This window comes from Natrix helvetica, assembly GCF_964273705.1.
Source record: "Natrix helvetica genome assembly, chromosome: 5".
NCBI lineage: Eukaryota > Metazoa > Chordata > Lepidosauria > Squamata > Natricidae > Natrix > Natrix helvetica.
This window is the reverse complement of record NC_138551.1, coordinates 146,591,799-146,875,487: the sequence shown is the minus strand read 5'-3', so window position 1 is coordinate 146,875,487 and position 283,689 is coordinate 146,591,799. Positions and strand designations below refer to the sequence as shown.

Here is a 283,689-nt window from a genome sequence, read left to right as displayed (position 1 = left end):
TTGCTTCTGAAGATAGACCATCCTTGACTTACGACCACAATTGAGCCACACATTTCTGTTGCTGAGTGAGACATTGGTTAAGTGAATTTTGCATCATTTCCTGCCCTTTCTTGCCACAACGAATCACTGCAGTTGTTTAGCTTAGTCAGGGACGCAGTTGTTAAGCAAATCTGGTTTTCCCATTGACTTTGCTTGCCAAAGGTGCTCCCGTGTCACACCCCTTTTAGGCGGCCTGCACTGGTTGCCGGTTGCTTTCCGGGTGCGATTCAGGGTACTAATTATGACCTTTAAAGCGCTCCATGGCTTAGGCCCAGAGTACCTGCGAGACCACCTACTGCCACCAGTAGCCTCCCACCGTCCAGTGCGATCCCACAGAGTTGGCCTCCGCAGGGTGCCGTCGGCCAAGCAGTGTCGGCTGGTGACCCCCAGCGGGAGAGCCTTCTCTGTCGGAGCGCCTTCCCTCTGGAATGAGCTGCCCCCGGAGCTTCGCATAATCCCTGACCTCTGGTCCTTCCGACGCGCCCTAAAAAGTTGGCTTTTCCAGCAAGCCGGCCTGGCCTGTTAATGTTAATGTTAATTTTAATTTCTTTTAAATGTATTGTTTCTTTTTTTAAAAAAATCGGTTTGGTCTTTTTGGAAATGGGTTTAATCTTTTTTTTAACTTTTGTGATGTGTGTTTTTAATGTTGTACGCTGCCCTGAGTCCTTTTGGAGAAGGGCGGCATATAAATCCAAATAAACCTAAACCTAAACCTAAACCAAAGATACTATAACTCTGATAAATATGAGTTGCCAAGTGTCCGATGCAGTGGCTAAGATGCTGAGCTTGTCGATCAGAAAGGTCGGCAGTTGGGCGGTTCGAATCCCTAGCGCCATGTAACGGAGGGAGCTCCTGTGACTTGTCCCAGCTTCTGCCAACCTAGCAGTTCGAAAGCACATTCAAAAATGCAAGTAGAAAAATAGGAACCACCTTTGGTGGGAAGGGAACAGCGTTCCGTGCACCTTCGGCGTTTAATCATGCCGGCCACATGACCACGGAGACGTCTTCGGACAGCGCTGGCTCTCTGGCTTTGAAACGGAGATGAGCACTGCCCCCTAGAGTCGGGAATGGCTAGCAGGGGAACTTTTACCTTTAGCTAAGTGTCTGAATTTTGACCATGCGTTTGTGAGGAGGCTGCAATGGCTGGGTGAAAAACGGTCATAAGTCACTTTCTTTCAGCGCCGTTGCAACTTGGAACGGTCATTAAACAAACTGCTATACATCAAGGTCTGCCTATACGGAAACTCTATTTTGAGCCATGGTGGCTTGGGTTCTTACTACCCTGTTTCCCCCCAAAATAAGACCTCCCCATATAATAAGCCCGATCGGGCTTTTGAGCGCCTGTGCTAAAATAAACCCTCCCCCGAAAATAAGCCCTCCCTAAAATATTGCAACACAGCAGCAGCCAATGAGGTGACCACGCTCGCCTCCTCCTGCACCTCAAAAATAAGACCTCCCCGAAAATAAGGCCAAGCGCTTATTTCGGGGGGGGGGTCAAAAGAAAATAAGACCCTGCCTTATTTTGGGGGAAATAAGGTAGTCTCCTCCTTCGACCCATTCAGCCTCCTTCAATCTGCCGTCCGTCCGTCCGTCCCCAAATTGTGTTGGGATGACATCTCCCAGAATTCCCACTCAGCACTCAACTTAGGAATTCTGGGACTTCATCCCTCCCCAGATGCTCCTGAACACGTGAAGAGTGCATTGGAGTCTTCCCAACTTATGAGAAGAACTGGGACAAAGGAAGGATCAGACGTCTGCATCTTTTTCTTCCTTTGTCTGCCCCCCCCTCCCCTCCCCAATCTTACCTGGATTGCTGATCTTTGCTCTCTCTTTGGAAGGAATTGGATCATCCCCTTCCAGCCCCTCCATGGGCGGATCATCCCTCTTCCACCTTTAGATGCATCCCCCTCCCCACCTGCAATCTACACGTAGCCACAGAGGTGACTGGCCAAGGCAGGTATTTTTATACCTGTGACAGGCGGGGATCCTTTTACCTGTATTCATTATTCAAACGTTGGCTTCTTGCTTTGGCGAAGGCACAAGGCTGGAATTCAACCCAGGTCTCTTGGCTTTGATTGCTTTCGTTGTTGTTTTTTTGCTTCTGTCTTGGTCGGCCTAACGAAGAGGTGAAATTAAAAGCCACGCAGCTCTAAAAATACGGCCTTTGGGAAAGCTTTATTCAGCAGGGGGGTGGGTGGGAATGAAGAGTGAAATATTATTTCTTCTTGTTAGTTGCGAAGTCGTGTCCGACCCATCGAGACCCCATGGACCACGTTTCTGCAGGCCTTCCTGCCCTCTACCATCCCCCAGTCCATTGAAGCTCACGCCAGCTGCTCTGGTGACTCCATCCAGCCACCTCCTCCTCTGTCGTCCCTTTCTTCTTTTCCCCTCCATCTTTCCCAGCATGAGGCTCTTCTCCAGGGAGGCCTTCTTCCTTCTCATCAGGTGGACAAAGCATTTGAGTTTCCTCTTCAGGATCTGGCCTTCTAAAGAGCAGCCAGGGTTGATCTCTAGGACTGACCGGTTGGATGGCCTTGCAGTCCAAGGGACTCAATGCAGGAGTCTTCTTCTCCAGCACCAGAGTTCAAAGGCCTCCATTCTTTGGTGCTCAGCCTTCCTTATAGTCCAACCTTCACAGCCATCCATTGCAACTGGCAAACTCATAGCCTTGACTAGATGCCCTTGTGTTGGCAGGGTGATGTCTCTGCTTTTGAGTATGCTGTCTAGTTTTGCCATAGCTTTCCTCCCCAGGAGCAAGCCTCTTTTAATTTCTTGGCTGCAGTCCCCATCTGCGGTGAGCGTGGAGCCCAGGAAAGTAAAATCGGTCACTGCCTCCCATTTCTTCCCCATCTATTTGCCAGGAATGGAGAGGGCCAGATGCCATGATCTTAATTTTTCTAATGTTGAGTTTCTAGCCAACTTTTTGCATTATAAAAACTTTGACAATATTAAAAAAAATATGATTAATCCCTGCAAAAGCGATCAAATTATGACGGTACTGTACTGATGTTCATAAACTATCTGGAGAACAGACATTCCCTGTGTTTAACTCCTGTTGTCCTGTAGTGACTTGTATTTGCAAAGAAAAAGGTAGCAGCTAAAACCACATTAAAATTGGCCTTTCCAAAATATTGGCAAAACCTGAACATACAGTCGCTTAGCTTCGTATTCATGAGGACCAGAAACTTGGTTTTCGTTCAGAGAGGAAGCTGGCAACTGCAGCACACTTCTCTCTTTCTACAAAATTTGCCGTCGCCTTATTGCTGGAGCTGGTGTGATATCCGAAGATTGCAAAATCCCAGGGTTTCCTTTCATTTACTTCCATTGCATGGAACCGATTGGCTTTCTATGATAGTATGAATGAAACAACTTCTCTTACTGCTTTCTTTCTTTCTTTTTTTCTTTCTTTCTTTCCTTCCTTCCTTCCTTCCTTTCTTTCTTTCCAGTGGAAAATGAAAATATTGGATTTTTCGGAGTAGAAGACGCTCCGAAGTTTAAGACGCACCTAGCTTTTGGGGAGGAAAACAAGAAAAACAAAATCTGCCTCTGCCTCCCAGCAATTTGCCTCCTTGCAGTAAACAACAAACAGTCCGTTTCAGTTTCAGCACAGCCTGATTAGCACAAGTAGCCATACGATCAGCTGTTTCAGAGTGCAGGGATTGCCATAGCCTATTGGCGCCTCTACGCGTCCCATTGTTGGCCTCTGCATCTCGTTTTCAGCATTCACACGCCCCGTTTTCCGCCCGTTCAAGGCAGCAGGGATCGGAATGGGTGCAAAATGGGGTGTGCTCGGAGGCCGAAAGCGGACGCGCAGAGGCCAAAAATTGGATGCGGAGGCCGAAAATGGGGTGTGCGGCGGCTATAACCCATGGCAATCCCCTGCAGCCTGAAACAGCTGATCATGGGGAGGCAGATCCAACCGACAATCAGCTGCTTCTGCTAATCAGGCTGTGCTGAAGCTCAAACAGGCTGTTTGCTGTTTGCTGCAAGGAGGCAGATTGCTGGGAGGCAGAGGACAAAGGGTGGGGGCTGGTGGGTGTGCGGGGCTACATTTGCCCTCTTTTTTTGGAGGGAGGGGGAAGTGCGTCTTACACACTGAAAAATATGGTCGTTTTTCTTCTTTTTTTAAAGAAACCTTTCCTTTTTTCCTTCTCTCTTGAAGCAGGTGCTTGTCGTGACTCGCGTCTCCCCCGGCAAAAGTGGCTCCAGCCGAGGCCGATGGAGGATTCCAACAACCGGACGGAAGTGATCCTGCTGGCGTGCGGCTCCTTCAACCCTATCACCAACATGCACCTTCGGCTGTTCGAACTGGCCAGAGATCACCTGCAGGAAACAGGTAAAATTGGGGGGGGGGTGTTTGTCTTCGTGGAGATCCCCAGTAGAGGATGGGGTTTTGTCAGCCAGCGGGCAAATTTCCCAGCTCAGGTGCTTTGGACCACAATTCCCATGATCCCTAAACCTGTCGGGGCGGGATGACGGAAACCTGTCGTAGGATATATCTGGAGGGGGGGAAGAGATGCTGTGGGTGTTAGTCAAGGGGAACCTGCCTCCCCCGCCCCTCCAAGTCTCATTTTCGGCATCCTCTCTCATTCAGGGCAGTTTGAGTTTGATTATAACAGGGCCTGTTGGGTTTGCAAGTCTTTCGGCCCCGTTTTCCTTCCTAATTTCTAAAGTTACTGTTTTTCCGTGCTTTATGTGCCAGAAATGCATGACTAATTAGGAACCACAGGCAGTTGCAGTGCATTGCTATATTTTTTAGCCTCAGTAGCTTTCCCTCCCTCCCTTCTATCTATCCCCCCTCCCTCCCTCCCTCATTCACTCTTAAACTCCAGACTTCCTTCCTTCTTTCCTTCCTTCCTTTCCTCCCTCCCTCCCTCCCTCCCTCCCTTCTATCCCCCTCACTCCCTCATTCACTCTTAAACTCCAGACTTTCTTCCTTCTTTCCTTCCTTCCCTCCCTCCCTCCCTCCCTCCCTCCCTCCCTAATTCACTCTTAAACTCCAGACTTCCTTCCTTTTTCCTACCTCCCTCATTCATTCTTAAACTCCTTCCTTCCTTCCTTCCTTCCTTTCTTCCATTCTCCCTCCCTCCCTCATTCACTCTTAAACTCCAGACTCCCTCCCTCCCTCCCTTCCTCCTCTTATGCCACTTACAACCCTTGCTTGTTAGAATGCTGGTAATTTAAAGCAAGAAAGGAGAGAAGCAATTGGTCCAAGATTACCTGGGGAGCTTTATTGCTAACTGGCGATTTAAACCTGGCTTCTCTGACCCTGATTGGTCCTCCCAACAACTGCAAACACCCAGGTTTTCTCTTGATCGGCTCCCGCAGGGAAATACAAAGTAGTGAAAGGGATTATTTCGCCTGTGGGGGACGCCTACCTGAAGAAGGGCCTGATCAGCGCCAGTCACCGGGTGACCATGGCAAGGCTCGCCACAGAAAACTCGGACTGGCTGGAAGTCGACGACTGGGAAAGCAGCCAAAAAGAGTGGCAAGAAACCATCAAAGTCCTCAGGTATTGGCTGGGGACTGGGCATCCTCCCTCATCTTGCAGGAATGCCACGTTGTGGCTGCTTGTTCAGGGTTTCTCAGCCCATCGTACCAGTGAAGTCTGAAGCCCAGCGTGTCTCCCTTAAGCCTATTTAGACACCTGTGGGACTGGATTGCCAGCAGAATTACAGAATAACAGAGTTGGAAGGGACTTCGGAGGTCTTCTAGTCCAACCCCCTGTTCAAGCAGGAGAACTTATACCGGAGGTGGTATTCAGCCGGTTTGGACCAGTTCTGGCGAACCAGCAGTGGAAATTTTGATTAGTTCAGAGAACCGGCAAATACCACCTCTGACTGGCCCCGCCCCCATCTGTTTGCTGCCTCCCGAACTGATTGGCTGGGTCTTTTGTTGCCCTGCACAGGAGAACGGAGCTGGAAAGCAGGTTAGTGGGGGTGGAGAGAGAATGGAGATTTTGCACTATCCTTCCTTCCCCCGAAGTGGAGAGGTAATGGGGATTTTGCAGTATCCTTCCCCTAGAGTGGGGAGGGAATGGGGATTTTGCAGTATCTTTCCTTCCCCTGAAGTGGAGAGGGAATGGGGATTTTGCAGTATCCTTCCCCCGAAGTGGAGAGGGAATGGGGATTTTGCAGTATCCTTCCCCCGAAGTGGAGAGGGAATGGGGATTTTGCAGTATCCTTCCCCCGAAGTGGAGAGGGAATGGGGATTTTGCAGTATTCTTCCCCCTGGAGTGGGGAGGGAATGGGGATTTTGCAGTATCCTTCCCCCAAAGTGGAGAGGGAATGGGGATTTTGCAGTATTCTTCCCCCTGGAGTGGGGAGGGAATGGGGATTTTGCAGTATCCTTCCTTCCCCCGAAGTGGAGAGGGAATGGGGATTTTGCAGTATTCTTCCCCCTGGAGTGGGGAGGGAATGGAGATTTTGCAGTATCCTTCCGTCCCTGGAGTGGGGAGGGAATGGGGATTTTGCAGTATCCTTCCCCCAAGAGTGGAGAGGGAGTGGGGATTTTGCAGTATCCTTCCCCCAAGAGTGGGGAGGGAATGGGGATTTTGCAGTATCCTTCCCCCAAAGTGGAGAGGGAATGGGGATTTTGCAGTATCCTTCCCCCGAAGTGGAGAAGGAATGGGGATTTTGCAGTATCCTTCCCCCTGGAGTGGAGAGGGAATGGAGATTTTGCAGTATCCTTCCTTCCCCTGGAGTGGGGAGGGAATGGGGATTTTGCAGTATCCTTCCCCTGGAGTGGGGAGGGAATGGGGATTTTGCAGTATTCTTCCCCCTGGAGTGGGGAGGGAATGGAGATTTTGCAGTATCCTTCCTTCCCCTGGAGTGGGGAGGGAATGGGTATTTTGCAGTATCCTTCCCCTGCCACGCCCACCAAGCCACGACATGCCCACAGAACCGGTAGTAAAAAAACGTTTGAATCCCACCACTGGTTCAACTGTCCTAAACATCAGGAAATCTCTCTTTAGTTCTAGATTGTATCTCTTCTTGATTAGTTTCCACCCATTGCTTCTTGTCTTGCCGTCTGGTGCTTCGGATAATTGATTGACACCCCCCCGCCCCCCCTCTCCTCTGTGACAGCCTCTCAAATATCGGAAGACCTCTATCATGTCACCTTCTCTTCCTTAGACACTAGACACACCTATCAGCTTATATTATAGCTTATCAGCTTATATGTGTTCCGATACAGGATGCAATTTTGGGAGCAGAGATCTCTCCTCCCATGCTTCTCTCCAGTGCTGTGCCCCCTACTCTGTTTTCCCAAAAAGAAGACCTCCCCGGATAATAAGCCAGATCGAGCTGTTGAGCGCATGTGCTAAAAATCAGCCCTCCCCCGAAAATCTCGCTGAAAATATTTAAATGCAAGCGCAGCCAGTCCCCACCATTTCCTGGGGCTGGGGGGTGGAACATGCCCCCTATGCATCTGCTATCCAAATGAAAAGGCCTGGCAGAGGCTGCTCCCACAAACGCTAGCCCGTTTTCTTAGTGGCGGCCGCAAAAAGAGCAGTAGATCTCAGCGATGCTCGGACTGGCAAGAATGTGCCAGAAACAGACAGAATGTCTGGTCCTCTCTGCATCAGCCGATCCGCGGGCCGAGGTTGAGGGGCCTCCTGCACCTCAAAAATAATAAGGCCTCCCCGAAAATACAGCCGAGCGCTTATTTCAGGAGTCAAAAGAGAATAAGACCATGTCTTATTTTCGGGGAAACACGGTAGATAAAACATGGGTTTGAATGATCCAAAGAACTTCAGTTTTGCCGCGTGTATTCAGGAGCGCATCTTTTCTTCATTGCTGTTCCCCAGACATCACCACCAGAAGCTGAAGCATTCCTGTTCTGCCAACAGCGTGGAAGATGCTCGCCTTCCAAACAGAAAAAGCCGGAAGAGGAAGCACGTGGCGGGCAGCCAGCTCCCCGTTAGAATGAATCAAGCCAAACGGAAATGTGAGTCGTGTTTCTAAACCACAGAAAGGAAGAGCGTCCAGCCTTGTCCACTTTAAGGCCGGTGGACTTCAACTCCCAGAATTCCCATGGCTGACTGGGGAATTCTGGGAGTTTGAAGTCCGTAGGTCTTAAAAGTCAACAAGTTTGGACACCCCTGGTTTAGAGTTAGGGGGCAACTTAGTTCAACCGTTTCCCTCTATTCGGGCACTTCAAGGAGCAGCCGACGGTCTCCGTGTAGAGACGGTTGGTTAACTTCTGCTTGTTACTCCCAAGCAGTTACTGTACCCTACAATCAGGAGTGGGATTCAGCCGGTTTGCATCGGTTCAGGCAAACCGGATGTTAATTTTGCATACGGGTTTGCCAAACCGGTTGTTGCAAGGACCGGCTGGCCCCGCCCTCCCTCCCAGGAATCTGCGCTCAGCCCATCCTTCATGCCAGGTAAATATAGGGCCCCGTGCAGAGGCTCTGGGAGGACGAAAAACGGGCCTCCTGGAAATCCGGAAATGGGTCCATTTCCGGCCCCCGAGCCCAGCGGAGGCCGTTTTCGCCCTCCCGGAGGCTCGCATAAAACCTCCGGAGTCTGGGGTGGGCAAAGATGGGCCTCCCAGAAGTCTGTAAATGAGTCCATTTCCGTCCTCCGTTTTTGCCCTCTCAGAGGCTCGGGGAAAGCTTCCGGCGCTGGGGAGGGCAAAAATACCCACCACCCCTTGGTACAGGAGGCCGTTTTCCACCCATTTTTCACAAAAACGGGGGCGTTTTTGCTTTCCCCCAGCCCTGTTGAAGCCTGCAGAGTGCTCCTGGGGGCCAAGGAGGAGAAAAACACTCTTTTCTTACTTACCTCTTTGAAATCGTATACACCAGTGCGTCTTGTAGTCCAAAAAATATGGTGTCCCATTAATTAAAATGCATTTCCCTGACCTCCATACCATGGTTCTGATGGAAACATGAATGTTGATATTTCAAAATTTGGATTTTTGGACCAGCTTTAATTGATTTAATGCCAAAGGATATAACAAAGTGTTTAAAAATATACATAGACTAGCTGGGACATTTATTATTGCAAAAGCTGTCCCTGAATTTGGAAAAACCACCTGTTTAAAGGCACAAAACTCTTGCATAGCAATGCTTCTGCCAGTGTTCCAAATAGCATCCAAAATTAAATCCGAGTCCGAGGCAAAGGATTCCTCAAAGTTCCAATTTATTAAGAGAGCCACGTTGGCCCATCTGGGAAAACCTGAATCTGAAAGCTTCCCAGTTTTCCCCACCGAGTTGAAAGTTCAAGATCCTGCCCCCACACCCACAAATCCATCACGTGGTCCAGTCTTTCACTGCCATGCTGGCAGTTCCACCCATCCAGATCCGGTCAGGTGCAGAGGTGCAAAGACAAAGGATGACCTTGGCTTTCTAGAAAGAATGTTGTTATGGCTACATAATCATCTAACTCTGTACAATCCCCCCTCCCGTTTTCCCACCATAGGAAATGCAAAATAGAATAATAGAAAGCGTGGCAGGCCAAAGATCCAAAAGAAAAGATGGCTGCAGGCCTGACAGCTTCAGATTTAGGTTAAAACATAGGGGCGATGAGGTCGAGAATAAACATGAGCAAACCTAAACTACCCTTGCTTCCATTATGGTGGGATGCCCAATCTGAGCATTGTTTTTAAGATGTTAGTTCAAATGTCTTCATATTTTCTACAACGCATTACGATGTGTAGAATAACAGAGTTGAAAAGGACCTTGGAGGTCTTGTTTGGTGGGGATAGCGCTCGGCTATCCCACTTCCTTCCCTACCTGTCCTGTCTCCTCCAGGCCTCCCCCAGCTGAAGATTCTGTGTGGAACCGATGTTCTGGAGTCCTTTGCAGTGCCCAGCCTCTGGAAGCCGGAGGATATCCAGGAAATCGTCTCGAAGCACGGCATGGTTTGCGTCACCAGGCTGGGGAACCACGCCCAAAAGTTCATCTACGAATCGGACACCCTGTGGAAGCACAAGGAGAACATCGACCTGGTGGAGGAATGGATCACCAATGACATCTCGGCTACTAAGATACGTAGAGCCCTCAGGAGGGGCCAGAGCATACGCTACCTAGTTCCCGACGTGGTCCAGTCTTACATCCAAAAGCACAATCTGTACACAGCGGAGACCGAAGACCAGAACGCAGGAGTGATCCTCGCCCCTTTGCAGAGATACGAATGAGAGTATCAATTTTTGATGGGCACCAGGATGGAATGGGGGGAAAGAGAGAGAGAGCAGGAATCGGGGCAGACTGGCTGCAGGTTTAGCTGCTGTCTCCTCCCCGGTGGAATCCCCTTGTTGAATCCCCTTAGCTGCTGTCTCCTCCCTGGTGGAATCCCCGGTTTGAATTTTGGAAAGCGACCGGCTTAGCGGCCCAAGTCACCACAAACTGGCTGTTTGCGTGTGACTTGCAGGAAACTGGCGAATTCAACCCTGAGCTTCTGCAGGGGGAAACAAAGAGGTGACGGAATGTTTCGCAGCTCCGCCCTCCCGTCTGCTGCTAAGCTCCTGTTCTCCCATGGTGGAGATATAAGAGCTGGCTGAAAACAGCGTTTGGCTGCTAGCTTTGGTGTCCAGCTCTGGTTTCAAACAGAACGGGTGCAGAATACGGCTGGGCTTTGAATCGATGGCTGACACCTCTGCATGGCGGTTTGTATGTGACTCTGAGGACTGCTTCTCATTTCTCAGCCCTGATGAGGTCCTGTTTTTAGCCCCTTGCTCCTTACACACACACACACACATGCCCAAACTGAAACCCGTGAACTGCGTTCATGCTTCATTCATGCTTGCGGACATGCGCAGCAGAGTCCCGAAGACCAACTGGCCGGCGGGAGGTAGGGCATCCCAACACCAGCTGCGCAGCAAGCGCTGAGATCTTTTTTTTTCGTGAGCTTCTGTCTGCCTCGTGGTTTGCAGGGAGAGAGAAGCTCACGGAATAAAAAGCTCCACGGAGATCTGACTTGAGAGCGGGGTCTGTGTGCCACCTCTGGCCCGCGTGCTACCGGTTCGCCATCCCGGGCCTACATCTTTGGAAAGTTTAATATCTACCTCGCCCGGCTTTCTTAGTACTGCAGCCTGGCTCACTTGAAACACACCGTTTAGGGTCTGGGGGCGATGCCACCCTATGTGCCTCGTCAATTGACACACTAAAGTACTTTCTTAGTTGTAAATATGAGCCATAAACCGTGCGGGCATTTCAAACCATCTGCTAAAGGTGACCTCAGAATGTAACTTTTTAAAATGCTGGGTCTATCATTGAAGAGTTTACTTTAGCCCTGTTGGATGGTTAATAAGCCTACATTTAAAAAAACAACAACCCAACACCCACGCAGATAACAAATACTAGGCAAACCTTTATTATAACGTAGTAGTTTTCTACAAGCATGGATTATTATTTTTTAAATTATGGTTAGGGCATCCAATCATGTAAGCCACGCAGGCTGATCATGTGGGGGGTTATTTTGGCCATCAAGAAGATAAAACAGTGTAAAGCTGGTCTATCCTGCGTGGCCACAGTTGTTTGATATCTCCGTAAAGTACCAAACCTAGTTTAATTTCCGTGGTTTCCACTCAGCAGCTCATTGTATATATCCTAGGATTTTTTTTTCATCCCCTAAATCAGTGGGTTTCCCCCCCCCCAAACTTGGCATCTTTCAGATGGGTGAACTACTCCCAGAACTCCCCCAGACAACATGAATTCTGGGAGTCGAAGTCCACTCATCTTAAAGTTGTCAAGTTTGGGAAAAAACTGCCCTATTTCGATCGAATCGGAACTGTTGATTCAGGAGTAAGAAACAAGCAATACATTTTGCTGTTCAAATTTCTGCCCCAGCAGGAACGAGCTAATTTAAAACCTTTTTAAAAAAAAATCAGCCGTGTAATGTGAATTAAAAAAAACAAAAAACTGGAAATAGGGGAGAGGGGAAAAAGAGAAATAACAGGAAATAAAGAAAACACAAATTTGGCTATGCTGATGGGAGATTGGCTCCAGACAGTGACAGATTCTGTTTAGGGTGGGAGAAAATATACACGCTGGAATAAGAAATACCCTTATAAGTCGTCTCTCATCAATGTTGTTATTTCTGATTATTTTCTCTTTATTTACAAATGACAAACAATACAACGTTTGTGCGTGCCTCTATGATGTTTTCCTTGGAAATGTTTGGTATTTTTTTTCATGTTTTAGCTATTAATAAAAAAAAAAAGAGTCCTTTTACGCACATGGGTTTTAACGCAGAACTGCACTTTGCTTCCCCCTACACAACCTACCCTTAAAAAAATCATAATGCTGCTGTAAAAATGTGTCTGTGCGTGTATACTTTAAACCCTGGACTCGATAACAAAATCACAAGGCGAATGTACCACAAAATCAACACTTACCCTTCTCCGTCATGTGGATGGGCAAAATAATAATAAACGTGGTGAAATGTAAATCAGAAATCAAATCAGTGTTGGTCTTTTTCGCAGGGATTGCAAAGCGGCCCTTAGCTTAGGGCTGGCCCTGAATATTTCACTTGGGTCAAAATAACGTTGAAGACCGACTGTGCTGGCGGTTGGGTCTCATTTCAGTTTTAACTCCGCGAAAAGTTACGTCGGCCTGAAGACGGCCTGAAAAATGGCCTGAAATCATGGTCATATTTCGCCCTCTCAGAGCCTCCACTCAGGCCCTGCGCTTAAGGTATTTTTGAGAGTATAAGACACACCTTTCCCCCCACCCCACCTCCAAAAACCGTGAAAATCTGGGTGCGTCTTATACACTGAACACAGCATTTTTGGTCGTCTGAAACCCCTTCACAAAAATGGACGTGCAGAGGGTTTGGGAGGCCTGCAAAGTGCTCCTGGGGACTGGGGAGGGCAAACTTGAGCGAACTAAAGGGCCGTTTTTTGCTCATTTTTAGCCCCCCCTCAAGTCCCCAGGAACACTCTATAAGCCTCCTAAAGGCTATGTATGTCTTTTTTTTGGGGGGGGGGCAAAAAAATAAGGCGTTTTTTGCTCATTTTTGCCCTCCCCCAGCCCCTAGGAGCAGTCTACAAGCCTCCTAAAGGCTATGCATGCCCTTGTTTTTTGCAAAAAATGAGCCCGTTTTCGCACAAAAATGGACCGTTCTTTGCTTGTTTTTGCTCCCCCACTCCCAGCCCCCAGGAGCACTTTGCAGGCCTCTCAAACTCTCTGCACACCCCGTTTTTCACAAAAAAAATGTGGCATGCAGAGGGTTTGCGAGGTCTGCAGAGTGCAAAATCGTTTTTTTAAAAAATTTACCTCTTCCAAATTTTGGTGCGTCTTATAGTCTGAAAAATACGGTGCCTGGCATCCAAAACGGGCCGCGTGGACACTCTTGGGAAGGGAGGGGAGGTGTGGGCAGGCCCGCCAGTCCTTGCAACTACCGGTTCGACGAACCAATACAATACAATACAATACAATACAATAGTAGAGTTGGAAGGGACCTTGGAGGTCTTCTAGTCCAACCCCCTGCCTAGGCAGGAAACCCTATACCGTTCCAGACAAATGTACCAGATGTAGAACTAGCTGAATCCACCCCTGGACTATGTAGGTTCTCCTGCTTGACTGGGGGATTGGATTAGATGACCTATAAGGTCCCTTCCAACTCTGTTAATCTCGTTCAGGTTGGGTCCAATAAAAAGAAAACTATTCTAGCACCCTGGAAGAACTGCTTCTCATACTTTTTTGGGGGTGCCGGTAGCTCTCGGCTTACAACCGTTAACTTGACTGTTACAACAGCACTGAGAAAAGGGACTTGTGACCACTGTTCACACTTAGCGACCATTGCAACATCGCCATGATCCCGTGATCAAAATTCAGACGCTGGGCAACCGACTCCTATTTATGACAGTCGCAATGTCCCGGGGTCACTCGATCACATTTTGCGACTTTCTGACCAGCAGAGTCCTTGGGGAAACGAGATTCGCTTATCCACTACGTTACTAATTTGATTGCAGCGGTTCACTTAATTACTCTGGCAAGAAAGGTCGTAAAACAGGGGCAAAACTCCCTTAACAGCTGTCTCACTTTGCAACAGGAACTTTGGGCTCCGTTGTGATCGTCGGTCGAGGACTACTCTGTTTCCCTGAAAATAAGACCCTCCCCGGATAATAAGCCCAATTGGGCTTTTGAGCGCATGCGCTAAAATAAGCCCGCCCCTGAAAATAAGCCCTCCCCGAAAATATTGCAACATAGCAGCAGCCATGTGGTGACCACGCTCACCGCCTCCTATGTCACAAAAATAAGATCCCACCCCAAAATAAAGCCAAGCGCTTATTGGGGGGGGGGAACAAAATTGTCAACTCATAAGGTTGCCATGGTGAGGAAGGGGGGAGCGCATTCCATGCATACTTTTGGCTAGAGTCGGATCTCACTACAGCAGGCTTGGGAGGGGTGCACCTCATTGGGGAATGTGATTTATGACACAGACTGAGGGGAGGGAGGGAACGGGTAAAGTTCAACTATAATTCAAATGAGGCTCAGATCTGACTGCAATAAGGTCTTGCCAAAATGGTGCTCCTAATAAATGATTGGTTTTCTTTTGAAACTTGGCTCGAGGCTCATGAATTAATTGGAGCATCTTTCAGAAACCTGACAAAAATAAGATCCTGTCTTATTTTCAAGGAAACACGGTACCTGTTTACCTAAAGCTGAGACCAAGATCACTGAATCCCAATGTCTCTTGGCTCAAATCAAATGAAGGAAGCCAGCTGTGATAGATAAAACAAGATTTGTAGCAGCGCGTGTGAGGCAGCCACAAAATTACGATTTATGTGGTAAGTTGTGGCTTTGTCCGAGCCCGGTTTCTGTTCCTCTCTCGATCAGGGTTGTGTTTGGACTCATGGCGGTTAGAAAGAGCTGGGAAGGCAGTTAAAATGTGATTAATTGCCCAGCATGAGCTCCTGAAACGAGAGCGGACGGTGCCACCCCATTGTTCACGTTGGGTTAACACCGCGAGGGGAGAGAACAGCGAAACACAAAAGACAAGGAAGCAATTTGGGTTGGCAGCCCCAAGGATGGTTTGCAGAAATGTGGTTAAGAGTTCACTGACCACAAAGTAGTATTGCAGATGTTTCCAGATCCTCTAGAACAATATAAAGAGAGGAGGAACGTGCTTAAGTGAGAGGAAATCTCTTTTACGCCCACAGATTTAAAAAATCTCTGGGGGGAGAGAGAGAGAGTGGGAGAGAGACTGATAGCAAAGTTTGGCAGCCGTGCATTCCCGAGCAGAGGTTAGCGGTTGCATGTGGCTTCATCCCCCTTTAGGCAACAAAATTGACTTACGATGCACAGTGTGTAGAAGGTCACACTGACCTCTGTCCTTGATCATTGCTTTACGAAGTCCAACAACCTCTTTCTCATTGTATCTTTGGGAAGCATCTAACCCGGGGGTGTCAAACTCAAGGCCCGGGGGCTGCATCCGGACTGCCGTCCTGGAAACAGCGAAGGACTGGCCACATGTGGCCCTCCTGAGCTGTTTTCGCTGGCAGAGGGTTGCAGGAGGCTGTCGCAGCTGTAAACGGAGCTCATAGAGGCGACATGCGGCCCTTCCAATCTCTCTTTTCCCTGGCAGAGGATTGCAGGAGGTTGCTGCAGCCCAAAACAGAGCTCGGGATCCTGTTTTAGCTGGCAGAGCACTTGTGCCGCCACGGATGCCCCCGACACGAGTGATGTTGAGCTGGCCATGCTGCCCCAGCCCTCCGAGTTCAAATACAGCCCTGATGTGGCCCTCAATGAAATCGAGTTTGACACCCCTGCATTAGAGGAAAATATATTCCTCTAATGACACCCCAGAGAGAGAGAATTTATAACCTTCAGTACAGACAACCGTTCATTTAGTGATTGTTTAAAGTTACAACGGCACGGAAAAAAATAATTGATGACCATTTCCCACTCTTACGACCATTGTAAGGTAAAGGTTCCCCTCGCACCTATGTGCTAGTCATTCCCGACTCTAGGGGGCGGTGCTCATCTCCGTTTCAAAGCCAAAGAGCCAGCGCTGTCCAAAGACGTCTCCGTGGTCAGGTGGCCGGCATGACTCAACTCCCGAAGGTGCACAGAACGCTGTTCCTTTCCCACCAAAGATGGTTCCTATTTTTCTACTTGCATTTTTTACATGCTTTCGAACGGCTAGGTTGGCAGAAGCTGGGAGAAGTCATGGGAGCTCGCTCCATTATGTGGCGCTAGGGATTCGAACCTCCGAACTGCTGACCTTTCTGATCGACAAGCTCACCGTCTTAGCCACTGAGCCACCGCATCCCAAGACGGCCATTGTTGTATTTCCCATTATCACATCCTCAGAATTTGGACTCTTGACTTGTATTTATGACGGTCGCAGTGTCCCGGGCTCACGTGATCTCCTTTTGCAACCTTGACTTAACAACCGTGTTACTAACTTACTAGCTGCAGTTAACTTCACTTAACAAGGGAGGCAAGGAAGGTCTTAAAACGGGGCAAAACTTTCTTATCAACTATCTCGCTTACCGACATCAGTTTTGCTCCTTATCTATATGGAGCTTTATGGAGCTTTAAATAAACTCCAACGAGACTTAATGTTCGTCTGTCTGTGACTCATGAAACAGTTACTTTGGCTCTGCACCCTGGATTACAGCTGTTCTGAACTTTATCCTCTGGAGGCCCAGCTGCTAGAGATCCCACCTCCTATTGTAAGTCCTTCCTGCTTCCCCTTATTTAAAGAAGGCATGGGGGAAATTAGAAGTCCTCATTTGAATCCTTAGACCTTCTAAAGTTTGTGTTTATCTCAGGTGCTCCCTCTCTTCAAGCCATGCCTGTGGACTTTAACGGTACCTGGAATCTTGTCCGGTCTGAGAATTTCGAAGGCTATATGTTAGCTTTAGGCAAGTACAGAATTTTACCATTCCTTGGTTGAACTCTTCTCTCCTTTTTCTTCTTCCCCCGAGATGCTTATTTGGTGACTGCACCCCTTCCTTTTATACCAGAGACAAAGCTATGCCTGTGAATCTTTGTTTTTGTTTTCCTGCTAGGTGGTTAATTTGTATTTGTATTTATTAGTTTGTCAGACACGTACAAGATAGGTATAAATATAAACCTGAGATATAAAGGAAAGAAATGAATACAAATGGATGGGGACAGTAGGACAGGTGGTTAATTTGTATTTTTTATTTATTTGTCAAATACGTACAAGATAGGTATAAATATAAACCTGGGATATAAAGGAAAGAAATGAATACAGATAGATGGGGACAGTAGGACAGGTGGTTAATTTGTATTTTTATTTATTAGTTTGTCAAACACATACAAGCTAGCAGGTATAAATATAAACATGGATAAATATGAAAGAAATGAATACAAATAGGACAGGCACATAGGCACACTGGTAAGTTTATGCATGCCCCCTTTTAAATTACAGGGTTAAATTTAAATTACAAGATTTAACCCAGAATTTGCACTGTTTTTTTTCTTTTATTTGGTTGGCACAGATGTAGGCAAGGAGCAAAATATTTGTTCTTTATGTTTTGAGCATTGCCTCCGATTCATTTTCAAATGCTTAAATAGTTTAGCCTTAGACACGATTTCTTGTGGTTGCCCATGGCTAAATTCCCCATATTACCCCATATTTAAACTGGCTTGTTGAATAAACCGTACTGGTCTTTTTGCATTCTTGTGTCGAGCCATGAATAAGGGTTAATCATGTTACATTCAGTAGAACTGTAGAAACCTGGGTAAAATATGCAAATTGATTGAAAATAGGTTTTTTTTTTTTTTAGTAATGACATAAACTCTACAAATAAGAACAGGGATATTTAAATAAAGATAGTTTTGGTAATAAAGGAAAAAGCTTGAGAAGCACTGGTCTTAACCCATAGGCAAACTGTACTAGAACATTTAACAAAGGTTAACTTGATTTATCTTGGTTTATTCAATGTACTGTAAGGTTCCAGCAGTTTCCCCGAGCCACTGAAATGGCAAAGAGAGTCAAGACGAGGCTTGCAAAAAGTATCAGCTTTTATTTATGGCCATAGCAAAAGCTGGGTGACAAAACTATACCCCCCCCCCCAAATACATACAAATGCATGTAAGGAATAGCCACACCCTGCAAGAGAGGCTCAGAAAATATACATTTTAGGCAGATAGAAAGAGAAAGAAAATATACATTTTAAGAGAAAGAAAATATACATTTTAGGCAAAATATACATTTTAAGAGAAAATATACATTTTAAGAGAAAGAAAGTATACATTTTAGGCAGATAGAAAGAAAGTTTATCCAATCGGTGACAAAGATTTGTTACCATCTTTAAAGCGTCCTTTTGTTCACGCTCCTGTCTCTGTCTACCTTATCTGGGGAGGATTCCTATAACCTTGTGTAGGGGCTGGCAGCCCCCCCTTTGCCAAGTTGTTTTTCGACAGAATGCTTTAAGGATTTATGAGCCAGGAAAACTCCCTAGTTTGGTTCCTTTACCTAGGGGGCCTCATATTCCCTTGTAACAATCTCTTCTATGTTTTCAAGAACGTGCCTAGCTTTGAAGGCAAGAATAGAAGCAAGACGCAGCAGTGAGATAACATTTGCAGTAATGCCATCCAGTATTAAGGTTACAATTTGCTAGGCTAGAAAACAACTAATTTCTGACAGAATACAACACAACACAACAACACAACACCACAACACAACACCACAACACCACAACACAACACAACACAACACAAGAGTTGGAAGGGACCTTGGAGGTCTTCTAGTCCAACCCCCTGCCTAGGCAGGAAACCCTATACCGTTTCAGACAAATAGCTATCCAACATCTTCCTAAAGACTTCCAGTGTTGGGGCATTCACTTCTGGAGGCAACTTCTGTTCCACTGATTAATTGTTCTAACTGTCAGGAAGTTTCTCCTCAGTTCTAAGTTGCTTCTCTCCTTGATTAGTTTCCATCCATTGCTTCTTGTTCTACCCTCAGGTGCAATAGTATAAGCAGAATTATACAATAATATAATTGTATAATGCAATTATACAATAATATAAGCAGAAGCCAATAACAAAGCTTAATTCTTAATGATTTCTAGCAGTATATCGCATCAGAAGCAAACAGCAAATATTGGTTTAATTTGTAACTATTATATAGTAACATAAAACAATTCATAATAAAAGCAAATAGCCAATATTGATTCATATTGATTCATATACTCCTTCAGTACATATATATCCTTATAGACCTAAATTTAGTCCATGTACTTTGCTCTCTGCAAAATTATGCAATAACTTTCCTAGTCTTCCCACTTTTTTCTTTTGTGTGTACAAACTCATTTTCTGGAGTAAGCTCTAATAGGTGCCTTATTTCTGAATTAAACTTTAAATCTGAGGTTTGCAGCAGCCAAAAAGGCCAATGAAATCCTAGGCTGCATTAGAAAGGATCAAGATCACATTAAGTTCTAGTATCACTTTACAAAGCCTTAGTAAGACCACACTTGGAATTCGGAATTCAGTTTTGGCCACCCCAATATAAAAAAGGATGTTAAGACTCTGGAAAGAGCACAGAGAAAGAGCAATAGGAAGGATTAAGGGCGCCTGAGGCTAAAACATATGAAGAATGGTTGCAGGAATTGGGTATGTCTATATTATATTTGAAATGTTATAGGGTCTACTACTTTGGGTTGGACTAGAAGACCTCCAAGGTCCTTTCCAACTCATTCTGCCTGATTTGTATTGAGGCACTGGAATGAAACAAATGCCTAATGTTAACCTGGCTACAATCAAGGAAATTAGCATTCATTTAGCCGGGAAAGCCACTCAATATGTAATGGCTGATGGTTTAACCTCCCACGTGTAACTTTTGTGTCTGGCAAAGGTATAGATTTTGCAACCCGCAAGGTAGCAAACATGTTGAAGCCCCAAAAGGTCATCAAACAGGAAGGGGATTCGTTTACTATCAGGACGACCAGCACTTTTCGAAACTATTTTGTCGAGTTCAAAATTGGAGAGGAGTTTGATGAAGATAACAAAGGACTGGACAACCGAAAATGCAGAGTAAGTAACCCATCCAGAACTTTGGTGCGAAACTTTAAATGAACAGCTTTGGCCGTAAGCGTTGACTGGACATATTTTTAAATGTTTCCATGTGCATTTCGAAAGCTCTTTTTTTTCCTTGGGGCTTTTGAAAGTAGATATTAACAATGTTTGGTCTGAGTTGTATATGCTGAGACTTGTCAAAATCATAGTAAACATCTATATCAGGTGTGGATTGCTGCCGGCATTATTGCTGGTTCGGTGCACGTGCAATTTTGCCTATAAACGTGGAAATTTGGCACGTATGTTCCTCTTGGCTTCTGGGTGCTCACTAAGAAAGGATTTTTCGAAATGACCACCAGATCATCGATATTCCTTATACAGTATTATACTAACACGTGCCAATGCTAAGGAGTTAGACGTTCTACTCCCCCTCCCCACCTGAAAGGAACTGTTCCAACTGCCAAGTTGCCTCATATGGGTGTGTCCAGTGCATGACTCATCCGGCCTGTGGGCTGGCCTGATCACATGGTTTCGTAGCGAAGCACGGGTATCCAGCCAGTTTTTCATATACTAAACCAAATTATTTTTTTTTTACTTCCTTTAATATATTGATGAGCACATTAATTTGCGTTGCAAAAAGGCTGCAGTTTATTTAAGATTAATAACTGCTTTAATAGGATCAGTTGGTCTTCCCCATGAAGAAGTATGAAATATAAATAAAACTGAAGCCCCTTTTTTCCCTGGATTTTATTTTTAGGGGAAGGAATTGGCTTTGTCCATCTTAGCTTTGACCCAGAGTTCTTAAAGAGTCATTAGCCCAGTAATTGAAAATATGCTGGCAGCTTAAAGTTTTTAAAAGCTTTCATTGGTAGAAAATGTGGACTAAAATGTTATTTTTAGAAATCTGTTTATAATGCCTCTATCCGTGCCATTTAAAATAAACTTAATTTGTTGCACTTTAAAACGAAGCATTAATTTTTCTTTTCTTTTCTTTACAATGCAGAGTGTGGTGTCTTGGGACAATGATAAACTTGTCTGCACCCAGAATGGAGAAAAGAACAACAGAGGGTGGTCGCATTGGATCGAAGGGGACGAACTGTATTTGGTAAGAAATGTTTGGGGTGGATTAACTTGAATTGATCTAGATCATGATAGCCAGCTCTCAGGGACCCCGGGGTTGGGAAAAGATCCAGCCCTCTTAAATATTCCACGCGTGAACCTCATTGAGCTAAAAGCATCTCCATGAAGAAACTACAAGTATTTTTTTTCCCACAAGCTCAGGACACAAAACGTGCATTAATCTAATTTTTTCGCCCAGTTTAACTGTGGCTCCGTTGTCTTAAACCCAAGCAATGGTAACTTGTCCTGTCAATAATGCTTAAACCTAAGGCAAAGGTTCCCCTCGGCCATATGTGCTAGCCATTCCCGACTCTAGGGGGCGGTGCTCATCTCCGTTTCAAAGCCGAAGAGCCAGCACTGTCCGAAGACGTCTCCGTGGTCATGTGGCCGGCATGACTCAATGCCAAAGGCCCACGGAACGCTGTTACCTTCCCACCAAAGATGGTTCCTATTTTCCTACTTGCATTTTTACGTGCTTTCGAACTGGGACAAGTCACGGGAGCTCACTCAGTTATGTGGTGCTAGGGATTTGAACTGCCAAACTGCCAACCTTTCTGATCGACAAGCTCAGTGTCCCATGTGGTCTGAAACCCAAGCAATTGTGGCTTGTTCTGTCAATAATGCTTAAACATAAATTAGCGTAATGAAGCATCTTGCAGACAAATTGTGAACCTATCCCAAGTCATGTAAAATGGAAGCCAGAGGAATGTAAATCAAATGATGTTTCGATGCTAATGTAAGGCTGGGAAATGAGCCTGGGTTTTTGATCCTACTTGGACTTTAGTTAAGCGGGGAGGTGAGCTGGATTGTGGGTTGGACCTGAGATGCCACAACCCATCCTGGCTAAAACTAGCTTGAGGTTGGGTCCCCAGCACTGAGGCCTCAATACTCTCTGGCTGTCTTTCTGCGTAGGAGCTCCGTTGCGAAGGCCAGACAAGCACGCAGGTTTTCAAGCGAGGGTGACACTCAAAACAGGACTCTTCAAAAGATGAGCCGCGCACGGCACCTTCAAGGCAGCATGACGTCTTTTCACTGCAAGTCAACAACGTGGAAACTTCAGTGTTTTCTCCATTTTCTCCTTCTCGGAAATGCTCTTGAGGATTCCTAGAGCAAATAAAGGTGGCGGTTACGAAGTCACTTCATTAAACATATTGGCAATGCAGCTCAGAGTTTTTAGTCTTTATGATGCCACTCGCTTGTCCGAAAATGTCTTTTTTTGGGGGGGAGTGGGGGTGTTTTTACGACTGTCCAGCTGGATCGGATGGGAGAGCCCTGAAGCTGATCCCTTTGTGAGATAAAAACCCAATTATTAAATCCTCACAACACAGAGACAAGTCTGGTTCAGAATTCAAGAAGGTTTATTTACAGAAAAGTAAAAAAGCGTTTGCAAAGACTGCCTCCAAGTCGCTTCCCAAGTGGAACGAGTACTAGGAGATAGCAAAGAGTAGCATTCAAACAATACATTTTATAGACGCTACTCCTAAAAAACTCCTCCCCCCTTCCTGCTCATTCATTTACATCGTTTCTTTCGTCATCCCATATTCTAAACGGTCAACTTGACAATTTCTTGAGAGGCCCCATATCTCTTATTTGACTTTTTTTCTGGTGCTTTTCGTCTGAGCAGATGGCTTCCTATCTAACTTGCTCCTGTACACCGCTTGGAATAACAAAGGTTATTTTGTCCTGTTCACTGAACACATTTGGTGTTTTTAAGAAATGCCCAGTACTTATTACACATTTTAGGCAAGAATATAATAGCTTATACCGTTAACATAGTAAAGGAATACAAAAACAACCTTTTAACATTTTATAAGAGAGTAACTTAATATATTTTCCTTCACCTTCACACCATACATTCAATAAAATACAGTACAATACAATAGCAGAGTTGGAAGGGACCTTGGAGGTCTTCTAGTCCAACCCCCTGCCTAGGCAGGAAACCCTATACCATTTCAGACAAATGGCTATCCAACATCTTCTTAAAGACTTCCAGTGTTGGGGCATTCACAACTTCTGGAGGCAACTTCTGTTCCACTGATTAATTGTTCTAACTGTCAGAAAGTTTCTCCTCAGTTCTAAGTTGCTTCTCTCCTTGATTAATTTCCACCCATTGCTTCTTGTTCTACCCTCAGGTGCCTTGGAAAATAGCTTGACTCCCTCTTCTTTGTGGCAACCCCTGAGATATTGGAACACTGCTATCATGTCTCCCCTAGTCCTTCTTTCTCTTAAGCTAAACATACCCCATTCAGATGGGGGACTGGAGGCTGGATAGGGGACTGGAGACTAAAACATGTGAAGAACGGTTGCAGGAATTGGGTAGGTCTAGCTTGATGCAAAGAAGGACCAGGGGAGACATGATAGCAGTCTTCCAATATCTCAGGGGTTGACCCAAATAACTGGGAGTCAAGCTATTCTTGAAATGTGCCCTTCACCCTGATGGCAAATGAATGATTACATGACACAAGAAGAAATTGGCTGTTTTTTTTAATGCTTTTATTGCTACTTTATATTGGTTTCATTTAACTCTGCCTCGCAAGCTCCATTTAAATTGAACAGGTTTTGATTTTGGCGCCATTTTGGCTCCACTACCCACCCACCCCGCTCCTGGTCCTCCACCTGTTGCCATGGCGCAGGCCCCAACAAGCCCCGCCTACTGCCTCGCGTTACAGTAGGATTCAGCTTGGTTTGAGATTACGGAGAGGAGCGGCCTCTTTGTTTTTCCCTGCCTCCCTCCCTTTCGTTCGCTCTCTCTCTCTCTGTCTTCCCATTGGCTAACCCCCGAACTGATGATAGCTTATTAGTCGACATGGAAGGCCTCTTCCTTACTGCTATTGGTGAAAGCAACCCATCATTCACCAGTGAAAGATGTTCGGGGGAGGGAGTTTCTTTTCCCACCTCATCGCGGACTTTGGACGGCCGCGCACGCGTCCTGGATACTCTCTCTCTCACTCTCTCTCTCGCGCGCGCTCCAACGCAACCGCACGCACGGCGCGAGGGGAGCGCGGGTCACGTGATCCGACGCCAAGATGGCCGCCGCCGCCGCCTTCTTGTTTTGATGAATAATCTCCGTGAGGGGAGGCGGCAGCAGCAGCGGCTGAGGGGAAAGTGGGGCTCCGGCGGTCACGCGTGGGCGGGAGTTGGGAGGCGCGGGGGCTTCAGCCGCTGAGCGTTGCCTCCCCGACCGCCTCATTCGGGCCAGGGGAGTTTGGGGGGGGGTCGTCAGGGCCAAAGGGGGAGAGATCGAGAGAGACGAGTGAGGGGGGGAGTCCGCCCAGCCTGCCCTTCGCAGCGGGGCCTAGTGGTTGAGGGGAAAAAGCGAGGGGGAAGGGGCTCCCTATGGGACCCCCGGGGCCGCTGGCGCATCCACAAGGCTCGGGGGAGAAGCAGCAGCAGCGGAGGGGAGGCCCGAAGCCCAGCGGCTCCCTTGGGACCCCCGACGAGGAGTGAGGTAGCCGGGTGCGCGTGTGGTGTTTCTACAGGTGGGGTCCCTCAGGACAGGTAAGGGCATCAGATGCAGCTAGGGAGGAAGGAGCGCTGGGTGCAAAAGCGAAGGAGGGGAGCCTTCTGAGGGTGGCGGTACCCATAGGACGCTCCCAACCCCTGGATTAGAGTGGGGGAGCAGTTGAGATACCCCAGCTGGGTCTGGAGGAAGAAGAGGTGAAGGGGAGGAGCAACCCGGCTCGGAGGGAGGGCGGTGGATGCAGTTGAGGCGATACGAAGCTGGGAGAGGAAGGACCTAAAGGCAGATCTATCAATTCGGAGTTGGGTAGTAGGTGGGGGGGACGGGACGTGGACGGACGGGGTTGTTTCTTAAACCTCTGACTATGCACTTCTGAGAGCTCCTTAGGGAAAGAGGCAGCCACCAGGACAGGGGTTAACCACCGAAAGCCATTTCTGCTTCTTCCTCCTCCTCCTCCTCCTCCTCCTCCTCCTCCATCCAAGCACCACCCTCAAGGGAAGCAGCGGAGCCCTCCTCCTTCCCCCAAACGCCTTCCACCATTAAGAGGAAAACTATGGAGGAGTTGAGTGCCGATGAGGTAAGTTTTGTATATGTGTGTGTGTGTGTGTTTGTGGGCAGATGATAACTAGGAACGTGTGTTTGTGGGTCTGGTAGAATATAATAGAATTCTTTATTGGCCAAGTGTGATTGGAGACACGAGTTTGTCTTTGGTGCAGATGCTCTCAGTGTACATAAAAAGACAAGATACGTTGGTCAAGAATAATAAGGCACAACGCTTAATAATAGTCATTAGGGTACAAATAAACAATCAGGAAACAACATCAGTAGTAAGGATACAAGTAACAAAGTCACAGGCCAGCTGTTATAAGTGGGAGGGGATGGGGGATAGGAACGATGAGAAGACTAATTGTAACCTTAATGCAGCCTTACTGAATAGTTTGACAGTGGTGAGGGAATTATTGTACTGGTGGTTTGCATACAGACCTTTTAGGCACAAGAGTTGGGTAGCAGAAATGAAGATTGGGTACACTGGGATGAAGTTGGTGGGGTTGTTTGTTTCATTTTTTTGTTTTATTTATTTAGTTTGTCAAACATGTATGAGGAAACAAGTATAAGTATGAACATAACATAGGGACATATAAAGTATAAATAGGTATAAGTATATACATAATAAATGAGTACAAATAAATGGGGGCAGTAGGACAGGGACGGTAGGCATGCTGGTGTGCTTATACACGCCACCCTTACAGACCTCTTAGGAATGGAGTGATGTCCACAGTAGACAGTTTAAGGTGAAAGTTTGGGGTGGTGGTGTAAAATTTGGGTCCTAATTCCTTCTTTTTTTGTATCTGCTCACTCATAATTGAGAGTTTACAATTTATTTCTGTTCAAAAACCAGGTTTGACAGTAACCAGGATTTTTTTTTAAAGGCAGGTATTTTCAGGGTTTTCCATTGCTATTTTAAAGGTGGATTTTTTGGGATAGGACAAAAATTTCAGGGAGCTTAGAAGGCTCTGGAATCCCCCCCCCCCCCCCCATTTATGGCCTGTTGTAAATCTTTGTAACTTTTGAGAGTCCCAGTCTGAGCTGACAGCCAGGAAGGTAGCAGGGTGTGTAGTTCCATTAACAGGTCTGCATATGTGAAGATATTACATTAACTTTTTTTTCAGATGAAGAACTTAAATACTTCCATGTGACATGTTATTTATTATATGACTAGGAGGTTGTTGGTAATTAAGATGGTGAGGTGTTCTTGAGAGTATTTCCTGTCTTAAAGGATGTCCTATATTTTACTCAGGCTTAGTATGTTGTGTTCAGCAGAAAAAAATATTTTAAAATGATTGCACCTATGCAGGGAAGGCAGTATGTTGTAGCACATCATGTTTTCTTCATTTCTCTTCATTCTAGTCCTAATCTTTTCTTCCCCTATTCTATAGTGGAAATGTGTATGTTGCCAATTAGAACAGATGTTGAAAATCTTATCTATAAAATATTTAGGTCTAATTGATCATCTGTGGCACATTTTTAATACATGTGTATTTCTGGTTGATGTAGCAGCCTAACATAAGACAAGGTGAAGAGCATACCAAAATTCTACTTTACCTGTTCTAAGTAGGGAGACTTTCCTCATATGAATAAACTATCATATGTAGCTTTCATCTTAATAAGTCTGATAACAGTGCCGGGTAAATACCTAAAACAATTTAAAACTAGAATTCATCCTTTCAGAAAGAAAAAGCACAGTACTGAAATATTTGATAAAATCAGAATCAAACAGAGGTATAACAAGTGTAAAGACGTGTGAGTAAATTCTGTGGCTTAGGAAAGCCTTCTTTAACTTGATTCCTATAAGATAAACTGGAATTAAGCTTCCATAATTCCCAGCCAAAAGGCATTTGGATGAAGAAAGGTGACTTAGGAATTGTGATCAAAGATGTATTTTTTTTTCAAAGGGTGAAAAATCTTGGATGCATAGAAAACATGCTTCACTAGACCAGATCACAGGCAGCAACCTTTACCTTTGATGGCAGGATTGGCCTATAACCATGAACTATAATGGCTTCCAAGCTCTATGGTGTCTAAGTCCAGTTCAAACTATGATTTGAAGGCAATCCAGTTTAAATACAGGTAGTCGTCCACTTACAGCAGTTTGTTTAGTGACTGAAGTTACATCACCACTAAAAAAGTGACTTATGACCATTTTTCACACTTATAGCCATTACAGCATCCCCATGGTCATGTGATCAAAATTGGAAATTGACTCATATTTATGACGGTTGCAGTGTCCCAGCTGGTCACCTTTTGCAACCTTCTGAGCAAAGTCAATGGGGAAGCCAAATTCACTTAACAACCATGTTACTATTTCAAAAAGTGCAAAGAGAGGCCTTAGCAAATGTCTCACATAGTCATAGGAGTTTTGGGCTCGATTGTGTTCATACGTCAAGGACCAACTACTAATCCTGGTATACCCAACCTTTTGGGGGAAACTCTGGACAGGGAAATTATGAAAAGGTACGGGACTGGATAGCTGGAAAAAAAATAGTGTTAGTTTGTGGCATATTCCTATAAACCCTGGTATCCAAATTTCTAATCAAGCTGTATTTCGTGAGCACTTAACTCTGTGTGTGTGGTTAAATGGAACAGTTTACAGCAAGTTTACCTACATATTGTGTATTTGCTGATGGTTTAACCTAATTAGCAAGGAAAAGATCTATGCTCAGCTACAGAAGCAAAAATCCAGGAGCAATTTCGGAATATTGAGTGTCCTGTTTTGAAAATAGTATCACACTTAGGCTGGGAATGCAGTGATTAATGGGAAGCAAGTGTGTTATGGCTAAGTGATTCCCACCCAACTACTCTGTAAACTAAGCAGTGTGAAGTCTATGGGTGTACCTACTCATGCAGGACAGGAGCCAATCAATCAGAAAGCAATCAGAATAGAGCTGGAAGGGACCTTGGAGGCCTTCTAGTCCAACCGCCTGCTCGGGCAGGAGACCCTGTACCATTTCAGACAGGTGGCTGTCCAGTCTTCTTAAAAGCCTCCAGTGATGAAGCACCCACAACTTCTGAAGGCAAAATCTTCCACTGGCTAATTGTCCTCTCTGTTAAGAAGTGTCTCCTTAATTCCAGGTTGCTTCTCTTCTTGATTAGTTTCCATGTCAAACCTTCTTGACCACCAGTTTAAAAAAGGCTACTGAAACCAGCTAAAACCCATCCGCAATTGTTTAGACACAATTACCAACACCTCATTTACTGGAGGTCAATTTGCCATAAACAGAGATCTGAATTTGTCTTTACATTTTATCAGCACTCTAGTTGGCCTTCTGGCTGGAGAGATGCAGTGGGGATCTATTCCAAGCGCTCTCAAGGTTGTTCGTTACGCGTCTTGGTTTTGCAGGAGGGAATTTTTTTTTTCCAGCTACCTAACAGAGATTCCTTGGGAAGATCCTCCAAAAAGTAGATTAGGTACCCTGAAGCAAGGATTATTTCTATTTGGGACACTGTGCCCTGATGTAGAAGGTGCTTAAGAATGCTTTGTTTCCAAATACAAGATTGGCCATGGAATTACAGATGCCGCACAGGGGCATATTTACAATATCTGAGTGATGGAATTCCTGACCAACGAGCAGGAACTACCACACGATTACATCGTGGTGACTTTAGGGAACCTCCCTCAGGTGAAAGAGACAGGAATATCATAGGGGGAGAGGAAGTAAGTAAACAGGAAGGGATCTGTGCTGTGTGTTCAATCTGGAAATGATTGGTGCTCCTGGCCATTGTGGTCAGTTTCAAAAGATCACTTTTAGTTTTCTTTCTGCCCCCCTCTTCTCTCCAATATGCTGGGTTGTATCATCTTTCTATTGGGGGAGATCAGGTTGCAACAACAGGCATCTTTATGCAAAGTCATTTCCACAGCTTCCAAAACCATCAAGATGACGTGGTGGCTGCTGGATGAAGGTAATAATTTACCAAGCATTTGCTGTTGCAATAAGAACCTATCAGCTGCACACGAGGCCCATTGCCAAATTCTTGCTCTCTGCTGTAGGCAGGCAAGGCAAGTCTTCCCCCGGAGACATGGAAGAGGAAAAAGATGGGATCGCTGGTACATCCTGATTGGAATTAGAATAGCAGGTTGGTTGGGGTGGTGGTGGTTTCTAACTCAGGCGAAAGACCTATAACCGAATCTCAGGTTGGCCTATTTAAATAAGGTGGCTTGTATTATTTTTTCCTCTGTGGCATGCTTTGTGAGGAGACACAGTGGGCTCAGTGGCTAAGACACTAAGCTTGTCGATCAGAAACGTCTGCAGTTCGAATCCCCAGCGCTGCGTAACGGAGTGAGCTCCCGTTATTTGTCCCAGCTTCTGCCAACCTAGCAGTTTGAAAGCACGTAAAAAATGCAAGTAGAAAAAATCGGGGCCACCTTTGGTGGGAAGGTAACAGCATTTCGTGCACCTTCAGCATTTAGTCATGTCAGCCACATGACCACGGAGACGTCTTCGGACAGCGCTGGCTCTTCGGCTTTGAAACGGAGATGAGCACCGCCCCCTAGAAACGGGAACGACTAGAATGTATGTACGAGGGGAACCTTTACCTTATGCTTTGTGCTAAACCATAATGCATTTTATGGGCAGCCTATTTATGTTTGAATAGGGCCTGCAAGCAAACCACAGTTTGCCTTTTTGATTTCTATCGCTGTCCATCTCACTTTTATGACACTCTAGATAGCCACCGGAGAGAAAGCTAGTTTATTGCTGGCTAATTGACTGCAGCCTCAAAATCTCAACAGTGGGAGAAAGCATCCTGGGGGCGAACAGGAAGCCAAGGGAACAAAGAGGCTGGGGAGGAATGGAATGAGAAGGGCGCATTGTTATGCCAGGCCCTTGAGAAGGGGAGGGAAACACTTTCTCTTGCAGTCCCTCTTTTAGCGTGGCACATTTGTTCGGAGTATATTGGGAAGCTTGGATAGAAAGCCTAGTTTAATTACACTGTTTGATTTACAATTCTTTCCTGGGTGTAGAGAACTCGAATCTTGAGGGGTCCTTGGTGCTCTCTGAGCTGGCTTGTTTTCTTGGAGATGTTTCATTACCCCAACTAGAGTGCAAACGTTACATAGTTAGGATCATGAAACATCTGCAAGAAAACAAGTTCAGAGAGCACCAAGGACCCCTCATGTCAACCCTGAGTTATATCTTCCTTCCTTCCTTCCTTCCTTCCTTCCTTCCTTCCTTCCTTCCTTCCTTCCTTCCTTCCTTCCTCCCTCCCTCCCTCCCTCCCTCCCTCCCTCCCTCCCTCCCTCCTTTCTTTCTTTCTTTCTTTCTTTCTTTCTTTCTTTCTTTCTTTCTTGGGCTGATGATGTTACCTAGTTAGGGTCATGAAACATCTGCAAGAAACCAACCAAGCTCAGAGCACCAAGGACCCTTCATATCAACCCTTCTTCCCTCTCTCCCTCCCTCCCTCCCTCCCTTCCTTCTTGCCCTGATGACGTTACCTAGTTAGGGTCATGAAACATCTGCAAGAAACCAACCAAGCTCAGAGCACCAAGGACCCTTCATATCAACCCTTCTTCCCTCTCTCCCTCCCTCCCTCCCTGCCCTGATGATGTTACCTAGTTAGGGTCATGAAACATCTGCAAGAAACCAACCAAGCTCAGAGCACCAAGGACCCTTCATATCAACCCTTCTTCCCTCTCTCCCTCCCTCCCTCCCTCCCTCCCTCCCTCCCTCCCTCCCTTCCTTCTTGCCCTGATGACGTTACCTAGTTAGGGTCATGAAACATCTGCAAGAAACCAAGCCAGCTCAGAGAGCACCAAAGACCCCCTCGTGTCAACCCTGAGCTACAAATATCCTCCTTAATCGGAACTTGCATTTTTTGATATGACCTGGAGGTTTGGAGATTCAGTATTTTCTTTTCTAGTGGGAAAACTGGATCAAACCAGTCCGGCTTTCACAATCCTTCAGGATACCTGAAACTTCACGGGGGAGAGCCTTGTTGCTCTGTGCAAATCAGCCACATGTTGGCAAATGTGCACAACGCCTGTTGTTAAATACAACAACATCTGTCATATCTCCCCCCCTTCCCCCCCCCATCCATCTGTGCTGTCTGTGTAATGGCTTTTTGAGTGACCAGTCTAGTTTTTATGATAAGGTCAATCACCCTGGGAGCCTTTCAGGTGAGAAAGAGAAGGCATGTTTTAAATAATAAATAAGAGCAGCTAATTAAGATGACTGGGTAAAAGAATAAGCTGAGGCTTAGTCATTTCAGTCATGATGCCTCTGCTTGTAGGTGGAACAATAAGCACCTTTCCCCGCCATGATTGGACAGGTCTCACCTCATTACTTCCTGTGGGTGAGCCCTGAGCGCTTCCCGCCCATCTTTATATTGTGTCACCAATTGTTTCTAAATCGTCCAATGATCCCAGAAGAGGGGTTTGTGGCATGGAAAAACGGAAGTCATTGTTGTGGCCTGCCAGCGGCCAGAGGAACTGGTAGCAGAGTCGGACAGTGAGGAGGTTGGGGAGAAACATAGGCCAGTCCTGAGGGCTGAGGAAAGGTCAGACAAGGGCTCTGGTCAGAGGCAGAGAGGGAGATAGGCAGCAGTGAGGCAGAGGAACAGCTGGAGCCTCTTCCCAGTGTGCGCATTCGCAGAGCTGCCAGAAGACAAGAACAACTAAGAAAGCAGGGTTGATTTAGGAATAAAGCCACACCTTGGAGGTGATTGGCCCCTCCCATAGGAAACAAAAGAGGAGCGAAGGGGGAGGGGGCTTTTACAGGAAACAATTCGTTACTTCGGTCATTTCGAGAGTGGAAAGTTCTGTTTGTGACTATAAGAGACTCTGTGCCAAATTTTGCCATGCCTTGCGTTTGGAAACTAGTTATTTGGCAGCCTGCCAAGCGAGATAAGGTTCGTGTGGATGAACATCCCTCTGAAAGACTGTTTGCTAAGCCTTGCTGACTGTGAATGAAAGGAATTCACAGTCGTGTAAATAAAAGGAGTTTTGCTGGGACCAAGACTCCGCTTCTGGCTTTTTAAGGAAGCCTGGGTCAGAAGATCATTGAACAAAGATCAAAGAAACCGTTTAAATTTGGATGCTACTTGGAACCCTGACACCTTTTACGTGGAAGTGCTTCAGAATTAGGGTAGATGGCGTTTTGGGGTAGTAGCATATAGTTTCTGATTGGCGGGTTCCCTAACAGTGCCCAGCTTTAAAAATTTAAATTTCAACTTTTACTTCAAGCCAGTGGGGAGGTCTCAGATTTAATCCTTGGCAATCTCTTGAAAGGAGCCCTGATCTGAATTTTAATCCTTGAGGGCTCTTCCTTGAGTTAGATGAATGATGGTCTTACTCCTATAGAAGCAATACCCCTCGTTGCTATTTCTTTTTGGTTGACTCTTACTTTGTATGTAAACGCCTGAGGCTTCCAAGTTGAGCTGAAGAAACACCGACCCAAATTCTGAAGAAAGTTTGAGTTCTGGGCAACTTCCAGATGTTGTTGTTGTTAGTTGCCAAGTCGTGTCCAACCCATCACGACCCCATGGACAACGTTCCTCCAGGCCTTCCTGTCCTCTACCATCCTCTGGAGTCCATTCAAGCTCACGCCGACTGCTTCCGTGACTCCATCCAGCCACCTCCTTCTCTGTTGTCCCCTTCTTCTTTTGCCCTCCATCGTTCCCAGCATGAGGCTCTTCTCCAGGGAGTCCTTCTTCCTTCTCATTAGGTGGCCAACGTATTTGAGTTTCCTCTTTAGGATCTGGCCTTCTAAAGAGCAGTCAGTGTTGATCTCCTCTAGGACTGACCGGTTGAATGGCCTTGCAGTCCAAGGAACTCAATGCAGGAGTCTTCTCAAAGGCCTCCGTTCTTTGGCGCTCAGCCTTCCTTATGGCCCACCTTTCACAGCCATCCATTGCAACTGGGAAAGCCATCGCCTTGACTATGTTCACTTGTGTTGGCAGGGCGATGTCTCTGCTTTTTAGGATGCTGTCTAGATTTGCCATCGCTTTCCTCCCCAGGAGCAAGCGTCTTTGAATTTCTTGACTGCAGTCCCCATCTGGAGTGGTCTTGGAGCCCAGGAAAATACTGTCACTACCTCCATTTCTTTCTGATGTATAGACTCCCAAACTCCCCAGCATGGCCAGTATTGAGCCTACTCAATGGGAGTGAGCAGTTTGAAGGCCATACATCCAGACCTTACAAAGATTAGGAATCATTGGATTAGCCAGGCCCGTGATTTGGCCTAGTATAAGAATGTTTCTTTTTAACGTTTTTCTGGCCAAGAAATACTCAGCCTGAAGTGCAGCTTAAGTCAAGACAGACAATTCTTTGCAGGAAAATAATAATTTCAGCCTAATTTCTGTGAGCCAAGTCAGCTGTCAGTGACTCTCTGATGAAAACAAACTACCTTGACCTAAATTTTGGTCAGTGGCCGAATCTTTTTATCGTGTGCTACTTTTCTGTGCTTCCTACAATGGGCTTATAGCCTCTTTCTCTCTGAGTCATTCAAAGTTGTGTCGTCATCTTCCTGTAGACAAAACATACAAGTCCATAACTTCGTGTTAAATGTTGCCACCATGCACAGAGGGTCCTATCATTATTCCAGAAATAATGAAATTTTTATTAAACATTTTTACCTTTAGAAACAGACAAATAAAAATACAAAAAGAAAAAAACAAGACAAACATAACAGTATAAAATAGTTACACGGCCTTCTGTATTGGCATTTATGTTTAGCCTTTGTGGTTCTCCATTCTCCATTGCCTACCTATCGATTTTAACTTCGGTAATAGTGCAATAACAGTTGTACTAACACTTGTCTTAACATTACTAGTTCATATCACCATTATATTTACATTGTGGTCAATATTTTAAGTTTGATAGTAATCAGTAACTGCGGTTAATTTTTATTCAATACTAATTCAGGAAAAAAAAACACAAAGACTTCTATTTCCTGTTTTGGCTTCTGTTTTCTAGCCACTTACAAATTCCATTCCATATTTTATAGAAATCCGATTCTTCCCTTTCTTTTAATTCTATGGTCATTTTGTCCATCTCTGCACATTCGAGTAACTTTCTAATGATTGTTTCGTCTGCGGGTCTATTGATTTGTTTCCAGTTTTGTGCGAAAGCTATCCTAGCTGCAGTGAGTATTGTGTAGTATTACGGATTGAATTTTTTTGTCCGTTTTCATACCGGTGGTCCTTGATTTGAGCCAAAAAATTTATGTCGCCAAGCGAGACAGCGGCCAAGTGAATCTTGCCCCATTTTACGAGCTTTCTAGACTTAGTTGTCAAGGGAAATCACTACAGTTGTTAAATTAGTAACACAGCTGTTAAGGGGAGCTGGCTCCCTCGCTGACTCTGCTTGTCAGAAGGTTGTCAAAGAGGAATCAAGTGACCCCGGGACACTGTGACCGTCATAAATATCTTGTCAGTTGCCAAGCGTCTGAATTTTGATCACCTGACCTTGGGGATGCTGCAATAGTTGTGAGAGTGAAAAACGATCCCAAGTCACTTTTTTCAATGCCGTGGTTAACTTGAGCAGTCACTAAATGAAGGGTTGTAAGTGAAGGACTAGCTGTAATGAGTGAGCTCTTGAGTTCAGCTTCTTTCCACCTGGATAGTATAGTATAGCCTTTGTTTTTTCTTTTTTTATAAAAGGTTTTTTTTATTTTTTATTTTCAAAACAAACACATCCTTCTTTACATACTGTAGAAAGTGCATCAGTTGGTTACAAAAAGGCTTTCGTGCATCTCTTCCACAATCAACAAACATAATTCATATTAACTCAAGTATTTAACTCAGATATTTATACATGTTACCGTCATCAAACCTCCATTTTCATTTGACTATAATTGTTTAAACGTCCTTCATCATAAAATATACCAAGATTTAATACATAACCACATACTGGCATTTCATTTACTATTTTTAAAATCCTCCAATAACACTAAATCCTTATGTCCTATTCTAGCTAAACATCCATAATATTTAATAAAGTTTTCTAATCCTTCTTTCCAAATCACTGTTTACAATTTACATCCCATTTCCTTATGTTGTACCCATACATATATATACATTGTTATTATCCCTCCTTTATTTGACTATATCCTGTATCATATCATTTCCCCCCCTAATAATCAAGATATAACTGAATCTAACTTAATTCTTTTTTATTAACCTTTATATGTAATCCAAAAGGATTTCTAATCTTCCTTTCATGGGTACCATTCAATATTCATATCCAATTATTACTTATCATAACACTACACATTGTAGACATTATTATCATTATCAATTATTTAACTATATCTAGTATAGCCTTTGTTGTCATTGTATATCATGTATACAACAAAAACAAAAATGGCATAAAGGCTGCGTCAACAGAGGGATAGAATCAAGATCCCGTGAAGGGTTAATGCCACTTTATCATGCCTTGGTAAGGCCACACTTGGAATACGGCATCCAGTTCTGGTCGCCACGATGTAAAAAAGATGTGGAGACGCTAGAAAGAGTGCAGAGAAGAGCAACAAAGATGATTAGGGGACTGGAGACTAAAACATATGAAGAACGGTTGCAGGAACTGGGTATGTCTAGCTTAAGAGAAAGAAGGACTAGGGGAGACATGATAGCAGTCTTCCAATATCTCAGGGGTTGCCACAAAGAAGAGGGAGTCAAGCTATTCTCCAAAGCACCTGAGGGCAGAACAAGAAGCAATGGGTGGAAACTAATCAAGGAGAGAAGCAACTTAGAACTAAGGAGAAATTTCCTGACAGTTAGAACAATTAATCAATGGAACAGATTGCCTCCAGAAGTTGTGAATGCCCCAACATTGGAAGTCTTTAAGAAGATGTTGGATAGCTATTTGTCTGAAACGGTATAGGGTTTCCTGCCTAGGCAGGGGGTTGGACTAGAAGACCTCCAAGGTCCCTTCCAACTCCAATTCTATCCTATCCTATTCTAAATAGTATAATCCCTATGCAAGTAATTAGGGGGAAAAAAAGAAAAAGAGAAAGTATTAGGTGGACTTTAACTTGTTAAGTGTGTGCATTACAGGATGGAAACAACAACTGGCATTATGAAAGATTTGAAAACCTTTCACCCACTTTAGGGTATAAGGTAACATGGGCAAAGAGGAATGTTAAGACGGAGCTTGTGAAAAGCTATTTTCCTTTTGCCCCCCCCCCCCCACTTACAAGGATGGGAGGGGGCCTTTCTCGGGGAACGTTCTTCCAGGTTCAAAAGACGAGAGGAGGATGTCTTGGACTTGTTGCGTAAGGCTTGAAGGGGAGACCTTGCTTGGTTTCTAATAATAGCGCTTCCTCTCATGTTTTCCTCGTGTGCTGTATCCATTTCCGGGAAAAGGTTGTTTGTGATTCTCTCGGGGAAGGGAGAACGGGGTATATGGTGAAGAATTTTTTGGAAATGAACGTGGCTCTTGGCCAGGGACAAAGCCCGTCACTGGTGCCGATGAATGTATGGTTTGATGTGGGTCGAAGCTGTTTGGGAGGGTGTTGATTGGCTTCCTGAAATTTGGAATTCTTATTCAACGTTCTGTCTTTGACCTTCTAACCTAGTCTTCAGGTCTGTTTTTGAAAGCCGAGGCAGACATTGTCCAAGACCTTCTGGAACGCTGAAGGGCTGAAATCCAGTAGCAATAGCAATAAGACTTGTATACCACTTCACAGTGCTTCGTAGCCCTCTCTAAACAGCTTATTAGAGTCAGCCTATTGCCTCCAACAATCTGGGCCCTCGTTTCACTGACCTTGGAAGGGTGGAAGGCTGTGTCAACCTTGAGATGGTCAGGATCGAACTCCTGGCGGTGGGCAGAGTTAGCCTGCAATACTGCATTCTAACCACTGGGAGGGAAGGAAGGAAGATAGCAATAGCAGACTTATATACTGCTTCACAGTGCTTTTACAGCCCTCTCTAAGCAGGTTTAGAGACTCAGCCTCTTGCCCCCAATAATCTGGGTCCTCATTTGACCCACCTCGGAAGGAAGGAAAGCTGAGTCAGGCAGCCGGCAGTCAGTAGAAGTAGCCTGCAATACTGCACTCTAACCACTGCGCTACCGCGGCTCTTCGTAACTCATGGTGTCCTGGTTTTTATGCAGATCCGTCGGAGGCGCCTTGCCCGGCTCGCTGGCGGACCCTCTTCCCAGCCCACCACCCCGCTTACGTCTCCGCAGAGGGAGAACCCCCCAGGGCAGCCGGTCCCAGCGCCGTCTTTAGGGGCACCCCAAAACCTTGGGCTCAATGTTCACAGTATGACCCCCGCTACCTCTCCAATCGGTGCGTCAGGTAAGCTTAATGCCAATTCTTCAGGGTGATTTGGGGTGAGAAAAAAAACCATGCCGGCTTTCCTTTTTTTCGTGGGCTCAGCTCCGGTTCTCGAGAAATGGTGGCTTTTCCTGCAGGGCCAACATGGGACGTGTGAATTAGGGCTTGACAGAGCTGTAAGGAAGCGGTGGCTCAGTGGCTTAGACACTGAGCTTTTCAATCAGAAAGGTGGGAAGTTCGAATCCCCAGCGCCGTGTAACGGAGTGAGCTCCCATTACTTGTCCCAGCTTCTGCTAACCTAGCAATTCAAAAGCACGTAAAAATGCAAGTAGAAAAATAGGAACCACCTTTGATGGGAAGATAACAATGTTCCATGTGCCTTTGGTGTTGAGTCATGCCGGCCACATGACCACGGAGACATCTCCGGACAGCGCTGGCTCTTCGGCTTTGAAACGGAGATGAGCACCGCCCCCTAGAATCAGGAACGGCTAGCACAGTGGTCGGCAAGCCGCGGCTCGCAAGCCACACGCGGCTCTTTGCACACTTTAATGTGGCTCTTCTGTGTGCCGGGCGCCCGCTCCCCTCCCTCCTCTCGGGAACTTCAAAACAAGCGCCCCTTTCCCTTTTTTCTTTTCGACCCACAATGATTAGGGAGGATCCTGAAGTCGGGCGGGGACGAGAAGCGAGGAGGCAGAAAAAGAAACAGAGGCTAAGGAGCTTCCCCCCCGCCTCCTCCCAGCAAAAATCTAACCGGGGAGCCGGGCGGGCAGTAGCAAATTAGCCGATCACGCCGCGTGATCAGCTAATTTGCTACTGCCCGCCGGCTCCCTGATAAGTTTTTTGCGGGGGGGGGGGGAGAAGCTCCTTGGCCTCCGTCTCTTTTTCTCCTTCCTCGCTTCCTGGGGCTCCACCAATGGGGGAGCAAGGCCCGCCCAGCGCCAGGCTTTGGGCTAACACAGAGGTCTGCAAAGTTGGCTGTTTTAAGACTGGTGGACTTCAATTCTCAGAATTCTGGGAGTTGAAGTCCACCAGTCTTAAGAGCCAATTTTGCAGATCCCTGCCTGGGCTAATATGATTGATGCCCTTGGTGGACTTCAACTCTCAGAATTCTGGGAGTTGAAGTCCACAAGTCTTCAAGCTGTCAGGTTTGAAGACCCTGGGGTTTTTTTTCTAAAGGGTTAGGGGTGCAAGGGTCTTGCAACTTGACAGCTTTAAGACCTGCGTGCTTCAATGCCAGAGTTCCTGAGCCAACATGACTGGAGGAGGAATTCTGGGAGTTGAAGTCCACAAGTCTTAAAGCTGTCAGGTTTGAAGACCCCTTGGGGTTTTTTTCCTAAAGGGTTAGGGATGCAAGGATCTTGTAACTTGACAGCTTTAAGACTTGCGTGCTTCAAATGCCAGAGTTTATTGAAACTAAAAACAGTGTACCATCCTATGTATTTTCGGTTTTAAAAATGTGGCTCTCAAAATAAATTTCAATCGTGGTTTTGGCGAGATTTGGCTCAGTTGAAAAAAAAGGTTGCCCACCACTGGGCTAGCACATACGTTCGAGGGGAAACCTTTACCTTTAGGGAAGCTGCCGTGCTTTCTTGTCATTTCGTGGAAGTGAGCAAGGAAGTTTAAAGAAATGAAATCCAGCCCTTGCTGTGTTTGAGCCTTGCGCTCCGCTGTCGCTCAGATTTTGCAGCCTGTCAAATGGCTTGTTTCAAAGCTAACCTGAAACGGTACAAGCCATCTTCGAAGCAATGCAGGAAGCCAGGCAAGCACCTGTCTGAATAGGAGAGTGGAGTAAGCTGGCTGGTTTGGATAACTGCAATCTCTCCCGTAGAGATTGCTGCAGCCTGCAGAACAGCTGGGCTTGAAGTTGAAGAACCGGGCTGCTTAGCCAAGCAAACCAGACCGTCATGCAGCTGCCTTCTCATTCCCTCCCTCTTGCTGTCTGCTTAAGCAGCCATTCAGCAGATTGACCTTGTCATGGAGAGGTGACATAACAATCGAGATTTCTCCATGCCGCAGAGCTTCCCCCTTGGTTTGGCCTCTCAAATGGGTTTGACCCAGCTTGGAATGTCAGGTTCATGTTTACCGAGAGGAGAGGAGCATGTTTAGAAAGCGTTGTGGGAAAGAATTGCTCTTGGGACAAATGACTGGGGTGTGTGTGAATGTCACACACATACATAACACACATGCTGTTCATTCCAGAGCTAAAACATTTTAAGTGCTTGATTAATTGGGATGTGACACTGAATCCGAAAGAAGGTTCGTTTCTTTCCTTTTTATCTTATTAACACTCTTAAATGTGCTGCGTGGCCTGTTAGAGCCAAGTTGTTCCCACCGGGTTTAAAAATAGTTTTGATGGCACACTAAACCATTATCATTATTTTTATTTATTTACAAAGGCTTTGATGCCTCTTCAGTCACTGGGATTCTAAGAAGCTCAGAGGCAAGAGAAGACAATTTACACAGTGTTTTAAGTTTCGTTTTACACCTTGGCCTCCGCCCTACAATTCCCAACGTTTGGCAAAATTGCCAAACCGACTGGGGAAGATGGATAGTAGAGTTGATACAATTGAGGGATGCTGTATTGGGATAGTTGGTTGACCCAGAAAATCCTTATGTGAGATGAACAGATAGGATTTTTTTTTAAAAAAATGCTGGCATTCCATTTGAACTTGGATTTCTGGTTCCTTTGCACTTTGAACTTATAACATTTGCATCAGGATCAAGTTAATTCACGGGAATTGGCTGGAAGGGTAAAAACTGGAAAATGGGAGAAGTATACTGGAGAACATAAATCCTTTTCCTTGAAGTTTCAGAAGAACGGACTCTCAGAATTCTGGGTAGTAAAGGCCACACAACTTGGAGAAGTTTCTTAGGGAATAGGTTGTCCCAAAGGTGCTTTTTTTTTTCCCAAGAGGCAACTGGACTTTCTTGTTTCTTTTGAAGACGTTTCGCTTCTCATCCAAGAAGCTTCTTCAGCTCTGACTGGATGGTGGGGAAGGGAAGGATTGATACTCCTTGCAGACAGCTGGTCATTTGCATCCTTTTTAGAGGGTTGTTGAAGCGCGTGGGAGGTTTACCTGTGTCTTCAGGGTCACCTGAATTGCGCTTTGAAGCACAGGTTTATCTGAAGCACCACAAGGAGACAGATAAACCTCCAGGTGGCCTCAACGACCCTCTAAAAAGGATGCAAATGACCAGCTGTCTGCAAGGAGTATAAATCCTTCCGTTCCCCCACCATCAAGACAGAGCCGAAGAAGCTTCTGGGATGAGAAGCGAAATGTCTTCAAAAGAAAAAAACCAAGGAAGTCCAGTTGCCCCTTGAAAAAAAAAGCACCTTTGGGACAACCACGAACTGGATGACTTGAGAATCTCTGCAGACTTTTAGGGAATGGATTACCGTGTAAACGTCCTTTACCCCAGCTTCCAGCTGTGGGCGTGGGCACTCTGAGAGGGGAATCAACTAAATTTCTTCCTGTCCTTTTTCCTGAAGGTGTTGCCCATCGCAGTCAGAGCAGCGAAGGTGTGAGTTCACTCAGCAGCTCGCCCTCCAACAGCCTCGAAACGCAGTCCCAGTCCCTTTCCCGGTCCCAGAGCATGGATATCGATAGCGTCTCCTGTGAGAAAAGGTATGGGGGTGGGGCACACATCTGGTCCCTGGCTCAGGGCAGCCTTGGCTGGACGTTCTCCCAAGATGCTTAGCGTCTTGGGTTTTTCCAGCATTTCTGTTGTGACCGGTCAGCGGCCGGTGGAGCTGGCAGCAGATTCGGACAGTGAGGAGGTTGGGGAGGAATTTGGGCCAGTCCTGGAGTCGGGGGAGGGCTCTGTGTCAGAGGCAGAGAGGGGCGAGGCCGTCTGACAGTTATCAGCTGCCTTCGGAGTCAGACATCAGTGAGGCAGAAGAACAGCTGGAGCCTGTTCCCAGTTTCCGCATGCGCAGAGTTTCCAGACGAAGGGAGCAGCTAAAGAACAGGGGTCAACTTGGGAGTAAGGACACAGGTCGACGATGAATGGCCCTCCCAGAGGAAATAAGAGAGGAGCGAAAGGGGAGTGGAGTTTGCAGGAGAAAATTAGTTCACTTAATTGGTTCCTGACTCTCTGAGACTCCTGGCCAAGTTTTGCAGACATCGGCCTGGCAGCTCTCCAAGCCAGATAAGGTCTGTGACCGTAAATCCTCCCTGGAAAGACTTTGCTGGATGTGAAGGAGCAGAATTCACAGCCAAGTAATAAAAGGGGTTTTTGTCAGGACCAGGAGTTTGCTTCAGGCTCTTGGGAAGCCTCGCTCAGAACATTAGGGGGGAAGGCAGAATCAAAATGTTGTTCTCCCCACACGTGGGCCGAATTCTGCTTGGCAGCCCTGCATAGACACCCCTACAAAATGCAAGCTGTGGAAGGGGGCGAGAAACGAAGTGTGCTGGAGAGCTCTCCTCCCTCCATGAGTCATGTTGGTTGGCTTGTTCCGAAGCAAGCGGTGTCCGGGCAGTTGGTTATCCATCAGTTATAGCCAAATGGCACAATTGTGGTGTTTTTGTGCGCATGGGATTGTTTTCCCTTCAAGCCCTCCTTTGGCTGAGGACCTTCTGTTTTGAGCAACTGCTCTTCTGAGCAGGGAATGGTCTGAAGGTTCCAGAAGGTCTGAAGGGGTTCCTCTGCTCCCTTTCCAGCTTATCCCAGGTCGATGTGGATTCGGGGATCGAAAACATGGAAGTGGATGAGAGTGACCGGAGGGAGAAACGGAGCCTCTCGGATAAGGTGAGGGGGTCACACTGAGCTTGCAAGGTGGGTGGGGACGGGGGGGTGGGGACGAAGAGGCCCTGTCTATTCTGGAAGAGCTTCTTCGCATGTTGGGGTAGGCAGAATGGTGAATGCGCTATCAATAAAGGAGAATGTTTGTAGCTCAAGGTTGACATGAGAGGTCCTTGGTGCTCTCTGAGCTGGCTTGTTTTATTGCAGATGTTTCATTACCCAACTAGGTAACATCATGGAAAACTAAGATCATGGCATTTGATCCTCTCAATTCCTGGCAAATAGATGGGGAGGAAATGGAGGTAGTGACAGATTTTATTTTCCTGGGCTCCACAATCACTGCAGATGGGGGGGGGGGGGGGGACTGCAGCCAAGAAATTAACAGAGGCTTGCTCCTGGGGGTGAAATTGATGGCACATCTAGAGAGCATACTAAAAAACAAAGACATCACCCTGCCAAAAAAAGGGCGTCTAGTCAAGGCGATGGTTTTCCCAGCTGCAATGGATGGCTGTGAAGGTTGGACCCTAAGGAAGGCTGAGCGCCAAAGAATGGAGGCCTTTGGACTCTGGTGCTGGAGAAGAAGACTCCTGCATTGAGTCCCTTGGACTGCAAGGCCATCCAACCGGTCAGTCCTAGAGGAGATCCACCCTGGCTGCTCTTTAGAAGGCCAGATCCTGAAGAGGAAACCCAAATCCTTTGGTCACCTAATGAGAAGGAAGAAGGACTCCCTGGAGAAGAGCCTCATGCTGGGAACGATGGAGGGCAAGAGAAGAAAAGGATGACAGAGGAGGAGGTGGCTGGATGGAGTCACGGAAGCAGCCGGCGTGAGCTTGAATGGACTCCAGAGGATGGTAGAGGACAGGAAGGCCTGGAGGAATGTTCTCCATGGAGTCGTGATGGGTTGGACACGACTTTGCAACTAACAACAGCAATGCCAAACTGGCTATCTGTGTGTGTGTACTCACAAACACCACAACACCAGACTTTACAAATAGCCATGTCACATCACAACACACCTCCATGCTGGACAGTGTAAATATAATTTTAATTCTGAGTTTGCAATTTACCGGTGCAAGTTAAGAGGAAACCCCTCCCCCCCCACTTTCCTGTGCTCAGACACGGGTTGTAAAAGGGATTAAAAAGGCATTTATCCTTCGTTATTCATGTTAGCTTTTCATGGCTTTGCTAAATGTCCCCTAAATGTTCTTGAAACTTAAAACTACAAAATTAACCCTGAGTATTTTCTGGTGTCCCCTTGCAGGAGCTTCCCTCCGGATTGGAAATCTCGGAGGAACAAGCCTTACAGCTGGTTTGTAAGATTTTCCGGGTCTCTTGGAAAGACCGGGATAGAGATGTCATCTTCCTGACCTCCCTTTCGGAACAGTTCAAGCAAAACCCTAAAGACGGTAAGGAGCCCTCTGTGTTGCCTCTGGATCACGGGCATGCTGCTGGGGGTTTTCAGGGGTTTGGGAGAACCTCTAGCTAAGATTCTGTGCAGTTCAGAGAACCCCCCAAATCCCACTCGTGGCTGGCCTCGCCCACCCCTCCCCTGCCCTGCCCATCCCACTCGTGGCTGGCCCCACCCACCCCTCCCCTGCTCTCCCAGGAGTCCCCATGCGACCCATTTTGGATGTAAGTAAGTGCACGGAGTCTCAGGGAGGGCACAAAACGGGCCTACCAGAGTTCGGGAAGACTCGAAAAGAGGGCCTCCGGAGCCTAGGGAGGGCAAACACACACACACACAAACAACACACACACACATATCCCACTGTAGTGCAGGAGGCACTTTTTTTAGCCAAAGTGGGGCATGCTCAGCTCATATCCCTCTGGAATGAGCTGCCCCCAGAGCTTCTCATAATCCCTGACCTCCGGTCCTTCCGACGCGCCCTAAAAAGTTGGCTTTTCCAGCAAGCCGGCCTGGCCTGTTAATTTTAACTTATTTTAAATGTATTGTCTTTTAAATTCGGTTTGGTTTTTTGGATATGTATTTAATTTTTTTTTTAACTTTTGGGGTGTGTGTTTTTTTAATGTTGTACACCGCCCTGAGTCCTTTGGGAGAAGGGCGGCATATAAATCCAAATAAACAAACAAACAAACATATTTGCGAACCGATAGGGAAGGTAAGTGAATGCCACAAGTAACCCCCTCCTCTCCCCTCCCCCCAGTGTTCTCGGACTTCAAAGACTTGATTGGGCAAGTGCTGATGGAAGTCCTAATGATGTCCACCCACTCGAGAGAAGAAAACCCCTTTGCCAGCTTGACCGCCACGTCGCAGCCCATTGCGGCGGCTGCCCGCTCGCCAGATAGAAACTTAGTCCTGAATACCGGCTCCAATCCGGGAACCAGCCCTGTGTTTTGCAACGTGGGCTCCTTTGGCTCCAGCTCCTTATCAAGGTAGGTCAGCAACAACCCCCCCCCCCCCCAAATCAGTTTGGAGACACCTGGGAGAAAAAGACCACGAGGTGAAGGATTCTAAGAGCCATGGTGATGCAATACGTTCGATCCTGACCAGTTCATGGTTGACTCAGCCTTACGTCCTTCCGAGGTCGGTAAAACGAGGACCTGGATTGTTGGGGGGGGAAAGGCTGACTCTGTCAACTGCTTAGGGCTGAAAAGCACTGTGACGTGGTATATAAGTCTAAGGGCTATTGCGATATATAGATGGATGGATAGATATGGATAGATGATAGATAGATAGAGGGATAGATAGCTGGATACATAGGGCTAGATGATAGATAGATGGATAGATATGGATAGATACATGGATAGATATGGATAAATACATGGATAGATATGGATAAATACATGGATAGATATGGATATATATGCAGGGGTGGGTTGCTGCTGATTTTACTACCAGTGTGCACGCTGTTCAATGTAAAGTGTTCTTCGCACATGTGCAGAAAAACCAAAATGGCAGCGGCCCAGCGGCAGCGAGGGACCCAATTCGTGGGCGTGGCAGGCCTGAGTCACTGCCGGTTCTGCGACCCCGGCCTGAATTCCACTACCGGTTGAGCTGAACCAGGCCAAACTGGGAGCAACCCACCTCTGGATATATGGATAGATATGGATAGGTGATAGATGGATGGATGGCTATGGATAGATGACAGATAAATAGATGGATGGAGGGATAAATATGGATATGGATAGATGATAGATAGATGGAGAGATATGGATAGATAATGCATGGATAGATGGTAGATGGGGTAGATAGATGATCGATAGACAGACAGACAGACACACAGACAGTGGTGCAGTGGTTAGAATGCAGTATTGCAGGCTAAACCTGCCCACTGCCAGCAGTTTGAATCGCGCAAGTTGACTCAGCCTTCCATCCTTTCGAGGTCAATAAAATGAGGACCCGGATTGTTGGGGGCAAGAGGCTGACTCTGTGAACTGCTTAGAGAGGGCTGTAAAAACACTGCGAAGAGGTATATAAGTCTTAAAGGCTATTTCTAGTCCAATTTGGCCACCTGGCAGAGGATTGGCCTCAGGACAGATAAGCCAGGGGACCGGGGTGGTAAGCCCTTAAAATGGAGCTGGCCCACATTTGGGGCCGTTTGATCCCGTTACGGTTTTTTGAGGCACCTCTCCCTGGTGAAAGAATTTCAACCGAGTAGCTGCTTTCTTTCTCTCTCTTTCTCTCCCGCATCGTCGTCTTCCATTTTTGTGGTCTTCCCCATTGTCAATTCTTGTCTTCCTCTTCTTTTCTCTTCCTCTTCCCCGCTTTCGTTGACCGCAGTCTCTACGGAAGCAGCCCCATTCCCATTTTCAACATCGCAAGCCACCCCCCCCTGTCTGGCTCCTTTCTCCCTTCTTCCCCCAGCCCCGTGGCTCCCCTCCCCGCGTCTTCCCTGTCTGTCAGCCCCCACCTCCTGCCAGCAGGGCCGCTCAGTGTCCAGCCCTCGTCCCCACGGTACCGTCCGTACACAGTGGCACACCCCTGGACTTTGGCAGCTCCTCCTCCCGCACCCTCAGCAGGAACCTCCAGCCTTTCGGCCTCTTCGACTCCTCCGGGCATAAGCCCCAGTCCTCCAGCTGCACGGGTCCCTTCGTCCAGGGGTAGACCCGTAGCAGCTACCACCCTGCCCCTGTTCTCCACGTTGGGCAGCAGCCGTACCTCTTTCCCAGGCAGGATGCCCTCTAGGTATATTTGCTGCTGGGTGAATTTGTGTAAGGTTTTGTGTGTGTGTGTGTGTGTGTGTGCCCTGCTGGGTTGCAGTGATCAGCTAGATTTTGGAAGAGCACCTTTAGACTTCGGCTAATCCGTTTGCTTTTCAAACAAGTTTTATGGTTTTGCTTCCCTAATGGCGTTTTGTTTTGAGCTGCGCTAATCCTGACTTTGAACCCGCGTGGTGGGTTTTTTGGGGGGGGGCAAGATTCAAGGCGTTTTCCAGGGCAATGCAGAAGAAGGGAGGGAATATTTTACCAACTTAGGTAAGGTAAAGATTCCATTGCACAAATGTGCTAGTCGTTCCTGACTCTAGGGGGCGGTGCTCATCCCCGTTTCAAAGCCGAAGAGCCAGCGCTGTCCGAAGACGTCTCCGTGGTCATGTGGCTGGCATGACTCAACTCCCGAAGACGCACGGAACGCTGTTCCCTTCCCACCAAAGGTGGTCCCTATTTTTCCACTTGCATTTTTTTTACGTGCTTTCGAACTGCTAGGTTAGCAGAAGCTGGGACGAGTCACGGGAGCTCACTCCGTTACGCGGTGCTAGGGATTCGAACTGCCGAACTGCCGACCTTTCTGATCGACAAGCTCAGCCCCTTAGCCACTGAGCTGCGGCGTCTCCACTTTACTAAGTTAGAGAAGTTCTATTCTGCTTTTCAGCCCAAGAGATCTCAAGACGCTTCATGCAGTCTATTCATTGCAGACTGGCAAATATGAACCGGAAAGAAGAGATGAAAAATTAATAAAAGTAGAATATGCCGCTTGAGTATCAGTCACGGTCTTCAGGACGGATCGGGGTGGCTCTGCTTTCCCATCTCGTTGAACTAAACTGAAGTCCAAGTGAGGTTCTGGCTTAGACAAACAATGTGCAATATTTGGGACAGAGCAGGAGAAACATATTCGGAGCAGGGGTGTCAGCTTGGCAACTTGAAGACCTGTGGACTGCAACTCCCAGAATTCCTCAGTACTGGAAACTGAAGCCCTCAAGTTTGCCAAGGTTGACCATTCTTTGGCCAAAGGAGAAGTCATTAAGCTGCATTGGGAGAGAGAATTCCTGTAGTTTCCTGGAGATTCTGGAGTGATTCTAAAGCAGGGGTCCCCGAACTTGGCAACTTTGAATACTCGTGGACTTCAACTCCTAGAATTCACCAGCTGGAGTTGCCAAGTTCGAAGAACCTCTGTTGCAAACAGTCCTCCTTGAGTCCCAGAGTCAGGAAACGGTTTGGCCAGCAGATTTTCCCATAGTGGCGAAGAGCAATCGCTGAAAAGTCGGGGGGAAAATAAAATTGGTCCTCAGCCTTGGCAAAACTCTTTTTATCAGCTGGCATCCTCACCCTCCAGCTAGCGACAGGACAACGCAAGTCCCTCAAGACTCCCCCGGCAATCAAGTTTCCTTCCGATGTCAGGCAGTTGGAGGAGACAGACCGGGGTCTTCGCATCTGCCGAAGGCAGCTACCTCTTAACAGCCATTGCTGTTATATGATCAACAGGAATTGGGCCTTCCTTAAAATTCCTTGGGCGCTGCCATCCGTAATCTTCCCCAGAAGGCAGCCTGCTTGGCTTCTTTTGATCGCTTGTGTTTGCTTCCGAGGTTTGCCGGGGCACGCCTTAACTCTGTTGTGGCTCTAACCCAGGGGTGTCAAACCGGATTTATTTCAGGGCCAGATCAACATTGCAGTTCTCCATGCGCCGGCCGGAGGGGGGGTGAAGGGAAGCAGGGGGAGACGGGATGGACACCTCCAGCACCCTGCCAGCCAAAACGGGGTGCGGTGGGGGGGAGGCTGCGAGGTCCACCACGCCCCATTTTCAGCCTGGATGGCCTCCTGCAGCACTTTGCCAGCCAATGCGGGGTGCAGCCCCCCCTCCCTTCCACGTGAGCAACCCCTCTCCCATTTTGACTGCAGGAGGCCATCCAGGCTGAAAGTGGGGCGTGGCAGACCTCACACAGCTCTCCCAAGCCAGTGGTGGGTTCCGGGCGGTACGCCCCTATACGAGCGTACCGGTGCCAGCTGGCAGCAGCGGCGGCCACCGTACCGGTACGGTGCTTTGGAGGGCCCACCCGCCGGGCCTCGTTCTTTACCTCTATTTGAGCTAACCGGGCCATTTGCACATGTGCGTGTAGCGTACGGCGCCTGCGTGACCTCCGCCAAACAGCTGGAGCGTCGCAGGGCAGTGGGTGCCCATGGTGGACGCCCATTGCAGCGTACCAGTTGCGATGGGGTCCGGAACCCACCACTGCCACCACGCCCCCTTTTGGCTGCCAGAGGCATCGCGGGCCACTCCTTTACTATTTCCAGGCCAGATTGAAGCACCCCGTGGGCCTTGAGTTTGACACCCTCTCTTCTAACTCACGTGGCTGGTTTCCCAACTTAACGTGGCGCATGCTTGCAGTGGAAGATGGGTCTTGGTAGAAAACCCAACAGTGTGTGTGTGTGTGTGTGTGTGTCTTCCCTCCCTTCTCTTGTATTCATTGATCCACCTCTGCTTTCGTTATACTAGCATGTACGACAGCCCTTTCTCACTCCTCCTTGCCATTCCCGATGTCTCTGGAGACAGTTCTGAGGAAGAAAATGAGGAAGAGGAGGAGGAGGAGGAGGATTTTTCTTATGTGCCATTTGGGTCCAGGTACTCTAGAAAAAAAAAGAGTGTGACTTGTTTGCGTCTTCTGTCCTCAGGATCCCTCCCTTCCCTCCCTGGTCAGCATTTCATTTCAAATTCCTACCACTTCATAAAAAAAACATTTACCCTTTCGGGAGGATGAAATCTGGTTTTTTTTCCCCTTCTTCTTTTCTCCTCCCTAGGCTCTTCTTTAGTGCCAAATTATCCCAAGGTCGCTTTGTGAGTCAGGACTTTTGAAGCGAGCCTCGCAAAACTGGTTGCTTTGCACAAAATTGGATGCCTTGTGCACAGCCCGATGGTAAATCGTTACCATGATGACTCCCCCCCCCCCCCCAAATTGGCTTTTGTCTCTGCCTTGTTAAAGTAGAAGCCAGCCAAGAATTTTTATTTTTATTTTGGATCTATTAAAATGGGGAAATATCGCAATGAGGATGGCCATTTCCACCCACGAGAGAACTTTTTGCCAGAGTGATTAAGAGGCCACAGTTTCTATAATGGTTGTGGCTTGTTTGCTGCGTGTGAATTGGGCCATGAAGAGGATTGAAATCCTCCCAATGGATATCGCCCACAACTTTCCTGATGCTTTAGGGATGGCCTCAGCTGGCGGCCAATTCAATGAAAACTAGATGTGTTTGTGTAAATTTAATTTATCCCATCTGCTAAGCCCTGATCTCAGCTGTTGGGCTTAGTAAACCATTGTTTTACATAGTGGAGAGGTTAACCCAGACAAACGTACTGGCTGAAAGCATTATATAATTTTGGCCTGCATTGTTAGTTTATGGTTTACTAGCCAATAACCTGCCGTTGGCCGGGTATTTATTTATAGGGGGGGGAAATGTCCAGACCAAACATAATTTCTAATGTTGGATTTCCCGCCTTACCAGAGGGAGCCCCCTTATGGAGTACTGTGAAGCTGTTACCATGTCAACTCCACTGCGCTGTACAGTAGAAGCCATTTTACAGCAGTACTGTAGAAGCCCTTTTAAGGCACAACAGGCTGTATCTTAACAGAACACACACACCCCCGAGGGGCATTAGGGGTGTCTTACCCTCACAGTATCTGTTTCCAGAGAGTAAGTCATCTGTGTACTGAGTTTGGTTGAAATTGCTCGAGGCGTTTCAGAGTTCGCCTGGAACATACACACATACGCATACAGAGCCATTTTTGTATACCCTGTTTCCCCGAAAATAAGACCTCCCAGGATAATAAGCCCAATCGGGCTTTTGAGCTCATGCGCTAAAATAAGCCCCCTCCCCCAAATAAAGCCTTCCCCGAAAATATTGCAACACAGCAGCAGCCGTGAGGTGACCACGCTCGACCCCTCCTGCACCTCAAAAATAAAACCTAGAAAATAAGGGCAAGCGCTTATTTCGGGGTGGAGGCTTCAAAAGAAAATAAGACCCTGTCTTATTTTAGGGAAACACGGTATATAGATTATAATTGAGCAAACTCACTTAAGCAAAGCATGGGCACGGCTAGCGTGGTACGGTAACTTGTGAATGACAAGGACACTCTGCGAAACACTTGTGAGTCACAGCAAACAAATTTGATGGGAATAATAACGGTGCTTGGTTAGGCTTGAAAAAAAAGGCCCATGAGCTCATAATAAGCCAACGTGTCTAATTGGGCTGCATAAAAAAAAAGTGTCCAAAATACATACAAACGCGGTGTCTCTGTGTTGGCTCGTCTTTAAAAAGTCAAAACGACGGCATCTTACACAAAAATAGAGCGGCAACTACTATTTCCGAGAATACTTTGACCACAGGAGCCAGTTGTCAGACACAATCCGTGGGCTTGTTATTTTTGACTTGGGGGCAGCACAAACCCCATCCGTAGAATAGGACATCACGTTCTCAGTTTCCCCCCTCCCCTTCCCCAGGTGTCCAAAATCCTTGCAAGGATGTGCTCAGATTGCAACAAACGCTACGTCAAACCTGGAGTTGGGGTAGATGAAGAGACTGAAACCTTGCATGGGGATGTGAACTTGATAGGGGGTGTGGCCCACCAGCAGAGCTGGCAGCAAATTCAGACAGTGTGGAGGTTGGGGAGGAAGATGGGCCACTCCTGGAGTCTGGGGAAGGCTCTGATGAGGGCTCTGTGTCGGAGGCAGGGGGGGGGCAGAGCCGTATGCCAGCTATCAGCTGCCTTCAGAGTTGGACATCAGTGAGGCAGAAGAACAGCTGGAGCCTGTTCCCAGTGTGCGCATGCGCAGAGTGGCCAGACGAAGGGAACAGCTAAAGAACAGGGGTTGACTTGGGAGGAAGGCCACAGTTGGATGATGAATGGCCCCTCCCAGAGGAAATAAAAGAGGGGCAAAAGGGGAGTGGAGTTTGCAGGAGAGAATTAGTCCGCTTCATTGGTTCGTGACTCTCTGAGACTCCTGGCCAAGTTCTGCAGATACCGGCCTGGCAGCTCTCCAAGCCAGAGAAGGTCCGTGACTGTAAATCCTCCCTCGAAAGACTTTGCTGGATGTGAATGAGCAGAATTTACAGTCAATTAATAAAAGGGGTTTTTGTCAGGACAAGGAGTTTGCTTCCTGCTCTTCGGAAGCCTCGCTCAGAACAATAGGGCCTTCAGCCAAATTCCAGGTCTTCTGGGGTGGTCCCCACGAAACCTCTGCTGATTTGGGGACGGTTCAGCGGAGCCAGAGGATTCTGGGTTGAGGCGATGAGGTTGCTGGGCTTGCATCTCGCTTAACATGATGCTTCGTTATGCCAAGGATTAAGGTCCTCCCTAGGGTCATTCCATATCAAGTGTCCTGGGCCTCGACCATCACGGATTTCGATGAAATGTGGTGTGAACATTCACACACAGTCGGCAATGAACACTGGTAAAGTGTTACATTTGCCGATGCAGTACTTACAATACAACAGCAGAGTTGGAAGGGACCTTGGAGGACTTCTAGTCCAACCCCCTGCCTAGGCAGGAAACCCTATGGGAACCCTATCCAACATCTTCTTAAAGACTTCCAGTGTTGGGGCATTCACAACTTCTGGAGGAAATTTCTGTTCCACTGATTAATTGTTTTCACTGTCAGGAAATTTCTCCTTAGTTCTAGGTTGCTTTGATTAGTTGCTTCTTGTTCTGCTCTCAGGTGCCTTGGAGAATAGTTTGACTCCCTCTTCTTTGTGGCAACCCCTGAGATATTGGAACACTGCTATCATGTCTCCCTTGGTCCTAATCTAGACATACCCGGTTCCTGCAACAGTTCTTCGTATGTTTTAGTCTCCAGTCCCCTAATCCTCTTCGTTGCTCTTCTCTGCACTCTTTCTAGAGTCTCCACATCTTTTTTACATTGTGGTGACCAGAACTGAATGCCGTATTCCAAGTGTGACCTTACCAAGGCATTATAAAGTGGTATTAACACTTCACGGGATCTTGATTCTATCCCTCTGTTGATGCAGCCTAGAACTGGGTTGGCTTTTTTGGCAGCTGCTGCACACGGCTGGCTTGCAGAGGTAGAGTCATTTGACCCCCCATACCGCAGCCTTCGATCGTGCGACTCTTGAGGTTTCAGCAACTTTGGAGACTTAATATCCCCGGCAGTGTTTCGTTAAAAGAAACAAAACCTGGGCATCTCGTACAACGTGTTGCGCTCTTATTAAACAAAAATCATTCCCCTGAGTGATCTCCATCTAGATAAGTTGGAGCAAAATGTCTGGGGCTCGAAAAAGAAAAGTTTGGCTTTGTGAAGGAGGGAGAGTCCCCCCCCCCTTGAATTAATGAGGTGCGAATCGTCGGCTTTCCAAGCAGCATATTTCCAGATAAGCAGAAAATAAAACCCGAGAACATATTCTAATGAACATCTTTAATATAAAATAAAATAATAATACAAATCTTACTATCCAAACCTTACATTTTGGCAAGAGCTATGTTTCCCGCCTCCTTCGGCAGGCGAACGGAAGATCAGAAGGAAAGGAAAGAATGTGTGACGTATTATGACACATGCACATTAATCCTTGTCAGAGAAGAAACAATTCTACTGTATAACTCAGAATATAACCACAAGTTGACAAACCAATTGACGCAGTGACAGGCTTTTTGTACCTCTGGAAGGGACGGTAGGAGAAATGTCACACTTTACCGATGCTGACCGGGGACGTGTGCCCCGTGTTCACACCAAATTTCATCCAACTACATGATGATCGAGCAGGGCCCTTTCCTGAAATCAGGAAATCCACTTGACATGGAATTCCCCCCCTCCCCATAGTCCTTGTCCTCTTGGGGAGAAGAGAGTCCGTTCCGTTGGAGGGGAGAGTTTGCTCAGAACTTGAGGCAGATGTAAGGACTCCTAAGAGCAAGCTGTTTTCTCAGAGCCTCCTCCCAGGTGCCCCCTGCCACTCCCCAGGAACCATAGGGGGCTGGGTGGATGGGCCTACTCAATGTAAGGATGCCTATTGAGTGATAATGGGTTATCATGTAGACCGGTTGGCTAAGGAGAACAGGCTGTAACAGCCAAGGTGGGACTGGCTAGGTTTATTGGAAATTCACAGGTGGGGGGCGCGTGCAATCCAGGGATGACCCTTGCCCTATGCCGTGTTTCCGTCCAGCAGCACTTGCCCCCCAAAATCCATGGCCCTTCCCTTCTTGCTGGCTTCCGGAGGCCGCTCTAGCCTTTTGGATTCACTGGCAACCTCTTGCCCTGTTTTGTTTGCCAGTGGCGGAGGCTCCGGGGGGGCCAGCATTTCCGACTCGTGCAGCGACCATTTCGCCATTGAGACGTGCAAGGAGACGGAGATGCTAAACTACCTCATTGAGTGCTTCGACCGAGTGGGGATTGAGGAAAGGAAAGCGCCAAAGGTACCCTTCTCTTTCCCCCCCGTCCTCCCCCCAATTTTTGTCGTCTTGCTTCCTTGGAGGGCCCCCCCCCCCGCGCCCTCTAATTGATTAACTTTAGGTTCTTTTCCTTTCATTAAAAATGGACTCTGTGTTAAGTTGAAATATGGTCTTTATATGTAACTCAACATTTTTAGTGTCTTGTGTTTTTCAACCTTGGCAACTTTTGAGACGTGCGGACTTCCACCTCCCAGAATTGTGGGAGTTGAAGTCCATACATCTTAAAAGATGCTGAGGTTGAGATACACCCCCTTCTCCCTCTCCATCTCTTCCCCTCTCTCTCCCCGTCTCCCCTTCCCTTTTCCTCCGTCTCTCCCCTCCCTGTTTCCCCCTCTCTCCTCCCTGTCTCCCTGTTCCTTCTCTCCCTCCCCTCTCCCTTTCCCTTCTCCCTGTCTCCCCCCTCTCCCCCTCTCCCTTTCCCTCCCTCTGTCTCTCCCCTCCATGTTTCCCTCTCCCCCTCTCCCCTTCCTGTTTTATCCTCTCCCTTTCTCCTCCCTCCCGCCGTCTCCCCTTCCCTTTTCCTCCGTCTCTCCCCTCCCTGTTTCCCCCTCTCTCCTCCCTGTCTCCCTGTTCCTTCTCTCCCTCCCCTCTCCCTTTCCCTTCTCCTTGTCTCCCCCCTTCTCCCCCTCTCCCTTTCCCTCCCTCTGTCTTTCCCCCTCTCTCCTCCCTGTCTACCTCTTCCCCCTTCCCCCTCTCCTCCTCCTTGTCTCCCCTTTCCCTCCCTCTGTCTCCCCCTGTCTCCCCTTCCCGTCTCCCCCTTCCCTCTGTCTCTACCTCCCCTGTCTCCTTTTCCCTCCCTCCCTCCCTCCCCTCTCCCTCTCTCCCTCCCCTCTCCTGGGAGTTGTAGCCCACCTGTCTGAAAGTTGCCAGGGTGGAGAAACTCTGCTCTAAAGGGTGAAAGATGGGCTGCCTCGCCCTGTTTCTGCCTCTCCTTAGATGTGCAGCCAGCCGGTGGTGAGCCAGCTTCTGAGCAACATCCGGTCCCAGTGCATTTCTCACGCGGCTTTGGTGCTCCAAGGATCCCTAACGCAGCTGAGGTCAGTGGGACAGGAGGCCACTTAGCGATCCTTGCTTGACCTCCCCTTCCAACCTCTCGGGAATCTGAGACAAGCCGATAACAGCTTTCATGGATCTTGGGCTTCAGCGTTCTCTCAGGCACGCGGGGGGACTTTATGAAGCTTTTTGCCTCTCTCTCTCGCCCAGGTCAAACCAACAGCAGTCGTTGTTAGTGCCGTATATGCTGTGTAGGAATCTCCCCTTTGGTTTCATCCAGGAATTGGTGAGGACGACTCACCAAGATGAAGAAGTCTTCAAACAGGTAAGAAAGGAAACAAAAAGAGGCTAGCTTAGTTCTTGAGCTCCATACGTGCCACAGCCAACGTGTTGCTGGAATCTTGATCTATCACTGTGTTGTGACCCGCCAGCGGCCAGCTCTGATTCGGACAGTGAGGAGGGTTGAGGAGGAACATGGGCCAGTCCTGGAGTCTGGGGAAGGCTCTGATGAGGGCTCTGTGTTGGAGGCAGAGAGGGGGTCAGAGCCGTATGCCAGTTATCAACTGCCTTCGGAGTCAGTGAGGCAGATGAACAGCTGGAGGCTGTTCCCAGTGCGCGCATGCACAGAGTTGCCAGACGAAGGAAACAGCTAAGGGTCTACTTGGGAGTACGGCCACAGGTGGATGATGAATGGCCCCTCCCAGAGGACATAAAAGAGGTACGAAAGGGGAGTGGCGTTTGCAGGAGGCCATTAATTTCCTTCATTGGTTCGTGACTCTCCGAGACTCCTGGCCAAGTTCTGCAAATATCAGCCCGGCAGCTCTCCAAGCCAGATAAGGTCTGTGACTGTAAATCCTCCCTTGAAAGACTTTGCTGTATGTGAAGGAGCAGAATTCACAGCCAAGTAATAAAAGAAGTTTTTGTCTGGACAAGGAGTTTGCTTCCTGCCTCTTGGGAAGCCTCGGTTAGAACGCAGTGCACATTTTTAGCCTGTTGAACTAAAAATCATCTAAAAACTAAAAAAGCATCTGAAGGTGTGTTTTTTTTGGGCACCTCAGGCCACCCTTAATTGGTTCACCCTTAGGAGTGGCTCTTTTCTCCAAACAGATGCTAAGAAGCCACCTAATTCTTCTTGTTTTCCTTCTTCCAAACAGATCTTTATACCTATTTTACAAGGGCTGGCTCTTGCTTCGAAAGAATGCTCCTTTGATAGCGACAACTTTAAATACCCCCTCATGGTGAGTATCGGAAGAACCTGCTGATACTGCGTAAGCAGGATGCTTAACATTTGTGGCATCCCCTCTCTCGGTGGGGGTTTAGATGGCCTGGCGTAATGAAATATTTCTCTGCCCCCCCAAAAACACCCAAACCTTATTGGTTCAAACGGGGGCCCAAAAGGAAGGAAGACTTTTAATGGACTGCATTTGCTGGTTTTTTAAAAAAATATTTGGGCTCATCATCTTCATTTAACGATCCCATAATCCCTTGGACTCTGGGCAACTGAGTGGAGCTGAGTGTTACTGGCCGGATGCCCTTCCTCGCGTGCTCTCAGAAATGGCTCCACCAAAAATAACTCTCAGATTGTCCATCCTACCATAATGGAAGCAAAGGTAGTTTCAGTTTGCTCGTGTTTATTCTCAACCTAACCACCCCTATATTTTAACCTAAATCTGAAGCTGTCAGGCCTGCAGCCATCTTTCCTTTTGGATCTTAGGCCTGCCACACTTTCTATTATTCCACTATGTGTTTTCTATGGTGGGAAAACGGGAAGGGGGATTGCACGGAGTGAGACGCTATGTAGCCATAACAACATTCTTTCTAGAAAGCCAAGGTCATCCTTTGTCTCTGCACCTCTGCACCTGACCGGAACTGGATGGATGGAACTGCCAGCATGGCAGTGGGAGATTGGACTGTGTGATGGACTTGTGGGTGTGGGGGGCAAGATTTTGAACTTTCAACTGGGTGGGGAAAACCGGGAAGCTTTCAGATTCGGGATTTCCCAGATGTGCCGACACGACTCTCTTAATAAATAGGAACTTTGAGGAATCCTTTGCCTCAGACTCTGATTTATTTTGGGATGCTATTTGGAACCCTGACATTAACCCCAATCTCCTTTAAAATATTTTGCCAGCTATCCCGAACTTCGGGGTGCTATCCGGAGTCCTGCGCCCCAGCGTGGATGACACCCTGTCTCTTTCTCTCCCAGGCTTTAGGGGAACTGTGCGAGATCAAGTTTGGGAAATCGCATCCTGTCTGCAGCTTGGTAAGTAGGGAAAGCGACAGATCCTTGCGGGATTCTGGCAAAGGACGGGAAAGCCCAAGGTGGAGCAATCTGACCATCCCGCCCTCATCCCGCTCACTTTGGGGGAACCTCTCTCCTCTCTCTCTCTCCAGGTGGTCTCTTTGCCTTTGTGGTTGCCAAAATCTCTAAGCCCCGGGATGGGCCGAGAGCTCCAGAGACTCTCTTACCTTGGGGTATTCTTCGGCCTCTCCGTCTTTGCTGAGGATGATGTAAGTGCAGAGAAGAGCAACCAAGAGGATTAGGGAACTGGAGGCTAAATATATATATAAAAAACAGTTGCAGGGACTGGGTATGTCTAATGAAAAGAAGGACCAGGGGAGACATGATAGCAGCGTTCCGATATCTCAGGGGCTGCCCCAATAAAGAGGGGGTCAAATTATTCTCCAAAGCCCCTGAGGGTAGAGGACAAGAAGCAATGGGTGGAAACTAATCAAGGAGAGAAGCAACCTAGAACTAAGGAGGATTTTCCTGACAGTTAGAATCAGTGGAACAAATTGCCTCCAGAAGGCAGTTGTGAATGCTCCAACACTGGAAGTTTTTAAGAAGATGTTGGATAGCCATTTGTCTGAAGTGGTGTAGGGTTTCTTGCCTACGCAGGGGGTTGGACTAGAAGACCTCCAAGGTCCCTTCCAACTCTGCTATTCTATTCTATTGTAAGATGCGCTAGGGTTTGCCTGCATTTTCCTCTCTGGTTTAGCATGTTACCTGACCCCGATTTTTCACTTTATAAACCATGATTGCTGGCTTAGCATGTTATAGGTGCCCTTTCCAAACTATTGAGGTTAGCTTCTTCCTTTTGTTGGGAGGGGGCATCCCACATGCAATTCCCTACTTGCAGGAGAATTTCCAAATAAGGTAGAAATCTGGACCAAGGTCACAAACCTCCTGGGCGCTTTATATCAGCACCGGGCTCAAGATAGGAAGCAAAGGCCTCTCACGGAGTCAAAGCGCGGCTTATTAAATCCAACTATTGCCCTACATAAAGCTGACTGACCAGTGGAAGGGTCCTTCCTGCCAGCTTCCGAGACGCCTTGTGGCATCTCCTGCTGGGAAAACAGGTATTCTGTGCTGGCACAGGGCTCTCCGAGCTTGGCCCCTTTTAAGACCTGTGGACTTCAACTCCCAGAATTCCCCAGCCAGCATCTATGCACGCTTCCCTCTAGCTCGGGGTGTGTGGTTGGCTGGGATATTCTGGGAGTTGAAGTCCACAGGTCTTAAAAGGGGCCAAGCCCTGAGCTAGTGGGGAGGTGTGCATAGATGGTGTGTCTCCTCGTGACAATGAGTCTGGGAAAGCATCGGAGGACGGGTGGGAAAACATATTCACCCGTTAACTTTTCTTCTGTCTTGAGAAGATTGGGGGTTACCGCTGAGGCCAGAGACACAAGCACAAAAGGGACCCACTTGTGAAGCTCTGTGCAAAGGCAGCGGCGGCGGGATGCATATTTCGTTCCCACCGGTTGGCCGCGTAGGATTGGAAGGCAGCGTAGGATTGCCGCTCGCAATTGGATGTTTGTGTTGTTTTGCCCTTGCAGCCTAGAGTTGTGGAAAAATATTTCTCCGGGCCTGCCATTACTTTGGAAAACACCAGGGTCGTTAGCCAGTCATTGCAACATTACCTGGAGTCTGCCAGGGTAGGTGTGCTGAAGAAGCAACTTGAATTTTCACTTTTTGGAGAGGGTAGGGGAGAGAGGTCAATTGCTCACAGAAATTTATAGCCCTGAATTAAAATAGAAAAAAAATCCTTCCCTCCCTTCCCCTTCCTCTCTGCATTTATCCGTCTTGCGAGAGAGAGAGAGTGCTGCTTTGTTTATGATGTGTACGTTCATACCATATCAGAAGAATCGCTGCCTGTCTACATTAAGGGAATCCTTCAGGCTGTGATTCTTGGGATAGGTCAGGGGTCGGTAACCTTAAACTCTTGAAGAGCCACAAAAGTCCTACTCGGAAGGCCCCCACTCAATTCTGGAGCCTAGCGGAAGTCCCGTTCCCTCACCATAGAGTCTCCTCCTAGCACGGCATCCTTTTCCCTCTACCTGTCCTAACCAAAAGCCCTATCAATTGTGGGGCCGACCAGAAGTCTGGTTCCCTCACCATAGAGGTTAGGTTTAGGTTTAGGTTTATTAAATTTATAGACCGCCCCCTCTCCCCGCAGGGACTCGGGGCGGTGTACAGACCGTTCATATATAAAAACAACAAAACATGACATAAAACACCAGACATAACAACGCAAACATACAGTCTGTAAATATAACCCAAACTAATTAAATAATTAAAACAATTCTAAAACCAATTTAAAACCCCAAAATTTAAAATTTAAAAAGCCATCCAGGAAGGTCAGTAGTGAGTGTTACTTGTAATTACAATTAGGCCAGGCCGGCTAGTCGAAACAGGTGGGTCTTGAGTTTCTTACGGAAGGAGCGGAAGTCCAAGGTAGTTCTAATATCGGGGGGGAGGTCGTTCCAGAAGGTTGGGCCCATCACAGAGAAGGCCCTACTCCTAGGCACCGCCCGCCCGCACTGCTTAGCGGACGGTACCCGGAGGAGTCCCCCTCTGTGAGAGCGGATTGGTCGCAGGGATGTGTGGGGTAGAATGTGATCCCGCAGGTAACTAGGTCCCGAGCCATGGAGCCATAGAGTCTCCTCCTCCTAGCGTGGCCTCCTTTTTCCTCTACCTGTCCTAACCGAAAGCCCTATCAATTGTGGAGCCGACTGGAAGTCCGGTTCCCTCACCATAGAGTCTCCTCCTAGCACAGCATCCTTTTTCCTCTACCTGTCCTAACCGAAATCCCTATCAATTGTGGGGCCGACCAGAAGTCCAGTTCCCCCATCATAGAGTCTCCTCCTAGCACGGCCTCCTTTTTCCACTACCTGTCCTAACCGAAAGCCCTATCAATTGTGGAGCCGACTGGAAGTCCGGTTCCCTCACCATAGAGTCTCCTCCTAGCGTGGCCACCTTTTTCCTCTACCTGTCCTAACCGAAATCCCTTTCAATTGTGGGGCCGACCGGAAGTCCAGTTCCCCCATCATAGAGTCTCCTCCTAGCACGGCCTCCTTTTTCCACTACCTGTCCTAACCGAAAGCCCTATCAATTGTGGGGCCGACCGGAAGTCTGGTTCCCTCACCATAGAGTCTCCTCCTAGCGTGGCCTCCTTTTTCCTCTACCTGTCCTAACCGAAAGCCCTATCAATTGTGGAGCCGACTGGAAGTCTGGTTCCCTCACCATAGAGTCTCCTCCTAGCGTGGCATCCTTTTTCCACTACCTGTCCTAACCGAAAGCCCTATCAATTGTGGAGCCGACCGGCAACAGGGAGCCACAACAGAGCGATGAGCGAGCCACCTGCGGCTCCAGAGCCACACATGTTGCCGACCCCTGGGATAGGTGATGCCTGTGTAAAAGGTAAGCTAAGCTCGCAATCCTCAGTTCCTTTCTGCCTTTTTTCTCCTTTGTCAAACTTTTTAGCAAGAGTTATTTAAGATCCTGCACAGTATTCTGCTCAACGGAGAAACGCGGGAAGCTGCTCTCAGCTATATGGCCGCCGTGGTCAATGCCAACGTTAAAAAGGCACAAATGCAGGTGAGTTCTTTTTGCGGCCGCCACTAAGAGAAGGTGCACGGTAGGCAGGGTTTGCAGGAGCGGCCTCCGCGAGGCTCTTCTGTATGGATGGCAGGTAGACGCGGGGTGCGTGGGGCATGTTTCCCCCCCCCCCCCAGAAATGGTGGAGACCGGCTGCGCGTACAGTTAAATATTTTAGGGGAGGGCTTATTTTCAGGGGGAGGGCTTATTTTAGCACATGCGCTCAAAAGACCAATTGGGCTTATTACCCGGGTTGGTCTTATTTTTGGGGAAACAGGGTAGCATTGATAAAGTTACCTAGTTAGTGTCATTAAACGTCTGCAAGAAAGCAAGCAGACTCAGCACCAAGGACCCTTCATTTCAATCCTGAGCTACAAATATTCTATTTTTCCTTCCTTCCTTCCTTCCTTCCTTCCTTCCTTCCTTCCTTCCTTCCTTCCTTCCTTCCTCTTCCTTCCTTCCTTCTTTTCCTTCCTTCCTTCCTTCCTTTTCCTTCCTTCCTTCCTTCTTTCCTTCCTTTCCTTCCTTCTTTTCCTTCCTTCCTTCCTTCTTTTCCTTCCTTCCTTTCTTTGTTTCTTTCTTTCTTTTCCTTTCTTTCCTTTCTTCCTCTCTCTATCTCCCTTCCCTTTGGTCCTAGCACTGATGATGTTACCTAGTTAGGGTCATGAAACGTCTGCAGGAAACCAAGCAAACTCAGAGAGCACCAAGGACCACCCTGAGCTACAAATATTCTATTCTTTCTTTTCTTTTCTTTTTTTCGTAAAAACGTTTTTTATTTTTTCTTTCAAATTCATTCTTAAATATACATTCTTATAATTGCTATTTAACATTTGTCAACTCATATCATTTTTCCGCCTGCGTATTTACATGTTCATACTTTATTTCCCCTCCCCCTGATTTAATAATATGCCGTCTGAGATTTGTTTTCTGCTTCGTTCCTTTCTCTTTCTCTTTGCATCTTTTTTCAAGCCAATCATAAAATCTCCCCATGCCCTGTAAGTACACTGATTCCTCCTTGTCCTTTATTCTCAATGTCAACCTGTTCATTTCTGCACAATCTAATATCTTCTTTATTACCTCCCTTTCCGATGGGGGTTTTGTCTGCTTTCCAATGTTGTGCAAATACAATTCTAGCTGCTGTTATTATCTGTACAATCAAATATGAATCTTCTTTACTATATTTCTCTGGTAGAATACCCAATAAGAATATCTCTGGCTTAAACTCTACAGACTGATGTATCATTCTCTCTAACCATGTTTGTATTTTAACCCAATAGCTTCTCTTTTCTTTTCTTTCCCTCCCCCCCTCCCTTCTCTTTGGTCCTAGCACTGATGATGTTACCTAGTTAGGGTAAGGAAATGTCTGCAAGAAAACAAACTCAGAGAGCACCAGGGACCCCTCATGTCCACCCTGAGTTATAACTATTCTCCCTTATTGGGGAGTCAACTCAAGTCCTAACCCAGCTCCTTAATTTTGGCTCCTCTTTGTTGGGCCCGCAGGCGGACGATCGGCTGGTGTCTACGGATGGCTTTATGCTGAACTTCCTGTGGGTGCTGCAGCAGCTGAGCACAAAAATCAAACTTGAGACGGTCGATCCGTCCTACATCTTCCACCCTCGGTGTCGAATCGTGGTGCCCGCAGATGAAACGCGCGTCAAAGCTACCTTGGAGGATGTCAGCAGCTGGATGGTTGAGCTGTGTGAGTTGACAACGTCTTTTCCTCGGATACGTGCACCGGTATCAGTCTTTGTGTGTGGATGGAGACCTTTCTTGGAATCTGTACCAAGACTCCTGTGCTAATTTGAAAAGTGTTCCCCCCCCCCTGCTTCGTTGTATTTTAGGTGTTTTTATGGGGTGGCGATCCCCTTTTGCGACTTTCTGACAAAGCCGATGGGGGAACCCAGATTCACTTAACAACTGTGTGGCTCACTTAATGACTGCAGTGACTCACGTAATAGCTGTTATCCAGAAAGGTCGTAGAATGGGGCAGTATTCACTGAATAAATATCTCGCTTAGCAATGTAAATTTGGGGCCTAATGGTGGTCATAAGTCAAGGACCGCCTGCATAGTGCCCATGAGTTCTTTTTGCACCTGTCATTGTTGGCATCTGTTTTTGCATCCTGAAAGAAACTGAAGATGCTCTGCGGGAGATGGGTGGTTAGGAGATGGATGGATGGGGTGGGTGGGTGGATGGATGGGATGGGATGGGATGGGATGGGATAGATGGATGGATGGATGGATGGATGGGATAGATAGATCGATGGATGGGATAGATGATGGATGGATTGGATGGATGGATGGGATAGATGATGGATGGATGGGATGGGTGGGTGGGTGGGTGGGTGGGTGGATGATGGATGGATGGGATAGATAGATATATGGATGGATGGATGGGATAGATGATGGATGGATGGATGGGATAGATAGATGGATGGGTGGGTGGGTGGATGGATGGGATAGATAGATAGATGGATGGGATAGATGGGTGGGTGGGTGGGTGGATGGTATGGGATGGTATGGGATGGGATGGATGGATGATGGATGGATGGGATAGATCGATGGATGGATGGATGGATGGATGGGATAGATCGATGGATGGATGGATTGGATGGATGGATGGATGGGATAGATGATGGATGGATGGATTGAATGGATGGATGGATGGGATAGATAGATGGATGGATGGGATAGTTGGATAGATGGATGGATGGGATAGATAGATGGATGGATTAAATTTGGTTCCTATGACAGATGAGATCCCTGCTTAAATCCTCTGGCACATGTCTTACATTTCATTTGGATTTCCTACTTTATCATTTACATTCTTGTTCTTTCTCTTTCCACAGCCAGGGATCAGTCTCTCTTCTCTGAGCCAAAATTCCCAACGGAATGTTTCTTCCTGACCCTCCACGCCCACCACCTCTCCATCTTACCGAGTTGCCGTCGATACATCCGTCGACTCAGAGCCATCCGGGAGCTGAACAGGTTAGCCAAAAAAAAAAAAAAAAAAAAAAGCATCGTTAGTCATTTTGGGGAGTTTGAGCAAGACTTTGGCAGGAAAATGATAGCAGTATGTTCCCATATCTAAGGGGCTGCCACAAACAAAGGGGGAGGGGAGGGGTTTCCACCTATTCTCCAAAGGACCCGAGGGCAGAACAAGAAGCAATGAGTGGAAACTAATCAAGGAGAGAAGCAACCTAGAACTAAGGAGAAATTTCCTGACAGTTAGAACAAATAATCAGTGGAACAGAAGTTGCCTCCAGAAGTTGTGAATGCTCCAACACTGGAAGTTTTTAAGGAGATGTTGAATGACCATTTGTCTGAAGTGATGTACGATCTCCTGCTTGAGCAGGGGGTTGGACTAGAAGACCTCCAAGGCCCCTTCCAACTCTTGTTATTCTGTAAAAAAATAAATAAAGCTGAGGTGCTGGTAAGATAGTCTAAGCTAGCCTTTCTCGGCCTCAGCCCCTTTAAAATGGGTGGATTCCAACTCCCAGAATTCCCCATGCCAGTCGGGGGAATTCTGGGAGTTGAAGTCCGCTCCTTTTATAAAGCAGCTGAGGTTTGAGGAAGACTCTTCTAGGAAAACCTGGGTTGTTTATGTAGCGAGAAGAGAGGAGGGAGGGAAGAGTTGTCTGCTTTGTATGCACAAGGGAGCTTCGCGCGAGGTGTAACGCCGTGCCAGCCTTTATTATTTTGTTTTTATTTTTTGCCTCTCGAGCCCGGGGAGGTTGGCATTTTCAGAGCTCTGGGCAGCATTGATGTGTGATGAGAACATGGTGTGCCCAGATGAACTTGGCACGCCGTGGCTTGGCGGCTCCGGGTGGCTGTGGGAGGGCGCGAAGGCGGTCTTTTTTCGGTGAGCTCATGCATTGTGGGAATATCCTCTGTGCCGGGAAGCAGCGCTTAAAAAGCCTCCTTAGAGCTTGGAGCCAATGGCTTCATTGTTGGAGCCGGGTAGAGTAATCCGTTGGCAGAACCTGGCCAGAGAACGTCTGCGTGGATGGCATTGTGAGAGCAGAAGCCAGGCTGAGGAACATGGGGGTGGGGGGGGTCGGAGGGGTAGGGATAAGCAGCAGAGAAGGAAGGGGGGGGCGGTCCCCCAGAGACCTGGAGAAGGAGAAAGAAGCAGATGGATTTGTTGATTTCCTGCTTTCTTTATAATGATGCGCCTTTCGAAACCAGCGCTGGAATCTTTCTAAAAAGAGAGAGGCCTTTTTTCTCCTTTGCTTTTCAAGGATTGTAAGCTCAAACATAGCCGTAGCTTTACTGAAAAACAGCCAAGCGGAAGGGCTTGAAATCCCTCCTGAGCATTGGCCAGCCAATCTTTTCAAGGCTTTTCATTTAGAAGTCAACATCTGGAAAGAAAACTCCGTTAGGTCTCCGATTTCTGACCTGGAAGGGTTTTTTTGGAAGCTGTGCAGCAAGGCTGGATTTGATTGAAATCGATTGAAATCAGGATTGAAATCCTGATTTAAATCACTAGTAAAATAAAAGGCTTGATTTAAATCGACTCAATTGACATCGTAATTTTTAAAACAGCATTTGTTGAATTTTCCAACATTTAAAAGACAAGACACAAATGTACACCTTATAACAGCTTTTCCATATTGGTATCAATATCTTTCATAACAATCCCATTTACAGAAATTTTACCTCCATTTCTCTATCCTAAATTATATCCTTATTTGGGTTATAATAGCATCAAGTCAATATCATCTCTTTACTATACCTTTTTCATTCTATATATTATACTTTAACATTTTATGCTACATTTTACGTTTACTCTCAAGTCAGGAATGCCATCTGCCGTATTTTCCGGAGTATAAGACTCACCAAGACTTTGAAGAGGCAAATTAAAAAAAAAAGTTTTTGCACTCTGCAGACCTCCCCAAAATGGCCCATTTTTCGCGACAAACACATGCATAGCCTTAGGAGCTTGTAGAGTGCTTCTGGGGGGTTGGGGGACCCAAAATCGAGCAAAAAATTGTGCGTTTTTCACCAAAACGGGCCCATTTTTTGTCAAAAAAAGGGCATGCATAGCCATTAGGAGGCTTATAGAGTGCTGCTGGGGGTGGCGAAAATGAGCAAAAACCTCATTTTTCCCTTCCCCAGCCCCCAGGAGCACTCTGGAAGCCTCCTAAAGGCTATGCATGGCCCTTTTTGCAAAGGGGGGGGGGGGTTGGGAGGCCAACAATGCTGTATTCAGTGTATAAGATGCACTCAGATTTTCAGCCTCTTTTTTGTGGGGAAAAAGGTGCGTCTTATACTCAAAAAAATACGGTATTCCTGATTTGATAGTACTCGGTTTCTTCCCTCTCCTTCATTTCCATAGACAGTCTATCCATTTCTGCACATTCATAGATTTTCCTTCTTATAATCGGGTCTGGAGGAGTATCTGTTTGTTTCCAATTCTGTGCTAACACGATTCTACTTGCAGTTAGAATATGTAATGTTATATATTGTAGTTTTTTCCCCATTTTCCCATCAGGAATACCCAGGAGAAAGAGTTCCAGCTTCAACTCTATCCTCTGTTCAGTGATCTCTTCCAGCCAGTTTCTTATCTTACGCCAATATCATCTGACCTTACATCGTAATTTTTAAAGAGCAACTGTCATCTCTGTCCCGGCGCCTCCTCTGACCCAGTGACAGTCCCATTCACTTTAATGGGGCAGCTGGTGACGTGGCAGGGATACAACAAGTTGAGGGACGTGGCGGGCAGCAGTAAGTGAGCGCCCGCTAACAGGCGCTGCCATGATGGATTTGAAATGACCGGTGCTCTCTAAATGTAAGGACTCATTCTGGCTGCTAGTTGGAATCTTTAATATGATTATTTGCAAACAAAATGTAGGTTCCCTATTTAGCTTCCAAAAGCATTTTATTAAAAACAAATGTGATAAAAATAAAAACCCGATTTAAATTAAACAAATCCAATTTATTTTTATTTTTTTTAAAAAAACATCAATTTTTATCCACCCTGCTGTGCAGTATTAGCTGAATCTGCAAGGGTGTCTAATCTGCCCGGTATAACTATAGACACCTCCCATCCCTTGTTTTGCAAATAACCAAAGAGGAAAATTTGATGCTTTTTTTTTCTCACTTTATTTTTTTTAATTGTTTTAATTAAACAAAAAACACACACAAAAACATTCTTCATTACATCTTCCAGAAAGCACGTCGATTGGTTACAAATAAATTTCGTGCGTTACTACAATCATTCTTTATACTTCATTCATATTGAATTGTACATTTTAAATCAGAAACATTTATACCCTCAATATACCATCATTCTCATTTAACTATATTTGTTTAAACGTGCTTTTGTCTAGAATCATTTATATTTATATTATAATAAATCTAGACAAAAATTTATTACTAGAATTTATAAGTACCCAGGAGAGATTACATCTTTATAACAAAATCTAAACAAAGAAATATTAATAAAATTAATAAATCTTTTCCCCAGGTCCCATATTTGGGTTTTTTTTAATTGGTGGTGCGTTTGTTTTTTAATGGCTTTATTTTAGGCCAGTTGGTTTGTGAGTTAACCAGCTTGCCCAAAATAAAGCCATTAAAACAATGCACCACCAATAAAAAAAGAGAAGCCCCCAATACCCTCTCCGATCATAAATAAATGCAAATAAATAAATGCTTCGGCCATCCCAAGTTCGCAACAAATGTCTTTAGATTTAAACTGCACGTTGTTGTTTTTTTACTTTAAAAAAAAATCAGGGTTATCTTTTAAAATGCAATCAAAACCAAGGTTTTAAGGAAAGGGAAAAATAGGGAAAGGGGGAAAAAAGCGCGGATTTCCATTTTTTTCGGCACTAAATGAATGGTTGTAAGTTGAGGACTCCCTGTATTTCTTCCTGGCCAGTTGACACAGTTTTCCTCTTGCGATGGTTTGAGCGCTGACGTTTTTCTCCTGATGACTCGAATCTTCCCCCCACTCACACTTTCCCGGGTTTTCCGCAGGACCGTGGAGGATTTGAAGAATAACGAAAGTCAGTGGAAGGATTCTCCCCTAGCTACCAGGCATCGAGAGATGTTGAAGCGATGCAAAACCCAACTCAAGGTTTGTGGCTAACCACTCGCCCGCTTATGGCACCCTCCCGGGGAGGGAGGGAGAGAGAGAGGGGCGGGAAGGCTACTTTTCATGACTTGTTAAGGTTGCGTTGATTCATTTTGGCTCTCGCCGTGCCCTGCCCAGAAATTGGTGCGATGCAAAGCTTGCGCAGATGCCGGTCTGTTAGATGAGAATTTTCTCCGAAGGTGCCTCAACTTTTACAGCGTGGTCATCCAGCTCTTGCTACGGATTCTTGATCCTGCCTACCCTAAGTGAGTTTGCGTGCCGACAGATCAGGGGTGGGCTGCTCCCAGTGGTGGGATTCAAATTGTTTTACTGCCGGTTCTGCGTGCGTGGCTTGGTGTGCAGGGCAGGGCATGACTTGGTGTGCATGGCAGGGGAAGGATGCTGTAAATTCTCCATGCCCTTCTCACTTCAGGGGAAAGTTACTGCAAAATCCCCATTCCCTCCCCACTCCAGGGGAAGGATACTGCAAAATCCTCATTCCCTCCCCACTCCAGGGGAAGGATACTGCAAAATCCCCATTCCCTCCCCACTCCAGGGGAAGGATACTGCAAAATCCCCATTCCCTCCCCACTCCAGGGGAAGGATACTGCAAAATCCCCATTCCCTCCCCACTCCAGGGGAAGGATACTGCAAAATCTCCATTCCCTCCCCACTCCAGGGGAAGGATACTGCAAAATCTCCATTCCCACCCCACTCCAGGGGAAGGATACTGCAAAATCCCCATTCCCTCCCGATCAGCTGGGACTCGGGAGGCAGAGAATAGATGGAGGCAGGGCCAGTCAGAGGTGGTATTTACGGGTTCTCCGAACTACTCAAAATTTCCTCTACTGGTTCTCCAGAACCGGTCAGAACCTGCTGAATACCACCTCTGGCCTCTATGGGTTTGCCCAGCTAACATTATGGCTGGTTCGGAGAAGCTCCAAATCCCACCCCTGGCTGGCCCCACCCACCACACCACTCCCCCTCCCAGGAGTCTCTGCGCGGCCCATTTCGGATGCGAGGTAAGTGCAGGGCCCGCACGGAAGCTCAGGGAGGGGGGAAAAACGGGCCTCCCGGAAGGCCCTTGGAGCACGGGGAGGCAGTTTTCACCCTCCCAGAGGTTCGAGGAAAGCCTCCAGAGCCTGGGGACGGCGAAAACAACCCCCCCCCCCCCCATGGTGCAGGAGCTTGACTAGGCCATGCCCAGTATAGCTACCCCCACCCAGAGCAGAGAACCCCTGGCTGAAATTTTTGAAGCCCACCCCTTCTTACGGTCTTCCCCATCCCTTGCTGGACTGGACTGCTGTGGGATCTAAAAGCCCAATCAGCTAAAACTGCAGCGCCCACCCGCCACTCCCCTTTGGGTTCCTGGGACCAGTTCTGTGGGGAAAGTTTTTTTCTGTGGACCAGAGGGGGGGGGGCGGTATAGTTTCATATGCCGCCTACATCCTGCAGATGGGACTTCACTTGTTTGCCCAGGCCGGTTTCTGCCATGCCGTGGCCCTGGTGCCAGTCCACAAACCGGGAGCTGGGAACCCCTGAGCTGAAGTCTCTGTTGTCAGAGGGATAACGTTTGATGGGGCACCTCTGTGCTCGGCTCTAAATTCTGCCCTGAAATGCGCCTCCAGGGGTAATCCTAACAATTTCAGAGAGCCGTCTCGAAAGCACAGTTAGCCCTCAAACCTAGAAGCCTAATTAAGCCTGGAATGACGCTCGTAGGTCGGGCTGTTTATGAAGCGACTCTTTTTCCTTAAAAGGATTTTTTTTCTGTCCTATCTGCAGCATAAAACTGCCTTTAAACCCAGATGTCCCAAAAGTCTTTGCAGCAATGCCTGAGTTTTACGTGGAAGACATTGCGGAATTTTTGTTTTTTATTGTACAGTAAGTCAAACAAACAAACTTCATTTCTTGTGGATTGAAATGTTCTGGGGTAGCCTCTTGAGGGGAGAAACCACGATGCTTTGGATTGAACAGTCGCTCTGGATAGCGAGACGGGCGGCGTATACATTGACCGTATTTATTCGAGTATAACGCGCACACGTGTATAACGCGCACCCCCTAATTTTCGATTAAAAATCGGTATAAAATTTTGTTTCACACCAAATTTTGTTGCATATGCAAAAAGAAATATTTTTGATTGAATACATGTATAGAATAGAAATTTGGAAAATGTCTAGCTTTTTAAAGCTTAGAAGGAAGATGGGTTATTAAGGAAATAGGTTATTAAGGAAAAAAATCCCACTGACAATGTAGTGAAGCAGAGGCACATGGAGAAGAGAAAATATGACATCAGTATAATGGGGGGAAATTATCTTTTACCATAAGTTTTAAGAATCACTGTACCTGCTACTCCCAGTAAAATATCTGCGTGCATTTATGCTATAAGTAGAAATTCTGTTGCAATTGCCCCAATTGGTTCACATTTAAGGGAAATAGGACCCGTTCACAGGACCTGCCTCTCACCCTCTTCGCGGGTCCTGTGAACGGCGGCAGCAGCGGCGGCAATAGCTGGGAGACAAAGGAGGGGAAAGGCGGCAGGCAGCTGAGTTGCGACTATTGAGCGCGGCGCGGCGCCGCCTGATGCCGGGATCGAGGCTGCAGTCCGGAAATTTACAATTTACCCCAGCCCTCGTTTATAACGCGCACCCACACTTTGATTCCTTTTTTTGGTACAAAATTTTGTGTGTTATACTCGAATAAATACGGTAATTCATAAATAAAAATAAAGAAAAGCAAGGAGTTTACTTTAGTCTCCTTCCTTGATCCCCAGTCCTCCTTTTCAGGGGGATATTGGCGTTTCTCCAGGTTTGCTTCTAACCAGGTGGTTTGGGGGCAAGAGGCTGACTCTGTAAACCACTTAGAGAGGGGTGTAAAAGCACCGTGAAACAGTATATAAGTCTAAGTACTGTTATGGATGGGTGGGTGGGTGGGTGGATGGATGGATGGATGGATGGATGGATGGATGGATGGATAGATAGATGGATAGATGATAGATAGATAGATAGATAGATAGATAGATAGATAGATAGATGGATAGATGGATAGATGGATGGATGGATGGATGGATGGATGGATGGATGGATGGATGGATGGATGGATAGATAGATGATAGATAGATAGATAGATAGATAGATAGATAGATAGATAGATGATGGATAGATGGATAGATGGATAGATGGATAGATGATAGATAGATAGATAGATAGATAGATAGATAGATAGATAGCTGATGGATAGATAGATGATAGGTAGATGATGGATAGATAGATGATAGGTAGATGATGGATAGATAGATGGATAGATGATAGATAGATAGATAGATAGATAGATAGATAGATAGATAGATGATAGATAGATGGATAGATGGATAGATGGATAGATGATAGATAGATAGATAGATAGATAGATAGATAGATAGATAGATAGATAGCTGATGGATAGATAGATGATAGGTAGATGATGGATAGATAGATGATAGGTAGATGATGGATAGATAGATGGATAGATGATAGATAGATAGATAGATAGATAGATAGATAGATGGATAGATGGATAGATGATAGATAGATAGATAGATAGATAGATAGATAGATAGATAGATAGATAGATAGCTGATGGATAGATAGATGATAGGTAGATGATGGATAGATAGATGATAGGTAGATGATGGATAGATAGATGGATAGATGATAGATAGATAGATAGATAGATGGATAGATGGATAGATGGATAGATGGATAGATGATAGATGATAGATAGATAGATAGATAGATAGATAGATAGATAGATGATAGATAGATAGATGATAGATGGATAGATGGATAGATGGATAGATGATAGATAGATAGCTGATAGATAGATAGATAGATAGATAGATAGATAGATAGATAGATAGATAGATAGATAGATAGCTGATGGATAGATAGATGATAGGTAGATGATGGATAGATAGATGATAGGTAGATGATGGATAGATAGATGATAGATAGGTAGATAATGGTTAGATAGATGATGGATGGATGGATAGATAATAGATAGATGATGGGTAGATAAGTACATGATAGATAGATGATGGTTAGATAATAGATGGATGGATGGATGGATGGATAGATAGAAAGATGATGTATGTATGGATAGATAGATAATGGATAATGGATAGATAGATGATGGGTAGATAAGTAATGATAGATGGTTAGATGATGGATGGAGAGAGGGATGGATGGATAGATAGATGATAGGTAGATGGTGGATATATAGATAGAGATGGTTAGATGATGGATAGATAGATGATGGATAGATGATGGATAGATAGATGATGGATAGGTAGATAATGGTTAGATAGATGATGGATGGATGGATAGATAATAGATAGATGATGGGTAGATAAGTACATGATAGATAGATGATGGTTAGATAATAGATAGATGGATGGATGGATGGATAGATAGAAAGATGATGTATGGATGGATAGATAGAAAGATGATGTATGGATGGATGGATAGATATATATATGGATAATGGATAATGGATAGATAGATGATGGTTAGATGATGGATGGATGGAGGGAGAGTGGGATGGATGGATAGATAGATAGATGATAGGTAGATGATGGATGGATAGATGGAGGGATGGGGGGAGAGAGAGATATGCATGCATGTATGCTGTGATAGCGCAGTGGTTAGAATGCAGTACTGCAGGCTAACTGCCCACAGTCAGGCGTTCGATCCTGACCGGCTCAAGATTGACTCGGCCTTCTGTCCTTCTGAGGTCAGTAAAATGAGGACCCAGATTGTCAGGGGCGATAGGCTGACCTTGTAAACCGCTTAGAGAGGGCTGTAAAAGCCTTGCGGAGCGGCATATAAATCTATTAAGTGCCATTGCTATATGATGGGTTGGATGCCATCTCTCTCCACTTTGGCTGTTAATCCTTGTCAAGCCTTCCTCCGTCGTTCCTTTCTCCCCGCTTCCCCCTCTCCCCGTTTTGCAGATACTCGCCTCAGGTACTCTACGAGCCTTGCACTCAGGAGCTGGTCACCTTCTTGGTGATCATGCTCTGCAACCAGGACTACATCCGGAACCCTTACCTGGTGGCCAAGCTGGTGGAGGTGATGTTCATGACCAACCCAGCCGTCCAGCCCCGGACTCAGAAGTTCTTTGAGATGATCGAGAACCATCCGCTCTCCGTCAAGTTGCTGGTTCCTTCCCTGATGAAGTTTTACACAGGTTGGTGAACGCCCTGGGCGGATGCGCAACCAGTTGTGCCGCTCGGGCAAGGCAGCCTTGCACGACAACAGTACAGTCGGTCCTTGACTTACAACCGTTTTAATTTAGTAACCTGTTCTGACCTAGGCTTCCCCATAAAGCACGAGGCAGAGTCCTGGTCGCGACAAAACCCCTTTTATTATTAAACGAAGGTGAATTCCTCTCCTTCAGCAAAGGCCCGGCAAACAGTTTTTCCAAGGAGTATTTATGACCACCGACCTTATCTAGCTTGGCTTTTGGCACTGCTGCATGCACGAAGGACAGCTGATCGTCGTGCGCGCACGCGCGCCAGAAACCTGCAAGACAAAACAGGCGGGGCCGCGTGTTTTGTGTGCCAGGCGACATGGCTTCCCGTGCCACTTGGGGCACGCGTGCCACGGGCTCGCCATCACGGGTTTAGTGACGTTTTGCGAAGATGGCCGCTCTGTGCTTACCCTGGCATGTGGAGACTGAAACTCTTCTATTCCCTGCAGATGTGGAGCACACGGGGGCCACCAGCGAGTTCTACGACAAATTTACAATCCGCTATCACATCAGCACCATCTTCAAAAGCTTGTGGCAGAACATAGGTCACCACGGGACCTTCATGGAAGAGTTCAAGTGAGTGTAATGCCGACATATAAGCTTGTTCTGGATTGGACAGGCCACTCGTCACGGAAAAGAGGCTGGATGGACACCGCACATCTGGGCTGGATGCATCTCTTGAGGAAGGACCAATAATTTTTAAAGTGATGCAGTCGAAAAGTCAGTATAGCGATTGTACCACACAGAGGTGGGGTGTTTGTTTCTTTGTTTGCCATCGTAAGAGACTTGGTGGCGCAGTGGTTAGAGTGCAGTACTGCAGGCCGCTTCTGCTGCCTGCCGTCTGCCTGCAATTTGGCAGTTCGAATCTCGCCAGGCTCCTGAGGCTGACTCAGCCTTCCGCCCTTCCGAGGTGGGTCCAATGAGGACGCAGATTGTTGGGGGCAAGAGAGGCTGACTCTGTAAACCAATGAGAGAAGGCTGTGAAAGCACTGTGAAGCGGTATACACCGTATTTTTTTGGAGTATAAGACTCACCGGAGTATAGGATGCACCAAGGTTTTGAAGAGGCAATTTTTTTAAAAAAAAGGGGGCGGGGTTGCACTCTGCAGACCTCCCCAAAACATCAGTTTTTCGTGACAAACGGGCCCATTTCTCCCCCCCCCAAAAGGCATGAATAGCCTTTAGGGGGCTTGCAGAGTGCTCCTGGGGGGTGGGGGACCCCAAAATGAGCAAAAACCGGCTCGTTTTTCACGAAAACGGGCCCATTTTTTGTCAAAAGAATTGCATGCATAGCCTTTAGGAGGCTTATAGAGTACTTCTGGGGGCTGGGGGGGGGGACGAAATTGAGCAAAAAACGGCCCGTTTTTCACTCATTTCTACCCTCCCCAGCCCCCAGGAGCTCTCTGAAAGCTTTCTACAGGCTCTGCACGGCCATTTTGGTGAAGGGGGTGGGGTTTCAGGAGGCAAAAAATGCTATATTCAGTATATAAGATGCACCACAGATTTTCAGCCTCTTTTTTTGCGGGAAAAGGGTGCGTCTTATACTCTGAAAAATACGGTAGACCTAAGGGCTATTGCTATCTTACCTATCCTCCTCCCTCCCTTCCTCACAGTGGTTAGAATGCAGTATTGCAGGCTAACTGCTCCCTGCCAGGAGTTCGACCCTGACCAATTGGCTCAAGGTTGACTCAGCCTTCCACCCTTCCGAGGTGGGTCAAACGAGGAGCCAGATTGTTGGGGGGTCAAGAGGCTGACTCAGTAAACCTCTTAGAGAGGTGCTGGGAAGCACTTTTCCCAACAGGCTGCGGATCTTACTCCCGTTTTGCGGAAGGCAAAAATGAATGCCAGGGAATTTCAAGCGGCTGAGCTGAGATTGGAAGCCACTTGTCTCAGATTGATCTGCCTGGCCTCCTCCTCCTCCTCTGCCTCATCTATTAGAGATAAGTAACCCATCCAATTGTCTTCCCCCCCTCCCTTCTTTTCCCTTTCCAGCTCCGGCAAGCAGTTTGTTCGCTATATCAATATGCTGATCAACGACACGACGTTCTTGCTGGATGAAAGTTTAGAGTCCCTCAAACGCATCCACGAAGTGCAGGAGGAGATGAAAAACAAGGAGCAGTGGGAGCTTCTCCCCAGGGTGAGCTGGGTCTCGGGTTTTAGCGGTCCCCGGCTGGGGGATTCTGGGAGTGGAAGTCCACGAGGTTTAAGGTTGCTTAGTCTAGCCTAGGCAACTTTGGACCTTTAAAGGTCTAAAGCAGTGTTTCTCAACCATGGCAACTTGAAGATGTCTGGACTTCAACTCCCAGAATTCCCCAGCCAGCTGGCTGGGGAATTCTGGGAGTTGAAGTCCGGACATCTTCAAGTTGCCACGGTTGAGAAACACTGGTCCAAAGTCTAGTGCTCTGTTTCCTAAGGAACTTGCCAGATATCTTATTATATCAATTAGAACTGGGGTGGGGGGAAAGAGGAAATGATTGGTAGTCCTCGACTTACAACGATTCATTTAGTGACCATTGGAATAGCACCGAAAAAGGACATCACCCCTGCTCACGGGATCAAAATTGGCAACAGACCCATATTTATGACGGTTGCAGTGTCCCGGGGTCCCCTTTTGCAACCTTCTGATAAGCAAAGTCGAAGGGGAAGCCAGATTCACTTCCCGACCGCATGACTAACTTAAGACCTGCATTGATTCACCAAGAAAGATCGTAAAATGTGGCAAAAGTCACTTAAGCCCTGTTTTGCTTTGCAGTGGAAATTTGGGCTCAGTTGCCGTAAGTCGAGGACTACCTGTAATGATTCCTCTTCCTTCCTTCCTTCCTTCCTTCATTCATTCATTCATTCATTCATTCTTTTCTTCCTGCCTTTCTCTCTCTCTCTCTCTCTGTCTGTCTGTCTGTCTGTCTGTCTGTCTGTCTGTCTCTTTCTTTCTTTCTTTCTTTCTTTCTTTCTTTCTTTCTTTCTTTCTCTTTTTCCATCCTCCATCCGATCCATGGATCTATCATCCATCTCTCTCCATCCTCCCTCCCTCTATATCTATATGTCTATCCATCCATCCATCCATCCATCCATCCATCCATCCATCCATCCATTAATTAAATTTTATGCCGTCGCAAAGCGGCATCCAACGGTTAGCCACCTCATGGATCATAGCACACCAGCCCACCCCCTTTCTGCAGTTCGCCCAAACTCATGTTCCTTGAGTTAATGACACCATCTAACCATTTCCTCGCCTACCATCCTCTTCTCCTTTTGCCTTCCATCTTTCCCGACCTCAGGGTCCTCTCCGATGAGTCCTCTCTTTTCATTTGGTGGCCAAAGTATTTGAGTTTCCAGCTTCAGGATCTGTCCTTCCAAAGGACCAATCGGAGTTGATTTCCTTTAGGATTGACCGATTAGATCTCCTTGCAATCCAAGGGACTCTTCAAGAGTCTTCCCCAATACCACAATTGGAAAGCGTCAATTCCTCAGTGCGTCCTTATGGTCCAATCGTTACAGCTTATTACCGGATGGCTTAACAGGTTAGAATGATCGCACAGGTTATAAATATTCTTCCTGCGGCTGTTTTCCTTCCTAGGACCAGCAACAGGCTCGGCAGTCTCAGCTGGCCCAGGACGAACGGGTCTCGCGCTCCTATCTGGCTCTGGCCACAGAAACGGTTGACATGTTTCACATCCTCACCAAACAAGTCCAGAAGCCTTTTCTCAGGCCCGTGAGTATCGGGAGCACAGAGCAAGCTCTTCTGACCTAGCCTTTCCAAGATCACGAAGCAGACGCCTCTTCCCGATAAGACCTCTTTTTATTTAGTTTAAAGGGAATTCCTCTCCAGCGAAGTCCCGGCCAACAGTCTATCATGAGATTTCAGAACTACAGATCTTGATCAGGCTTGGAGAGCTGCCAGGCCGATATCTTCCAAACGCCACTCTGTAGCAGAAGATACTTGGCAAGAAGTCAGGGACAGATCTTCAGCCTAATGAATTGAACTAATTGCCTCCTGCAAACTCCCCTCCCCTTTCGCTCCTCTTTTATTTCCTCTGGGAGGGGCCATTCACCCTCCACCTGTGCCTTTATTCTCGAGTTGACCCCTTGTTCCTTAACTGTTCCCTTCCCCTGGCAGCTCTGCGCATGCGCACATCGGGAACAGGCTCCAGCTGTTCTTCTGCCCCACTGATGTCTGAAGGCAGCTGATAACTGGCATACGGCTCTGGCCCCCTCTCTGCCTCCAATACAGAGCCCTCATCAGAGCCTTCCCCAGACTCCAGGACTGGCCCATCTTCCTCCCCAACCTCCTCACTGTCCGAATCTGCCGCCAGCTCCACTAGCTGTGGTGTGAGTCCCAGCTCTTTCTGGATCCAAGGCCAAGCATTTTTGACACCGGGAGATCTCTCCTGGGAGTCGCCTCTGGTTGTGGCCCTCAGATCGAGACCGTGGAGGGATTCAATTCCGTTGTATTTATTTTGTACAATGACAATAAAGACTATACTATACTCGGCGGGCAAAAGACTACAACCAAAGAAGGGGATGGGTTCGTGTTGCTAGTTCCTGGCTTCTTGTGTTGCTCCTTCTCTCCCACATCTCTCCCATGCTGCGATTTCTCTTCCGTTGCAGGAGCTTGGACCACGGCTGGCTGCGATGCTGAACTTCAACCTTCAGCAGCTGTGCGGCCCAAAATGCCGCGATCTGAAAGTCGAAAACCCCGAGAAGTACGGCTTTGAACCAAAGAAGCTTCTGGATCAACTGACGGACATCTACTTGCAGCTGGATTGCGCCCGTTTTGCAAAAGCGATCGCGGACGACCAGGTGAGAACGGGGGGACCCAGGTGTTAGCTGAGAAGGTAAAAAGCGTTAGGGCACTTTTACGATCCAGTCAGTACCTCCTCGTCTCTCGGGTTTTGGAACTTCGAGAGTGAGCAGAATTCACAAAACCCAAAATAACGCAGTAATATGCAGTCCTTTGTTTTGTCACCATTCACAATCATCCTGAAAAAAATTACTTTACGATCAGTCCTCCCATTTATGACCTTCGTAGGTCTGTAAATCACGCGATGGCTCAGGGGCTAAGATGCTGAGCTTGTCAATCAGAAAGGTTGGTGGTTTTGAATCCCTAGTGCCGCGTAACGGAGGGAGCTCCCGTGACTTGTCCCAGCTTCTGTCAACCTAGCAGTTCGAAAGCAGGTAAAAAATGCAAGGAGAAAAATAGGGACCATCTTTGGTGGGAAGGGAACAGCGTTCCATGCAACTTCGGTGTTGAGTCATGGCGGCCACATGACTACGGAGACGTCTTCGGACAGCGCTGGCTCTTCGGCTTTGAAACGGAGATGAGCACCGCCCCCTAGAGTCTGGAACGACTAGCACATACGTCCGAGGGGAACCTTCACCTTACCTTAAATCAAAGGAAAGCTGAAGTTCGATCATAAGTCCAGTTGCGGTTTCCCTTGATTGCTTCACTTAACAGCCAAGTTGCTGGTCGCAATTGTGGTTGCTAAGCAAGGACTACTGGCCCGTGGGGCAAAAGTTGTGTTGAAAACCCACCCAGCCCTTTAAGAGAGCTGAGCAAAATCCTCTGGACGACTAACATTTGAAACGAAATGATCACCTTAGCTGTTTAGGATGTGGCCAAATTACCTGGATCTTGGTTTGTGTTTTAAATATCATTTCCAGCTCTGTGATTTAAAAGCTCAGGGCATTGAGGAAGAATAGTTTGGCATTAGCTGAATCGGACCACGTGGACAAAGGGTGCTTTTTCAAGAGGCCATTGGACTCTTAGATGTTTCAATCCTCATCCACGAAGCTTCTTCAGCTCTGACTGGATGGTGGGGAAGGGAAGGATTTATATTCCTCGCAGACCGCTGGCCATTTTGCTTTTTTTTTTAGAGAGCCATTGAGGCCACTTGGAAAGTTTACCTGTGTTCACCCTGAGGGGAATCCTTCCCTTCCCCACCATCCAGTCAGAGCTGAAGAAGCTTCTTGGATGAGAAGCGAAACATCTTCAAAGAAAAATAAAAGATAGTCCAGTTGCCTCTTGGGGGGGGGGGGGAAGCACCTTTGGGACAACCTTGACCTGGATGACTTGAGAATCTCCCTAGACAGATATAACCGTTCCCATTTTCCAACCTTTTCTGGAAGGTTTTAGGAAAAGCACCCTTTAACTTTTTCTCTAGGTCCCCCCCACCTAATTACTGCCTTTCTAATAATTACAATAGTTTCAGATTGCACATGTTCAGAAATCAGCATTATGTCCTTAACACTTTCTAAACTAAGCCAGCCCTTCCGAGAGAGTGTGATTCCGTTAACAATTCCTCTTAGGTTTTCTAGGCGAGGCAGTTTGGGCGTGGCTGGTACTTTATGAATGGCAAATCTCTGCTTCTTTTCCTTGACTGGGGGGATTTGGATGGCCCTATGCCTGTGATGGCAAACCTATGGCACGCGTGGCGAGCTCTCTCTGTGGGCACTGGCGCCAGCTGCTCTTGTTTCTGGCACGCACTGTCATCGTTCCAAATATCATGCAGAATTAAATCATTGTCCAAGGCAAAGTTATCCTTAAAACTCCAATTTAATAAGACAGACATTTTGGCATTATGCTGTGAAATTTCAACTCTAACGTACATCCTGTGAGTTCACCCAGTTAAAAGTTCATCATCTAACCCCACACCCCATAATTCATCACATGGTCCAATCTTCATCTTCCACGCTGGCATGTACACCCCTCTTCTTCCGGCCAGGTGTCGAGGTGCGGAGACAAAAGACGACCTTGAGCTTCTAAGAAAATCCATAACAATACATTCCACAATCCTACTCTTTTCTATTCCCCCCTCCCAACTACTATACCAATGAAACAGCATAAGAATATATATATATATATATATTAAATATGTGGCAGGCCAAAGATCCTAAAAGAAACAGAATTACAGGCCTGACACGCACATGCACAGCTGGCCTTTGTGGGTGCCGGAGCACCGGAGAAGGTCTGAAAACGACCCCAAAAAACCAGGCCATTTTCTGAGCCGTTTTCAGGCCAAAAACAGTGTTGGAAAATGCCCCCAAAACAGGCATGCACGCATCGGCCAGCTAGTCTTCGGGTTTCTGGTGCTTCAGCACGCATGACGACAGCTGGCTGGCATGAATGCGCGTGCTGAAAACCTGAAGACCAGCTGACTGGCGCGTGCATGCCTGTTCCTCTTTGGCTCATTCGGTGCTGAAAAGGTTCACCATCCCTGCCCTCTGCCCTCCTTCATTTGCTACCATGGATTGTCTTTTGAAGAAGCACAAGAAGGGAAAGCATTCCAATATTTGAAGGGTTGCCCCAAAGAAGAGGGAGTCAAGCTATTCTCCAACGCACCTGAGGGTAGGACAAGAAGCAATGGGTGGAAACTAATCAAGGAGAGAAGCCGCTTGGAATTAAGGAGAAACTTCCTAACAGTGAGGACAGTTAATCAGTGGAACGGCTTTGCCTTCCAGAAGTTTGGGCTGCTCCACCAGTGGAGATTTTTAAGGAGAGAATGAACAGCGACTTGTCTGAAATGGCATAGGGTCTCCTGCTTGAGCAGGGGGTTGGACTAGAAGACCTCGGCGGTCCCTTCCAGCTCTGTTCTGAGTGGATTGGAAGACATCCAATTATTGTGAAGAATCTCAAAAAGAACACACTCTTCTTTTTTTCCCACTTCCTCCTCCTTGCGGTGCTTTGATTCAGGATTCACTGCACTGCAGATAAATCTGGATCACTTTTAGAAGCGGGCAGATGTGCTGGAGCAGAGAGCAGTTGTGAGTGGGCGGGCCCTGCCCGCTTCTATTGATTTCTTCCTTTCGCCACCCGAGACTCAGAAGAGCAAAAATGAACTGAAGGTCGAATCCCTTTGGGGTCCCTAAGCTTGGTTTGCGTGGATGTTTTGGCTGCAGCATCCTCAAAAAGCTGGCCAGGTTTTTCCACTCCTTCCTGGTGGATCTTGCTGGCTGCATTGCAACTTAAGCTTGCCTTTCTGCAGCAATGCTGCATTTAGCTGGCGAGCTCCCAGCAAATTCTGGCTTCCTTCTCCTGCAGGAGCTTTGCAAACCGACCTAAGAAGAGAGCCAAGGATGATTCGGATAGCTTTGTCTACAGAAGAGCCCTCTGAGGAGTTAACTCCTGATAGGAAAGTTAGAATTGCTCAAACCCAGCTGTCTTTTCTTGAGAGGGATGGATTCTTTCTAACTGAATTCCTCCTGGCTGGCAAGAAATATCCTTTAACTGCTGGTGTGTGTTCTGACCGAGGCTTCCCAAGAGCAGGAAGCAAACTCCTCGTCCCGACAAAAACCCCTGTTATTAATCGACTGTGAATTCTGCTCATTCTCATCCAGCAAAGTCTTTCGAGGGAGGATTTACAGTCACAGACCTTATCTGGCTTGGAGAGCTGCCAGGTCGATATCTGCAAAACTTAGCAAGGAGCCTCGGAGAGTTATGAACCAATTAAGCTAATTAATTCTCTCCTGCAAACTCCACTCCCCTTTCGCTCCTCTTTTATTCCCTCTGGGAGGGGCCATTCATTGTCCACCTGTGGCGTTACTTCCAAGTTGACCCCTGTTCTTTAGCTGTTCCCTTTGTCTGGCAACTCTGTGCATGCGCATACTGGGAACAGACTCCAGCTGTTCATCTGCCTCACTGATGTCTGACTCCGAAGGAAGCTGATAACTGGCCCCCTGTCTGCCTCCAACACAGAGTCCTCATCCAAACCTTCCCCAGACTCCACGACTGGCCCATGCTCCTCCCCAACCTCCTCACTGGCTGCTGGCAGGCCACAACTATGTTTTTTTGTGGAATCCTAGAGAGCTCTCTAGCATGTGCTGAAACACTTGCAAACAGCTAAGCCCTTCCTCCTGGGTGTGGAGCGCACAACTCCCATCAAAAGCAACACATTCCTGGCCCTCAGGTCGATGCTAAATTGTCAGAAACTTGAGTTGTTGGGTGATCTTCCCCTTTGCATTCTCTCCGCAAGAGCAAATTAAAACAAGAATGAATAACCGTAAGACATATGAAATGGTTTAACTTCAGCGTGGTAAAATACCCAGGTGGAAGAACAGTGCCCTCAAGGCACCATGCGCCTTTCTGACTGTACGGTACGGGCAAGAGTTTCAGGTTTGTGGTTAGAAAGCCAGACTTTGAGACAGAATCCAAAATGAGCTCTTGCTCTTGAAAAAGCATCTGCTTGCAAAAGAGTAAACAATTGTCAAGATCGATATAGCCAGACAGTTAGGCTTGATTTTAGACACATTTAGTCGGCTTTAAACAGTTAAATTAATCTTAACAAAAAGCATTTTTGGTTTCCCTGGGGCCAGATTTTTTTCTTCTATATTTTACTGTATGTATTTATAAAAGTTGTGCTAATTGTGTACGGTTTTCTCCTCAGTTTTTGCTCCATGAGGGGATTGATTTCTGCTTGGTTGTTTGTCTGATTAATCCCTGTTTATCTCGCTTTTGGAGTCGAGGTGTTCTGATTTTTTGGTTTCCTTCTTAGCTTTTTTTTAACTACTTCTAGTATGTCAATGTGGTTTATCACAACGTGTCCGTTGATGGCTGATTGTCTGAATGCCAGATTTCCAGAAGTTTCTGGATCCTTAGATTAGGATGCTCACCGTTTCCCCGTTGAAACCCTAGTTGAGTCTGTCCAAGCCTTGAGAGATCGTGTGGTCATCCTGTCTTCTGACTACCGAGTTTTGGTGAGCTTTCACGAGCTTTTGGCTTTGCAGAGGTCTTACAGCAAGGAGCTATTTGAGGAGGTGATTTCGAAGATGAGAAAAGCCGGCATCAAGTCGACCATCGCGATAGAAAAATTCAAGCTGCTTGCGGAGAAAGTGGACGAAATTGTTGCCAAGAACGCCCGTGCCGAAATTGACTATAGTGATGCTCCAGACGAGTTCCGAGGTAAGTCGAGTCCTTGTCAGAATGTAGTGAGCTAATTTCCAATGAATAAAAGAAGGTGATGTAATTTTTAAATCAGTTGTTAAAAACCAGTTGTTAAATCAGCGCCCCTCCCCAACCTTTGGGGCACTAGGGACCGATTCCATGGAGAAAGGTTTCCCCACGGACCGGAGTGGGCGTGATTTTGTGTGCTGCCTGCATCCCGCGGATGGGACGTCGCTTGTTTGCGCAGACTGGTTTCTGGCATGCTGCGGCCCGGTGCCGGTCCACGGATCTGGGCTGGGGATCCTTGATTTAAATCCTGTGTGGGTATGGCCCGATTTATTTTTGATCCTTCTACCTTTAAAACTCAGTTGATTATGTTCCTTCAGATCCTCTCATGGATACTTTAATGAGCGACCCGGTCCGGTTGCCGTCGGGAACCATTATGGATCGCTCCGTCATTCTGCGTCACCTTCTCAACTCCTCCACGGATCCCTTCAATCGCCAGACCCTAACGGAAAATATGCTGGAGCCAGGTAGTTGGGGGAGAGTGGGGTTTTCAAACCCATATTTTGAAATCTTTATAATCCTTCACGGTTTGGGGTATTCTCCCAGCTTGTTTTTCTTGTGGAGACATCTCACGAACCAGCTCAATTACAACATTATCACATGGGGAGTGGTGTATGTGAATCATTCCTCTTCCCTGCAGTGTATTTTTTAAAAAAATATATTTCTTGGAGTTTAAGGGTTCTGTGTCAGGGTTCCAAGAAACACACCCATAGCAATCAAAACTCCAAGGCAATTGAATTCCTCAAATAATAGATTTATTGGATATGTCATATTGGCACGAGCTGGTGAAAATTGATCCTAAATGTTCCTGCGGTTTTCATCTAATTAAAAATAAAAGTTCTTCCCCTTTCTCCAAACAATCAATCACACAGTCCAATCAGGATACAGTCTGGTTGCTAAATGACTCCGGTCTCCTCCTCCTGGATACCTGGTGGGAATGTCCTTGGCTCCCAAAAGAAAGTATTTTATTTTAGCTACAACACCCCAGCTATCTCTACTTCTCCCTCCCTTTCCCACAAGTCCAGGTCAGCTTTAGGGTTGACATTCTTCCCCCCTCCATTTTTTTATTTTTAGTGCCTGAACTGAAAGAGCAAATCCAAGCTTGGATGAGGGACAAGCAGCACCCGGATCACTGAGGTTACCCCCGGCAGCGCACGCCGAGGTCAACTGCGGAGAGCAAGGCAGCGGATCGAGGCGAGGGGAATGCCAAAACCGTGGGGAGTTGAAGCCGAGTTGGGGCTCATGCAGTGCCTGCTGCCGTCACCACCACAAAGGACCGTGGAACCTTCTGGGCGAAGCAAAGGGGAAAGAGGCACCACACCGCCAAATGCAGCTTAACTCTCTCTTGTACATAACTTTTAAGCGATACATCGGCAGTCGATAGCATTGTGGGTGGGATTCAGTTAGCAAGTTCCTTTTTTGTTCTGGGGAAAAAAAACAAACCCCAAGACTCCTCCATTTCATTGTTGGGGTTCATAAATGGCCGTATTCGGTTTAGCCAACGACGCGGATCGGTTCGTCGGGTGTGTGTGGGTGTGTGTGTGTCTGTGTGGTTTTTTTTTTTTTTTTAAACCAATATATTGCCAGATCTCCGTTAATTTGATAGTGGTTGAAACTTTGAACATTTTGCTGCTAAAGGTAACACCACCCCCACCACCCACCACCCTAAATCCTAAATCCATTTTTCTCGTCACCTCTGCCTGCACAATCCCGTCACCTGGTTTCTGTTTATTTTATTTCCTCTCTCCTTAATGTGAAGAAAAACCTTCCCTGCATATGGAAAAATATTACTTCTGATGTCCTAAAGGGGACATAATTTTGAGAAAAGCAAATGTGCCTGCGACGAGTATTAAAAGGGGGAGGGATGGGCTGGAAGGGGATCTTATTTTTCTATTAGACAGCTTCTTTTTTTTAAAATCTAATTTGGTAAGCTACCCCCAAGAAAAGAAAACTCACAATTCTGTAGCAACCTTCATTCTCCCGCCTCCCCCTTTGTCGAGACGTTGAAATTTTACGTTGTTTGACGTGTCTCTTTACGTTTCGAGGAGAAACTTCATATCCCCTATGTTGTTGTTGTTGTTGTTATTATTATTTTAATTTTTTAGGTTGGTTTTTCTTCAGAGCCTTGTATTATAGGTCGGAACAGCTGCCGTAAAGGAATTGGAGTGGAATATGGGAGGGAGGGGGAGTTCATTGACTTAAAAGATATATAGAGAGAGCTATATATATATATACATATATATATAAAAAAACTTTTAAAGTCAGAGATCTTATAAGCAGAATGGTAATGATTCTCTGTCTTCTAAAAGTGCGTCTCTTGGGGAAATGAGGGTTGGGTGTGTGTGTGTGTGGAAAAGCAGATTGTTTTATTCTCGGTGCGCCTCCCGAGTCGAAGCCGACGGATTCATTTTTATGTTGCGTACCAGTTTTTATATCCATGGCTTGGCCTTACCAAAGCAAAAAGGGTGCAGAAAAAAAAATGTAGACTTGCTTTTTTTTAAAAAAGAAACTATATAAAAAAGATGAGACATTTTTGTATGACTGCCCTCTGCTTAAAAGATTACTTGAATGTCCTTTTTGAAGAGGATTCGAAACCACAGTGTTTTAAAAAACAAAAAACGAAACAAATTAAGCCTGAAAAGAAAATGTTTTTTTTTTCTTTTCGTTTCTTTTCTTTTCTGCTGACAGTTTCCTCTGTTCAGTTCCTAATTCTTGAAGAACAATAAATGGTGATACACATTCACAAGAACCTTTTCCCCCCCTACCCTGTGGCTCCTTTATGTATTTTGGGCCGTCGTCTTACAGCAAAATTACAAATACCGTATTTTTCAGAGTATAAAACACACCGGAGTATAAGATGCACCAAGATTTTGAAGAGGCAAATAAAAGAAAAAGTTTTTGCACTCTGCAGACCTCCGAAAAACGGCTCATTTTTCACGAAAATGGGCCCATTTTTTTTGTTTTGTTTAAAAAAGGGCATGAATAGCCTTTAGGAGGCTTGTAGAATGGTCCTAGTGGGTGGGGGGCAAAAATGAGCAAAAAATGGCCTGTGTTTTTTTTTTAAAGGGCATGCATAGCCTTTAGGCGGCTTGTAGAGTGCTCCTGGGGGCTTGGGCAAAATTGAGCAAAAACAGTTTGTTTTTCGCTCATTTTTGCCCTCCCCAGCCCCCAGGAGCACTCTATAAGCCTCCTAAAGGCTCTGCATGGCCATTTTGGTGAAGGCGGGGTTTTGGGAGGCAAAAAATGCTGTATTCAGTGTATAAGACACACCCAGATTTTCAGCCTCTTTTTTGAGGGAAAAAGGTTTGTCTTATACTCCGAAAAATATGGTACTTTGTACAGCATACATAGGATGTGATTTTCACCCAAGGATTTGGTTGCTTGCTTGGCAGTGGTGCGGTGTCCTAGTGGTGGAGCTCTCGCCTCACAATCAGGAGGCTGTGATCCTAGATAACGGCAGATATTTCTCTCTCTCTCTCTCTCTGGGCACACTGAGAATGTATCTGTTGAACAAAACTCTGCACTGGCAACAGGAAAGGCATTCGGCCAGTAAATGCTCAGCTCCATTCAGTTGCCGCAACTGCACCCTGCCAGGGATTATGGGGTCATTTAAAAGAAGAAGATGAGTTTGAAATGTTTCTCATTCGTGCAGAGCTGATGTTCTCCGCCCACAGACCCGCTCTTATCACTGGAGAAGTTGGACCTATATAATGTGTAATAAGCCAAAAGTACATCATGAATTGAGCCCCATGGGTTAACAGCCCGCAAATTTTGAAAATTTTCTGCTAGCAACTTAAATTGTAGGCTGCATCACTGACAGGATTAACCCCTAGGGCTCAATTCACGATATAATTTGGGGTTTAGCCTCTACAATCCCCGTCTGTGCTGTTTGGGGAAAAAACACGGGTTGTAGCTTAGCTTGTCTGGATCCTTTGTTTAGCGAATGGCGTATCGTGCATAAACTAGCAATATATAAACATTCCACCCAGATTAGTAAAACACAATGCAATATAAATGTTAAAAAGATCGATGTGCAAATACCAACGTCTAGGTCTTTTAGTCCTTGGAAGCACAGAACTATGTTCTGTTTAACCAACTTTTATTTTACTCAAATGTGTAAGTCAGTTCTGTATGGGGGAAGTTTTTGAAACCCTAAGGAGGTACTTTAAGAATAACAAACAATAACAACAAAAGAACAGGATACAAGAGGCATAGAAATTAAACCATTTTAGGACAAGTGGCTGCCGCAAATCAATAGTGAGAATAAAATAGAAGCACAGATAAAATATTTAAAGATAAGTCAACTCTAGCTTGAGGTTACTCTCCAAAGCAAAATCCCCGAGGCTGTGCCAGCACTCAATAACAACATAGTCCTTGACTTACGACCACAATTGAGCCCCCAGTTCCCACTGGTCAGCAAGGCCATTGAGTTTTGCCCCATTTTACGACCTTTTTTGGCCACCACAGTTAAACAATACACTGCAGTTATTAAGTGAATCATGTGGTCGTTAAATCAATCCAGCTTCTCCCATTGACTTCGCTTGTCTGTGAAGGTTACAAGTAGTGAACCCATGATCCAGTGCAACCGTCCTAAGTCCATGCCAGTTGCCAAGTGTCCGGATTTTGATCACATGACCACCGGAATGCCCCAATGGTTGTAAGTGTGAGAACCAGTCGTAAGTCCTTTTTTCAGTGCCGTTGAAGCTCCAAATATATATATATATATGTATATGTATGTGTATATATTTGTATATATATGTATATACATATATGTATGTATATATATATTTGTATATGTATGTATATATATGTATTTGTGTTACAACCCCTGGTATGCCCAAATACCAAAGCCCAGGTTCAAATCCCAGTAAGGGTATGGCTAGCTGATGAGAGCTAAATAGCTTGAAATAGATCTATACTAGTCTCCCTTTATTTATTTATCAGCAGAAATACAACACACACACACACACACACATAATTGATCAATGATGTATAAAGGCAAGTATCTCCTCAATGGTAGTTTTTACACTGACGATATTAGCAGAGACTTAACGTAAACTGAGTGGATTATATATTTTAAATTCCAGAGATTGTGATGTCTGTCTCTTCACACACACACACACACACACACACACACACACATATATATATATTTATATATCTATATAAAATAAGACCATGCAAACATTCCAAATATTTTTCACAGCAAATTTCAATTTGGATGTGGTACTTAAAAAAAAAAAATTCCTAGAGATTCTCTCAACTGCACATTTGCAATCTTCTCATTTTAATGTACTTTGTGTAATAATAATAATAATAAACCGGGATGAGGGAGAGCGTTGGTGATTGCGTGACAATCCCTTCCAAAGGTACTTTCTGCCTTCAGACGTTCATTGCGCGCTTTAAAAAGCGGCACGGCCATCGTCGAGTTTTAAATTGACGTCGTTATTTTAATTTTAATATGTTTTGTTCTCTCCATCGCTTTCGTCACGGCTGGCCAGAATTGACCTGAATCAATTCCCAAAGCGCTCAATTACTCAGCCTTCTTCCCACAATCCTCAGCGCCTTCGAATTGAAGACGGAATCTGAGGGAAATAAGAGAAAAAGGCCGCCTCGCTCCCATTTTATACCCCGCTGGGTCAACTCGCCCCCCTCGAATTTGTCCTTCCGCGCGAGGGTCCCCCCGCCCCCCAGGCATTCCTACGCCACCGGCTTAAAGAATCCCAAGGAGAATTCCCCGAGACTGTGAAGCGCTGCAGCGCATCTCCCCTTCTTCGAGCGCTCATTGGCTGCCCTCGCGGGCCCACGCCCCGACCTTCATTGGATTGGCCGAGAGGCGCTCCGAGATTGGCAGTGGAGGCGTTGCCCTCCGCCTTTACTGAGCCTTTCCGTCATGGATGGACAAAGACGGCCGCCTATCGGCGAAGAGCCGGTGGCTGCACTCGGGAGGCGGGATTCCTTCTTCCGCCTCTGATTGGGCGGCCGCCGCGAGAAAGGGGCGGGGCCCGGAGCCGGTGGGAGGAGAGGAGGGTGAAAGCGGCTCCACCGCTTTCTCTTGTCAGTAGAGCGGCGGCGGCGGTGGTGCTGTCAAGGCGGCTTCGTCGTCTCCGCGGGGCCTTCGCTCCTTCTCGCCGTCCCGGGAGGGCAGCTCCGGAATGGGGCTCGGCGGCGGCGGCTTCTACCCCGCTAGCTGCCTCGCCGGCCGTGATCGCCCGGGAAGCCGTTAGTTTTGGTTTGGTTTTTTTTTGCTGTGGCGCCGGTGTCGCTCCGCCCTTCACCGCACTGAGGTAAAAAAAAAAAAAACAACCGGTGGGGGCGGGGGGGAGTACGCCCGAGCGTGTCACGTGACCTGAGGAGACGATGACGCCGCTGTTGGGGCGGGGCTCTCTCAGCCACCTGCTCGCCCACCTTCCCCAACCTGGCGCCCTCCGGGGCTGCAACGCCCATCCTCTGGGGATGATGGGCTTGGGAGTCCTAAAGGAACAGATGGACCCTGGCTATCAAGGAGGCAGAACAAACCGATTAGGATACAATTTGGGAAATCTTCGGTGGTGAGAGAATAGACCTAAGGATTAAAAGTTATCTATAGAGTATAGAAAATGTATGAATAGTCATTTATAACTCATAGAGCTAAATGAATTGCCACGGGGTTGTTATAATATCAGATACTTTAAGGTATTGGAAATTAAACTGAGATGGGATTGAATTATGACTATGTTTTAATGTTGACACAAAGTATTTATTACGCACTGGTTAATGGAAAATGGATTGCTTATATAAAAATAAAATTGAAAATTGAAAACAACAACAACAAAGGAACAAGGACCGATGTCTGATCTCTCCGTTCTCAGCCACCGCCTCCATGGACAAATGATGGCCTTGATGGAAAAGAAATTACCCAATGAGGCCATCATGGTTTCTCCTTTATTTATCCCCCCCTTTTCCTCATCATCTCGCCTTTGTTTTTTTCCTTCCGTCTCTCTAACATTCTTCTCCCCCCCCCCCCCCCGTATCAAGATGTCTCTCTCCCAAAGGGAAAGCAGATTATGTTTAATATAGCAATATCCAGTTGGAGGAGGGAATGGAGGAGGAATAGGGTGGATTTTCCTCAGTGGCCTCTCCTGGAGGTGTGGGAGATGCTGCTGCTGTGGGATTGATGGGAGTTGTAGTCCAGGCCTGAGTCTAGGATAATAATGACAGAGTTGAAAGGGACCTTGGAGGTCCTCTAGTTCAACCCTGCTCAAGCAGGAGACCCTACCCCTCCCATATGTCAAGATATCGGACCAAAAAGCCATAATAATAATAATAATAATATAAAATGGGTCCTTTTGCAATGTCTTTCATTTTGGCAGGGGCGCAATTCAATATCAACAGCGGCTTGTTATTTCGGAATTAAATTTGGGGTAGAAGGGATTGACTGTGAAATAAAAGTGATCATAGTGATAATTAATAGTAATTAAGCATTTTGGAAAGCTGCCTTTTATTTTACGAGTTGTACACCTAGGCATGAGAACGGAAAGAAATAGGCGTGTATCTCTATAAAAATAGTCCTAGTCCCTAGTAAGGTTTTACTTAGGAGCTCTCCTTGGTGTGCTTGTTTTGTTTCCCTGGCCTGTTGGCTTTGAAAAACCTTGCAGTTGGCATTTAAGAGGTTGGCGTGCAAAACTCTTAGGGACGTGGCACTGGTAATTTGGGGGTAAATTGGTGGTGTATATGACCCCCAGGAATATAATCCATGTATTGAGCTGTATACAGATTCAACAGCATTGGTGCACCTGCATTTCCTGTGCGCAGGTTTACAAACGTTTACAAATGCATTTGCATCGGAGTCCTTTTACTTTTTTATTAATCCATTTCGAATAAAAGGCTGCCTGTGTTTATGGGTCAGTATTTGTGTGTCTCACACACACACACACACACACACACACTCATGCCCTACCAGCAATTTCCTTGCATAAGCTTTTTCCACTTTGATCGGTGTAGGAGGAAGCCTGTTTTTTGAATAATTTTCTTTTCAAGGAGTCTGGTGTTTTATCCCTCAGCTAGTCCATTCCAGTTGTAGTGTCCTCACAGGGTGTTTTTTTTGGGGGGGGGAGGCCTCCCCTTACCCACATTCCTTCTATCCACTTCATGTTTCCCCTAGAGACTTTTTTCTGCAGCTAAGGCGAGATCCTGTGGCAGCCTGGGTTTTTTTTTAAATTGTTGGCACAGGGAGCTTCCCAAACCAGGGAAATGGGAGCCCTGTCTCTCCCCCCCCCCCCTTCTTCCTCCACCTCTCCTGAGTTCTGGTTAGTGTTCCAAGTTTGGAAGTTTTTTAAATGATACACTCAAAATCAACATCTGTCAGTCAAACGGAGACTTTGGGAATTAACCAGTTCTGAAATGAGTTTTCTCTCCCGGATCTTCTTCTGTTTCCCCGGCTGCTGAAGGCTCTGCTCTGGATTGGGCCCATCCCTCCTAATCAATTATTCCCATCTTGCATCTTTTCTCCTTGAGCCACAATGCTGCGGCCTAGACTCCATCTCATCTCAGAAGCAGGGTGGGGTTTGAGAGTGATTTCCCCCCCCCCCCACCTCCCTCTCCTTCAAGTTGACCAAGTCTGACTTCAACCTGATTTCGTCCAGTGATTTGTGTGGCAGCAAACTCTGTCTCTTTCCTCTCCGCCTCCCCCCCTCCCTCTTGCTTTTCATTTAAAACTATTTAAAAGCCCTAAAGATAGATGCTCTCCTCTTTTTGTTATGTGTCCTCCCTTCCTCTCTAGACAGCATCCAGCACAGCACAATCATAGAGGCAGCCATATTGGGATTATGATCTGACGGTCTTCCAGGAGCTCCGTCAGGGTTAGGATGGCAGGAGGGTAAGAGGAACCAACCGATGAGGAGGAGCTCGGTGAAAATGCTCCCTGGAATTTGTGAGACTTTGATCATCCCTGGCTTGTCTTTTCCACTCCCTGCTGCCCATTTGGTTTGTCGGGAATTGTATAGGGTGGGGTCTCCCTCTCTAAGCTGTATGTTTCTTATAGTCCTGGAATTAAATCTCTCTGTTTGAATGTAAGCTATTTCAGCTTTCTTCGGCTCCCTCTCTTTTTATTATTTTCTCTCTCTTGAGCCTTGCCAGGTTTCCTCCCTCAAGAGCAGAATACTGTGGGTTTTCTCCCTCCCCATTTATTGTGTTTCTTTTGTGACTACAGTTACAGAAAGAGGAACGGAAGGTATTTTAAGCTGTTGTCGGATACCTTTAGGAGCCAATTCCATTAATTTCATTTGGAATACCTTTTGATAGATGCGCACTCGCTGGCCTTGGTAACACTCTTGTTTCCATAGCAGTGTAAGCTTTGCAAAAACACGGATTTGGGTGAGGAATGCCAAACTTGACAGCATTCATATTACTTGCTATTGCTCCTTTCATTTGCACTGAAATATTTAGCAACCTAACCCCCCAAGACAACGGAAGGGCACTTCTGCTGATCAAAGGGCATAAAACTTCTAACAAGCCAACTTCACAAAGAGATCACTGTCTGCTTTTGTTATCGTCATTGCCCTGGTGCTGTGTTGGGACTCTTTCAAAAAAGCAGCCTCCCCCCATCTCCTTTCTGCCTCTTTGTTAGCCCTTTGCGTATTCACTGGTGTGTGTGTGTGTGTGTCTGTCAATTGTAAAAATCAGGCTTTCTGGATAGGCTCTACTTTTATAGACCTTCCTCAGGATTCCTGCCTGTAAGCCTGAAGTCAGCAGGGAGAGTTTACCTTCTCCATTCGTATGACAGCCTGGCTCAGAATAACCCTCGATTCATCCAGGGAATAACAGGTTATTTTGGAGACTGATTCTGATTCGGAAATGCTCGGACATTAGGGTTGCATGATGCTCCGGCTCTTTAAATGTCCCAGTTAAGCAACTTACACAAATCCAGTCATCTGAACTGATTTGACAGGACAGTTGTAATCTGTCACCAGTTAATTCCACCATCATACGTGCCTTTAGACATGTCTCCAAGATGCTGCTTTTTTTTTCCCCTTGAAAAGGCAACTGGACTGTTTTTCTTTCCTTGAGGAGGAAGAAGAAGGAGGAAATGCTTCACTTGTCATCCAAGAAGCTCCATCAGTTCTGATGGCGGAAGGATGGAATAGAAACTGATGAAGTTTCTTGAATGAGAAGCGAAACATCTTCTTTCTCAAGGGAAAAAAATAGTTCAGTTGCCCTTTTGGAGAAAAAAAAAGCACCTTTGAACAATTATGACCTGAATGACTTAGAATCTCCACAGACATGCCTATATTTTGTTATTTTTGCTGTGTAACAGGTGTTCAGAATAGAGTTTTATGAACACTGTAATTATATGACTTCTTTAGAGAAAGCTCGTATTAGCCAATTACCTTGCTGATAGAAATTCTGGAATTGTCATCTGAAATCTCTGGACCTCTATAGTTTGTCAGTCAGCTTTGGTTTAAAAACAGAAAAAACCCACATTTCCTTCAAACTGATTTTGACTCTTTTTGATGGCCCTTGAGCAAGAAGGAACCCAGCACTTAAACTTTAGGTGCAACTAAGCTAAAAAGCATAATAATTTGGGGATATTTCAACTATTTTCTGTTTATTTAAAAATGGGTGTGTGTGAAAAAAAAATTGCTGTTTTTACAGCGTCTGAGAGAAATGTCTTCATCAGACAAAGAGTATTTGGTTAGCTGAGGGGTTAGATTCAAAAACATGTTTTGCCTAATATATGTTTTGGGGTTGTATTTCTGTGATTCATTTTCTGGTTTTAATTCACCGCCTTCCCCAGTTTTTTCCTTGAGAATGACCCTAAACTTGTATATTTTCCAACTTGAAACTTTTCTGGAGACTCCCATTTTTTGAATTCTTTCCAGATACCCTGCTTCCCTGAAAATAAGACCTCCCTGGATAATAAGCCCTCCTCTGAAAATAAGCCCTCCCGGAAAATATTGCAACGCAGCAGCAGCCATGAGGTGACCCCACTCGCCGCCTCCTGCACCTCAAAAATAATAAGACCTCCCCGAAAATAAGGCCAAGCGCTTATTTCAGGGGTCAAAAGAAAATAAGACCCAGTCTTATTTTAGTGGAAACACAGTATGATCTGATGCTGGTGTTATCAAATTTGAAAAAGCTCTCAAGGGCTCCCCTATCCCTAATCCACTTTACTCCCCACCCCCTATCCCAGTGTGCTCTTCTTGCATGCAAAACCCGCAAAGGGTGGCGGCTAGATTTCTTGCAGCTTAATTGACATGAAGCTTATTTACATGAAACTTTTGGCAGGGGAAAGGGGAGAGGCTGTCTTTTCTGCCTGGAGATATTTAGACTCCTCAGTGGAACAGAGTTGAATTCACCCCAACAGCAGGCATGAAACAGTAAATCCCAACTAAATAGAAGAGCCACTTATGTCCTGATTGGTACAAGGACTCCACAAATAAGGGTGTTTTCTTCTCACAAAGGCTGGAGAAGAAACGAATAAAGAAAAATGGGTTTCTCCTTCTCCACCTGCTTTACTAACAGAGTTACTATGCGGAGAGCTGGTTTTGCAGATGTAAAGTAGCCTTATTCTAGCATAGAACCAGGAATGGGACAAGAGGAGAATCTTATTAGTTGATGGCTAAAGCTGGGGCAAAATATATTGACCCCCAATTGCGTTACAGCTGTGAAACGGTCCGATTTTGCCAAAACCGCTTTTCCTAACCTGGTACACTTCCAGAACTAAAGTTCTCAATCTTTCATATTTGAAATCACTTGCTTTGACGAAGAATCTTGGTTCTGCTATTAACGCCCTCCGCATTCTTTTTATAGGCATTTTAGTATTGTAATTATCGTTCCTGCCAAGAATTCCATATTTGATTAAAGCAGGGGTCCTCAAACTATGGCCTGTGGGCCGGATACAGCCCACCAAAGCCATTAATCCGGCCCGCGCAGAACCATGAAGCTGCCCTGCCCACATCGGCCCACCTACCTGCCAGCCCCCACCTGCCTTCTGGAGACCCCGGGAGGCCAAAAATGCACCTTTTGGGGGGCGGCAAAGAGGTACTGCAGGCCTCGGGAGTCCAAAAATGGGCTTCAGAGGACACACACACACACACACACACACACAGACACAGACACACAGAAGTCCCTCATACACACCCCAAAGCAGCCTTAAATGGCTGCAAATCTTAAAGCTCTTTTTTCTGGTCTTACCTTGCTTTTTAAGAGCATCCATAAGCATGGAGTGCTGCCTGCATCAAGAGCATATATATTGAAATGGAGGATGGCAGCAGGTTTCCTGTAAACATTCTGGAATATTTGATATTGTAAGGCTACATGTCCGGCTCTTTTTTCTGGCCTCTCCCCAAAAAATCTACACTATATAAGCACCTCTAAGTCTTCCAGTGTTGTTTTGGGACTATATTGGGATCAGTGGTGGGATATTCAATTTTTTTTGCTACCGGTTCTGTGGGCATGGCTTGGTGGGTGTGGCAGGGGAAGGATACTGTAAAATCTACATTCCCATTCCACTGCAGGGAAAGGTTACTGCAAAATCTCCATTCCCTCCCCACTCCAGAGGAAGGAAGGATACTGTAAAATCTCCATTCCTTCCCCACTCCAGGGGAAAGAAGGATACTGTAAAATCTCCATTCCCTCCCCACTGCAGGGGAAGGAAGGATACTGTAAAATCCCCATTCCCTCCCCACTCCAGGGAAAGGTTACTGCAAAATCCCCATTCCCTCGTGATCAGCTGGGACTCGGGAGGCAGAGAATAGATGGGGGCGGGGCCAGCCAGAGGTGGTATTTACCAGTTCTTCATACTACTCAAAATTTCCACTACCGGTTTTCCAGAACTGGTCAGAACCTGCTGAATCCCACCCCTGATTGGGATATGTACGCTTTGAAAAATAAACAACCCAGTGTTTTATTCTTCATGCAAGGCGTAATGGTCGAACTTAAAAGATATTGATCATGCCTGTTAACTAAAAAGATACAGACCCTATCAGTCAACACAATGAACAAATCAAGTCGGTGCGGGATACTGTATGGCTATTTTAAGCCTCTATTTTGCTTTTTTATCTGATACCACGTCAGCTGTTTTGAAATGCCTTGGGAAGACATTTTCATTTGCCCACATATATTCTGCTTTCTCTGCCAGCTGAAATACCCTTTTATCTTTGTGAAGAGAGAACGGTAATGGTTCAGTTTGATTTTCTGCAGCATTGTTGCCTAGTGCAGGACATAGAAATGTCCCAAGGAGAAAGACTAACATGAAATCCAGAGGTATTGCATAGGCTTTTTGTCTTTTTTTTTTTTTTGAAATCCCTAGAGATGTGTTGCATTCTTTTACACTTGCCACTCGTACCAATTAAATGAACAAGCTGTACAGAAAATGGGTATCTTTTTAAAGCTGACTGAGTCATGAGTGATGTCACTCATCAAAGCTTTTTTCTCTCTGTTTTGTAAAGGAGCAGTGTGAATAATCTCACTGTTTTACATGCTGAGGAAAATGTTATTTGTGTGTGTGTGTGTATCAAACACGCTTGGTTCTAATAAATGGCTGTTTATCTGATATGTATTTGAAAATCACTTTTCTTTTCTTTTAAAAGCTAACACTAGAAGAAACCACGGAAGTTCTTGAAACCTAATTTCTGGAGTGCCCACAAGAGACCATCAAAATGTCAGGAGCTTCTGTAAAAGTTGCTGTTCGGGTTAGACCTTTTAATTCCCGAGAGACCAGCAAAGAGTCCAAATGCATCATCCAAATGCAAGGCAATTCAACCAGTAAGTCAAGCTTAATTTTCTAATAGAGCGGCTTTCCTTTCTGGGACTCAATGAATTGTTGGTATCGCATAGAGATAATGCCATTGACAATTTATTCAAAACAACTGTTTCTTTTTTTTGTAGTAGTCTTGTAATTTTCCTTTTTTTGTTGTTGTTGTTGGATTACATCTTACTTGGTAGCATTATTACTGATGTGTAATCATCTAGAAATGAGTGGCAAACAATCACACATGCTTCAGGGACTTCCTTGTCGTTAGCAAAGCTACTTGGCCACCTTGTGCAAGTTCCTTTTTGGAAGTAGCAGGGATGACGCGTACATGAAGTATTCTGGGGAACAAGATTTGCTGGCCTGGGTATTTTTGATGCTATTTTGTCGCTTGGAAGCCTAGCATTCAGGATGTCTTTCTGTTCTTTCTTGCCATCTGCCAGTTGAAAGCCTAGACTTGATGGGACCCTGCAGGTCAGAAATAGGAAGTCTATGTCACTGTAGCCGTATTTAAAAAAAAAAAAAAACCGTCAGGAAAGCTGGAGGAAGTGTGTTCCCAACCAATAGCTTAGCCTTTGTATTCTTTAAGGAAGAACACTCTTCGGTTCTCCAGATGTTTCAAACTTCATCTTCTAAGATCTTTGGCCATTTACTGACACTGACTGGAACAATGGATGCAGTGGTTCAGTGGCTAAGACACTGAGCTTGTCGATCAGAAAGGTCGGCAGCTCAGCAGTTTGAATCCCTAGCGCTGCGTAACGGAAGGAGCTCCCGTGACTTGTCCCAGCTTCTGCCAACCTAGCCATTTGAAATCATGTAAAAATGCAAGTAGAAAAATAGGAGCCATCTTTGGAGATAAGGGAACAGCATTCCGTGCGCCTTCGGCGTTTAGTCATTCCGGCCACATGACCATGGACATGTCTTCGGACAGCGTTGGCTCTCCGGCTTTGAAACGGAGATGAGCACCGCCCCCTAGAGTAGGAAACGTCTAGCACATATGTGTGAGGGGAACCTTTACCTTTACCTGGAACAATAGAAAATTGTAATTTACCCAGAGGGCTGCAAGTTCCTCTGTTTCATTCATATAAAGACCCCTATACTGAGGGAGAGTCAACTATCCTAATTGGTTTTACAGACAAACTGCTTTTAATATCAAGATGTTTCTCATCATGTTTCTTATCATTTAGTCCTATGTCTGGCAGAGATATTTTTTGACTTCTTCAATCTGATAGAGTGTCCAGTCTGTGTTTTCTCTTCTCTAAGCCTGTAGCTTCCTTCACAGAGTTGTTGTTGTTGTTGTATTATTATTATTACAAGTGGCTCTCCTTGTTTTCTCCTATCCTTAAAACCAACATCTGCTGGTTTTGTATCAGATACTTCCTACTTCGTATAAGATTTTGAAGTTGGGGCTTTTGATGTCAGCATAGTCTCTTGGTAGTGAGAATGCAAGGCACAAAGTTTATAAAGAAAAAGAGCGAAGCCACACTTTTTTGCTGAGAAAAGCTTACTTTGCGTATTTCCCTCGGATCTGTTTTTTCTGTTTTGATCTGTAGCTTTTTTTTTTTTCTGGATGTCTCCACTCAGACAAAAGGGAAACCGAAATGGCAGGTGGTCAGACTTATTTGGATCATTAATAACTGTGGGAAAATAGCCTTAGAGACCTCCTTAAGACGTGGGAATCTCTTGAGTGCGTTGTTAGGTGGGAAATATGCCAGGAATGTACAGAAAGAAGGCGTTATGGAGGGGGGGGGGAAGAGGGTCAGAAATGCAAATGGTGGAAAGGAAAATAGGAGAGTTTGCAGGGATGTTTGAGCAATTTTCAGAGGCACCTTTTATGGCTTTGAAGACTTTCTTAAAAGGAAAAAGGTTTTGTGATGTTCTCCCTGGCTGGAATTGGGTGGGATGACATAGAAATGCATGCTTTAAATAATGTTTGGATAAGACCTTTTAAAAATCATTTGTACGTGAATGCTCTCGGATTCTCGGATTGCCTTATTAGATCCCTAAATAAATCAGGCCAAGAATGCAGGGCAGAAGAGAATTCTAGTGAAAGATTGTTAATAATATCCAGATGTGATGCTTCTCTCCTTGCGCTGGCTCCACATGCAATCTTCAATTTTCGAATACGACATGGAGCCCTGCATTAACAAAAAACACACACCAAAAAACGGTGGGCCCAGTTACAAAGAGTGTCCGGCCTCCGCTGGAGAACAAAGGCTCCAAATGGAATGTAGGCTGTAGCCTCTAGTGGTTACTCAGGTCGAGGCGGAGAGTTGGACACGCGCTTCTCCTGAAACACCAGCTGCAGGGTGGGTATTTATAGCCACTGGATCTGCAAGAGCAGCTGAGGTTGAGAGCTTTTTGGCCCTCTTCGACTTCCGCACGACGCTCCTTTCTCCTCCGGGTAGAAAAAAAACGACAATTCCTAAAGCCAGGAGATAAACCCACAGTATTCCAGGCTAATCCCCTTGTTTTATTTCAAATAACTCAAAAAATGCAGGTTCGACTTGCCGGGAAGCGAGTCTATTTCTCCCCCTTTTGTTCCGAAGTAATATGAACTCTGCTTTCAGATTATTTTAATTAGATTGTTGTAAGCCGTCCAAGGCTTTCTAGTCATTTCCTTAAATGGGGGAGTGGCCGGGGGGGGGGAGGCGAGGGAGAAGCATCCTCCATGTTCCAAATAGAGCATGTGATTTGGCCACTTTGAAGCTTATTTTGTTGCCTTTTTGTCCTTCTTGTCTTTCTTATCCTTTTTCTTTTAATGCTGAATATAACCAATTAGAAGGTGGCTAGGATGCTGAGCTTGTCGATCAGAAAGGTCGGCGGTTCGAATCCCTAGCGTCACGTAGCGGAGTGAGCTCCCGTTACTTGTCCCAGCTTCTGCCAACCTAGCAGTTTGAAAGCATGTAAAAAATGCAAGTAGAAAAATAGGAACCACCTTTGGTGGGAAGGGAACAGCGTTCCATGCACTTTCAGTGTTGAATCACGCCGGCCACATGACCACGGAGATGTCTTCGGACAGCGCCGGCTCTTCGGCTTTGAAACGGAGATGAGCACCGCCCCCTAGAGTCGGGAACGACTAGCACATATGTGCGAGGGGAACTTTTACCTTTACCTATAACCAATTAGATATCTGCCTCCAGCTGTGTGCTGGAAAATATTGGAGCTGGTGTGTTTGGAATACACAGGCGGTCCTCAGCTTACAACCACAATTGAGCCCAAGATTTGTGTTGATAAGTGAGACAGTTGTTAAGGGAGTCTCACCCCGTTTCACAACCCTTTCTTGCCCCAGTTGTTAACTGCATCATGGCAGCCGTTCAGCTAGCAACATGGTTGTTAAACGAATCTGGCTTTCCCGTTGACTTTGTTCGTCAGAGGTTTGCAAAAGGGGAACCCTGCGACCGTCATAAAGGTGAGTCTCTTGCCAACCATCTGAATTTCGAAGCCATGACCCAAGGGGATGCTGCAACGGTCATAAGTGTGAAAAACACAAGTCACTTTTTTTCAGCGCCGTTTTAACTTTGAATGGCCACTAAACCAGTGGTTGTAAGTCGAGAGTTACTTGTGTTTATCAAGCAGAGATTGAGCTGGAAAATTCTTTTGTCACGCTTTTAAAGTGAGGCCAGATCACCTGATCTTTTTGCCCGAGGATGGAGCTAAATGTAAACTCCTCATGGACTCAATTGGAGTAACTCACTTCACCACTTTGGTAGATCTGGATGACTTATGTCTTGTCTCCTTCCTTCCCCTTGACTCTCGGTGTGATGTTGGACACTTTGCTTATTGCTCAACCTCCCTTTCCCACCTGCCAAATCAGAAGACCTTGACTGTCCTCAGTCCATTGAATTAATGGTAGCCAACGGAGTAGCCACTTCATGGAACAGTTGGAAGTAGTGGCAATCACAGGGAGTCCTCGACTTACAACCGATCGCTTGGTGACCGTTCGAAGTTAGAACAGCACTGTAACAAGTGACTTGCAACAGTTTTTCACACTTAACGACCATCGCAGTATCCCCATGGTCACTTGATTTACATTCGGATGCTTGGCAATTAGCTCTCATTTAATAACGGTCACAGAGTCCCGGGGTTCACGCGATTCCCCCTTTGCGACCTTCTGACCAGCAAAGTCAATGGGGAAACCAGATTCACTTAACAACGAGGTTACTAATTCAACAACTGCAACATGTCGGGGTTCCAAATAGCATCCAAAAGTAAATCAGAGTCCGAGGCAAAGGATTGCTCAAAGTTCCAATTGATTAAGAGAGCCATGTTGGCACATCTGGGAAAACCCGAATCTGAAAGCTTCTCAGTTTTCCCCACCCAGTTGAAAGTTCAAGATCTTGCACCCACACCCACAAGCCCATCACGTGGTCCAATCTTCCACTGCCATGCTGGCAGCTTCCGTCCACCCAGTTCCGGTCAGGTGCAGAGGTGCAGAGACAAAAGATGACCTTGGCTTTCTAGAAAGAATTTTGTTATGGCTACATATCATCTAACTCAGTACAATCCCCCCTCCCATTTTCACTCAGTAGAAAAGGCATAGTAGAATAATAGAAAGTGTGGCAGGCCAAAGGGCCAAGAGGAATATGGCTGCAGTCTTGACACAGCAATTCACTTAACAAGCGTGGCAAGGAAAGTCGTAAAATGGGGTGAAACTCACTTAACAAATTTCTTGCTTAGCAACGTGAATTTTGGGCTCAGTTGTGGTCGTACGTTTCTCCTGTATCCCCTTCAGCATAGGTTCAAAACTTTTTCCCAGGCAAAAGTCTGACCGTCTCTTGTTTGTACGACAGGAAAAAAAAAAAAACCAGGATGAGATCCTTAAAAGCTTCATCATCCTTCTTATAATGACTGGTTCCGTAGCAATCAGTCAAGAAGAGGATGAGCCAATGGCAGCTGAGAGTGCATGGAGGAAGTCCCACCCTCTTATTGGCTCCTAAGAACTTCATCTCAGAGCTAATAGCTCTTGTTTTCCCCCTCCAGGAGTAGTGAGAATTAGCTTGGCTGACATCGGGAGGTTGCCATTAGAATATGCTAACATCTTTCCAGGCAACATGATTAATTAAAATGCTGATTTTAGAGAGGACTTGCTCATAATTCCAGTCAAACATAGCCGGACAAGAAGACAAGAAGACAATCAGAGAAGCAGATCTGGGTTCCAATTATTTATTTGCCACCAATGATGGATGTTTGCCTTTTTTTTTTTTTTTGAGCCATGGGTCTAAAAGCACGGGTGTCAAAGTCAATTTTATTGAGGGTTGTGTTTGAGGGAGCCGGGATGGACGTGGCCAGGGTGTGCATGGCCAGCTCGACATCACTCATGTCAGGGGTGCCTGTGGTGGCCCGAGCACTCTGCCTGTGAAAACAGGCTCCCAAGCACCGTTTTCGGCTGCGATGGCCTCCTACAACCCCTTGCCAGCAAAAATGGAGCTCGAGAGGACCACACCCAGCCCTCCTGACCTCCGTTTTTGCTGGCAGAGATAGCGTGGGCCAGTCCTTCACTGTTTCCAGGGCAGCCAAACAGGTCAGATCTAAGCACCTCTTGGGCCGGATCCTGCCCCAGGGCCTTGAGTTTGACACCCCTGCTCTAAAGTCTGCCAGGCAAAAAATGATGCCTATGTGTCAGTGAATAGGGAAATGCCATCCCAATTAGAGGTGGGTTACTACTGGTTCGCATCGGTTAAAGCGAACCATTAGTGGAAATTGGGACTGGGTCTCCAAACTGGTAGGGATGGCAGGCTGGCCACGCCCCCGAACCGTTTCCCCTGTTTCCCATGCCATTGCCGGCATGGTTTTTTTTTTTGTCACTTTATAATGTTCTGCGCATACGTGGAACAATTTACAGCCAACTGCGCATGCGCAAGGAATGTGCAGCGGGCGCGAGTGCGAGCGAAGCGAGCAGTGCATGCGCAAAGCACACACGAAGCAAACCGATAGTAAAGCCGGTCCCAATGATTGGTATGTTGAGAAAATGAAACCCTGTCTTCCATTGTAACAAATGGCCCGCGCAGATTCTCCCGAAGGGCAAATATAGCACAGTGTAAAACAGTCCTATAAAAACCACAGTGCAGCCTCAAACGCTACTAAAGCTGTAGTGTTATCCGAAGCAGGTGGCCAGGGTTAACTGCGATGCTCCAAGTTGCTTTTAGCACCACGATGATGGAAGCTAATTATAGTTGTAACACAAAAGCATTTGAGGGGCGGTTTGCAAACAGAAGACTTAATTGCCAAGTTGGGTTTTTCTTTTTCTTGGGATTCCAGATAAACACATTAATTTTGTTGAGCAACACGCAAGCCGTTAGGGTAGGTCTTCGTTGTGATTCCCTGTCTCCTTTTCTGTGGGCCTGTGTAATTAAACCATTAGCCTGGAATCCTGTGCATCCAGGCGGAAGAAATCAGTCTGGAGTAGGACAGCAGCAACGGGACAACTGCATCGAAATGGGACCATTGCATTGGCAGTGTGGAAACTCCAAAATTGTTCAGAAGAAGAGTGATATTCTGACCGAGGCTTCCCAAGAGCATGAAGCAAACTCCTGGTCCTGACAAAAACCCCTCCCATTAATTGACTGTGAATTCTCCGCATTCATATCCAACAAAGTCTTTCGAGGGAGGATTTACGGTCACAGACCTTATCTGGCTTGGAGAGCTGCCAGGCCGAGATCTGCAAAACTTGGCCAGGAGTCTCGGAGAGTCCCGAACCAATGAAGCGAACTAATGGTCTCCTGCAAACTCCATTCCCCTGTCGCTCCTCTTTTATTTCCTCTGGGAGGGGCCATTCATCGTCCACCTGTGGCCTTACTTCCATGCTGACCCCTGTTCTTTAGTTTTTCCCTTCATCTGGCAACTCTGCGCATGCGCACACTGGGAACAGGCTCCAGCTGTTCTTCTGCCCCACTGATGTCTGACTCCGAAGGCACAGCCCTGGCCCCCTCTCCGCCTCCGACGCAGAGCCCTCATGAGAGCCTTCCCCAGACTCCAGGACTGGCCCATGTTCCTCCCCAACTTTCTCACTGTCCGAATCTGCTGCCAGCTTCGTTGGCTGCTGACGGGCCACGAGAAGTGACATGCCATGAACAATTTGCACCGCTTTACACATCGTCATGTATACGAGCCGTACTTGTTAGTCAACTGTTTGTCAACTGCTACATTTACCTTGAATGTTTTAATGTCATGACTCGCCAGTCCTCCCGCCAATCAAGGTTCTTACAGCACATCATAGAGTTAAATCAAGATCAAATCCTGGCTTTTGATTCTTTTGCTCAGACCTCATGCTGAACATATAGCCCAGCTCATCTGGAATGACCTCCCTCCGGATATTAGGAATACCTCTGACCTCCGCTCCTTCCGTATTAAGCTTAAGACCCACCTATTCCAAGCAGCTGGCCTGGCTCAACTTTGATTTAACCATATCGCTCTTGACGGGTTTTTAACTGGGTATTTTAATTCATTTAATTTCTAGGGGTTTTTAAATACAGTATTTTAATTGTTTTTATCAATCGATCTCCTCCTTTTGTATGTCTGTATGTTTTAGTGTACCTTTGTTATATGTTTGTTTTGTTTACATATTTATTTCGAATGTTTCGTTGTACGCCGCCCCGAGTCCTTCGGGAGAGGGCGCGGCTAAGAAATAAATATATTATTATTATTATTATTATTATTATTATTATCTTCTTCATGCCAACCTTAAATGATTCTAAACTGAATGTTACTATAGCAATAGCACTTTATATACCTCCCCATGGTGCTTTACGTCACTCTTTGTGTGGTTCACAATTATTATTTATTTTATTTATTTTATTGAACTTATTAGTCGCCCCCTCTCCCCACAGGGACTCGGGGCGACGTACAGAGCAATAATCAAGATAGCACCATAAAATCGTGCAGAGGAGGTAAAAATAAGTCCATAAATAAGCATACTTACAAAGTTTAAAACCCCAAAAATATTAAAAACAAAATTTCCCATTGTCAGCCTCTTGCCCCCCAACAGTCTGGATCGTCATGTTATCACGGAAGGATGGAAGGCTGAGTCAATCTTGAGCCGGTCAGAATCAAACTCTTAACAGTGAGCAGAATTAGCCTGTGATACTGCATTCTAATCAATGCACCACCAGAGCTCTTGTAGCAATAGTCCTTAGACGTATATACCGCTTCACAGTGCGTTTACAGCCCTCTCTAAGCGGTTTACAGAATCAGCCTCTTGCCTTCAACAATCTGCGTCCTCATTTGACCCACCTCGGAAGGACGGAAGGCTAAGCAGTTTACAGAGTCAGCCTATTGCCCCCCAAAATCTGGGTCCTTATTCCATCCAAAGGATGTAAGACTGAGTCAACCTTGAGCCAGTCAGCATCAAACTCCTGGCTATGGGCAGAGTTAGCCTGCAATACTGTATTCTAACCACTACGCTACCACGGCTCCTTAATTGACCATTCTTCCCTGAACGGAGTTGTATGTTGGGTTCTTTTGAACGCTGTTGTTGTTAGTTGCGATACCATCGTGCCCCCATGGACCACATTCCTCCAGGCCTTCCTGTCCTCTACCACCCCCCAGAGACCATTTAAGCTCTCACCAACTGTTTCGGTGACTCCATCCAGCCGCCTCCTTCTCTCTTGTCCTTTCTTCTTTTGCCCTCCATCGTTCCCAGCATGAGGCTCTCCTCCAGGGAGGCCTTCTTCCTTCTCATCAGGTGGCCAAAGGATTTGAGTTTCCTCTTCAGGATCTGGCCTTCTAAAGAGCAGTCAGGGTGGATCTCTTCTAGGACTGACCGGTTGGATGGCCTTGCACTCCAAGGGACTCAATGCAGGAGTCTTCTTCTCTAGCACCAGAGTTCAAAGGCCTCCATTCTTTGGCGCTCAGCCTTCCTTATGGTCCAACCTTCACAGCCATACATACATACATACATACACAGTCATACATATATACAGCCATGCATATATACAAATGCTGACAACTAGGCAAAGGCCAAGATTAATGTCACTTATACAAGGGCACCTAAACTACCTTTGTCGTAAAGCTCTTCTTTCTACCCTACAAACCCAAACAAGACAGCTTGGAGCCCCTGAAATATCTCTGTTCCTAACATGCACGCCAGCGAATTCATCCGGATAATATGCTTTGCTCTGAATTTTCCTTTTCTCGTGAAATGAGATGAAGCTGTTGCCATAGAAATGCACGAAGTGAAAATCGCTGACTTCCAAGTTCCACTGTGGGCTCTGAATGGAATCAAGTCACTGCTTTTTTTTTTTAGTTTAGAAAGGATCCCAATTAAAATATCCTTCAACCTCAAGGGATGCCATCACGGCTCCACAGATGAATGTATATGGGTACAATGCTGACATTTGCTTGAAAATGATGCCTTTTTGTTACTTTCCAGCCCAGAGTTGACTTGCGCAAAGCTCTTGTGCTACTCCATTTGTAGCTTTCAAAGGCAGACTGCCCCCTTCCTCACTGTTGTGGCCTGCCAGCGGCCAGCAAAGCTGGCAGCAGATTTAGACAGTGAGGAGGTAGGGGAGGAACATGGGCCAGTCCTGGAGTCTGGGGAAGGCTCTGATGAGGGCTCTGTGTCGGAGGCAGAGAGGGGGCCAGGGCCGTCTGACAGTTATCAGCTGCCTTCAGAGTCAGACATCAGTGAGGCAGACGAACAGCTGGAGCCTGTTCCCAGTGTGCGCCTGCGCAGAGTTGCCAGAAGAAAAGAACAAATCCGAAATCAGGGTCGACTTGGGAGTAAGGCCACAGGTGGACGATGAATGAATTTTATTACCCAGAGGAAATAAAAGAGGAGCGAAAGGGGAGTGGAGTTTGCAGGAGACACTTAGTTCGCTTCATTGGTTCGTGACTCTCCGAGACTCCTGGCCAAGTTCTGCAGAGATCGGCCTGGCAGCTCTCCAAGCCAGAGAAGGTCTGTGACCGTAAATCCTCCCTGGAAAGACTTTGCTGGAGGTGAATGAGCAGAATTCACAGTCAATTAATAAAAGGGTTTTTGTCGGGACAAGGAATTTGCTTCATGCTCTTGGGAAGCCTCGGTCAGAACACTCACTCTTAACTATATCTCCCTTTCTAATTTTTTGGTTGGGATTTTTTGCCGTGTGAGAATCCCCAAATTGTCAGTTTGCTTTGCTTTGCCGTTAATCTCCCTGTTGCTATCAAAAGCAACATATATATCTAGCTCTTCCCCACGTGATGCCCTTGTGTAAGTGATATTAATCTTGGCCTTCGCCTGTTTGTCAGCATTCATAAGTTAAGAACCCAGCATAGCACTCCATTCAAGGCAAAATCGCCAAGTTTAGGAGGCCCGATAGCAACCGTTGCTATTTGTGGGCCGTGAGTGGATCCTGTTCCCATTCCATTGCCTTGGATGGAAGGTCTGTTTTGGAATAGAGCACCAGTAGATAATTTAGAAACTGCAAAGTAGTGACTGGTAGCAATGTATTGGGAGTGCCTGCAAAAACAGCAGATAACGGTCAAAGATTAGGGACCCTTTCTGATTTTGTTGCTGTTGCAAGATACACCTCACATACTAAGTAGTACGCGTTCTGACCTAGGCTTCCCCAAAAAGCATGAGGCAGATTCCTGGTCCTGGCAAAACCTCTTTTATTAAATGAATGTGAATTCCTCTCGTTCGCATTCAGCAAAGGCCTGGTAAACAGTCTTTCAAAAGTGAATTTATGACCACAGACCTTATCTATCTTGGAAAGCTGTCATGTAAATATTTTCCAAACGCAGTGCAGTGCGAGGAAAGACTTGGCACAGAGTTTCTGGGATTCACGGACAGATCTTCACACTCCTGAAACGACTCTAACGAACGCACGCATTGTTTCCTGCAAAAGCCCACTCCCCTTTCACTCCTCTTTTATTTCCTGTGGGAGGGGCCATTCACCATCCACCTGTGGCTTTTCTCCCATGTCGACCCTGATTTCGGATTTGTTCTTTTCTTCTGGCAACTCTGCGCAGGCGCACACTGGGAACAGGCTCCAGCTGTTCTTCTGCCTCACTGATGTCTGACTCTGAAGGCAGCTGAGAACTGCCAGACGGCCTTGGCCCCCTCTCTGCCTCAGACACAGAGCCCTCATCAGAGCCTCCCCCAGACTCCAGGACTGGCTCATGCTCCTCCCCAGCCTCCTCACTGTCCGATTCTGCTGTCTGCTCCGCTGGTGAGCCACAACAGTGAAAAATTCAGTGGGTGTCCCTTTGCTTCACAGTACTGTCTTTATATCATTAAGTGAAACAAGCCAGAAATTGTAAGCTTGTTAAAAAGTGTTTTGTTTCAGAACACAGAGGTGCGTTCGTACATTCTTTTAAGTCAGCAGCCCCCAACCTTTTGAGTACCAGGGACCTGTTCTGTGGGGAGAGGTTTTCCCGCGGACCAGAGGGGGTGCGGTTTCACATGCTGCCTTCATCCTGGGGATGGGGCTTCGCTTGTTTGCGCGGCCCAGTTTCTGGCATGCTGCGGACCGGTGACGGTCCACGGACCGAGAACTGGGAACCCCTGTTTTATGCCATGGTGTGTTTTTACTATGGTTCACTGGATCAGCGGTCGGTTTCATAGATTATTTGAAGATGAATTCAGATTAAATGATAAAAAGGAGTCCGTATTGTCCGAGAAGTACAGGAAGTCACCTGGAAATTTTGGCCAACTTTGCACAGGATATAAATGGAGAGAAATTAGTAATGTGAATTCCATAGACTTTTGCGAAGCCTTTTTCCGCTTCTGTTTCCTCTTTCATAGTTGGGCAGTGAGCTTACATATCAAAGTTGGGGGTGGGGAGGTAGGTTTAGCCACCTCTAAGCTTATTTTTTCCCCACAAACTTGATATGTAATTTTTTCATGACAGAAATCTTTATTTTTCTGTTACGAATCTGCTGCGTTGAGAGTCCGCTCAGTTGGGCAGCTTAGAAACATGACAATAGATTGAAAGGCAAAACAAAGAAATGCATTTTTTGGAGACCTTAGGACCTGGGGGAGAGCATTTGCCGATGGATCTCCCTGTCTTTTTTAAAAAAAGATATCCTTTTAATACGCTACCCTCGTGTCTTTTTACTTTCTTCCTTGGGCCCTTTTTATTGCTGACTCTGGTTCTTCCATAGGATGTTGAGCGTCTGAAAACCAATCCATAATTCAGGAGCCTTTTATCTCCGTATTGGAACACGCATTTCCAAATAGGTTTAAATGCCCTGCTGTGAACTTCCCAGGAGCCCTTGAGCTGTGTGTTACGGATGTGTGCCAGCTTTCGTTGTGGGGCTCCGATGGAGGGGAGGGAATCTGGGTCTTACATTGTAATTCAAAGAAGAATTCCCCAATCCAGAAATTCTCGGTAGGATGGCCTACTTTTTTGACATCTTATCTGTCTCCACGCTTTCTGTGGATTTTTTTTTTTTTTTACAATTCTGACTCCATTTGGCAGACTGTAGAAAGTGCTTATCTGCAGCCTTGCTAATCTGTTGTGTCAAATGTTATCCCCCCCAATATGCCTCTAATTGAATTTGATTCATCGTTGTTCGGCAGTTTCTGAATACCGTATATTTTGGAGTATAAGATGCACCTTTCCCCCCAAAAAAGAGCGTGGAAATATTGGTGCGTCTTATACGCCAAATTTTGGCCTCCCGAAGTCCCGCCCCCGCATCCCATTTTTGTGAAAAATGGGCAAGAAATGGACCGTTTCCCCCCAAAACAGAGGCATTTTTTTTACTTCCCCCAGTCCCCAGAAGCATTCTACAGGCTTCAGCAGGGCTAGGGGAAAGCAAAAATGCCCTCGTATTTGCAAAAAATAGGCCATTTTCCAGCTGTTTTTTGCAAAAAAAATTGAGAAGACAAAACCTTTTTTTCTTACTTACCTCTTAGAAATCTTGGTGCGTCTTATACACCGGTACGTCTTATAGCCCGAAAAATACGGTAACTGATAAAGTATCTTCAACACTGATTGTTGGTAACTGCTTCTTTGGGTTCCTGTAAGTTTATGCTTCTGTCATCGGCAATAGTATCTATTTTGTAGTGAGGTCTCTCTTTTTTAATGCTTTTGATTTTTCCAAACATTTCCCAAGCATTCCAGTGACTCTTGTGCTACATTTGGTTGTATTATTTTACTATTATTTTTGTGGTGGTGGGGGGTTGTATAGAGCAGTTGTGAGCCACCTGGAGTTGTGCTTCTTAATAGGGGTGGGCATGTAAGTCTTATAAATAAATATCCGTGAATTCAGTTCCTGAATAGCTCACTAGCATTTCAAAACTGGAATCTGGTAAGAACTTCGAATGACTTCCCACAAGAACCAATATGAAAAGCAAGCTAATAAAATGGCTGATAAAATGAAACAAAATGAACAAATCCATAGGGTTCAAGCAGGATTATTTAGCAGTTGAGAAGTCTACCAAGCAATACTGGTTCTATTTATTTGAAATATTTATTTATACAGCCCCCCAACTCAAACAAATGTGGCTTTCTTGAGGAAAGTATTACTGTTGTTTATGATAGTTCTCGGCACTCTCTGAACTTGGTTATGTCCTTGCAGACGTTTCACTACCCAGCTAGGTAGCATCTTCAGTGTATGACATTTTTGCACATCACATTTGTAATAGACATATCTTTCATGAGTCATATTTTGGAAGACAAGTATACTTTGCTGAATACTTAGTAAACCATTCAGTAGAAGATAGGAATTGTACATTCCCTGCCCTGATTGTTCCCCAGAGTTCTTGGATGGTAAATGTGTATGTTTGTTTCTTTCAGGTATCCTGAATCCAAAGAATCCTAAAGAAGCGCCAAAATCCTTCAGCTTTGACTACTCGTACTGGTCCCATACCTCGGTAAGAATGCTAGTTGTCTTGAACCCAGATTCCTTTGGAAAGTATGATCTGTAAGCCGATGTAGCTGGATGGGTGGATATTTCTCTCTTTTCAGCCCTCCAGCCCACAGCTGCTTTTCTCCTCTATTGCGATTTTAGCTTTTTTAAGAGCCAAGGTTACTCCTTGATCTAAATGCCTTTTCCAGCCTGGAATCAGAAATATTAAATTTCATAGGAGGTATAAGTGTGTCCAAGGATGGCTTTGCAGAGAGAGAGAGAGGATTAGCCCATGGAGCTCTGAGGAGGAATGTGAACAGCAAACAATTTCCATGTAGGAGTCTATGTTTAAACTTCCTCTTGGAATGTTTATAACTCCGTAAAAGATGAGTTTTCAGTTAGCGTAGCTTATTAAGAGCACTGCTCCCCACCCCCAATTCCACTCCTAGCAGACAAAGTCATGAAAGCAGAGTGGTATCTAGGCCCTGAAGCCCCCATATCCCTTGTGGAAGCTGCAGCTGAGATTTTACTGACTTCCAACAATTGTTGGATTTTGAGGTATCGCCATCAGTTATTCTCCGAAGATCAAAACGATAAAAAATGGATTTTCCTATTCACAGCGCTTTGGGCCCTGTGATTTATCCAGAAAATGAAAATCTTTGCATTGGAAAAAGCAGGCAACTAAATATTTTAAGCTTCCATGTAGATAAAAATGTTAAATCTCCACAAAACCTGTTTTTTAAAAAAATCAAACAAAGTAGGAGTTTCCCATATAGGTTTTCCCAGAAAAGAAACCCGGAAAAGTTTGCAGCGAAACTGTCTCAGAGACACCCATATTTTGCCTTTGAGATAAAGTAAGCTACTGCACAAGAAATATCTTTACTCATGAATGATTCACAAAGGAAATGTGAAATATCTTATTAGGTGAAATATCCTTTTTTTCCCCCAAGTCTTTTGGAAATATTCTTAAAAATAGTACAATGGGAGACAAGAAGCTTAAGCATCTTCCAGTGGTGGGATTCAAAAATTTTTACTACCAGTTCTGTGGGCATGGCTTGGTGGGCGTGGCTGGGAAAGGTTAATGCAAAATCTCCATTCCCTCCCCATTCCAGGAGAAGGATAATGTAAAATCTCCATTCCCTCCCCACTCCAGGGGAAGGATACTGTAAAATCTCCATTCCCTCCCCACTCCAGGGGAAGGATACTGCAAAATCCCCATTCCCTCCCCACTCCAGGGGAAGGATACTGCAAAATCTCCATTCCCTCCCCACTCCAGGGGAAGGATACTGCAAAATCCCCATTCCCTCCCCACTCCAGGGGAAGGATACTGCAAAATCCCCATTCCCTCCCCACTCCAGGGGAAGGATACTGCAAAATCCCCATTCCCTCCCCACTCCAGGGGAAGGATACTGTAAAATCCCCATTCCCTCCCCACTCCAGGGGAAGGATACTGTAAAATCCCCATTCCCTCCCCACTCCAGGGGAAGGATACTGCAAAATCCCCATTCCCTCCCCACTCCAGGAGAAGGATAATGTAAACTCTCCATTCCCTCCCCACTCCAGGGGAAGGATACTGTAAACTCTCCATTCCCTCCCCACTCCAGGGGAAGGATACTGCAAAATCCCCATTCCCTCCCCACTCCAGGGGAAGGATACTGTAAAATCCCCATTCCCTCCCCACTCCAGGGTAAGGATACTGTAAAATCTCCATTTCCTCCCCACTCCAGGGGAAGGATACTGTAAAATCTCCATTCCCTCCCCACTCCAGGGGAAGGATACTGCAAAATCCCCATTCCCTCCCCACTCCAGGGGAAGGATACTGCAAAATCCCCATTCCCTCCCCACTCCAGGGGAAGGATACTGCAAAATCCCCATTCCCTCCCCACTCCAGGGGAAGGATACTGCAAAATCCCCATTCCCTCCCCACTCCAGGGGAAGGATACTGTAAAATCCCCATTCCCTCCCCACTCCAGGGGAAGGATACTGTAAAATCCCCATTCCCTCCCCACTCCAGGGGAAGGATACTGCAAAATCCCCATTCCCTCCCCACTCCAGGAGAAGGATAATGTAAACTCTCCATTCCCTCCCCACTCCAGGGGAAGGATACTGTAAACTCTCCATTCCCTCCCCACTCCAGGGGAAGGATACTGCAAAATCCCCATTCCCTCCCCACTCCAGGGGAAGGATACTGCAAAATCTCCATTCCCACCCCACTCCAGGGGAAGGATACTGCAAAATCCCCATTCCCTCCCCACTCCAGGGGAAGGATACTGTAAAATCCCCATTCCCTCCTCACTCCAGGGTAAGGATACTGTAAAATCTCCATTTCCTCCCCACTCCAGGGGAAGGATACTGCAAAATCCCCATTCCCTCCCCACTCCAGGGGAAGGATACTGTAAAATCTCCATTCCCTCCCCACTCCAGGGGAAGGATACTGTAAAATCCCCATTCCCTCCCCACTCCAGGGGAAGGATACTGTAAAATCCCCATTCCCTCCCCACTCCAGGGTAAGGATACTGCAAAATCCCCATTCCCTCCCCACTCCAGGGGAAGGATACTGTAAAATCCCCATTCCCTCCCCACTCCAGGGGAAGGATACTGTAAAATCCCCATTCCCTCCCCACTCCAGGGTAAGGATACTGTAAAATCTCCATTCTCTCCCCACTCCAAGGGAAGGATATTGCAAAATCCCCATTCCCTCCCCACTCCAGGGGAAGGATACTGCAAAATCCCCGTTTCCTCCAGATCAGCTGGGACTCGGGAGGCAGAGAATAGATGGGGGCAGGGCCAGTCAGAGATGGTATTTACCGGTTCTCCATACTACTCAAAATTTCCGCTACTGGTTCTCCAGAACTGGTCAGAACCTGCTGAATACCACCGCTGGTATCTTCCCTTGGAACTGAGTTTTGAAAACAGCGTTTAGGTGGGTGTTGTTTTGCCTAGACAACTCTCCAATACACAACTCCTAATAACTGGCAATTCCACCCTTTAAACCAGCTTGTCCAACTTCTTTTGTGCTTTGTCTATTTCCAAGATGATACGGTGGCGGTCTGCATCTAATGCCAGATAAGCACTTGGCCTTATTTTTGGTGAGGTTTTATTGTTTTTGAAGTGCAGGAGGCAACGAGCGCGGTCACATCATGGTGGCTGCTGCGTTGCAATATTTTGGGGGAGGGCTTATTTTGGGGGGAGGGATTATTTTAGTGCATGCGCTCAAAAGCCCGATTGGACTTATTATCCGGGGAGGTCTTATTTTGGGGGAAACGGTACTAATTATGACATTCTTTCCTAGGTCTCAATATCATCAGTGCAAGAAGAAAATAGCAATATTAACTGTACCAGGTTGTTGGAAATCCAATGTTTATTAAGGGCATTGCTGGACTTATAGAGAGTCCTTTCCTTCCTCAATCCCCTTGAAATTCTATGTTCAACCCTCTAAACTCTCCTGCTTCTTCTTCCTCATTTCTTTCTCTTGTTAAATAAGTAAAAATGTTGATTTTTCTCCTTGTTTGGAGACATTCTGCTTCATTTATTCCTTCAGTGGGGGGAAAATTTTCTCCTGGTCAGCTGTTGCTCCAAATTATGTCCCTCGTAAAGGCTTTATTTATTTATTTGTTTTTAAAAAGCCATTCCCCCCCCCCCCAATCCATTTGCTTTTTTTGAGCTCGCTTGCCTTCTTAAAGCCTTTTGTCTGCTTTTATTTTTCCTTGGTAAAGCTGGTAAAACACAGCTGCCGTTTGTCCTGGGGTGTCTGGCTCAGGTGCCAGTTTCTGCCCCTTGATATTTTTCAATTAAGACCCGCTTGAAAGGTTGGCAATGAAGGTTGGGGCAGGACTGGCACTTCTTTAAGCTGGCAACCCTCTATAGCTCACAGAATACTCCAGAAATAGTAATGTGGAAAGATTGGAAATTGGAGTAAACTCAGAATCACTTGATTCTCAGCGGAGGCATTTGTAAGGGTTTGATATTAGGAATTTGCGCCCTCTACTACATATAGAAATAGTAAAATGTGGTTATGCCATAGTAATTTCATAGCTTGTCCTATGCCAGGCATGTCCAAAGTGTGGCCCGGGGGCCAAATGTGGCCCTTTTTCAAATTTCAAGCGGCCCGCAGCCTCTTCTCCCCACTGGAGTTATTTGTTTAGTCTTTCATAAAATACCGTATTTTTCGAAGTATAAAGATGCATCTTTTTCCCCTCAAAAAAGAGGCTAAAAATCTGGTGCATCTTATACACTGAATACAGCATTTTTTGCCTCCCAAAACTCTGCCCCCTTCACCAAAATGGCTGCGCATAGCCTTTAGGAGGTTTTCAGAGTGATCCTGGGGGCTGTGGAGGGCATAAATGAGCAAAAAACGGGCCATTTTTTGCTCAACTTTGCCCCCCCTAGCCCTCAGGAGCACTCTAGAAGCCTCTTAAAGGCTATTCATGCTCTTTAAAAAAAAGGCCCATTTTCGTGAAAAATGGGCCATTTTTGGGAGAGTGCAAAAACTTTTTTTTTATTTGCCTCTTCAAAATCTTGGTGCGTCTTATACTCCGAAAAATACGGTAGTTAATTCGCATTTAATGTTAAGGGTTCAAAGAATGCCAGGCTGAATGATCGGCCCCACACATTTTCACCTCACCAAATCTGGCCCTCCTTGCAAAAAGTTTGGACACCCCTGTCCTATGTTATCACCTCTTCCTTCATCAAGTCTTGAGACTTGAGAGTTAACAAGGTTGATACTTTATGATACAAAGCTGTTACAGAATCTAGTTGTCAAAGGACAAGGCATCAGTCCAGATGCTTCCCCTCCCTCCCTCTCCATCCATCCATCCATCCATCCACCTAACTATTCATCCATCCATCCATCCTCTTTTGAGACTGGGAATCAGAATTTCATTTTTTTAATGTGTGTGAATGTGTTCAGAGAAAAAAAAAGTAAACAGTAACGTGACAGTAAAGGTTTATCTTACCTTAAATCCCCGCAGCCTGAGGATCCTTGCTTTGCCTCTCAAAATCGTGTCTACAATGACATCGGGAAAGAAATGCTGCTCCATGCTTTTGAAGGCTACAACGTCTGTATCTTTGCATATGGCCAAACCGGAGCCGGAAAATCTTACACCATGATGGGGAAACAGGAGGAGAACCAGGCAGGGATCATCCCACAGGTAAACTGGATCTTTGCTTAATTTGCAGGTCCCAAATATTCTGGGTTTTTTGCATCAGCCTTTCAAAAGCTTGGATGATATTCCAGCTTTTCCCTTCTGCAAACAAATGTTGCCTCTGCATAATGAGAATACTGTGGGGTAAGACACCCCTAACACTCTTCAGGGTGTGTGTTCTGTTCGGATGCAGCCTGTTGTGCCTTTAAATGGCTTCTACTGTACAGCACAGTGGAGTTGCCATGATAACAGCGTCACGGTACTCCACAAGGGGGCTCTCTGATAAGGGGGAAAATCCAACATTAGAAAACTACGCTTGGTCCGGACATTTCCCCCTATAAATAAATACCCCGGGCAACGCTGGGTATTTATCGACTTGTATTTGATAAATAAATTAAAAATGCCTCTGCTACTTTCCGTCTCCTTCCAGATTGTGCGTTTGTGACACTTTGGTGGTTGGTTGTGATTCTTGAATGCCTTTTCCTGCTTCAAATGTGACCTCTGAACAATGCTTAAGTCAGAAAAGTGGTATCCAAATACTCTGGATTTTGTTTTTGTTGATTTTGCGACTGTTTTTTTCTGCTCTATTTGTTTATTACTTTTGCACTTCTTAGTGAAGTTGGGATACACTCTGCCCATTTTGAACGAAACATTGAAATGAGAGACTCCTTCCGATGCTTTTTTGGTCTTTTGTCCATCTGTCTTCTTAAAATAATTTCAAAAGGCAGGGCCATTTTGGCACGGAGAGACAGTATTTTCCAGTCTGCAATGCTGAGTTAGTTGGAAAAAAAACAACATAAAGGAGATAGGAAGAGCAAAGACTAAGCTCGTATAACTGTTTTTTTGTGAATAGTTGATCCAAATAATCTTTCTCCTCTGGGACTAAGAGCAAAAATTTTGGCCCTGTGTCTGAAAAGCACGTCAGCCATCTGATGAAACCTACGAAGGAGAAATCTGATCAGGGCTTGGTTCAAGCGTATGGATTAGATGAAATGCTAGCCAGGTGTTCAAGCTTGAGGTCCTCGGGGGGGGGGGGGGGGGGGAGGAAGTCAAAGAATCCGAAATAGAATAGGATAGAATAGAACAGAACAGAATATAGAATAGAATATAGAGTAGAACAGAATTCTTTATTGGCCAAGTGTGAATGGGCACACAAGGAATTTGTCTTTGGTGCATATGCTCTCAGTGTCCATAGAAGAAAAAATAAAATATATGCATCAAGAATCATAAGATGCAACACTTAGTGATAGCCATAGGTTACTAATAAGCAATCAAATCATACTAGGAAACAAATAAAACAATCTGAATCGTAAAGATACAAGCAACATGGTTATAGTCATAAGTGGAGAGAGATAGATACTAGGAGGGAAGAGAAGAATATTAGTAATGCAGTCTTTGTAAATTATTTGACAGTGTTGTCAAAATTAGTTGTTAAGCAGAGTGATGGCATTCGGGAAAAAACTGTCCCTGTGTCTAGTTGTTGGTGTGCAGAGCCCTATAGTGTCGTTTTGAGGGTAGGAGTTGAAACAATTTATGTCCATGATGTGAAGGGTCTGTAGATATTTTCACGGCCCTCTTTTTGACGTGATGGAAGGCAGGTTGGTAGCAATTGTTTTTTCTGCAGTTCTAATTATCTAATTAAATAATAATAATAATAATAATAATAATAATAATAATAATAATAATAATAATAATAATAATAATAATAATAATAATAATAATCTTTAATTTATAGACCGCACCCTTTCCTAAACAGGACTCGGGGTGGTGTACAGACATGTTAAAACAATGTAAATACAAAAATATAGGTAGATATACATAAATAGACAGAGGAGGTAGGTTGCATACTGTACAATAGATTAAAATTTGAATATAAATTAAAATTACCCTTAAAAATTACCCCAAAATAAGGTGTTTGCCAGGAGGTTGAAAGTGGGACTATAAATCAGCCAGGCCAGCTAATTGGAACAGGTGGGTCTTAAGTTTCTGTCGGAAGGAGCGGAGGTCCGTAGTAATTCTAATATCGGGGGGGGGGGGGAGGTCATTCCAGAGGGTTGGGCCCATCACAGAGAAGGCTCTACTCCTGGGCGCCGCCCGTTGACACTGCTTAGTGGACGGCACCCGGAGGAGTCCCTCCCTGTGGGAGCGGATTGGTCGCAGGGATGTATGAGGTGAGATGTGATCCCGCAGGTAACTAGGTCCGGTGCCATGAAGCACTTTGAAGATGGTAACCAATACCTTGAAACGCACCCGAAAAACCACAGGCAGCCAGTGCAGCTCGCGCAGGAGTGGTGTTATATGGGAGTACCTGGTCCTCCCCATGATAGCCCGCGCGGCCGCATTCTGAACTAGCTGTAGTCTTCGGGTGCATCTCAAGGGGAGCCCCATGTAGAGAGCGTTGCAGTAGTCCAGGCGAGACGTCACCAGCGCATGAGTGACTGTGCGTAGGGCGTCACGGTCCAATAGGGGGCGCAATTGGCGCACCAGGCGAACCTGGTGGAACGCCCCCCTCACCACGGCTGCCACATGGTCATCCATCGACAGCCGGGCATTGAGGAGGACGCCCAAATTGCGCGCCCGCTCCACGGGGGGCAGTTGTTCGCCCCCTATGGCCAGCGATGGGGTCCACTGGTTGAACCGGGCCGCCGGTAGCCACAGCCACTCCGTCTTGGAGGGGTTGAGTCTGAGTCTGTTGTCCCCCATCCAGACCCGAACGGCTTCCAAGCACCGGGACATCATTTCGACGGCCTTGTTGGGGTGCTTTGGGGTGGAGATGTACAGCTGTGTGTCATCAGCGTACAGGTGGTATCCAACCCCAAAACCACGGATGATCTCACCCAGCGGCTTCATGTATGTGTTGAACAGGAGGGGCAAGAGGACCGATCCCTGCGGCACCCCACAAGTGAGCGGCCTCAGGGTCAACCTCTGCTCCCCTGCCAACACACATTGCGTCCGGTCGGAGAGGTAGGAACAGAACCACCGCAAAATGGTGCCCCCTACTCCCACCCCCTCCAGCCGGCGCAATAGGATACCATGGTCGATGGTATCGAAGGCCGCTGATAGGTCTAATAGGACCAGGATAGAGGAACAGCCCCTATCTCTGGCCCTCCAGAGATCATCCACTAACGCGACCAAGGCTGTCTCCGTGCTGTGACCGGGCCGGAAGCCGGACTGGCGCGGGTCTAGATAGTCGGTTTCCTCCAGGTGACGTGGGAACTGTTGTGCCACCACACTCTCTACAACCTTCGCTAAAAAGGGAAGGTTGGAGACGGGACGATAATTAGCTAGCTCCGCCGTGTCCAGGGAAGGCTTCTTGAGTAGGGGCCTCACCACCGCCTCTTTCAAGGCGGTCGGTAAGGACCCCTCCTCCAATGAAGCGTTCACAAGACCCAGGAGCCAGTCTCGTGTAACTTCCCAGGATGCCAGTACAAGCCAGAAGGGACACGGGTCCAATAAACATTGGTTTAATTATATAGTTAATATTAATGCTCTGTATCTCAATTTGTTTCAACAGCTATTTCGGGAGGTCACAAATTGCAAATCAACTATTGTACCCCAAAACATAGAAAAATCTGATTTTTCTACACTTCTTCACACCATAGTTAGTTAGTGATTGCTTGAAAACAGAACAAGCTTGTGTTTTGTTTTGGGGTGTGTGCTGAACAAGAACTGGTCACAAATTGAAACGATCCGCTCTGTCTACCTAGACACAACTGTCTTACCTTTATTGAAATCTGTAGGTTGTGGTGTTTTGATTGACATGATCTTCTAGGATCTTTTGCTCACACTCAAGTTTCGGCACTGCATTTGTAAGAAAGGAAGCCATGGCAAATATTTTCAAAACCATATCTCTTCTATATTTATTTTGAATATAAAATTACGATTCCTAGTATCCAAACGGATAAAGTACAAAGGACTCTTCTAACAATAAATGTTAACGCTTTATGCCAGAATAGACAAGATTTCGCATAATGCTCCAACACACTGGAAGTTTTAAAGAAGAGAGTGGACAACTGTTTGTCTGAAATGGGATACGGCTTCCTACCTGAGCAGGGGTTGGACTAGAAAACCTCCGAGGTCCCTTCCAACTCTGTTATTCTGTATACTGTAATCATCACCGTTTGGAGTTGCAACCCAAATTTCCTAATTTCAATTATCTTTATTTTTTTACGGGTTGATAACTCGACGTTGCCCAGGTATTTATTTCATAGGGGGAAAATGTCTGGACCAACCATAATTTCTAATGTTGGATTTTCCCCCTTGCCAGAGGGAGACCCCTGGTGGAGTACTGTGAAGCTGTTACCAGGGCAACTCCACTGTACTGTACAGTAGAAGCCATTTTATGGCACAACAGGCTGTATCTTAGCAGAACACACACTCCGAGGGATGTTAGGGGTATCTTACCCCCACAGCATTTTTGTCCAGAGAGTAAGTCATCTGTGTAGCAAGTTTGGTTGAAATTGCTCAAGGCATTCCAGAGTTATGCTGTAATAGACACGCACACGCACACGGATTATTAGACTTGTATGCCACCTATTTCGCTGAGGTGATTCTTGGAGCTTACCCTCCTATGTACAGAGTTTTGAAGGCCGATTTCCTCCTTTTACTCAAGCTGCTTTCCCACTTGGGTGACCATGAGAAACTATACAAAGTGCCAATAGGCTTTACCTTTCATGAATTTTGGCTGGCCGACGCTAAATTAGGAATCTCTCAATGCATTTTGGAGCGGGTGGCCGAACGAGGTGGCATTGTTCTATCTAACCCAATATCCTGGTTCTCCTTTTCGCATAACTTTAGCTTGATGCTTCTCCATTTCTTTCTAGCTTTGCGAAGAGCTTTTTGAGAAGATCAACGACAACAGCAACGAGGATATATCTTACTCCGTGGAGGTAAGCGGGTTGTCTGTATGAACGAAGAGGTTGACTTGGTGGAGATTTAAATTTATGGGGTTTTTTTTCAACGTGGTGAAAAAAATCACAAAGCAGACTCCTTGTTCCAACAAAACCCCTTTTTATTAAGATAATGTGAATTCCTCTCATTCACATCCAGCAAAGTCCCGGCAAACAGTCTTTCAAGGGTGAATTTACAACCACAGACCTTATCAGGCTTGGAGAGCTGCCAGGCCGATACCTTCCAAACCCAAAGCTGTACAAGAAAATACTTGGCACTAATCTTCACACTTATTAAACAAACTAATTGTCTCCTGCAAACTCCCCTCCCCTTTCGCTCCTCTTTATTCTGTATGGGAGGAGCCATTCACTGTCCACCTGTGCCTTTACTCCGAGTCGACCCTTGTTCCTTAACTGTTCCCTTCTCCTGGCAGTTCTGCACATGCGCCCATCGGGAACAGGCTCCAACTGTTCTACCCACTGATCTCTGACTCTGAAGGCAGCTGATAACTGTCAGATGGCCCTGGTCCCCTCTACCACTTTTACCACTTCTCTTGCCCCTTCCCGATCCCCTCTCGTGACACCCAACTTTTTCAAGAAATGAGAAGAGTGGACGATGGCAGCTGTTCTTCAGAGGAAACTATCTTGGGCAGTCTTAAAAGAGTGGCTCGGTTTTATATAAGATGGCTCCTTGACCTCAGAGCTATTTGTGTGGGTCCTTACCTCATCGCTTCTTGCAATTCCTCTCATCTTTCCCTTTACATACCTGAGTGATCTAGAGAAGCTCTCAAAATACTTATTGATGTCTTGGCCCTAAGTGCTCTTGTGATGAATAATGGAGTTTTTCTAAATCAGCACTTATGAATCAACTTTTGGAACTCCCATTTTGCTTTCCATTACCTGCCTCTTCTGTCCAGATAGTCCTCGACTTACAACAGTTCATTTAGTGACCGTTCAAAATTACAACAGCACGGGGGGGGGAGGGAAATGACTCATGACCCTTTTTCACACTTAACGACCGTTGCAGCATCCCCATGGCCATGTGATCAAAATTCAGATGCTTGGTGTCAACTCATAAAATTGCCATGGTGAAGAAAGGGGTGAGGGGAGCGCATTCCATGCATACCTTCGGCTAGAGTCGGATCTCAGATTATTACAGCGGGCTTGTGAGGGGTGCACCTCATTGGAGAATGTGATTTATGACACAGACTGAGGAGAGGGAAGGAACAGGGGTAAAGTTCAGCTATAATTCAAATGAGATCTGACTGCAATAGGGTATTGCCAAAATGGAGCTCCTAAACTCACTTAACGTATGTCTCAGCAGCAGAAATCTTGGGCTCAATTGTGGTCGTAAATTGAGATCTACCTGTACTAGCAATCCTCCCCCCCCCCCCCCCCGTGTCACAATTTTCTATTGTTGTCCCTTTCTTGTAGGTCAGTTACATGGAGATCTACTGCGAGAGAGTTCGAGACTTGCTGAACCCCAAAAACAAAGGGAATTTGCGGGTCCGGGAACACCCACTGCTCGGGCCGTATGTGGAAGATCTGTCCAAGCTTGCTGTCACTTCTTACACCGATATCGCAGACCTCATGGATGCTGGGAATAAAGCGAGGTTAGTGTCTTTGCACTTCAGGGCTCTTGCAGCTTGTACAGGTACTCCTTGACTTACAACGGTTCATTTAGTGACCGTTGAAAGTCATAACGGCACCGAAAAAAAGCGACTTAGGATCGTTTTTCACACTTACGGCCTTTGCAGCATCCCCGCGGTCACATGATCAAAATCCAGGCGCTTGGCAACTGGCTCATACTTATGACCGTCGCAGCGTCCTGGGGTGTGTGTCACGTGATTCACTTAACAACTGTGGCAAGAAAAGTCGTAAAATAGGGGAAACTCACTTAACTAATGTTTGATATAGCAACCTCAATTTTGGGCTCAGTTGCGGTCTTAAGTCCAGGGCTAGTTTCATACCTAATTGTGGGGCCGGACGGGGAGGAAATATTTGAAATCTTGATTTGTGAAATGATCATCTTCTCACTGTTGGTAGTCTAATATATTCACATTGAAATGATGCCTCTTGCAAACAGAATTATAACGATTGCGCCATTTGGGTGAAATATCAAAGTAAACTTACTTACGGGAACATTTTCTGGTTGGCTATTCTAGATCTAAAAGAACTTTTCGACTGAAATATCAGCTTGCTATATCAAAACAGGCTTATTAAGAAAATGATTGCTAAGAGTGCATTATTATGGCTGCAAAAGTTGATGGGAGTTGCCAGAGATGTCCAAATGGACTATGTCAGCATTGATAAAAGAAAAAAAAAACCATAATTACTTTAGTTTCTACCGTACTTGGAAACCACTTCTGGACTTTGCGCTTGAGGTGGGAAAAAAACGAAATGTTGATTTTGAGCTTTACCAATAGATTTGTTGTTATAGAAATGGCTATTTTGTTACTATTATCTAAAAGTAAAAAGTAGAGGTTTGATGTTACTATCTTATTCTACTGCACCAAAGGGAGTTGGGAGTCAATGCCTTTTTTTTTCTTTTCCCCTTTTTCCCCCTACATTTTTTCCTTCCCTTTTCTCTCCCCTATTTTTCCTACTGTTTGTTTTTGCATTTTTGTATTTTACATTATAAACTGATTAAAAAGGACCATTTGGAAAAAAGACTGCATTATTAAATTCCTTCCGGTGATTGTATTAATGTTGGTGGCGATTATAAAATTTAAATTTAGTTGTGCCTAAAGCATTTGAAAAGAAAGGGGAAAAGAAGCTTCATTACAGAAGCAGGCAAAACTTTCTCACCTCTCATGGAAAATGCCCTCTGATTTAAGGCAAAAAAGAATCCTCTACCCCAGTTCCAGTCACTGTTCACCTACTTTGCTCCAGCTCCACTTAGTTGTTCCTCGATTGTCCCAGCTTTGTGGCAGCCATCTTCAGGCTGTCTTTTGTCATCGCCGTTGCTGAGACAGCTGCGATTCTCCGCGACCTCAGAGGGTGCCCCTCTTTGCTTCACCGCCCCTACAAGGCAACTTTGGCTCCTCTCAGAGCCCACAAACAGGGAGAAATCAGCACAGGGAATGTGCATTCCCTGTGTCTGATATCGGCACGACATCAACCGGAAGTGAAAATACCCTCTGGTTTGTGTGGCTCCACCATTTAGCTAAGATCTGTTCCCCTTTACAAGGGAGAATACTTGGGGAAATATTCTCTGTCTGACCCGAAGTGTGTGTGTGTGTGTTCATAACTTTTATTGTATCAATGTATCAAATACAAGGAAAAATAAAAATAGGAAATTAAGATAGGGAAAAAGAGAGGAGAAAAGAAAATAATGAGGTACAAGAGGAAAAAAGAAAGAAGCGCTGACTTCCGACTCTTTTTAACACAGTACAAGATTACAACATTCCAGCCCCAACTTTTTACTTTTACATATTAGTACAGGGGTCGGCAAACTTAAACACTCAAAGAGCCATTTGGACCCGTTTCCTACAGTAAAGAAAATAGCGGGAGCAACAAAGGTCCTAATCAGAAGCCCCCTGTTCAATTCTGGAGCTGACCAGAAGTTCAGTTCCCCCACCATAGAGTCTCCTCCTAGCGCGGCGTACTTTTCCCTCTACCTGTCATAACCGAAAGCCCTATCAATTGTGGAGAGAACTGGAAAACCCTCCCCTTGCCATAGAGTCTTCTTCTGGCACACTGTGCTTCTCTCCCCCTCCGCCCCAGAAGCTCCTCTCAAAATTGTGGCGCCGACCGGTGACGGAGCCGCAGCAGAGGGAGGAAAGAGCCACATGCGGCTCCAGAGCCACAATTTGCTGACCCCTGCATTAGTATATAACGTGCTATTTCTATGAGGACAGATTTATCTAATCAGCAAAACCAAAGTCAATGTTTCGGGGTTGTTGTTTTTTTGCATCATAAGCACAAAATCCATAAATATATTCTCCTCTTTGAGTAAAGCAATTGATGTAAACATTTCTGCTTTAGCTTCTTGCCTTATCTTTTATCTTTTGTATTCTCTTAAGCATAAAAATGCCTTCCCTTTTTCCTTCCCAAGGACGGTAGCGGCCACCAACATGAACGAGACCAGCAGTCGCTCTCATGCTGTCTTCACCATAGTTTTCACTCAGAAGAAGCACGATGGTGAAACCAACCTTTCCACCGAGAAGGTAATCTATTTCGTCTCCCTGGAAAATAGCCGCTGGACTCGATCCTTGCAATGGATCCAGAGCTCCTGGGACACTCTGACAGCTGTTTTTCTAGGAATAGGATAGGAGGGAATACCATAAATCTCTTGGAAAATCTTTGGAAAACTCATTCCCCCACCCCCTTTTTTTTTAAAAAAACCCACCTTTTCTTGAGTTGGCTATACCATATTTTTGGGAGTATAAGACACACCTTTTTCCCAGAAGCACACTGCAGGCCAAATATGGGCCCTTTTTTGGTGAAAACGGAACGTGCGGAGAGTTTGGGAGGGTGAAAACAGGCACGGAGGCCAAAAGCTTTTTTTTTTCTTGTTTTCCTCCTCTAAATCTAGGTGCGTCTTATAATCTGAAAAATACGGTAATTAAAGTTCTAACGGGAATTGCATGTTTAAAAAAACGCACATCCCCAGTGGGAGAGAAGCTTTCCAGCCTGGGATAATACTTTGGAAAACCACAACAAAAAGCAGACCATTTATTGAGCACTGAATATCCATGAAGGCTGTACCGGCCCCATGGAACGTTATCCAATCCCGGTCCTGTTGGATCCTCTCAAATTACAACCATCTGATCAGTTGTTTTTCCTCTGGGTCGTAGTCCTGAACGGTTCCTGCCTCTTCTTTCCAGGTGAGCAAAATCAGTCTGGTGGACCTCGCCGGGAGTGAGAGAGCTGACTCTACCGGTGCCAAAGGGACTCGATTAAAGGTATAATCTCCCACGGATGGGGTCTGGTGGGCAGGTGGCAAATAGGCATCATTCGTCAGTTTACAGGATAGCCCCCACCCCCTCCTCCAGCAGTGCCTGAAGTTGCCCTCTTGATCATGATCTCACCAGTGTGATTCCTTGATGGGCTCTTTTGCCCCTTTTTCTGAGAGACCAACTCCTGCCTCCTCATCTTCAAAGCTCCAGCTCTGACCTAGGTTTCCCCAGCAGCACGAAGCCAAGTCCTTGTCCCGATAAACAGTGGATTCCTCTCCAGCAGAGTCTTTCCTCTCCCACACAGTGTTTCAAGATAGTTCACAATTACCGACCTTTATCAGGCTTGGCATGTGCGAGGCCGATATCTTTCAGACGCCGCAATACTTGACAAGAATGCAGGAATAAACAAATTGCCTCCTGCAAACTCCACTCCCCTTTCACTCCTCTTTTATTCCTTATGGGATGGGCCATTCACCATCCACCTGTGGCCTTCCTCCCAAGTCAACCCCAGTTCTTTAGCTCTTCCCTTCATCTGGCAACACTGCGCACGCGCACACTGGGAACAGGCTCCAGCTGTTCTTCTGCCCCACTGATCTCCGACTCTGAAGGCAGCTGATAGCTGGCATACGGCCCTGGCCCCCTCTCTGTCTCCAACACAGAGCCCTCATCAGAGCCTCCCCCAGACTCCAGGACCGGCCCATCTTCCTCCCCAACCTCCTCACTGTCCGAATCTGCTGCCAGCTCTGCTGGCCTCACGCGGGCCACAACAACTCCCTGCCAGCTTCAGGAATTGTGCTTGAAGAACTGACTGTTGTCCTCTTCAGCCATTGTTTACTGGAGACCCGACCCCTGGGCAGATCCAGGCATTAAAGATCCCTGCTGCAGTTGAAATCAATCAACACCCCAGCCCGCTTAAGGACAGGGAAGCAAGGTTGTGTTTCCCCACTGTCTGGCCTTTGAGCAATGTTTGTTTCCCTCTGATTCCCATTCCAGGAAGGGGCAAATATCAACAAGTCCCTCACCACACTGGGGAAGGTGATTTCGGCCTTGGCGGAAGTGGTAAGTCCAGATTTTTTGGAGCTCCTTAAAAAAGAGGGTTGCTTATTGGGACTTAGTCCCAGGTGAGATGTGAGTCATGTGTGTGTGTGTTTGTGTGTGTGTGCGAGAGAGAGAGAGAATCATATTAACAGATTTAGATTTTATCTCAGTGATGGCTAACCTTTTTGTCGTTGCATGCCATAATAATGCAATGCACTTGCAACACACACATCCCTGTGCGCTCCCCCTCTTGCTCATTCGCATGAGACCCCCTCTGTGCTCCCCCCCTGCGGATACGCACGTGACCCCCACCCCACGCCCCATTTTGGGCCTAGTAGTCTTCCCTGAAGCTTCCTGGGAGCAAAAACGGGCTGCAGGGGAGAAGCACTTCCCCCCACATTCACCCTGCCCTCCGTGCGTGAGCGTGACCCCGCACGCATGTGTGTGTGGCCCCCTGTGCCTGCGCATGCCTCTCCCGCCTGCTTCATTTCCAAACTAAGTCACATCAGCGATCAATGCGTGGATGTTGCAGCCTAGCAGTTCAGCTTAGATCTACTACTCTACTACAGGTAGCCCTCGACTTACGATCAATAGTGCAGGGGTCACCAACCCCCAGGCCACGGCCTATTCGGAACTGGGCCCTATGCGTGGCAGGCCAGTGTGCCCATGTGTGGGTGCAGCTCGATGTGTGCGAGCAGTGGTTTAGAGTTCATACACAGGCGTGCCCAGCTCAACTTGCACATGCCTGTGCGCACAGAAAAAGAGCTGGTAAAATGGGGCACAGCTCGCTTAACAACTGCTTTGCTCAGCAGCGGAAATTCTGGCCTCCATTGTGGTCTCAACTCGAGGACTACCTGTATTGGAACTTGGTATACGTGGTGGGCTAATCTTCACCCCATTTATCTGGCTAATTTTGAGTTGGCTTAAAGCCCTTGCTGTTTGTTTGTTTGTCGTGCACAACTTCTGTCCACCCTGAAGGGCTTTTCGTAGCTACCTGTATCCTAGAATTATGATATGGATGGTTTGCATTTTTGGGGTGATGGGAGGTAAGACTAACAGTTGTGCTTCTTTGAGGGAAATGATAGCGGAGCTTTTTCTGTGACTATTGGTTACTGATGTAAAATTCCCTGTTTGCAGTTCTACCTCACTTTTATCTTCTTTTTTCCATTCTCTGCTTCCAAAACTAGGATAACTGCACCAGCAAGGTAGGATGGGTGAAGAGCGGTCACTGAATGTGGTAGCCTGTAGAACAGTATTTCTCAACTGTGGCAGCTTGAAGATTGTGTGGACTTCAACCCTCAGAATAGCAATAGCACTTAGAGTTATTGTCAGGGTTCAAATAGCATCCGAAAGTAAATCAGAGTCCGAGGCGAAGGATTCCTCAAAGTTCCAATTTATGAAGAGAGCCATGTTGGCACATCTGGGAAAATCCGAATCTGAAAGCTTCCCGGTTTTCCCCCACCCAGTTAAAAGTTCAAGATTTTACCCTCACACCCACAAATCCATCACATGGTCCAATCATCCACTGCCATACTGGCAGCTTCCACCAGTTCCGTCCAGTTCCGGTCAGGTGCAGAAGGGCAAACACAAAGGATGACCTTGGCTTTCTAGAAAGAATGTTGTTATGGCTACATATCATCTAACTCCGTACAATACCCCCCTCCCTTTTTCCCACAATAGAAAATGCATAGTAGAATAATAGAAAGTGTGGCAGGCCAAAGATCCCCCCAAAAAGATGGCTGCAAGCCTGATACTTACACCGCGTTTCCCCGAAAATAAGAGGGTCTTATTTTTTTTTGATCCCCAAAATAAGCACTTGGCCTTGTTTTCGGGGAGGTCTTATTATTTTTGAGGTGCAGGCGAGTGTGGTCACCTCATGGCTGCTGCTGTGTTGCCACTCTTTTTATGGCCATTAGCGTAACAGTGGGGGGCGTGGTGGCTAGGGTTGCGGGAGCGGCTGTTAGATAAGGGCGTATGGGGTGCATGGGGCATGTTCCCCCCTCCCTTTGCCCCCCCCCCACGACTTCGCCTCCTCACCTTGTGTTATTTGTATGGCAAGCAACCAGAGGAAATGGCTGCACCTGTGATTACATATTGGGGTGGGTGGGAGGGCTTATTATAGCACATGCACTCAAAAGCCCAATTGGGCTTATTATCCGGGGAGGTCTTATTTTCGGGGAAACAGGGTAGGGGTGCTTTTACAGCCCTCTCTAAGCGGTTTACAGAGTCAGCCTCTTCCCCCCCCCCCCCAATCAATCTGTGTCCTCGTTTTACCCACCTCGGAAGGATGGAAGGCTGAGTGAACTTTGAGCCAGTCGGTCAGGATGGAACTCCTGGCAGTTGGCAGAATTAGCTTGCAATACTGCATTCTCACCACTGGGAGGGAAGGAAGGAAGGGAAGGGAAGGGAAAAAGGAAGGAAGGAAGGAAGGAAGGAAGGAAGGAAGGAAGGAAGGAAGGAAGATAACAATAGCACTTAGGCTTATATACCGCTTCACAGTGCTTTTACAGCCCCCTCTAAGCAGTTTACAGAGTCAGCCTCTTGCCCCCAACAATCTGGGTCCTCATTTGACCCACCTCGGAAGGACCGAAGGCTGAGTCAACCTTCCCTAGCCAGCATGCAAACTGGAGAATTGTGAGAGTCGAAGTCCACACACCTTCATGTTTCCAGGGTTAGGAAACCCTGCTTTAATCCCTGTTGGTTCCTAGGTAGCCATGAGCTTCTAAAGAAAACGCAGTCCCACCCACCTAACCCTCTCTCGCATTCCAAGCATGCCTGCTTCAAAGATTGGGATGAGCCCGTTGGAAGAAGCCACAGATTTATTTATTTTTTGATCGTGGTTGCTCTCCGACTGTAAATACAGTCAATCCTGATTGATCCGTGACGGCAGTGGCACCCCTTGACTGAGAGTAAGCCTCCCCCATAGGAGTGAAAACTGTTTTGCTAGGGAGCGCAACTCTGGAGTAGCTTTCTCGAAGCAGGCATGTTGGGAGAAGCTGGAGAAATCCTGCCCCTCTTAAAGAAAATGTTCTTTTCTGCGGTATTGTCTTGGCATGACCAATTTTTGCTATATCAAAGACAGTCCTGAAGAGAGCATTCCCTGCTTCAAAAACATGTGCTTGGATCACACGTGGCTCACTTCTGTAACAACAACAACGTGTCTTTTAATATCTGGCCTGTCCTAGTATGTAGCATGTAGCATATAGCATATGCATTGATATTCTATATGATGGGGGATGCGGTGGCTCAGTGGCTAAGATGCTGAGCTTGTCGATCAGAAAGGTTGGCAGTTAGGCAGTTAGGCGGTTCGAATCCCTAGCGCTGCGTCAACGGAGGGAGCTCCCGTGACTTGTCCCAGCTTCTGCCAACCTAGCAGTTCGAAAACATGTAAAAAAATGCAAGGAGAAAAATAGGAACCACCTTTGGTGGGAAGGGAACAGCGTTCCGTGCGCCTTTGGTGTTGGGTCGTACCAGCCACATGACCACGGAGATGTCTTTGGACAGCGCTGGCTCTTCGGCTTTGAAGCGGAGATGAGCAGCGCCCCCTAGAGACGGGAATGGCTAGCACATATGTGCGAGGGGAACCTTTACCTTTATATGCATTCAGGCATACGTAGAATAGCAGTTCTTCCCTCTTTCTCTCTCTCTCTCTCTCTCTCTCTCTCTAAAAAAAAAAGATTTTCCAAAAGGAGTTGGATTTTGTTTCTTTGTTTTGAAGCAAAGCATCTGTTCTCGATCCTGATTAGATTCATCGGCTGCCTTTTGGCTCACCCCCTCACAATCGTGGCCAGGGTCCAAGCCCACATGTACATCCGAGACAGGGCTCCCAGTCATGTATGCCTGGAGGATCAGCCCTTCCGTGCTATAAAATCATATTTTTAAAAACCATGATTTTAAGGCCAGAAGCACTTTCAAAATGTGTTTCCTTCTTGGCAGAGAGAGAAATATAGGAAGAAATATATGGAGCAAAGCTGGCCTGGCTTTGTTTTGTCCCACAGTTCCCCATTTCTGTCTGCTGAGAAATGAAATTTCTATCCAGGAGTGCCATGTAACTTGGATAATAAAATGTCCTTATCCTGACAGATGTGTTGGGAAACACTTTGGTGGATTGCAGCAGATCCTTCCTTCCTTCCTTCCTTCCTTCCTTCCTTCCTTCCTTCCTTCCTTCCTTCCTTCCTTCCTTCTTTCTTTCTTTCTTTCTTTCTTTCTTTCTTTCTTTCTTTCTTCTTCCTTCCATTCTTTTTCCTTCCTTCCTTCCCTTTCTTTTCTCTTCCTTTCCTTCCTTCTTTCTTCCTTCCTTCTTCCTTCCTTTCTTGTTCCTTCCTTCTTTCCTTTATTTTGTTTCCTTCCTTCTTTCTTCCTTTCTTTCCTTCCTTTTGTTTTCTCTTTCTTCCTTTCTTTTTTCTTCTTTCTTTTTTATCTTTCTTCTTCCTTCCTTCCTTTCTTTTTCCTCCCTTCCTTCCCTTTCTTTTCTCTTCCTTTCCTTCCTTTCTTTCTTCCTTCTTCCTTCCTTTCTTGTTCCTTCCTTCCTTCCTTTATTTTGTTTCCTTCTTTCTTCCTTTCTTTCTTTCCTTCCTTTTGTTTTCTCTTTCTTCCTTTCTTTTTTCTTCTTTCTTTTTTATCTTTCTTTCTTCTTCCTTTCTTTTTCCTCCCTCCCTTCCCTTTCTTTTCTCTTCCTTTCCTTCCTTCTTTCTTTCTTCCTTCCTTCCTTCCTTCTTCCTTCCTTCCTTTCTTTTTCCTTCCTTTCTTTTCTCTTCCTTCCTTCCTTTATTTTTTCTTCCTTCTTTCTTTCTTCTTCCTTCTTTCTTTCCTTCCTTCCTTTTGTTTTCTCTTTCTTCCTTTCTTTTTTCTTCTTTCTTTTTTATCTTTCTTTCTTCTTCCTTCCTTCCTTTCTTTTTCCTCCCTTCCTTCCCTTTCTTTTCTTTTCCTTCCTTCCTTTTATTTTTTTCTCCCTTTCTTCCTTCCTTCTTCCTTCCTTTCTTCCTTTTGTTTTCTCTTCCTTCCTTTTATTTTTTCTTTCTTCTTCCTTCCTTCTTCCTTTCTTTTTCCTTCCTTCCTTTCTTTTATTTTTCTTTCTTTCTTCTTCCTTCCTTCCTTTCTTAAGAGCGTCCTTCTTTTTGTCTCTTAATTCCTCTTCTAAGATGGGACTTGCCATTTCCAGTTTTCCCCTCTGTGCCAAAGCCAATGGACAGGTTCAGATCTTCTGCCTCTCTTAAGGATTTAAAAAAAAAAGTTCTTAGAGCAGTGGTGGGATCCTCCCGGTTTAACAACCAGTTCGGTGATTGCACAATTTGTGCGCGCACAATTTGAAGAAATCTTCACATCTTGGTTTCTTTGGAGGAGTAACACAGCTGATTCGCGCAGCAATCTACTCTGCCGCGCAAATTAGCTGAGAAGATAAAGGTAGGAAAATAGCCCAGGCTGGTGGGCCCATCTGATCGTCGGAGCTACTGGTTCACCCTAACCAGTCCAAACCGGTAGAATCCCACTCCTGTCTCAGAGTCTACTAAAGTGTCCCCTTCTCAGGAGAATCGTCGTGGCTTCCCATCCCATTCTGTGGAAGTGGCAGGCCACCAGCTTGGGTACCTCCTCACTGCAAGCGTCTTTTACGATAACCGTCCCTTAAGTGCAAAATGTCCTTTTTGCAGAGTAAGAAGAAAAAGAAAACGGACTTCATTCCCTACAGGGATTCTGTGCTGACGTGGCTACTTCGGGAAAACCTAGGTATGAAGTCGAGATAACCTTTTCCTTTCGTTTTTTAAAGTTTCACTCCCGAATAACTAGCAATTATATTTTATGCACGGTAGACCTCTCTACAAAGAATGGCCCCGTATGGTGAAGCAGCGGGCTTTATAGCCCATGACGTTTAGATCCTCTGGCTTTGAAGCCTGGACTTTGGTCTTTTAAAAATGTCGGTTTAATCAGCTGTGTTTTCCAAGGAAGGATCTAAAGCAGTGATGGTGAACCTATGGCACGCGTACCACAGGTGGCACGCGGAGTCATTTGTCAGGGCATATGAGTTCACCCTTTTTTAAAGCCATTTTTCGCCCTCCCCAGGCTCCAGAGCCTTTATAGGAGCCTGGGGAGGGCGGAAAGACCCTCCCCCGCCGCCCCGGAGGCCCTCCAGAGGCATCATGAGCTTCCATGAAGCCTCCAGAGCGCAAAAAACCAGCCCTATGGGCAAACCGGAAGTTTGGGAACGGACTTCCAGTTTGCTCGGAGGTCGTTTTGACTGCTCTGGAGGCTTCAGTGAGCGTCCTGAAGATCCGTCACGCCTTCGGAGCGCTCAAAACGACCCTCCGAGCAAACCGGAAGTCACTTCCAGTTTGCTCAGAGGTTCGTTTTGACTGCTCTGGAGGCTTCAGGGAGCTTCCTCAAGTCCCTCAAGCCTCCGGAGGGCTTCCGGGGGGGCAGGGGAGGCTGTTTTCACCCTCCCCAGGCTCCTAAAAAGCCTCTGGAGCCTGGGGAAGGCAAAAAAAGCATGCAAAAAATGGGGTGGAGCGCCTGTAGTGCGTGCATGCGCACTGGGGGCTGTTGCGCATTGCATTATGGGTGCGGCACGCCCGCACACTACCCCACCTGCGCTCCCTCCACTTATGGCACGCGAGCCTAAAAAGGTTCGCCATCGCTGATCTAAAGCATTGTGACTCTGGAGTGGAACAAATTTTGATTGTAACTTTGCACTGGTCAGATGACGTTTGATGTCATCTGGGACCAGGAATTTGCAATTTTTGTAAAACTAGATTTCACACAACTCATCAAGCCGTAAGGTGACTTGTCCCTTTTGGCAACTCCGCTAATCTGATTCTCAAACTATCGTATGTTTTAGCGGGATGTGTAAACGCAACCGACTTTCGTTGGTTTAGCTAACCCAGAAATGAAACCCAGCTTATCTGACATGGGTTTCTAATTCCTCTTCTGATATTCAAGGCGACAGATATTAATCTTTTACAATGCTGTTATGATACAGACACGTATTTTTAAAAATCCCTGCTTTTAGTGGCCTTCTCACATCCCGACGATGGGCTAGATCAATAATGGCGAACCTTTTTGGCACTGAGTGCCCAAACTGGAATGCAGGTGCATACAGGTGCGTGCGCTGGAGCACCAAAAACCTGAAGAGTAGCTGACCTGCGCACGCATGCCTTTTTGTTGCCATTTTTCAGACCATTTTTTGAACCATTTTCAGGTGATTTTCATGCCTGAAAACACCTCAAAAGCAACCTAAAATGCCCTCAAAACATCCTGAAAAGCCCCCCAAAGCCCAAAAATTGGCCTGAAAAAAGCCAGGAAAAAGGTCCGAAAACGGTCTAGTTTTGGGGCGTTTTTTAGGCTGTTTTCTGGTGCTCCAGCCCTCGGAGGGGACCAGCTGGCTGGCGCACATGTGCATGCTGGAAACCAGAAGAGCAGCTGGCGATGGTGCGCATGCCCACAGAGAGGGCTCTGCGTGCCACCTCTGGCACACATGCACCTCTGGCACACATGCCATAGGTTCGCCATCACGGGGCTAGCTAATTATGATTAGAATTATGGCGCGTTTGTGCTGAGTCTTGTCACGATTTGGCATTCAGGGTTGATCTTCCTTGATCTGATTGCATTTCTGCTTTCTAGGGGGCAACTCCAGAACAGCTATGGTGGCTGCTTTGAGCCCAGCAGACATCAACTATGATGAAACATTAAGCACATTAAGGTATTTAACGGCATTAGAAAACGCGGGGCTTTCTCTTGCGTATTTTCTCCCTTGTTTTAGGCAAGGCGACTCGAGTTTGTAGAGCAATTGATGCATGGACTCCAGCCACTCCCAGAGATGCTGGCTGGGGAATTCTGGGAGTTGAAGTCCACACATCTTCAGGCTGATCTACATAAAACCCTTTGGGAGCAGTGGTGAAATCTACCATATTTTTCGGAGTATAAGATGCACCTTTTTCCCCTCAAAAAAGAGGCTGAAAATCTGGGTGCGTCTTATACACTGAATACAGCATTTTGTTGCCTCCTGAAACCCTGCCCCCTTCACCAAAATGGCCGTGCATAGCCTTTAGAAGCTTGCAGAGTGCTCCTGGGGGCTGGGGAGGGCAGAAATGAGCAAGAAACGGGCCGATTTTTGCTCAATTTTGCCCCTCAGCCCCCAGGGGTGCACTGCAAGGCTCCTAAAGGCTATGCGTACCCTTTTTTTGAGGAAAAAATGGGCTGTTTTTTGCTCGTTTTTGGGGGGGGACCCACCCCCCAGGAGCACTCTGCAAGCCGCCTAAAGGCTATACATGCTTTTTTCATGAAAAACGGGCCATTTTTGGGAGGTCTGCAGAGTGCAAAAACTTATTTTTTTTAAATTTGCCTCTTCAAAACCTTGGTGCGTCTTATGCTCCGGTGCGTCTTATATTCCGAAAAATATGGTAATTTTTTTCCCCACCGGTTCTGTGGGTGTGGCTTGGTGGTGATGCATGTGACTGGGTGGGCGTGGCCAACTTTTTTTCACTTTTTAAAGCATTTTTTTTCCTGCCGGTTAAGCGGGAGGGGGAAACTTCCGAGGATCGCACAGCTCAACTGTGAGTCGCATGATTGTCGGAAGTTTTCCCTTCCGCTTTTTAAAGCATTTTTTTCCTGCCTATTCACCCGAACTGGCAGGAAAAAAAAATGCTTTAAAAAGCGGGGGTGGGAAAGCTTCCGACGATTGCGCTGCTCACAGATGAGCTGCGGGATCCTCGGAAGGTTTTTTTTTTTACTACTGGTTTGTAGAACCAAGGACAATCGTCCCTACTGATTTGGCCGAACTGGGCCGAACCGGGAGGATTTCACTCCTGTTTGGGAGTCTTATCTTCCGAGATTCTTGACCATTGCCAAGTGATGGATGTTTAAACGTACATTGCCGTTGTTTTATCTCAATAAACCGATCTGTCCAGGTACGCCGATCGGGCCAAGCAGATCAAATGCAACGCAGTGATCAACGAGGATCCCAACGCCAAGCTGGTGCGGGAACTGAAGGAAGAAGTCACGCGGCTGAAAGATCTACTTCGCGCTCAAGGGCTTGGAGACATTATTGACAGTAAGTGGATGGATCTGGCTGATTCCTGGTTTCTCTGAAAGAAGATCCCTTCTTTCCTGTTGCGTTTCTGGAAGAAAAATCTAGCATTTTGGGTCAATGTGAGGGTGTAGCAAAGAGGCAGGGATGGGTTTAACCAAAGTTCATGTGCAGCGGTGGCCAAAATTGTGTAAACCTTTTGGGAAAAGTGTATTTTTTGAGGCTTGATGGCTAATAACACCACTTTTCTTTTGGAGTTTCAAGATCATCATATTCCACTGATGGAATGACCTGGGAATAGCTCAACCCAATTGAAAATCTATGGAGCCGATCAAATAAATTTCTTAGAAGCGACTCAGCTATAAAAGCCAGTTAATAGAAGCAATCATTCAATCTTGGTTTCACATTATAACAGCTGCAGAACTAAGAGACTTGGTTCACTCCATGGGAAGACGTCGTAAAGCCGTAACTCGTGCTAAAGATTACCCAACTAAGTATTAACTGACATGGTGATAATTTTTGTATATATCTCATTTTCTCTATGGTGATAAGTTTTGTATTTTCACTTTTCTTCTTTATACCCGCTATTCTAATAGCAAATCCTTCATAAAAGTTATTGTATTACATTCTTGATTTAAGTTATCTTTCCATTGATATATAATCATATGGTGCTACTCCAAAAAAAGTGGTGTTACTAGCTAGTTTTAGAAAATACACTTTTCCCAAAAGGTTTCCACAATTTTGGCCGTTACCTACTCCACAATCTCGGGTTGGGACATTGTTGATTTATCCACCCAGTTGAGCATTAAGCAGAGAAGAGGTTAAAGAACCATTTGTCTAAAATGGAATAGGGTCTCCTGCTTTAGCAGTGGATAGGACTAGAAGACCTCCAAGGCCCCTTCCAACTCTGCTATTCTGTTATGCGTTTCCTTCCCTGGACAAAATTAGAAAGTCTTCCAGAAAAACAACTCCCAGGATAGCAAGCTTTAGTAATAGCGTGTTCCTGTAACCTTTTGTTTCAAGAGTAGGTTGTAGCTGTCAGTTCCAACAGCCTTAAAATGCCCTCCTAGAACCAAACAACCAACGTTTACATTTTCATCCCTCCCAGAGTCGGTCGGTCGGACAAACTAGATCAGGGCAGTTTCATTTGCCAAACAGAGATTTATTCCAGCAGAACATAAGCTGCCAGGATTACAGCTTTCTATTATCTCTTTCTATTATGATGATGATTATTACTGTTGTGGAAAGAATAAAAGAAAAAGAAGGGCAGGCTAGATGAAAGAGGGGGAAAAAAGCCAAATAGAACGAGTAAAGTATGGGAAGATTGCCAACAAATTTAAAATCATTTGATTAATATGTTCTCCTGTGCGCTGCTTGGGGGATCCAAGCATGAGTTAACTTTGTACATTATCCTAGAGCAGGGGTGTCCAAACTTGGGAACGTTAAGACTTGTGGACTTCAACTCCCAGAATTCCCCAGCCAGCATAGCTATGCTGGCTGGGGAATTCTGGGAGTTGAAGTCCACAAGTCTTAAAGTTCCCAAGTTTGGACACCCCTGTCCTAGAGACTGAGTTATGTAATTGTTGACCATGCCTCCTCTGACTGGGGTAATTCAGTTTTTTAACTCAGTCCAGCCTAAAGAGACAAAAATTTCTCTTCTAGGACATTAGACAAATTACTCCTTTCTTTACTTATTTCCTTATTTATTTTTTGTTTATTCCTTATTATTCCTTATTTAATTAGTTGTTCTTTCTGGATTTATTTCGTCTGGATTTATTTCGTGCATTTGGACTGAATTGTGGTTCAAGCAAGCGTGAGCCACGTTGTCTGCTCGTTTCGACGAGCAGCAATTACGCTGGGCTAGACTTGTTCCCGTTGGTGTTTCGGCGGTTCCCCTTAAGGCTCTCGCAGCTGGGGGGGGGGGACCAGCGCATTGGAAGAATTGCAGCAGCTAGCTGCCGCAGATGTGAGTCGGTTCGCCGTTCTCTGCCCCGCGGGTGCCGCGGTGAGAGTAGGTTTGCCTCTCTCGCGTCGGTTTGAGTCGCCACGATCCGCTTAGAGGGCGCGATCAGCCCAACGTGGCTCGTCGCCTTATGATTGTGGCGCTGCCATTCTCTTCGTATTGATTTCGGTCGTGCCGGCTGCGGTTCGTACAGTGCTTAGTAGCAAGCGGTCGCCATTTTGTCGACATTTGAATTTTGCGCCATTTCTTTCTACCGCGGTGGCCATTTTTGGCGCTGCCTCTCTGGGCACCGAGGGACAGCCGGAAGGGGCGTGCTTAGCATTTTATGCCCAAACAGCGTTACTAACGGCTTGTTCTGGGAGCTGAGGAGGTCGGTTCGCCATCTCGCTGCTCCAGCACACATGGTTACTTTGCAAGTATTCAGAATCATTCCAATTCGGCTATCCGGCAATCACCTCGTAAGCTGAGCCTTTCAAGTCCTTGTTAGTAATTATGGCTGATCGTTCCATCTCCAGAGGCAGCACTGGGGCTTCTACCTCTTCCCCGCTGCACTCCAAGGCCGCTAGAACCAGTACTAGGGTGGGGAGAGCCACCACTAGGGCTGCTAGTCACAGGGCTCACGCTTCATCTGCAGCTCCGATCAGGGCCGCCAAGCGCAAGGACAAGGGTAAATCAAAAGCCCCCGTGGCCACCAACAGGTCACCTCCGGCTTTAGTGGCTGAAGGCCCTTCACCCGGTTCTCCCATTTATTTGACTGGAATACAAGGTTGGTCTCCGGACCTCCCTATCCCACTAGAACTGGCAACTGAGGAAGGGGAATTGGGGCCCCAGTCTCCCCCTGATCCTTCTGAGGCCAGGCCAGCCTCAGCTTCAGTGCCCATGCGTTCGGAGCCTACAGCCACGTTTACCCCCACAGCTGCTGCGCTGAGACTTGAGGAAAGTTCTGAGTTTAACCTTCCCCCTGCATTACAAAACATGATCTCAGCAGCCATCGCACAGGGCGTGGATGCAGAGTTGCATTGCAGGGCCCAGAGGCCTAGGATTGCAACCTCAGCTAGGGACACCCTTAATTCCCAGGCTGACCCCCCATCACTGCTTCCTTCAGTCTACAGTGAAGGATCGGTGTTAGGTGAGGAGGACGGGGTGACAGACCTGGAACTCTTTAATCACGAGGGCCTAGTGCAGGACAAGCAGGTGTTTTCTGGCTTGTTCTGGCCTGCTTTGTTTAAATCTCTTCTATACAAAGCCAAAGCAATGACCAATATGGGCGGCACTTCCACCCAGGCTACTACCGCGGTAGGACTTGATCCCACAGAGCGCTTGTTCATGGAGCAGGTACAGGAACAGGATGCCATTCCCTTTCCAAAACTGTTTTCAGACATTGTTCAATAACAATGGGCCTAACCAACAGTTGTTCCCCCACCTAGCAATGGGGACAGGAAGCTCTACACCTCCACCCCTGAACTGGATGGGATTCTCCAATTCCCTATGGTGGACCCTCCAGTTGCGGCCTTGGCCTCTCCAACCTTGATCCCATCCGAAATTTCGAAGGGCTTCAAGGCTGAGGACCGTAAGGCCAAGCTGGTCATTCGCAAAAACACACCAGGCAGCTGCCTGGGCTTTGCGGGCTGCCACAGCAGTCTCGTTCTTCAACAGGACTTTGCTAGTGTGGCTCAGGCAATTACAGGCCAGGCTTGCTCCTGGTGATATGCGTCTCCATCAAGTCATCAACAAACGTGGCAGCGGTAGAGTTTTCCTCTGATGCTACCCTCAATGCGGCCAAATTCGCGTCTCAAGCGGTAGTGTCCAATGTTGCTTCCCGTCGCCTTCTCTGGCTCTGCCATTGGCAGGCAGACCTACGTTCCAAATGGCGCCTGGCCTACACCCCATTCAAAGGTGGTTCGCTATTTTAATTGAGACGAGGGACAAACGTAAAGTCCTCCCGGCGACCAGTAGACGTACAGACAGGAGAAAACAGCCCTACAATAGAAGGCAGCCATTTTGGGCCGGGGATTTGGGCTACACTACCGCCCCATATAACTCCCAGTACAACAGGTCCGGGATCAGAGATAGGGGCCGGCAGCAGAACCAGCAGCAGCCCCAGGCGCGGCACCCGTTTCATGGCGCCAATAACCGGTCCTTTCATAGATACCGGTGACTCACACGGAGTGGAGCCCATTGGGGAACGCCTAACAGCCTTTGTCCACCAGTGGGCAGAGACCACCTCGGATGCTTGGGCCATCCAGACCGTGAGGCAGGGCCTCACTCTAAAATTTCTCACCATTCCCCCGAGGCATTTCATCAGGTGCCCTGTACCCAGATGTTAAATAAAACGGCATCTAATGTACACCGAGATCCAACATCTGTTGTCAATCAATGCCATAGAAAGTGTACCACAAGGGCAAGAATGACTAGGCTTCTATTCGATACTATTCCTAGTCCCCAAAAGCTCCAGAGGATGGCGGGCCATCCTAGACTTGAAACGGCTCAACTTATACCTCAAAGGTTATCAAAGCTTCAAGATGCAATCTCTAAAAAGCATCCTGACTTGCATTCGCCAAGGCGACCTGGTGACCTCCATCGACATCAAGGAGGCATACCTCCATGTGCCAATACATCTGGCACACCAAAGGTTCTTAAGATTCCAATTTGCTGGGCGCCATTTCCAGTACTGGCCACTGCCATTCGGCCTTTCTTCGGCCCCGCAAACCTTCACAAAGTTGCTGGCGGTAATAGCCGCGTCTCTTCGATTGACGCCCATAAGAGTCAATTGCTATTTAGATGACATCTTGATCCTGTCATCATCCTGGGTCCAGGCAAACCGGGACCTACAAGCTACAATCAACACTCTGCAGTGCCACTGATTCATCCTGAACTTTCCGAAGAGTCATCTGCATCCGACCAGGTCCTTATTGCACCTCTGGACGCTTATCAACTCGGATTTGTGCAAGGTATCATTATCGCAGGAGAGACGTCAGAGCCTGCAGACCCTGGTGAGTCAAGTGCTACGACAGAGGTCGTTACTGCTAGCAGTTCTTTCCGAACCTTTTGGGAAAATGGTGTCATGCATAGACATAGTTCCCTGGGTACGATTCCACGCGCACCCGCTTCAGTGGTTCCTGCTCCCCTTCCAGAGGGCCCACACCAGCCACTTGCAGACCAAGGTTACCTTGCCACCCAAGGTGCTACGATCGCTCCCATGGTGGACATCATCCAAACTACTTAAGGGATGCCCTTTCAAGGAGCCAGACTGCATCGTAGTAACGACGGATGCGAGTCTGTTCAGCTGGGGAGCTCATGTCTTGGACCGGGTGGCACAGGGACGCTGGACTGCCCAAGAACTCCAGAACTGCATCAACTGGGTGGAGCTTCGGGCCATCCAGCTAGCCCTCCATAAATTTTGGGACCTGGTGACAGCTGACCATGTGTTAAGTCCTCACCGACAATGTGGCCTCCAAGGCTCATGTCAACTGCCAAGGAGGCATGTGGTCCAGGTCCTTGATGTTGGAAGCGGAGAGACTCCACCATTGGGCGGAGAGCCGCTTACTATCGATTCGAGTGGAGCACATTTTGGGCACAGCCAACACACAGGCAGATTGGCTGAGCAGGGCCACAGTGGACCAGGAGGAATGGTGTCTCCATCCGGCCCTGTTCCAGGAACTATCTCACAGGTTTGGCCGGCCCAAAGTGGACCTCTTTGTGCAGCCTCACAACTTGCAACTGCCAAGTTTTACACCAGGTACCAAACACCGGGGGTGGAGGGCACCAACGCGCTTTGCAGCCCATGGCCGGAAGGCCTTCTTTACGCATTTCCGCCTCTACCAATCATTTCACTAGTTATTCAGAAAATCCTAGCAGAACAGGCAGACGTCCTCCTGATCGCTCCAATGTGGTCACGCCCCCCCTGGTATGCCAACCTCGTCCATCTGTCTGTCTCACGCCCCTGGAGAATACTGGATGATCGGATACACCTTTCCCAGGGAGCTCTCATTCATCCAAACCCCCAACTGCTACAGTTAGCCGTGTGGCACGTGAGCGGGCTATCTTGACTCGACAACACTTTTCCGACAAAGTCGTCAACACAATCCAGGCAGCCCGATGACTGTCCACAACTTGCATTACAAGGCTACCTGGCAGGCTTTCTGCAGATGGTGTCGGACAGCCGGCATTGACCCAATCAAGACATCCGTACCACAGGTATTGGACCTTGCAAACGGGCATGGACAAGGGACTAACGCCCAACACCCTCCGCCGACAAATTGCAGCTCTATCAACTGTGATTGGCGGCGGGCAGGGCCGTTCCCTGGCATAACACCCCAGGGTCCGATCATTCCTGAAGGGTTCATTGAACCTCAGGCCGCCGGTAGTGCATCGCTACCCTACCTGGGACTTGTCTCTGGTGCTCAGGGCCCTCATGGCTGCACCATTCGAGCCCATCCGCATGATCAGTCTCTGATTGTTGACCCTTAAAACTGTCTTCTTGGTAGCAATTACATCGGCTTTGAGGGTGTCAGAACTGGCGGCATTGTCGGTCCGCGAGGACCTCTGCATCATCCATCCGAACAGAGTCGTTCTGCGGTTAGACCCGGCCTTCCTTCCAAAAATTCACTCTTGGTTCCACAGAGCACAAGATCTCGTTCTCCCAGACTTCTGCCCGCAGCCTTCACATCCACAGGAGCGGCGGTGGCATCACCTTGACGTTCGCAGGGCGCTCCGTCGTTATGTGAAACTCACTGCGTCATTCCGAAGGTCGGAAGCGCTGTTCGTGTCCTTTCAGCCATCATCCATGGGGCAGAAGGTGTCCTCGCATACCGTCGGACGTTGGTTGAAAGCGTGTATCGCCCTTGCTTATGACAGTCAATCCCGACCGGTTCCCAGACGCATCACACCCCATTCCACCAGGAGTGCTGCTACCACGGCGGCCTGGGCCACACAGGCCTCAGTGGAAGACATCTGCAGGGCGGCGACCTGGTCATCACCGTCGCCCTTTATCAGACATTATAAAGTTGACATGTATGCCTCGGCAGAGGCTTCCTTTGGGCAGCAAGTCTTGCAGAGGGTTCTTTCACCACCTAGAGCCCCTGACCAGCCTAGCTCCTGCCCTTGACTTCATTGCTTTGGCATGTCCCACGCTTGGATTCCCCAAGCAGCGAACAGGAGAACGACCGTTGACTTACCTGAACGGTCCTTCTATGTGCGCTGCGAGGGGAATCCAAACCTGCCCTCGGCTTCGGCTGGTCCAGGCATTTGACCTTTCTCTACACTTCCATTCGTTGGTTTACTTATCTCTCCACTATTGCATTCCGTGACTTTTGTTCCATCTGTTGGATTGGCTGAGCTTGTCAGGGTGTAAATTCAGCCCTGTATTTAATGAGGGATGAACCGTGGCCTTTCCTTGAAGTATACTTGGTAATTAAGCAAAATAAACCCGAGATATATTCTAAGAAACACATTTTATTGTAAAGGAAATGGAAACACAAACTTACTAGCTAACGATTACGTTTTGGCAGAGTTCCTGCCTACCACCTTGGCAGGCGAACAAAAGACAAAGAAGAAAAGTGAAATAATAATGATGAAGAAAATGTGGACGAACGTGTGGACGTGCGCAATGGACTTAGAGATAAGAGTCAGATCAGTCTACCGTATGTCTTAGAGTTGAAGCACAGCTGGCAAACAAAAAAACGCAGTGACAGAGCCTTCGTACAAAACTGAATTACCCCAGTCAGAGGAGGCGTGGTCAACAATTACGTAACTCAGTCTCTAGACTAATGGACAAAGTTAACCCATGCTTGGATTCCCCTCGCAGCTCACATAGAAGGACTGTTCAGGTAAGTTAACAGTCGCTCTAGTACATTATTAAAAGGTTAGAATAGTACAAGACGTTTTGCATCTATTTTCTAATCAAAACATGTCTCTATTAAACTTTAAAGTTAATGCAACTGAAAATTTAAAAATATGAGAGAGAGAGACAGAGAGAGAGAGACCCCATAGAATATAAACACTTCATTAAAAAATATTGTAAATTATATGTTGGTTACTCTTTTCTTGAGTCTTCCATAGCCATAGCACTTAGATTTATATATCACTTCACAGTCCTCTCTAAGCAGTTTACAGAGTCAGCCTCTTGCCCACAACCATCTGGGTCCTCATTTTACCCACCTTGGAAGGATGGAAGGCTGAGTCAGCCTTGAGCCAGTCGGTCAGGATTGAACTCCTGGCAGTTGGCAGAATTAGCTTGCAATACTGCATTCTCACCACTGGGAGGGAGGGAGGGAAGGAAGGAAGGAAGGAAGGAAGGAAGGAAGGAAGGAAGGAAGGAAGGAAGGAAGGATAACAATAGCACTTAGGCTTATATACCGCTTCACAGTGCTTTTACAGCCCCCTCTAAGCGGTTTACAGAGTCAGCCTCTTGTCCCCGACAATGTGGGTCCTCATTTTACCCACCTCGGAAGTCAACCTTGAGCCTGGTGAGATTCAAACTGCCAAATTGCAGGCAGTCAGCAGAAGTACCGGACTCTAACCACTGCGCAAGAGAATGTTTCTTAAGCACAAATCAAATAACAATCCCAAATCATAGAGGATCCCCCCCGCCACTTCCTGTTATGGTAACAAATTAGCTGAAATTGTTGAACTTGAGAATCTGACTTCCTTCTTTTTCCATCAAGCTTTTCCTTTTTCTCACGTCATGTCTCCTGTTAACCCCGAGTATTTTTATCCTTCTTGTGTTTGCCTCCTAACCTCGTTTCTTCAGTCGATCCGCTGGACGATTTCTTGGGAAGTGGATGCAAATGTGTGTATTGCAGAATTAATCCAAATCCCCCACCCCCATCTTTGGCTTCTGCTGAGTGGGCTGCATTTGAACTTTACACTCCAATTCCTTACAGGGAAATCCCAGGAGAATGTTAAAAAGAGAGAGAGAGAGAGTATGAAATCATCTGACAGTCCTCTGATAAACATTAATTATCTGCTGAGAAACTGGGTGAAGTCAAGGACCTCTGTTTTAAATCCCTCTTATGCTCGAACTACCGATATTTGGAAACATAATAATATCCAGAGTGGAGTAATTGATACTTACCTGCATTATATGTGTATGTATCAAATATTCCTATTTGTTTCAAATCCTGGCAGTTCAAAGATGGGAAATTTAAAAGTGCAAAGTTTCATTCAGTTTAGCGGTACGTTATCATTCATATATATATATATATACAATATTTGTTCCTGTGTATGTGCAAATAGCAATAGCACTTCTACACAGCTTCACAATGATTTACATCCCTCTCTGAGCGGTTTACAGAGTCAGCCTCTGGCCCCCAACTATCTGGGTCCTCATTTTAACGACTTCGGAAGGATGGAAGGCTGAGTCAACCTGCAGCCTAGTGAGATTCGACCTGCCAAATTCCAGGCAGCCGGCAGTCAGCAGGAGTAGCCTGCAGTACTGCATTCTCACCACGGCGCCACCAGGGCTCATCTGAAGTAGCTGAAAAATACAGTGTATTTTTTGTTATTTATTTGAATATTGATATCGAGACAGCTGTCTACTGGGTAATGCCTTTTTTATTAGATTATCCCCGCCCAGGGCTCAAGTTTAAACCCATCCTTACCCAAGGAGGATGCGGTGGCTCAGTGGCTAAGGTGTGGAGCTTGTCGATCGGAAAGGTCGGCATTTTGGCGGTTCCAATCCCTAGCGCCGCATAACGGAGGGAGCTCCCGTGACTTGTCCCAGCTTCTGCCAACCTAGCAGTTTGAAAGCATGTAAAAAAATGCAAGTAGAAAAATAGGAACCACCTTTGGTGGGAAGGGAACAGCGTTCCGCGTGCCTTTGGCGTTGAGTCATGCCGGTCACATGACCACGGAGACGTCTTTGCACAGCGCTGGCTCTTTGGCTTTGAAACGGAGATGAGCACCGCCCCCTAGAGTCCGGAACGACTAGCACATATGTGCAAGGGGGACCTTTACTTTTATCCTTACCCATGTTGCTAATAGAAAGGTGAGCAGGCTGAAAAACCAGAGGCTTCGCACACAAAGCCTTTATTTAAATTTCCTGCAGACTAGTTCTTTTCCTCTGTAGAGATTTAAAAAAAAAAAGCCAGGGGATTTGCAAAACTGCTGAGTGCTGTTTTCAAGGCCTCCGCCTGCCCTGACTATTTAAAGCGAGAAAGGCAGAAGAGAGCTATTGGCCATCTCCTCGAATGCAGAGAATTGGAAGTGTAATTGATCTAATAGTCTCTTTTCTGGCATTGCCTTTTTTTTTTTAATTTCCAGTATTTCTGCCCCCCTCCCTCTTTTTTTAATGCCGCTTTCAAGCTGGACAGCTTTTTTTAACCCTTGATTTTTAGTACTTGCAGCAGCAGCTTTTGGAGAGGGTGTGGCTATGCATGGGCTAGCTATGTGTGGTGCTCTGTGACAATTGTCTAGCCGCTTTGGCGTTGGTAAGCCTTCCTTGCTCTCCAGTGGATGCATGAGTCGCTCCGGGGGTGTGTGCGATTTTGCCTTCTCCTTGGCTTGCCATCCTGGCGTGTTCGAATGGCGCTCTACTCTCAATCCTGCTCTTTTCCGAATTTGCAGATGGCAGTTTTTGAACCCACTTGGAACATAAGTACTGGGCTCTTGAGGACAGAAGTATGTCTGTGAATGAAATGTGAAAATTTCCGGATGCAGTTTGGGAGGGTTTGGAAGAATTTAGATATGTTGGTTAGAACAGAATCATCATTCCCTACATAACCCCTATTCTGGCAACCATCCAGGATATACCAGAACATTCAGGCAGAGCAGTGAGAATAATTTTTTTTTTCTAGGGCCGGCTAATTCTAAAATTACATTCTTCCCCTTCTTTTAAAAATGGTGTTTTTCAAAAACCTTGTACCATCGCCTATTGCAGCGATGGCGAACCTTTTTTTGGCTCGCGCGCCATAAGGGGGAAAGCGCAGGGGGGTCATGCACGGGCGTGCCACACCCAGAAAGCAACGCGTGACACACACAGCCCAGTGCGAATGCGCGCATGAGAGGCGCTCCCTCCTCCATTTTCTGCATGCTTTTTTCGCCCTCCCCAGGCTCCAGAGGCTTTATAGGAGCCTGGGGAGGGTGAATAAAGCCTCCCCCACCCCCCTGGAGGCCCTCCGGAGGCTTCAGGGACCTTCAGGAGGCTTCCCTGAAGCCTCCAGAGGGCAAAAAAATGACCCTCCAAGCAAACCAGAAGTCATTTCCAGTTTGCTCGTAGGACCGGTTTAAGCCCTCTGGAGGCTTCAGGAAAGCCGCCTTGAAGGTCCCTGAAGCCTCCGGAGGACTTAAACCAACCCTACGAGTAAACCGAAAGTCTGTTCCCGAACTTCCGGTTTGCCAATAGGGTTGGATTTTATGTGTTCCGGAGACTTCAGGGAAGCTCCTGAAGCCCCCGGAGGGTTAGGGGGGCGTGGGGAGGCTCTTTTCACCCTCCCTAGGCTCCTATAAACCCTCTAGGTTCGCCATCCTGGGCCTATTGAAAGGAGACAATGGCTGATCCTGGACGCTTAGCTCTCATCCCATTTTATCCAAGAGAGTGGCAGTTAATCTGATCGTTCAGTTCAAAAATCTCTTTATTTCCCTATTGAAGGTGTCCGTCAGGGGTATCTGCCAGATATTGGAGGGGGGGGGGAGGAATTAAAATAGTGTTTACAATGGTGTGATCAGCCCTATTAAATCATGAGCCTCGAGCCAAGCTTCAAAAGAACCCAAGTTAAGCCAACTCTGACCCCACATAATTTACGGCCCAGTTATGACCCTGTTTCCTCCCTCCGCCCCAGGGTGGGTCATAAATCACATTCTCCAACGGGCCTGTAGAGATCACTCCCCCTCCAGCTGCTGTGGGTACCCTGAGAGACAGCCTTGAGAAAGATATGCCTGGAATGCCGCGCTGTGTCGTCAGTTCCCCATCCCCCATGCCTATGGCAACTTGAGAGCAGGCCAGGGATACTTTGCGAGTTGTCACATGACATGTAAAGAACCAGGCATTGTGGCTGCCATTTTTTTTAAAAAAATTATGCCCAGCAGACTCTCCGCTTCTAATTGATTCCATCCCTGTTATTAACATTTAAAAGCATCTGTCAAACAGATGATAGCAAACTTCTTACTCGACACCTGAACCAGTAATGGTATCCTATTATCTTCACTACCGGTTTCAGTAGCGGGGGCGCGCGGGGAACACAGAAGGTGACGTCGGGGTGGGTGTGCGGAGCCTCGCGCCCCTGGTTTGCTCAAACCAGCAGAATACCACTTCTGACCAGAACCAGATAAAAGAACAGGACACCTAAAAGACTGAACCTTTGAGGAAGCCAGCTGTTGACTCCAGGGAAGGAGCTCTCAGAGACCAGCTGAGCCAGGGGGAAGGAGTCAAGTAGGGAATTAGCCTGGAATCGTTACATAGGCATAAGAGAAGAAGGTCCAACCCTCCTCGAATGCCATTGAACAGTACCTAGCCTTGCTCAGGTGCAAACCACCAGTCTGAGAAGATTCCTGTGAAATAGGCATAAGTAAATAAAGTAACTGATTGAATGCTTCAGGTGTGGATCTGGTTGTTTGCCTCTGACAAAGGTGGATCGAAGGGACCATGTTTCAGAACTTCAAAACTGCCATCCCAGAACGATTATATCTCTGTCCTTTTGGCTTTTTTGTGCGCTTTCCTCTGATACTGGTGTCTCCTCCCTCTCTTCTTTCCCCTTTCTTCTGCTCCTTTTTCCTTTGCCTCGCCTCTCCCTTCTGCTTGTCTGTCTCCCTCTCTCCCTCTCTCTTTCTCTCTCTCTCAGATCTGAAAGATTTTCAGAACAATAAGCACAGATACTTGTTAGCCTCCGAGAATCAACGTCCTGGCCATTTTTCCACAGCATCCATGGGCTCGCTCACCGCATCTCCATCTTCCTGCTCTCTCAGTAGTCAGGTGGGCTTAACGGCCGTCTCCAGTATCCAAGAACGGATCATGTCCACGCCCGGAGGAGAGGAAGCCATTGAACGTCTGAAGGTACGGCAGCTGGAATTGTCAGGTGGCCAGAGAAACCCATCTTGGCTTAGCCCAGAACCTCATCTGGCTAACATCTATTAGAGTGCGGCAATGAATATGTCTCTTTAGAACAGAGTTTCCCAAACTTGGCAATTTTAAGAGGCATGGACTTCAACTCAGCATGCTGGCTGGAGAATTCTGGGAGTTGAAGTCCATGTATATACACACACACACACACACACACACACACACACACACACACACACACTGCCCTGCCCTGCCCTGCCCTCTGCGGACCTTGCTGCACCCAGCTGACCTTCACCATCTTCCTCCTGGTCCCAATGAGTTGTGCCCATCCTAACCTAAGGCAGCTCACGCCATTTTCCAAATAGGATGGGATGGAATAGGAATGAGATACTTTGTTTGGCCTCGTGATTAAACACACAAGGAATTTGTCTTCAGTGCAGAAGCTGTCAATAGAGTTGCCAAGATTGGGAACCCTACTTTAGGACGCAGACCATTTGATCTTTTCAGAAGTTATTGGGGGAAGGGCATTTAATAATAATGATGATGAGAGCTGGTTTGTTGTCATGGTTAAGGCACCAGGCTAGAAACCAGGTGACTGTGGTTTCTAGTTCTCCCTTAAACACGAAGCCAGCTGGATGACTTTGGGCCAGTCCCTTTCTCTCAGCCCTAGGAAGGAAGCAAGGGCCAACCACTTTTCAAAATCATGCCAAGAAATGTTGTCCAGGTAGCTTAATAATAATAACAATAATTCCGACAAACTAGAACAAAAGCCAACATCGGCTGAAGAACTGGCAGCTGTGATTTCACATTGTAATTGATATGTAACAATAGCAATAGCCCTTAGATTTATATACCGCTTCACAGTGCTTCACAGCCCTCTCTTAGCAGTTTACAGAGTCAGCCTCTTGCCCCCCAAAATCTGGGTCCTCATTTGACCCGCCTCGGAAAGATGGAAGGCTGAGTCAACCTCGAGACTGGTTGTCAGGGTTCCAAATAGCATCCAAAATTAAATCAGAGTCCGAGGCAAAGGATTCCTCAAAGTTCCAATTTATTAAAAGAGCCACGTTGGCGCACCTGGGAAAACCCGAATCTGAAAGCTTCCCGGTTTTCCCCGCCTGGTTGAAACTTCAAGATCTTGCCCCCACGCCCACAAGTCCATCCCATGGTCCAATCTTCCACTGCCATGCTGGCAGCTTCCACCCATCCAGATCCGGTCAGGTGCAGAGGTGCAAAGACAAAGGATGACCTTGGCTTTCTAGAAAGAATGTTGTTATGGCTACATAGCATCTAACTCCGTACAATCCCCCCCTCCCGTTTTCCCACCATAGAAAAATGCGTAGCCGAATAATAGAAAGTGTGGCAGGCCAAAGATCCGAAAGGAAAGACGGCTGCAGGCCTGACACTGGTGAGATTCGATCTGCCAAGCTGCTGGCAGCCGGTGATCAACAGACGTAGCCCGCAGGGCTGAACCTCTAACCACTGCGCCACCACAGCTCACCCATAATAATAATAAGAACCATGGCGCCCCATCAGAAAAGAGGAAAAGCGACCACCTTACCAAACCATGATATAAAGTCATTCCGCTCGCATTGTTCTTGAAAATAAATATTTTTTTTTAAAGAAAAAAACCCCAACAAACAACACAACTCGAGCAGGCAGCAAAGTTAAAAACGTCAGCGGGAGTGGGCATTGCGAAGGAGCTTCGGCGGCTTCTGATTTTTTTTAAAAAAAACTTTCTTGGATGGAGAACCCCCCTCCCCTACTTCCTACTTAAGGGAGTCCTCAGCATGGCCAACAGAATTAAAGAGGGAAACCCCCACCCCCACCCCTCAACCCATAGTTAAAAGCGACCCTTAAAATTCCTGTATGGGCCGATCTCTCTAGGAGTCATTGTTAAACCGTCTGTAATGCGGGGGACTGAGAAGCCGCTCATTAAAGCGCAGAAAATGCCCTACTATCTGCAGACAACGGAGCCTTTTGTCCGGCATCTGTGTGTGCTGAGCTGCTTCCAAAAGGCACAACACTGAGAGGACTTTATCTTTGGGACTTGCCAGAGCTTCCCTCCTTCCTCCCCACCGCCCCCTCGGTTCCCCCCGCCATCCCTGTTCGGGCTTGTGAAGCAACAAGTTGGCTGGGTTGCGGATTTCGAATGCTGCCTTTTTTTTGCACTTTCCCTCCCCTCCTCCCCCATGAGAAACTTGGATGGGCTGGATGCCTACCAGATTTAGGCATTTTAAAAAAGGAAGTCAAAGGGATGGAGGGCAAAAAAAAAACTTCTGGTTTTTCTCCACCTTTGGCTCAAGGTGGCAGCTTCGGATCTCTTTACAATTTTACAATAGCAGAGTTGGAAGGGACCTTGGAGGTCTTCTAGTCCAACCCCCTGCCTAGGCAGGAAACCCTATACTGTTTCAGACAAATGGCTATCCAACATCTTCTTAAAGACTTCCAGTGTTGGGGCATTCACAACTTCTGGAGGCAACTTCTGTTCCACTGATTAATTGTTCTCACTCTCAGGAAATTTCTCCTCCGTTCTAAGTTGCTTCTCTCCTTGATTAATTTCCACCCATTGCTTCTTGTTCTACCCTCAGGTGCCCTGGAGAATAGTTTGACTCCCTCTTCTTTGTGGCAACCCCTGAGATATTGGAACACTGCTATCATGTCTCCCCTAGTCCTTCTTTCTCTTAAGCTAAACATACCCAGTTCCTGCAACCGTTCTTCATATGTTTTAGTCTCCAGTCCCCTAATCATCTTTGTTGCTCTTCTCTGCACTCTTTCTAGAGTCTCCACATCTTTTTTACATCGTGGCGACCAGAACTGAATGCAGTATTCCAAGTGTGGCCTTACCAAGGCCTTATAAAGTGGTATCTTGATTTGCAACTGTTTGGGCTAAGCTTGGCGTTTTCATCAGTATTCACAGCGGCACCTCCGCTGCGATGAGCTTCGAAATGCCATTAAACCAAACCAGGCTGTGAATGTGTGCACAGCCCCATATTGTTTCCTGTTCTGCTGGAGTTGTCCACCCTGGGGGGGGGGGGATGGCTTGCGGGCATTTGACTCTTCTTCTGCTGCTTAAGCATTCCCACCCCGTCGTCATGGTTTATCTCCTGCCTAGCCGATCCGTCTGCGAGCGCAGCCCCTTTTTAAAAAACGGCTGTGAGTGGCAGAGAAACAGCTCTGTTGACTATCCTGCTCAAAAGAGAAATGTCCATTCCTGACCAAAGAAGCGAGTCTTTTGTTATATGGCTGGCTGAAGATGCGATCGCGGGGGGGGGGGGGGGGGGGGAGCTTCAGCGCTTGGAAGTATCACAATGCTAATGTGTTTCTAGAAACCTCTTCCCCCCCCCCCTTCCAAAATATGGATTATTGTGGCTCTTGGGGACATTTAACTACCATAGGCAAGGCAGATAATTCACAATTTGGTTAAACCGAGAGGTCAGGGTTCCAAGTGACACCCCCAACGAAGGAAGACTCCGAGGCTTGAGTTTCCTCAAAGTTCCATTTCATTAGAGATGTCCTATTGGCACATCTGGGAAAACCCGAATCTGAAAGCTTCCAGGTTTTCTCCACCCAAGTGAAAGTCCAAGACCCCTGCCCAGCACCCACAAGTCCGTCCCATGGCCCAATCAGGCACCGTCCAAAACTGGAGATGCCTCCCAGTCACCTCATCACAGCTGCAGGGCAAGATGTCCTTGACTCTCTGAGAAAGGAATGTTATTTTGACTATATATCTCCCATACTCCATATAATCCCCCCTCCCATTTCCCCACAGTAGAAAATGTGGCAGGCCTGAAGGCCCAGTATAAAAGATGGCTTCCAAGCCTGACAGGCCACACACACACACACCCCAGCAGAAACGCATGTCCTGACATGAGGAAGAGAAAGCAAAATAGCTGGTTGGACCCAAAGACCGAAAAAAGAAAGACCTCGTACATGGAGGCTAGAGATAGTCAGAACTTCCTTCAGCAGTAAATCTCAAAATCCTGAAGTGGGATTGTTGTCCTACCCAGATCTCTACACCAACCTCCTGCAACTAAAAGATGTTGGCCAACTTTCCCTCCTGACCTTGGATTTTGCGAGAGCATTTGTGATGAATATGTGCAAACTCAAGGAGTAACAACCATCTGCCCCCAGTAGAGTGGGCCAGTGGTAGTATTCAGCCAGTTTGGGCAAACCGGGAGTGGAGACCTGCGGGTCGGCCGCCCGCGCACTATGCCGTCCTATTTAGCCACATTTTCTAAGCCATGTGCAAGCTGCGCAAGCCCCCATTTTGCTTCCCGAATTCATGGGAAGCTAACCCTTACCCTAAGTGGGTTTTTCCCCCCAATGGGATTTTCCCATGTATTTTGCCAGGGAACGTAGATAGGGCGGGCTGGAAAAGTCAGCGCCCTCCTAATCATAACAATGCGCTCCGAATCCGTTGGCGAAGTCCATTTTGCTGCCTGAATTCATGGGGAGCTAACCCTTACCCTGAGTGGGTTCTCCCCCCCCCAATTGGATTTTCCCATGTATTTTCCCAGGGAACGTAGATAGGGTGGTGCATGGAAGGCTGCCTGTGCGCTCACATTTTCAGTGCGCTGCGAACCAGTGGTAAAATTATATGAAACTCACCTCTGGGGTGGACTCTTTGATTAAACCCTATGGCATATTCCATCCTTCTTGACCTGCCCCCTCCGCCCCCTCCAAAAAAAGTGTATCGTTCCAGATTTTAGATGGTAAGATTAATTGGAGAAAGAACAAATTATCAAGACTTTTCAACAAAGATGTCCAAAACGTTAGGCCAAACCTTGCGTAATGTTGGCACCGGGTAGGATTCAGATACAATTCTTTTTAGAGTTGGTAGCCCGGTCAAAAGAACGTTTAAAGATCGTTGGCTTCGTAAATATGCAGCTATTTTATGAGAGCGTGACATGGAATTTTTAGGGCTTTAGATGAAAGAAAATGAAATAAAAATGCGGGTTGAAAGTGGCAGGATCCGTTGCAAAATCAAAAGCTTTACGGGAACACTTAGCATTTCCCAGTTCTAGGGAATCACTCTGTTCTCGGACCATTCTGATTATTTGCTTTAATCTTGACAGTTGGCTAGATTTAAATTTGTTGTGCTGAGAAGCCAAGAATGAAACCGATATTTGGTCTGATGTAACCCCATTCCTCCATTTTCTTCTTTTCCAGGAATCGGAGAAAATCATTGCAGAGCTGAATGAAACCTGGGAGGAGAAATTGAGGAAGACCGAAGCAATCAGGATGGAGAGGTTAGCGCTCCCATATCATCTTTTTTTTCTGCTCCCAAATTTTATTGATTTTTTTTATTAATTACATTTCTTTTAGTGCTTCATAAACATCATCTTGTCTGGGTGTTCAATTAGCTGAACAATTCTGATTATATTCTTAATCTCCACTGCTTTTTTCCAGCCACTGGTAAAACAGATTCCACGTTTGAGAATTCTGTGTCTTCTTTCTGCTTAATTTTCAATGTCAATCTATCCATTTATGTACAGTCTAGTATCTTCTTAATTGTTTCTTCATCTGGCGGAGTTTCTTCATCTTTCCAATATTGTGCGACTATTATCCTCGCTACTGTTACAACATGTAATATTAAATATATGTTTTTCTTATCTAATTTTTAATGCCTAATAAAAACAATGCAGGTTTAAAATCTACATGAGATCATATCATCTTGATCATTACCTTAGAACCGTCTTTTTCAACGTTAGCAGCTTGAATTCTGGGTGTTGAAGTCCACACATCTTCAAGTTGCCACAGTTGAGAAACACTGTCTTAGAGGAGCAAGGTTCTTATAACTTCAAGGTGGAGTAAGAGGTTTTTAACCCTTACTTCCAAAGGCAAAAAAAGGGAGAGGGAATCGTAAGTAGGAAAATGTAGAATAAAAGGGCATGCCATAGGCTCGCCATCCCGGTCCTAGAGGATATCAGAAGAAGATAATTATTCAACCGCAATAGCACTTCAGACTTATATACCACTTCATAGTTCTTTACAGCCTTCTCCGAGCTATTTACAGAGTCAGCATTTTGCCCCCAACAATCTGGCTCCTCATTTTACTGACCTCGGATGGATGGAAGGCTGAATCACCCTTGAGCCAGTCAGGATCAAACTCCTGGCTGTGGGCAGAGTCAGCCTGCAATACCACATTCTAACTACTGCGCCCCCACGGTTCTAATCAAAAACGTATTTTGTAAGAACTGGGAAATTTAAAAAAAACGGAGTTAGTTCTAATTTATATCTTACTGCACCATCGCTTCTTCCTGTTTCTTCTTCCTGTACTGTGCGATTTCCCTCTTTCAAAGAAAACCTAAATTCCTCTCTCCCACTTCTACCGGAATTTAGAAATCGAATTTTAAGTGTGTTTTTTGAGGAATTCTTAACCGCTTCTTGTTGTCCCCTTCTCCACAGAGAAGCTCTCTTAGCTGAGATGGGAGTCGCCATCCGAGAAGACGGAGGCACCCTTGGCGTCTTCTCACCGAAAAAGGTAGATAGTGCTATAAAATGGTTTCAGGTCCTTTCTTTCAGACGATCTGAGATCCTAACCCCTGTTGGGAGGTGTGTGTGTGTGTGTGTGTGCGCGTGTCCCCAACAATCTGCTGGGGCTTTTCGGCAGAAATGGCAGCCCTGTGATAGACCCGCTACTTGTCTGTTTCTCCCTTTTTTTGAAATACGGTTTCGGGATGGTTTCAATTAAAACGACAGTATCGATTTTAGAAGCGTGCATGCTTTTCCGTAGGTTGGATATCAGAAATGTTACTTACCGTATATACTTGAGTATAAGCCGACTCGAGTATAAGCCAAGACCCCTAATTTTACCCCAAAAAACTGGAAAAAGTTATTGACTCGAGTATAAGCCGAGGCTGGGAAATGCAGCAGCTCACGGTAAATTTCAAAAATAAAAATACAGGTAGATAACAATAAAATTGCTAAAAGTGTGTGTGTGTGTGTGTGAGTGAGACAGACAGACAGAGGAACAGAGAGAGGGAGAGAGAGAGGGAATCAGAGAGAGACTGACAGAGACGAATCAGAGACGTACTTTTAACTACCTGGCAGCGGCGTTTTGCCTTGGGGGGCTCCTCAGAACATCCCAAGACTTCGGAGGGAAGTTTACATCCCTCCCTCGGAATGCTTCGGAGGGAAGCTTCTGCAAAGGCGAGTGACAACAAGTCTCCCAGGCTTTAATTTGCCGAGCTGTGCGCACGCACCTGTTTTCCACGGCGTGGAGCAGCAGCGAGATTCTGCGCGGCGAGCGATGATTCCAGGGGCCATCCGGGAAGATGAGGAACGCGAGGGGGGACCCTGCCCCCCCCACTGATAGCCCCCGGAATCATTGCTCGCCGCCCAGAATCTCGCCGCTGCTCCACGCCGTGGAAAACAGGCGCGCGCGTACAGCTCGGCAAATTACAGCCTGGGAGACTTGTCACTCGCCGGGGTTATGCAGAAGCTTCCCTCCGAAGCCCGAGAGGAGGGAGGGAAGCGGGCGCCTGGCACACAGAAGAGCCGCATTAAAATGTTTAAAGAGCCACTTCCCCCCCCCCCCCCCCCACTGGAGTATAAGCCGAAGTGGATTTTTCAGCCCAAAAAGTGGGCTGAAAAATTCGGCTTATACTCAAGTATATACGGTATTTGTTAAATTTATTTGCCGCCTATCTCGTTGTGGGGCTATTCTAGGCGGCTTGCAATAATGAACAGGAAGAAAAATGAAAGGAATGTAAACAGACCAGGTTAAATCATCTATCTATATATAATAATGTGTGTGTGTGTGTGTGTTCGTTCCAGCATAACTCTGGAATGCCTTGAGCAATTGTTACCAAACTTGGTACACAGATGACTTACTCTCTGGAAAAACAAAAATACTGTGGTGGGTAAGACACCCTAACACCTCTCGGTGGGGGGTGTTCTGTTACAATACAGCCTGTTGTGCCTTAAAATGGCTTCTACTGTACTGCCTTAAAATGGCTTCTACTGTACAGACCAGTGGAGCTGCCATGATAACGGCTTCACAGTACTCCACAAGGAGGCTCCCTCTGGTAAGGGGCAAAATCCAACATTAGAAATGACGCTTCTGGGGGCAAAGGGAAACCATTTTTAATTAATTTAATTGTCGCCGAAATCAGGGCTCAGGGAGAAGTTGCTCTTGCCGTCGCCTCTTCAGGAATTGCGGCGACGTTCAAGGAAGGAGGAAGGACGGCCCATTCCGCACTTACGTTGCCGCTTGACCGCCATTCCTGTCTAGTACAGGATTGGGAATAAAAAATACCTGGGCAACGCTGGCTTATCAGCTAGTAGAACAATAAAATAAGCAATGATTAAGGAAATGAATAAAAATAGTATGCTAACCAAAAAATAAATACATAGGTGGAGATCAAAGAGCGTGCGTCGTATTTTTTTGTTTTTGATAGCTTGATGTCAGGCTCTGAATTAAAATGATGCTGAACAGAGGTCTTCAGAAAATGCTCCATGAACCACTTCAAAGTCTGATTTATTTATTTTTTCAACCCCACGGTCATACTTTTTGTAGCTTTGTGCTCCCCATTTGGCCCAGGCTCCAGCAGCTATTGAGGTCTAAGATGAGATTCTGGAACTTTGCCGAAGCTTTCTGGCTGGGGAATTCTGGGAGTTGAAGTCCCCGCAGCTTACAGTTGCCGAGGTTGAGAAAGTTTGCACTGTAGTACGATTGTCTTATCGTCACCCTAAGTAAGCCCTCTCTCCCCTCTTTCTCTCATCGTCTGAATTCCCTTCGTAGATCTTCTCTCAGAGGCCGTCAACCTTGTTTGATGACTCTTTCGAAACCTTTGCGGTTGACCAGGTTTGTCGTTGTGCCGGCATCGAGGCTTAAGCAGAGATTGCGGCTTGTGAAAAATAGAATAGTAGAATTCGTCCTTCTCCTCCTTACCCTTTTCATCCATCCTGATTAGCTGTTACTTCCCTGTCTTGCACGGGTACAACAAGATCCAGAGACACTCTGAACAAATGGGGCTAGCGTCCCTTCCTTTGCGATTGTGGTGACTCCCAGACAAACAACACATATGCATATACCTGCCTGTTGTGTCCCGATCAGTGTACACTTGAGGGGCTCAACAGCAGCGTGAAACAATGCAATTAAAGTTCCTAGTTTCTGGGCAAGATCTGTTTAATCTTGTCTTTTATATTTAAAATGTTACGTCATGTAGTATGCCTTATTTTAATTGTGATGCTTCCGACACGAAGAAACAAACAAACGAACAAACATTGTTAGTCTGTTCCTTTCACTTGTACTTTTGTAGCACTGGTAGCTAAGGAGAAGCTGCTCTTAGTTTGCAAGCTAGAGCTGCCTGATGGGTGTGAAGATCCTATTTCTGCTGCTGTTCTAATATTTTCTTTTTCCTCTGTGTTTACTGGCACTTGTTGGCCAGATATTCACACCAAGGCCTTGTGATTTGTTGGCTGGTTCCAGTGGGGTGTTCTCACCAAAGAAGGTTGGTTGACTGACTGTACGGGTAGTCCTCGACTTACGACCACAATCGAGTCGAAGGTTTCTGTTGTTAAAAATTCATTCAGTGAATTTTTGCCCCAGTTTACGACCTTTCTCGCCTCAGTTGTTAAGCAGAATCACTGCAGTTGATAAGTTAGCAACACCGTTATTAAATGAATCTGGCTTCCCCGTTGACTTTGCTGGTCGGAAGGTCGCAAAAGGGGTTCACGCCACCCCGGGACGCAGCAACGGTCATAAGTATGAACCAATTGCCAAGCATTTGAAGTTTGATCACAGGATCATGGGGACGTTCCAGAGGTTGTAACTGTGAAAAACGGCCCTAAGTCCCTTTTTTTCACTGCCATCGTAACTTTGAACGGTCACCACGCGAAGTGTTGTAAGTTGAGGACTACCTGCAGTAGCTTTAGATCCCATTAGGAATGTTCGTAGCAAATAGATTCTTGAGACTTTCCAGCAAGGGTGATCCCATTAACCTGTGAAAGGCTGTGGAGAAGTTACGAAGTAGAAATTCCACAATACATTTCTCCCAGCAAAATCAGCTGTGAGCATTTTTACTTCAATTTAACTACTTCCATACGAGGATGAACGATGCGCTACTAAACTTTTTAATTCAGTGGTGAAAGTGTCCAGTGATTTATTTATTTTTCATCACTTCATCCTGTCGAGCTCCTGCTGAAGAATTAGGTATTTCTCACAGAAAGAGGAGAGAGAGAGAGAAGGCAAATGAACTGGCTGCTATTGAACCCGGGATAATCTGTTCTCTTCCTGAGAAAGGATAAATTACAATCTTAGTTCCAAAAACCCTCTTTTATAATTATGGGTCATTCATTAATGATTCACAAACAGTCTGTGAAGATTCCGACAGATGTCTGCTCAGGTTGCCACAGCCTTTCAGGGTATTGTTGATAAGCCCCCAACTTTATCTCCTTTGAAACGCTGCCCGAGACCTAATTGGCAATTAGTTTCGCAAGGCCAAACGTAGCACAGAGTCAAACAGGACTTCTGAGAGCTTGAACCGACGAGATGAACGAATTGCTTCCTGCAAAGGCTCACATCCCTTTGCTCCTCTTTTATGTCTTATGGGAGGGGCCAATCATCTCCAAGCCTTACTCCCGAGTCTCCCCTTTTTTTCTTAATTGTTCTTGCCTTCTGGCAGCTCTGCGCATGCGGAAACTGGGAACAGGCTCCAGCTGTTCTTCCACCCCACTGATATCTGACTCCGAAGGCAGCTGATAACTGTCAGACGGCTCTGGCCCCCTCTCTGCCTCTGACACAGAGCCCTCGTCCGAGCCTTCCCCAGACTCCAAGACCGGCCCATGTTCCTCCCCAACCTCCACACTGTCCGAATCTGCTGCCAGCTCCGCAGGCCGCCAGTGGGACCACAACAAATCTGAAGAACCTGTTATCCCTGGCTTTCACCAAACATCTTCCTTTAAAATAAATACACTTTAAAATACCGTTTAGCCTACAGTACCCACAGCGTGAGAAGTTTTTTGACGCTTCTGTTCTTCCTGGGATGCTTTGCTCTTTTCTGAGGGGGTCCTCGGTGCGCTCCGAGCTTGGTTGTTTTCTTGCAGATGTTTCATTAATCAAACTCGATAACATCATCAACGCCTAGCCCTGATGTTATCTAGTTTGGGAAAGAAACATCCGCCAGAAAACAACCAAGCTCGGAGCGCACTGAGGACCCCCTCGTTTCAACCCTGTGCCATGAATATTCTCCTTTGTTGGCGTTCTCTTCCTGCACTGCAATAAAAATTTCCTTCATTCAAGAATCGATTGGTTTTTCTACTGGGAGGGCCAAAGCGGCTTTGGGTTTTGAAACTGCCCAGTTCTTCTGTAAGAAGCCCCTGTGGGGAAGAGGGGCCTGTAATTTAAGGAATGCCATGTTTGTTTCAGACCCCTCATCTGGTCAACCTGAATGAAGACCCCCTGATGTCTGAGTGCCTGCTTTATTACATCAAGGATGGCATAACTCGGTAAGCAGCATGAGCGGAATCGTTTTTGATCCTGTTGTTCTGACGTGATTAGGCTTCCCCCCAAAGCACGAAACAGATTCCTGGTCCCGATAAAAGCCCTTTTATTAGACAAACGTGAATTTCTCTCATTCACATTCAGCAAAGGCCTGGTAAAGTTATGACCACAGGACCTTATCTAGCTTGGAAAGCTGCCATGTGAATATTTTCCAAAATGCAGTTCCGTGCAAGGAAAGACTGGGCACAGAGTCTCTGAGATTCACGGACAGATCTCCACACTCCTGAAACGAACGAATGAATGGTTTCCTGCAAAAGCCCACTCCCTTTTCGCTCCTCTTTTATTTCCTATGGGAGGGGCCATTCACCGGTGGTCCACCTGTGGCCTTACTCCCAAGTCGACCCTGATTTTTCAGCTGTTCTTTTCTTGTGGCAGCTCTGTGCATGCGCACCATGTGGGTTGCTCCCGGTTCGGCTGAACCGGTAGTGGTAATGGCGGGAGGCTCTGCCCACTCACCCAGACGCTTCTGTGCATGCGCGCGAGCACGAGCAAACCAGTAGTGCCGGGATTTGAAACCCACCTCTGATGGGCACTCTGGGAACAGGCTCCAGCTGTTCCTCTGCCTCACTGATGTCTAGCTCTGAAGGAAGATTAGAACTGCCTTGGCCCCATCTCTGCCTCCAACACAGAGCCCTCGTCCCAGCCTCCAGGACTGGCCTATGTTCCTCCCCAACCTCCTCCACTTACCTGTTTTTAGCAGCTGTGACAATGCCTTAGAGCTCCTCTCTTTCGGACACAGGGTTGGTCAGGCGGATGCTGAACGACGCCAAGACATCGTCCTGAGTGGGGCTCATATCAAAGAGGAGCACTGCATTTTCCGAAGCGAGAGGAACCCCAACGGCAGCGGTAAGCAGCAGGTGGAACCTGGATATTTTAAAACAGGGGTCCCCAACTCCCGGGACGCAGCCCATTACTGGGATACGGCCCGTTTTTAACCAGGCTGTGGGAGCGGCTGCTGGTGCATGCGTGCGTACACACCGCTGAACTTACACAACATTCTCACCTAGGCCTCCCAGGATCATGAAGCTGACTCCTCGTCCTGATAAAACCCCTTTTATTTAGTTTAAAGGGAATTCCCCTCCAGCCAAGTCCCAGCCAACAGTCTTTCAAGAGATTTCACAACTAAGAGCTTTATCAGGCTTGGAGAACTGCCAGGCTGATATCTTCTAAACGCCATGCTGTAGCAGCAATTACTTGGCAAGAAGTCAGGAACGGATTTTCAACCCTAATGAATTGAACTAATTGTCTCCTGCAAACTCCCCTCCCCTTTCGCTCCTCTCTTATTCCCTTGGGAGGAGCCATTCAACGTCCACCTGTGCTTTTACTCCCGAGTCGACCCTTGTTCCTTTAGATGTTCCCTTCTCCTGGCAGCTCTGCACATGCGCACATCAGGAACAGGCTCCAGCCGTTCTTCTGCCCCACTGATTGACTCCGAAGGCAGCTGATAACTGTCAGACGGCTCTGGCCCCCTCTCTGCCTCCGACACAGAGCCCTCATCAGAGCCTTCCCCTGACTCCAGGACTGGCCCATGTTCCTCCCCAACCTCCTCACTGTCCGAATCTGCCGCCATTTCCTCTGACCGCTGGTGAGCCATAACACACAAGCAATAGGTTGGCATGCACATGCACGCACTTCCGCAATGGCCACGACCCGGGGACCCCTGTTTTAAAATCTCCCGGCCAGCTTCCCCCCCCGACTCTGTCCTTCATATATGTCGGATTTCTCAAGGGTTCAGGCAGTGACTCGAGTGTTTTCTGCTTCTAGTGATTGTTATCCTGGAGCCGTGTGAGTGCTCAGAAACCTACGTCAACGGCAAAAGGGTGATCCAGCCGGTACAGCTGCGTTCAGGTAAAAATTGTCTATTTCTTCATGAGGAAATGTGTCTTGAATGCCTGACTGTCTGGCTCCATTTTATGCTACCAGGATCTTATTTTATTCCCGGTGTGGATCCTGGCCTGTCTAGACCACCATTGTTAGCATTGACTAGTCATGGGGAAGCGCTTTCATAACTGTTGGGCATTGAATTGAGGTCCTTCGGTATGTAGACCAGAGTTTCTCAACTTCGGTAACTTCGGGAGTCAAACTATTCTCCAAAGCACCTGAGGGTAGAACAAGAAGCAATGGGTGGAAACTAATCAAGGAGAGAAGCAACTTAGAACTGAGGAGAAATTCCCTGACAATTAATCAGTGGAACAACGTGCCTCCAGAAGTTGTGAATGCTCCAACACTGGATGTTTTAAAGAAGATGTTAGATAACCCTTTGTCTGAAGTGGTGTAGGGTTTCCTGCCTAGGCAGGGGGTTGGACTAGAAGACCTCCAAGGCCCCTTCCAGCTCTGCTATTGTATTGTATTGTATAACTTGAAGATGTGTGAACTCCGAGGTGTTGAAGTCCCGACATCTTCAAGTTGCCGAAGTTGAGAAACACTGAGGTCGACCATGCACTCTCCCATGGTCTCCCACCTCCCTTTGAGAAACAGAAGATACCGTATTTTTCGGAGTATAAGACACATCCCCCCCCCCCCGCAAAAAAAAGAGTGTGTAAATGTTGGTGCGTTTTATACACCGGATACAGCCATTTTTGCCCTCCTGAAGCCTCACCCCCTGCATCCCATTTTTGCAAAAACGGAGGAGTTTTTGCCTCCCCCCACAGCCCTGCTGAAGCCTGCAGGGTGCTCCTGGGGGTCGGGGAGGACAAAAACATTTATTTTTCCTTACTTACCTCTTCGAAATCTTGGTGCGTCTCATAGTCTGAAAAATGGGGAAAAGAGACAGAGATTAGAACAAATAGCTTTAAAACTAGACAGACAGTGGGCAAAAGTAGAGAGGGGAAGAAAGCTGGAATGTATAGTTAAAATATAGATTTAAAGGCAGATGAAGTAAAAGGCTTAAAAAAGCCTAAAAGAAGAGTTTGGGAGGGTAAAGTAGACGAAACATTTGGATGGGGGTCAAAGACGTTGGATAAAGGAAAAAGCAAGGGAAAGTAAAGTAAAACATTTATGTAAGTATTTTAATGTGTAATAATATTAGAATTGTATAAGTATATGATTAGTAGTGAAATGTTAGAATTAAACAAAAGGTGATTAGATAAATGAAGGGATATATTTTAACGTAAACCCTCTTTTTCTTGCCCCTCCAGGAAATCGCATTATTATGGGCAAAAACCACGTCTTCCGCTTCAACCACCCTGAGCAGGCGAGGGCTGAAAGAGAGAAGACGCCCTCGGCTGAGACTCCCTCCGAACCAGTCGACTGGACTTTTGCCCAGAGAGAATTGCTGGAGAAACAGGGAATTGATATGAAACAGGAGATGGAGAAAAGGTAAGGAGAAGCCAAACTAAGTCTGCATTGTGACCTGTGAAATGGAAGCAGAGTATTTAATCCCTTTGAACCGCCTTCAGAGCAACAGATAACATTCAAATTAACAGAGTTGGAAAAGACTTGGAGGCCTTCTAGTCCAACCCTCTGCTTGAGCTGGAGACCTATGCCATTCCAGACAAATAGTTGTCCAATCTCTTCTTAAAAACTTACAGTATTCGAGCATTCACAACTTCTGAAAGCAAGTCCTTCCACTGAATAATTGTTCTCACTGCCAGAAAATTCCTTCTTAGCTCTAGGTTGCTTCTCTCCTTGATTAGTTTCCATCCGTTGCTTCTTGTCCTGCCTTCAGGTGCTTTGTGTCCGGTTTCCGAAAGATGCCCTAATTAATTCATGAGCCTCGAGCCAAGTTTCAAAAGAAATCCAGTCATTTATTAGGAACACCATTTCAGCAATACCCTATTGCAGTCAGATCTGATCTCATTTTAATTGTGGTTGAACTTTACCCCTGTTCCCTCCAGTCTGTGTCATAAATCACATTCACCAACGGAATTGGAGAATAGGTGGAAACCCCTCCCCCCCTTCTTTGTGGCACCCCTTCAAATATTGGAAGATCGCTATCGTGTCACTTCTAGCCTTTCTTTTCTCTAGACTACCGTAGCCATATCCAATTCCTTTTTAGCCATGTTCCTCTCTTCACTGTCTTTCTGACTGTGCTTCATTTGATAGAGAGAGATTTGCTCATCCCTGAGAAGGAGAATTGATTATGATTTATTAGCCAGATTCATTCCTTGCGAACTGCTGGTGTCTATCTTGCTCCGAATATGATTCGAGCCGATCAAGTCAGTTTCTAAAAATCTGTATCCATTGTTGGAGGAGTGAGCTTAAGTCTAGAGGAGCCCAAAAATTAGGAGGAGTCTGGTGCACCTTTTCTAACTCCAAACATTTTCTAGGTAGTCCTCATCTTATGACCACGATTGAGGCCAAAATTTATGTTGCGTGGTCTTTGACTATGAATTCTGTCTTACCTGTTTTGGACACAAATTGGTGCTTTGGGCTTCAAATAAATAATGAATGGCACATTCATACAAACAGGTAAAAGCTCTCTTACTAGACTTTTGCCGCTGTAGTTTTGAAAGAGTTTTGAATCAGATGCCCACATTGTGATCATGTGACTGTGGAGATGCTGCAGTGGTCCTAGGTTGTAAGTCCCATTTTTTTCATTGCCGCCGTGACTTCCAACAGTTGTTTTACTAATGGCTGCAATTCAAGGACTCCCTAGTAAGTGTTCTGGCCCACCAGCAGCCATCGAAGCTGGCAGCAGATTTGGACAATAAGGAGGTTGGGAGGAGCATGGGCCAGTCCTGGAGTCTGGGGAAGACTCTGATGAGGGCTCTATGTCGGAGGCAGAGAGGGGGCCAGGGCCGTCTGACAGTTATCAGCTGCCTTCAGACATCAGTGAGGCAGAAGAACAGCTGGAGCCTGTTCCCGGTGAGTGCATGCGCAGGGTGGCCAGAGGAAGGGAACAGCTAAAGAACAGAGGTCGACTTGGGATTAAGGCCACAGGTGGACGATGAATGGCCCCTCCCAGAGGGAACAAAAGAGGAGCGAAAGGGGAGTGGAGTTTGCAGGAGAGAATTAGTTCGCTTAATTGGTTCGTGACTCTCCGAGACTCCTGGCCAAGTTTTGCAGATATCCGCCTGGCAGCTCTCCAAGCCAGAGAAGGTCTGTGACCGTAAATCCTCCCTTGAAAGACTTTGCTGGATGTGAATGAGCAGAATTCACAGTCAATTAAGAAAAGGTTTTTTTTGTCGGGACCAGGAGTCTGCTTGGTGTTCTTGGGAAGCCTGGGTCAAAACAGTAAGCAGTTCCTGTGTCTCTCTGCAGGCTTCAAGAGATGGAGATTCTGTACAAGAAGGAGAAAGAAGAAGCAGACCTCTTACTGGAGCAGCAGAGGCTGGTAGGTGTCCCTGCCATACCCAGGCCAATTTTAAGAGAGAGTTCCATCTTATTCCCAGAGTTAGTTTCCCTTTGGCTGTTAGTATGCTATATTGGTTTTACATTGTTACCAGACAATGCGTCAGTCTCTCTCTCTCTCTCTCTCCAGTTCAACACCGAGTTAGGTTTCTTCAACAAAACAGCATAAAAAAAGGCTCAGGTGTTGATCTGTTGTTACTCCGCACACCTCATACCCAATTCCAGACCTTTCTGAAATTACCTTGCCACTCCTCCGAAGGAGGGTGGAGATGGGCCTTAAAAAGTCACCAAGTACTAACTGTGGGTCCTCCAGAAGAGAGGCTCCTAGATCCGTTTCCTGCCAGGTTTGGTCCCCCTCCCTGCGGGATCTCCAGAATGACGGCTGTGGGTGATGCATGCCTTTAATCTCTCTGTCTTTGTCCTGCCCTGCATGGCGTCTGAATCTTTAGCCAAAGAAATGTTTGTGCATGAGGGAGGGAGAATCGGGGGCTTGCAGATCGAGCCTTTCACCTCCCTCAAACAAGGTGATGAAGAGGGAGCTACAAAGGAAAAAAATGACTTTCCAACTTCCTAGTCTGTGAAAAGAGCATATAAGATAGTTCTCGACTTAACGACCACGATTCAGCCCCAAATTTCCTTTGCCGAGCCAGACCGTTATTTACTGAGTTTTACCCCAGTTTACAAAGCTTTCCTGACCACAGTTGTTAAGTGAAACACTGCCGCTGTTAAGTTAGTAGCAGGGTTGTAAAGTGAATCTTAAGAGCCATGGTGGCGCAGTGGTTAGAATGCGGTATTACAGGCTAACTCTGCCCACTGCCAGCAGTTCAATCCTGACCGGCTTGTCAGCCTGCCATTCTTCCGAGGTCGGTCCAATGAGGACCCAGATTGTTGGGGGGGGGGGGGGGGCAAGATGCTGATTCTGCAAATTGCTTAGAGAGGGCTGTAAAAGCGCTACGAAGCGGTATGTGCCTAACGGCTATTGCTCTCTGGCTTCCCCATTGATGTTGCTTGTCAGAAGGTCGCAAAAGGAGAACACGTGATCCCCAGCACATTGCAACCATCATAAATACATGTCCAGTTGCCCAGCATCTGAATTTTGGTCATATGACCACTGGGATGCCGCAGTGGTCATAAGTGCGAAAATTGATCATCAGTCGCTTCCTTGACTTTGAATAGTCCCTAAATGAATACCGTATTTTTCGGAGTATAAGACGCACTGGAGTATAAGACGCAGCAAGGTTTTGAAGTGGAAAACTAAAAAAAAAAGTCTTGCACTCTGCAAACCTCCCCAAAACAGCCCATTTTTCACAAAAACAGGCCCATTTTCTTCAAAAAAAGGTCATGAATAGCCCTTAGGAGGCTTGTAGAGTGCTCCGGGGTAGGGGCAAAAACGAGCAAAAAACGGCCTATTTTTTGTCAAAAAAAAAAGGGCATGGATAGCCTTTAGGAAGCTTAAAGAATGCTGCTGGGGGCTGTGGGGGCAAAAAACAGGCCGTTCTTCGCTCATTTCTGCCCTCCCCAGCCCCCAGGAGCTCTCTGAAAGCCTTCTAAAAGCTATGCACGGCTATTTTGGTGAAGGGGGCAGAGTTTCAGGAGGCAAAAAATGCTGTATTCAGTGTATAAGACGCACCCAGATTTTCAGCCTCTTTTTTTAAGGGGGAAAAGGTGCGTCTTATACTCCGAAAATTATGGTAATTGTAAGTTGAGTACTACCTGTAGTCTCTTTGGTCATCATTAGAAATTGGTTCTTCCCCACCCCCCACCCCCCCCTTTCATAAGAATCTAATTATCCTATTTGCATATTTGAGAATCATGGACCACATCAAAGACCGTCCTTTTTACAAAAATGTGTCTGTAGCTATTTATTTTTAACATAACTTTAAAAAAAAACACCCGTATATGCAGTAGTGCCAAAACACCTCAATTAAAGAGTTTCATTCTTAACTTTCTTTCCATGAATGGAATACAATTCATGGCAATGGATCACTTTTCCTACATCGCCCTTCTTTCAGCACTATTCAGGGCCTCCCAGGCATCAATTTCTGGCATCTTTAGGAATGCTGTGCAGTATGGTCTAGGGCAGGGGTCAGCAACCTTAAATACTCAAAGAGCCACAAAGGTCCTAACCAGAAGCCCCCTGTTCAATTCTGGAACCGACCAGAAGTCTGGTTCCCCCACCATAGAGTCTCCTCCTAGTGCGGCGTCCTTTTTCCTCTACCTGTCCTAACCGAAAGCCCTATCTATTGTGGAGCTGGCTGGAAAACTTGCCCCTTGCCATAGAGTCTCCTTTTGGCGCACCCTGCTTCCCTCTCCCTCAAACCGGAAGCTCCTCTCAAAATTGTGGTGCCGACTGGCAACAGGGAGCCACAGCAGAGGGAGGAAAAAGCCACATGCGGCTCCAGAGCCGCAGTCTGCCCACCCTTGGTCTAGGGAATAGTTGGTGGGGATATATACCTTCTTAGGTAATTAAGTCAATATTATAGACTCCGAGCCCGTATAAGTACACTTCCGATTAAATCTCAGGTGCATGCAGGGCTGGGATTCAGCCGCCTTGGATCGGTTCGGGCGAACCGGTTGTTATGATTTTCTGCAGTTCGGGTTAGGGTTAGGGTTGCTCACATGGCTGCTGCTTCTCTGTGCTGTGCGCTAAGATGGGACTTAGAGGAAAGCGGAAGCTCACATCTGATAAATTGCACAAGAGACATTGTCTCTCCCAGCAAGTGCAGCAGCGAAGAGAAGCAGCCGCTGCCCCAGAGAGCAGAGATGGAGCAGAGCAGGCTCCGAAAGTCTGCTCGGTCGACCCTCGCCACATGGCAGAAGCCGTGCATGTGTGCACACTGACATTTTCGGCGAACCGGTTGTTAAGTGGGTTGAATCCCCCCCCCCCCACTGGGTGCATGGTAGAATAATTCTTGGAACCTCTGGGGGAAATGGATTCAAAGCTTGTTCGGAGTGTTTTTTTTTCTTACCTCTTCACCAATTTTATTAATGATATAGAAGCATTTTACGTGACTGCAAAAAAAAAAAAAGCATGAAGTTTGCAACAGGCAGGCAAAACTTATGGGTCGGTTCATAGGCATGAAAGTGAGATGTGGAATGGTAGAAAACCTTAACAAGATTTCCCTTTCTTTCCCCCCCAAAAAAAAGTCTTGGGCATGTTTAGGATGATCTGTAATAACCGAAAGGCATTTCTGCCTTTAAACTAAGGATCACTGGCAAATGGAAAGAACGTGGCCAGTCGTGTTTTTTTTTTTTGGCTGGCTCCAAAAAATAAAAATAAAGATTTTTGTGATGGCATTTGTATTGTTTTCTTTGTCAGATTTATAACCCACTTTTTCTCCAGGTGGCATGTATAGCATTCTTTACCTCCAACCCTGTGAGATAGAGGGGGTGTGGGATGTGAACTGGCCCAGGGAATTTCCACGATTGAGGGTGGATTTCAACTTAGATTTTACTCCGTCCAACATTTTAACCACTGTTATGACATTATTCTAACCTTGATGCTAGCGGCTAATTCTGAACTTGGTTTCTCTCTCATTCTCTAACCTTTTTCTGGCTGCTTTTCTAGTCGACTGGACTGTCACTCTGAATCCACGTGCACAGCACTTACTAACCCAGTGTTAACTCCACCTAACCTTGGCTGTCCGTCTGATCATTCTGTGATGACTGTCGGGAATCACTCCTCGCAACTTGACCGCTGTAACCAGGCCAAAAAAAAAATGTTTGGCGGGTTTTGGACACCGATAGCACGAAGTGTTACGTCCACCTCTCTTCAGGTGCTTGGTTTTGGCTCTTCTAAGAGTTTCATACGGATTGGATTTTGGGAAAGCCTTGGCATACTCTTGGAGGAGAATTAAAACTCCCACGAAATTTAGATATGTCTGGAATTAAAGAAGTCTACCGAAGACCGTTAGGAATAGTTTAAGTGTTCACTCCCTTCCTTTGTTCCTTTTGCTTTTCCTCCCCTCCCTGAATCGTTTTCCCTAATTTTGAGTTGTCCTTTTTTTTTTCTTGTTCAGAATTTTCCTTCTTTTCTCCAAATTTTAATTTTGTTTATTATGGGGCCACCTCTCGATTGTTTTTTTTTTCCCAAAGGATGCAGACTCTGATAGTGGGGATGATTCGGACAAGCGGTCTTGTGAGGAGAGCTGGCGGCTGATTACTTCCCTGAGAGAGAAGCTGCCACCCAGCAAGTTGCAAACCATTGTTAAAAAATGCGGCCTTCCCAGCAGCGGCAAGAAGCGGGAGCCCATCAAAATGTATCAGATCCCTCAGCGCCGACGGCTCAGCAAGGACTCCCGGTGGGTGACCGTTTCAGATCTCAAGATCCAGGCTGTGAAGGAGATCTGCTATGAGGTCGCGCTCAATGACTTCCGGCACACCCGGCAGGAGATTGAAGCCCTGGCTATCGTCAAACTGAAAGAACTCTGCGCCCTGTACGGGAAGAAGGATCCCAACGAGCGCGACTCGTGGCGCGCCGTGGCCCGAGACGTTTGGGACACGGTGGGGGTGGGCGACGAGAAGATCGAGGACCTCCTGCTAAGCGGGAAAGGCATCGCCGACGTGGATGACCTCAAAGTTCACATCGACAAGCTGGAAGACATCCTGCAGGAGGTGAAAAAGCAGAATAACATGAAGGACGAGGAGATCAAAGTCCTGAGGAACAAGATGCTCAAAATGGAGAAGGTGCTGCCGCTCATGAGCTCCCAAGAGCCAAAAGGGCTGCCCGCCACGGCCGCCGCGAAACCGAAAGAGCCCCCCGGCCCAGTCAGAGCAGAAGGAAATGTAAATGAGGATGGGAAGAGTGGCTGTGAGAAAGAGGGCCGGGTTTCCCTGTTAATGGAGGAAGACCCTGCCTTCAGGCGTGGGCGGCTGCGCTGGATGAAGCAGGAACAAACCCGGTTCAAGAACCTGCAGCAGCAGGAGATCACCAAGCAGCTCCGCCGGCAGAACACGCCGCACCGTTTCATCCCTCCGGAGAACCGTAAGCCCCGCTTTCCTTTCAAAAGCAACCCGACCCACCGGAACTCCTGGAGCCCGGGCACCCACATCATCATCACCGAAAACGAGGTCATCGAAGTGAGAATCCCCAAGGAGGAAGAGAAGAAGACCGAGGAGATCCAACCCCTGCCTGCTAAAGTCCCTGTGGTCCCCAAAGACCCTCCTCCGCTTTGGAACAAGCCCGGGCCGCAGAAATCTCCGGATCAGATCCAAATCAAGAGGCAACCCTTGAACCCGCAGCCTCAGCCTTGCCCTCAGCAGCCCAACCCCTCCACCCCCGTGCGCTGGAGAAGCCATTCCCTCAACGGCCAGCAGAGGGGTTTCCGGCGCCAATTGTCGGACACCTCCGAGTCCTCGCCCGCCCCGGGCGCAAGCCATCCCCAAGACCTGCAATCTTTTCACCAGAGGCGCCACCTTCACCAGCACTGGCAGTCTTACAGCCCCCACGGCAGCCTGGAGAGCCGAGCCAGACCAACCGATCGGCCGAGCCCCTGCAACCAGTTTGTGACTCCTCCACGCATGAGGCGGCAGTTCTCCGCCCCAAACCTTAAAGCCAGCCGAGAAACCACAGTTTGACTCTCCCGTCGGTGGAAGAGAGCTACGCCCATCCTGACAAGGGGGGGGGAACGTGGGGAGTGTCCGCAAACAATTGGCCTCGGGCCTCAAAAGAGGACCTTTGCCGACCAAAATTCAGAACACAAGACCGCACATTTTCTACCTATCCGTCAACCGCCTGTGAAACATTTGGTGTTTTCCGTTTGTTTGTTTTTTTAATTGTGGAAATCCCTCACGTTGGCCTTGAGGGAAGGCCTCTGTGTCGGTTTGGGAACTGTTAGCGTATCATCTATTTTTAGAGGTGGGGGGGGGAACAATGAACTTTTAACCCCTATTTGTGTCGATCTTTGGACAATCAGCAAGGCTTATCCGGGAAGCTTCCCACTTCAAGTTTTGTATTTTATTGGGATTGTATTTCTACGCCTCTCGGGTTTTTCCTTTATAGACGCCTCGAAAAAGTCACCCCTAAAAGCTTTTTGAATCGGGGCGGAGGATTAAGACAGGGCGGCTGATTCCTTTAAAGTTTTCAGTTGTGTTATGGAGTGTTTGGTGGCGGGACGTGTTGTTATATCACTAATCAGAGCAGATTTTGCTGCTTTGGGGTTCCACGGGAAGAGACACGAGCGGCTGGCCAGGAGTCAGATCTCCAAAAGAACTTTTATGCTGGTTACGGAGCTCTGGTGGTTTCTTCCAAGGGTCCCACTGGCGGAGAGGGGGGGGGGAGATTGACGGCAGTTTTATCATTTTCATCCAGTTGTGCTCTTAAAGAGCTATTTGCAAAAACAGAGACCTTCACAGTCAGATGAGATGAATGTACATTGCGAACAGGAAGACACAACGCAAGGCAAGCAGAAACTGCTGGCAGCCATCTATCTGTGTGTATTCCTTTTGGTTACCTGCTCCCCAAAATCCCCCCCCCCCCACAAGCATTTGGGTTGAGTTTTTAACCACAAAGCTCCAGCCAGAGATTTCAAAAGCATTAATTTGGCGCGTGATTCTCCGACCGGTTAAAACTTCTCCCCCCTCCCTTTAAAAAAAAAAAAAAGCACAGATACATTAAAAAGTACCTTTGATTTTCCAGCCTCTCTGGAGCCAAATTTTTAGCAGTCGGGGTTTTTTGTGCCCTGTTTCGTAGTCGGAAACACAATTTTGCTCTACACAAATGGAGCCAAGAGTTTTAGTGCCTGTGAAAAATCCGAATTCTCTCCTGTAGGATAGGATTTAGGTGTTGTTGTGACTTAGGCTTCCCAGGATCGTGAAGCAAACTCCTCGTCCCGATAAAACCTCTTTTTATTTAGGTTAAAGGGAATTCCTTTCCAGCCAAGTCCCGGCCGACAGTCTTTCAAGAGATTTCACAACTACAGACCTTTATCGGGCTTGGAAAACTGCCAGGCGGATATCTTCCAAACGCCATGCTGTAGCAGCAATTCCTTGGCAAGAAGTCAGGAACAGATCTTCCCCCTAATGAATTGAACTAATGGCCTCCTGCAAACTCCACTCCCCTTTCGCTCCTCTTTATTCCTTATGGGAGGGGACATTCACCGTCCACCTGTGGCTTTACTCCCGAATCGGCTCTTGTTCCTTAGCTGTTCCCTTCGTCTGGCAGCTCTGTGCATGCGCACACTGGGAACAGGCTCCAGCTGTTCTTCTGCCTCACTGATGTCTGACTCCGAAGGCAGCTGATAACTGTCCGATGGCCCTGGCCCCATCTCTGCCTCCGATGCAGAGCCCTCATCAGAGCCTTCCCCAGGCTCCAGGACTGGCCCATGTTCCTCCCCAACCTTACTGTCTTGAGCCTGCCAACAGCTCCGCTGGCCGCTGGCGGCCCACAAGGAGGGTAATAATACCTGGCTGAGACTGATTCTTACAGGTTAATGGAGAGATTCAGGAAATAACGTGAAGAGAATTAAAAATAAGCAAGCATATGTGTCTCTCTTCTCTCCAATTTTATGCCAGGTCCTATCCATCTCTGTTAAAAGAGACTAAGGAGGAGAGCTTGGGCCTCTTAACCTTGAGAAGCTGAGATTGGTTGTGAAATTTTGGCAGTGGGGGGAGATCCTTGATCTTTTACCCTGTTGCTTTCTAAATTTTCTTTCCGTTTCCTTTCTCCCGCTCCCTGCATTGCCTCCTTTTCAAGCGATGCTCCCCTGGGGCGATTAATTGGGCAGATCCATCCAAGTTGTGAGGGTTATCCTGCTCGGTTCGCTGCAGACGGACATTGTCTCTGAGTGACGGATGATTTGCGCCGAAAGCAAATTTAAAAGTTTGCTTTTAAAAGTTTTAAAAGTCGGCGGAGGGTTCGTGGTGGAAGGCCAGCCACCTCTGGTTCCTTTGCACTGCATTGCCTAAACTCATAAATTAGGCCACATTGATTTTACTCTTAGGGACGCGGTGGCTCAGTGGCTAATACGCTGAGCTTGTCAATCAGAAAGGTCGCCCGTTCGGCGGTTCGAATCCCAAGCGCCGCATAACGGAGTGAGCTCCCGTGATTTGTCCCAGCTTCTGCCAACCTAGCAGTTTGAAAGCACGTTAAAAAAAATTCAAGTAGAAAAATAGGGACCACCTTTGGTGGGAAGGTAAACAGCGTTCCGTGAGCCTTCGGCATTTAGTCACGCCGGCCACATGACCACGGAGACGTCTTCGCCCAGCGTTGGCTCTTCGGCTTTGAAACGGAGATGAGCACCACCCCCTAGAGTTGAGAACGAGTAGCACATATGTACAAGGGGAACCTTTACCTTAATTTTACTCTGACCTCTTCTCTACTGAGGGCCCCAGGAGGGAGGGAGCTTCTAGCTGAATGTAGAATCATAGGGCTGGAAGGGACTTTGGAGGTCTTCTAGTCCACCCCGCTGCCCAAGGCAGGAGCCTTACAAAAAAAAAGGACCCTTTTTAAAATGAAAGTGATTGCAATGAAATAAGGGTTGAGTTGGGCAGCAGACAACAGAAGAAGCCTTTTAATTTCTCCTTTTATTTTTATTTTTTTGTTTTCATTAATTGGCCTTAATCAAGGAATCTGTCCGAGTTTGTCAGGGAAAACATTTGCGTTCCTCAAAATAGATTCCGCCAGATTCTTCTTCGGTCCATTCTGTGCCTTCTTTTCCTTCTGATTGTTAAGCAGTATAGAATATATATAGGTAAATATATATATATATATATATATAAATATATATTTTAATGCTCTAGTTAGGTTGCCTTTGAAATAATTTTCGAAGCTTTTGAGCGTGAACCTTATTCGCAGTTACTGTAAAGGAGGAAATTGTTTCTTCCAGGGATGGAAGTGATGGAATGTGGGGAAAAAAACAAAACGGTCCATCTGTTGTTTTCAAGTGGTTTTGACGATTTCTTTTTAAAAAAAAAAAAAAAACAGGCCTGCATTTTGTGAAAAGCAGATCTGCTTGTGCTTTTTAACAAGTCATTTCAATAAATTGCAAAAACATTCTTATTAATCCTGTTGTGTCACTTGGTTGGGGAGTCAAATGGCCGATTTTTGGAAACCTCAAGAAAGCTAATTTTGTTTTGTTTTTTAAACCAAAGAGTGTGGAGAGCACGGTTAGTTGTTCTTCTCTTAAAAACTGGCATTGATAAGAAAAGGGGGCATAAGATTCAGGATCCAGCAGGATCCTTTCCTAGTTCTTAAATTGTGACTCCTTCTCTTTGTAACCTCTTTGCCTGGGATGTAACTTAATTTAAACTTTCAGGTACGTGGTTCTCACAAATTGACCCCTCCTCCCCAAAATTGGTGGTATTAGTGACCTGGAATGAACTGCAAATGGATGGACACATTGCAAAGACGCGAGTCGATTGAAATGATAATATTCTGGATGGCTGCTCTTTCTGGTATTCATGTCATTTATGGGTCAAGGGATGGCCTTCAGCCAAGAGGGCAAACCTATGGCACGCGGGCCGGAAGTGGCACGCAGAGCCCTCTCTGTGGGCATGTGCGCCATCGCCAACTGCTCCTCTGGTTTCTGGCATGCACATGTGCGCCAGCCAGCTGGTCCCTGCGAGCGCTGCAGCCCCAGAAAAGAGCCTAAAAAACGGCCAAAAACAAGACCGTTTTTGGACCTTTCTCCGGGCTGTTTTCAGGCCATTTTGGGGGGCTTTGGGGGGCATTTTAGGTCGCTTTTGAGGTGTTTTCAGGCAATTTGGGGGGCATTTTCATGCCTCCCAAAAACGGCACGAAAACCACCCAAAAACGGCCTGAAAATGGCTCGAAAAATGGTCTGAAAAATGGCAAAAAACAGGCATACCTGCGCAGGTCAGCTGCTGTTTTTCAGGCTGTTTTTCGTCCATTTTAAAAATGGCCTGAAGAGAGCCTGAAAATGCCCCCAAAACAGCCTGAAAACAGTCCAAAAAATGGCCTGAAAAATGGACCAAAAAAACAACTGAAAATGGACCAAAAAACAGGCTGGTCTTTGGGTTTCCGGTGTTTCGGTATGTATACACACAGACGCACACACGCACGCATTTCGTTTTGGGCACTCGGTGCGGAAAATGTTCACCATCATGGGCCTAGGGGCATTTCAGTCACACACCAAACAGCCCCTTCAGGTTTTTTTTGTCCCGTTCCTCTCTTCAGCGTTATTTGACGTCTCTGTTCCTTGAAGCGCAAGTAATCCTCGGCTTACTCATTTGGTGACCGTTCAAAGTTACAACGTCACTGAAAAATATGTGATGTAGGACCGTTTTTCACACTTACGAGCTTTGCGTCCTCCCCATGATGATGGGACTACAACTCAGGTGCTTGGCAACCGGTTCATATTTATGACCGTTGCTGTGTTCAGGTATTCTCCTTTCGCGACCTCCTGACAAGCCAAGCCAAAGGGGAAGCCAGATTCGCTTAACAACTGTATTCCGTCTTTAACAACTGCAGCGATTGACGACAGAAATTCTGGGCTCAGTTGCGGTCATAAGATGAGCTCCAAGGGTGAGTTCCTGCCAGTTCTAACTCTTCTATAGAGGTTAGATCTATCTACAGTGCCGTTTAGAACTGGTTCCAGCTCCCTCCCCCCGCCCGTCCGTACATCATCAAGATGAAGAGCGAGAGGAGTAATTCTGGGAGTTGAAGTCCACAAGTCAAAGCTGTCAAGTTTGAACACCCCTGGGGGTTTTCTTTCCTAAAGGGTTAGGGGTGCAATGATCTTGTAACGTGACAGCTTTAAGACTTGCACACTTCAGTGCCAGAGTTCCTGAGCCAACATGACGGGAGGAGGAATTCTGGGAGTTGAAGTCCACAAGTCTTAAAGCTGTCAAGTTCGAACACCCCTGGGTTTTTTTTCTAAAGGGTTAGGGGTGCAAGGGTCTTGTAACTTGACAGCTTTAAGACTTGCACATTTCAATGCCAGAGTTCCTGAGCCAACATGGCTGGAGGAGGAATTCTGGGAGTTGAAGTCCACAAGTCTTACAGCTGTCAAGTTCGAATACCCCTGGGGTTTTTTTTCTCTAAAGGGTTAGGGGTGCAAGGGTCTTGTAACTTGACAGCTTTAAGACTTGCGTGCTTCAAATGCCAGAGTTCCTGAGCCAACATTTTGGTTGCTAAGCAAGAGCGTTGTTAAGTGAGTTTCACCACATTTTACAAGTTGGCCATGCCCACCAAGTCACATGGCTGGCAAGCCACTCCCACCCAGTCACATGGCCGGCAAGCCACTCCCACAAAGCAGGCCACACTTACAGAAGAGTTTCTAAAACCTTTTGAAACCCACCACTGATGAGGACTATCTGTAATCTGAAATAAATTCAGGAACTGAATTTATTTGCTAAAGCAGGAGTCTCCAACCTTGGCAATTTTAAAACCTGCGGGCTCCAACTCCCAGAATTCTCTGGCTGAGGAACTCTGGGAGTTGAAGTCCACAAGTCTTTAAAAATCTCCATTTCCTGGAGTCTCCGACCTATCACTTTCTTGGTTCCCTCTGATACACCAGGTGACTTGCTAGCTTAAACTGTTGGCTATTGAATTAAGAAATCCGTCCATCCTTTTTGTGGATCAAAAGTTGCCTTCTGGAAGGTCTCGGGGAAATGGCCTTCCCGTTCTTAGTCCTTCCCCTTCCGCCACTTGCTTTTTCATACCTTAGGTCTGTGAGGGTGAACCTATGTCCCACTCTGTCACCCTAGCTCAGCTCCAGGCACAATGTACATGGATCTCTCTCCGGCCACGTTTTTGCTCCCAGGAGGCTGCGGGGAGGCCTACTAGGCCCAAAATGGAGGGGGGGAGTGCACGCACATGCGCAGAGGGGCGGGGCGGGAGGGTGTCGCACGTGCATTGCATTATGGGTGCTTTCGGCACGTGAACGACAAAAAGGTTAGCCTTCAATGCCTCAGATCAATTCCTTCCCATCAAGGATAAAAGAGCCCCACACTCAAAAAACATCCATGAAAATAGTTCTTCCGATTTCCTTATGCTTAATAGTTGGTTTTTCTTGGTTACCTTGAAGTTGTTGGTCCACCAAGTACGTAAGAGTAATGCAGGCAATCCTTGATTTACAACCACTTATTTAGTAACCATCGAATCATCCCCCATCAAAATTCAGGCGCTTGGCAACTGGCTCAGATTTATGACGGTGTCCAGGAGTCAGGCGAATATTTTTTTTTTGCGACCTTCTGACAAGGCAAGTCAATGGGGAAACCAGATTCACTTAACAACGGTTTAACTTCAGTGATTCACATAAGAACGGGCGTCAAGAAAAGACACTGGGTTTCCTTGTTTTTCCTTGAAGACGTTTCGCTTCTCCTCCAAGAAGCTTCTTTAGCTCTGATTTGGGTGGTGGGGAATAATGGAGGGATTGGTATTCCTTGCAGACGGCGGATCATTTGCATTCTTTTTAGAGGGCTGTTGAGGTTTGTCTGTGTCCTCGGGGTCACGTGGAGCCTTCTGGGAACTCCTGCATTGTAATTCTGGAGATAGATGATAACCTTCCACTTCTGTTGAGAGAGACCATTCGATTTGGACATAGATCAGGGGTGAAATCCAGCAGGTTCTGGAGAACCCGTAGCAGAAATTTTGAGTAGTTTGGAGAATTGACAAATGCCACCTCTGGCTGGCCCCGCCCCCATCTTATCGCTGCCTCCCAAGTCCCAGCTGATCGGGAGGGAATGGGGATTTGCGCACATGACACCCACGCCCGCTGCCTCACACACAGCTTTCTTGGAGCCTGGGGAGGGTGGAAACAGCCTCCCCCGCCCCCCCAAAGGCCCTCCGGAGGCCAGAAATGGCCCATTTTCCGTCTTCCGGTGGGGCCCGATAGGTCTATTTTTCACACTCCCCAGGCTCCAGAGGCTTTCTAGGAGCCCAGGGAGAGGGCGCAAAACAGCCCAACGCGCAAACCGGACGTTTGGGAACAGACTTCTGGGTTGCCTGGTAGGTGGTTTTTCTCCCTCTGGAGACTTCAGGAGGCTTCCCTGAAGCCTCCGGAGGACGAAAAACAGTCCAACGCGCAAACCGGAAGTTTTGGATCCGGAACCCATCACTGACACACTCCCATGCCCTGCTTCAGTGCACAATCTTTGTGTTGAGATGCACCCCAACCCTCTCACGGCTTCTCCCGAATACGTTGAACGCTGTGCCCCTTTCAGAGCAATGCTGGGTGTGCAAGAGCCCCACCTCTGCTGCTCAATCTTCAGAGAGAAGACTACATCCATAAGCCTGTGAAGATTCATTGGCAATTGGCGTAGCCATTGCTGGGTTCTGAGATCGAGACACCTGCCCTTCGCTGGGGGTTGACCGCCTCTGTCCCTTCCCACCCAAATCATCTTTTAACAACCCCATAATCCCTTGCATGGGGTGGGGTGGAGTCTGGGCAACTGAAGGAAGCTGTTCAACGGCCGGATCCCCTTCCTGTCACCAGAGTGGAGTTCTATTCAATAGGTATATATATTCTCAATGTGCCCAGAGAGAGAAACGTCTGCCCCTACCCAGGATCGAGCTCATAGCTTGCTGATTGTGAGGCGAGAGGTCCACCTCCAGGCCACCGCGCCACCTTCTCTTCCCACCCAAATACCAGTCTGATTTGTACTCGGGAGAAAGTCGTAAGGCTTAGATTGGCATCCAGCTCACCACGTGCCCTGGATCACGACCACCCATCTGTCCTGAACGCCGTAAAAAGGATTTATTTCTCTTAACAAGCAGCCGAAAGAGGAAGGCCATTGGTCCTCAACGGCCTTTGTTCGTTGCTACGGCCAAATGTATTTGCCATATTCCCAAATCTCTTTTACCTTCTTCCCCTGAACTGGGGAAGAAATGCCCACAGGTCTGGTTCCATCTCTTACATTCAAAGCCCTTTGCTCTAAAAGGCACCTAATCTAAACCCCTGGATGCAACAGTGTCTTTCCTGTGTGTTTCTCCCTCCTGGTCTGTTTCTCACATTCTTCTCCCTGGAGTGTTCTCCTTCTGTGTTCCTCCTCTCCCTCTTTTTTCTCTCTCTCCCTCCCTCCTCTCTTCCCCCCAACTTTTCCCTTGTCTCCTCCTACACGGTGTCTTCTTCTTGTTCCCCTTCAGGACTACGAAAGCAAACTCCAGGCCTTGCAGAAGCAGGTCGAGACTCGTTCCTTGGCTGCCGAGACTACGGAGGAAGAGGAAGAAGAAGAGGAAGAGGAGGGTGAGTCGAAAACGGAGCTGGGCCCGGGAACAGTGGTGGGTTGCGGGCGGTACGGCTCGGTACGGCCATACCAGTGGTAGCCAGGAGCTCATTTGGCCCACCCTCCCGCCCGCATTCCACAGCTGTTTATAATTTGACTGCGCAGTCGTGCACAGCAAGTAGTGCCTGTGTGACCTCCGGCGAATAGCTGGGTGCCGCAGGGCGGTGGTACGCACAGCTCGTGTGCCCGACGAGGACGCCCAGCCCAGTTGCGATGGGATCCGGAACCCACCACTGGCTGGGAACCAACACCTGCAGGAACAGAAGGGGATTTATATATTTTTTGGAAACTTTGCAGCTCTTCTTTCCATTTTACGATGGTTTTTTTCCCCAGGATATTCCCCCGATTTCTTTTCCTGCAGGACACAGTGGCCGATTTGTCCAACAAGACTTAGAAATGATTATTACTGCAACCCGAGGGGGGTTACTGAATTTGTAAGGTGGAAGTGGTGGCCTCATCTCCCCTCTTAGCCCTTATTTGGTAGTTTGGGCAGTTGGGGGGGGGGGGGAACGATGTTCTTTTTTAAGAGTTTCAAGAAGTAAAAGCCATCCAAAGCTTAGAAAAGCCACAAGTTCTAAGCCACGTGGTCCTTCAAAGCTACAGTGGCGCTGAAAAAAATGACTGGCAACCGTTTTTCAGGTGACTGCCGTAGCCTCCCCGGGGTCACGTGATCAAAATCTAAATGCTTGGCAACTGACTCATATTTGTGACGGTTGCAGTATCCTGGGGTCACGTGATCCACTTTAGCAACCTTTGGACAAGCACAGTCAATGGGGAAGCCACATTCCCTTAACAGCCGTGTTGCTCTCTAGTAACCGCTTAACCGTTGTGGTGAAAGAGGTCGTAAAGTGGGCAAGACTCACTTAACAAATGTTTCACTTAGCAACCGAACATTTGGGCTCAATTGCCATCGTAAGTCGAGGACTACCTGTATCAACACTTCAGGAAGTGTAGTGTCAGGATGTCCTACAATGGACATTTCTTTGAGTTAACCCTAAGGCAGTGTTGTTTTTTCAACCTTGGTAACTTTGAGATATGTGGACTTCAATTCCCAGAATTCCCCAGCCAGCCACTGCCCTACAGGCCACCGTAGAAAAGACCCTTTCTTTAGTGCAAACCTTACGGAACTAACCTATGTATCTTGCATTTATTTTATTTTTATCAGTGCCTTGGACTCAGCACGAGTACGACCTTGCCCAGTGGGCGTTCCGCAAATGGAAATTCCACCAGTTTACTTCTTTAAGAGATCAGCTGTGGGGCAATGCAGTCTACCTGAAGGAAGGCAATGCCATTAGTGTAGAGCTGAAAAAGAAGGTAAGGGGATTCTCGGAGCAAGGCTATCCATGATAGAGCACAAGGTCCAGCTAGATCAGCATTTCTCCAACTTGGCCGCTTGAAGACAGCTGTCGGGGTTCCAAACAGCATCCAAAAATAAATCGGAGTCCGAGGCAAAGTATTGCTCAAAGTTCCAATTTATTAAGAGAGCCATGTTGGCACATCTGGGAAAACCCGAATCTGAAAGCTTCCCTGTTTTCCCCACCCAGTTGAAAGTTCAAGATCTTGCACCCACACCCACAAGTCCATCCCATGGTCCAATCTTCCACTGCCATGCTGGCAGCTTCCACCCATCCAGTTCCGGTCAGGTGCAGAGAGAAAGAATGACCTTGGCTTTCTAGGAAGAATTTTGTTATGGCTACATAGCATCTCACTCCGTACATTCCCCCTCCCCATTTTCCCACAATAGAAAAAGCATAGCGGAATAATAGAAAGTGTGGCAGGCCAAAGACCCCCAAAGAAAAAATGGCTGCAGGCCTGACAACAGGTGGACTTCAATTCCCAGAATCCCCCAGCCGACTTGCATTCTGGGAGCGTGAAGTCCATGCATCTTAAATGGAGAAAGATCAAGTCGTTTGAACAAGGGAGCCTCTGGGTTTAGGCTAATTGGCTAATTGGCAAAATCCACCAGTGGTGTCATGCCTCCGTCGGAGCCTCAATCTCTGGAGGAAGACCAGCTGGAACTGGAGCTGAAGGAGATCGAAGGAGCGGCTTCGTTGGCTCTGGAGGAAGGTGGGGAGGAACATGCCGAGGCTGGCCAGAGCCTTTCAGGATTGGGACAGCTTGTAGGCAGGGAGGAAGCAGGGGGAGGGGCAGGATGACCCAAGAGAGGCTAAGCAGTGAACATAAGAGACAAAGCTCAAGCGATGAGCAAGGACCACCTCCTCCTGATCCTTGAGCACGGAGAGTGGAGAGAAGGCGAGAACAGTGCAAACTGACCCAACTACTTGGGAGGAGAGGGCCCCGCTCCTCTTTCTAAGGCACTGAGAGTTAAGGAGATGCTCTAGGAGGGGCATTTGTCAGAAACAAACACTGAATTCATGGCGTGTTGTGTGCTGTTGCCAACATTGGACGTTTCCTTGATTTCTTGCTTTGTTCCTTTGCTTCCTGGACCAATTGACTTCTTCCCTTGCCCTGCTGGAGTTCTTGTTTGCAGCTGTTGTGCTCTTAGCATTGTGTTGGACTCTTTGCAGCCAGAGACTACTGGAGGAGTGTGTGTGTGTGAGATCACTTTGCTCTGGGACTTGCCAGAAATGTGGGAGTGTTTGAGAAATAGTTTGAGCAATAAAGGGGCGGTTTGAACTGTCAGCTGCCTGTGCTGCCTGTCTGCTATGCCCCGGGTCATCACAAGTGGCCATCAACTTGGCATCTCCCGCCAGCACGGCTTTCTAAAATGTTTAAAAATCTGGCCCCAAATTGTTGGAAGTGTAAAAAAACACCAGGCACTTTCTATCATATGTGGTGGATGTGCAATGAGGCAAAAAAATATTGGAAAATGATTCAATCATGGTTAGAACAAATGGTGGGAGAACAAATTATGTTTAAACCAGAAACTTTTCTCCTAGGCATAATACCGGAGGGGTATAAGAAAGATACACTTTATTTAATTATACATATACTAACTGCAGCGCGCATAACCTATGCACAGTATTGGAAAAAAGAAAATACACCATCAGAGCTTGATATAATCAGAAAAGTGTTGGCCTGTGCAGAAGCAGATAGGCTCACTTTGGAACTTAAAAATAAAGGGGAATCAGAATATTTTGAAGTATGGAACAGATGTTATGATTGGTATAAGACAAGATGACAAGACTGGAACAAATGTATATATTGTGATTGAACAGAAGGACAGACAATGTATTAAGTAGATTAACTGTTAATGGTTGAAACTAGCTGTGCATAATGTGAATATATGATCACCCCGACTCCGCGGTATTGCATTGTTTTAAATGTAAAAAGAATATATATATATATATATATATATATATATATATATATATATATATATATATATATATATATATATATATATATATATATATATATATATATACATATATATATATATATATATATATATTGTTTTTATATATAAAAATACAAGTGGCCATCAACCTTGGGGGCTTCCAAGAACCTCCATATGCAAGAGCAGTATATATTGTCACAGTAGCACCACATCGGGGAGAAAAACCCTTTGTTGTTTAGCTCTGCATCTACATCCACCTCTTATTTTTGGTCTTTACAGGTACAATTCCAGTTCGTTCTGCTGACCGACACACTCTACTCCCCATTACCTCCGGAGCTGATGCCCGCCGACTCAGACAAGCCCCGCGGCCATTGCCCCTTCCCTCGCACGGTGGCGGCAGTTGAGGTCCAGGATCTCAAGAATGGCGCTACTCACTACTGGTCCCTGGAAAAACTCAGGTGGGCAAGGAATGGCTTTGAACCAGAGGGTGCAGTCCCTAGCATTCCTGATAGGTGGGTGGGTGGGTTAGTGTTTGATTCTTTTTCCCGGCCCCTTTTCTCACATTTCCATTTGCAGTTCTGATCCTTTAAAAAGTCTGTCCAGCATCACTGTACTTCCTTAAAACTGGTAAAGGCTGTTGGGTCCCCGAATGCAGGTAGTGCAGAGGTGACATTCACTTACCTTTCCTACTGGTTCGCAAACATGTTTTTGTTTCCATGTGGAAACAAAAGTATTTATGTCCTTTTCTTTAAGCACAAAGTTCAGAAGCGGTTTCCATGTGGAAACAAAAGAACTGATGTTGTTTCCTTTAAGCACGAAGTTCAGAAGCGGTTTCCATGTGGAAACAAAAGAACTTATGTTCTTTTCTTTAAGCACAAAGTTCAGAAGCGGTTTCCATGTGTAAACAAAAGTATTTATGTCCTTTTCTTTAAGCACAAAGTTCAGAAGCGGTTTCCATGTGTAAACAAAAGTATTTATGTCCTTTCCTTTAAGCACGAAGTTCAGAAGCGGTTTCCATGTGGAAACAAAAGAACTTATGTCGTTTTCTTTAAGCACGAAGTTCAGAAGCGGTTTCCATGTGGAAACAAAAGAACTTATGTTCTTTTCTTTAAGCACGAAGTTCAGAAGCGGTTTCCATGTGGAAACAAAAGTATTTATGTCCTTTTCTTTAAGCACAAAGTTCAGAAGTGGTTTCCATGTGGAAACAAAAGTATTTATGTCCTTTTCTTTAAGCACGAAGTTCAGAAGTGGTTTCCATGTGGCAGTGGTGGGTTGCTCTTACTGTCACTACCGGTACGCTGATCACACGCTCGCGCATTCAGTTCACGCATGTGCCTGACGTGCTGCGCATGCGTGCGCAATCCACCGCCCCTGCGACAACCAGCTAATTGTTGGGGCTCACGCAGGCACCACATGCTGTGCGCACACACGCACTTTGCCGTTTGCCATAAAAACAGTTACGGGTGGGTGGGTGGGCCAAACGAGCCACTGTACTGGTACGCTCTCAGCTGCTCCCGGCAACTACTGGTACGCCCGTACCAGGCCCTATCCGCAGCAACCCACCTTTGCCATGTGGAAACAAAAGTACTTATGTCCTTTTCTTTAATTGAAGTAGTCAGTTTGGCCATTTCAGCCAACATCAAGCAACTAGAATGTATTTCTAATGGTTGCACGATCCCGTTACCGCTAAATTCATTATTTTAAATCCCATGGACCACTAATATGAATTAGTGACGGGATGGGGTCCTTCAGCACTTAGCTTGGCCGCCTGTTAGTGGAGAGAAGCGCCTGGGGTCAACCCTAGGTTTGCTGTCCATTGAAGCTAGGAATCTCAAATGGCCAAGAATGAATGTTTGTCTTATAGCCAGCCCGGGCGCTAGATTTGACCACTGCAAACTGTCTTTCGAGAAGCCCGGCCAAAGTTTTGTGCACCACTCACTGGAGCGCCCAGACTCCCAGCAAGGAAGGGAAAGGCCGAAGCTACTAAACAGGCAGCCAAGCTAAGTGCCTGAAGGACCCCATCCCATTAGCAAGGAGTAATTGCTTCGGTGCGCCGTATTCGGCCCAGGGACCTTAGTTTGAGGATCCCTGATTTAGTGCAATATAAAAAAAATGCAAAAATGTAAAGATTTTTCTCATGACCATCAACATTTTCTCGAGGACCATCAATGGTCCATGGACCAGCAGTTGGTGACCGCTGCTTCAGCCCTGTGGGTGCTACAGTTTAAAAAACTGATGGTAGGCAGGCGGCCCGAAAACCTTTCACGTAATTTAAATGGATCCAGGCTATCTCTCTTGACCCCTTGGCCGTCTTTTGTTTTGTAGGCAGAGGCTGGAGCTGATGAGGGAAATGTACGACCGAGCTGGAGAGATGGCCTCCGCTTCCCAGGAAGAGAACGAGAGCACCATGACGGGCAACGACCCTTTCTACGACCGCTTCCATTGGTTCAAGCTGGTTGGGAGGTAGGCGGAACCCTAATTCCACGCGGAAGAAAGGCCCATCGGCCTCGTGCGAACATCTTTACCATGGCTGGTCTGGCAGGGCGGCATTGTTCTAGTCGTATCCCCCACCTAGATAGATGTATGGTTGGGACAGGACCAGCAGTGGGATTCAGCTGGTTCGCAACGGTTCACTGAACCGGTTGTTGCAAGGACCGTCTGGCCCCGCCCGCCCCTCCCCTCCATGCGGCCCATTCATTATGCCAGGTAAGTGCAGAGCCGCATGGAGGCTCTGGAAGGGTGAAAAATGGGCCTCCTGGAAGTCCAGAAACGGGGCCTTTCCAGCCTCCAGAACCCGGGGGAGGCTCTTTTCGCCCTCTGTAGGCTTGGGGAAAGGCTCCGGAGCCCAGGGAGGGCAAAAACCAGGCCTATCGAAAGTACCGGAAGTCTGAAAACGAGCCTGTTTCCGGTCTCTGGAACATGGGGTAGGCCTTGTTCGCCCTCCCGGAGGCTCACAAAAGGCTCCAGAGTCTGGGGAGGACAACCCCATCCCACCCCGCCATGGTGAAGGAGGCCGAGTATGCCGCGTCCACCCAGCAACCAGACAGGAGTTCAAATTAGGCCACTCTTGCTCACTCTGAGATCTGGTTCTGGAAGAAGAGAAGGGTGAAAGATCCACGCTGATAATCCAGGCGTTGTTCAATTTAAAACCATCCAGGTAGCAGGATGTTGTTAATTAGTTGTCGTCGTTGTTTTTTCAAAAAAAATCTCAATCGTACCGCTGCCCTGGTTTTCCTAATATCCACCCAATTTATTTCCTAGTTTGGTGGAAATTTAGATTGGGGAAATGGCCTGGGGTTGCCAATCAGCTTCTACCTCACCGAATGGTCTCCCTGCCTGGAGTGAGCTAGCTCCCCAAGAAAGAACGGATCGCGTGGTCTCCTTCACCCTGGCCCTTTAGCTTCCTGCGGGAATTGGATTTGAGATGGATTTGAAATTCCATTTGAATGTATGCCGATTAGTGTACATTCAAAGTGAGTGTTCTAACCCAGCTTCCCAAACACGACGAACCTTCTAAAGTTAAATCAATGATTCCTTTATTAGGAGCGCCGGCATCCCCGGCAAAAAGTTTCTCTCTCATCGCAGGCTAACAAGTCCGTCTGGCCGGGAGATGAATAGCTGTCTGCCACATCTATTCATCTCCCCCCCACCAGCCTTTTATCCCCAGAGCTAGGGTGGAGACTCGCTAGCAGCGGTGGCTCTTCCGTCCCAAGGACCGGCCCATAGATTTCCACTGCTCTCCTCTCCTCTGCCTTCTGCACATCCGTGCGTCAGGCACCCAGCTGTTCCTCCTCTTCCTCATCAGCCACCTCCAGAGCTGAGGGCTGTTGACCCTCCATATGAGGGCTGACGGACGGCCTAGGCTCCGCCTCTCTCTCTCTCTCTCTCTGCCAATTCCATTCCCTCTTCCCCCTCGGAGCGCTCAGGTTGCCTTGATGCTGACCCTGATTCCCACACCCCCTCCTCCTCCTCCTTCGATTCGGCTGCTGGAGAGGCCGCGACAGTGACAATCAAAGCGATTCTATCTCCCTCTCTGTTTCTATGCGCAGAGTTTTGCAGAATGGGTTGAAATATTTGTCTTTGCAGCTTAGCGGAAATGCTAAGTTTCTCTCGCCGGAAAGCTTTTTGCTGCAATCCGCACCCAGCTCAGCGTAGGAGAGTCCGCCTTTCCTCCGCCTTGTGGTTTGTCTCACGCCCCTTCTCTGGCTCCCACCCCAAAAAAAGCTTTGCCTTGTGATTGTTGTTCCGGTGGGCTGTGCGCTGGGCTCCGCAGGCTGCAGAGCCCATGTTTTTTTTCGAACGAAGCTATCCCTTTCTTTCTCTCCCCCTCCCTTTCCCCCCCCCCCATTCCTCCCTTGCCGCCTTAATCAAAGTGTTCCGTTGACCGATATCTCCAGCTCCCCCATTTTCCACGGCTGTGTGAATGAGCGCCTGGCTGACCGCACGCCCTCCCCCACTTTCTCCACCGCCGATTCCGATATCACGGAGCTGGCCGACGAGCAGCAGGACGAGATGACGGATTTCGACGACGAGGCCTTTGTGGACGACACGGGCTCCGACCTTGGCACCGAGGAGGGATTAGACTGCTTCAGCGACGGCCAAGACCCGTTTTACGACCGCTCCCCTTGGTTCATTTTGGTGGGAAGGTTGGTGAGGTCGACTGTAAGAATGATCAGCAGGGACTGGCTTCTTTTTTTTCCCCATGAGCTGCGTTTCCTTCCTGTCCAGGCAAATCACGGGCCAATTTTCCCCAACTTATTATTTCAGGATAATTTGATTTCCTCTCCTTGAATTCCTAGCCCGCATCATACAGGTAGTCCTCAACTTACAACTGTTTGTTGCTCAAAGTTACAACAGCAGTGGGGGAAAAAAGGGACTTTCACACTTTACGACCATTGCCGCATCCCCATGATCAAAATCCGGATACTTGGCAACAGACTCATACTTACGACGATTGCAGTGTCCTGATTTCCCGCTTTTGCGACCTTCTGACAAAGTCAATGGGGAAGTCTGATTCGCTTAACAACCCATGTGACTAATTGAACAGCCGCAGGGATTCACCACCGTGGCAAGAAAAGTCGTAAAAGAGGGCCAACCTCCCTTAACCAATGTCTCACTTAGCAACATAAATGTTGGGCTAAATTGTGGTCGTAAGTTGAGGGCTACCTGTATTCCAGAATGACCCTAAAGCCTGTAGGCTTAGCTGGTCTCTCTGCAGAGTCCACTGTGAGCGTGGCATGAAAACGGACTTCTGGTACCTTCCTTTTTTTTCACTTTTACTGATTTAAAAAATCAGTATGTGTCCCGCATCCTTGTCCTCTCTGGCAGGTTGGCAAAAACCCCATGAAAAATTAAAAAAAAGAATTCTGAAAGCATCCGCTAATTAAAAAAAATTCTAAACCTTCTAAATTAAAACAGTAACTCAGGAGCCTTGGATAAATTTTTAAACCTCTCCTAAATCGTAACATTGAATGGAGCCTGCTTTAGCTGAATTGAAATGAGTTGTGTACGGAGGGCTTTAACAGAGGCGAGAGAATTAATTCTGGTGGGTCATTTCATTTTTGATATTTGCCTGGCCACCCATCGAAAATGCAACTCTGGATGACTCACAATAAAACCCAATAATTGTCAAAATATCAGCCAAAACGCAAAAATCCAGCACTTCAGTTGTGCAACAGATGCTTGTTGAAACTGCTAAAATGTATTCCCCAGTGTGAAGATTGCACACAAGACGAAAAACTGCAGTCTCCACATTTTCCTTTGTAACCAGGAATCAAAATCTAAGTTTGAGCTTCAAACCATGCTTTAGGGGAGCTTTCATTTCTCTATAGGGCCTCTAGTTCCATTTTCTCGAGATATGTATGTATGTATGTATGTATGTATGTATGTATGTATGTATGTGTGTGTGTTACAATCCCTGGTATGCCCAAATATGGGAGGGAGCTCACTACTCCCCCTTTCTGTCCTTCGGCTCATTAAAGAGGACCATCCAGGCAGAAAACCATATTTTTATTTTTAATGTTGCCTTTTTATATTTGTGTTGTATTTGTGCTGATAAATAAATAAAGGGAGACTAGTATAGATCTATTTCAACCTATTTAGGTCTCATCAGCTAGCCTAAATAGGTTGAAATAGATCTATACTAGTCTCCCTTTATTTATCAGCACAAACGCAACACAAATAACAAAGGCAACATTAAAAATAACAGCTTCCTGTCTGGATGGTCTCTTGTGATGAGCCGATAGACAGAGAAAGGAAGCAGTATGCTTCCTCCCATATTTGGGCATACCAGGGGTTGTAACTCAATACACACACACACACACACACACACACAATACCACACTCTCTTTTGACACTCTCCAAAAAACGTTCCTATGAAAATTTCTTGATTGTCAATATCAACATCACAATAAATCACGATTAAGATTTCTTAAAAAGGGACGCAGTGACTAAGATGTTGAGCTTGTCGATCAGAAAGGTAGACAGTTCGGCGGTTGGAATCCCCAACGCTGCATAACGGAGTGAGCTCCCGCAACTCGTCCCAGCTTCTGCCAACCTAGCAGTTCAAAAGCACATAAAAAGTGCAAGTAGAAAAAATAGGAACCACCTTTGGTGGGAAGGGAACAGCGTTCTGTGCACCTTCGGCGTTGAGTCATGCCGGCCACATGACCACGGAGACGTCTTCGGACAACGCTGGCTCTTTAGCTTTGAAAGAGATGAGCATCGCCCCCTAGAGGTAGGAATGACTAGCACATATGTGCGAGGGGAACCTTTTCCTTTACCTAAGATTTCTTAATCTCTACTTAACCTCCCATCCGGAGGCACCTATTGCTCTGGTCCCCCGTAACATGGTTTGTTGTTCTGTTAATATGAAGAAACCACCATGGCTTTGCCTTACCTGTACAATTGTGGCTTCTTAAAGGCTCCCAGCTTAGCATGATGGAAGAGCCTATCCATTCTGTCATTTTACCCTAAACCAAGGCCACCGTTTAGAAATGACCAAACAGACTTACGGCATTGCAGGCTCCTTAAAAACCGGGAATTCGAAGTTGCACTCGGTTCATACCAGCGAGTTCTGGGATTGTGGCCAGAGCGCCCTGCGTCTCGCTGTGACAAGTTGCCACTCTAGGAATCTCCCGTCTTTTATCTTCTTCCTGGCCCTGTTTCTTAAGCTAGAGCTTGTAGAGGGTACAGGGGCTCACATCTGGATGCTGGTTTGGCCTCCGTTTTGCGGCTCAGAGGAAAAACGCCGGTCCTTGCAGTCTATTCTTGTGACACGCCGTGTGAAATCTATGTTTTGTTGGCTGGGGAAGGCGTCCGAAATGGGGGGCCTTCTCCTCCACATCCGCAGGGGTGACGTTTTCCAACCCATCCCAGACTTCCTTTGCGTTCCGTTTGTCTCCTTTCAATCCTTCCCCCTTCCCACCCCCTTTTTCTTTTTTTAATTTCCACGTTAAACTTTTTATTTTCTCATCTGACTTGGCTTTTTATGTGAAGATGCTGCTTTGTCTCACCCATCTCTGGGCTCATCGTTAACTCCCCTTTCCTTTCAGTCTGCTGCTTGCTGCCTTAAAAAGAATTATGCTCCCCTCTGAAACAAACATGCAAAGCAGGCTGGAAAAAGGAGGTCGATCCTGTCCTAGTTTTGAGCCATTTCAGTTTGTGTATCCATTGTGTTGATATTGCTGGTGTTTCCCCCCTTTTTATGTTGCAATCCACTGACTGTTTTGTTTTTCTTTCGGTAGAATACACAGACCTGTTGGTGGTTGTGTTTTTGCATTGCTTTCCCTTCTCTTCATTTCAGGAAATTCCCATCGGTTGGGGGGGGGGGGAAGCACACGGGCGCCGCCAGAATAGACTTAAAAAGTTTCCCATATTTCTAGTCCACAGTGTTCCTTTTTCCCAGCTTAATTATTCATAGGTGCTTATATTTGGCCATATTTGACCTATATCTGTAGGGCCAGTCTATTGGGAGGGGTTGGGAGGTGGAAAATGTTGAAATCCATGCCTTATTTTATTCTGCTGCAAAGACCAAGGTTCTCTTTAACATTTGGCAAAGCTACCATATTTTTCGGAGTATAAGACGCACCGGAGTATATGACGCACCAGGATTTTGAAGAGGCAATGTTTTTTAAAAAAGTGTTTGCACTCTGCAGACCTCCCCCAAATGGCCCGTTTTTCGCAAAAACGGGCCCATTTTTTGTCAAAAATGGGACACGCATAGTCTTTAGGAGGCTTATAGAGTGCTGCTGGGGGCTGGGCGGGGGCAGAAAATGGCCCATTTTTTACTCATTTTTGCCCTCCCCAGCTCCCAGGAGCACTCTATAAGCCTCCTAAAGGCTATCCACGGCCATTTTGGTGAAGGGGGCGGGGTTTAGGGAGGCCAAAAATGCCATACTCAGTGTATAAGATGCACTCAGATTTTCACCCTCTTTTTTGAGGGAAAAAAGTGTGTCTTATACTCCAAAAAAACACGGTAATTGAACAAAAATGCAACATTTAAATTGCTAAGTGTTAAGTTTTATATGTAAACAGTACGGTCATAGAGTGTTTCTGCCTCTCAATGCAAAATGCACGGCCTTTAAACATTGTTATGGCTTCTAAATGTAAGCAGCAATCTTGACATTGCCCCGAAAGAGACAGTAACTGGTTAAAATATTTAAAATAATATTCCAGTCTTCAAAACGCATAGCGAAGAAGAGCTAAAATTTGACATGTATTCAGTAATTGCCTTCATAGGTTTTTCCTTTGAAGTTTTCATGTCGTGCAATCAAGTGAGAGTTCTCTGTGAGATGGATTAAAATCGTCAGCGATTTGTTAAAAGATCAGGATGAGCCTAGCTGTGTTTCAAAGGGACACGGTGGCTCAGTGGCTAAGACTTGGAGCTTGTCGATCAGAAAGGTCGGCAGTTCGGCGGTTCGAATCCCTAGCGCCCCGTAACGGAGTGAGCTCCCGCAACTTGCCCCAGCTTCTGCCAACCTAGCAGTTCGAAAGCAGGTAAAAAATGCAAGTAGAAAAATAGGCGCCACCTTTGGTGGGAAAGGAACAGCATTCCGTGCGCCTTTGACGTTTAGTCATGCCGGCCACATGACCACGGAGACGTCTTCGGATAGCACTGGCTCTTCGGCTTTGAAATGGAGATGAGCACCGCCCCCTAGAGTCTGGAACGACTAGTATATATGTGCAAGGGGAACCTTTACCTTTAGCTGTGTTTCATTTCAAACTTCCTAATAGTGTGTTTGTCCTCAACCCAATGACATCGCTACTCAAATTATTCAAACGTAACTCTTGTTTCACAAAGGACAGTCTAAGGTTTGGTTTCCATCCTTTTTTTTTCCCCTTCAGGGCATTTGTATATTTAAGCAATCTCCTTTATCCAGTGCCCCTCATCCACAGAGTGGCTGTTGTCAGCGAGAAGGGAGAAGTGCGTGGATTTCTACGGGTGGCAGTCCAAGCTATAGCCGGTAAGTTGTAGCCAGGCCTTGCCGAGAAGTGGAAGGTAACTGGTGGTTGGTTCATGGCATTGTTGGTTTGTTCATAGTTTGGGCCAGTAACAGAATCGTAATCTTTTAAAGATGGAAGTCAGGGTGTTTGAAAGCTATTTTCTCTAACTCAGGGGTTGGCAACCTTAAACACTCAAAGAGCCACAAAGATCCTAACCGGAAGCCCCCACGTTCAATTCTGAAGATGACCGGAAGTCCAGTTCCCCCACCATAGAGTCTCCTCCTAGCATGGCGTCCTTTTTCCTCTACCTGTCCTAACGGAAAGTTCTATCCATTGTGGAGCCGACCGGAAGTCCGGTTCCCTCACCATAGAGTCTCCTCCTAGCGTGGCATCCTTTTTCCTCTACCTGTCCTAACCGAAAGCCCTATCAATTGTGGAGCCGACTGGAAGTCTGACTCCCCCACCATAGAGTCTCCTCCTAGCGTGGCATCCTTTTTCCTCTACCTGTCCTAACCGAAAGCCCTATCCATTGTGGAGCCGACTGGAAGTCCGGTTCCCCCACCATAGAGTCTCCTCCTAGCACGGCATCCTTTTTCCTCTACCTGTCCTAACCGAAAGCCCTATCAATTGTGGAGCCGACTGGAAGTCTGACTCCCCCACCATAGAGTCTCCTCCTAGCGTGGCATCCTTTTTCCTCTACCTGTCCTAACCGAAAGCCTTATCAATTGTGGAGCCGACCGGAAGTCTGGTTCCCCCACCATAGAGTCTCCTCCTAGCGCGGCGTACTTTTCCCTCTACCTGTCCTAACCGAAAGCCCTATCAATTGTGGAGCCGACTGGAAGTCCGATTCCCACACCATAGAGTCTCCTCCTAGCACGGCATCCTTTTTCCTCTACCTGTCATAACCGAAAGCCCTATCAATTGTGGAGCCGACTGGAAGTCCGGTTCCCACACCATAGAGTCTCCTCCTAGCACGGCATCCTTTTTCCTCTACCTGTCCTAACCGAAAGCCCTAACAATTGTGGAGTTGACCAGCTCCAGGGAGCCGCAGCAGAGGGATGAAAGAGCCACATGCAGCTCCAGAGCCACAGGTTGCCGATCCCTGCTCTAACTACTGAATTTTGCCTCTTTCCCTTTGAGGGCTCCTTGGTGTTCTCTGAGCTTGATGGTTTTCTTGCAGACGTTTTATTACCATAGTAGGTGACATTATCATGACGTGCTCTGCACTGATATGTTACCTAGTTTGGTAATGAAATGTCTGCAGAGAAAACCACCAACTGACCCCACAGTTCAGCCCTATGCTACAAATATTCTCCTCCATCGGTTCTTTCTTTCTTTTTTTTCCGATAGCCGACGAAGAGGCCCCCGATTACGGCTCGGGCGTTCGGCAGTCTGGCACAGCCAAGATCTCATTCGATAACGAGTATTTCGACAAGGTAACGTCTTACTTAAGTGCATCTCTATAGTCTTGGCATTCAGGGAGCAAAGAAGGATTCTGTTATGGCCCACCAGTGACCAGCAGATTCGGACATGGAAGAGGTTGGGGAGGAACCTGGGCCAGTCCTGGAGTCTGGGGAAGGTTTTGATGAGAACTTTGTGTCGGAGGCAGAGTGGGGGCCAGAGCCGTATGCCAGTTATCAGCTGCCTTCAGAGTCGGAGATCAGTGGGGCAGAAGAACAGCTGGAGCCTGTTCCCAGTGTGCGCATGCGCAGAGTTGCCAGATGAAGCGAACAGCTAAGGAACAGGTCGACTTGGGAGTGAGGCCACAGGTGGACGATGAATGGCCCCTCCCAGAGGGAATAAAAGAGGAGCGAAAGGGGAGTGGAGTTTGCAGGAGACCATTTGTCCCTTCCTGCCTTCTTGGCAAGTAATGTGGCGTCTGAAAGATATCAGCCTGGCCACTCTCCAAGCCTGATAAAGGTCAATGATTGTGAACTAACTTGAAAGACTGTGGAAGAAGAAAGACTTGGCTGGAGAGTAAATAAAATAAAAGGCGTTTATCGGGATGAGGGCTTCGTGCTGCTAGGGAAGCCCAGATCAGAACAGATTCGTACGGGAAGAAAGCAGGAAGCCATCTTCACTAGGCATCTCCTTTTTGCTTTGTGGTTCCCCAGAGCAACTTTTCATCCGTCTCCATGACTCGTTCCGGACTGTCCTTGGAAGAACTGAGGATCGTCGAGGGACAAGGCCAGACCACGGAAGTCAGCACGCCCCCTGAAGAAATCAACAGGATGAACGAGCTGGGTAAGTCGAGCAGAACTCACTGCATGTAGAAAATCTCATCTGATACTTGAGAGGTCCAGGAAAGATTGGAGATGCGTCAAATTAAGCTGGGGCCGTAGTGCGCTATGCTGGAGCCAGATCCTAAAAATATTTCAAGGGGGAAGAGAAGCTTTATGACTTGCAGTCTCTGCACGGAGCTGTTCCCAGCTTTTGCTTTACTTTATTGCCACATGGTACAACGAAATTAAACGCCGTCTTCAGTGTACATTTATAGCTATAAAAACAAAAACACAAACGTTTACTTTCTATATAATCGAAATGGAAACCCTAATATTATTGCACCATATCAGGGATGGTGAACCTTTTTGGCACCTAGTGCCAAAAGAAGAACGTTTTGAACTTGTGTGCATTTGCATAGGCCGGAGCACCGGACACCTGAAGATCGGCTGGCTGGCACACTCATTTTTTGGCCATTTGGGGGGCCGTTTTCAGGCCGTTTTGGATGCTGTTTTCAGGCTGGTTTTGGGGGGGCATTTGTGCCAGAAGAGCAGCTGACGACTGTGTGTGCCACGCGTTCGCCATCATGGCACTATACCATAGAATTCAATATGGTTACTGCCCTGGGATAGAAGCTGTTTTTCAGCCTATTTGCCCTTGTTTTTATTGCCCTGTACCGGCTGCCAGATGGTAATAGTTCAAAAAAAAAAGGGTGCCAGGGATGAGATGGATCTTTAAGGATGTTTTGAACTTACTTAAGGCAGCGGGAGCTATAAAGCTCTTCCAAAGAGGGGAGAGGGGCAACCCAGGATCCTCTGGGCAATGACATCGACCCTCTGGAGCGCTGCCCTATCTGCCCCTGTGCAATTGGCAAACCATACACAGGTGCAGTAAGTTAAAATGCTATATATGGTGCAGCAGTAGAAGGTCTCCAGCGGTGTTTCATTGAGTTTGTTGTTTCCTGAGAAGCCTTTCCAGGGGGTCTTTGAAACTTAGAGATGTCCCGGTGTCTGTTTGGATGCCCTCAAGGCCACCTCTGGATCGGAGGCCTCTCTCAAAGCGATGACCATAACCACGTTGGGCAAAGAACAGGCAGTATGCATCTTGGATGTGACTTACTGCATTTTTCGAGCATAAGACGCACTGGAGTATAAGATGCACCAAAGTTTTGAAGAGGCAAATTAAAAAAAAAAGTTTTTGCGCTCTGCAAACCTCCCCAAAATGGCCCGTTTTTCGCGAAAATGGGCCTATTTTATTTTCAAATAAAGGGCATGGATAGCCTTTGGGAGGCTTGTAGAGTGCTCCCGGGGGGTGGGGGGCAAAAACAAGCAAAAAACAGCCAATTTTTTGCAAAAATGGGGCCATTTTTTGTCAAAAAAGGGCCTGGATACCTTTAGGAGGCTTATAGAGTGCTCGTGGGGGCTGGGCGGCCCGTTTTTCACTCATTTCTGCCCTCCCCAGCCCCCAGGAGCACTCTATAAGCCTCTTAAACGCTATGCATGGCCATTTTGGTGAAGAGAGCGGGGTTTCTGGAGGCAAAAAATATTGTATTCAGTGTATAAGACGCACCCAGATTTTCAGCCTCTTTTTTGAGGGGAAAAAGATGCGTTGTATACTCCGAAAAAATACGGTAACTCCGAGTGGAAAATGCTTGAAGGTGGTTGCAATCCATTCTGAGACGGCGCTCCTTTTTAAAAAATATCTTTTTTTTCCAGACCTGAAATCCAACACCCTGCTGGATGGCAAGATGGCCATGGAAGGCTTTACTGAGGAGGTCGGGGAACACCTGAAACTGGGCAGTGTCTTTACCTTCCGGGTGACGGTTCTCCAGGCCAGTGGGATCCTCCCAGAATATGCAGATATCTTCTGCCAATTCAAGTAAGTCTAAGCAAGCTCCTGGTCCTCATGTTTGCACAAAGTCCAACCCCCTGCTCAGGCAGGAATCCCAATCCCATTTCAGGCAATTGGTTGTCCAATCTGTTCTTGAAAGTCTCCAGTGTGATGGAGGACTCATAACTTCTCTTCCACTGATTAATTGCTCCTGGTGCAATTGCACCAGCACTGGTGGATGGCTGCAAATAGGCTTATTATACATTTAGACCTTGCTTTGAACCTGATTTGATTCCATCTACTGCTGATTTCATCCCCCAGGCAATCTCACAGCAGTTCTTTTGTTGAAGAAAGCTATGCTTGCCAGATGTATTCCCTCAAACGCCAGGGAAATGCTCAGAGAAAGTCTTAACGGGAAAAATGGGAAGAGAAGGGGGCAAGGGGAAGGAAAAGAAGAAAATCAGTGATTTATATTGGCGTATATGGATTTGTCAAAAACAGATCATGCCAGACTAATCTTATTGCATTCTTTGATAATGTGACAAAATTAGTGGACCAGAGGAATGCCGTTGATATAGTTTACTTGGACTTCAGTAAGGCTTTTGTTAAGGTAGACCATAACCTACTACTAGATAAAGTAGAAGAATGTGGGTTAGACAGCATCACCACCAGATGGATTCGTAACTGGCTGACCAACCGCACTCAATGTGTAGTCCTCAATGGAACTGCATCTACATGGAGGGAAGTATGCAGTGGAGGACCCCAAGGCTCTGTTTTAGGCCCAGGACTCTTCAACATCTTCATCAATGATTTGGACGAGGGAATACATGGGGAACTGTATTAGCAGTGTTCCAATATCTCAGGGGTTGCCACAAAGAAGAGGGAGTCAAACTATTCTCCAAGGCATCTGAGGGTAGAACAAGAAGCAATGGGTGGAAACTAACCAAGGAGAGAAGTAACTTAGAACTGAGGAGAAACTTCCTGACAGTTAGAACAATTAATCAGTGGAACAGAAGTTGCCTACAGAAGTTGTGAATGCCCCAACACTGGAAGTCTTTAAGAAGATGTTGGATAGCTATTTGTCTGGAATGGTATAGGGTTTCCTGCCTAGGCAGGGGGTTGGACTAGAAGACCTCCAAGGTCCCTTCCAACTCTACTATTGTATTGTATTGTAACTCATCAAATTTGCAGATGACAACAAACTGGCAGGAATAGCCAACACTCCAGAAGATAGGCTTAAGATACAGAAGGATCTTGACAAACTTGAACATTGGGCACTATCTAATAAAATGAAATTCAATGGTGAAAAGAGTAAGGTTCTACATTTAGGCAACAAAAATGGAATGCACAGGTACAGTATAGGTGGTACCTTACTCAGTAGTAGTAACTGTGAAAGGGATCTTGGAGTCCTAGTGGACAACCATTTAAATGTGAGCCAGCCGTGGGCAGCAGCTTCCAAAAAAGCCAACGCAGTTCTAGGCTGCATCAACAGAGGGATAGAATCAAGATCACGTGAAGTGTTAATGCCACTTTATAAGGCCTTGGTGAGGCCACACTTGGAATACAGCATTCAGTTCTGGTCGCCACGATGTAAAAAAGATGTGGAGACTCTAGAAAGAGTGCAGAGAAGAGCAACAAAGATGATTAGGGGACTGGAGGCTAAAACATAGGAAGAACGGTTGCAGGAACTGGGTATGTTTAGCTTAAGAGAAAGAAGGACTAGGGGAGACATGATAGCAGTGTTCCAATATCTCAGGGGTTGCCACAAAGAAGAGGGAGTCAAACTGTTCTCCAAGGCACCTGTGGACAGAACAAGAAGCAATGGGTGGAAACTAATCAAGGAGAGAAGCAACTTTGAACTGAGGAGAAATTTCCTGACAGTTAGAACAATTAATCAGTGGAACAGAAGTTGCCTCCAGAAGTTGTGAATGCCCCAACACTGGAAGTCTTTAAGAAGATGTTGGATAGCTATTTGTCTGAAACGGTATAGGGTTTCCTGCCTAGGCAGGGGGTTGGACTAGAAGACCTCAAAGGTCCCTTCCAACTCTACTATTGTATTGTATTGTATTGTATTGTACATTCACACTAAAAGAGCAAAATGCATTCTTTTATTAAATAAATACATTGGTAGACTAAGAGGAGGAGGAGCAAATCAATGGTTAACATCAGTATATATTCACACTAGCAGGGAAAAAGACATTCTTTTAATAAATTAAACAATTGTTAAAATAAGACGAGGAGGTGAAGGAGGAAATGGTTAATATCAATGTATATTCACACTAAGAGCAAAGTACATTTTAAATAAACAAATATAAAATTGTTATAATAAATGGAGGAGGAAGAGGAGGAGGAAGAAGCAAAGGAGGAGCTTGACTCCCTCTTCTTTGGGGCAACCCCTGAGATATCAGAACACTGCTATCGTGTCACCCCTAGTCCTTCTTTTCATTCAACTAGACTACATATAAACTATATGATTTCCTGCCTAAGCCAGGGATTGGACTAGAAGACCCCCCAAGGTCCCTTCCAAGTCTTCATATTCTGTTTTCTGATGTGGGTGACGACAGGTATAACGGTAGTCCTTGATCTTAAGGCCCTCATTGGGGCCCGAACGAACACGGCTAATCGAGGGTATGATGGCGCAATTCACCCTTCACCTGGTTTCTTCTTGTTTTCCTAGCTTTCTCCACCGGCACGATGAAGCTTTCTCCACCGAGCCTCTGAAAAATAACGGCCGAGGGACCCCGCTTGGATTTTATCATGTCCAGAATGTAAGTGATGAGCTGATCTTCTTGGAGGGATTCTTGGTGGCTTCTCCGAGATCAGAATCACCTGTAAATGAAGTATGGGCAGGCTTCCTTAAAAAGCAAGAAGCAGAGTCTTGGTCCCGGGAAAACCTCTTTTATTTACACGACTGTGAATTCCTTTCATTCACAGTCAGCCAGGCTTTATCAAACCGTCTTTCAGAGGAATATTTATCCACACGAACCTTATCTCGCTTGGCAAGCTGCCAGATAACTAGTTTCCAAACGCAGGGCAAGGCAAAACTTGGCACAGAGTCTCTTATAGTCACAAACAGAACTTTCCACTCTTGAAACGAGCGAAGGAACGGATTGTTTCCTGCAAAAGCCCCCTCCCCGTTCGCTGTTCTTTTTTTTCCTACGGGAGGGGCCAATCACCTCCAAGGTGTGGCTTTATTCCTAAATCGACCCTGTTTTCTTAGTTGTCCTTGTCTTCTGGCAGCTCTGCGCCTGCGCACACTGGGAACAGGCTCCAGCTGTTCCTCTGCCTCACTGCTGTCTCCTCCTGACAGATTTCCGTGGAAGTGACCGAGTCCTTTGTCGAATACATCAAGACCAAACCCATTGTCTTTGAGGTCTTTGGACACTATCAGCTCCACCCGCTCCACCTGCAGGGACAGGAACTCAACAGGTACCTGGGTGACAAGATAGGTAGTCCTCGACTTACAACAGGAGAACCTGGGCCACGTTTCTCCATCTTTGTAGGGTTGAGGAAAACCAAGCCTAGAGTAATTCAGGATCCCTTTTGTCTTGAGTCTAGCGACTCCTCTCTTTTCCTTTCGAGGATCGGTCTGGATTGCTGTCACCTTAGCAGGTCACAAAAAAGTCCTACAGTTAGTCCTCGACTTACAGCAGTTCATTTAGTGACCGCTCAAAGTTAAGACAGTGCTGAAAAATGTGATTTATGCCAACTTTTCAGTTTTGACCGTTGCAGCATCCCCGTGATCAAAATTCAGACCCTTGGCCACTGGTTCATATTTATGACGGTTGCAATGGGTTCCTACTGGTTCAGAGTGGTTCAGCCAAACTGGTAGTGGTTTGGGGGCCCGGGTCACTGGAACCAGCTGTGACCAAGGCCTGCCACGCCCCTGAACCGGTTCTCTATGCGGCGCCATAAGAAGTGCCATGTTGTTTTTTGCTTCTGCACATGTGCAGAGCAATTTTTATTGTAGAGACTGCCGGAACCCACCCCTGCAGTGACCCCCTTTTGTGACCTTCCGACAAGCCAAGTGAAGGGGGAAGCCAGATTCGCTTAACAGCTGGGTTACTAACGTCTCAGCTGCAGCGTTTCACTTAGCAAGTGGGGCAAGAAAGGTCGTAAAATGGGGCGGAACCCACTTAACAAAGGTCTCGGTTAACAACAGAAATGTTGGGCTCAATTGTGGTCGTACGTCGAGGACTACCTGTGCAAGGGGATCTGTCCATCCTCAGTGTGTTCCTGAATTAAAAGATGTCATTGTCGCTCCCTTTTTCGTGAGATAACACAGCAGTTGTGCTAACGGCCTCTTTTCTCCGCAGCCCTCCCCAGCCATCCCGGCGATATTTCCCACCGCCCATGCCTCTCTCAAAGCCAGGTAAGAGTTGTTTTTCTTGGGAATGAGAAATTGTCCCCTCTGAGTAACAAAGTTTTCAGCAAACAAAAATGTTTAGAAGATCCCAGGGATTCACACAATGTTGGGTGACATCGGCTGGCATCAAATTACATAGAATAAGAATAATTCATAGATAGATAGATGATAGATAGATAGATAGATAGATAGATGATAGATAGATAGATAGATAGATAGATAGATAGATAGATAGATAGATAGATAGATAGATAGATAGATAGATGATAGATAGATGATAGATAGATAGATAGATAGATAGATAGATAGATAGATAGATAGATAGATAGATAGATAGATAGATAGATAGATAGATGATAGATAGATAGATATAGATAGATGATAGATAGATAGATAGATAGATAGATAGATAGATAGATAGATAGATAGATAGATGATAGATAGATAGATAGATAGATAGATAGATGATAGATAGATAGATAGATAGATAGATAGATAGATAGATGATAGATGATAGATAGATAGATAGATAGATAGATAGATAGATGATAGATAGATAGATATAGATAGATGATAGATAGATAGATAGATAGATAGATAGATAGATAGATAGATAGATAGATAGATAGATAGATAGATAGATAGATAGATGATAGATAGATGATAGATAGATAGATAGATAGATAGATAGATAGATAGATAGATAGATAGATAATAGATGAGAGAGAATAGATTAGATAGAGGCAGATAGATTAGAATAGGTTGGTAGGTAGAAAATAGATTAGAGAGAGAATAATTAGACATGGATGGATGGGTGGATGGAGAATAAATTAGAGAGAGAGAGAGAGAGAGAGAGAGAGAGAGAGAGAGAGAGAGAGAGAGAGAGAATAGATGAGCGAGAGGAATAGATTAGATAGATAGAGATAGATAGATTAGAGATAGATAGACCGACAGACAGAGAATAGATTAGAGAGAGAAAGAGAAAATAGATTAGACATGGGTGGATGGATGGATGGATGGATGGATGGAGAATAGATTAGAGAGAGAGAGAGAATAGATTAGAGATAGATAGATAGACAGATGGACAGATAGAATTAATTAATTCTTTATTGTCCAAGTGTGATTGGACACACAAGGAATTTGTCTTTGGTGCATATGCTCTCAGTGTACATAAGGAGAATAAAATACATTCATCAAGAGTCATAAGGTAAAACACCTAATGATAGTCACAGGGTACAAATAAGCTATCAAATCGTACTAGGAAACAAACAAAAACAATATAAATTGTAAAGATACAAGAGACATGGTTACAGTCCTAAGTGGGGAGAGATAGATACTAGGAAGGAAGAGAAGAATAAGAGTAATACAGTCTTCGTAAATTATTGACAGTGTTGTGGGAATTTGTTGCTATTCATTGATCGCTGAGAATCATTGGAGTTAGATGGCATGGAATGGAAAATGACAATAAAAATACATTAGTACCGATAGAAGGGAATCTTTGTAGCTCAGGGTCGAACTGTAGGCTCCTTAGTGCTCTCTGAGCTTGGTGGTTTTTCTTGCAGACGTTTCATTACCCAACTAGGCAACATCATCAGTGCTAGGAGGAGGAGGAGGATTGTGGGGTCCTTGGTGCTCTCTCAACTTGGTGGGTTTTCTTGCAGATGTTTCATTACCCAACAATTGTGTTTCCCCGAAAATAAGACTGGGTCTTATATTAATTTTTGCTCCAAAAGATGCATTAGGGATTATTTTCTGGTTAGGTCTTTATTTTTTGGGGGGGGGAAATACGGTACTAAATGCATTCATCTGGCTGACAATCTTAACTGGGGCTTATTTTTGGGGTAGGACTTTTATTACATGCATCCTGAAAAAATCATGCTAGGACTTATTTTCCGGTTGGGCCTTATTTTCGGGGAAACAGGGTAGATAACATCCTCCGTGCTGATGTGACTTAGTTGGGCAATGAAACGTCTACAAGAAAACCACCAAGCTCATTGAGCGCCAGGGACCCCACACGTACATTAATCATTGGAACGAAAAGGAAGGGGCCAACGTCACTGGCTTCTCTGCATTAGTAATAATAATAACAGCTGATGACGTCTCGCGACGAGAGCTTTTGTAGTATTAAACCACAACGCCTGCCTCTCCTGATTCCTTGGGATGGAGTCGGTCGCTGGACAAGAAGGCCAAATCCTAAACCTCTGGCTGAGTGTGCAGATGGCCTTCAGTGGATCAAATTGGGGGCTAGCCTTTATTTGGCCAGCTGTTTGCAAATGGAGAGGGCTTTCTTGAGACCAATTCCAAAGCAGATTTCTCTCCCCTTTCCCCAAAAACTGGAGGGTTGGGTGGAGAGAAACTGCAATTCTTTTCATCCCTGGAGATTGTGTCAGTCTCCAGTGGATCAACCCTTTTCTACTCACATGTGGCTCCTTTCTCAGTAACCACCCCCTCGCTCATCACATCACCCCATCACCCCACTTGGTTTGTTTTTGTTTAGCTTTCAGCTGTGCATGTCGAATTCTTTCATTCATTCCATTTTTTCCCTCCCCGTCTTCTCTCCCTCCCCATGCCTCCCTCTCTTTTCTCACCGTTGCCTCTTTTTGCCTGACGCCTTTTCCTCCCACGCCCTCATTGCTTCCTCCAGACCATGAGAGAAAAATTGAATTGGTCAAGTATCTCATGTCTGACTATGTAAACGCCCCCGTGCTCGACGCCGTGTCCCAGCATGCCAACGTGCTTGCGACGTCGGCCGTGGCAACGTTCCGAGACGATGCTGACCAGTCGCCTCCTTTTCTCTCTCTGCCTGTCCCCAGCTGTCAGGCTCAGCGGTTCCCCAAGCGAGATGGTCAGTAGCGTAATCAGTCTGGGATCCGCGTCGAAGTAGCCCTTAGGCCGGGGGTGAAATCCAACAGGTTCTGACAGGTTCCGGAGAACCGGTTGGCGGAAATTTTGAGTAGTTCGGAGAACCGGCAAATGCCACCTCTGGCTGGCCCCAGGAGTGGGGTGGGAATGGGGATTTTGCACTATCCTTCCCCTGGAGTGGGGAAGGAATGGAGATTTTGTTTAAGTAGAAGACGCACCAAGGTTTTGAAGAGGAAAATTTAAAAAAAAAAAGGTTTTGCACTCTGCAAATCTCCCCAAAACGGCCCGTTTTTTTGCGAAAACAATCCCATTTTTTTTTAAAAGGGCATGAATAGCCCTTAGGAGGCTTGTAGAGTACTCCTGGGGGTGGGAGGGCCAAAAATGAACAAAACCCGCCCGTTTTTTTTGCAAAAACGGGTCCATTTTTTGTCAAAAAAAGGCCATGGATAGCCTTTAGGAAGCTTACAGAATGCTGCTGGGGCCTGGAGGGGGGGTAAAAACGGGCCATTTTTTTGCTCATTTCTGCCCTCCCCAGCCCCTAGGACAGGGGTGTCCAAATTTGGGAACTTTAAGACTTGTGGACTTCAACTCCCAGAATTCCCCAGCCAGTATGGCTGGCTGGGGAATTCTGGGAGTTGAAGTCCACAAGTCTTAAAGTTCCCAAGTTTGGACACCCCTGCCCTAGGAGCATTCTGAAAGCCTCCTAAAGGCTTTGCAACGTCATTTTGGTGAAGGGGGCGGGGTTTCAGGAGGCCCCCAAAATGCTGTATTCAGTGTATAAGACGCACCCAGATTTTCAGCTTCTTTTTTGAGGGAAAAAGGTGCGTCTTATACTCCGAAAAAGACGATAATATTATTTTAGGCTGGAGCTTATGAGTCCTAACCCATCGGGGAAAGCATGCCAGAAAAACTTCCTTTAAGCATCACAAGAGCTGCCTTTCTCAACCCGGTGTCCTCAACACTCACAAACCCCCAGGCAGCCTTAAGAGTGTTCATAGGTCATTCGCAGACTGTGTTTTCTTTTCATTTTTAAACCAGGCCTTTTTCTCTTTCAGTCCCAGCCACCAAACTCAACACGATGAGTAAACCCAGCTTGGGACAGAGCATGACCAAATACGATCTCCTGGTTTGGTTCGAGATCAGTGAACTGGAGCCGACGGGAGAGTGAGTTGGGCCTGATTGTCTTTGCCTGGTGGGGAGGTTGGTGACAGGAGCAGTTAATGCTGCTTAGCGTTTGCGTTGAGACGGCTGAAGCGAGATCCTTTCGCTGAGGAACATCCTAAGGAGTGTTCTTACCGAGGCGTCCCAAGAGTATGAAGCAAATTCCTTGTCCTGACAAAAAAACCCTTTTATTAATTGACTGTGAATTCTGCTCATTCACCTCCAGCAAAGTTTTTCGAGGGAGGATTTAGTGTCACAGACCTTATCTGGCTTGGAGAGCTGCCAGGCTGACAGCTGAAAAGCGTGGCAAGGAGTCTCGGAAAGTCACGAACCAATTAAGCGAACTAATGGTCCTGCAAACTCCACTTCCCTTTTGCTCCTCTTTTATTTATCCAAACGCCACTCTGTAGCAGACAATATTTGGCAAGAAGTCAGGAACAGATCTTCACCCTAATGAATTGAACAAATTGTCTCCTGCAAACTCCACTCCCCTTTTGCTCCTCTTTTATTCCCTATGGGAGAGGCCACTTACCGTCCACCTGTGGCCTTACTCCCAAGTCGACCCCTGTTCTTTAGCTGTTCCTTTCTCCTGGCAGCTCTGCACATGCGCACATCAGGAACGGGCTCCAGCTGTTCGGCTGCCTCACTGAGGTCTGACTCTGAAGGCAGCTGATAACTGGCAGATGGCTCTGGCCCCCTCTCTGCCTCTGACGCAGAGCCCTCATCAGAGCCTTCCCCAGACTCCAGGACTGGCCCATCTCCCTCCCCAACCTCCTCACTGTCCGAGTCTTTTGCCAGTTTTGCTGGTGGGTAACAACATCCCAGAATGAATGAGAGAAAGAGACAAATCTGAACCTCCCTTGTAGCTAGTTTTAAGCACCCCCTTTCTGTTCCCCAAAGCCTTCCCCAATAAACGTGGTTACCTGTTGATAAGCTAAGTTCTTGGTATTTCCCAGAAATAGTCCAGCTGTATCTTTAATCTTATCCGAGGGGGAAAGGGTTGGGATGGAGGTACAGTAGCTGTGAGCCCTGGGGAATTAAACCTCTCTCATTCTTGGATTTGTCCCTCTCTCCCTTGCAGATACATCCCAGCTATTGTTGACCACACTGGAGGCCTCACCTGCCAAGGGACATTCTTGCTTCACCAGGTGGGTGGATGCTGAAATCTCCACAAAGGCTCCTTTGCATCTGGCTTGATTCTGGCAATTATGGGAAGGCTTGTTTTCAGGTTTTTTTTAATGATTGGCAATAATGCCCAGGGAATTGCCACGTTCTTCTTTTTGTGATGTTGCTTCCCAATTTGCAGCCTGCTATTTCTGGTGGTCTCCTATCCAAGTTGTAATCAGAACAGACCCTGCTGCCTCAGGTCAGGCAGGGACTGTTAGATGGTCTGTTTGAGCTGAGCTCTTTGAAATGGAGACTCTGGAAAGAGTGCAGAGAAGAGCAACAAAGATGATTAGGGGACTGGAGACTAAAACATATGAAGAACGGTTGCAGGAACTGGGTATGTTTAGCTTAAGAGAAAGAAGGACTAGGGGAGACATGATAGCAGTGTTCCAATATCTCAGGGGTTGCCACAAAGAAGAGGGAGTCAAACTATTCTCCAAGGCACCTGAGGGTAGAACAAGAAGCAATGGGTGGAAACTAATCAAGGAGAGAAGCAACTTAGAACTGAGGAGAAACTTCCTGACAGTTAGAACAATTAATCAGTGGAACAGCTTGCCTCCAGAAATTGTGAATGCCCCAACACTGGAAGTCTTTAAGAAGATGTTGGATAGCCATTTGTCTGAAAAGGTATAGGGTTTCCTGCCTAGGCAGGGGGTTGGACTAGAAGACCTCCAAGGTCCCTTCCAACTCTACTATTGTATTGTATTGTAGAAATAAAAATTAACTGCGTTGCTGCCTCTCGGTCGTCCGAGACGCAGCTCCTTCTTCACCCTCCCTACAAGTCGGCTCCAGTCCAAAGACACCCCCCTCCCCCCCCGACAATAGCTTGTCAGGCTGGATTTCTGAGGAACCTTTCCATTCTGTCTCGCCACGTTGCTCCCGGTCGTGCTTTTGGCATTGGCCTCCCCAATTCAATTCAGTTCTCTGCCCAAGTCCAGGTGTCTGGAGATCTTGGCGGTTTTAAGCCTAACATTTAAAGAGGTGGAACGTTAAGGGGGAGAAGCAAACAGAGCCGGTCTCTTTTTTCATCACTACAGGGAATACAGCGGAGGATCACCATTACCATCATCCATGAGAAAGGCAATGAGCTCCACTGGAAAGACGTGCGGGAATTGGTAGTCGGTAGGTATTCTTCTCCTCTGTTTCTGGACGGCTCTGCTCTGACCTAGGCCTCCCAAGATCATGAAGCCGACTCCTCGTCCCAATAAAACCCCTTTTATCTAGGTTAAAGGGAATTCCTCTCCAGCCAAGTCCCGGCCAACAGTCTTTCCTGAGATTTCACAACTACAGACCTTGATCGGGCTTGGAGAGCTGCCAATATCTTTTAAACTCCAAGCTGTAGCAGCAATTCCTTGGGAAGAAGTCAGGGATAGATCTTCACCCGAATGAATTGAACTAATGGCCTCCCACAAACTCCACTCCACCTTCACTCCTCTTTTATTCCCTATGGGCTTTACTCTTGTGGCTTTACTCCTGAGTTGACCCTTGTTCCTTAGCTGTTCCTTTCTCCTGGCAGCTGTGCGCATGCGCACATTGGGAACAGGCTCCAGCTGTTCTTCTGCCTCACTGATGTCCGACTCTGAAGGCAGCTTTTAATTGTCGGATGGCCCTGGCCCCCTCTCTGCCTCCAACCTCCAGGACTGGCTCATGTTCCTCCCCAACCTCCCCACTGCCCGAATCTGCCACCAGCTCTGCTGGCCACTGGCGGGCCACAACAGGCTCCTTTCGCTCCTCACTCTTCTTCCACTCACTGCAGAGGGCCCACTTTGCTGCCACATCTATCTGGCCCAGGGAATCTTTTGGGAGGAGATGCGAGGAGGATGGGTCTATGACAATTCACCACAGCCAACTCACCACGACTATCTTGCCGCAGCCACCTCGCTGCACGGCCGACTCTTGTCCCGCGGAACAGCTTGCCGTGAGACAGGAATTACACTCATATCAAATAGAATTGTGAAAGAAAGGATGCCAAAGGAAGGCCGAAACAGAATGCGAATGACAAACATTAGAATAATGGTTAGAATTATTTCAAATAATGAACGTGAATGATTGAACTGTCCCTTAGGGAGTTAGCCATGAGTGAGTTGGCTACAGTGAATTGGCTGTGGGTGAATTGGCTGAGGCGAATTGAACTCATTCCGGATTGTGGTTCTTCGTGAAACCCCGGGCCAGCAGCGACCTGAAGTATCAAGGCGGGAGGTCTGCACCCAAGGAGTTTTTTTGCGGGAAGGAACTTGATATTCCACAAAGATTTAACTTGGCATTTGGATTGATGAATGGTTTTGGGTGGGGAAACGCCCCAATCCTTCTGCAATTACACAGCTTTCTGAAAGTGAATGTAAGTTTTCTGACCGAGGCTTCCCAAGAGCCTGAAGCAAACTCCTTGTCCTGACAAAAAAACCCTTTTATTAATTTGCTGGGAATTCTTCCCATTCACATCCAGCAAAGTCTTTTGAGGGAGGATTTACAGTCACAGACCTTCTCTGGCTTGGAGAGCTGCCAGGCCGATCTCTGCAAAACGTGGCAAGGAGTCTCGGAGAGTCATGAACCAATGAAGCGAACTAAGTGTCTCCTGCAAACTCCACTCCCCTGTCGCTCCTCTTTTATTTCCTCTGGGAGGGGCCGTTCATCGTCCACCTGTGGCCTGAGTCCCAAGTCAAACCTTGTTTCTTAGCTGTTCCCTTTGTCTGGCCACTCTGTGCATGCGCACACTGGGAACAGGCTCCAGCTGTTCTGCCCCACTCAAGACCCACCTGTTCCAATTAGCTGGCCTGGCCCATCTATAGTCCCATTTTATACCTCCTGGCAAATATTTTTTCTGGGTTAGTTTTTTAGGGGTAGTTTTTAAACGCAGTTTTAAATTTTTAAATTTTTTAATTTGAACTTTAACTATTATTGTACAGTAAATTATATGTTACCTCCTCCAGTCACATCTATATCTATATTTATATTTATGTATATTTATTGTGTTTTTAATATGACTGTACACCGCCCCGAGTCCCTTCTGGGAGAGGGCGCGGTCTATAAATTAAATAAAAGTTAAAAAGTTAAAGATGTCCGACTCTGAAGGCAGCTATCCCCTTCTCTGCCTCCGACACAGAGCCCTCATCAGAGCCTTCCCCAGACTCCAGGACTGGCCCATCTTCCTCCCAACCTCCTCACTGTCTGAATCTGCTGCCAGCTCTGCTGGCTGCTAGCAGGCCACAACAACATCACAGCTGTTTGTATGTACCAGAGGCTGGTTTTTGCAGGAAGGAACTTAACATTCCACAAAGATTTAACTTGGCATTTGGATTGATGAATGGTTTTGAGTGGGGAAACGCCCCAGCCTGGAGACTTTCGTCCCCAAAATCCTTCTGCAATTACACAGCTTTCTGAAAGTGAATGTAAGAGATGGCCAGACTGAGCCTGAGGGAGGGGTCAAAGATGTCATGAGTCATAAGTTACTTTGCACCCATAAGAGATCCAGGTCGAGCCCACCTTGAATACCACTGACTTTTACCTACCGCCAATTTGCCTAGATGTTAGTAGCTCAGATTCTTGTAGCGAGCTTAAGCTTGCAATAAATATTTAAATCCGTTTGAAGCTTCTGACTACCCTTAGCGCTTGATGGCGAGTTTCCCTTGGGGCTTCTTCCCTGCGAAGCGACACCCCCAACCCACCCCAATAAATCTGTGCTCTTTTGCCTCTGTCCTCTCCGCAGGGCGCATCCGGAACAAAGCCGAAGTGGACGAAATGGCCGTGGATGCCGTCTTATCTCTCAACATCATCTCCGCCAAATACCTGAGGGTCTCTCACAGCTCCAACAGGTCAGAGGCGTTCCTCGTCCCGGGTCAGCTCCCCAACCTGGGAGCCCCAGCTAGGGGTGGACTGCAGTTCCCATGCTCCCCAGACAGCCTGACCGAGGAGAGTTCTGACCCACTTATGGGGTCCTTGGGGTGGGGGTAGGCTCCTCTGTTTTCTGAGTAGGAGAGCTTTAAATCAGATTTTAGACCTAGCGGGAAAAAGTGAGGTTGCGGCCACAGGTGAGTTGCTCCCAGTTCGGACGAACCGGTAGTGGAAATCCGGGCTGGGTCGCAGAACCGGCAGCGACCCAGGCTCACCAGGCCCTCCCCGAACCGGTTCTGTGGTCTCTTATGCCATTGCCGGCAAGTTTCTGTGAATGCGCAGAACAATATTTAGTCAACTGTGCATGCGCCGGCAACATGTGGCTGGCACGCGCACGAGCGAATTGAGTAGTGCACGTGCAAAGCCTGCACACAGCGAACCACTACCAGCCAGTGTAGGAACCTACCCCTGGATGCAGCACTTAAGAATCTGTGACCACGTTTTATCTTTAGAAATAGTGAGAATGGGAAACTGTTTCCCCCCCCCCTCCCATCGGGATCTGAGAAATGGAATAGCCGGAATACACTAATGTTAGTCATACAGACCTCTCAAAGGAGCCTTTCGTAATAGACAAATAATGATGTATGATTATAAAATTATAGATTATAGAGCGGAGTGGCGCAGAGTGGTGAGAGTGCAGTACTGCAGGCTACTTCTGCTGGCTGCCAGCTGCCTGCATTTTGGCAGTTCGAATCTCACCAGGGTCAAGGTTGACTCAGCCTTCCGTCTTTCCGAGGCGGGTCAAATGAGAACCCCAGATTGTTGGGGGCAAGCGGCTGACTCTGTAAACCTCTTAGAGGGGGCTGTGAAGCACCGTGAAGCAATATATAAGTCTAAACGCTATTGCTAACTCTGCCCACTGCCAGGAGTTCGAATCTCACCAGGCTCAAGGTCAATCCAGCCTTCCATCCTTCCAAGGTGGGTCAAATGAAGACCCAGATTGTTGGGGGCAAGAGGCTGACTCTGTAAACCGCTTAGAGAGGGATGTAAAAGCACTATGAAGCGGTATATAAGTCTAAGGGCTATTACTATCTTTCTCCTAAGTTGGTGGAGACAGCGGTCATGCATGGGTTAACTCAGTCAGTAACCAATAGAACTGAGTCTACCAAAGTGATGTCATCGGCTCTGCGGAGCATGCTCCCGCTTTTTCAGACTCAGTTCGATTGAACATCTTCCTCCCAGTGGTTAGAATGCAGTATTGCAGGCTAACTCTGCCCACTGCCAGCAGTTCGATCCTGACCAGCTCAAGGTTGACTCAGCCTTCCGTCCTTCCGAGGTGGGTCAAATGAGGACCCAGATTGTTGGGGGCAAAACGCTGACTCTGTAAAACCACTTAGAGAGGGCTATAAAAGCACTGTGAAGCGGTATATAAATCTGAGTGCTATTGCTGTAACGCACCTCAAAGGGTTTTTGCCCTCCCCCCCCTCCTCCCCCCCTAGGCTTCCATCTTATGACGGCCCCTTAGGCTATGAAATAAATCCATCCTTTTTGCGATTTGCCCAGTTTTCAGCTCTTGTCCTTGGCAGGAGAAGGGGGGCATCGTCCTCCCGAGTTCACATCCACGGTGCATGTCTCTCTCTCTCTCTCTGCGTGTTGTACGCGTGTTCATGTCCCTGCATTTGTGTCTTTTGGGTTGTCCTCTGGCTTGAGTTCTGCCTTTTTCTCCTCTGCTTCTCCTTTGTCGCTCATCCTTACCCTTGTTTGGGGGCGACCTAACGAACGCTTTCTGTATCTCCACAGGCTCTTTCTTGATAAGGATATGCCTAGGTATTTTCACATTTGCTTCCTTGGCGCCCAACCTAGTGCCCAGCCTCCCCTCTTCCCTTTTTCCCCCTAATCCCAGTTTGGCTGGTGGGCAGAGCTTTCATTACCTCCTCCCCCCCCCCCCCCACCGCCCCTTTGCTGCCTTGCGCTGTGGCACCTCTCCTTGGCTTTGAAATCTCCCCTTCGCCCTGTTCTCAGAGGTCTTGAGAAGCTTAAGGGGTGGGTGGGGCTGCAAAAGAGATCTTTTGTGATCTAAGAGATTTGGCCCAGCATCTGAGTCTGCTAGCTGGAAGCTTTTCTGTGAGTTCAAGTCTCATATTTGTGCTTACCTTCTTTCTCCCCTCCTCCATCCCCCCCCCCCCATTTAATTTTTACCTGTCGCTCATTTCCCGAATCCCATCCTCAAAAATCCAATTTCCCAGTGTGTCCTGACCCCCGATTCCCAGTCTGTATCCAGTTACGTTTCTTTCTTCCCGATTTCATCCCTTTGGCTTCTGTTGTGCTCAGTCTTTGCTACTCACGCGGTCGAAATGCCATTTGAACGTTTCTCCTCTCTTGTCTTTCCCCCCCTGAATTAGAACCAGCTTTGCACTCTTTCTGCTCCCTGGTTGAAATGAACGAAAAGGGGATTTTATTTCCTGCTGTTTCCCCTTCTCCTGGGACCCTCTCCCAATCTGCCCTCCCCTCCTTTTCCGCCGTTCATTTATTCCCTCTGGAATGAGCTGCCCCCGGAGCTTCGCATAATCCCCGGCCTCCGGTCCTTCCGACGCGCCCTAAAAAGTTGGCTTTTCCAGCAAGCCGGCCTGGCCTGTTTAGTTTAGTTTAGTTTAGTTTAGTTTAGTTTATTAGACTTCTAGACCGCCCCCTCTCCCCGAAGGGACTCGGGGCGGTGTACAGGTACAAAATTAAAAACCATACAATCGATAATAAATATAATTAAAATCGGATTAAACAGACCCCTGTACAAGTTTATAAAAATTAAAACCTAACCTTAAAACTAAACCGTAAAATTTGAAAATACAAACTGAGGTGGGAAAGCTTGAATTAGGCCAGGCCGGCTAGCTGAAATAGGTGGGTTTTGAGCTTCTGGTGGAAGGAGCTGTTAATTTTAATTCATTTTTTAAATGTATTGTCTTTTAAATTCGGTTTGGTTTTTTTGGATATGGATTTAATCTTTTTTTTAACTTTTGGGATGTGTGTTTTTTAATGTTGTACGCCGCCCTGAGTCCTTTTGGAGAAGGGCGGCATATAAATCCAAACAAACAAACAAACAAACTTCTTGCTTTCTGTTTTTCCTCAAAGTTTTTTTATTTTTACTTTCATATGCCGTATTTTTCAGAGTATAAGACGCCCCAAGATTTTGAAGAGGCAGATTAAAAAAAAAAAAAAAGATTTTGCACTCTGCAGACCTCGCGAAAACGGGCCTGTTTTTCGCCAAAAAAAGGGCATGCATAGCCTTTAGGAGCCTTCCAAAGTGCTCCTGGGGGCTGGGGGGGCAAAAACGAGCAAAAACAGGCCTGTTCTCCACTCATTTCTGCCCTCCCCAGTCCCCAGGAGCACTCTGGAAGCCTCCTAAAGGCTCTGCACGGTCACTTTTGCAAAGTGGGTGGGGGTTTCAGGAGGCCAAAAATGCTGTATTCAGTGTATAAGACGCACCCAGTTTTTCACCTTTTTTGTGGGGAAAAAGGATGCATCTTATACTCTGAAAAACACGGTAAATATCCACAAGTATACCACTATATCTTGACAAACACTATCATGTATTATCCAATATTATATCAGTTCTTCTCACCATCTACCCACAATAACCCTCATTTGCTCTTCTGCTTTCCATACACCATATTAGACCCTGTTCCAATGCGTCACTACTTCCTCTCCCTCTCTACCTCCTTGCTTTCCTCTACCATCCCTTTCTTCTCTACTTCCCCTTCCTCTCTTCTTCTCTTCTCTCCTCTATTCCGCTCCTTCTCTCTCTCCTACGCTTTTCCTCACCTCTACTTCCCTCTCTCCTCCTCTCCCCCCCCCTTCCACTCTCTCCGCTTAGCTTACGTGGTGTATTTCAGCATCTTAAAGGCAGGCTCAGTTTAATATTGATGGTGTTCATGGTTACTTCTTGCTTTCCTGTGCAAGATTCACTTTCTTTTAACCCGGCAAAGCAGGTCTATCCAGATTTAGAAGAGCTGAAGCAGGTTATGGAATAGCTGTAGGGCAGGGCTGGGCCACGCAATTGTGTTTCCTTCAAGAGGGTAACAAACAAACCTTCAGAAATTTTAGCTAGCCAGGGCCACCTTCACAAAACAAAAGCCAGGCCCTTCTTCCTTGTTTGTCCATGGAAAGGTAGCCACCGTTCCCTCTGCTTCTCATTCTTAGTTCTGAATGCCAGGTAGATTCCTAAGCCAGGAAGCGTGGGTTGGTTTGATATTGAGACACCCACCGTTGCAAAATTGAGGTTGGCAGTTAAGTGAGAGGAAGTCCAAGGACGTGGGTGTAAAAACTTAGAAAAAGGGGCCAGCTTCCTTCCACCTTCCAAGAATTGCTCTAAGCCAGGGGTGTCAAACTCAATTAAAAGGGTTGTGTTTGACCTGGGGGGGGGGGGCGTGGCCAGGGTGGGTGTGGCCAGCATGACATCATTCGTGTCGGGGGGGGGCGCCTGTGGAGGGAGGCACAAGCGGTCTGCCTCCATTTTTGGAGCTCCCATTTTTGGCTGCAATGGCCTCCCGCAAGCCTCTGCCGGCAAAAACGGAAGCTCGGGAGGGCCGTGCGCGGCCCTCAAGCGCTCCGTTTTCGCTGGTAGAGGCACCGCGGCTGGTCCTTCGTTGTTTCCACGACGGGCCAGATCTAAGCACCCCGCGGGCTGGATCTGGCTCTCGGGGTCTTGAGTTTGATACCCCTGCTCTAAGCTTATTCAGGATGGTTGCTCAGCCACAGCTGGGAGAGGCACCTCCGCACTGGAGCATCAGATCGTAGCCTTTGATTATTATTATTGTTGTTGTTGTTTTCCAGAACTTTCTACCGCTTTGAGGCTGTCTGGGACAGCTCCCTGCATAACTCCCTTCTTTTGAACCGGGTGACCCCCTACGCGGAGAAGATCTACATGACCCTCTCGGCTTACCTGGAGGTGAGGTTGCATCGTCTGGTCTCAGAGCTTCAGCCTGACGGAAGGGCGAAAGGAGAAGTTGAAATTCTCTTTTTTAAAAAAACAGGGACACCCCACCCCCCCAAGAGGGAATCCCCCTTTCTAAATTCTTAAATTGTTAGGCCGGTGATGGCGAACTCTTTCGGCACCAAGTGCCCAAACTGAGAACTGTCTGCACCAGAAGCTCGAAGACCAACTGGCTGGTGCGCGCATACCTGTTTGGGGGCTGTTTTCCGGTGCTCCAGTGCCCGCGAAGACCAGCTGACCAGTGCACATGTGCAAGCGAGAAACCAGAAAATCAGCTGGCAATGGACGGCACGCGTGCTCATAGAGAGGGCCGTAGGTTCACCATCACGGTGATGGGCCATTTTTATTTTACCCGCTACCTGTGCAGCTCTAAGCCTAACCCTTAGGCAGCGACTTTTTTCTCACCAAGATGAGCACTTATGATTGGTCTGGATTGTTACAAGTGGTCCCTCTTCCGTAAGCGAAAAACTAGAGCGAGCAAAGCCGCTCGGGAATAAGAACCTGCAGTCCCTGACATGCTAGCGTTCTGCCTGCGGGGACTCTCTTTGGTATTCAGTCGATAAATACATCCCTGCGCTGTGAAATCTCAAAATAGGAGTAAAGACTTTAGGAACTCTTAAGGCTAGTGAAATCAATCAACATTTGATATTTTTATGCTTATTCAGAATGCAACTCATTTTCTTATTTTTTGTTTTCTACCGGAAAGCTCAAAACCAGCCAAGATTAAGTCTTTAATTACTTAACAGCCTGTAGCTCTACAGCTCCAAGAACCAAGTATAAAGTACATATTTGACTTTTTAGAGTGTTATTTCCTAAGAGACGTGTGTCATTCCTCTTCCTGTTAAGTGACTTCACATGATTTTAAATAGAGGGGTAAATTCTGATCCAATGAAGATTGTTCAGTCGGTCATTCCATATAGAGGGTTCACCCTTGGCAACTTTTTAAGACTTGTGGACTGCCAATGCCCCAGGCTGGGGAACAGAACACTGTTACCTTCCCACAATGTGATCCCTATTTTTTCTACTTGCATTTTTTTTAACGTGTTTTCGAACTGCTAGGTTGTCAGAAGCTGGGACAAGTCACGGGAGCTTCCTCCGTTATGCGGCGCTAGGGATTCGAACCGTCGAGCTTTCTGATCGACAAACTCAGTGTCTTAGCCACTGAGCCATCGCGTCCCTAATAACCCATGATATAAAGCATAATAAATGTGGAGCTAGAAGTATGTGGGTTCATCTCCACTCGTGCCACACACACCTGTGCCAAAGAGAGCTGAGGTGCCACCACCTGTTCGCTTGTACGTTGCCCATCATCGATGGTGAAAGTGATCCAGCTGTTTTCTTCCCTTCCAGCTGGATCACTGCATCCAACCAGCCGTCATCACGAAAGACATCTGCATGGTCTTCTACTCGCGAGACGCCAAGATTTCTCCCCCCCGCTCGCTGCGGAGTCTCTTTGGACGTGGCTACTCTAAGTCGCCAGACTCGTAAGTCAGATCGCTCCCCCGGGGCAGTCCAAGGGCCACGAGACCCATGGTGGGCGGGAGGGCTTGTGGGCTGCCTAGTTTCCGGTCTCTTGGTCTCTCGAAAAACCTCCTCATGAAATTTCAAAAGATTGATTGAGTTGGTTCTTGGAGATCGTCAAGTGAGCGGCCAAAGCAGAGGACTCTCGTTTCAGGCTGACCAGGAATATGTCAAAGATTCTTTCAGTTGAGATAAAAAAGGGAAGCAGGTATTCCTCTGTAATAATAAAAGTATATTTGTTATATGGCAAATGTACGAGCCGTGGTGGCGCAGTGGTTAGAGTGCAGTACTGCAGGCTACTTCTGCTGTCTGCCGGCTGCCTGTAATTTGGTAGTTCGAATCTCATCAGGCTCACGGTTGACTCAGCCTTCCGCCCTTCCGAGATCCATAAAATAAAGGACCCAGATTGTTGGGGGCAAGATGTCGCTTAGAGAAGGCACTGTAAAGCGGTAGATAAGCCTAAGCGCTATTGCTACAAGAGCCATGGTGGTGGCTGTGGTTCGAAAGCAGTATTGTAGGCTAACTCTGCCGGCTGCCAGCAGTTTGACCCTCAATGCCTCAAGGTTGACTCAGCTTTCTGTCCTTCCGAGGTGGGTCAAACGAGGACCCCGATTGTTGGGGGGCAAGAGATGCTGACTCTGCAAACCGCTTAGAGAGGGCTGAAAAAGCACCGTGAAGCGGTATACAAGTCTAAGGGCTATTGCGCTATTGCTCTGATGAATTAACTCCAGTATGGACCAGCGTAATGATGCATGGAGAGCTTGCCCCTTTTCGGAAACTGCCTTGTTTTCTCAAATTATCGTTTTTGGTTTTTTTTTTCTCCTCCTGCCTCCCTCTTTGCAAGCAGCAACCGAGTCACCGGGATTTACGAGCTGAGCTTGTGCAAAATGGCAGACACCGGAAGTCCAGGTCAGAAGACGTCCCTTTTTTATGAATATGCCAAAAAGAAAAGAAAAAAAAAAAGAAAAATTCCTCCATATTTTTTTTCCTGAACCGGGTTGATTTGTGAATTTATTTTATTCCTGCCCCTTGTCTTTTATTTTTTAAGTTTTTTTATTTATATTTCTCATACGTACATTCACAAATATGCAATCTCATAACGATTATTATTCATGTGTACTATCTTTTAACATTTATAACAGTTTTTCTCCCCCTACAATTAACGATATAATCGAGATTGCTTTCCTACTGTCCCATTCACCCATCTTATTTTGTGACAACCCTACTCCTTCTTCCTTCTTTCCCTCCCTTCTTCTCTCCTTCTCTCCTTTCCTCTTTTCTCCTCTCCGTTCCCTTCTCTACTTCCCTTTCCAGCCCTGTCTCCCACATGTCAGGGTTCCAAACAGCATCCAAAAGTAAATCAGAGTATTACTCGAAATTTCAATTGATTAAGAGAGCCATGTTGGCACATCTGGGGAAACCCGAATCTGAAAGCTTCCTGGTTTTCCCCACCCAGTTGAAAGTTCAAGATCTTGCCCTCCACACCCCACAAGTCCATCACGCGGTCCAATCTTCTACTGCCATGTTGGCATTTCCACCCATCCAGTTCCGGTCAGGTGCAGAGGTGCAAAGACAAAGGATGACCTTGGCTTTCTAGAAGGAATTTTGTTATGGCTACATCGCATCTAACTCTGTACAATCCTCCCCTCAATAGATATTTTTTTTTAAAAAATTAATTAATAGAAGGAAGGACATGGAGTTCCAAGAAGAACTAAATAGGTTGCCTCTCCACAGTAGGGACAGAATCAAACAGGGTGCGTGGGAATCGGCAAGACACCTGAGGGTAGAACAAGAAGCAATGGGGGGAAACTAATCAAGGAGAGAAGCAACTTAGAACTGAGGAGAAATTTCCTGACAGTTAGAACAATTAATCAGTGGAACAGCTTGCCTCCAGAAGTTGTGAATGCCCCAACACTGGAAGTCTTTAAGAAGATGTTGGATAGCCATCTGTCTGAAACGGTATAGGGTTTCCTGCCTAGGCAGGGGGTTGGACTAGAAGGCCTCCAAGGTCCCTTCCAACTCTACTATTGTATTGTATTGTATTGTATTGTATTGTATTGTATCAAGATCTCTAAATGACCTGATCTTCCCAAAACAAAGAATAGCTTTCTTCAGAGCCAGATTTAACATTCTTCCTTCAGCACTCCTCCAGGGCAGGTATAAGAGAACACCTGTAGCAGAACGGGTTTGTATATGTGGTAAAGGAGAAGTGGAAGATAGTTCTATTACACTGCCAGCTATACAGAGCTTGTAGGTCTGCACATATTCTCCCCTTATTAGAGGGGTTGACAGGGAGGGCAGACAATTTTTATCTAGGCTTTCTCCTCCAGGACACTAACCCGGTTACCACGTACGCAGTGGCAAAGTTCTGTGTTGCTGCAATGTCCATAAGAAAATAATTGGCTACAGAAGCATAGTTGTCACCTTGTACCAATTATCTGGACATATCTCTAACAATCTTTGGACCATTGTATTTTACTCCTATACGTAACGGCGTTGCACCCGGGTAAACCAAGGAGTGACCCGAACAATCTGAGAACACGTATGTTGTTTTCCACTTTTAAGGTCAATACTTTTTAATTACCGTATTTTTTGCCCTATAAGACGCACTTTTTTACTCCCAAAAAGAGGGTGAAAATCTGGTTGCGTCTTACACGCCGAATGTAGCCACCTGGGTCATCTAAAAATGGGGCAGGCAAACACCAGTGAGGAAGAAAGCGATGACAATGACTGCGTGGATCTGTCCTTCCTCATTTCTGATAGCAGCGAAGAAGAGGAATTCTTGGGGTTCAAATAAAAACATTACAGCCTTATTTTTGTTACTTTCACTGTTTACTGACTTTACTGACTGTTAATGAGAGTAAAGATAGTTCTTAATATGTTACAGGGTTGACATAAAATTGTTCTTAAACTGCTGTTAACTTTATACGGTTGATATAAAATATTTTACTATAGTATTTGGTTCAGAATCTTTTTTTCCTAGATTTTCCTCCTTTAAAATTGGGTGCGTCTTATATTCCGGAGCGTCTTATAGGGCGAAAAATACGGGTATATCTTAATGTCAGTACTTTTTAACACATTGTAAAAAAAACCTAACGTGTATTGCTGGTCTTTGACCGTAATAAAGATTTACTTACTCCCCCCTCAATAGAAATAGAAAAGGCATAGTAGAATAATAGAAAGAGTGGCGGGCCAAAGATCCAAAAGAAAGATGGCTGCAGGACTGACACTATTCCTACTTCCCTTCTATTTCTTCTTCTCCTTTTCCCTTTTTTCTTCCCCTATCCTGCCCCTTGTCTATGGAGATTCGCAGTCATCCAGGACACGGTTGTCCCGAAGGGGCTTTTTTTTCAAAAGGCAACGGGACTTCCTTTGTTCAGTTATGGAGCAGAAGGTCGTGACCTTCCCTCCTGGCGCGTTGGAAACTGACTTGAACTGAACCCGGTTTTTAATGTTTCAGGAATGCAGAGGAGGAGAAGGAAAGTCCTGGATACTTCTGTGGCCTACGTCCGAGGGGAAGAGAACCTGGCAGGGTGGAGACCCCGAGGAGACAGCCTGATCCTGGAGCACCAGTGGGAACTGGAGAAGCTGGAGCTGCTGCACGAGGTGGGGGCCCAAAGGAGCAGGAACCGGGAGGGGAGGGGAGGGGCAGGGATTCCTTTGCTTTGTTTCTTCCTGTTGGTGGAATTTCTCCCCGAAGCCGCTGAAGTTCTTCATTGTTCCTGCCCCTCTTTGTCTGTGGAGATTCTCAGTCCTCCAGGTCCTGGATGTCCCAAAGGTGCGTCAACTGGACTCTCTGGTGTTTCTTTGAAGACGTTTCGCTTCTCATCCAAGAAGCTTCTTCAGTTCTGACTGGATGGTGGGGAAATGGAAGGATTTAAGTACATAAATCCTATAAATCCATAATATAAATCCCCCCCAAAAAGGATTGAGAATAGAATAGAATAACAGAGTTGGAAGGGACCTTGGAGGTCTTCTAGTCCACCCCCCCTCCCCACTTAGGCAGGAAACCCTACATCACTTTAGACAAATGGTTATCCAATCTCTTCTTAAAAACTTCCAGTGTTGGAGCATTCACAGCTTCTGGAGGCAACTTCTGTTCCACTGATTAATTGTTCTAACTGTCAGGAAATTTCTTCTTAGTTGTAGGTTGCTTCTCTCCTGGATTAGTTTCCACCCATTGCTTGTCCTGCCTTCAGGTGCTTTGGAGAATAGCTTGACTCCCTCTTCTTTGTGGCAACCCCTGAGATATTGGAACAATGCTATCGTGTCTCCCCTAGTCCTTCTTTTCATCAAACTAGACAGACCCAGTTCCTGCAACTGTTCTTCATACGTTTTTGCCTCTAGTCCCCTAATCCTCTTTGTTGCTCTTCTCTGCACTCTTTCTAGAGTTTCAGCATCTTTTTTACATCGTGGAGACTAAAACTGAATGCAGTATTCCAAGTGTGGCCTTACCAAGGCATTATAAAGTGGTATTAACACTTCATGTGATCTTGAGTCTATCCTTCTGTTTTTGCAGCTTAGAACTGTATTGCCTTTTTTTGGCAGCTGCAGCACATGGCTGGTTCATATTTAAATGGTTGTTCACTAGGACTCCATAAATCCTTCCATTCCCCACCATCCAGTCCGAGCCGAAGAAGCTTCTTGGATGAGAAGCAAAACATCTTCAAAGAAAAACCAGAAAATCCAGTTGCCTCTTGGGGGAAAAAAGCACCTTTGGGACCTGTCCTTCTTCCTGCACATGTCCTTTCTTGCCGGATCCATCCCAGTCTCCCCGACCCAATGCTTTTCGTAGTTTGGAGGGGTGGGGTGGGGATCGCAGGCACACATTCCAGTTTAGAAGTCACAGGAGGAACCACCACCACCTCCACCTCCTCCTCCTCCTCCTCCTCTTCTTCTTCTTCTTCTTTTTAAAAGGTTTTATTTTTTTTTCCTTTCCATATACATTCACAATTATACATTCTCGTACACATACTATTAACATTTATCTGTTGACTCCTAGCATTTATCACCATCCGCTTATGAATATAAAAAACACAATTGGGGTCACTTCCTTGCCACCCCATATCTCCATCTTATTTTGCAACAACCCTGCTCCTTCCTTCTTCCCAACCTCCCTTCTCTGACCTTCTTCTTTCCTCCTCTCCTTCCTCTTTTCTTCTTCCCCTCCCTCTCCCCCTCTCCTCCTCTCTCCTTCTCCTTCTTGCCCTCTCTCCTACTCTTATTTCCCCTCCCTTGCTTCCTCTCCTTTACCCTTTCTTCTTTTCTCTCCTCTTCCTTCCTCCTTTTGTTGTTGCCCTTGCTTGTTTTCTTTCTCTGATGGATTTTCGGGGTGGCATTCCAGCGGTCCCGGCTTCATATTTACATGAAAATGGATTTCCTCTTCCACATTTTCTTTCCCTGTCATAAATCCACTTGTATCATTTTTATATTTGTATCTTAGTACTTTTCTATTCCCACCCCCACCCCCCTTAATTTAATAATATGTCGCCTGGATTGCTTATTCTATAATCTTCTCCCTGGCTTCTTCTCTTGCTGCCCAGGTGGAGAAGACGCGTCACTTTCTGCTGTTGCGTGAGAAGCTGGGCGACGGCCTCCCCAAGTCCCTGAGTGACTCGCTCTCCCACAGCTTGAGTAGTAGCACCCTCAGCACCTCCACCAGCATCTCCTCGCAGATCTCGTCCACCACTTTTGAGAGCGCTATCACCCCCAGCGAGAGCAGCGGCTACGACTCGGCCGACATCGAGAGTCTCGTGGAGCGGGAGAAGGAGCTAGCTACCAAGGTACCGAGCCCGCCTGTCAGGGTTCCAAGTAATACACCCATAACAAACAGAACTCCGAGGCAGGCAGATTCCTCAAAGCACAGTTTTAATGTCTATCATATTGGCACAGGCTGGTGAAAACTGACTCTAAAGCTTCCCATGGGTTTCCCCTGATTAAAAGTAAATGTTTTCCCCCTTTTCCCAAACAAACAGTCACAGGGTCCTATCAGGGTGCTGTCCAGTTGCTTGGTAACATTACTCCTCCTCTCTTCAGCCCCTTGTTGGAATGTCCTTGGTTCCCAGGGGAAATTATTTTGTTTTGGCTGCAAACCCCCAGCTATCTCTATTTTCCCCCTCCCTAACCCTCCTCTCCTGTTGTGGCAACACTGAAGCCTCTAAGATGGCCTCAGTCAGGCCAACTTCAGAGTTGACACCAGGTGGTATGTGATGGTTGTGGATGTGGTGTTTGCGAACCTGCCTTCTCCCCCCACTTTCCTCCCCCTCCCCCCAAATAGGGCCCCCCTCTCTATGTTTCCTCAGCCTTGGCAATTTTTAAGATGCCTGGACTTCAACTCCCAGAAACCCCCAGCCATCTTTACTTTGGCCAAAGATTGGGCCCACATGGTCCAATCTTCCTCTACCACGCTGGCATCTCCACCCATCCACTTCCGGTCAGGTGCAGAGTTGCAGAGACAAAGAATGACCTTGGGCTTCAAGAAAGGAATGTTTTACTTTGACAACAACACATCCTACAATTCTACTCCTTACTATTCCCCTTCCAAATTATCCCACTAATGAAACAGCATAGTAAAATAATAAGAGAGTGTAGCAGGCCAAAGATCCTAAAAGGAATGTGACTGCAGGCCTGACAGGCGGCCTCTCCTCAGAAGGAAAACGTTTCCTGAAAAGAGAATAACATAAAAGTTAACATAACAAAATTAACCACCTCTTCCCCCCCCCCCCCCCATCCTTTGGCTTATCGGGAAACTTCTCAAGGAATTGTTTTACTAACTTATCCGCTTTTACGTCCCAGCTTTTCACCCAAGTAGCTTCGGACAAAGGGTAATCCTTCCAATGCACTAAATACTGTAAGCGACCCCTATACAGCCTGGAGTCTACGATTTTTTCCTTACTATTCCCCCCTCCCAATTACCCCACTAATGAAACAGCATAGTAAACTAATAGAGAGTGTGGCAGGGCCAAAGATCCTAAAAGGAATATGACTGCAGGCCTGACACCACCTCCGTCCTAATCCACGCTTTCTTTGCAGTGCCTTCAGCTTCTTACTCATTCTTTCAACCGCGAACTTAACCAGGTCTACAACAGCATCAGTGATTGTAAGGTAAGCCAAGCGCTTAACCCGCAGGGCAACACGAGCTTTCTTCCATCGAAGGACCCAGCTGAGCGTCATTGTCTCCTTCTTCCAGCTGTCCGACATCTCTCCCATCGGGCGGGATTCTTCGGTCTCCAGCTTCAGCAGCTCCACCCTCACCCCGTCCACCACCTGCCCCTCGCTGTCGGATTCGAGGTACAACTCCGTGGATCAGAAGTGAGTGGAGCTGAGTTGACGCCCGTCCCGTGACAGAGCCTCCTAAGCACTCTCTCTCTCTGGCCTGGGAAGAAATTTTCTCTCCCCCTGCCCTCTCTCCCCGGCCCTGTTCATCCTGATGGAGGCCTGCTTTCAAGGCAACCTCTGCTTTTTGGAGGGGGGCGGAGGTGCCATAATTTAATCCAGGTTTCAATAAAGCAGAATATTTGTAGCTCAGGGTTGACATGAAGAGGGTCCTTGGTGCTCTCTGAGCTGGCTTTGTTGTCTTGGCGATGTTTCGTGACCCTAACTAGGTAACATCGTCAGTGCTAGGACCAAAGGGAGGAAGAGAGGAAGGAAGGAAAAGAGAGAAAGAGAAAAAAGACAAGGAAGGAAGAAGGAAGGAAGGAAGGAAAAGAAAGAAAAGAAAGGGAAGGAAGGAAGGAAGGAAGGAAGGAAGGAAGGAAGGAAGGAAGGAAGGAAGGAAGAATATTTGTAGCTCAGAGTTGACATGAGGGATCCTTGGTGCTCTCTGAGTTTGGTGGTTTTCTTGCAGACGTTTCATGACCCTAACTAGGTAACATCATCAGTGCTAGGACCAAAGGGAGGAAGAGAGGAAGGAAGGAAAAGAGGCAGAGAGAAAAAGAAAAAAACAAGGAAGAAAGAAGGAAGGAAGGAAGAAAAAGAAAGGAAAGAAAGAAAGAAAGAAGAAAGAAAGAAAGTAAGAAAGAAGAAAGAAAGAAAGAAAGAAAGAAAGAAAGAAAGAAAGAAAGAAAGAAAGAAAGAAAGAAAGAAAGAATATTTGTAGCTCAGAGTTGACATGAGGGATCCTTGGTGATCTCTGAGCTTGCTTGGTTTTTTGCAGACGTTTCCTAAGCACTGATGATGTTACCTAGTTTGGTAATGAAATGTCTGCAAGAAAACCACCAAGCTCAGAGGGAACCAAGGACCCCTTAATCCAGGTTTATAAAGAGCCCAGATAAATAACCCCAAAGATCTCCTGAAATAACTTGGAGCCATGATTGTTGTGGGTTTGTTTGACTCTGAACTGATCATGACACTTTAATGAATCCAGTCAGTGTTTTTCTGCCTTTGCAGGGCACCTAACTTTAAAACTAACCACATTGTTTCACTTTGAACTGTTTTCTTTCTTTTTTTAAAACCAAAGAACTCCTGAAGCAAATTCTCGGGCCTCTAGTCCTGGGCTGGAGGCAGAACCATTCCAGCTGACACCCCCTGCTGAAGTTTCTTATTTGGCCAGGGCCGGGAAAAACGAGTTTTTGAACCTTGTTCCGGATATTGAGGAAATCCGACCTGGGTAAGAATCCTTATTGCAAGGAAGGTGCCATTCAGAACAGGGAGAAAAGCCAACATCCCCTGTTTTGAAGATGCGTTGCTCCATCCCATCTTCTGGGGTGGGGGGGTCTGATTCATAGTGCTGTGGCCCACCAGCAGCCAGCAGAGCTGGTAGCAGATTCGGACAGTGAAGAGGTTGGGGAGGAAGATGGGCCAGTCCTGGAGTCTGGGGAAGGCTCTGATGAGGGCTCTGTGTCGGAGGCAGAGAGGGGGCCAGGGCCGTATGCCAGTTATCAGCTGCCTTCAGAGTCGGAGATCAGTGAGGCAGAAGAACAGCTGGAGCCTGTTCCCAGTGTGCGCATGTGCAGAGTGGCCAGACGAAAGGAATAGCTAAGAACAGGGGTCGACTTGGGAGTAAGGCCACAGGTGGACAATGAACGGCCCCTCCCAGAGGGAATAAAAGAGCAGCGAAAGGGGAGTGGAGTTTGCGGGAGACAATTAGTTCGCTTAATCGGTTCCTGACTCTCTGAGACTCCTGGCCAAGTTTTGCAGATATCGGCCTGGCAGCTCTCCAAGCCAGAGAAGGTCTGTGACCGTAAATCCTCCCTGGAAAGACTTTGCTGGATGTGAATGAGCAGAATTCACAGCCAATTAATAGAAGGGGTTTTTGTCTGGACAAGGAGTTTACTTCCTGCTCTTGGGAAGCCTAGGTTAGAACACATAGCTTTTCCTCCAACTGGGAAGGGGAGGGTTTTCCTGGTGCTCTAACCAATCAGGCTCCCTGCCCTGATGGTCTGTTATGTGCTGGGCTCTGCTTCCAGGTCTGTGGTCTCCAAGAAAGGCTACCTTCACTTCAAGGAGCCGCTCTCCCCTTCGTGGGCCAAACATTTTGTGGTGGTGCGCCGCCCGTATGTCTTCATCTACAACAGCGACAAGGACCCAGTGGAGAGGGGCATCATCAACCTCTCCACGGCTCAGGTGGAGTACAGTGAGGATCAGCAAGCCATGGTGAAGGTCAGTGGCAGCTCCAGAAATTCAGAGCAGACTCTTCACCCCTGGGAAATTACAAAGAGATCACCTTGTCCTGGGCGCAGAAAGAGGAAACTAAAACCAAGCAGAATAGAGCTGGAAGGGACCTTGGAGGTCTTCTAGTCCAGCCCCCTGCTCAAGCAGGAGAGCCTATAGCATTTCAGACAAGTGGCTATCTAGTTTCTTCTTAAAAACCTCCACAATGTCTGGAGGCAACTTCTGTTCCCACTGGGTTGATTGTCCTCACTGTCAGGAAGTTTCTCCCTAATTCCAGGTTGCTTCTTTCCATCATTAGTTTCCACCCATTCTGCTTCTTGTCCTGCCTTCGGGTAGTTTGGAGAACAGTTTGACCCCCTCTTCTTTGTGGCAGCCCCTGAGATATTGGAAGACTGCTATCATGTCTCCCCTGGTCCTTCTTTTCTCTAGACTGGCCAGACCCCATTCTTCCTGCAACCGTCCTTCCTACATTTTAGTCTCCAAGCTCTTAATCGTCTGAGTTGCTTTTCTCTGCACTTTTTCAAAGTCTCCACACTTTTTTTGTCACATGGTGACTAAAACTGGATGCAGTATTCCAGGGGTGGCCTTACTAAGGCTTTATAAAAACGGGTACTAATTTTCCACATGATTTTTGATTCCGTGCCTCCGTTTATGCAACCAAGGAATTGTATTAGCTGTTCTGGCTGCTGCCGCACACGGCTGGTTCATATTTAAGTGATCCCCTCCTTGGTCCCAAATCCCACCACGATTGTAAGATGGCCTTCGAACTCTGTTTAGATCAAGAAGGATTCCCCTTGGGGAGGAAGGGGCCACAATTTATCTGAAAACCTGGCCAAAAATTTTCAAACTTTCATGATTCTGTAAAGCCGATATTGGCTAACCAACAATTGTGGAGGCTTGAAAATCATGGAAGGAAAAAAAAGAATGCTTAAAATGCCGGCATGTTTAATTTTTTAGAGGAGGGAGGCGGGGCTGGCGTTGCAATGGTACAACGTGCGATCTTGAAGCTCCAAGATCGATGTCTCTGCCGCTGGACGGTCCTTTTGGACCTAAACCGTCCTGTAGAGACGGTGATAGAGAAGGGCACATCCTGTTGATCCCAGGAACACTGCAAAGTCCCTGGTGGATCCAGGAGAAGCCCTTTTTCCGGCGGCGGAGAAACAGCCGTTAAAGCTGCTGAAGTTGGGACAGCTCCAGAACGGAAGAAAAGCTGGAGAGAAAGTCTGTCGATTTAGTGAGATTAAAAGTAAAGTTAAAATTGAAGACAGAAGAGGTCAAGCGGTGAGATTAAGCCTGAGTCAAATTTAGTGTGTTATTTTTTAAAAATTCTTTTATTGCTGGAACTTTTACAAACACTTTTTAATTTTTAAACTGAACTGGCTTTTTTTCTCTTTTACTTTTTTTCTAATATTTTCTTCTAATATGTAAAATATTACAATTTTTTTTTGTTTAAGACTTTCTTTTCTTTTCTTTTTTTAATGCCCTATCGTATATTTCTTTTTTAAATTATTTTTGCATTTTAGACACCAAATACCTTTGCCGTCTGCACCAGACACCGCGGCGTCCTCCTTCAAGCCCTCAACGACAAAGACATGAGCGACTGGCTGTACGCCTTCAACCCCCTTCTTGCCGGCACGATACGGTAAGAGGGACACGCCGGGGCTGCTGGAACTTTTTTTGTTTTGTTTTTATTCATAAATATTTTTGAATACAGTGCATTGTCAGGGCACATCATTTACAAGAGAAAAATAAAGAAACAACGGAGAGAAATATTAACACATATACTGATAGCAATACTAGCCATGTAACAGAGTAGTTTTAGCAAAATTTCTCTTTATATTGACTTATTTGTACTTTTGTTGATTATATTAGCATATTTATATTTATAAACTATCTTTATATTTAATTCATACATAGCAGTCATCTTTTTTCCTCTAATTTCTACCTCTTGTCTCTAACCACTCATAAAATCTATTCCATGTCAAGTAATACTGTGTGTCGTCTTTATCTTTTATTTTAAACTCAGTCTGTCCATCTCAGCACAATCTAACATTTTTCCGAATTGCAACGAGGTGTTCTCGTTTTTCCAATATTTTGCAAATGCAATCCTTGCTGCTGCCAGTACATGCAAAACTAGATATGTAGTCCCTTGGTCATAACCCTCCTAGGGCCACTTCACCTGCAGATGCTAGCAGAGTGAGAGCACCAATGGTGGTATTCAGCAGGTTCTGATCAGTTCTGGAGAACCGGTAGCGGAAATTTTGAGTAGTTCGGAGAACCGCTAAATCCCACCTTTGACTGGCCCTGCCCCTATCTATTCTCTGCCTCCCGAGTCCCAGCTGATCAGGAGGGAATGGGGATTTTGCAGTATCCTTCCCCTGGAGTGGGGAGGGAATGGAGATTTTGCAGTATCCTTCCCCTGGAGTGGGGAGGGAATGGAGATTTTACAGTATCCTTCCCCTGGAGTGTGGCGGGAATGGGGATTTTGCAGTATCCTTCCCCTGGAGTGGGGAGGGAATGGAGATTTTACAGTATCCTTCCCCTGGAGTGTGGCGGGAATGGGGATTTTGCAGTATCCTTCCCCTGGAGTGGGGAGGGAATGGAGATTTTGCAGTATCCTTCCCCTGGAGTGGGGTGGGAATGGAGATTTTGCAGTATCCTTCCCCTGGAGTGGGGTGGGAATGAAGATTTAGCAATATCCTTTCCCTGGAGTGGGGAGGGAATGGGGATTTTGCAGTATCCTTCCCCTGGAGTGGGGTGGGAATGAAGATTTAGCAATATCCTTTCCCTGGAGTGGGGAGGGAATGGGGATTTTACAGTATCCTTCCTCTGCCACGCCCACCAAGCCACGCCTACAGAACCAGTAGTGAAAAATTTTGAATCCCACTACTGAAGCACACAGACCATCCTCATAAACCTGGTTAAAACCCTGAAATGGGAATAGCATGCATCGACCGAAAAGAGGCTGGGGAGGCACAGAGAGGGGCTGGTGGAAATTTCAGGGGTGCAAGGAAAGCAGGTGGGAGGGTCTCCTTCCAGAGGAAGTGTTGCAAAACGGATGAGAAGCGAGGGAATCGGTTACACAGAAAAAAAGAGATGTTGATCCGCAAAGAGGAAGTTAAAAAGCCTTTCTCACTACTAGCAGACGATGGGAGAACAGATGAGTCTGGGAACCTCTTTTAAACAAGGAAGTCTTACTGAAAGGCAGAAGCATAGAAGTCACCGGAGGGTTCATAGGATTTCGGACTTCACCAGGCCTGTCAGCCCACCCACACACATTTAAAACAGTGCCGCTCAGTGACAATGTGGCAATGGGGAACCAAAAGATATCTCACGTGTTGTGGCCTGCCAGGGGAGCTGCCAGCAGATTCGGACAGTGAGGAGGTTGGGGAGGAACATGGGCCAGTCCTGGAGTCTGGGGAAGGCTCTGATGAGGGCTCTGTGTTGGAGGCAGAGAGGGGGCCAGGGCCATATGCCAGTAATCAGCTGCCTTCAGTGTCAAACATCAGTGAGGCAGAAGAATAGCTGGAGCCTGTTCCCAGTGTGAGCATACACAGAGCTGCCAGACGAAGGGAACAGCTAAAGAACAGGGGTCGACTTGGGAGTAAGGCCACAGGTGGACGATGAATGGCCCCTCCCAGAGGACATAAAAGAGGGGCAAAAGGGGAGTGGAGTTTGCAGGAGACCATTAATTTGCTTCATTGGTTCCTGACTCTCTGAGGCTCCTTGCCAAGTTCTGCAGATACCGGCCTGGCAGCTCTCCAAGCCAGAGAAGGTCTGTGACCGTAAATCCTCCCTCGAAAGTCTTTGCTGGAGGTGAATGAGCAGAATTCAGTCAATGAATAAAAGGGGTTTTTGTCAGGACAAGGAGTCTGCTTCCTGCTCTTGGGAAGCCTCGGTCAGAACAGGTTTCCTGTTGTGCTTGCTGCAGGATCTTCAAGGACCTCAGATCAACAGATATTCTTCCTCTATTAGAGAGATCAAGTAATTTCTACATGAACCATCTTCTTCAGGATTCAAATCCAGCCCCCGCTTGTTTCAGTAGCAAAATGATTATAAGGAGAAAAACACCCTAAAGAACAAAGATCCTTATTCATATTACTAATTTGATTAGTTATTTTCCAATAACCTTTGGAGAATGCATCCACTTTTGCAGGCTGTATTTTTCTCCCAGACTTAATTTTAGCAGGCAGCGTTGAAAAGCCTCAAGGCAGCTATTTGAGGAAGAGGATAAACTTGAATCTGGGTCTTGCTGGTTAGGAGAGACACAGTCTGTGTGGTTGCGTTGTGTTCTTTTTGCCAGGTGCGGTTCCTTCAGCCAGGCAATTCTCACTCATTTCCTGTCCTCTTTTCTCCACTGCAGGTCCAAACTCGCCCGAAGACTCTCCGGACAACTGAAATACTGAGGTCCCACGGGAATCCTCGCGCAATTTTTATTTTCTCCCAAATCCATCTTTGGCTATAAGATAAAACCTCCCTTCTCATTTTCTCTGTGATATTTGAGTCGCTCCCTTCCCTTGTATTTAACCCCCCCCCTTGCCCCCGTGGCTTAACTTGGCTCACTTCCAGCACTTTCCCCACATTCTCTCCTCTATTTCTCTCCCCCCTCCTTTCCTTCTCCCCTCCCTTTTAAAAAAAATGCTTCTAATAATTTTGTTTTCCCTTTTCAAGGGTTGAAAACACTAGTAATCGCATGTGGCCAAACCGAAGACGAAATGATGGGAGGGGGGAAAAAATGTGTGGGTGAGCAGGGAGGAAAACGGGGGTGGTGGTGGAAGTGGGGGTTCATATTTATATATGCACGACTTTTTTTGTTAAAATGAAAAAGAAAACTCCTCCTGCCCCTCTCTCTCCCATGTGGGCCCTTGGTTCCTAACCCCAAGTGACGTCGCCTGTCCTGCTCTCTACAGTGTGTTTGTCTTTGTCTGGATGTCAAGGATTTGGTTTTTTTTTCCCCCATCCAGCTTTGATGGCTTGGAAATAGCCAGGCTGTGTTTCACCAGGAAAGGCTCCTGCCCTTTAATTTGGGGGGCGGGGCGTCCCCTTCCCAGTGTATGTTGCTTTTACTTTGGATCTTGCATTTATTTATTTACTTTGGGATCTCATTATTTTGGATCTCTGGGTTAGGAATCGGTTATCGCCAGGAGGGTGCTTAACAGTTCAGCTCTTGCAGCTTGGCTACAGCGATGGCTGCCTACAACTTTCTCTTTGGGGCAGATTCAGATGAGCAGGTTTCAGACCTTCAGGAAGGGGGGCTGGAATCAAGGGCAGGTGGATCTCACAGCCAGTCGTCCCCTCCCTCCCCCGTGTGGGAAGCCGGGAATCTTGCCTTCGTCCCTGAAGGATTTGAACCGGTACAATGGGAAAGGTGGCAGAGGATTGGCTTAATGTAGCCCCCTGTTTTTCCGCTTTGGCAGAATCAACTAGAGGGAGACGGAAATGGGGTTTGAAATGGGGTCCATCTGGTGAAAGGGGAGATGTAACCAGCATTGGGGCTGAGGGGCAGCGCCGCTATCTCCCTGCCTTCCCCATTTTCGAAGGATCGTTTATATCTATTTTAGAAACATTCCTGCTTTAAAGCTCAGCTCCTTTCTCCCCCCCTCTTCTTTCCCTCTCTCTCTCTCATCTACCCTGTCTCCTTCTCTCTCTCTCCCCCTCCTCTCTCTCCCTTCCCCCTCTCTCTCCTCCCCCTCTCTCCTCTATCCCCTCCCTCTCTCTCCGCTCTCTCTCTTTCACTCCTTTCTCCTCTGTCTCTCCCCCCCTCGCTCCTCTGTCCCCTTCCCCATCTCTCCTCTCTCTCTCCCTCCCTCTTTCTCTCCTCTCCTCCTATCTCTCCTCTCTCCCTCTCCCTCCCTCCCTGGCATTCCTGAGTCAGGAAGGAAGTTGAAAACAGTCTGGTGGAAAGGCAGCCTAACCAACACTCCCCAATTACTGATGGTCTCCTGCAGGAGGCATCTCCCTCCCTTTTAGGGGTTCTAGACATTCCTATCCCTCCTCTGCAGAAACCTCCCAAGGAATTCATATTCAGACGGCAGCCGGGGTCTTCTTGCGCGGCTGAATGCTCCTTTCCTATCAAGAAATCCAGACAGGCTTCCCCTTTCTCGACTAGCTTATCAGGGCATTATTTCCACGGTGGAAGTGGGTGTGCTCCTCCCGGCTTTTGCCTGCAAGCCGGAGAGGGAAAAACCTGACCTCATGGGCTTTCCAAACAAGCTTTCTCCATCCTCCAATTGAAGGTTTGTGTGTCTCTGTGTGTGTGTGTGTGTCTCCTTTCGGTTTTTAGCATCTCGGCTCAACCTGGGCAGAGAAGGGCCCAGAAGGGAGCCTTGGTAATCACCGGCCTGCCCAGAGAAAGGCAAAAATAGGATTTCCCCTCACATAAAAGAAAACATGCGGGCGGTTTAATTCTTTTCATTCATCCCATTGGGTTGGCCCAGAGTGTAACTTCCACCCCACCCCCCCAAAAAAACCCTTCAGATCAATGCCTTAGTGGGATCCCCTTGGCTAGAGCCTCCAGGGGTGGGGGCTTTTCCATTTGGGGTAGGGAAGCCCTCTTTTTAATTCTGCCGTGGTCGTCCACAGAGTGTGCCGTGACGTAGAGTCGGGGAGATTTTCTGAGCATTTTCTGTGCCACTTCTGCGCCAGAGCTGGGGTGTCCAGTCTTGGCACCTTGGAAAGACCTGTGCACTTCAATTCCCAGAATTCCCCGGCTGGGGAATTCTGGGAGTTGAAGTACACCAGATCTTCCAAGTTGCCAAAATTGGACGCCCCTAGCGTAGAGTGAAGGGAACCTGTAAAGGAACTTGGATCCTGAAATGGGACATAGTTACGTATTTGGTTTGATTGCTTTGGGTGTATTGCACTAAAAATGAGTCTTTAACAGTGGGACTTTCATTACACAACACCCATACTACAAGGCTGCAAGGTGAAGAACCTGGTTTTATTTTTGGGGAGGGAGGGCATTTTGCAGTGACTTTAATAACGAGGTTTTTTTTTCTTTTGGTGCACAATAAAAGACACTCTCACTCCAGCATTAAGCTATAAAAATGGTAGAGGGAATCTGCCTGAAGCTGGAAAAAGGAATTTTCTGGCAATAGCGTCTACACTACTATAAATGTTTGTTTGTTGAGCTTGTAACAAAGCTGGTTGGAAAATTTGCTCTGGAAAAACCACACCATATGTAACAAGAGGAGACTTATATAAAGTGCTCTATAGGAGCATTAAGGGGTCGGAAGGGCTACGACGTAACTGACAGGTTACACAAAGGACACCGCCTCACCTTGGGCTAATGGTTACGTGAGCAAGAGGTTTTAGTGTAAATCTTAAGCCGCCTTCCATTGCTTATTTTAGATGCTTCGGGTTTGATCGTGTGGCGGATGATTTAAAATTGATCTCGGGGAATTAAGATGATTCTCCCCCCTCTCCCCCCTTTGGAAGTCCTTACACATCCTAAAAAAATTAACCAGCCCTGTTTTCTTGCAAAGCAGAGAAAGAAACTCCGCCTCCGTGCTTCACTTTAAAAAGAAATAATCTGAATTTCAGCAGAAGCTAAATGCAGACAATTTAACCAGTCGACACGGCCTAGAGCCAGCCAGCTCTTAGGGCCGGTCTCCGGAGCTGCAGGCCACTGCCACGGGCCAGCCAACCCTCTGCGCAGGGCCTGCGGCTCCAAGCAAGGACCATGGACCGTTGACATCTTTTCAGAGTTCCCAGTTAAAGAAATGGTGGAAGCTGAACCCTGATTGTGATCTCAGAATCATCTACTCCTTTCATTCAATCGGAGTCCGTTGATTCATCCTTTTATATCTATCTACCTTTGCAATATAGGGACACGTTGGCTCAATGGCTAAGACGCTGAGCTTGTCAATCAGAAAAGTCGGCAGTTCGAATCCCTAGCGCCCCATAATGGAGTGAGCTCCCGCAACTTGTCCCAGCTTCTGCCAACCTGAAAGCACGTAAAAAATGCAAATAGAAAAACTAGGGATCCCCTTTGGTGGGAAGGTAACAGCGTTCCGTGCGCCTTCGGCGTTTAGTCATGCCGGTCACATGACCACGGAGACGTCTTTGGACAGCGCTTGCTCTTCGGCTTTAAAATGGAGATGAGCACTGCACTCTAGAGTCGGGAACGACTAGCGCATATTGCGAGGGGAACCTTTACCTTTTTACCTCTGAAAACAGCATACTTCAATTCTTCTGCTCAGTGCCCCTTTGGTTATAAAATTACATTAAGTTAGAAAGGGCTGCCAAAGACTCAAGCGAAGTCCTGATGGTGTTTTCCAAGCAAAGACGTTTTCCTTCCTTCCGTTTTGTTAACCTGGTGCACTGTAGCAATTATTTAATTTGGGTTTGTTTGGGTTTTTTTTTTGGTAAACTGATGTGTACTTGTGCTGGCTTTTCTTGTACATAAAGCCTCAACTTCCATTGTTCTCTTCTCCGTCTTGTATGATCCGCCATGAATTAATCCTGTGTCTACCCAGGCATCGCGCGGTACAAGATAGTTTTTCCGTTCAGTTTTTTTAATTTATTTCTAACATGCTGCTTTAAATAACAAGGGAATATTTAAAAATAAAAACAACCTAACTTTGCTGCTTGAAGGTTCCTTGAATGTATCCGAAACAGGACCTCAGTTTGTCCGGGGAAAACAGTCATCCACTACCATTACTCCTGCCTCGTTGGTGGCTATAGCGCCTTACACTTTAAAAAAAAAAAGTGTCAGGAATGTATTACGTGCTTTGCTTCCTTACTAGCCCTGGGGAGAGGGAACAGGGAGAGGAATTTTACATTTGGCTCCGATGGCCACTTCGGTGCGGGGTTCAAGTCCATCCAGCTGAAGACGACCTGCCGAAGCGAAGGCCGGATTTTGAAGCTTTGCAGGACAATAAGATTTTTCTCTGCTTCCTGGCGCAGCAACCTGCTTGCAACACCCAGCCCAATTCCTTATTTATTGATTATCTAAATCCGGGGAGTCCAACCTTGGCCACTTTTAAGACCTGGGGAATTCTGGGAGTTGAAGTCCACAGGTCTTCAATGCAGCCAGGATTGGACACTCCTGTCCCAAGTCCTTTGTGCTTTGCAGTTTTCCTCTTGTTAGGATCCACTCACTTGGTGCATTTGCAGATGTATTTTTGTTTTTTAACAGGGACCTGCCACTCCACTCACATACCTCCCCCTCCCCTTTCTTTGCTACCCAACTGAAGTGGCCTTTTGGATCCAATTCTCAATATTTTTTTTCATTTGGAACTGATCTCATCCTGGTTGGAAGGAATCCATTCAAAACACGGTTAATTTTTGACTCCTTTTGTCCCAAACCCCACTCCGTTCCCCTCCCCCTCCCTGGCAAACCCATGTTTTATTTTGTAAATATAACTGATGTTTGGAGCTTGGGTATACAAACTGTAAATAGACTTCATGTATTTGTACTAATTTGGAACCATTTTGCTGTATAGCCTTTAGGTGTGCAATGCAGATACTCTTAATCTAACTCTGTGTATGGTAACTGCACCACTGAAATGTTAGTAAGCAAGGTGGACAACAATAAAGATACAACTAGCGTATGAGCAAGGTGTGTGCTCGTTTTATACTGTTGTTTATTTACAAAGGCATGGGGCTTTTGGGGCTACCTTTTGAATGAAATCCTTGTAGAAGGTTTCCGTATTGGCTTCCAGCTGACAGTGGCTACGATGCTGAGCTTGCTGATCAGAAAGGTTCGGTGGTTCGAATCCCTAGCGCCGTGTAACTGAGTGAGCTCCCATTACTTGTCCCAGCTTCTGCCAACCTAGCTGTTCGAAGGCATGTAAAAATGCCAGTAGAAAAATAGGGACCACATGACCACGGAGACGTCTTCGGACAGTGCTGGCTCTCAGGCTTTGAAACGGAGATGAGCACCGCCCCCTAGAGTCAGGAACGACTAGCATATGTGTGCGAGGGGGGAACCTTTACCTTAGAAGACACACAGAAAAATGGAGCAGAGCAGGAGGAAAACCCAAAGGAGGCAATATTGTTGGGATGAGGTTTGTGCTACCCTGAATTTGGGCTGAAAAAACAAGACTTTAGAAGTTGGTGGATTTCTCCTTTTTCAATTGAGGGTCCCTGCGGGCCTAAAGGTGGGAGGGGGCCCACGGCAGGCAGAATAAAGAAAAATCACTATTAAGTCTATGGACATTCTCAGTCCTGGTTGTCCCAAAGAGGCAACTGAATTTTCTGGTTTTTCTTTCAAGACATTTCGCTTCTCATCCAAGAAGCTCCTTCAGCTCTTTTAAGTCCTGTTCCCATCTTCCACATGATGAGGATGGATGGATGTTAGGTGAAACAGGTGCTTAAGAGACTGGTGGGTGGCGGATGAATGCTGCTGTTAGTTGCGAAGTCGTGTCCGACCCATCACGGCACCCTGGACAACGTTCCTCCAGGCCTTCCTGTCCTGCCATCCTCTGGAGTCCATTCAAGCTCACGGGCGGATAGATACTATATATACAGGTGAAACACAATAGGCTCGTCTACTTTCCAAATGCCAGATTTAGGAGCTTTTGAGTCTATCATGGGAAGCCAAATCCTTTTCCGAAAAGCGAAAGGACATGAGACGTTTTTCGGGGCCTGCCTCTTTCCAGCAGGACGGAGACAAAAAGGGGGAGCTTGGATTTTCTCCCCCATACGAGCAGAAGAGCAAGGACAGAAACCCATTTCTAATTTTGTAATGAGTTTGCCAGAAATGGTAAATGAAACTAATTTGTAACAACGTGCTGTCCTCATATACAAAGTTTTGTTTTTGCAATGAATAACTAACCGCTCTAGCAATAAGCTGCGAAAACAAAAATGCACTTGACTCACTTGCAGTGACGAATGTGCTGCAATATCAGTAATTATCTCTCTCAGCTGCCCCATTGCAGTCTTCATGACCATGGTCGATTCCCCTGTGGTGGTTACACAGAACAGACATTGCAAAGGATGATTTGCACATGCAAATTAACACCATTTGGAAGGAAATAGGATGCACCTGTCACAGATCAGTCGCAAAAGGTCAGGTGCCCCCTTTTCTACCTAAAACACCCAAGTATTATGTGCCTTGCTTCCAGAATATAATTTTGGGTTAACTAAATATAGAATAGGAAGCAGCACAATGAACAAAGTTAGCGACCGGCGAGCGAGCGCCCGATTTCTTCCCCCTCCGCGTAACGCAAAGAAAACGTGACGCGCATTGCAAACCCCGAGCCCATTTCCGGGTTTCATTCATTCATTGATGCGCGGACCGACTTTCCCTCCGCCCCGATAGGGGAGGCGGCTCCGACGAAGGATGGGCCGAAGGTGAGCCGATCTCAGGCCCTCCTCCTCTTTGCTGCGGGCGCCTCGGCCAGCCCACTTCCCCGTGGGCAAAAGAGAGAGAGAGAGGCCGGCCTACGCCGCCTTTAAAGGGCGAGGCACCCCTAGCCGCGTCCTCTCCGTGGTGGGCCGGCCCAGACCGAGAGAAGCCTCTCCCGCGAAGAGCAGTTTTTTTTCCTCTCTCCTGCCTGCCGTCCGTCGTCATGGCCGAGTAAGTCGCGCTCGTTTCGCCCAGCCTCGGAGGTCTTTGATGGTGGTGGTAGTGAGAGCGAGGACCCCCTCCCATCTCCCCAGACATGCGCAGAAACACCACCTCCGCGAGCCGGGTACCAAGCCGGCGGGGCGGGGGCTTGCATGGCTCCCGAGGGGGGGGGAAAGAAGGCGTTGCGGCGCTCAGCACATGCCCAGTGACCCCACTCCCACCCCGTTGGACCCTTACAGGCGCTCGTGAGGCGAAAAGAACCGAGCGAAACAAAGGCCCCCGAGTTCCCTCAGTCGGACGCCAAAGGAAAAGGCGCTTCGTTGGGGTGGGGAGGGGGGTGTCAGAATCTCGTCCCCACCGACTGTCCCACCCGCTTTCTCCCTTCCAGAAAGAACCAGACAGGATGCGGGTATTGTAGCGTCTTATTGGGTCTGGAAGCCGGGCTCAGCCGGGGCGATGGAGACGAGGCTGCGGCCTGAGGGAGCGCGCCAAACTGCATGGGGGGGGGGGGTGTCCCTCGTTTTGCGTCCCCCTCCTAGGCAGCCAGTGCCGTCTTCGCCTCAGACCTGAGGTGGGCAGTATCTTCGCCAGTGATTCCACCTGCTTAGTTTCCCCGCTTTAGGCGGGCTACTTTGCCCCAGACTTCTGGGGGTGAGCAGTGACTTTCTCCTCAGCGACTTCGCCTGCTTTGTTCCTTCTTCTTTCTCCCTCCTTCCTTCCGCAGCTCCTTTCCCCGATGCTCTAAGCCTGGTTTCGGCTGGGGTCCCCCCTTATATACCATCCCCCCCCACCTCCGCTCTCACCTGATAGGTGGTTCAATTAGGGGCTCCTTTTATTGGCTCTTCCTCCAGCCTTTTCCCCCCCTGACAGTTTCCCATTGGCTGACAAAGCCAAACTTCAAATAGAATGGTTCTGTGTTGTTGTTTTTTTTAAAGTGAGGCAGAAACTGTCAAATTAATAAATTTACCTCAGGCCAATCCCCCCCCCCTTCTCAAGATTGCCATGATGGCCAAATCTTGGTTTAATTCAGGTTTGGCTGGGCTTGGGACATTTGTGGCTTCAGCCGGGATAGATGATCAACCATGGTTTGGTTAGGTTGGTGGTGTGGCCTGCTCAGCAAATTTAGTGAAGCTGAGAGGAAAAAAAATGTGGACAGGATTGACAAGAACGGAGAGGAACTGAGAAGGAAATTATTTCAGAGGAAACTGAGGTGGCCTATAATATGTAAAAAGCAAGGATCAAAGTAGAATCTTAACGTTTTCCTTACTTAAGAACATGATTTCAAATGGCCCCTTTTTTTCACAGAAAACAATGAAACTGTGGCACTCATTGCCACAAGGCATTGTAATGGCTGCTTCCTGGAATGGGTGGCCTCTGCCAGTTTGCAGATCAATTTTTCAACCGATCCTCCAGGGCCTCTGGATTAAATCAGTTTAACATTTCCCTGAGAGGGAAAGAAGAAAGTAGAGGAGCTAGGGTAGGCACAGGAAAGTTTCCTCACACGCAAATCATAATTTATTAGTTTTTCTGGAGCTCAGCTAATAGTTTACACCCTGCAAATAATCTCCTTCACTTCTGGGAAGTAAAGAATTTCTGCCTGCAATTTTTTTCCCCATCACTTCCTTGATCTCTGCAGCTGACTCAAGTTTAATTCTGGAGGGCTACACCACCACTGATTTTGACTCCAAATTGAGTGCCAGGGCTGAAGAGAGAGTAAAATAGGCTGGATTAAGAAATCCTATTTCCTTCCTGATTCTTCTTTGAGGCAAGAGGCTGTTGCAACCCATCTCCGCCTTCTGGGGATGTGAGCATTTAGCAAAGCCAATTTGCAACCTTCCTGAGTTTGAGCTGCTTCTTATGGGTATACTTTTTTTTTCCTGTGCACTCCAATTTCTGATGAAATTCAGTTGGTTTGACCTAGTGTGTTTTTTGCCCCCTCTTGTGCCTTGCAAACCATGATCTGTGGTTTTGGGTGATGCTCACATTGATGTGGGAAGCCTAAAGTGAGAAGCAATGCTTATAATCTATATATATAAAAGCCAAGTACCACTCACTCATCACAAAATCTCTAGAACCGTAAAGCCCACAAACTTGAAATTTGGCACGTATGTTCCTCTTGGTTTCTAGGTGCTCGCTAAGAAAAGATTTTTCAAAATGACCATCAGATCATTAGTATTTCTTATACCGTAATTAATATGCTCTGATGCTAAGAAGTTAGACATTCTACTCCCCCTCCCCACCTGAAACGAACTCTGTTCCAGCTGCCAGTTGCCTCACATTCCGTTACCTCAGTTCAAACTGGCAGATATTCCACTCCTGAGTGGAGTAGTCTGGGGCGCCTTACAGTACCAAACGTCAGTACCTCACCAAAATGTCTACGCCTTCCACCTGCTTCGAGACTCAAGGTGGCGGGAGTGATATTCCCTTATGTGTTTCAATCACCGACCACCACGGAGCCAATGAATTGTGAACCAAATTTCTCCTGCATAGCCCGATCACATAGTTTTGTTGCGAACCATGGGTATCCAGCTAGTATAATATATAATTGTAATATCCATATACAGTAGTGGCCAAAATTGTGGAAACCTTTTGGGAAAAGTGTATTTTTGAGATTTGATGGCTAACAACACCACATTTTTGGAGTAGTACCATAAAATGATGTATCAATAGAAAGATAATTTAATCAATAATGTAATGCAACAAAGTTTGTTCAATTACTGTATCTGTATTCTATGAAAAGTTATAGCCAAATAACCAGAAAAAGGAAGCACAACTTGCTTCATTTGATATCAGGTAGCTTTCCTTCATCTGATTGTAGCCAATGAGCATGAGTGTTTAGAGGGCCAATCAGGTATCATCTTGTTTCGGCAATGAGCCAATCAGATCACAGTAAGATTCAGTTATTGATGTCATGTATTGAAGCTGAGAAGAGGATATTTGTCAGTGTGTTATATGATCGATATCGAGTTGGTTAGGTTTTTTGTGTCCTTCCATTTAGTGAGCGTATAAAACGTAATAAAATTAAAGTAATGGTGCAAAGAGTCGACGGGTCGCCCAGAAAGCGATGTGAAATAGTATTATTAAGTGAACAAGTTATGAAGAAATTAGAAGAAAAATTGGTGGAAACTTAACCAAGGGTGGCATTTCTTAAGTTTTTGAAGAGGTATAAGGAGACTCAAGTCACTCCAAAACCACACTAGTAAAAGTAGAAAAAGGTGCACAACAGCAAGTGATGAGAGGAGAATTCAGAGACTGTGCATGCGTGACAGAAGAAAATCATCTGGGTGTATACAAGATGAAAGGGCGCAATGCAGTGAGAACTTGAGTGCAAAGACTGTTCAGCGCAGACTGCAGGAATTTGGCCTAAAATCTAGAATTCCAGGAAAAAAAGCTACTTTTATCTCTCAAAAAAAGGTTGAAAAGACTAAACTGGGCTTTAAATTATCTTTCCATTGATATATAATTTTACGGTACTACTCCCCCCCCCCCCAAAAAAAAGTGGTGTTATTAGCCATCAAACCTCAAAAATACACTTTTCCCAAAATATTTCCACAATTTTGGCTACTACTGTAAGATGGGCTGATGTGTCTTATCTGGGTGGCATACACTTTTTGGGCACCTTGCAGAAAGATAATGTATGAATAATTTGCTACTAATTCCAGTTTTGCTACTTTTGTAGCTGGCCTTACTTACTTTGAGTAACGTAAGGACATTTCCCAGGCTGACTGCCACAGAGGGATGAGATCTCTCTTTTTTTGGAACCAAATTTGCCATCTAACCATCATTTTTCTACGCTTCTTTTTTGCAGAGCAGATATTGCATTGATTGGCCTGGCAGTCATGGGTCAAAATCTCATCCTCAATATGAATGATCATGGTTTTGTGGTAAGTAAACTTTGAGTTGCCAAGATTCGGTGCAAAATGATTTGCGAGAGGCAGAAACTGGGCATCCCTCAGATCAGATGTCTGTGAGATACGGCTTCAATAACTTGGGATGATACATTCCACCACAGGCTGTTAATTATTTTATAAACATCCTCTTGTGTGTTAATTGTAGCTTTTCAATCTTGGTTTTAGGCATTTGATAGCATTGTTAGGGCCACGTTAAAGAATATAAGCTGTGAAAATCAATAATCGTTCTTCTATTGGCTTTATAATAAATAGGATACTATTTATTTACTATTTATACTAAGAAAAACAAAGAGGAAATCTTTAAAAAAGGATTTCTCTCATTCTCATGTCTTAGAAGATTTATCTGTAAAATGTAGCGTAACTCACTTCCTTGATCTCTCTCCTCAATCAGCTGAGCCTACAGTGTGATTGGGAAGCAGAGGGCATAAATCATGCTAAAAATAATAATTTTGTTTCCCTGTAACTAACTCATAAATAAATATAATTCAGCAAATGAGCAACAGGTTTTGCCAGGGGAAAGGGAAGACAGAAAATGTTGTAGCTCGCCAGCAGCCAGCAGAGCTGGCAGCAGATTTGAAGAGTGAGGAGGTTGGGGAGGAAGATGGGCCAGTCCTGGAGTCTGGGGAAGACTCTGATGAGGACTCTGTGTCGGAGGCAGAGAGGGGGCCAGGGCCATCGGACAGTTATCAGCTGCCTTCGGAGTCAGACATCAGTAAGGTAGACGAACAGTTGGAGCCTGTTCCCAGTGGGCGTATGCGCAGAGTGGCCAGACGAAGGGAACAGCTAAAGAACAGGGGTCGACTTGGGAGTGAGTCCACAAGTGGACAATGACTGGCCCCTCCCATAGGGAATAAAAGAGGGGCAAAAAGGGAGTGGAGTTTGCAGGAGACAATTAGTTCACTTAATTGGTTGGTGACTCTCCGAGGCTCCTGGCCAAGTTCTGCAGAGATCGGCCTGGCAACTCTCCAAGCCAGATAAGGTCTGTGACTGTAAATCCTCCCTCGAAAGACTTTGCTGGATGTGAATGAGTAGAATTCACAGTCAATTAATAAAAGGGTTTTTTGTCAGGACAAGGAGTTTGCTTCCTGCTCTTGGGAAGCTTCAGTCAGAACAGAGAAATGCAGTCAATCGTTTGGGAAAGATTTTCCTAGTCTCCAACAAGAAAGCAGGGAAAACATTTTTTTAAAATAATTGCATTTGTGAAGTTTCTGGTTTCTTCTCCAACCTCTTCTTCCTTTCCATTGCCCAGGTGTGTGCTTTTAACCGGACGGTCTCCAAGGTGGACGATTTCCTCGCAAACGAGGCCAAGGGCACGAAAGTGATTGGAGCTCACTCCTTAGAGGAAATGGTCTCAAAACTGAAAAAACCCCGTCGCGTCATGCTACTGGTCAAAGCCGGAAGCGCCGTGGATGACTTCATCAACAAACTGGTAAGGAAATCCCTCTGAGACGCCGGCTGCCTCTTTTAAAGCTGGGCTTGATAATACCTAGTAAATAAATAACCCTGTTTTCCCCAAAAATAAGACCTTCCTGGATAATAAGCCCAATCGGGCTTTGGAACCCATGCGCTAAAATAAGCCCTCCCCGAAAATATTGCAACACAGGAGCAGCCATGAGGTGACCACGCTCGCCTCCTCCTGCACCTCGAAAATAATAAGATCTCCCCGAAAATAAGGCCAAGTGCTTATTTCAGGGGGTCAAAAGAAAAGAAGACCCTGTCTTATTTTCGGGAAAACCCAGTAGGAACTATTTAGCAATGGCTGAATGAGGCTGTATGGACACCTTGGGACCAGCAATTGTGCCTCATTCTACATGTATTACAGCGTCTCCCTATTCTCTTAATGCTGCTCCCATTTCACAGGTGGTCCTCGACTTACGACCACAATTGAGCCCACAATTTCCATTGCTAAGCGCGGTATTTTTTTAAAAGCGAGTCTTGCCCCATGTTACGAGCTGCCTTGCCACAGTTCTTAAGCAAATCACTGCGGTTGTTAACTTAGTCACACATCTGTTCAGTGAATTGGACCTCCCCGTGGACTTTGCTTGTCAGAAGGTCGCAAAAGGGGATCGCGCGTTCTGACCTTGGCTTAACAGAATCACAAAACAGACTCATTGTCTAGGTTTAATCGCAACAACAGGCCTTATCAGTCCTTGGATAGTTGCCAGGCCGATAGCTTCCAAGGACAATGCTGTAGAATGAAGTACTTGGCAAGGAGTCACTGTGAGGCATGATAAACAAAACATTCATGCGAATAATCAAACTAATTATCTCCTGCAAACTCCACTCCCCTTTCGCTCCTCTTTTATTCCCTCTGGGAGGGGCCATTCATCGTCCACCTGTGGCCTCACTCCCAAGTCACCCCTTGTTCCTCAGCTGTTCCCTTCGTCTGGAAACTCTGCGCATGCGGACATTGGGAACAGGCTCCAGCTGTTCTTCTGCCCCACTGATTTCCAACTCAGACCTTGATCAGGCTTGAGAACTGCCAGGCCGATATCTTCCAAACGCCATGCTGTAGCAGCAACTACTTGGCAAGAAGTCAGGAACAGATCTTCACCCTAATGAATTGAACTCATGGTCTCCTGCAAACTCCCCTCCCCTTTCGCTCCTCTTTTATTCCCTATGGGAGGGGCCATTCATCCATCTGTGCCTTTACTCCAGAGTCAACCCTTGTTCCTTAGCTGTTCCCTTCTGCTGGCAGCTCTGCGCATGCTCACACTGGGAACAGGCTGCAGCTGTTCTTGTGCCTCACTGATGTCTGACTCCGAAGGCAGCTGATCACTGGCGTACGGCTCTGGCCTCCTCTCTGCCTCCGACACAGAGCCCTCATCAGAGCCTTCCCCAGACTCCAGGACTGACCCATGTTCCTCCCCAACCTCCTCACTGTATGAGTCTTTCGTCAGCTCTGCTGCCTGCTGGTGGGCCACAACATCACATGACTTGGTCTTCTTAGCTGATCCACAACCCCCACCCACCCCCTTGTGTTTTCAGGTGCCGCTGCTTTCTCGCGGGGATATCATTATCGATGGAGGAAATTCGGAATACAGAGACACCACGGTAGGTCTCTGCTAGTCAATTCTTCTTCCGTGAATTTTAAGTGTGTGTGTGTGGAGGTGGGGAGGGGGACTTCTCAGAAATGATCCTGTGTTCTGGGCTCATCTCACTTGAAAAACATTGAATTGTTTAGAATCTTCTTTTGTTGAACAGCTTTTTGAGGCCCGCCTCCGCTAAGCCAAGCTCAGGAAATTCAAGATACGCTTGGCATTTCAGCTGCTATTTTTTCTTTTTTTATATATATAGAAAAGTTCCTTTTCCTTAAGCCGAACAAACGTCCAGGGAGACTGGGAGTTGAGCAGGATCTCAGCCGTCTTTCCCCAGTTCAGAAAGAAAGTTTATAAAGAGAAGCGACTGGACTTTCCGGTTTTTCTTTGAAGACGTTTCGCTTCTCTTTGAAGACGTTTCGCTTCTCTTTGAAGACGTTTCGCTTCTCTTTGAAGACGTTTCGCTTCTCTTTGAAGACGTTTCGCTTCTCTTTGAAGACGTTTCGCTTCTCTTTGAAGACGTTTCGCTTCTCTTTGAAGACGTTTCGCTTCTCTTTGAAGACGTTTCGCTTCTCTTTGAAGACGTTTCGCTTCTTTGAAGACGTTTCGCTTCTCATCCAAGAACCCCCCAGATATCAGGATAACGAAGGATCTCCGCTCCTTCCGCACGAAACTCAAGACCCGAGTCCCTTCGCGGAGAGGGCGCGACTGATAAATTGAATCAAATAAAGCTTCTTCAGCTAAACGTCTTCAAAGAAAAAACAGAAAGTCCAGAACTGAAGAAGCTTCTTGGATGAGAAGCGAAACGTCTTCAAAGAAAAAACCAGAAAATCCAGTTGCCTCTTGGGAAAAAAAATAGTACCTTTGAGACAACCATGACCTGGAGCACTGAGAATCTCCGTAGACATTTATAAGGAGAAATGCTTTATTCCGAATTCTAAAAAATTATTTCCTCCTTACAATCCTCTTTTTCTCATTTTCTCTGCCCCTTTTTTCCTTCCCCTTTAGAGACGCTGCAAGGAACTCAAGGAAAAGGGCATCCTGTTTGTGGGGAGCGGCGTAAGTGGGGGTGAAGAAGGAGCCCGATACGGACCCTCTCTTATGCCAGGGGGAGCAAAGGAAGCCTGGTACGTATTTCAGACGGTTGCCATAACCATTCCCTCATCCTTTATTTTAAGGCTGCTAGGAATTTTAGAGGCTGGCGGGAATTGAGTTAAGATACGCTGATGACATAGTTCTGCTTGCTGGTAAGCATGAAGACCTTCAACTCCTCATCCACAGAGTCTCGGAAATATCTGAAAAATATGGCTGGAAGTTTAACACCTCAAAAACCAAGATCGTGGTCGTCAGCAAACAACCCATTAATTTACCACCGATAACTTCGGAAGGAATACCCACTAGAAAAAGTTGAAAGGATCACGTACCTCGGTTCTAATTTACATGAAAGCTGGGACGTGACCGGTGAAGTAAAGACAAGGATAGAGAAAGCTCAAACAGCATTCTTCAAAATGAAAAAGGATCTGCAGTCACGACATAAGCCTGAGATTGAAAATCAGGCTTGTCAGATGCTACATCTTTTCTACCCTGCTCTACGGAAGGGAGAGTTGGTGATCTCTGACAGAAGGCCACTTGAAGAGACTCAAAGCATCTGAAAGGTGGATTGACGGGCGGATGTTACGTATAAGCTAGGTTGACAAAATTACAAATGAAGAGGTGGATAGGCCGCCTGGGAAAGCCAAGAGAAATCATCAAAACCATAAAAAAGCAAGAGTTAGAATATTTTGGACATGTGATGCGACACCCGGAAAAATACGGCATCCTTTGCTTAATCGTCCAGGGAAAGATTGAAGGCAAAGGAGGTCCAGGAAGAAGAAGGACATCATGGCTTCTGTCCTGAGCGAGGCTTCCCAAGAGCCTGAAGCAAACTCCTGGTCCCCCCAAAAACCCCTTTTATTAATTTAATGTGAATTCTGCTCATTCACATCCAGCAAAGTCTTTCAAGGGAGGATTTACGGTCACAGACCTTATCTGGCTTGGAGAGCTGCCAGGCCGATACCTGCAAAACTTGGCAAGGAGTCTCGGAGAGTCAGTAACCAATGAAGCGGAGCTAATTGTCTCCTGCAAACTCCACTCCCCTTTTGCTCCTCTTTTATGTCCTCTGGGAGGGGCCATTCATCGTCCCCCTGTGACCTTCCTCTCAAGTCGACCCCTGTTCTTTAGCTGTTCCCTTCGCCTAGCAAGTCTGTGCATATGCACACACTGGGAACAGGCTCCAGCTGTTCTTCTGCCTCACTGATGTCTGACTCTGAAGGCAGCTGATAACTGTCGGATGGCTCTGGCCCCCTCTCTGCCTCCAACGAGAGCTCTCATCAGAGCCTTCCCCAGACCCCAGGACTGGTCCATTTTCCTCCCCAACCTCCTCACTGTCTGAATCTGTTGACAGCTCTGCTGACCCCTGGCGGGCTACAACAGCTTCAAAATCTAAGGGCCTAGTTTGGACAAAACTCAGCAGCACTTTTTTGTGCAGCTGTTGATAAAAATAGGATCGCCAACATGATTGCCGACATCCGATGACAGATATGGCACAAGAAGGAGAAGGAGTTGAGTGCGTTTTGCTAACCCCCGTCCCTGCTTTCTTCCTTTGCAGGCCTCACATCAAGACAATATTTCAGAGCATCGCAGCCAAAGTAGGGACAGGAGAGCCATGCTGTGACTGGGTGAGTCTTTCTACTGAAGCCCTTCAAATTTTATACGGGTTGTCCTCGACTTACAGGCACTGTTGAGCCCAGAATTTTTCTGGCTAAGTGGGGCAGTTAAGTGAGCTTTGCTCCATTTTATCACCCCTTTTTTTTTTGCCATCGTTGTTAAGCCAATCACTGCTAAGCCAATCTGGCTCCCCTCCATTGACTTTGCTTGTTGGTTAGAGTGCGGTACTGCAGGCTGCTTCTGCTGACTGACTGCAATTTGACAGTTCAAATCTCACCAGGCTCAAGGTTGACTCAGCCTTTTGTCCTTCCGAAATGGGTAAAATGAGGACCCAGATTGTTGGGGACAAATGGCTGACTCTGTAAACCGCTTAGAGAGGGCTGTAAAACACTTTGAAGCAGTATATAAGTCTATGTGCCCTCCCTTCCTTCCTTCCTTCCTTCCTTCCTTCCTTCCTTCCTTCCTTCCTTCCTTCCTTCCCTCCCTCCCTCCCTCCCTCCCAGTGGTTAGCATGCAGTATTGCAGGCTAATTCTGCCCACTGCCAGCAGTTCAATCCTAACCGTCTCAAGGCTGACTCAGCCTTCCGTCCTTCCAAGGTGGGTAAAATGAGGACCTAGATTGTTGGGGACAAATGGCTGACTCTGTAAACCACTTAAAGAGGGCTGTAAAACACTGTGAAGCGATATATAAGTCCATGTGCTATAGGTTCCCTTCCTTCCTTCCTTCCTTCATGCATTGTTGTAGGCTAATTCTGCCCACTGCCGGGAGCTTGATCCTGACTGTCTCAAAGTTGACTCAGCCTTCCTTCCGAGGTGGGTGAAATGAGGACCCAGATTGTTGGGGGCAATAGGCTGACTCTGTAAACCGCTTTGAGAGGGCTGCAAAGCCATGTGAAGCGGTATATAAGTCTTAAGTGCTATTGCTTGCTTGCTTGCTTGCTTGCTTGCTTGCTTGCTTGCTTGCTTGCTTGCTCGCTCCCTCCCTCCCTTCCTTCCTTCCTTCCTTCCTTCCTGCTAGAATGCATTCTTGCAGGCTAATTCTGCCCCCAGCCAGGAGTTCGATCCTGACTGGCTCAAGGTTGACTCAGCCTTCCATCCTTCCAAGGTCGGTAAAACGACCCAGATTGTCGGGGGCAAGAGGCTGACTCTGTAAACCGCTTTGAGAGGGCTGTAAAAGCACTGTAAAGCGGTCTATAAGTCTAAGGGCTAGTGTTATTGCTGCTTCTGTTTTTCTTTCAGCTGGGTTGCATTTTTGCAAGATGGAGATACCGGCAGAAAGAGATTCAAGTTTGAGCACCAGCCACACACTGGTGTGACTTTATGGTCTCAAGAGTTGATCCATTTCTTAAACTTGCATCTTCTTCAAGAGCAGGTCCTGAAGCGGATGAAAAATTACGATGCCCTCTGACGCGCTTCCTTCCTCATTGTGTCCAACAGGTGGGAGATGAAGGGGCTGGACATTTCGTGAAGATGGTACATAATGGGATTGAGTACGGTGACATGCAGCTGATCTGCGAGGCTTACCACCTGATGAAAGATGTGCTGGCCATGGACCACGACGAGATGTCCAAGGTGGGTCAGAGACGCAGTTGGGAACGGAACAAGGAGGGGGTTGTAAAGTCTAAATCAGCGGTCACCAACTGGTGGTCCACGAGAAAATTTTGGGGGGTCCGCAGAAAAATTATTTGCATTTTTTATATTGCACTAAATCAGGGGTCCTCAAACTACGGCCCCTGGGGCGGATACGTGCAATGAACGCTTGTGTTGCTGCAGAGAGTCTCCCCCTTCGGGGTCTTTTTGTGTGGGTTGAAGGGGGGCAGAAATTCCGACTTGGGGTCTGCTTCGGCCTCCTGGTGCGGGACTTTGGGCGAAGGCTGGAGGGAAGAGCCGCTGGTGGAGAAGAGCCGGAGGGCCTCGTTCCAGTGGGGCTGCATCACGGCCTGGAACTGGCTGACCATCTCAGCCTGCTGAGCCTCCAGGAAGAGAGGGAGAAGGAAGGGAGGAAGGAAGGAAGAAGGAGGGAGGGAGAAGGAAGGAAGGGAAGAGAAAGGAGAAGGAAGGGAGGGAGAAGAAAGGAAGGAGGAGGGAGGGTGAGTGAAGGAAGGAAGGAGAAGGGAGGGAAGGAGAAGGAAGGAGAGGAAGGGAGGGAGGGAGAAGGAGGGAGGAAGAAAGGAAGGAGAAGGGAGGGAGGGAGAGAGAAGGAAGGAAGGAAGGAAGAGAGGGAGATGGAAGGGAAAGAAGGAAGGAAGAAGAGGGAGGGAGAAGGAAGGGAGGAAGGAAGGAAGGAGGAAGAAAGGAGGGAGGGGGAAGGAAGGAGAAGGAAGGCAGTAAGGAAAGAAGGAAATATTGTACATGATCATAGACCAGCATGTAACAGAATAACAGAGTTAGAAGGGACCTTGGAGATCTTCTTTTCCAACCCCTATCCCCGCCCCGTGTTTCTACAATAGATTAATTGATTGATCATGGCCACATGTTATCCTTAGATATCTCTTCTAAATTGGGTAACGTACTTCCCAGAAACTTAACTGTTGATGGACGAGGGTTTCCTTAGGCCCGCCAAATGCAGGACTGACTCCACCCCACCCCACCCCCTCTTTCGTTCCCAGGTGTTCCAGGAGTGGAATAAGACCGAGCTGGATTCCTTCCTGATCGAAATCACAGCTGACATCTTGAAATTCCGCGACGCCGACGGAAAACACTTGCTTCCTAAAATCAGGGACAGCGCCGGGCAGAAAGGAACGGGAAAATGGACAGCGATTTCTGCTTTGGAATACGGTGTTCCCGTTACTCTCATAGGTAAACGTAACCTTGGCTGCGTGTTTGCTCTTTTGCAGTTAAGGGAATGAGATTGTCCTATAAACTTTTAAACCTTCCTCTGATTAATACTGCGTCCTTCTTTCCTTTTTGGAACAAAGCCAATTTTTGGGGGGGGAGCTTTATTTAGTTTCTTTTCTCCAACCCTCATTAAAATATTTCCAAAATTATTCTAGTCTGTTTGAGAAGGGTAAGCTGCATTTGGCAGAGGCTGGGCTGCCAAAAAGGAGAATTTCTATTGTTTTTTTTTCACCTGTTATCAGCATGACTTGCAAGTTCCCGAAAGATGATGATTCATTCTTCCTCAGCAAAATAGCGGTTTGCTGGCATGGAGGAAATTAATGTGCCTGACGCAAAGAACATAAATCTGCAGGGTTTTTTTGTACTTTTTTGATTTAGGGAGATGGAAGGACACTGTTCTGATCAAGGCTTCTCAAGAGGATGAAGCCAACTCCTGGTCCCGACAAAAACCCTTTTTATTAATTGACTGTAAATTCTACTCATTCACACCCAGCAAAGTCTTTCAAGGGAGGATTTACGGTCACAGACCTTATCTGGCTTGGAGAGCTGCCAGGCCAATATCTGCAGAACATGGCAAGGAGTCTCCAAAGAGTCACGAACCAATGAAGCAAACTAATCCTGCAAACTCCACTCCCCTTTCGCTCTTCTTTTATGTCCTCTGGGAGGGGCCATTCATCGTCTACCTGTGGCCTTATTCCTAAGTCGACCCCTGTTCTTTAGCTGTTCCCTTCATCTGGCCACTCTGCGCATGCACACACTGGGAACAGGCTCCAGCTGTTCCTCTGCCTCACTGATGTCTGATTCCAAAGGCAGCTGATAACTGGCATACGGCCCTGGCCCCATCTCTGCCTCTGACACAGAGCCCTCATCAGAGCCTTCCCCAGACTCCAGGACTGGCCCAGGTTCCTCCCCAACCTCCTCACTGTCTGAATCTGCTGCCAGCTCTGCTGATGGGCCATAACAGACACGTTTAAGCATTGGGTCCTGAATGGATCCCTTACATCAGGGGTGTCCAAACTTTTTGCAAGGAGGGCCCAATTTGGTGAGGTGAAAATGTGTGGGGCCGATCATTCAGCCTGACATTCTTTGAACCCTTAACATTAAACGCGAATTGACTACCGTATTTTTCGGAGTATAAGACGCACCAAGATTTTGAAGAGGCAAATTAAAAAAAAAGTTTTTGCACTCTCCCCAAAACGGCCCATTTTTCACGAAAATGGGCCTTTTTTTTAAAGGGCATGAATAGCCTTTAAGAGGCTTCTAGAGTGCTCCTGGGGGCTAGGGGGGGCAAAGTTGAGCAAAAAACGGCCCATTTTTTGCTCATTTATGCCCTCCACAGCCCCCAGGAGCACTCTGAAAACCTCCTAAAGGCTATGCACAGCCATTTTGGTGAAGGGGGCAGAGTTTTGGGAGGCAAAAAAATGCTGTATTCAGTATATAAGATGCACCCAGATTTTTAGCCTCTTTTTTGAGGGGAAAAAGATGCATCTTTATACTTCGAAAAATACGGTATTTTATGAAAGACTAAACAAATAACTCCAGTGGGGAGAAGAGGCTGCGGGCCGCTTGCAATTTGAAAAAGGGCCGCATTTGGCCCCCGGGCCGCACTTTGGACATGCCTGCCTTACATGGATGCACCACAGTGAGAGGGAATCGTAAATGATCACATGCTTGAAAGGCTAAGTCGACGAAAGCTAACCAAATTGAAAAAATAGCTGAGCTTAATCTGGAAGAGCCGGCTTAGGTTTTAAATGACGTGGTTGAGCCTTTGGTGTAAACCTGTTTGATACCGGTTTAGTGGAAGATAATTTGGAGGCGAGTGGGAAGGAGGAGTGCACAAGCTAGATCCCACACATTTACAGTGTCGCTCCCTGCTGCTCCTCTCCAGCTGTGCAGCCTGGTTCCTAACAGGCCACAAACCGGTACCGATCCGTGACACAATGGTTGAGGATCCCTGCTGTAAACACTCTTTTTGTGTGTATATTTTAACTGGAGGTTGTTGTTGTTGTTGTTGTTGTTGTTGTTATTATTATTATTATTATTATTATTATTATTATTATTCCAAGTTTATAGGAAAGATTAAGTTAGGTTTTATTTCCCTTTTGCTGCAACAACATAGCTGCAAATGAAGCTGAAAAAGTTTTTAGCAAGAAAGCACATTTGTTATTGTTTGCAACTTGATTATCCGTTCTCAGTTGTATTTCCAATGTCTTCTCGTGCTTTTCCTTAGTAGAGTCCATCGAGTTGCTTTTGAAATGCGGCTCTGTTCCGTTTGATGCACACGACGGAGTTTTGGCCTTTTAACTTGGAGCGGTCAGGAATAATTTGGGGTTGTTGTTTTTTTTTCCTTTCAAAAAGGAGAGGCTGTTTTTGCCCGGTGTTTGTCTTCGCTCAAGGACGAAAGGGTGCAAGCCAGCAAACTTTTGAGTGGTCCCAAAGCACAGTCGTTCAGTGGGAATAAGGCAGCGTTTCTGGAGGACATTCGTAAAGTGAGTGTGCGGTTTTTCCTGTCAGCGGGCCTGATCCCTTCGTCGGAGCTTTGGTATTTTATGAAAGTGATCGTAAGAGGGGCTTGGGCTCGAAAAAAACCCAGACCAGCCTCCCTCGATGTAGCTCTCTCTCTCTCCATAACTCATTGATTCCATAATTTGTAGAAAATAATCTCAGTCGCAAAACTCTGGAGGACCACATGGTGGCGGTAATTAGAGGTTTCTGCAGTTCTCTGCTGCCATCTAGTGGTAGACTGAAGTAAGGATTATCATCTTAAATATCTGAAGGGCATCATTGAGGAAAGATGGTCTGTGGCTCCGCAAGATGTTTTGTTTTATAGGACAAACTCTTTTATGATCTGAAGATACCCCAGACCTAATTTTTGGCTCAGGTCCTTCCTAAATCCTGGTTTGCCATCACTCCGGATCGGTGATGGCTAACCTTTTTGTCGTCGCGTGCCGAAAGTGCGCGAAAGCATGTGACACCCATAATACAATGCATGGGCGCCCTTCCCCGTGCGCCCCCGCAGATGCACTCCGCCCGTGCACGCACAACCCCCTGTGACCTTCATATGCTCACCCGCCTTGTGCGTGCACCCCCCCACACCCATTTTTGGCTTCCAGATTGATGCAGGAGGCTTTCCAGGTCCAAAATAGGGTGAGGCCCCGCACCCCACCCCAAAACGGGACGTGCACTGTGCGAGGACAAAAATGCAATGTGAGCGCCCCTCCCAGCACATGCACATGTACGTCCCCTACATACATGCTGCTCCCCCATGCATGTACAGCAGAGACCCAAAGACCAGCTGGAGGTGCGTGTGCATGCATGGCGAAGCTGGGCTGGGGCAATGGCTGGCATGCCATAGGTTCGCCATCACGACTCTGAATCATAAGGTGGCTACTTTGTGTGTGTGGGGGGGATTTATTCAGCATAATTTGTGAATTAATTATTTCTTAGTAAGATGTGCAAGGCGTTCCTTGACGGCTTGCTTTGCAAACGGTAGTTACAATCAGAATCAAAGTTCTTATTTTGGTGATGGATCATGATGGTCTTAAAAGTCATCCTGGTTAATATTGTGCGCGCATGCACCCCCCCACCCATTTTTGGCATTCTCTTAACTTTGTGTTCCTTCATATAGGCCCTCTATGCCTCCAAGATCATTTCCTACGCCCAGGGCTTCATGTTACTGAGACAAGCCGCCAAGGAGTTTGGCTGGACCCTAAATTACGGCGGGATCGCATTGATGTGGCGTGGAGGTTGCATCATCAGGAGGTAAGGCAGAAACAGGAAACCGATTGGAAAAGCTCTGAGTACAACACAGACTAACCATGCCGGTCAAATATTCTGGAAATATTGTCAAAATGGTGCCAACACCATTCCACAAGGGTTAAAGAAAAGCAAAGAGTTGCCATGTGCGAATAGGCAACAGTGTAAATTTTCCAAATAGATAAAGATAAAGGTAGAAGAGGGCCAGATTAAGATAGCAAAAGTTCCTTTCCTGAAAATCTCTGCTTTCAAAATTCTAAATCCTTTTGTTGTTGTTAATTATGAAGTCGTGTCCGACCCATCGCAACCCCATGGACAATGTTCCTCCAGGCCTTCCTGTCCACTACCATCCTCTGGAGTCCATTTAAACTCATGCCGACTGCTTCGATGACTCCATCCAGCCACCTCATTCTCTGTCATTCCCTTTTTCTTTTGCCCTTCATCGTTCCCAGCATGAGGCTCTTCTCCAGGGAGTCCTTCTTCCTTCTCATTAGGTGGACAAAGTATCTGAGTTTCCTCTTCAGGATCTGGCCTTCTAAAGAGCAGTCAGGGTGGATCTCTTCTAGGACTGATTGGTTGGATGGCCTTGCAGTCCAAGGGACTCACAGGAGTCTTCTCCAGCACCAGAGTTCAAAGGCTTCTATTCTTTGGCGCTCAGCCTTCCTTGTGGTCCAACTTTCTGTAAATCCTTACAGCTGTCAAAATATTCCTAACTTTGGATACTATTTACATCAGTTGAGACCCCAGAAAGGAATGTACAAATCCAGGAACAGATTTTATCATTATGTACACATTCGTTTCTTTTAAATTAGCGCAGCATTGTTCTCTACCTAGTCCTGACTAAGTTTGAATATGGGAAAATGTTTCTAGATCAATACAGAAGGGATTCTTCCTCATTCATGTTGGCACCAAATACCAACCAAATTAAATTCCTCATTGGTTTAAGATTCGGATGCTTCCACCTTAATTCATTTGAAGATTTCTTAATGGCTATTTTTTTATATCTCCTGGGCAGCGTTTTCTTGGGCAAAATCAAAGAAGCTTTTGACCGGACCCCCGACCTGCAAAATTTACTCCTAGATGTCTTTTTTAAGACGGCAGTGGAGGATTGTCAGGTGGGTAACTTTGCGAAGGTTTTTCTGGCTGGGAATCCTGGGACTTGAAATCCGCCCATCTTAAAAGAGATTGAAAAATAACAGCCTAGAAAGAGAGACCAAGAATTTACCCCCAAAATTCATTTTTCTGCAATTTTCTCTCTTTCAAAGGACTCATGGCGACGTACAATTAGCACTGGAGTTCAGATGGGAATCCCGATGCCCTGTTTCACCACAGCATTAGCATTTTATGATGGGTACAGACATGGAACTTTGCCCGCTAACCTGATTCAAGTGAGTAACTTATGCTTGGAGTCTGACGTTAAACTCATTTTGATTCCTAATTTTCTTCTCTTTCCCCCCCCCCCCCCCGTCCACAGCTTGTTGAATCCCAGCTTAACTCTGATTCTCACTACCCTCTTTCTCTGAAAATAAGACCTCCCCATATAATAAGCCCAATCAGGCTTTTGAGCGCATGTGCTAAAATAAGCCCTCCCCTAAAAAATTGCAACACAGCAGCAGCCAATGAGGTGACCACGCTCGCCGCCTCCTGCACCTCAAAAATAATAAGACCTCCCCGAAAATAAGGCCAAGTGCTTTTTTCGGGGGTCAAAATAAAATAAAGACCCTGTCTTATTTTCAGGGAAACACGGTAGAAGTGCAATTATATTTTGGGAAATCTTGTTTTCTTTGTTTGCAGTGAGTCTTTGTTATCCCAAAGAAAAGAGGGGTGGAAATGAAAAAGTAAAAGACAGAGTAGTACAGCATAGTAAATCTACAACCCCATTGGGAAAGCTGCATAAAGCATAAGTTCTGACCTAGGATTCCCAACATCGTGAAGCAAATTCCTCGTCCCGATAAAACCTCTTTTATTTAGGTTAAAGGGAATTCCCCTCCAGCCAAGTCCCGGCCGACAGTCTTTCAAGAGATTTCACAACTACAGACCTTGATCGGGCTTGGAAAACTGCCAGGCCGATATCTTCTAAACACCAAGCTGTAGAAGCAATTACTTGGCAAGAAGTCAGGAACAGATTTTCAACCCTAATGAATTGAACTAATTGTCTCCTGCAAACTCACCTCCCCTTTCACTCCTCTATATTCCCTATGGGAGGGGCCATTCACCGTCCACGTGTGCTTTTACTCCCGAGTCGACCTTTGTTCCTTTAGATGTTCCCTTCTCCTAGCAGCTCTGCACATGCGCACATCAGGAACAGGCTCCAGCTGTTCTTCTGCCCCACTGATTGACTCCGAAGGCAGCTGATAACTATCAGACGGCCTTGGCCCCGGCTCTGCCTCTGACATCAGAGCTTCCCCAGACTCCAGGACTGGCCCATGTCCCTCCCCAACCTCCTCACTGTCTGAGTCTGCCACCAGTTCCTCTGACCGCTGGTGAGCTACAACACCACAGAGCATCCTTCAGGTGTGGACTTCAATTCCCAGAATTCCTTAACCAACTAAGAATTCTGGGAATAGAAACCGACCTCTTGGAAGCCCCATGTGGTCAATTTTGGCTTGCAACAGTGGTTGTGTGAATGCACCCTTGACCAGTATTAGTTCTTTCGTCGTGAACGTCTCAGCCTCAAGTTGTCAACTCAAAATGTTGTGCGTTCTCTCTCTCTTAGGCTCAGCGGGATTATTTCGGTGCCCACACCTACGAATTGTTGTCAAAACCGGGCGAATTCGTTCACACCAACTGGACGGGGCACGGGGGCTCCGTCTCGTCTTCGTCCTACAACGCCTAGAGGACAGAGGCCCCATGAAAGCTGCATAGAAGGAGTCTCCGAACCTGTGGGCATTTCTCTTGATGTCCAGTTTTAGCTTTTATTTTATTCTATTTTTTTGGAAAGACAATTTTTTTAAGGCGTCTTAGGCAAAAGTCAGAATAAAGTGGATGGAATAAAATGAAATTCTGCAGAAATAAATGCTTGTTCCCAATTCATCTTCGCTCTTTTGTTCCCTGTGAGATTATAGCAGTTTGGAAGTAACCCTTGATCTACAGAAGCAAGAATTAAAGCTGGGCAAAGGGGCAGGGATGATGGGGTTTGCCCCTCCATCCCTGGCTGGCTTATTTATTAGCGTATCCGTTTATTAGTATATCAATTAGTGTATCTGATGCTGTTATCTGGTCTTCAGCCCCCAAATTGCCCTTTTATTCTCTTTCGTCTTGGAGTACAGTTCCCCTTTTATTGCCAGAGGTAGCCAAGAGTGATGGGGCACATATTGCTACCCGTATTTTGCTTGGATGTGACCGTCCAAGAAAAATTTAAAAAATAGGAATCAGGTTTCTTGAAAAAAATAATAATACTGATAACATTACTATTCCTAATAGTAACATGCTTCAAATATACAGGTTCCTCATCCAACATTTATTTTAAAAAACATACAAAATAATAAATAAATTAAAAAGAAAACAATCCCACAAAATAGCAGATTCTGGGCTACTAGATTTGCCTTCAGTTTTTCTATCTTCTTTTTGACTGTTCATCCTATTAAAAGGAATTATTTGGCTTTATTTAAGAGGGAGACTGGCAAAGACTACACTGGGAGCAAATTGGGGGGGGGGAATTAAGGAAAAGCAAATTTTATTTTATATTGTTTACTTCTGCATTCATATATATATACACCTTTATCCTTTGGATTTTACTTTATTTGCCATGCATTTTTATTCTTTACACTTTATTTCATTTACATTTTTAATTCTTTTTTTTATTTTACTTTACATCTTTTCGTAGTCTATACTCTTTTAGAGTATATTGCATCTTTTAGATGCAAGAAAATATAAAGGAGGAAAGTGTCTGTAAAAGGATAAAAAAAGAAAGTAAAGGAAAAGATTAAGAAAGGATTATGAAACAATGCGAAAGGGAATGTACGTTTCATATTCTTTCCTTTGCAATCTATCTTTTATACTTCATTTACACTTCCATCCTTTTTATTTTCTCCTACCATTTGGTTTGTATTCAATTCTACATTATCTTTTCTTTTATGTAAACTGAGAGCATATGCACCAAAGGCAAATTCCTTGTGTGTCCAACCACATTTGGCCAATAAAGAATTCTATTCTGTTCTATACCATTCCATTCCTTATTCTATTCTATTCTATTGCATTCCCTATTCTGTTCTATTCTATTCAATATTCTATTCTATTCCATTCCATTCCCTATTCTGTTCTATTCCTTTTCTATTCTATTTTATTCCTTTTCTTTTCCATTCCCTATTCTATTCTATTCTATTCTATTCCTTTTCTAATCCATTCCGTATTCTATTCGATTCCTTTTCTTTTCCATTCCCTATTCTATTCTATTTTATTTTATTTTATTCCTTTTCTATTCCATTCTGTTCTATTCTACTCCTTTTCTATTCTATTCCATTCCCTATTCTGTTCTATTCCTTTTCTATTCCATTCCCTATTCTATTCCATTCCCTATTCTATTCTATTCTTTTATTCCTTTTCTATTCCATTCAATTCCCTATTCTATTCCTTTTCTATTCTATTTTATTCCTTTTCTTTTCCATTCCCTATTCTATTCCTTTTCTATTCCATTCCCTATTCTATTCTATACCTTTTCTAATCCATTCCCTATTCTATTCAATACAATAATACAATAGTATTCCATTCCATTCCCTATTCTATTCCTTTTCTATTCTATTTTATTCCTTTTCTTTTCCATTCCCTATTCCAGGGGTGTCCAAACTTGGGAACTTTAAGATTTGTGGACTTCAACTCCCAGAATTCCCCAGCCAGCCATGCTGGCTGGGGAATTCTGGGAGTTGAAGTCCACAAGTCTTAAAGTTCCCAAGTTTGGACACCCCTGCCCTATTATATTCTATTCCTTTTCTATTCCATTCCCTATTCTATCCTATTTTATTCTAAAGAAGAGATTGGACAACCCTTTGTCTGAAATGACATGGGGTCTTTTGCTTGAGCAGGGGGTTGGACTAGAGGACCTCCAAGGTCCCTTCCAATCCTCTTACTTTGTTACCTGTTATTTAAATACACACTTATTTCCATTTCACGTCGTTTTCAGGCCAGCTCAGACCCCTTTCCCTCCCCTCCCTCTACCCCAACTCCCCCCCCCTCGCCGCTGCTTTTTGCAGCGGGACTACTAGCCCCATCCTCCTCCATCCTCATGGGGCTTATAGGCGCGACACTTGAAAGCACCCGGTTGGAGGCGTGGCCGCTCTTCTCGGGGCGGAGACTGCGCTTGGCGGCTCCGCCTCTCGCCCCGCCCCTCAGCAACGCCGCCTGAGGCGGAAAAAAAGGCGGGAAACGCCGCCATTTTGGTCGCCATGGAAGCTGAGGCGCAGGTACCCCCCCTCCTTTCTCCTCCCCTCCCACTCCCGGCAAAGGGCGCCCCTGAGCATGTGCAGAGGGTCCCCGGGCTGAAATTCTCCGCTGAGGCTTTTTCTCTCTCGCTTCCCGCTTAACTTTTATTGTTTAATGCGCCGCGGCCGTGAGGGAGTTTGCCGGACCTGAGGGGGAAATGAGACGCAGTGCCTCTGAGCACGTGTAGAGCGCCGTGTCTTGGGCTGTTGAAGTATTCCACGAGACCGGGGAATGGGGGTGGGGAGGAGGAAGCATTGTTGCTGGTGGTGGACGAGGTCTCTGAGCATGTGCAGAGGGCCTGCCTTTGGGGAGTTTCCGGAGGGAAACTGGGCATGTCCCTTGAGCATGTACAGAGTGCTTTGGGGACGGAATATCGGGGAATGAGAGTGGTTGGAGCGACAGTTTTTCCCCTTTCACTTATACATAAATATAAACAGAGAGATGCACACACTGTATTGTATAAACACAGAGTGAGCCTTTATTAGGCCTGGCACCCTATATTATTTATTTTTTTGTAAAGAGAAAACGCTGCTATACTTTTAAGCATGTTCAAAGGCAGGGCCTCAAATGAGTAAATAATACAACACAATACAATAGTAGAGTTGGAAGGGACCTTGGAGGTCTTCTAGTCCAACCCCCTGCCTAGGCAGGAAACCCTATACCGTTTCAGACAAATTTAAAAGGAAGTGATAATAAAGACTACTGTTTCACTTGCAAACCAGAGGCAAGCAAGTGTCAGAGGCAGAATAGAAACAATATAAATATTGAATATTGAATGTCATTACGTAATATATTGAATCTGGGAAACCTCACTTTTTATGGATATACCAAAAATACTGTGTTTGTGTGTGTGCGTTTGTGTACATACATATGTATATACTGTATATGAATGACAAATTCCTTGTGTGTCCAATCACACTTGGCCAATAAAGAATTCTATCCTATCCTCTATTCTATTCTATTCTATTCTATATATGCACATATGTAAACATACACATGTAAACACACACACACACACACTGTTTTCAAATATTTTACACAAGGCAAGGCAGTTAGGAAACTTGTAAAAAAAATGCTGATTTTTCTGAAAAATTGAAAATCCAGCTTGGATTTAGGAAACAGATATGGATGCCATTGTACCATGTCGAAAGGGGATATGAAATCACCCAAAATTCCTGATCACTTTGGGTATCCCCAAACCTCAGCTTGGCAATCATACTTCATTGATTTATTTTGTATTGAGTTTATTGAGTTAGTTTGAAGACCTGGTATATAATATGTTACACACACCAGTGTGTAAAATAATAACTTTGTAACTTTTTCTCCTTAACTATGTTTTTCCTAGAGGTTGAAAGCGGCTTTTCATTACACTGTTGCTTGTCTGTGCCAGGAAGTTGCTGAAGATAAAAACATTCAGTTTAGCAGACAGACCATTGCAGCTATTTCTGAGATCACCTTTAGACAATGCGGTACTTTTCCTTATCTTTTCAGTATTTGTAGTATTCCTTTAAAACCAAACTGGGAATAAGCTTGGAGATAACCTTAGTAAAACTAGAGCAAATGCACAGATCCTTCAGCAAAATCAGTTAAAACCAGAGAGCAGTTGTAACCTAGATGTCTTTACCAGTGGCAAAGAAGGGGCTTCAGATCCATACAGGACAGTGGTGGGTTTCAAAACTTTTAGAACCTCTTCGGTAGGTGTGGCCTGCTTTGTGGGAGTGGCTTGCCAGCCATGTGGCTGGGTGGGAGTGTCTTGCTGGCCATGTGACCAGATGGGAGTGGCTTGCCAGCCATGTGACTGGGTGGGCATGGCCAACTTGTAAAATGTGAAACTCACTTAGCAACGCTCTTGCTTAGCAACCAAAATATTGGCTCAGGAACTCTGGCATTTGAAGCACGCAAGTCTTAAAGCTGACAAGTTACAAGACCTTTGCACCCCTAACCGTTTAGAAAAAAAACCTCTGGGGTGTTCAAACTTGACAGCTTTAAGACTTGTGGACTTCAACTCCCAGAATTCCTCCTCTCGCTCTTCATCTTGATGTGTGGACGGACCGAGGGGAGGGGAGCTGGAACCGGTTCTAAACGGCACTGTAGATTTGTGGAACCTTTTCTATAGAAGAGGTTAGAACTGGCAGGAACCCACCCCTGATACCGGACTACTGGTATGTACGTATTTGTGTCCAGATGTCTGACACAAAGAGGGAAATCATGGCATTTGTGTAAAGTCATCATATACATTTGTGTGATGTCATCGTGTACATTTTGTCACATACTCCTCCCAGATTGCGGATTTGATCTTAAAACATGCTTTGGAACACATAGCAGTGCAAATCTAACATTTGCAATAGTGAAATCCAAAAGGGTGCAGATGTTTTAAGGAGTTCTAGATACGTGCCTATGTTCATCCCCCTGTGCACTTTGAAGTATTTGTTTAATAAGATCCAGAATTTTAGCTCAGAATATTTATTCTTATGGGTATATTTCTTTTCCTTTCGTTAATCCTGTTACCCTTGATCAATTGCTTTTATTTTTTCTGGAATGTTTTACTATATCTTTCTTTAGCTTACAAAACTGCTATTCTATAACCAATGTAGTTTTCATCCCCGCCTAAATAACAAGCTGGGGCTGTTTACAAATAAATCTGTTTATGATAATTTTGGAAGCTAGGTTACATTAAACAGTGATGATTTACCTATAACTTTTTGTGTTGAAATTGGCTCTCCTTTTCAAGTGAAAACATTTAAAGATACTTTTAATTTTCCCCTTTCAGAATTTTTTGCAAAGGACCTTGAAATGTTTGCCAAGTAAGTACTCTGGAAAGAGGTAATACTTAACAATAATCAGTGTGTATCTTTGTCTGATAAGACAAATAGAAAAATATGTTTCTTTTGTTTTCTATTAAGTGTCATATCTACATACCCTCTTAGCCTCTTGCTTTCAAGCAGCTGGGTTTTAGCAAGGATGTTCTAAAATGAATTCTGGGACTCTTATTTCACTGCATTAATTCATATTTTATTTAATAACTGTGTTAAATTACTTGTGTATCTGGCGCCAAGCTCTTGAAAAAAAGGGTGGACTGAGATGGGTGCTAGCTAATGGAACAGACAGAGAGCATGCTTTTATATTATATTAGAAGTATACAGATTTTAGCAGCAAAATATTCCATAGGCTTAATGAAGTAACTGGATGATGTTTGGGTCGGAAGGTGTTGTAATCTAATCTTCTTGCCAGGTTGAGACCTGTCCTCCTCAATGCCTCCTCTTATATTTGCCTAGCTTTTTCTATTGCTCTCTTCTATCTGCCACTGGTAGAAAAATTGTACATCTGGGTTTTTTTTTTGTCTAAAAACATGAGACTGACACAAAATCAGATCTCTCCTTGCAGTATCTGTTTTTAGCTAGTCATAATTGCATTCCCCCTCCCCTTATCTCATTCCACTTACATTTTACTTTTGTGTCCATTTTTCTGGGTTAATGAAAGTCAATTTTCATTTTGCACATTGCACTTCTGAATCAATGTCTTTATATAATGGGCAAGTGTGTTAATATATAAATCAAGCCGGACTTGAATGACGCACAAAGAACCTGGTTTTTCATATCTAGTGGTATCTTCGTCCAGCTTTTGGGATGCCCTCCCCCCCCCCGAGTTTGCTGAGATAATTCTCTCCTTCTCTACCCCCTCGCTTCCATTTATCATAATTTTATTTTAGAGTCTCAAGAACCATGGGGAGATCAGATGAAACATTGCACTATTGCACAGGAAATATTTCAAGGCCTGCCCTTCCCTTGGTTCAAACAATGTTTCTTGTATATAGAATACAATTACAGAATTACAAAGTAATGCAGTCAGTTTCCTATTATCAATGAAAATTGCTGTAGCACAGAGGTAATTTGATAACTTTCTCCACAGTGTATCAGTTGCCAAGGGAACATTTCATTTTACATTGATAAACATCAAAACGGAAGGAACAAAATGTCCCTGCTATTTATCATTCAAAGCTTGATAGACAAATTGTCAATTTAGTCTTGAAAAGAGGTCTAGGAAGGCTGGCAAAATCAGGGGCCTTCCTCAGCAAACTGCAGGGAAGGGGGGGTGGAGGAATCCCAAAAGCTGGACAAAGCATTTCAATACAATCTACTTGTCACTGCGTAATAACATTCACTTTGTTAATGTACCTAGCAGCTGTAGAAAAAGTTTGAATGATTTATACTCAAGCGACTTTTTCGATCAAAAGATTTTAAGGTTAGACAATTTTCCTGAAATCTCCTCCTAACCTGATCACTTCCTCCTTCTCATAGGCACGGAAAGCGGAGTACAGTGAATGTTGAAGATGTGAAACTTTTGGCTCGGAGGAGTAACTCATTGGTGAGATGGGACCCTTCCCTTTTGTATCTGTGGTTTCACTTGGAAAGCCTTGTTTACTGTTAATGTTTCTTCTAAATGATGGAGGCTGCTTGGATGGTGATGGCATGCTAGTTTACGGAGGCTGGCTGCCAGTATATTTGACAGAATACAGGTAGTCCTCAACTTACAACCGAAACGGAGCCCATCAGGTGTTAAGTGAGTTTAGCCCCATTTTACAACCTTTCGGCACAGTTGTTAAGTGAATCACTGGCATTGTTAAGTTAGTAGCAGTTATTAAATGAATCTGGCTTCCCCACTGACTTTGTTTGTGAGAGGTGATCACTTGATCGCCGGTCACTGCAACCGTCATAAATACGAGTCATTTGCCACGTGTTGGAATTTTGATCCCGCAACGGACATTAGTGTAAAAATGATCCTACATCACTTTTTTTCAGTGCTGTTGCCACTTTGAATGGCCACTAAATGAAGTGTTGTAAGTTGAGGACTATCTGTAGAGTAGAAGTACCCATAGGCCAATACAAGTGTCATAAAAACAATTGCTTCCCAGTACCTTTAGGCAGTGGCATCTCCACAGAAGGGAGAAAACAGGCAAGATGGTGGTTGCAGCATTGTAATTAAAGTTCTAACTCTTTGTGACAATTGTAATGCTGCATTTGTCATTTTGCCTGTTTCATACACACACATACATGGCTATACACACAGGCCACTTGTCCTAGGGGACATATCTATACAGGAACTTCTTTGCATCATGAATTTAATTGATTGAACTGCTACATTGCTTCTCAAATTCTGGAAGTTACTAACATAGCTTTGGAGAACAAGAACAGCATTAGTGAGTGCGATGGTCTCAAAATATTAGGGGCTGTTTTTTTGATATCAGAACAGTTGGAAATCCGGCTGAAAGCCACAACATTGTAAAAGCTAGCAGCACTTTACAGCAATGGTTCTCTACCTTCCCAATGCCGCGACCCTTTAATACAGTTCCTCAGGTTGTGGTGACCCCCAACCATAAAATTGGTGTCTTGGTTCCTAAGACCACCGAAAAAATGTGTTTTCCGATGGTCTTAGGCGACCCCTGTGAAAGGGGTCCCAACCCACAGGTTGAGAACCACTGCATTGCAGGTTTACACATACAAGAACTTAAACTGTATTACAGTCTGAAAGGGCTGTCACCACACAATGTACTTTTCCCTGTAGTGCACTGAACACTGCAAACAGTAGTTTGGAAATTCCTGTGCCCGTTACTTTTATGATGCTGTAGCTTTAAGAAGAAAAGCCTCTTTTCTCATGTCTTACTCCTGGCCATCCTGGGCTTTAGAAACAGCCATGGAATACAAGTGGCTTACTTTCTGACGTTCTGCTTTAAGCTCAGATTATGATAGTGACCCTGTAATGTTAATTCTTACTGAAAAGCACAAGGTTCCCTCTCTTGTAACAGCAATTTATAAATGTAGAAGGCCTCTCAGTTGACACATAAGCCAGGTAATTAAACTTCAGGAGTAAATTCTGCTTTTCATCCTGGAATTTCCCTCGGACTTCACTTTATTTGAAGAACGGTGACTTTCGGCTCCGCCAGAATTGGCTGCTGGGTGGCTGCAAAGTTAACCCTTCAGTCCCTTCCAGAGATGGGTGCCTTGCTTCTCACTTTCCACCTGCTTAGAAATGCAAATGCAAAGTCAGTAGTTTCTTGTGTTTCTGTTTTTGTTTTGTAGCACACAGCCCTAATTCTCATAACACCCCCCCCCACCCCAAAATAAAGCACTACAAATAGTCCTGCTTTGATGCCTTTGATAGTACCTGGTTATGGGTGGTGTTTATGTTTGGGAGTGAACGTGGGAGACTTACATTTCGCTGCAGATTGTCAAGTTGGCTGGTGAGCACAAAGGCGTCTCTGGCATTTCTCTAGCATGTCTATTATGCATTGTCTATAAGCTGCCCTATCAGCTACTGATACATGCAGTCCCTCTTTTATTTAAAGTCGATCTTCAGCTTCAAAGGAACAGAGCCATTGTTTCTGCTAATTTTAAATCCCAGCAGGGCGCACTTCTCTGCTTCCTCACCATGCAATACTTAGCTATTTTCGAAAGGCAGGGAGAGGGTGGGGCTGAAGCGTTCGGCTGACTTGTGTGTCCTTGAACCAACAGCTGCAGAGCAATTTAACTGAATGTCGAACGGAAGAGCAAAATAGCTATCCCAGTGCTCCAGGATTACAACTGTACCAAAGTCTTGTTTGTAGTGGATGGATTCCTTTCTTACAAAGAATTTGGGCCAGTAGAATATCAGAGAAGAAAAATAGTCAGGTAGTCCTTGAGTTAGGACCACAAGTGAACCCAAAATGTACTAATCAATCAGTTGCTAATCAGGACGGGTTTAAAAGAACATCATCCTGTGGTGCTACCATTTTTCTTTCCAAAGTTGCAAAGTGAACCTTTGTTAAATTAGTAACACGGTTGCTAAGTGAATCTGGCTTCCCCATTGACTTTGTTTGTCAGAAGGTCGCAAAACCTGATCACATGACCCCAGGACACTGCAACGCTCAGAAGTGCATGCCAGTTGCCAAGCATCCAAATTTTGAACACACCACCATGAGGATGCTACAACAATTGTAAATGTGAAAAATGGTGATAAGTCAATTTTCAGTGCCGTTGTAACTTCAAATGGTCATTAAATGGATGGTTGTAAGGCAAGGACCACCTGTACCAGAATCTCTGGAGGATCAAGTAACATTTGAGCCTTCCTCCTCATCTTCCTCCTCTCCTTACCTACTCCAATTGAAAGGTAACTTAGTAAAGTTGGAGGAATTATGGAGAACAAATTAGGACACCATTCTTTCTATAGAATTGCTATTTCAGTCACCCTCCTTTGATTGGACTATTCTATTTAAAGCTAAATTTTGTTGAGAATATAGTGGCACATTATATCCTGATAGAACTCATTTGCACTTGCCCCATCATTCATTTGTACAGCAAATAAATTGAAAATGGAAGATAAGCTATAGATGCTATAAAACAGGAGTAATGTAAAAGGAGGAAAAAAAATATATGTGTTGTCAAGGACCAAATGGCTCCAATAAGCTGTTTTTTATACAGAAGAAAATTGAAACAAGATGCAGTCATCCTAACAACAGATTTATCAGTAAAACTGGCAAAAACAAATGAGATTTATTTTGCTTTGAAGTGTATGGATTGGGCTATACGTGGGAGTCATAAATTGAACCAAATTCCTATAAACACTCCTGGCTCACACTTAGCACATATGTAATTTGCTAATCTCGGTAGGTCTGGTTTTTTTTTTTTTCCTCTTGTCAAAAATGAATTGAGCAACAGTTAGCCACCATATCTGAAGAGGACATAAGCATATTTACAATTAGGAAAATGCCTTAAACCAACTCAGGTCACAAGTTCAAGGATTGCTGAAATCTCATCTTCTTTTTTCTTAGCCAGCAAGGCTGATGATGGAGAATGTTCAACATTGTGGTTTCATTATGGTTACACATTGCCCGACATGTCATCTGCCAGTTAGCCCTTTTTAATTGCTGGGGATCAAATTGGGCTCTTCGTGTTATGAACAGGTCTCCTACTACTATCTAATAACCGTTTAAAATCATCTTGCAACAAATTGAATCAATTAAAGGTGGGGAAAGAGTTATACAGTAAATTTGCGTGCAGGCTGATCTACCGTCCTTCCTACCTTGGATGAACGTTACAAAACAAATGAAAAGTCTGACTAAAATCAACCAGTAGATGCATTGGTAGATAAAAATGAATGGAGGAAAACATTCCTTTCTCTCTCTTTTTTTGTAGAAAAAAGATACTTGAATTTGATACGTGTTAACTGTTATAACTCTGCTTGGATTGGGTGGGAGAAACAATTAAACAGCATTGACTTTTCAAGGCACGCATTTGTAGCCAGAGATTTAATAATTGATATATCCAATAGATTTTTTTTTATCACAGCTTGCTATCTATTACCACGAGCAGTTAGTTGCTGTTTTATTAGACTTTGCATTAGTCCAGGTTGAGGAACCACTGGATGTCAACCTGCCTACAGATCTTCATGTTTATCTGTACACTGGATGTATTTGTGTATTGCTGTGTGTTTCACCGGCTGCCTGGTGAACCTATGCCACTAATAGGTGACTGATGACATTCTCTGTATTTCTAGTTGAAGTATATTACTCAGAAGAGTGATGAGCTTTCTTTGAATAACCTGGAACAAAAAGAGAAAAAGAAGAAGAAATCTGCTAAGAAAGGAGGAAGAAATTCGAATGAGCTTGAAGAACCTGTGGCAATCGAGAATGAAGATTCCAACATGGCATAAAACTCACTTTTGCTTGGGTCAAGATGGGGATTTCTCACATTCATTATGAAGCCCAGATCCTCAGTGTCACCTTGCCTCGATTACAATTCTATTTTTTTAAAAAATTTAAATAAGCACAGTGTATTTGGAAAATAAAAGCAATAAACATTGGGAAAAGAGAAATATACCTTAATAGGGAACTTGGATGATTCTGGGAATGAGTTATTTAAGATGAGAGAGGTCGACCTGAAGAATGATGATTGTATACCTTATAAACAGCAAAAGGCACATATAGTTCTCACTGGACAAAATATTTGGAAATCATAAGAGCAAATTTTCAGAGCTTTACACTGTACTTAATTTTCCTAGGAAGAAAAGTTGGCAGCTGGAAATTGGACATGTAATAGCATCTACCATCAGTAAAGCTACAGGCACTGGAGAAGAATAAGGAAAAAAATACATATCTTGAGATCTTTCCTGCTTTCATAAAGGAATAGTTCCTGCCCCTTCTTGAAAATACTTTAGACATATTTTTACATTCGAATTGGCTTTCAGGTTTTCACAAAATAGGTCCAACCACAATATACATTATATTATACAGAGCCTCGGTGGCATAGTGGTTAGAGTGCAGTACTGCAAGTTACTTCTGCTGACTATCGGCTGCCTGCAATTTGGCAGTTCAAATCCCACCAGGCTCAAGGTTGACTCAGCCTTCCATCCAAATTGTTGGGGCAATAGGCTGCCTCTGTAAGTCGCATAGAGGGCTGTGAAGCGGTATATAAGTCATAAGTGCGATTGCTATACGTTCAAAATGATATATGTGATCCCTGCCCATCACTGAATGGTATTTTCTTTTTAGACAGTTCTATATTGCAGTTAATAAAACATTTTATTAATAATAACAGAACAAAGTTAAACATTTCCATCCTGGATTATTTTATTTTGTCCTCATAACTAGGCTTCTAAGTAACCTTCACTGCATCTTATGACAGTGAATGTCATCAATCAATTCCACATTGTATAAGAGCTAACGCGAGTTTGTTGTTTACGGAATCTCCCGACAACCAATTTTATTGGGTGATACTGCAATCCAGTATTATGAGAAACAAAGTCTATTGATTTTCTGTGTGCCTTCTAATATTTTAGCACCCTGTAACATGCCTTCCCCACTATAGACTTTTTCATTTGCTTCTACCTAATACCTTCGTTATTCCTTACTACTAGTAGTAATAAATTTTGCCTTTATTTTGAATCTTTCCCAGGTTCGTTCTAATTTTGAATATGTTTCATCTGCACTATATACCTTGCCTCATTTTTGCCAACATTTTGTCCTTTGGCGTTTTTATTTTTGCTTGGAAATTTTTCATCATTAATAGCAGACTTTTTTTTGCTTTTGCTTCTCATTATAAAACCATCTCAAGACTTGTGGTTCTCTTGAGCTGGCTTCCTTGCTCCCCTCTGCTCAGTTTGCAGCAGTGAATCATTACTTTGCTAAATCACACTATTTTGTACTCAAAGTGTCCTAATCATTGTGTGAATAATGGTGAGGAAATGAGGTTTAGTCGGATGGAGAGGGGTGGGGGTGTTTTTAGCAAATAAAAATGCACATACAGCTTAAATTGATGGCAAATATGCTTTAATGGGATTGACACCCAGAGACTCTAATTAAGGGTTAAAGCATACAAAATGCACAATTTGGAGACTTAATTGCGGCCCAGCTCATGCGTCATTGCTAGAGTTCGGAAAGAAAGGATGGTTGGGTGAGGTGGGGGGGGGGGTTGAACGGCTCATAAAACCTAGCAGATTGGAAAACAAAATCTCCCTCCCCCCCCCAATGTCTAAAAAAGCACAACATATATCTTGCAAGCAGGTGAAGTTCAGACTACATCTGAGCTAAATGGCATTGCAAGCGTTCTCCCCACTCTGCCTGTTCCTTCTGGGGCTGGTCCTGTTTCCCAGAGCCATGGGGAGTGACAGAACGGGTGTACTTCCTGTCCCAGAAGGGCTGTTGAGGCAACACAGCAAGGTAAGCCGAGGGCAGAAGAAATCCTGTTCTTTTGCTGATAAAATATAGCCAGAATATTCATCAGCTACAGATAGCATAGAAGTTGCGGTCCGGAGTATTTTAAAATAAGCTTGAATTGAAGTCCACTGGGTTAGCTTGGGGGATACATTATTGGCTAAATGATTTGCTTTTTCTTGTACCCTGAATGTGTCCACAATGTGTTTACACCTTGATGGGGATCCTGCTTTGGAAACATTTTAATGAAAAGGGAGGCAAATAATAACCAATGCTAAGGCGATACCGTTTCAAAGCAAAAATTGGGAGAAGATAATACAAAGAATCAGGAAATAGCCTGTCAGAATCAGGAAATACCTCTGAGGCATTGATAAGCTTTCTCTTGAATTTCCATTGTATACTTCTCATTAAAAAGATCCACTACATCTTCACCTTCATCAAAATAATGGCTATGGGTTGGCAGAAAGAATTTAAAAAAAAAATGTTTTAAAAAGTTTTCAGCTCGGAATGTTTGAATTATGGTACTTCCCTTCCGAAACAGATTCAAAGATCACTCCATTGAAACCTACCATTCAAAATCTATTTTTCTTCCAAATTCTTGTACAAGCTGCAGCATGGCAGCCTGATAGATTTAACGGCTGATAGCTGCTGCTTTCATAGAGCGCTTTTATAAATGAAACGGACTAGAGTGAAAGGAAAGCACAACAAGGAATCCTGCTTGCTTAATTTCTACTTCAGAGTACAAGACCGCCAATCCTCAAAATAAATTTTGAGTTGGTAAAAGCTTTTTCCCTTGGCATGCTACTTTCTTTCTATGTGTGATGCTTTTGAATCAAGGCATAGTCATTCAGCTGTGGGAGCATCCTTTGAAACTATCACAGAGATAGGTGTTCCCTTCTTGAGAACATGGGAAGAGGAAGCCTCAAAATCTCACGGTTTACGTTTCGCCACATTTTTAATAGCACTTTGTTAAGATTAATTATAAGGAGAGCAGATTCTACAGCAGTTTGAAACGTCCTTAACTCTTACTGGGCATATTTGAGCTTTTCCATGTCCGGTCGAAAGGATCTTCAGGAATAAGGAAGGGTCTGTCTGTGCATGAAACTGAGCAGGATTATTTGCCACATCTCAAGGCAAGGCAGCTTACATTTTTAATTTTCATTTTTTCATTTCATTTATTTTGTCAAGCATATATAAGATAACAGATATTAAGTATAAACATGGACTTGAACACAGGAAACGAGTACAAATAAATGGGGACAGTAGGACAGGGACGGTAGGCACGCTGGTGCACTTATGCACGCCCCCTTTACGGACCTCTTAGGAATGGGGTGAGGTCAACAGTAGACAGTCTAAGGTTAAGGTTTTGGGGGTTCCAGGCATTGACCACTGTTGCTGAAGTCGTATTTTCTGCAATCGAGTTTGGAGCGGTTTACCTTAAGGGTGTATCTATTGTGTGCTCGTGTATTATTAAGGTTGAAGCTGAAGTAGTCGTTGACAGGTAGGATGTCGTAGCAGATAATTTTGTGTACTATGCTCAGGTCAGACCGAAGGTGGCGTAGTCCTAAATTGTCTAAGCCCCAAATTTCAAGCCCGGTGGCATAAGGTATTCTGTTGCGAGCAGAGGAGTGGAGGACTCTTCTTGTGAAATATCTCTGAATTCTCTCGCTTGTATTAATGTATTAAATCTCCCAGCCTTTAAATTTTAAAGCCTCGCTTTTCCTCACGTCTTTCCACAACAATGCTTAATTCGCTTTTGCTTCGTTTGCAAGTATTTTCAGGCACCAGCAGACCTCGAAAAGAAGGAGTTACTGGTTCTCCTCTCGGGGCTGACTGAACGGGCATCATCGCACATGAATACATCCCATCCGTCAAGGCAGGAGAAAATTGGAGCTGGACCGAGAGAACACAGAGTGCCTGCTCCTCAGCCCCCAACTAGGGAAAAGGCATCCTGTAAAAACTTCTTCTGGAAAACCTTCTCCTCTTGCTAACCAATTGTTTCTTGCCCGGATGGACTGAAGAGTGGATCTGACTGGTGACTTTTGGGAGTAAACCCTCTTCTGTAATTCAGTTTCACTTTCTATTGGTATTAGAAGTGTACCTACCGAAAATTTTGTTTATATTGTTGTTGGATCTCCTCACCCCCACGCAGATGCTCCTGCTGGCTTTTAATGGTGCCCACCATCGTTTTCCACCCCCCCCCCACATCTCGTGTGTGGCAAAACACAACTTTGCTCATGTTTTAAATGTACTTGTTGTATGTAGAATATACGAAAAGAACCATTTCTCATTTGGTCTTCTGTATGGGATTGTCGATCAGAAAGGTTGGCGGTTCGCGGTTCGAATCCCTAGCGCCGCATAACGGAGTGAGCTCCCGTGACTTGTCCCAGCTTCTGCCAACCTAGCAGTTCGAAAGCACGTAAAAATGCAAGTAAATAGGGACCATCTTTGATGGGAAAGTAACAGTGTTCTGTGCACCTTCAGCATTGAGTCATGCCGGGCACATGATCATGGAGATGTCTTTGGACAGCGTTGGTTCTTCGGCTTTGAAATGGAGATGAGCATCGCCCCCTAGAGTCGGGAACGACTAGCACATATGTGCGAGGGGAACCTTTACCTTAACAATATCCATCAGCAAAACATGCTTGTAAACGTCTTCAGGCTTCTGCTTAATTTAACAAAAAATGTAGAGATCCCATGTCTGTAAAATTCCTATCGAAGCTATTTCCCAAAGGGAAAACATGAAATTATTCTTTCTTCTAAGGAATTTCTGTGAAACACGTAATTTTACTTTTAAGTGGCTCTAGCAGCCCAAATAGACAGAAATAACAGAATCACCAAATATGGTAAGATTAAGGAAGGATGTATACAAAAAGAAATCAGCAAACTGGCATTCCTTTTTTCCTTCTGCTTCAGTGGCTCAAAGACAATTTTATTCTGGTCCTCTCAAGCTCCTGGGTTTTATGCAGGCTTAGACTATCACATTTCAGGCACATTCTTATTCCAAAAGTTGAGAATGTGATTTCTTTAAAAAAAAAATACAGAAAAAAAAGAAGAAAGCTAATATTTTATGCTTAGGCTTTGTTTGTGGGGCTGCTGCAAAGCTACACTGTATTCACAATTTTGACTGTATTTTTAGCAAACATATTGAAAACGCCAGGAGCCAAGCTCTATAAACTTAAAACGTATGAAGCCTCAAAAACGCCTTGCTAGAATTGTGAGAGCGCCACTTTCAAACTGCATTTTGACTGCATTTATTTTAAGTTATCACTACAAGCATAGTTTCCATGTTTGCATTGACGGAATCGTTGCGTGCCACTTAGAGGGGCTGGCAAGGGAACAAAAGCAGAAGCCACATTTGGGCATTGTCATGATTGTGGATTTTCCATGCCCTCGATATCTACAGCATGGCCACCCTCTGAATGGAAGAGAAACAAAACACAATCACAAAGATTGTAAGACATCTTTAAGAGGTCCATAAAGAGGCTTATGGGCAAGCTAAGAATGGTGTGTACGCCAGCTCGTCTTTCCTGTTTTTTTTGCGCCAGTGCTGAGTTGTTTCCCCATACAATTGTTCCATGTGGAAATAAAATATTACTACATGTCCCTAACCTTTGTGCTGCCTTCAATTGAGAGTGAAATATCTCCTGTGGTTTCAGATATATTCTTTATTTAGTGCTTCAGTGAACACACCTGGTTTAGTTAGAAACAAATATATTTGGATTTAACTCTGTGTGTGTGTGTGTGTGAGAGAGAGAGAGAGAGAGAGAGAGAGAGAGGGAGGGAGAGAGAGAAGAAACACGACTGTTTAACTCAGTTTTATTTTACAAATCACTACTACTTCTACAAATTACCATGAAGGGCAGTCCTACTTGAATAGGTTTCCCAAGGCAAGCCTATGTAATATTGAACTTTAATTGCTCAATCAGCGGTCAAAATGGTAGCTAATAATTCAAAGCCTTTACCTCTTAAATATAAATGTATTTTTTAAAAATATATAATAATTAACATAGTAGAGTCCTCAAAGAAAGGGCCTTGTTCAAAACATCATTGTATTTCAAAATGCACCATAAATCTTTGAAGGTTAAAAAGGAAAATACTTTTGTCTTGGTCTAGCACCTCCTGTTAATAAATAGTTTGATGAAGTGAGATACCACAGAGTCCTCAAATGCCTTTTGCTTTTATTTCATTGGAAAAGAGATGACTGTTTTGGCCCACCAGCGGCCAGCAGAGCTGGCGGTGGATTCGGACAGTGAGGAGGTGGTGGAGGAACATGGGCCAGTCCTGGAGTCGGGGGAAGGCTCTAATGAGGGCTCTGTGTCAGAGGCAGAGAGGGGACCAGGGCCGTATGCCAGTTATCAGCTACCTTCAGAGTCAGACATCAGTGAGGCAGAAGAACAGCTGGAGCCTGTTCCCAGTGTGCGCATGCGCAGAGTTGCCAGACGAAGGGAACAGCTAAAGAACAGGGGTCGACTTGGGAGTAAGGCCACAGGTAGACGATGAATGGCCCCTCCCAGAGGAAATAAAAGAGGAGCGAAAGGGGAGTGGAGTTTGCAGGAGACAATTAGTTTGTTTCATTGGTTCGTGACTCTCCGAGGCTCCTTGCCAAGTTTTGCAGATATCGGCTTGGTAGCTCTCCAAGCCAGATAAGGTCTGTGACCATAAATCCTCCCTTGAAAGACTTTGCTGGATTGGAATGAGCAGAATTCACAGTCAATTAATAAAAGGGTTTTTTGTCAGGACAAGGAGTTTGCACCCTTCGGGAAAACCAAAAAGGTGATTAATCCATCAAAAATTCCCGACTTCCAGGGCTTTTTACTTCCTGCGTTTAGAACTCGACTGTTCCCCAGGCTCTGGCTGTTTTTTCTTCCCTTTGGAGATGCTCCTCAGTGAATTTAGAGAGTGAAATTGTTGCAGTCGCCTTGAAAGCTCCTGCCCACACGCTTCCTTTAAGGTTTCGGTCTTGTGTTTGTCCCAACGTAGGGCCTGACAAAGAGCTTCTGAATCTTCTTTGCAAACCAGCTGCGGCAGAAAACAAAAGAGATTTTAGAAATGTTCTTTTTTCTAGCTCAAATGCTGGTAGGGAAAAATCACTCTGCATTTACCCACCTCTAAATCCTGACTAGCCAGGTTGAGTTCTGGGGCAGGTTTTTCTTTCAGCACAGCAATGACGCGGTCGCTCAACTGTGTCCTTTCGACTGAACTTGGTCCAATGCTCCCCATGTCCACAGTATCGCTGTCACGCCCGGATTTTTCCTCTGGTTCTGATGTTAGACACAAAGAGAAGAGTCTGGGTCTCTTAAATGAGACTTTTGAAGCAAGGTGTTAGAGTTCAAAGTAATACATCCATTGCAAGCAAGGCTCCGAGGCAATTGAACTCCTCAAAGATTACTTTTATTGGAAATATCGTATTGGCACCTATTTGGTGAGGACCGACTCTGAAATCTCCCACGGTTTTCACCTTATTAAAGATAAAAGGTTTTCTACTTTCTCAAAACAATCAGTCGCATGGTCCAACCAAGTGTGAAAATGTCCTTGGTTCCCAAGATAAAAGTACTTTGTTTTGGCTATCAAAATGCCTCTATCTGAAATCCCCCCTCCCTGACCCTCAGCTCCCAATATAAGCCTAAGTAAACCACTAAAACAAATCAGATAAAGAAATAAAATACCGTATTTTTGGGAGTATAAGATGCACTTCCCTCCCCCCCGCAAAAAAAGAGGGTGAAAATTTGGGTGTGTCTTATATACCAAATGTAGCCCCGCCCACCTGCTGGCCCCCACCTGTTGGCCTCTGCCTCCCAGCAATTTGACTCCTTGCAGCAAACAGTAAACAGACTGTTTCAGCTTCAGCATAGCCTGATTAGCAGCTGATTGTTGGTTGGATCAAACTCCCAACCATCAGCTGTTTCAGGCTGCAGGGATTGCCATTGCCTATTGCCACCTCCACGCACCCCATTTTTGGCCTCTGCGTGCCCCGTTTTCAACCTCCGCATGCCCCATTTTCCGCCCATTCTGATCCCCGCCGTCTGAAACAGGTGGAAAATGGGACAAAAACAGGGCGTGCGAAGGCTGAAAACGGAATGTGAAGGCCGAAAATGGGGCACGCGGAGGCAGCAAAAGGCTATAGCAATCCCTCCAGCCTGAAACAGCTGATCGTGGGAGGCTGATCCCACAATCAGCTGCTTGGGCTAATCAGGCTGTACTGAAACTGAAATAGGCTGTTTTCTGTTTGCTGCAAGGAGGCAAAATTGCTAGGAGGCAGAGGCAGATTTTTTTTTCTTGTTTTCCTCCCCAAAAGCTAGTTGCGTCTTATACTTCAGAGTGTCTTATACTGCAAAAATCCCGGTAAATAAAACATGCGTGCAGTAGTTTGTCCACTCAAAATAATCTCTGAAGCATCTTACAATCAATGGGATATACACAGCACTTTGGCTCAGAATTAGTAATGGTTATTGTCCGGCTATAGCTGGCAAACCAGCAATTATTAATCACTTTAGAGCAGTGTTTCTCAAACTTGGCGACTTTAAGTCCTGTGGACTTCAACTCCCAGAATCCCCCAGCCAGCATAGCTGGTGGGGGAATTCTGGGAGTTGAAGTCCACAGGACTTAAAGTCGCCAAGTTTGAGAAACACTGCTTTAGAGCCTCTCCCAAGATCATAATGTTTGTAAGCCCTGTTCAAGTGTAACAATTCGAAACATGCTCGAACCCGCACAGAATGGCTTGTTCCATTTAAATCCTCTCTTGTCTTTGGCTCACCGAGAAAACCAGTTTTTTTTATCAACCACGCTTTCATCATGGCTTGCTTGAAAAGGTTCCATAAATTAAAATAATGTCAAGGAACTCCTAGCATTGTCCTGGCACCAAGTTAAAAAAAATGTGAAAATTCGGTGGTTGCTATTTGAAGGAGAAGGGTGTATAGGTATAGGTACATACGACCATAATTGAGCCCAACATTTCTGTTGCTAAGTGAGGCACTGGTTAAGTGAGTTTTGCCCCATTTCACAACCTTTCTTGCCACAGTTGTTAATTGCTGCAGTTGTTAAGTTAGTAACAACTTAGTAACTGCAGTTGTTAAGTTAGTAACAACTGCAGTTGTTAAGTTAGTAACAACTGCAGTTGTTAAGTTAGTAACAACAAGTTAGTGGTTCTTAAGTGAATCTGGCTTCCCCATTGACTTGTCAGAAGGTCGCAAAAGGGGATCACTTGGTCCTGGGACGCTGCAACCGTCATAAAATACGAGTCAGTTGCCAAGTTCCCAAATTGTGATCATGTGATCACAGGAATGCTGCAACCATCGTGAAAAACGATCATAAACCAGAAATATTTTTTGGTGGGGATCTTACATGAAACTTACAACAAAGAAAATATATATTTTATATGTAGGTATGTAGGTATGTAGGTATATAGAGAAGTGAAGAGATTCCTACTGAAGAGAAGGTGATTAGGAAAATGTGCAGAAATGAATAGACTAACACTAGCAATTAAGGAGAAGGAACAAACTGATCATTATATGATATGGGAAGCATTTTACCAATGGTTGGAGAATAAAAAACAAAATTAGAAATAAAGGAAGAAGACAACAAGAAGAATAGAAAATACATTAAGATAGAGATAAGAATGAAAGGGCAACTGATAACATGAGGATGATGAAAATAATCTTGTTTAATATTATTACTGTATTTTTATTAAAATATATGTTATGAGGGAAATGAAGAGTTACACAAGGTGTAATTGTTCAATGTATAAAATTTGTAGAAGGGTGTACCCAGACGACACACTGCTTCAGGAGCGATGAAATGTTTATATTTTTTAAAAAATGGAAAATAAATTTAAATTTTTTTAAAAAAAACCGGTCATACTACATCACTTTTTCAATGCTGTTGTAATTTTGAACGGTCATTAAATTAACTGTTTTACCCTGTTTTCCCTGAAAATAAGACCTCTCCCCGGATAATAAGCCCAATCGGGCTTTTGAGCGCATACACTAAAATAATCCCTCCCTGAAAATATTGCAACACAGCCGCAGCCATGAGGTGACCACGCTCGCCGCCTCCTGCACCTCAAAAATAATAAGACCTCCCCGAAAATAAGTCCAAGCGCTTATTTCGGGAGTCAAAAGCAAATAAGACCCTGTCTTATTTTCGGGGATATACGGTAAGTCAAGGAGTATTTTTACACCATTGGTAGTAACATGTCTGCTCCATCCTTCCTTGGTTACTAGGCAGTACTTCTCCAAATGGTTTTTATTACCGTGTGCTGTGGATGGAGCCCGATTCTCCTTTTTTATGGCCTGCAGGTAAAGTTCCAGAAGCTGACGGGATCGTCTCTCCTCTTCCCGCCTATCCAGGGTCTCCTGAAGGGTCTCTTGTAACCTTTGGGTTTGAAGCGGGTTCTCGGCAAGTTCTCGAGCCAGATCTGAACACGGTACCTCAACGAGTGCCTGGGAGAAGACAGGAACCAACTCTTGGTAGCCAAGGTGAGGGATGCTCAGGCCACCCCCACTTCGCTCAAAACCCTCATTAAATGTGGCCATTGGAAGGAATGCCAGCTTTGCTGATGCGAGATTCCAAAATGGGCGGCCATATAGATCTATTTACTCAATTTATATATATATATATATATATATATATATATATATATATATATATATATATATATATATATATATATATATATATATATATATATATATATATATATATATATATATATATATATATATATATATATCTGTGATGGCGTACCTACAGCATGCATCAGTGGTAGATTGCAGGCAGTACGCCCCGGTACAGGCGTACTGGTGCCTGCCCGGAGCATCGGGTACTGTTCTGGTACGGTGCTCCGGAGGGCCCACCCACGCGCCCAAGCTCCTTATGCCCACAGAGCACAAGGCACCTGTGCGATGCTCCGCTGAGCAGCTGGAGCGTCACGGAGGCCTTGCAAGAGGTAAGGAGGCATGCGCCGCGCACGTTCATATGGTGGATGCCAGGTCCCATTGCACCGTACCAGTTGCAACAGGATCCGGAACCCACCACTGGCATGCATGCCCGAAGTGGCATACAGAGCCATGTCGCCTGGCATGTACGGCATTGCCCGTTTCTCTTCCGGGTTTCTAGTGCGCATGACAATCAACTGGCCTTCATGCCTGCGGCATTGCCAGAAACTGGAAGAGCTGGACTTCTGTTTTCCGGCGCAAGCATGCACGCCATCCAGTTGATCATCGCACACAAATGTGCACCAGTAACCAGAAGACTAGCTGGCCAGCGTGCATGCATGTACTGGAAACCAGAAGTTCATTTTCCAGTGCGTGCATGTCCCCTGGGCTGCTCCTCTTCTGGGGTGCAGCCCCCGTCAAGCGCGTGCACGCACTCACTTTTCGGCTCTTGGTGCTGAAAAGGTTTGCCACCACCAATATACATATACATATACATATATGTTGTATTTGTGCTGATAAATAAATAAAGGGAGACTAGTATAGATCTATTTCAAGCTATTTAGCTCTCATCAGCTAGCTATACCCTTACTGGGATTTGAACCTGGGCTGTATTACATATTAGGCAGGAGTCTTGGGCATACCAGGGGTTGTAACACAAATACATATATATACATACTCTAGAATGCCTCGAGCACTTTCAACCAAACTGCAGATGCAGCCTGTTGTGCCTTAAAATAGCTTCTACTGTACTGCTGTAAAATGGCTCCTACTGTACAGCGCGGTGGAGTTGCCATGGTAATGGCTTCACAGTACTCCACAAGGGAGCTCCTTCTGGTAAGGGGGAAAATCGAAGATTAGAAATTACATTTGGTCCGGACATTCCCCCCCCCCCCCCCTATAAATTAATACTCGGGCAACTCCAGGTTATCGACTAGTCAATATATAAAAGAAAGGTGACAAGGGTTAGAGTTAGGCTGGAACAAGAGATATTTATTGCAGATGTGACCGTTTCCTACCTGGAGATCTTCTTCAGACATCAGCACGATGATAGACAGGTCGTTCTTCAGCTGCCTGGCCAAGACTTTCCATTTTTCTCCACTGTTGTCCACTTCATCCGTGTTTGATATCTCTTCCTGTAGCCAAGTTGTGCCCTCGCCTGGAATGGATGGAATTGTGAGTCCACTAGACATTAAAAATTAAGAGATGTGTGTAATTTCACACACGGGGCATCATCCAACATCAGAAAGATTCTGTTGGCACTGTTTCACGCGGACACTGTTTATTAAAAGACATAAGCTTTCGTGACTGCTTAGGTCTTTTAATAAAAACATGCCTTTTAAAATTTCTCTCCCCACCCTCAAACAAACATCTGTACACTTCTCCATAATAAGACACCCAGAGGGCCATGTTCTGACCTGGGATTCCCCAAAAAGCAGGAAGCAGAGTCCTGGTCCCGACAAAACCGCTTTTATTAAATGAATGTGAATTCCTCTCCTTCACATTCCGCAAAGGACTGGCAAACAGTCTTTCAAAGGTGCATTTATGACCACAGACCTTATCTCTCTTGGAAAGCTGCCATGTAAATATTTTCCCAAATGAGGTGCTGTGCAAGGAAAGACTGGGCACAGAGTCTCTGAGATTCACGGACAGATCTTCACACTCCCGAAACAAACAAACAAACAAACGAATGAATGAATTGTTTCCTGCAAAAGACTTTCGCTCCTCTTTTATTTCCTATGGGAGTGGCCATTCACCATCCAGCTGTGGCTTTACTCCCAAGTTGACCCTGATTTCTGAGCTCTTCTTTTCTTCTGGCAGCTCTGCACATGAGCACACTGGGAACAGGCTCCAGCTGTTCCTCTGCCTCACTGCTGTCTAGCTCCGTAGGCACCTGATCACTGCCAGACGGCCTCGACCCCGTCTCTGCCTCTGATGCAGAGCCCTCATCAGAGCCTTCCCTAGCCTCCAAGGCTGGCCCATGCTCCTCCCCAACCTCCTCACTGTCCGACGCTGCTGCCAGTTCTGCTGGCCGCTGGCGGGCCACAACTGGCCAACCGATCCTTGAATTCATCTTTTGAATGTCCATCAAAGTTATCTATCCTGGGACAAACCTTCTTTGCACTTCTTTGGATCGGAGCTTCTCTATCCAAAGCATTAATTTCATACCTGTGCTGGTCCATTCCTCATTCTTGGCTACCACCCCAAATTTGGTGTTTGGGGGCAGACACCAAAAATAATCATTGTCATCTACTATGGTGCCATCTTCAGCCAGTACCAAAGTGACAGGCTGGGAGGCCAAGTCAATGGAGAGCAGATTGCAGGCTGTGGGGGGAAAAAAGGATAAGATGGAACAATTTTGTTTGCATCGGCCGAGAATGTTTCTCGTGTTCATTTTATTCCCTGCCCTTTGTACCAGCGCTAATAAAAGGGCTCCACCCGTTTAGATTTAGCCTTTCAGATTACAGATTAACAGAGTTGGAAGGATCTTGTAGATCATGTAGTCCAGGGATCACCAACCTTTCGGATCTCAGGGGCCACCAAATTCATAATTTTAAATCTCGTGGACTACTAATACGATCTGTCTAATGACCGGCAGGGTGGGCTAGGTGGTCATGTGACTTGGTGGGCGTGGCCAACTGGATGTCACTCACATCGAGGGGTGCCTTGTCAGCTTCTACTCACCCCTCCCTTCCCGGCCACTCCTCATCTGCCCGCCTGCCCGGGCTCCTTAGGGCCCCAACAGGAAGCAGTTGCTGGAGCTAAGCAGCCCCCAGGAGAAAAGAGTTGGCAAAACAGCTCAGTTCAAATTGGATCTGGCCGAGAAGGAGGCTCAGCAGAAGGACCTCACTGAGGACTAGGAGCATAGGCTTTCCAAGCAGAGGGAAGACCTGCGGGAGTGCAAGGCCAGGGACCAGCACTTGGAGGCTCAGTAGGCTGAGATGGTCAGCCAGTTCCAGGCCATGATGCAGTCCCACTGGAATGAGGCCCTCTGGTTCTTCACTACCAGCGGCTCTTCCCTCCAGCCTTCGCCCAAAGCCCCCCACCAGGAGGCCGAAGTAGACCGCAAATCGGAATTTCTGTCCCACTCCAACCCCCACAAAAAGACCCCGAAGGGGGAGACTCTCTGCAGCAACACAAGCCTTCATTGCACGTATCCGTCCCACGGGCCCTGATTTAGTGCAATACAAAAAATGCAAATAATTTTTTCTGTGGACCACCAAAATTTTCTCACAGACCACCAGTGGTCCACTGACCATCAGTTGGTGACCGCTGATCTAGTCCAACCCCCTGCTCAAGCAAGAGACCCTACACCACTTCTGACCAATGGCAGTCCCGTCTCTTCTTGAAAGCCTCCAGGGATGAAGCTCCCACAACTTCCAAAGGCAACTTCTGTTCCAAGCGTGGATTGCTCTCCCTGTCAGAAAGTTCCTCCTGATTTCCAGGTTGAATCTCTCCTTGGTTAGTTTCCATCCATTGTTCCTTGTTTGGCCTTCGGGGGCTTTGGAAAATAGCTTGACCCCCTCCTCTCTGTGGCAGCCCCTCAAATATTGGAACATAGCTATCATGTCTCTCCTGGTCCTTCTCTCTCTCTCTCTCTCTCTCTCTCTCTCTCTCTCTCTCCAGCAGAAAATAATGCCCAGGAAACAAAACATCTGTATCCCAGTGGCACAGAGCAGTAGTACAGTGGGCCACTTCACCTGTGGACCCTCTGCCTGCGGGTGGGGGTGGGGTGGGGGGAATGTGCCTGCTGTCCCAAAGCAGAAAGCTTTACCTTTCAACTTCAGTTCCTGAAGCGTGCGGGCAGCCACCGCATGCTGTACCTGTTGGCCCATCCGCCTGATCAGGCATTGCTTCAACCGGGGTAGCCTTGAATTCCCCTCTGCCATCCCTTTTCTTTTTTTTTGCTTTCGCTTTGCTTCCCTTGCTTTTGAATTCTATTGTCGAAGACAGTTCTCTGCAGGAAACCAATCAGAACCCGGGATGAGTGAGGCACTCTGGGAAAGGTAGTTTCTCCCGGGCGCCCTCCCAATATCCTGTGGCATGATGGGGAATGTAGTTTTCACCCCTTGCTCAAACTTCAGTTTTGTTGTAAGCCAAAAAGGGTTTGTAACTGCTTATCGTCCACCTTCCCAGTTCCTGCCAAAAAAATCACTGTAGGTAACATTCTGAGTTGGTGAACGTGTTTTTTATCGATTCCAAAATCCATATATTTTGCGGTGGGCCTTTGAACTGTTTTAAATGCACTCCATATTTTAAGTTTGTTTTTATATAAAGATAGAATCATGTTTATCGGCCTGTAAAAGTAGTTTTGAAATGTAAAGTAAATCCCTTTATATGGAATAAAGTGTGTGTGGGGGGGGAGATCATAAAGAAAGTGAAATGACAAAATGGGTGGAAACTAATGAGTGGGAAGTAATCAAGGAGAGAAGCAATTTAGAACTAAAGGAGAAATTTCCTGACAGTGAGAACAATTAACCAGTGGAACAACTTGCCTCCAGAAGTTGTGAATGCTCCAACACTGGAAGTTTTTAAGGGGATGTTGGATAACCCTTTGTCTGAAGTGGTGTAGGGTTTCCTGCCTAAGCAGGGTGTTGGACTAGAAGACCTCCAAGGTCCCTTCCAGCTCTGTTATTCTATTCTATTCTATTCTATTCTATTCTATTCTATAGACAGGCAGAGCACTTCTTAATACTTTTAGCATTTTATTAACTCCATGTGCACATTACATTAAGAAGGATGACATTGCAAAATAACTTCTACGTTAAGAAACTGGGGACGAGTTAAGAAATGCGTCAGGATGCGGTACAAATCATGAGATGAGGTTGTGTGATTCCAGCAGCAATTGTGGTTCTGTGCAATGCTGGGTGGCCCCTTTCATTGCCTCCCATCCAGAACATACCATCTTTTTCATCAAACTCCCGGTTTATTGCTTTAAAAAATTCTAATAATAAGGCATTAACATCAAACCACAACTTTTTGCTTTTCCAGAATAGAATAGAATGCAGAACAGAATAGAATGCAGAATGGAAGAGAAAAGAAAATAGAAGAGAATATAGAGAATAGAATAGGACAGAATGCAGAGCAGAATAGAACAGAATAGAAAATAGAAGAGAAGAGAATATAGAGAACAGAATAGAATAGAAAATAGAAGAGAATATAGAGAATAGAATAGAAAATAGAAGAGAATATAGAGAGTAGAATAGAATAGAATATAGAATAGAATAGAATTCAGATTAGAATGGAATAGAATATAATTCAGATTAGAATAGTATAGAATTCAG

General features: G+C 46.2%; 8 protein-coding genes and 1 long non-coding RNA gene across 18 annotated transcripts in view; 7 read left to right on the top strand and 2 right to left on the bottom strand.

Moving 5' to 3' along the window:
• Positions 1 to 12,138, top strand: part of NMNAT1 (nicotinamide nucleotide adenylyltransferase 1) — a 26,766-nt gene extending 14,628 nt beyond the window's left edge. The window contains exons 2-5 of one of the 2 annotated variants that reach the window (XM_081955511.1): positions 4,205 to 4,375; positions 5,368 to 5,551; positions 7,847 to 7,986; positions 9,797 to 12,138. In XM_081955511.1, the coding sequence (XP_081811637.1) occupies positions 4,205 to 4,375; positions 5,368 to 5,551; positions 7,847 to 7,986; positions 9,797 to 10,182 (881 nt within the window). In that variant the 3' untranslated portion in view covers positions 10,183 to 12,138. Of the gene's footprint in view, positions 1 to 4,201; positions 4,376 to 5,367; positions 5,552 to 7,846; positions 7,987 to 9,796 lie in introns of both variants that reach the window. The other variant, XM_081955512.1, reaches the window with a different exon arrangement.
• A 4,554-nt stretch (positions 12,139 to 16,692) lies between these two features.
• RBP7 (retinol binding protein 7) lies at positions 16,693 to 22,271 on the top strand. Its single transcript, XM_081955522.1, has 4 exons — positions 16,693 to 16,860; positions 19,821 to 19,999; positions 20,985 to 21,086; positions 22,013 to 22,271. Exons 1-4 carry the CDS (start codon positions 16,788 to 16,790, stop codon positions 22,061 to 22,063), a joined length of 405 nt encoding a protein of 134 aa, XP_081811648.1. The 5' UTR covers positions 16,693 to 16,787; the 3' UTR covers positions 22,064 to 22,271.
• Positions 22,272 to 24,351: 2,080 nt separating this feature from the next.
• Positions 24,352 to 85,633, top strand: UBE4B (ubiquitination factor E4B). Of its 3 annotated transcripts, XM_081955499.1 has the most exons (29): positions 24,352 to 25,137; positions 37,165 to 37,351; positions 40,821 to 40,956; positions 41,992 to 42,079; positions 43,335 to 43,479; positions 44,239 to 44,467; positions 45,816 to 46,220; positions 48,744 to 48,869; positions 53,523 to 53,664; positions 54,637 to 54,737; positions 54,904 to 55,018; positions 55,848 to 55,931; positions 56,900 to 56,956; positions 57,088 to 57,204; positions 58,528 to 58,626; positions 60,455 to 60,568; positions 62,069 to 62,267; positions 63,416 to 63,554; positions 67,545 to 67,644; positions 67,780 to 67,907; positions 69,424 to 69,522; positions 72,629 to 72,864; positions 73,377 to 73,503; positions 74,919 to 75,063; positions 76,504 to 76,638; positions 77,535 to 77,726; positions 82,647 to 82,821; positions 83,190 to 83,336; positions 83,944 to 85,633. In XM_081955499.1, the coding sequence occupies exons 1-29, from the start codon at positions 25,114 to 25,116 to the stop codon at positions 84,003 to 84,005; spliced, it is 4,053 nt and encodes a 1,350-aa protein (XP_081811625.1). In that variant the 5' UTR covers positions 24,352 to 25,113; the 3' UTR covers positions 84,006 to 85,633. The 3 variants fall into 3 exon arrangements, with proteins under 3 accessions (XP_081811625.1, XP_081811624.1, XP_081811623.1); XM_081955498.1 differs by lacking the exons at positions 45,816 to 46,220; positions 48,744 to 48,869 and having other exon boundaries at positions 24,355 to 25,137; positions 37,165 to 37,342; XM_081955497.1 differs by lacking the exons at positions 45,816 to 46,220; positions 48,744 to 48,869 and having other exon boundaries at positions 24,356 to 25,137.
• Positions 85,634 to 88,891: 3,258 nt separating this feature from the next.
• Positions 88,892 to 234,297, top strand: KIF1B (kinesin family member 1B). 6 transcript variants are annotated; one of them, XM_081955491.1, is made up of 47 exons: positions 88,899 to 89,156; positions 96,441 to 96,615; positions 110,320 to 110,396; positions 115,342 to 115,521; positions 120,339 to 120,404; positions 121,839 to 122,017; positions 124,462 to 124,573; positions 125,234 to 125,311; positions 126,299 to 126,364; positions 131,992 to 132,067; positions 133,955 to 134,033; positions 135,241 to 135,383; positions 148,179 to 148,312; positions 153,488 to 153,567; positions 154,727 to 154,802; positions 159,693 to 159,772; positions 160,567 to 160,673; positions 161,592 to 161,675; positions 162,965 to 163,145; positions 165,030 to 165,102; positions 179,167 to 179,266; positions 180,472 to 180,620; positions 182,887 to 183,065; positions 184,933 to 185,070; positions 186,981 to 187,253; positions 191,953 to 192,071; positions 193,402 to 193,487; positions 194,166 to 194,295; positions 195,987 to 196,149; positions 198,779 to 198,869; positions 199,412 to 199,530; positions 200,418 to 200,473; positions 204,385 to 204,493; positions 205,572 to 205,638; positions 206,695 to 206,779; positions 209,361 to 209,466; positions 214,313 to 214,427; positions 215,823 to 215,956; positions 216,841 to 216,902; positions 219,454 to 219,599; positions 221,537 to 221,776; positions 223,026 to 223,097; positions 223,183 to 223,304; positions 224,452 to 224,601; positions 225,401 to 225,593; positions 227,129 to 227,247; positions 229,969 to 234,297. In XM_081955491.1, the coding sequence occupies exons 2-47, from the start codon at positions 96,510 to 96,512 to the stop codon at positions 230,009 to 230,011; spliced, it is 5,343 nt and encodes a 1,780-aa protein (XP_081811617.1). In that variant the 5' UTR covers positions 88,899 to 89,156; positions 96,441 to 96,509; the 3' UTR covers positions 230,012 to 234,297. The 6 variants fall into 6 exon arrangements, with proteins under 6 accessions (XP_081811622.1, XP_081811621.1, XP_081811617.1 ...); XM_081955493.1 differs by having other exon boundaries at positions 88,900 to 89,156; positions 187,005 to 187,253; XM_081955492.1 differs by lacking the exon at positions 88,899 to 89,156 and adding an exon at positions 89,278 to 89,420.
• On the bottom strand, positions 127,730 to 144,085 carry LOC309393379. The gene is made up of 4 exons (XR_014175578.1): positions 144,061 to 144,085; positions 143,482 to 143,579; positions 128,622 to 128,719; positions 127,730 to 127,950 (listed from the first exon to the last, which is right to left on the bottom strand). It is a non-coding gene; the product is annotated as an uncharacterized lncRNA (long non-coding RNA).
• Positions 234,298 to 236,932: 2,635 nt separating the features above from the next.
• Positions 236,933 to 256,402, top strand: PGD (phosphogluconate dehydrogenase). The gene is made up of 13 exons (XM_081955510.1): positions 236,933 to 237,129; positions 240,929 to 241,004; positions 242,281 to 242,460; positions 244,020 to 244,085; positions 245,078 to 245,196; positions 246,717 to 246,786; positions 248,213 to 248,347; positions 249,385 to 249,574; positions 251,972 to 252,102; positions 253,242 to 253,375; positions 254,385 to 254,484; positions 254,635 to 254,757; positions 256,086 to 256,402. Exons 1-13 carry the CDS (start codon positions 237,122 to 237,124, stop codon positions 256,203 to 256,205), a joined length of 1,452 nt encoding a protein of 483 aa, XP_081811636.1. The 5' UTR covers positions 236,933 to 237,121; the 3' UTR covers positions 256,206 to 256,402.
• A 2,247-nt stretch (positions 256,403 to 258,649) lies between these two features.
• CENPS (centromere protein S) lies at positions 258,650 to 267,634 on the top strand. Its single transcript, XM_081955523.1, has 5 exons — positions 258,650 to 258,768; positions 260,133 to 260,256; positions 261,558 to 261,591; positions 263,086 to 263,152; positions 267,317 to 267,634. The coding sequence occupies exons 1-5, from the start codon at positions 258,751 to 258,753 to the stop codon at positions 267,470 to 267,472; spliced, it is 399 nt and encodes a 132-aa protein (XP_081811649.1). The 5' UTR covers positions 258,650 to 258,750; the 3' UTR covers positions 267,473 to 267,634.
• Positions 267,635 to 273,635: 6,001 nt separating this feature from the next.
• On the bottom strand, positions 273,636 to 282,332 carry DFFA (DNA fragmentation factor subunit alpha). Of its 2 annotated transcripts, none has more exons than XM_081954736.1 (6): positions 282,180 to 282,332; positions 280,574 to 280,729; positions 279,424 to 279,563; positions 277,723 to 277,912; positions 274,581 to 274,741; positions 273,636 to 274,493 (listed from the first exon to the last, which is right to left on the bottom strand). In XM_081954736.1, the coding sequence occupies exons 1-6, from the start codon at positions 282,292 to 282,294 to the stop codon at positions 274,287 to 274,289; spliced, it is 969 nt and encodes a 322-aa protein (XP_081810862.1). In that variant the 5' UTR covers positions 282,295 to 282,332; the 3' UTR covers positions 273,636 to 274,286. The 2 variants fall into 2 exon arrangements, with proteins under 2 accessions (XP_081810862.1, XP_081810863.1); XM_081954737.1 differs by having other exon boundaries at positions 274,581 to 274,735.
• A 110-nt stretch (positions 282,333 to 282,442) lies between these two features.
• The window catches only part of PEX14 (peroxisomal biogenesis factor 14), a 145,874-nt gene continuing 144,627 nt past the window's right edge, over positions 282,443 to 283,689 (top strand). Inside the window, exon 1 of the mRNA XM_081955515.1 lies at positions 282,443 to 282,565. The gene's annotated coding sequence lies outside the window, so the exon portion shown is untranslated. The remainder of the gene's footprint in view (positions 282,566 to 283,689) is intronic.

What these genes read in the sequence shown, in the direction of transcription:
- RBP7 (XM_081955522.1), top strand. Translation starts at nt 16,788, where the DNA reads ATGCCTGTGGACTTTAACGGTACCTGGAATCTTGTCCGGTCTGAGAAT. An exon ending in AGGCTATATGTTAGCTTTAG is followed by an intron (nt 16,861 to 19,820) that starts GCAAGTACAGAA and finishes TGTCTGGCAAAG; the next exon opens with GTATAGATTTTGCAACCCGC. An exon ending in AAGGGGACGAACTGTATTTG is followed by an intron (nt 21,087 to 22,012) that starts GTAAGAAATGTT and finishes CTTTCTGCGTAG; the next exon opens with GAGCTCCGTTGCGAAGGCCA.
- UBE4B (XM_081955499.1), top strand. Translation starts at nt 25,114, where the DNA reads ATGGAGGAGTTGAGTGCCGATGAG. An exon ending in AGGAAAGGAAAGCGCCAAAG is followed by an intron (nt 53,665 to 54,636) that starts GTACCCTTCTCT and finishes GCCTCTCCTTAG; the next exon opens with ATGTGCAGCCAGCCGGTGGT. An exon ending in CCTGATGAAGTTTTACACAG is followed by an intron (nt 72,865 to 73,376) that starts GTTGGTGAACGC and finishes TATTCCCTGCAG; the next exon opens with ATGTGGAGCACACGGGGGCC.
- KIF1B (XM_081955491.1), top strand. Translation starts at nt 96,510, where the DNA reads ATGTCAGGAGCTTCTGTAAAAGTTGCTGTTCGGGTTAGACCTTTTAAT. An exon ending in GTGTAGAGCTGAAAAAGAAG is followed by an intron (nt 180,621 to 182,886) that starts GTAAGGGGATTC and finishes TGGTCTTTACAG; the next exon opens with GTACAATTCCAGTTCGTTCT. An exon ending in TGGTCCCTGGAAAAACTCAG is followed by an intron (nt 183,066 to 184,932) that starts GTGGGCAAGGAA and finishes TTTGTTTTGTAG; the next exon opens with GCAGAGGCTGGAGCTGATGA.
- PGD (XM_081955510.1), top strand. An exon ending in CGGAATACAGAGACACCACG is followed by an intron (nt 244,086 to 245,077) that starts GTAGGTCTCTGC and finishes CTTCCCCTTTAG; the next exon opens with AGACGCTGCAAGGAACTCAA. An exon ending in TGTTCCCGTTACTCTCATAG is followed by an intron (nt 249,575 to 251,971) that starts GTAAACGTAACC and finishes CCTTTCAAAAAG; the next exon opens with GAGAGGCTGTTTTTGCCCGG.
- CENPS (XM_081955523.1), top strand. An exon ending in GATCACCTTTAGACAATGCG is followed by an intron (nt 260,257 to 261,557) that starts GTACTTTTCCTT and finishes TTCCCCTTTCAG; the next exon opens with AATTTTTTGCAAAGGACCTT. An exon ending in CTCGGAGGAGTAACTCATTG is followed by an intron (nt 263,153 to 267,316) that starts GTGAGATGGGAC and finishes CTGTATTTCTAG; the next exon opens with TTGAAGTATATTACTCAGAA.
- DFFA (XM_081954736.1), bottom strand. Translation starts at nt 282,294, where the DNA reads ATGGCAGAGGGGAATTCAAGGCTACCCCGGTTGAAGCAATGCCTGATC. An exon ending in TCAGGAACTGAAGTTGAAAG is followed by an intron (nt 280,730 to 282,179) that starts GTAAAGCTTTCT and finishes TTCCCCCCACAG; the next exon opens with CCTGCAATCTGCTCTCCATT. An exon ending in TGGCTAGTCAGGATTTAGAG is followed by an intron (nt 274,494 to 274,580) that starts GTGGGTAAATGC and finishes TTTCTGCCGCAG; the next exon opens with CTGGTTTGCAAAGAAGATTC.